Source organism: Prionailurus viverrinus, chromosome E1 (genome assembly GCF_022837055.1).
Source record: "Prionailurus viverrinus isolate Anna chromosome E1, UM_Priviv_1.0, whole genome shotgun sequence".
NCBI lineage: Eukaryota > Metazoa > Chordata > Mammalia > Carnivora > Felidae > Prionailurus > Prionailurus viverrinus.
The window spans coordinates 1,646,660-1,910,549 of record NC_062574.1 but is presented as its reverse complement, the minus strand read 5'-3'; the positions used below and the strand labels follow the sequence as shown (position 1 = coordinate 1,910,549).

At 58.6% G+C, this 263,890-nt stretch overlaps 24 protein-coding genes and 2 long non-coding RNA genes across 66 annotated transcripts; 16 read left to right on the top strand and 10 right to left on the bottom strand.

Annotated features, from left to right (window-relative positions):
• Positions 1–1,584: 1,584 nt before the first annotated feature.
• On the top strand, positions 1,585–9,606 carry ARRB2 (arrestin beta 2). 2 transcript variants are annotated; one of them, XM_047831940.1, is made up of 15 exons: positions 1,585–1,690; positions 4,271–4,301; positions 4,962–5,022; positions 5,128–5,172; positions 5,357–5,553; positions 5,843–5,902; positions 6,283–6,350; positions 6,481–6,616; positions 6,813–6,897; positions 7,069–7,141; positions 7,417–7,554; positions 8,393–8,476; positions 8,569–8,648; positions 8,759–8,813; positions 9,106–9,606. In XM_047831940.1, the coding sequence occupies exons 1-15, from the start codon at positions 1,668–1,670 to the stop codon at positions 9,197–9,199; spliced, it is 1,230 nt and encodes a 409-aa protein (XP_047687896.1). In that variant the 5' UTR covers positions 1,585–1,667; the 3' UTR covers positions 9,200–9,606. The 2 variants fall into 2 exon arrangements, with proteins under 2 accessions (XP_047687896.1, XP_047687897.1); XM_047831941.1 differs by lacking the exon at positions 1,585–1,690 and adding an exon at positions 1,697–2,255.
• An 8,822-nt stretch (positions 9,607–18,428) lies between these two features.
• Positions 18,429–20,248, top strand: MED11 (mediator complex subunit 11). The gene is made up of 3 exons (XM_047831960.1): positions 18,429–18,563; positions 18,714–18,844; positions 19,740–20,248. Exons 1-3 carry the CDS (start codon positions 18,479–18,481, stop codon positions 19,875–19,877), a joined length of 354 nt encoding a protein of 117 aa, XP_047687916.1. The 5' UTR covers positions 18,429–18,478; the 3' UTR covers positions 19,878–20,248.
• A 271-nt stretch (positions 20,249–20,519) lies between these two features.
• CXCL16 (C-X-C motif chemokine ligand 16) lies at positions 20,520–23,724 on the bottom strand. The gene is made up of 5 exons (XM_047831947.1): positions 23,589–23,724; positions 23,091–23,229; positions 22,742–22,824; positions 21,451–21,870; positions 20,520–20,824 (listed from the first exon to the last, which is right to left on the bottom strand). The coding sequence occupies exons 1-5, from the start codon at positions 23,653–23,655 to the stop codon at positions 20,778–20,780; spliced, it is 756 nt and encodes a 251-aa protein (XP_047687903.1). The 5' UTR covers positions 23,656–23,724; the 3' UTR covers positions 20,520–20,777.
• On the top strand, positions 23,654–24,709 carry LOC125151257 (cuticle collagen 14-like). The gene is made up of 2 exons (XM_047831953.1): positions 23,654–24,226; positions 24,632–24,709. Exons 1-2 carry the CDS (start codon positions 23,654–23,656, stop codon positions 24,656–24,658), a joined length of 600 nt encoding a protein of 199 aa, XP_047687909.1. The 3' UTR covers positions 24,659–24,709.
• ZMYND15 (zinc finger MYND-type containing 15) lies at positions 24,222–29,552 on the top strand. The gene is made up of 13 exons (XM_047831930.1): positions 24,222–25,248; positions 25,671–25,905; positions 26,004–26,159; positions 26,413–26,573; positions 27,022–27,174; positions 27,490–27,570; positions 27,716–27,832; positions 27,944–28,032; positions 28,114–28,212; positions 28,346–28,499; positions 28,581–28,639; positions 28,905–29,065; positions 29,256–29,552. Exons 1-13 carry the CDS (start codon positions 24,663–24,665, stop codon positions 29,425–29,427), a joined length of 2,223 nt encoding a protein of 740 aa, XP_047687886.1. The 5' UTR covers positions 24,222–24,662; the 3' UTR covers positions 29,428–29,552.
• A 5,916-nt stretch (positions 29,553–35,468) lies between these two features.
• On the bottom strand, positions 35,469–37,882 carry LOC125151269 (uncharacterized). Its single transcript, XR_007146711.1, has 5 exons — positions 37,831–37,882; positions 36,775–36,844; positions 36,593–36,687; positions 36,082–36,478; positions 35,469–35,685 (listed from the first exon to the last, which is right to left on the bottom strand). It is a non-coding gene; the product is annotated as an uncharacterized LOC125151269 (long non-coding RNA).
• A 10,390-nt stretch (positions 37,883–48,272) lies between these two features.
• On the top strand, positions 48,273–54,595 carry TM4SF5 (transmembrane 4 L six family member 5). Its single transcript, XM_047831957.1, has 5 exons — positions 48,273–48,446; positions 53,507–53,587; positions 53,926–54,062; positions 54,246–54,429; positions 54,507–54,595. The coding sequence occupies exons 1-5, from the start codon at positions 48,273–48,275 to the stop codon at positions 54,519–54,521; spliced, it is 591 nt and encodes a 196-aa protein (XP_047687913.1). The 3' UTR covers positions 54,522–54,595.
• Positions 54,596–55,446: 851 nt separating this feature from the next.
• On the bottom strand, positions 55,447–58,274 carry VMO1 (vitelline membrane outer layer 1 homolog). The gene is made up of 3 exons (XM_047831952.1): positions 56,318–58,274; positions 56,073–56,188; positions 55,447–55,803 (listed from the first exon to the last, which is right to left on the bottom strand). The coding sequence occupies exons 1-3, from the start codon at positions 56,507–56,509 to the stop codon at positions 55,506–55,508; spliced, it is 606 nt and encodes a 201-aa protein (XP_047687908.1). The 5' UTR covers positions 56,510–58,274; the 3' UTR covers positions 55,447–55,505.
• Positions 58,275–58,302: 28 nt separating this feature from the next.
• Positions 58,303–59,742, top strand: GLTPD2 (glycolipid transfer protein domain containing 2). The gene is made up of 3 exons (XM_047831963.1): positions 58,303–58,581; positions 58,840–59,006; positions 59,095–59,742. Exons 1-3 carry the CDS (start codon positions 58,303–58,305, stop codon positions 59,630–59,632), a joined length of 984 nt encoding a protein of 327 aa, XP_047687919.1. The 3' UTR covers positions 59,633–59,742.
• A 5,974-nt stretch (positions 59,743–65,716) lies between these two features.
• PSMB6 (proteasome 20S subunit beta 6) lies at positions 65,717–67,756 on the top strand. The gene is made up of 6 exons (XM_047831949.1): positions 65,717–65,872; positions 66,297–66,364; positions 66,697–66,828; positions 66,944–67,073; positions 67,269–67,413; positions 67,539–67,756. Exons 1-6 carry the CDS (start codon positions 65,771–65,773, stop codon positions 67,679–67,681), a joined length of 720 nt encoding a protein of 239 aa, XP_047687905.1. The 5' UTR covers positions 65,717–65,770; the 3' UTR covers positions 67,682–67,756.
• A 2,983-nt stretch (positions 67,757–70,739) lies between these two features.
• CE1H17orf114 (chromosome E1 C17orf114 homolog) lies at positions 70,740–79,174 on the bottom strand. Its single transcript, XM_047831961.1, has 4 exons — positions 77,883–79,174; positions 75,117–75,254; positions 71,468–71,916; positions 70,740–71,023 (listed from the first exon to the last, which is right to left on the bottom strand). The coding sequence occupies exons 3-4, from the start codon at positions 71,538–71,540 to the stop codon at positions 70,851–70,853; spliced, it is 246 nt and encodes an 81-aa protein (XP_047687917.1). The 5' UTR covers positions 71,541–71,916; positions 75,117–75,254; positions 77,883–79,174; the 3' UTR covers positions 70,740–70,850.
• PLD2 (phospholipase D2) lies at positions 76,816–89,034 on the top strand. Its single transcript, XM_047831914.1, has 25 exons — positions 76,816–76,908; positions 77,387–77,496; positions 77,588–77,718; positions 77,833–77,975; positions 78,365–78,470; positions 78,560–78,625; positions 78,756–78,814; positions 78,986–79,078; positions 79,170–79,322; positions 79,827–79,976; positions 82,870–82,953; positions 83,086–83,164; positions 83,860–83,970; positions 84,397–84,567; positions 84,919–85,045; positions 85,205–85,323; positions 85,408–85,521; positions 85,639–85,743; positions 85,949–86,037; positions 86,155–86,268; positions 86,447–86,496; positions 86,688–86,822; positions 87,015–87,168; positions 87,919–88,033; positions 88,273–89,034. The coding sequence occupies exons 2-25, from the start codon at positions 77,388–77,390 to the stop codon at positions 88,495–88,497; spliced, it is 2,802 nt and encodes a 933-aa protein (XP_047687870.1). The 5' UTR covers positions 76,816–76,908; position 77,387; the 3' UTR covers positions 88,498–89,034.
• Positions 89,035–95,047: 6,013 nt separating this feature from the next.
• MINK1 (misshapen like kinase 1) lies at positions 95,048–137,700 on the top strand. Of its 16 annotated transcripts, XM_047831901.1 has the most exons (34): positions 111,470–111,493; positions 121,930–121,995; positions 123,449–123,505; positions 123,587–123,712; positions 125,381–125,491; positions 125,860–125,950; positions 126,355–126,485; positions 126,712–126,766; positions 126,871–126,949; positions 127,415–127,590; positions 127,942–128,011; positions 128,276–128,501; positions 129,952–130,065; positions 130,519–130,605; positions 130,818–131,039; positions 131,181–131,354; positions 131,643–131,903; positions 132,332–132,417; positions 132,573–132,683; positions 132,832–132,941; positions 133,142–133,230; positions 133,431–133,454; positions 133,540–133,700; positions 133,878–134,022; positions 134,105–134,242; positions 134,402–134,510; positions 134,869–135,036; positions 135,141–135,284; positions 135,461–135,595; positions 135,752–135,852; positions 135,925–136,074; positions 136,157–136,316; positions 136,401–136,540; positions 136,850–137,700. In XM_047831901.1, the coding sequence occupies exons 3-34, from the start codon at positions 123,491–123,493 to the stop codon at positions 136,931–136,933; spliced, it is 3,993 nt and encodes a 1,330-aa protein (XP_047687857.1). In that variant the 5' UTR covers positions 111,470–111,493; positions 121,930–121,995; positions 123,449–123,490; the 3' UTR covers positions 136,934–137,700. The 16 variants fall into 16 exon arrangements, 15 of the variants coding, with proteins under 15 accessions (XP_047687849.1, XP_047687856.1, XP_047687846.1 ...); XM_047831893.1 differs by lacking the exon at positions 111,470–111,493 and adding an exon at positions 95,048–95,346 and having other exon boundaries at positions 129,952–130,605; XM_047831890.1 differs by having other exon boundaries at positions 111,469–111,493; positions 129,952–130,605; positions 131,703–131,903.
• Positions 137,701–137,703: 3 nt separating this feature from the next.
• On the bottom strand, positions 137,704–146,927 carry CHRNE (cholinergic receptor nicotinic epsilon subunit). Of its 4 annotated transcripts, none has more exons than XM_047831931.1 (12): positions 146,622–146,927; positions 143,389–143,523; positions 142,320–142,391; positions 141,962–142,104; positions 141,835–141,879; positions 141,623–141,732; positions 141,382–141,537; positions 141,157–141,257; positions 140,609–140,806; positions 140,418–140,532; positions 139,087–139,201; positions 137,704–138,988 (listed from the first exon to the last, which is right to left on the bottom strand). In XM_047831931.1, exons 3-12 carry the CDS (start codon positions 142,363–142,365, stop codon positions 138,293–138,295), a joined length of 1,725 nt encoding a protein of 574 aa, XP_047687887.1. In that variant the 5' UTR covers positions 142,366–142,391; positions 143,389–143,523; positions 146,622–146,927; the 3' UTR covers positions 137,704–138,292. The 4 variants fall into 4 exon arrangements, with proteins under 4 accessions (XP_047687887.1, XP_047687888.1, XP_047687890.1 ...); XM_047831932.1 differs by lacking the exon at positions 146,622–146,927 and having other exon boundaries at positions 137,704–138,509; positions 138,595–138,988; positions 143,389–143,516; XM_047831934.1 differs by lacking the exon at positions 146,622–146,927 and having other exon boundaries at positions 137,704–138,701; positions 138,802–138,988; positions 143,389–143,516.
• CE1H17orf107 (chromosome E1 C17orf107 homolog) lies at positions 139,197–140,696 on the top strand. The gene is made up of 4 exons (XM_047831951.1): positions 139,197–139,395; positions 139,495–139,686; positions 139,804–140,082; positions 140,172–140,696. The coding sequence occupies exons 1-4, from the start codon at positions 139,330–139,332 to the stop codon at positions 140,292–140,294; spliced, it is 660 nt and encodes a 219-aa protein (XP_047687907.1). The 5' UTR covers positions 139,197–139,329; the 3' UTR covers positions 140,295–140,696.
• A 13,573-nt stretch (positions 146,928–160,500) lies between the features above and the next one.
• Positions 160,501–164,113, top strand: GP1BA (glycoprotein Ib platelet subunit alpha). Its single transcript, XM_047833294.1, has 4 exons — positions 160,501–160,658; positions 160,894–162,137; positions 162,562–162,664; positions 164,081–164,113. The coding sequence occupies exons 2-4, from the start codon at positions 160,900–160,902 to the stop codon at positions 164,111–164,113; spliced, it is 1,374 nt and encodes a 457-aa protein (XP_047689250.1). The 5' UTR covers positions 160,501–160,658; positions 160,894–160,899.
• Positions 164,114–165,018: 905 nt separating this feature from the next.
• Positions 165,019–167,765, bottom strand: SLC25A11 (solute carrier family 25 member 11). Its single transcript, XM_047831946.1, has 8 exons — positions 167,527–167,765; positions 166,807–166,959; positions 166,515–166,721; positions 166,237–166,327; positions 166,056–166,146; positions 165,872–165,971; positions 165,740–165,791; positions 165,019–165,633 (listed from the first exon to the last, which is right to left on the bottom strand). Exons 1-8 carry the CDS (start codon positions 167,619–167,621, stop codon positions 165,478–165,480), a joined length of 945 nt encoding a protein of 314 aa, XP_047687902.1. The 5' UTR covers positions 167,622–167,765; the 3' UTR covers positions 165,019–165,477.
• A 146-nt stretch (positions 167,766–167,911) lies between these two features.
• Positions 167,912–172,449, top strand: RNF167 (ring finger protein 167). Of its 4 annotated transcripts, none has more exons than XM_047831942.1 (10): positions 167,916–168,106; positions 168,239–168,736; positions 168,819–168,899; positions 170,122–170,247; positions 170,365–170,452; positions 170,631–170,721; positions 170,911–171,016; positions 171,159–171,366; positions 171,769–171,849; positions 171,948–172,449. In XM_047831942.1, the coding sequence occupies exons 2-10, from the start codon at positions 168,653–168,655 to the stop codon at positions 172,247–172,249; spliced, it is 1,167 nt and encodes a 388-aa protein (XP_047687898.1). In that variant the 5' UTR covers positions 167,916–168,106; positions 168,239–168,652; the 3' UTR covers positions 172,250–172,449. The 4 variants fall into 4 exon arrangements, with proteins under 4 accessions (XP_047687900.1, XP_047687898.1, XP_047687901.1 ...); XM_047831943.1 differs by having other exon boundaries at positions 167,928–168,106; positions 171,159–171,252; XM_047831944.1 differs by lacking the exon at positions 170,122–170,247 and having other exon boundaries at positions 167,912–168,106.
• Positions 172,450–173,110: 661 nt separating this feature from the next.
• On the bottom strand, positions 173,111–175,868 carry PFN1 (profilin 1). The gene is made up of 3 exons (XM_047831959.1): positions 175,563–175,868; positions 173,913–174,105; positions 173,111–173,300 (listed from the first exon to the last, which is right to left on the bottom strand). The coding sequence occupies exons 1-3, from the start codon at positions 175,692–175,694 to the stop codon at positions 173,203–173,205; spliced, it is 423 nt and encodes a 140-aa protein (XP_047687915.1). The 5' UTR covers positions 175,695–175,868; the 3' UTR covers positions 173,111–173,202.
• A 496-nt stretch (positions 175,869–176,364) lies between these two features.
• Positions 176,365–182,915, top strand: ENO3 (enolase 3). Of its 5 annotated transcripts, none has more exons than XM_047831936.1 (12): positions 176,365–176,938; positions 178,844–178,930; positions 179,164–179,259; positions 179,425–179,483; positions 179,662–179,731; positions 180,095–180,228; positions 181,122–181,344; positions 181,449–181,646; positions 181,766–181,967; positions 182,337–182,445; positions 182,602–182,660; positions 182,754–182,915. In XM_047831936.1, exons 2-12 carry the CDS (start codon positions 178,846–178,848, stop codon positions 182,821–182,823), a joined length of 1,305 nt encoding a protein of 434 aa, XP_047687892.1. In that variant the 5' UTR covers positions 176,365–176,938; positions 178,844–178,845; the 3' UTR covers positions 182,824–182,915. The 5 variants fall into 5 exon arrangements, with proteins under 5 accessions (XP_047687892.1, XP_047687894.1, XP_047687891.1 ...); XM_047831938.1 differs by having other exon boundaries at positions 176,532–176,608; XM_047831935.1 differs by lacking the exon at positions 176,365–176,938 and adding an exon at positions 176,982–177,578.
• Positions 182,916–183,512: 597 nt separating this feature from the next.
• SPAG7 (sperm associated antigen 7) lies at positions 183,513–187,402 on the bottom strand. Its single transcript, XM_047831950.1, has 7 exons — positions 187,258–187,402; positions 184,890–184,957; positions 184,573–184,661; positions 184,359–184,443; positions 184,150–184,239; positions 183,906–184,062; positions 183,513–183,798 (listed from the first exon to the last, which is right to left on the bottom strand). Exons 1-7 carry the CDS (start codon positions 187,340–187,342, stop codon positions 183,689–183,691), a joined length of 684 nt encoding a protein of 227 aa, XP_047687906.1. The 5' UTR covers positions 187,343–187,402; the 3' UTR covers positions 183,513–183,688.
• A 22-nt stretch (positions 187,403–187,424) lies between these two features.
• Positions 187,425–191,306, top strand: LOC125151268 (uncharacterized). Of its 4 annotated transcripts, none has more exons than XR_007146710.1 (3): positions 187,425–187,537; positions 188,902–190,385; positions 191,184–191,306. It is a non-coding gene; the product is annotated as an uncharacterized LOC125151268 (long non-coding RNA). The 4 variants fall into 4 exon arrangements; XR_007146708.1 differs by lacking the exon at positions 187,425–187,537 and adding an exon at positions 187,540–187,662; XR_007146707.1 differs by lacking the exon at positions 187,425–187,537 and adding an exon at positions 187,828–187,897.
• On the bottom strand, positions 187,514–202,312 carry CAMTA2 (calmodulin binding transcription activator 2). Of its 8 annotated transcripts, none has more exons than XM_047831908.1 (22): positions 202,244–202,312; positions 200,857–200,951; positions 200,591–200,694; positions 199,392–199,459; positions 199,177–199,312; positions 198,621–198,707; positions 198,289–198,442; positions 197,832–197,966; positions 196,351–197,294; positions 195,673–195,799; positions 194,316–194,450; positions 192,479–192,594; positions 191,803–191,987; positions 191,485–191,563; positions 191,114–191,336; positions 190,670–190,974; positions 189,446–189,642; positions 189,049–189,232; positions 188,880–188,951; positions 188,454–188,623; positions 188,265–188,342; positions 187,514–188,167 (listed from the first exon to the last, which is right to left on the bottom strand). In XM_047831908.1, exons 2-22 carry the CDS (start codon positions 200,885–200,887, stop codon positions 188,104–188,106), a joined length of 3,594 nt encoding a protein of 1,197 aa, XP_047687864.1. In that variant the 5' UTR covers positions 200,888–200,951; positions 202,244–202,312; the 3' UTR covers positions 187,514–188,103. The 8 variants fall into 8 exon arrangements, with proteins under 8 accessions (XP_047687864.1, XP_047687858.1, XP_047687859.1 ...); XM_047831902.1 differs by having other exon boundaries at positions 200,857–200,946; positions 202,244–202,299; XM_047831903.1 differs by having other exon boundaries at positions 188,265–188,339; positions 200,857–200,946; positions 202,244–202,299.
• A 565-nt stretch (positions 202,313–202,877) lies between these two features.
• On the bottom strand, positions 202,878–210,007 carry INCA1 (inhibitor of CDK, cyclin A1 interacting protein 1). The gene is made up of 7 exons (XM_047831948.1): positions 209,937–210,007; positions 208,837–208,924; positions 204,643–204,756; positions 204,384–204,423; positions 203,908–204,101; positions 203,305–203,467; positions 202,878–203,113 (listed from the first exon to the last, which is right to left on the bottom strand). The coding sequence occupies exons 2-7, from the start codon at positions 208,917–208,919 to the stop codon at positions 202,967–202,969; spliced, it is 741 nt and encodes a 246-aa protein (XP_047687904.1). The 5' UTR covers positions 208,920–208,924; positions 209,937–210,007; the 3' UTR covers positions 202,878–202,966.
• Positions 210,008–210,483: 476 nt separating this feature from the next.
• KIF1C (kinesin family member 1C) lies at positions 210,484–231,236 on the top strand. 3 transcript variants are annotated; one of them, XM_047833595.1, is made up of 23 exons: positions 210,484–210,638; positions 212,173–212,293; positions 212,543–212,675; positions 213,049–213,105; positions 213,490–213,669; positions 214,347–214,412; positions 214,795–214,973; positions 215,062–215,173; positions 215,300–215,377; positions 215,514–215,579; positions 215,663–215,738; positions 216,197–216,275; positions 216,427–216,572; positions 217,496–217,665; positions 217,846–217,925; positions 218,038–218,113; positions 222,301–222,380; positions 223,238–223,332; positions 226,498–226,581; positions 226,936–227,122; positions 227,228–227,300; positions 227,995–228,603; positions 229,995–231,236. In XM_047833595.1, the coding sequence occupies exons 3-23, from the start codon at positions 212,637–212,639 to the stop codon at positions 230,670–230,672; spliced, it is 3,210 nt and encodes a 1,069-aa protein (XP_047689551.1). In that variant the 5' UTR covers positions 210,484–210,638; positions 212,173–212,293; positions 212,543–212,636; the 3' UTR covers positions 230,673–231,236. The 3 variants fall into 3 exon arrangements, with proteins under 3 accessions (XP_047689551.1, XP_047689550.1, XP_047689549.1); XM_047833594.1 differs by having other exon boundaries at positions 213,029–213,105; positions 215,666–215,738; XM_047833593.1 differs by having other exon boundaries at positions 213,029–213,105.
• Positions 231,237–235,296: 4,060 nt separating this feature from the next.
• On the top strand, positions 235,297–258,625 carry ZFP3 (ZFP3 zinc finger protein). 3 transcript variants are annotated; one of them, XM_047832035.1, is made up of 2 exons: positions 235,297–235,494; positions 257,061–258,625. In XM_047832035.1, the coding sequence occupies exon 2, from the start codon at positions 257,069–257,071 to the stop codon at positions 258,485–258,487; it is 1,419 nt and encodes a 472-aa protein (XP_047687991.1). In that variant the 5' UTR covers positions 235,297–235,494; positions 257,061–257,068; the 3' UTR covers positions 258,488–258,625. The 3 variants fall into 3 exon arrangements, with proteins under 3 accessions (XP_047687991.1, XP_047687990.1, XP_047687992.1); XM_047832034.1 differs by lacking the exon at positions 235,297–235,494 and adding an exon at positions 250,850–250,964; XM_047832036.1 differs by lacking the exon at positions 235,297–235,494 and adding an exon at positions 251,306–251,543.
• The last annotated feature ends 5,265 nt before the right edge of the window (positions 258,626–263,890 follow it).

Sequence of the window (263,890 nt, the reverse complement as noted above, 5' to 3'; positions counted from 1 at the left end):
AAAAGAAGTGTCTGATCTACAGCTTGAAAGGTGTGAAAGGCGAGCTTAGAAGGTGGTGATGGAACTGAGAGCCTGTGTTCAAGCCTTAAAGGTGATCTCAGAAACTGTCGTGTTGTGCATATTACTTTTTGTCACATCGAAAATGGAGGGGGGAGTGTGAAGTTAGTTCACCTGGCTGGGAAGGACAGGGGGAGAATGGGAAAAGAGATGGAAGGAAGAAGGAGAAATACATGAGCCCCTTAAGTCCAGAAATGTCAGGAATCCACCATCCTCCCCCGTCTCTAGAAATGACTCTCAGCCCAGCCCCTCCTCCCTTTCACTCCATCATTCACCATCTCTTGACTAGTTTTAGTCTAGACAACCTTGCCCCGCTCTCTCCATCCTCCACCTTGCCCGGAAGTATCCTCCTAAAGGAGAAGTCTCATCATGCCGGTCTTTTGCTTGAAAAAAACCACTACTGGATCCATGTGCCCTCCCCCACCCCGCCTCCTCCAGGGAGGACCTCAGTCTCGTTCCTTCACCGGCTCTGCAGAATCCTTCACACTCTGTTCCAGTCGCTCTCCTCCCATCGACCTCCACGAACACTTCAGAACGGGAGGTGCCTTGCTTGCCTTTCTCTGGGGGAACACCCTTTCTGCCCACCCGTCAGAAAGATTGTCCTCAAATGTCTCCTCCTTCGGACAGCGTACAGTCCCCTCCGTCCCTGCCCCAGTCAAGCGCTGGCAGTCGCTGTGTCTTCTGAGTCATACCTCTTTTCTTGTATTCTTGGGATCATGATGCCTGTTTATGGGTCTCCCGAACTGTACTAGGGAAGCGGGGGCCATGTTAACTCGTGTCTGTGTCCCCATCGCCCAGCACGGTGACTAGCACATTACAGGCATGGATGGACGCACGGATGCTCGCTGCAAAGACGGCAGATGGAAAGGCCTGGGTGGTCAGAGAAATTAGGCAAAGGAACCCCGCGAAGACCAAAGACGGACACCAGAGGGCGCTGACACACCACGACCGAGAGGCGGGAGGGCGGGCCAAGGCTGGGAGCACGCGCGAGCGGCGCGCGCTGAAGCGAGCATCACGCAACTGGAACCGCTCACCCACGTGTGCGTCCCCGAGCCCTCCTTCCCAGACTGTGCCGGCGCCCGCTCCTCCGCCCCCGCCGCCTCCCTCGCCTCCGCCGCCGCCGAGAAAGCAAACAAAGGGGAGGGGACCCCCGCCGCGTCCTGGACGCGGGGAGCCAATCAGCGGGCTCTAAGCTCCCGGCAGGCGGGCGCCGTCGTTCCAGGGGGCCCAATCGTTCCTAAGCGGGTGCGGAGGGGCGGAGAGATGGGCGGGCAGAGCGGGGAGCAAGGACCGCGCGCGCGGGAGGGACCCCCGCCCCTTCCTACCTCTCGGGACGGCGGGAGGGGCTGCGGAGGGGCGGGCGCGGGGGCGGAGCCAATCAGCGCGCGGGTCTGAGCGGAGGGGGCGGGCGGCGGCGCGGCGCGCGCGAGCCGGGCTGACGCATCTGGCCGCGGTTCCCCCGGCCCGGAGGGGGGCCGGAGGGGCGGGAGGGGGGGGGGAGGAGAAAGAGCCGCGCGTGCGCAGTGGCGCGGGGAGGAGCGGGGACCTGGCAGCAGGGCTGCGAGGCTGCGAGCGAGCCGCGGACCGGGCGGGCGGCGGGCGCGCGCACCATGGGGGAGAAACCGGGCACCAGGTAAGGGAGGTGGGGCCACGCGGCGGGACGTGGGCGGCGGCTCGGAGCTGGTGCCGGGACGGTCCCCGGACAAGGACACCCGGGAGAGAATCCGGGGGCCGGACGCCTGGGTCCCTAGGGGGCAGCCATCCGGGGCCGCACGCCCAGGTCCTCGAGGATAACGAGGGGGACGCATGCCGGGCCCCTGTGCAGAGAGCGAGGGCTGAAGGGGACCAGGAAACCGGCGCCTGGGTTCTCGCAGGGATGTGGGGGCCGAACGACTGGGCTCTCCGGTGCGGGCTGCGATGCAGGGGCGGAGGAAGGAGGAGCAGGTGGCCAGCCCCGAGGGGTCGGGTATGGGAAGGCTGGATGCCGGGAGGGGATCCCCCCTCCCCAGACTCGTCCCGAGCTGCTGGAAAGCCTCCTGTCCAATGCCCCACGGGCAGTCGGGCTGTCCCAAGGGCCAGGTGGCTCTGCTTCCAAACTTCTGCCTTACCCCAGGTTGCCAGGAGCAACAGCTTCATCTTGGGGGAGCGGAGTGCATGACGACCCTCCCCGTTTATGGGCCTCACTCCTCTTCCCGGAGGTGAGGGAAGCCAGTATCTGCCCTGGGCACGCCATCCACTCCCCGGATGTTTTCTGTGCAATCGAGGCTCCTTCCTTCCACTGATACCCCGAGTTCTCTTTTTTGGTCTCTAGCAAAATCCACTTCCTGTTGTGGCCCAGCACCCCCAAGGGGGCAGTGGGTGAATGCCTGAGTCCCTGGGGAGCAGGAGGAAAAGAGGAGAAGATTGGGGCTGTGTGCCTCTGTCCAGAAGGGATCGGGAACAGGGCCCTGGTACCGGGCTGTCACTTGTTCCGCCAAAGATGATCATAGGAGCCCCGCCGCTCCCCAGCCACAGAGTAGGAGAACCCAGGCTTCTGAGCAGCAAGTCGAGCAGTAGTGGAGAGAGATGACCAGAGGCAGGCCTGATGTCCCGGATCAGGGCTCAAACACCCCCCGGAGAAAGGGGAAGTCGCTGACTTGAGGGAGGCCCCCAATTTCCGTTATGTGGTTCAGGGAGGGGAATGGATGGACCAGAGGGGGGACTGCTGACTTGGCACAATTCCCGCCACCCCCATCCAGTTCTGGGCCACAGGAAACGGAGAGAACATCTGCTTCTGCGGGCCCCCTCCGGTCACCCCCATGATCTGCCTCCTTGGCCAGCCTCGGTTGGGTCAAGAGGTGGTGCTTTATTCTAGCTGCCGCCGTATCAGCGTTTACTCTCCCTTATTGCATGGGGATACCCAGGGACTTCCATACCCTTTGCCTTATGGCCTTTGGATATCTTGACCTTCTGGGAAGAAGGGGGAAGTGAAGTTGTAAGAGCAAAACTAGGTGGGGAGAAGGCAGGGTTGGAGGAAGGATGGGCCGGTTGGCAGGAGATCCAAGGACCCTTCCAGGGATCGCGGCTGAGCGGATTGGGATAAGTGACGTCAGGCCCGCAAGTGGCCAGAGCACAGGGGTCTCTGGACACCTACCTACCCTCTCAGCAACGGGTAGAGTCCGGGCTTCGAGCGTTTCAGCTCTGGGAAGCGAGAATCCCCCTCAACTCAAGGAACTTAAGCCCAGCTGCAGAGACAGGAGAGTGTAACGGCTTCCTGACAAAGAGCAGGGGCTCAGAGCCAGTCTAGACTGCCTCTGATTCATCTGAATCCCACCATTTACTTGCTCTGGGGCCTTAGGCAAAATCCTTCCCCTCTCCTGTGCCCTCGTTTTTCCTCACCTGTGAATAGAACTATTAGGCCCTCCATCGTTGGGTTGCTAAGACTATTAAATGAGATAACACACGCCCCCGCTAAATGTCAGCCCGCACCATCATCTTCGTGGTCCGGCGGGCATTGTGCTGGGGATGCCCGACTGGATGAGGTCTGTGACGTCCACGGTCTACCTAGTGACACATGGTCCACAGCTAACTGCCCGGACACGCTATCACAAGTTTTACCACCAGTGAAACATCAGCAAGTGTGACGGGAACCCCCCCGAAAAAAGGGGGGTAACGGGAGTCCGGGCTGGCTCTGCCTTCTGGAGGAGGTGATATCTGGGCTCGGCCTTCAAAGACAAGTGAGCTTTGAGGCTGCTGAGATCAGGGATGGGGAACCCTTGGAGGTTAACGGAGTAGGGCCGCGCTTAAGTAGTGCCTCCAGGTAGAAACCATTTCAGGAGCGAAAGCCAGGGCCACTGCCCTCCAGGTACTCTGGCTGTCTTTGGAGCCCAGAGAAGACAGGTGGAGGGTTCGGTCTTAGACCGACACAACTACCACCTGCCTATTTGGGTCCCTCCGGGGGATGTCCTCTGGGAAGAGCCTGGGTGGTTTCTCGGCAACCAGTGACTACTGACTGCCACAGGAGGGGACCTAGAGTGAGAGTGCACGGGGAGCGGGGGGGCCCGGGAACATTAAGGACCTATGGCCGCCCTTCTGGTGAGAAGTGGGAGGGGTAGGGCTGGCAAAGCCTCCGGGCTGAATCCTGGGGGCGGGCGAACCCTGCTTCTCAGGCCGGCTCGGGAGGTCCCTGCCGAGTCTGACGGAGGCAGTGGGGCTTCCCTTTCTGTTTTGTTAGGGTCTTCAAGAAGTCGAGCCCTAACTGCAAGGTGAGTCGGTCTGCCATGCTGCTTCTCCTCCCAGCCCTCTGTGGGCCCGAGCAAGGCCCGGCCCGCGCCTAGATGATCCCCAGCCTCTAGCCCCCACTTCCTGTGACAGCTGAGAGCCCACTTCCTTCCCTCCCGAAGCCCCTTGCCGCCCGCAAAGGCTGCTCGCCCCTGCACTCAGCCACGGGCTGGCCAGATGAAGGGGGAGGAGCCCCAAGCCCCAGCTGTGACCCTCTTAGGAGCTGAGGTCAGGATGCCTGGGGTGGGAACAGTTAGCACCCCCCAGGCTATGGCCTGTGAATCCCAGAGGAGTGACACCACAGCCTGCTTTCTAACTGGTTGCCTGGGGCAAGTCCTCCCCAAGCCCCACCACCCCACCCCACATACACACACAAACACGCATGCACGCATGCACACGCGCGCGCACACACACACACACACACACACACACACACACACACACTTGCTTGACTTGTGGGCAGAGGTGTGACAAAAGCCTCAAGGTCGGGTAGTCTGGGAAACCCCGCTATTGTCCCCCGCTCTGAAGGAAACCCGGGGGGGACACCCCAGCCTGGGGAGGCCACGGGCAGGACGGCCCCTCCAGGGTTCTGCTGCCCTGCACCCGTCTGCCCTGTCTTCCCTGTGTCCCTTCTGCATCCTCAGCTCACCGTGTACTTGGGCAAGCGGGACTTTGTAGACCACCTGGACAGAGTGGACCCCGTAGGTAAGTGTGCCCACGTCCCCCAAGAGGGGAAGAAGTCCCCGGGCCGAGGGATGGAGGAGAGGCCCTGACAGGAAATGAGCTCATGCAGCGGCGTCCCTTTCCCAGATGGCGTGGTGCTCGTGGACCCTGACTACTTGAAGGACCGCAAAGGTACCGGCCGAGGGGAGGTCGGGGCGGCAGAGGAGGATGGGGCCCCAGAAAGAGGGCGGAGAAGGCAGTGGGAGTGGGATTCGGGCAGGTTTCGCGCTGCCCAGGGAGGAGCCGCTGCGGCTAGGTGCTGGGGGGCTGGGGAAGGGGGGGGTCCTGACCGCCCCGCCCGGCCCTCCCTCGCCAGTGTTCGTGACCCTCACCTGCGCCTTCCGCTATGGCCGCGAGGACCTGGACGTGCTGGGCCTGTCCTTCCGCAAAGACCTGTTCATCGCCACCTACCAGGCCTTCCCCCCCATGCCCAACCCGCCCCGGCCCCCCACCCGCCTTCAGGACCGGCTGCTGAGGAAGCTGGGCCAGCACGCCCACCCCTTTTTTTTCACAGTGAGGATGCCCCTCACCCTCTGCAGGGCAAGGGGTCTGGGACTGAGGTGGGGGGAGGGGGTGGCCAGGCGCCTGTCAGGTGCAGATCGGGAAGAAGGGTGGGAGGGGGAGCAGACCCACCTCCCTCACTCTGCCTGCCTTCAGGAAGCCCTTGTCTCTGTCTCCTCCCAGGGGCCCCTTCCTTCTTACTTTCTCACCCCCTGGCCTCCTCCAGCCTCTGAGCTGAGATTGGGAGAGAGATTTGGGGGCTCTCTGGGAGAACTGAAGCCTCCCCTTTCCTCTGCTGCAGATCCCCCAGAACCTGCCCTGCTCCGTCACGCTGCAGCCGGGCCCAGAGGACACGGGGAAGGTACAGCAGGAAAGGCTCTTGAGGGCTCCCGGGACAGAACAGGGCCCAGTAGGAGCCTGGGGCACACCCGAGAGGGGTCTGGCAGGGAGAAGCGGGGTGGGAACCGTCCCCAGTGGAAATACGGTGTGTGTGGGAGGGTCACCGCTCACGTGTGACTCAGGAGCTGCACGCCCGTGGGGAGTATGGGGGCTCACCCAGAACAGCCCCGGGGCTCACTCGGCCAGGTACTGGGCCTTTAGCAGAGGCGGGGGGACGGAGCCCCAGGCCCCACACTCCTCAGACTGTGATGGGGCAAGAGTCCCTGATGAAGAGGAGGGAAGGAAGGGCGTGGTGGCAGAGGGGACCTTGTGTAAGACGTGACCTTTTCTCCTCCTCCTGAGGCCTGTGGAGTAGACTTTGAGATTCGAGCCTTCTGTGCCAAATCGCTAGAAGAGAAAAGCCACAAAAGGTGAGGGAACCGAGCCCCTGTATGGTTTGATCGTGTCCTCCCCTCTCCCAGGAGCCCCAGGCCCGTGGGGGGGGGGGGTGGTCTGGGTGTCTGAGGCCCGGCCCCTCCCACCCCTCCTCCCCACCCCCAGGAACTCTGTGCGGCTGGTGATCCGAAAGGTGCAATTTGCCCCAGAGAAACCCGGCCCCCAGCCCTCAGCAGAAACCACACGCCACTTCCTCATGTCTGACCGGTCCCTGCACCTCGAGGCTTCCCTGGACAAGGAGGTGGGGTGCAGGAGGGTGACGCAGGTGCTACAGTGCAGAGGGATCCCCAGGGGAGGGCTGGAGACGCATGTCAGGGCAGCACGTCCACCGGGCTTGGGCCTGGGTTTAGAGGAAGAGGGAGCCACGTGTCTGCGTGGCGGGAGGGGGGCACGCTAACAACAGGGACCCGCAAAAATCGACCGCATCCCCTCAAAAGCTGTACTACCACGGGGAGCCCCTGAACGTCAACGTCCACGTCACCAACAACTCCACCAAGACCGTCAAGAAGATCAAAGTCTCTGGTAGGAGGTGGGGGATTGAAGGGGGTCTCGGGGGAGCGATTTTCAGCCCCAGGACATACCCTGACGTGAGAGGCCCAGCCGGGGGGCGGCGGGGGGCCGGCCGGTGGTCCGAGTGCGGCGGGCGGCAGTGTGCGCCCCCTGCTCAGCCGCTGAACCCCCCCCACCCCACAGTGAGACAGTATGCCGACATCTGCCTCTTCAGCACCGCCCAGTACAAGTGTCCTGTGGCTCAGATCGAACAAGAGTGAGTATCAGAATGGCCTCGGGCCCCCGCCTCAGAGCAGAACAGCAGGCCCCGGAGGGTGTGAGGTGGGGATGGCATTGTCCCCAACTATCTCCACCTACGGGGGCCTTCCCTCCGCAGGCTGGTGGCTCTGAGCCGTTCGTTTCCTTGGGCGGGTCGAGCTATGCCCAAAGGGAGAAGGGCTGGCGTGGGGTCGAAGCCCCCGGGGGTGGGAGCGACCTCGTCACCTGGCCCGGCCCCTCCTGGAGCCTCGTCCTCTCGCCCCCGCTCCCCAGTGACCAGGTGTCGCCCAGCTCCACGTTCTGCAAGGTATACACCATCACCCCGCTGCTCAGCGACAACCGGGAGAAGCGGGGTCTTGCCCTGGACGGGAAGCTCAAACATGAGGACACCAACCTGGCTTCCAGCACCATGTGAGGGGGGCGGGGTGGGGGCAAGGGGTTGTCCTGCAGACCAGGAGCCGCTGGCGCGGTCAGTGCCGGCTGCGCCTCGGGCTCTGTCCTAGGAGCCAGGGCTGTGTCCGGGCACAGGACACACCGGAGATGCTAGGCAGGGCGGGCGGGCAGATCGGAGACCGGCGTTGAGAAAAAGCAAGGCAGAGAAGACAGATGTAAGGCAGGGGTGTGGGTAGGGGAGGGTCTTAACTTTAAGCAGGGTGGCTGGGGAAGGCATAACCCAGATGTGAATTCAGAGTAAGGACCCAGAGGCATAGGAGACGTGCCTACGCAAGGAAGGGGTGTTCCGGGCAGAGGGAGTGGCAGGCCCACTCCAAGGTGGCCCGGGCCCAGTCTGTGGGAGGAAGTGAGAGGGAGGGGCTGTGGCGCCTCTGGGCGGGGGCAGCCCCCAACGGCCACAGCTTCGCAGAGTCAGGGCTGGGTCCTATTCTCCCCGCCCCCCCCCCCCAGCACTGGCACCCGTGTGCGAGGGCACACTGCATGAGCACACACAGCGGGCCGGAGGCCAGCGTGGTGACAGCGAACCACAGGACAGGGGTCGGGGTGGGGTCAGGGTAACAGAAGTAGACAGTGCAGACTGTCAGGTCACAAGGACTTCAGCTTTTAGTGCGAGCGATGAGAAGCCACCAGAGGGTTCTGTGCAGCGGGGTGCTCGGCCATGAGGACAGCACAGCCCTGGCGGCCAGCGCAGCCCTGGCGGCCAGCGCCCGGACACTGATGGGAGTCCGCGGGGGAGACCTCGGGGTGCAGGGGTGCGGGGGGGGGGCCGTGGTCTAGCTCCTCCCCCTGATTGCAGCGTGAAGGAGGGCGCCAACAAGGAGGTGCTGGGAATCCTGGTGTCCTACAGGGTCAAGGTGAAGCTGGTGGTGGCTCGTGGCGGGTGAGTGCGGCGGGGCAGCGTGGGGTCGCACTGTTTCCCGGGCGTGGCCGTGCTGGCCCCTCATGCTGCATCTCCCCCTCCCCCCAACCCAGGGATGTCTCTGTGGAGCTGCCTTTTGTCCTCATGCACCCCAAGCCCCACGATCACATCACCCTCCCCAGGCCCCAGACAGGTGAGTGTGCCACCCACCCCGAGCCCCCAAAGGGACGGCCTGAAGCCAGGCCGGTGGAGAAAAGCTGGCCCTTCCAGCACCCACCCACCCGCCCCCTCTCCTCGCCTCAGCTGCTCCTGAGACAGACGCCCCCGTGGACACCAACCTCATTGAATTTGACACCAAGTAAGAGACCCTCCCCTGCCTTCCTAGTCTGAGCCCTTTGGACAGGGATTCCGGGACTCCCAGACCTGCCCTCTCCCCGCGGTCCCCTGTGGGGGCGGGCGAGGGCTGGAACATCACCTCCCCAGGACCTAGCCTTCCGTGGGAGGCTGCCTGCCACCGTCCTTTCTTTGTCCCTTCTCGCCCACACGACCAGTCCTGTTGCTGCTGGGGCCCCCCTGTCTCTGGGAGGGCGGCGGGGGCACCGAGAGGAGGGTCTCGAGCCCTCACCTCACCCCTGCTTCCCACCATCAAGCTACGCCACAGACGACGACATCGTGTTCGAGGACTTCGCCCGCCTGCGGCTGAAGGGGATGAAGGACGAGGATTACGAGGACCAGTTCTGCTAGAGGGGGTGGAGGGGGCGGGGCCAGAGGGGGAGGGTCCCAGCCCGGCCGCCCTCCCCGCGCTCAGCACCGAGTCCTTGGCGGACCCCTCCGTCCTCCCTCGCCTGTGACTCCTGGACACGCACTGGACCCTTCTCTTGTTGACCGTGGGCATTACTTGTTTGACCCCAGCTGTGCCTCCACAGCCCCCCCAGCGGGTGGCTCAAACCTGCATCTTCTGGAGGGGGTCCTGGAAAGGGGAATGACAGTAGGGAGAAGGGGAGAGAGCTCCCACATCTGACATCCCCCCCCCGCCCCACACACACACACACACTCTGCCTCCTTCTCCTTCAAGAGGAGACCCTGGGGTGGGGGGCGAGGCCACTTCTTTGTTTCTGAGCATAAAGAAGAAAATAAACGTTTTAATAGGCGCGAGTGTATGTGCTTTCTGTGCAGCTGCTGAGGGCACACAGGTGCTCGTCTGTGACTTGTGCTCGTGGCCGAGCACCCAGCCAGCCTCTCCTGTGTCCCCGCACAGTGCCGGGCACAAGGCTTGTCAATAAACGTCCCATCGAATGGGCTGTGACTGTGTTCCAAGGGCAACACAGAAACTGACTCGGTCAGTCCAGACTCACAGGTACCGTTTGGTAAAGCCACGAAATACACTTAGTCATTTGTAGGGGAAATAGAAACTCACTTCCTGGGACGCCTGGGTGGCTCAGTCGGTCGAGCGTGACTCTTGATTTCAGCTCAGGTCATGATCACAGGGTCGTGGGATCGAGCCCCATGTTGGGCTTGGAGCCTGCTTAAGATTCTCTCGCTCTGCCCCTCTTCCCTGCTCACTTGCTTTCTCTAAAATGAAATAAAATTTGGGGCGCCTGGGTGGCTCAGTCAGTTTAGCGTCCGACTTCAGCTCAGGTCGGGATCTCACAGCTCATGGGTTCAAGCCCCGCGTCGGGATCTGTGCTGACAGCTCAGAGCCTGGAGCCTGCTTTGGATTCTGTGTTTCCCTCTCTCTGCCCTTCCCCCACTCATGCTCGCACACACTCTCTCTCTCTCTCTCTCTCAAATAAACATTAAAAAAAATTTTTTTTTAATTTTTTTTTTCAACGTTTATTTATTTTTGGGACAGAGAGAGACAGCATGAACGGGGGAGGGGCAGAGAGAGGGAGACACAGAATCGGAAACAGGCTCCAGGCTCTGAGCCATCAGCCCAGAGCCTGACGCGGGGCTCGAACTCCCGGACCGCGAGATCGTGACCTGGCTGAGGTCGGACGCTCAACCGACTGCGCCACCCAGGCGCCCCAACATTAAAAAAATTTTAATGAAATAAAATTTAAAAAAAAAAAAACTCACTTCCCTGTAGACCAGCCACCCTTGGGAGTTGGGCAGACAGACGCTTCCCTATCGCCGCTGACACGTGACCGTGCGGTGACCTGCTGTGACAGTGTGTCCATCTCCACTGCTGTGTGACTGCTGACCCACTCCGTTCCTGGGGCTTGGTGGGAGCCCCCCCCCCCCCGCCCCGGCCTCACCGGACATCCCACGGGGCCTGCCTGGCCACCCTCATTCTAACCCAGAAGCCAAGGCTTGGGCGGCCGGCGGGGGTCACCGCTGTGGGCAGGTCCCAGAGGCAGCCCCCTGGAGCTCATCAGGCACTCCCTGAGGCTTGGCCACTGTCCCAGGCTGGGCGGCGGGGACTGAGCGCCACCCCACTGGCGTCTGTCACCCACCCGTCCTCCCCTTTTTCTCTTAAGGCCTAGTCATCCGTTCCATGAACGAGATCTTGGCGTTAAGTCCCTATTAGGTGCCGGGCCTAGGAGAGGGGCGTGGCAGGGACCAAAGCAAACACGAAACCACTCCCTAGTTATTTGATGACAGCATGTGTGCTCCGAAGGAGCAGCACAGGAGCCACGAGAACGCGCGACAGGGAGTTCTGACCCAGGCTGGGGTCTGGGGAAGACTCCCCAGAGGAAGTGACCTTTGAGCAGGGAACCCGCGGGCGAAGGGGGGCCGGAGCATCCCGGGCACCGAGTGCGAGCACAGGGACAAGGCACGTTCCAGGCACTAAAAGAGGCCAGAGGGACTGAGGGGCAGAGATGGCCAAGGGCAGAGTAGTTCCAGATGGGGCTGGGGGGCCGGCGGGGCAGCTCACACAGGCCTCTAGCCTACGGCTCACCGCCTCACGTCAGACCACCGTTTACCCACAGGTCTGAGTCCTCTCAAAACGCCAGTGACCTCGTGCGCCCCTCTGCAGAGGCCGCCGCCCCGCCCACCCTGGCCTTTGGTCACAGAGGAGGAACCGCTGGCATCCCTCTGGTTCCCGGGAGCTCGCTCGTTGGCCCACGGACCTCTCGACCTTCTCAGGGGGATCGGGGCCCTCTGGGAGGCACAATGAAAACGCGGAGCCCCAGGCTCTCCCTTCCCAGACTCTGGTTCGGCAGGTCCCAGGAGGAACCCACCAGTGTGGGTTTGGGGAACTGACACACAATTTGAGAAACGGTGTCTTTTTTTTTTTTTTAAGCTTTTTATGGTTTTTAATGTTTTTAAAAAGGAAAAAGGGGCACATGATTTAAACAAACAAACATCGGAACCGTATGCGACGCTAAACAGTGAAGAGAAGGCTCCCTCCCGTCCTGATCCCCAGCCAAGCCCTTCCTCGTTCCCAGAGGAATCACTATCGCCCATTCCTTGGTTATTCTTCCGAAGATGCCGTTCAGACTCAGTCACACCTGTCTGAGTGGAATACATTTTTTGCACTGTTTTGAACGGACAGCAGCATACCGTGAGCCCTTTTCTACACTTGCCTTTTTCCCTGGCGGTGAGGTGGGGAGAACATTCCTTTCTGTAGCGATACATATAGATCTCCCTCATTCTTTTTTTTTTTTTTTTTGTAATGTTTATTTATTTTCGAGACACAGAGGGAGACAGAGCATGAGTGGGGGAGGGGCAGAGAGAGAGGGAGACACAGAATCCACAGCAGGCTCCAGGCTCCGAGCTGTCAGCACAGAGCCCGATGCGGGACTCGAACCCGTGAACCGCGACACCACGACCTGAGCCGAAGCTGGACACCCAACTGACTGAGCCACCCAGGCGCCCCAGGACAACTTCTTAAAAGCAGACTTGCTGGGTCAAAGAAGGTGAGCGTCTTTTGGATTCTACCAATCAAGCAGGTGAGAGACACGGTATCATCTGAGTTTTAATTTGCATTTGTTTGATGATGAGTGAGGATAAAACCCAATTTATTGGGGCACTTTATTTTTAATGTATCCTCAGGGCTCTTCTATACTAAAGAAATAGAGCCTTGGTCATATATCTTGTAAATATTTTTCCCGATTTGTCATTATCTTTTGAATTTGTTTCTAGGGTTTTTGTTTTGTTTTTTTGTTTGTTTGTTTGTTTGTTTTTGGCAGAGGGTATTTTTTTTTTTTTACTAAGGTAAAATTCATATAACATAAAATTAACCATTGTAAAGTATACAGTTCGGTGGCATTTAGTGCACTCACAATGTTGTGCGGTCATCGCTTCTAGTTTCAAAGTATTTTGTTTCTGATATTTTATTTTTATTTGAGTGACAGAGAGAGAGAGAGCAAGCAGGGGAGAGGGGCAGAGGCAGAGAGAACCCACACTCAGCGCGGAGCCCGACACGGGGCTCAATCCCAGGACCCTGGGATCGTGACCTGAGCCCAAATCAAGAGCCGGATGCTCAACCAACTGAGCCACCCAGGTACCCCTGCTTCTGACATTTTTAATCATTCACTTCTTAATGGCTTCTTGGTTTTGTTTTTGTTTTTGTTTTTGTTTTTTGTCGCAAAGCTCTTGGCCCTTCTGCTCCCTTGCAATTGGAGCTTTTCTTTCCAGACTGAACTTGGAGCCCACGATACCAACCAGATCTCATCAGCACCCTCAACCTCTTTGAAACACCTGCTCTCAACACCCGCCCCCACTCAGCCCCCGGCTCTGTCCACCCACCACCCTGAGCGCCCCGCTCCAACACAGGGCCAGGGAGCGCTGCCAGAGAAAAATCACACAACCACATGCATTCATTCATTCATTCACTCATTCATTCAACAAATGCTTTCTAACACCTGCTACGTGCCAACACTGCGGGGCACTGGGTACACATTTGGGGCCACTGCCAGTTTATGGTCTCTAACCTCGGCTGGGCCCTCAATTCCTGATGACCTTTCGTCCCTCTCTGTGTTCCTGGTCACCTCCCTCTCGGGCTCGAGTCCCACTGACTACGTTCCAAACCCTCCTCACGCTCATAGCGAACAACCTTCTGTTGTTCACGGAGATGAGGCTAACGGGAACGAATGATTTCAATTTCCGGCCTCCTCCCCACGAGCACGGACATCGATCCCGATTCTCTGTACAGCCAAGGTCAAGCTGCCTTCTCCCGTCCAAAGCTCACCCCTCCCCCTGTGCTCAGATCTCTCCCCTCCCAAGTCCTCTGAGACCCTGATTCATCAAACCACCCCCCCGCCAACTTCAACCGTGGCCCCTCTCTACTGGTTCTTCCTCCAAGGTCCGTAAACCCTCGCAAGTCGCTTCTATTCAAGGAAGGAAGGACACCGGAGAAAGGACGCTCTTCCACACGAAGCAAATCCCTATTCATTTCCTCCTTACCTTTTCACTTTTACTGCGCTGTTATGTTCCAAGTTATATGGGCACACAGCTTAGGAAGTCGGGTGCAACAAGGCCTATACCCCTTCCCTCTCCGGCTCCTTTCTCCTCATGGGCAACCGCTTGCACCCCCTTCGGATGTTTCTTTCGGTATTCACCTCCAGATCTCCAAACAATGTGCTTCTGTTGCTACTTCTTGATTTGTAAGCATCACCTACCGGCGTCCCAGCACACGAGGTGAAGACTGAGCTCCCGTCTGCCCCTGCACCCCCGCCGGGGAACCCTCGCCATCCTGCCCGGGCATCCCATACTCACTCGGGGGGGTGGTTGGGTCAATACTCAGTATTTCCACTGTTATGCTCACACACCCGTCACCTACAGTTGTCACGCGCGGGATATCGATGATCTCTTCTCTTCTAGTTTCCCCTGAATAACTGTCATTTCAAGAATGTGCTTTTTCTCTGAATTCATCACTAAGGCTGCCCTGTACTCTCCCCCCAAAAGTCTATATATCCTCTCAGGACGTGCAAAACAAAACAGACGCTTATCTCTTCCCCCTCCATGAAGACAGCCTTCCAGAAGCCTCCTTCACCTGCTCCGGGCTGAGCGGGCCATTCTCCATGCCCGTCACTCTGGACTTCCCCCCAGCTGGTGTTCCTGTTTGCGCCTCTCCCGTGTTGAAGGCCTTCCCCACGACCTGGATCCCGTATCTTCCTCTTCCACGTCTTCGTCTAAATACCTCGTGAGAAAGGGAACTGGGTAGAAAACCTTGAGACCTTAAGGTCTTTTCCATCTTCAATCTGGCTGTTGTGAGGCCCCCGACTCCCCTAACAGGTTCGAGAACGGTAGCTGGCCACCTGGGGAAGGACTAGATTTTCTAGAAACCAGGAGCCGGGTGAGGCCGTCTGACTGTCTTCTTCAGTGGAATGTGAGTAGAAACTATCTGGGCTGCTTCCTAGTCAGACCTCTGAGCCAGGTGCACCCCCCTCCCCACTTCTTGCCCCTCGCTGCCGGCTACGACCCAGGGACATCAGCAGCCCAGTTGTGACAGGGCAGATGGCGATGCCCCAGAGCAGTAGGGCTCCTCGGATGTCACTGTGCACACACATCCCCTGAGCACCTTCAAACACAGATACTGATTCTGAAGATCTGTGGTTGGGGAGGGGCGGGGGGAGGGTGCCCGGGCGGCTCAGTCAGTTGAGTGTCCGACTCTTGGTTTTGACTCAAGTCATGATTTCATGGTTTGTGGGTTCGAGCCCCACCTCGGGCTCTGTGCTGGTGATGCAGAGCCTGCTTGGGATTCTCTCTCTCTCCCTGTCTCCCTCTCAAAATAAGTAAATAAACTTACCAAAAAAAAAAAAAAATGGGGGGGGCGCCTGGGTGGCTCAGTCGGTTGAGCATCTGACTTTCGCTCAGGTCATGATCTCACGGTCCATGAGTTCAAGCCCCACGTCAGGCTCTGTGCTGACAGCTCGGAGCCTGGAGCCTGCTTCAGATACTGTGCTCCCTCTCTCTCTGCCCCTCCCCTGCTCGCACTGTCTCTCAAAACAAAACAAAACAAAACTCTGTGGTTGGGCCTGAGATCTGCATTCCTAACAACGCCATCAGCACTGCTGGCCTGCAGACCACACTGTGGGATACACAGTGGCAGAGTTGCAGGGCTGTCCTTGATCTTCGGATGACCCGTGGAGTGTGCTGAACTACCCACACTGGACCGTTCTCTGGGGAAAAATGAAGTTCTGTTTTGTTGTGTCATTGCATTGTTAGCCTCTATCTTAGTGCAGCTGGAGGACAGAATCCCAGATCGGAACAGCTCAGTACGTAAACCTTCACTTATTCTCACTTTCCTTGTTTTGTTTTTTTTTTTTTTTAAGTTTGTTTTTTTTTTTTTTTTTTACACTTCTCCATTTAAGTAATCTCTACACCCAACATGGGGCTCAAACTCTCTACCCAGAGATCAAGAGTCGTGCACTCTTCCAAGTGAGCCAGGCAGGCGCCCCTGATCTTGTTTTTCAATACAACTGTGCCCTGGGCGCCTTCCAGAACCAAAGACCCTCTGTTTCCATCTTCAACAAAGAAACCTCCAGTAACGGGATGGGGTTGAGGACCTGCAAAGATGTATGCAGTAAGGAAAAGACTGGGCAGGAGGTGGGGGTGGGGGTCCTAACTACCTCAAATAACCCGCTTCACTTTAGTATCACCTCTACCCCAGTTGTGCATTAATTTAAGAGTGAATTGGGGCGCCTGGGTGGCTCAGTCGGTTAAGCGTCCGACTTCAGCCCGGGTCACGATCTCGCGGTCCGTGAGTTCGAGCCCCGCGTCGGGCTCTGGGCTGATGGCTCAGAGCCTGGAGCCTGTTTCCGATTCTGTGTCTCCCTCTCTCTCTGCCCCTCCCCCCGTTCATGCTCTGTCTCTCTCTGTCTCAAAAATAAATAAACGTTAAAAAAAAAAAATAAAAAAAAAAAGAGTGAATCAAGTTGCAGGGCGCCTGGGTGGCTCAGTCGGTAAAGCGTCTGACTTCTGCTCAGGTCATGATCTCGCGGTTCATGAGTTCCAGCCCCGTGTCAGGCCCTGTGCTGACAGCTCAGAGCCCACTTTGGATCCTCTGTCCCCCTCTCTCTCTGCCCCTCCCCTGCTCATGTTCGCTCTCTCTCTCTCCCTCTCAAAAAAAATAAACATTGGGGTGCCTGGGTGGCTCGGTCAGTTAAGCGTCTGACTTCTGCTCAAGTCACGATCTCAAGGTTCCTGTGCGTGGGGCTCTGCGCTGACATCTCAGAGCCTGGAGCCTGCTTCAGATTCTGTGTCTCCCTCTCTCTCTCTCTCTCTCTCTCTCTCTCTCTCTGCCCCTCCCCAACTCGCACTCTGTCTCTCTCTCAAAAATAAACAAACATTAAAAAATTTACTAAAGGGGGCGCCTGGGTGGCGCAGTCGGTTAAGCGTCTGACTTCAGCCAGGTCACGATCTCGCGGTCCATGAGTTCGAGCCCCGCGTCGGGCTCTGGGCTGACGGCGCGGAGCCTGGAGCCTGCTTCCGATTCTGTGTCTCCCTCTCTCTCTGCACCTCCCCCGTTCATGCTCTGTCTCTCTCTGTCCCAGAAATAAATAAACGTTAAAAAAAAATTTTTTTTAAATAAAAAAAAAAATTTACTAAAAAGAGTGAATCAAGTTGCTTTTGGGTTTTCTTTACTGCCGGCTTAATTATTCCCACTTCACTACTAAATCGGTTACCACTTGTCCTCTGTTTTCCAGCTTCTATCTAAAGTTTTGCTATTAGTTCCCCTCTCTCTTTGACCCCTTAATGCAATCCTCCTTGTTATTTCATTAGGATTTTTTTTTTTTAATTTTTTTTCAACGTTTATTTATTTTTGGGACAGAGAGAGACAGAGCATGAACGGGGGAGGGGCAGAGAGAGAGGGAGACACAGAATCGGAAACAGGCTCCAGGCTCTGAGCCGTCAGCCCAGAGCCTGACGCGGGGCTCGAACTCACGGACCGCGAGATCGTGACCTGGCTGAAGTCGGACGCTTAACCGACTGTGCCACCCAGGCGCCCCATTTCATTAGGATTTTAAAAAGGAGTGGAGTTGAATGCCGGATCCCCGAGTTGATCTGAAAGTCTCCATTTGCTAACCCCGTGTGAACTAGCTTCATTCTCAACCTTCCATAGGCCGTCGAGGTGGATCTTTCCAAAAAAAGGTAAACCTGGTCATAACCCACTTCTCGGAGATCCTTTAAGGGCTCTCAAGTGCTTTCAGAACAAAGTCCAAATTACTCAGCCTGCAAGCCGCCTTCTCCTGATCCGGCTCCCACTTCAGTCTGGCCGCTGCCACACTCCACTCACTGGGGCCGAGCCGAACGCCTTGCTGTACTTGGGCTGGGCCGGGCAGGCCCCTTCTCAGCACCATGCACCTGCCGCGCCGACCCCCTTTTCCATCCAACCTCCCACTCACCGGGTTAATTAACCCCTAAGGCCCGATTCTGGCAAGGCTGCATCCCCAAATCCTCGCTCTGTGGTCCCGAAGGTGCACCCTGAGCGTGCCTCTCGGCAAACATCGACCTCACTGTCACGTGGGGCTCCATCCCCTTCACCTCCGGACCCCCAGACCCCACCGCGTAATAGGGAAGCGGAAAGGGGGAAAGGCTGAGATTGCCAAGCCTGTGCTTCAGTGGGGCTGCAGCCCAGGAGGAAGCGCTAGGACGAACAACGCAACACTCACCAAGTCAGGCTCTGCCCCGGCCTCGCCGGACGCCGACAGAGCCCACGGCCGTCCAGTCCGGAGGGACACCCCAGAGCTGCCGCCATCGCCACCCGGCACCAGCAGACGCGCGATAAATTCTCATAGAAGAAATCAAATAGATACCCCAGGGCAGTGTCGCGAAAGCGGACAGGTCTGAATGACCTCAGCCCAAGGAATGAAATGTTTCACCACCGCCTCTTACCACAGGTGGTCGCGAGGTGGCGGCGGCGGCGCAGACCGGGGCGTGCGCACGGCACCCTGGGAGTTGTAGTTCACCGGGTGACTACCCCGCCCCAGCAAGGCGAGGCTGCGCTGAGCATCCTGGGAATTGTAGTCTCAGCTAGAGAGCGACCTGCGCAGGCGCAAGCTGACAGCCACTTCCGGGCTCGAGCGTCGAGTTTCGCCGAAGAAGAAAACCCCGCGGAGGAGTCCCGGAGTGACCATGGCGACCTACAGCCTGGCGAACGAGAGGCTGCGCGCCCTGGAAGACATCGAGCGGGAAATCGGCGCCATTCTCCAGAATGCAGGTTCGGGACGCGACGGCGGTACTTGCGCCGCCCGCCGCCAGGCAGTGGGGACGGGAGGGAGCCCGAGTGCTAGCGCTGCGGGGCGGGTCCCGGGGCGGGTCCCGGGGCGGGGCAGCACCCGGCCAGCCCCGCCCTCTCTCCGCCCCGCAGGTACCGTGATCCTGGAATTGTCCAAGGAGAAAAGCAACGAGCGGCTCTTGGACCGGCAGGCGGCGGCCTTCACGGCGTCGGTGCAACACGTGGAAGCGGAGCTGTCGGCTCAGATCCGCTACCTCACCCAGGTGTGTGTGCTGGGAGGTCCTGCGCGCCCGCCTGGCCCTCCGCCTAAGCGTTAGCCTTCGGGGATCGTTGACCTTTGGAGCCAGACGGGACTTGGCCGTCCACACTGGCTGGCACCACCCACAACCCAGCCGGATGACCCTTGGCAGAACCTCCCCTCTCCAGGGCTGGCTTCTCCTTCTAAAAAGAAAGTCCTGAAGGCAGGCCCGCCTGCCTCACTGCTCTGCATCACATGAGCTACTGGGGACAGGGAATTCCCAAGGACTTGTAAACAATGCCAAACCCACAGGACTTTGCACTTAGGAACTTGACCTGACCTCGTGGGTTTGAAGTGGTTACGTGGAGAAAAGGGACAGGGTCGACAGGGTTCTGAAGTCATTACAACAGCAACAACCATTTGCTAAGATTTTGCAGCATGCCAGACGCTGCATTATCTATTCCTACAACAGCTCTAGGAAGTAGTTGTTGTTACCCACATTTTACAGATGAGGTTAAGAGAAGTTAAGTGATTGGGGCCCCTGGGTGGCACAGTCGGTTAAGTGTCCGACTTCAGCCAGGTCACGATCTCGCGGTCTGTGGGTTCGAGCCCCGCGTCGGGCTCTGGGCTGACGGCTCAGAGCCTGGAGCCTGCTTCCGATTCTGTGTCTCCCTCTCTCTCTGCCCCTCCCCCGTTCATGCTCTGTCTCTCTCTGTCCCAAAAATAAATAAACGTTGAAAAAAAAAAATTTAAAAAAAAAAAAGAGAAGTTAAGTGATTTACCCAGGGTCACCCAGCCACCGCCCATGTGCCATAATGGATTCACACTCAAGGAAGAAAATGATACAGGAGACTGGATGCTTGGGTGGGGAGATGGGGAAGGGAAGGGGTGCTTCACCGATCAATGTGAATGTCCCCTAGGTGGCCACGGGGCAGCCCCATGAGGGTTCCAGCTACTCTTCGAGGAAGGACTGTCAGATGGCCCTGAAGCGAGTGGACTACGCTCGCCTCAAGCTCAGTGATGTGGCCCGAACCTGTGAGCAGATGCTGGAAAACTAGGCCAAGCAGGTGGAGTGAGAGGTCGGAGGAGGACCCGGGACAGAACCCAGACACCTGTGCAATGGGTACTGTGGGCCGCCACATACACGCCCTGCTGGCCAGAGGATATGGGGACAAAGGGACTGAAAGTGGGGGGTGGAGAAACTTGGCAGACCAAGCCTGCCACAACTCTGCCCTGGTTCCTGCTCCTGCTCCTGCCCTCCACGAGCGAGCTCAGACAGACGGAGATTCAGACACCAAACCCACTTCCTCCAACACCGTGTGACCCTGTCGCAGGCCTCTGCAGACGGGACCAATGAAGACACGTTCTTCATTGAAAGAAGCAAAAACAAGAACTAAGGGTTTTAATAATAAAAACAGTAGCAAGAAAAGCAAGGAGCCCAGACTCTCACTGGAACATACGTGGGTGATACAGGGATTGGGGGAAATGAAACCAAACTGTGTGGCGCCCCGCCGGGGAGCGGGGGTGGGAAAAGCCCAGGCCCGCACTGTGGGAGAGGAAGCAGGAGGGAGGAACAGCTGGTGTGTGAAGGAGGGGGGGGGGGGCAAGTGGGGAGACCCTCAGCGGAGACGTTGAAGCCAAGAACTGCGGTAAGGGAGCAAGGAATTGAAGGCCACATTTGCAGAAGGAAGAGTCAATAATTATAAAAATAATCTTTAGTAATTAAAAACATACATGAAGACTTTATCCAAGAGATCACATTAGAAGATGGATTTTACAGGATTGTGTAGAAAAAAATAGGAAGGGTCCACAAGAGGGCAGCGCTTGGTTACGTGCACATTAACCAGAAAACAGCTAGAGTGCCCACCAGGCGCCAGAGAGCATTCTAATGTATCAATTCAACGCATAGGGGGCTGAATAAATCACAATGGCTGCCCTCAGAGATTTCCATCCTTAGCTCAAGCGTTGGAGTCTGATGCCACAGGTGTGTAATGGAACTGTAGATCTGGAAAAGATAAGGAAATTTCGAGATGAGCTCTGAGATCAAGAGAAGTTTAGGGGAAGAGCTTGACCCGGGGAGTCAGATCCCAAAACATTAGCCATACGACCTAGTAACACAACAGGTGCTCAGTAAAGATCTGTGAATTAAATGAATGGCTCCCACGTTCTCTGCTATCTTCCTGATCTTGCTCCAAACCCGGCCTGTTTTTTGTCTTGTTTTAATTTTTGTTTTTGATGTGTTTATTTATTTTTGAAGGAGAAAGAGACAGCACGAGTGAGAGAGGAGCAGAGAGACAGGGAGACACAGAATCCAAAGCAAGCTCCAGGCTCTAAGCTGTCTGCACAGAGCCCGACGCGGGCTCGAACTCACAGACTGCGAGATCATGACCTGAGCCGAAGTCGGATGCCTGACCGGCTGAGCCACCCAGGCGCCCCAACCCTGCCTCATCTCCCTCTCTAGTCTATAGTCTCTGGCTGACTCTTCTCTCATTGCCTATGATCCACAGTGTAGACAGCCTTCATAACTGACTGCCTGGGGCAGGTTTCCAGCCAACTAGGAGCTACCAGGGGCAGGATCCCTGCCCAGGAGGCTCTGGGCCCCCAGGAGAGGGGCCTAGAGACCCAGCTTACCTGGAGACTGCTGCCGGCACTGCTCCCTCCTCCTCTGGCACAGGATGTACAAGAGGACAACGGTGAGAGCGAGGGTGATGGCCAGGAGGGATACCATAGGGACCGTAGCTGGTGTCCCAGATGTCGGTCCCACATTGTCTTCCAACTGCTTCTGCTTCTCCCCAGCCTCAGGCCCAGCCCCAAGCCCGTGGCCCACAGTGGGTGTAGCAGTTTCGTTGATGTGGGCGAGCTTTTCATCCGAGGACGGCGCTCCTGCTGGAAGTGTGGGTGCCTGGGTGGACCGCACGGCAGGTGGCAGGTGCGTCTGGGCAGGGGAGCCCAGGTCTAAAGGTGCCGTTCCTGTGGGCTCAGGAACCTGGCTGCTGGGGGGAGGTGAGTGCTGCCGGGAGGCCGCGCTCCCAGCGTCCACATGTCCACATTCTGGAGAGGCAAGAAGTAAGGGGTCAGGGCTCTGAGATGAGGGACAAGGTGAAGACGCAGAGGGAAGCGTGGTACATCAAGGAGAACATCAAGGTAACAGCAGATGGCCAGAAGAGGAAGGCAGAGGCAGAGGGAAAAGTGGGGGGCAAGGAAGTGAGCCGACCTCAACGGGGAACCACTGCAACAGGCATGCGCTCTGCGCTGGGAGGTAGAGCGACCCCAGGGGTGGGGGTGGGGGGACCCTGGCTCTGCTACAAAGCAGTTGTGTGACCTGTCCCTTGCCTCTCAGCCTCTCTGGGACTCCTTTCTTTCAGTCGTAAAGCAGGGATAATGTTAGTACCAACGGCCACAGTAGCTAGGAGGCTTAAACGCAATAATGTAGGTCTCTGGAGCCTAACGTACATGCTGAAATGATGTGAGGTCGTGCCTGCAGCAGACTTGGAAATGCATCGGAAAGTAAGGCGGGCCGATGGTGGATGGAAGGACGGACAGACAGATGGACACACACTAAGGCAAATATGGCTTCCATGTTGGAAACCTGATATTGTAAAATATAAGCTATATTTACGCGTACAAACTACACAAAATGCATAAAATATGAATATGTAAAAGCCACATACTGTAGAACCCAGGCCATGGGTATCTGGATGCTCACTATACAGTTCTTTCAACTTTTGTGTATATCTTTAAATTTCCTTAATAAAGTCACAGTGAATGATGTTGGGGGAACTGGGACGGAAGGGGCTTTGGCCGGCACCAGAAACCATAGAAAAGTGAGGTGTCACAGGAGAGGAGCCAGGTAAAGAAGACTGTAAGGGGGAGGACGCAGCCCTGGAAACAGATCTCAGGGAGGAGGGGGGAAAGCTCATACCTCTGAGATCAAAGCAGTTCATCAGTTCTTGAACCCATTGGTCTCTGCTGCCCCCACACACACTCCGGACAGGTAGCTGGAACCTGCCGAGGAAAGGCGGGGTCTCACAAGCTGCACCCCTTCTCCCAACCCTTTCCTCATTCCAAAGATGTGAGGTCATCACCAACAGCAAGTGAGGCCTTTTTCCCAGAACAGGAAATTCCCACGTACATAAGACAGGGAAACAAAGCTGTGCACACTGTGGAGCAAACACAACCCGGAGAGGGGGCTCCCAGGGGTTCCAGTTTGACCAGAGGGGGTCCTCGCGCCACCCGGAGGCGCTGCCCTCCCCAGCGGTCAGTGAGATTACCGGATGTAGGAGTTACAGCGATGATACACTTTCAGGTGCTTTCGGAGATGTGCCAGTAACTGACGCTTTGGAGGGGAGCCGGAAGAAATTGTTGTCCCGCAGTAACAGCTGCCAGTGACGCTGCCCTCGTTGCCATCGCCTGAGCGGGACAGGACAGAGGTAGTCGGCACAGGTTCCCGGCCGGAGGGGCTCCCCCGGCCGCCACCGAAGCTCCAACCCACTGCTCCGTTGCAGCCTCTTCGCTAGATCCCGGGATCTCACCACCGGGCACAACCCACCCATCACACCGCCAAACGCGTCCCTGATCGTCCCCCAGCCCAGGTGTCCCCCAGCCTGTCCCCAACCTCAGGCAGCTGGCCCCCTCGCTGCCCCGGCGGCCTGGGGACCCGGGCTCGGCACTTACTTACCCACCACAACCCTGCGGCCCTCGGCGCCCCCCTCCCATCCCGTCCCGTTCCCGGACTCGGGAGTCTGGGCGCCACCCCGCTCCGGACGAACCTGGCGGAGGCAGCAGCTCCAGCAGGAGGAGGAGAGCGAGGGACCGGAGTCCCCAGGGCCGCCTCATGTCGGGGACCCGGCGGCACCGGAGCGCGGCGTCCAAAGAGTTCCTCCCGGTCCCGTGGGCGCGAGCCCGGGTCGGGGGGCTGCGCGAGCTGGCGGCGCCCTCCTGCCGCGCACGCACCGTCCGAACCGACAGCGCGGTCGGTACTGCGAGGACCTCGCGGACCGCGCCTCCCGCCGCGGGGAAAACCCCGGAGGCGGGGCCCCGCGCCCCCGCGCCCCCGCGCCCGCCGGGAACGCGCGCCGAAAGCAAAGGAAAAGCCGGCTGCGCGGGGGGCGGGAGGCCCGACGGGCTGACTCCGGCTGCCGTCCGCCCGCCTAGGTCAGGCCTCGAGCTCAGGACTCCGACGCGCTTTCGCCTCCCGGCGCGCCCGGGTCACATGCCGGTGATGCCGGCCGGGGAAGTCCGGGCGGGGGCCGCACACCGGCCGGGCCCCCTCGGCGCGCGCTCCCGACGCGCGGGGTGTGGCCACCAAGGGCGGGCTCGGGCGGCCCTGACGTCACACCCGCGCCCCCCACCCCACCCCCCAGCCAGCCCCGAGGTATTTACCTTCGAAAAGTGGTGGCGGCTGCAGGTACCGGAGGAGCGGAGCGGCCGGGAGGGGCTGGGTCCCCTGGGGCTCCCCGCCGAACCGATCCAAGCCGGAGGGATGCCCCGGCTCAGACGGATCCCGGAGTCTTGCCTCCTGCCCAAACCCTTCCCCTCGGGTTGGCCCTCCAAACCTGCTCAGCGCTCGAACCCCGGTCCTGAGGGTTTGAACCCCCAATACCGCCTCTCTCGTGACTACTCCTCCTAAAGCCTCCTCGCCCCCTTCCAAGTCTATTCCCCATTCCCACCCTGAGCCCCGAAAACTAGCCTCTGCTCCTAACATTCCTCCAATCCAGAGGTTCCCCTCGTACGTGACCCTCAGACCCACGCCCTCCCCATCTTGTGACCCGGCCCCCAACTCCCCTCACCATACATCCGTTCCTCTGCTCAGTCTGGGCCCAGGCCCCTGTGGCCCTGAAGACATGGAGTTTGTATCTGGATACCGGGATGAATTCCTTGATTTCGCTGCCCTCCTGTTTGGCTGGTTCCGAAAGTTCGCGACAGAGCGCGGGGCTGTGGGGGCCAGCCTTGAGGGCCGCTGGCGCCAGCTGGAGACGCAGATCAGAAGGCTGCCCCAGGACCCCGCCCTTTGGGTGCTGCATGTTCTGCCCAACCGTAATGTGGGCATCAGCCTGGGGCAAGGAGCAGAGCCAGGCCCTGGATCGGGCCTGGGGGCTGCCCAGTTCCTGGGAGATGAGCCCCCACTCCACCTGCGAGACCTAAGCCCCTATGTCAGTTTTGTCAGCCTGGAGGAAGGGGAGGAAGCAGAGGAGGAGGAGGAGGAAGAGAGTGGAGAGGAGGAGGGTGCAGGCTTGGAGAAGGTAGATCCAGACAAAAATGGGGCCCCTGCCCCTACCAGCAGGGACTCCCCCCAGGAAGCAAACCCTCCAGGGAGGCCAGAGGAGCCGGAGCGACAGGCAGGAGGTGGAGGAGGTGGCCAGGATTGCTGCCGAGAAGACAAGGCAGAGGACGAAGCAGTCCCTGAGAGGAGGAAGGGGCGGAGAAGTGGTAAGACCCCGGGGTGGGGGCCTGGCCCTGCCCTGACCCCTCTCTGCACGCCCCCCCCCCCCCCTGCTTTGGAAGACCTCCTGTACCTCTCAGAGCCTGGCCAGGAGTCACTGACGGTGGCCTGCAGGCTGATGTCGCCCGAAAAGGTGTTTTCATTGACCCACAATGTTTTTTTGGTTTTTGATTTGTTTGTTGTTTTTTTTTTAAATTTGAGTCAACATTTATACATTGAAATTAAAAGCCAAACAAACTCAAGAAACATTTAAAGTTGCAACAGCAGGCCTGCATTTCTGCCTGTGCAGCAGTTGGCCCCAGCAGATGAGTCACGTCCTCTCTCCCTGGTCCCTCCTGTTCATTTTGTTGACTTGCCCAGCCCCCCTAGGCCTGATGTTCACACCCCTGACTTTCCCCTTCTTCCCCAGAGGCTGCCCCCCTGCACCTTTCCTGCCTCTTGCTGGTAACAGACGAACATGGCACCATCTTGGGCATTGACCTACTAATGGATGGAGCCCAGGGCAGTGCAGGCAAGGGCTCAGGGCCAGAGAACCTGGCCCCTCGGGCCTATGCTCTCCTCTGCCACAGCATGGCCTGCCCCATGGGCTCCGGAGACCCTCGAAAGCCCCGACAGCTGACTGTGGGAGATGCCCAGCTGCATCGGTACAGAAATCCAGTATCTGAGATCGAGGGGTGGGGGGAGCTAGGAGTCTGGACTCCTGAGCAACCCCGAGGCTGACTCCGTCTCCACCCCCACTCAGAGAGCTGGAGAGTCTGGTCCCGAGGCTGGGAGTGAAGCTAGCCAAGACGCCGATGCGCACATGGGGTCCCCGGCCAGGCTTCACGTTTGCCTCCCTTCGGGCTCGAACCTGCCACGTCTGTCACAGACATAGCTTTGAAGTGAAGCTGACACCTTGGTGAGCAGCCAGAAAGAGGGGGGTGACAGGGAGGAAGACCCCAACAGTCAGGAAACAAGACAAAGCTGGCCGCTGGGGGGCCCGGAAGACAGAATGGGGACGGGGAAATAAAAGGAAGAAAAGGGCAGCTGTTGACAGCAGAATATACAGGAAAACAGACCAGGTGATATACGGGCAGCGGCAGGACGGACAGACAGCAGACCGAGGGCCTCCAGAGATTAACGCCGGGTGTCCCCACCCCCCGTGCCCCCAGCCCCCAGTGTAGCGCGGTCTTGTACTGCGGAGAGTCTTGTCTCCGGGCCGACTGGCGGCGATGTCCGGATGACGTGAGCCACCGGTTTTGGTGCCCGAGGCTCGCGGCCTTCATGGAACGTGCCGGAGAACTGGCAACGCTGCCTTTTACCTACGCCACAGGTACCACCAGGAGATCGAGATGGGGTGGGAGGAACCGGGGCTGGGTGCCCGGCTACGGGGTCCTGGGGCTGACGGGTTAGTAGTGCTGGGGGCTGGATCCCAGAAACAAGGGCTGGGGACTAGACCCCTGGAGCTGAACACAGGGTCTGGGGCTGAGGAGTGTGTGCCTGGGTCCTTGAGACAGCTCAGGGGATCGGGGCAGCCCAGCTCCACCCCTAACTGGTGACTTAACTTTTTAGACCCTCTGTTTCCTCATCTGCAATATAAGTATATTAACAAATGCTCAAGCCCGGAAAATCGTTCTAAGGATTCTGTGGTGTTCACACCTGCTATGCTGTAGACACTCAGAACGAGATTCAGACCCAGGGTCCTTGGGAGAAACTGAGCAGAGCTGTAGTCTGGGGTCCTGGCCACCAGGCCCTCAACCCCTCCCCTCCTCCTTCTGCAGAGGTGACCAGTGAAACCTTCAACAAGGAGGCCTTCCTGGCCTCACGGGGCCTCACTCGTGGCTACTGGACCCAGCTCAGCATGCTGATTCCAGGCCCTGGCACGCCCAGGCACCCCCGGGGCAGCACGCCATCCCTCAGCCTTCTTCTCAGTGGTTTGTGGGGTTCTCTTCAGGCACGGGCCCCTCAGCCTAGAGGGAAGGACGGGAGAGAAACAAGTTGTCCGGATCCCAGATAATGCCTCTGCATAAGCACCAAACTCCACCATCACCCCCAGGACTATCGTAGACGTATCCCCAGTCCTCAGGGAAGTCACCCCTGCCCACCCCTTCCAGAAGCCTCACCCACAGGCCACTGTCCACTGCTCTTGCTTGCAGCTCCGGGGAATACAACTCCTTTGGAAGGAAGAGGGGGAAGGGCTCGATGGGGGTCTCTCTGACACCAGGATCATCTTCCTTCCTTCCTCTCAGGAGATCCCTACCAGCTTCTCCAGGGGGATGGGCCTGCCCTGATGCCTCCTGTGCCCCCAGATCCACCCAGGAGCTTCTTTGGTGAGCTGGGGGGCCTTAAGGGAGCCACAGATAGAGACAGAGACCGGAGGACGCAGTCTGGGTGGCGGAGAAAAAGGGGGCTGTTAGACTGGAGGGGCTGGGGTCCAGGCCTGGACCAGGTCCCTCAGTAACCCACTCTCCCCAGGCTCATGGCAGGATTACTACAGGTGGAGGGGCCTCGGCTTGGACTCCCCCATGGCTGTGCTTCTCACCTACCCGCTGACTGTGTACTACGTCATCACCCACCTGGTGCCCCAGTCCTGTAAGGAGAGCCGAGCAGGGGGACAGAAGTGCAGGGGGCAGGGGGGCAGGGGGCTGGAGGGGGACGAGGGGAAGGGAGACCATCTTCTTAAGTGGCCAGCTTCTCCCCCAGTTCCTGAGCTCAACATCCAGAACAAGCAGTCACTGAAAATCCACGTGGTGGAGGCCGGGAAGGAGTTTGACCTGGTCATGGTGTTTTGGGTAAGTCCCTCCGGGACAGAAGGTTGGGTACGTGGAGGTGCGCGCAAGGTGAGCCCCTGATCTGTCTTCTCTGTCCTTCAGGAGCTCTTGGTCCTGCTCCCCCACGTGGCCCTAGAGCTGCAGTTTGTGGGCGACGGCCTGCCCCCCGAGAGTGACCAGCAGCATTTTACCCTGCAGAGGGTGAGGGCTGGTGGGCGGGTGGGGGTGGGGCCTGCTCTCCCGCCTCCCTCCCCGCTCTCCCCCGTCTTGCCCAAGGCAGCTTCCCAGCGCCCTAACGTCTAGCCGTTTCTCCACTCCGCTCCTGGCTCCCCAGGATGGCCCAGAAGTGTCTGTCCGTCCTGGTTCTGGGGTATCGGGGCGGCTCAGCTCCGGGACCAAGGAGAAGGGGGGCCGCAGGGACCTGCAGATCAAGGTGTCTGCACGGCCCTACCACCTGCTCCAGGGGCCCAAACCTGACCTGGTTATCGGTAAGAGCCTGGGGTAGGCGTGTGGGGAGGCGGGAGAAGGCCACGGGCGACAGCATCTGCCCGCTCTCCCTCTATCTGCAGGGTTTAACTCCGGCTTCGGTCTCAAGGACACCTGGCTGAGCTCGCTGCCCCGGCTCCAGGTGGGGGATGGGGCAAAAGGGACCTGCTCTCTCCTCCTGCCCCGACCCCTCCTCCTTTTCCGAAAGCCTCTTCTTCCCACCATCCGCTCCGGACACGGGGCGCGCCCAGGGTCCTCCTGGCCCTGTCTGTCCGTCTGTCTGTCTGTCTGTGTGTCTGCCTGACTCGTGCCTCTCCCCCTCCCTGTCTGCCGCTGGCGCCCGGGGAGGGATTGGGGTGCGGCGCCGCTGGGAGAGTCTGAGGCCCGCGCCCCGCCCCCACCCCTAGTCCCTCCGAGTGCCGGCCTTCTTCACCGAGAGCAGCGAGTACGGCTGTGTGATGGACGACCAGACCATGGCGGTGGCCACGGGAGGGGGCACCAGCCCCCCGAGGCCCAATCCCTTCCGCTCCCCTTTTCGCCTGCGAGCGGCCGACAACTGCATGCCCTGGTAACTGCCCGCGACCCCCGCGGGGTCCTCCGCCCTCCTCCTGGGACCCCCTGCTCGGCCCCCGGCCCCCGGCCCCCGGCCCCCGGCCCCGCCCCCGCGGGCTCCCGCCGCCAGCACCTGCCGCCCCGCCCCGGGGGCGTGTCCCGCTCGGGCCGCCCCGCCCCTCCCTGACGGCGCCACGCCCCCTCAGGTACTGCAACGCCTTCATCTTCCATCTGGTCTACAAGCCCCCGCAGGGGGGCGGGGCCCGCCCGGCGCCGGGTCCCGCGCCCCAGGCCCCGCCCCCCGCCGCGCCCCCCGCCCCCGCCCGCAGACGCCGAGGGGAGAAGAAACCTGGGCGGGGGGCCCGCCGGCGCAGGTGAGGGCCCAGGTGTGGCCGCCCGGCGCCCCCCGCCCAACACGCCCTCGAAAGCAGATCGGAGCCGCGCACGGCCGGGGGGAGGTGTTTGGCGGATCGCGCGGAGGTAAATAAAAGTGCTCGTTTGAAGCCACTGAGTCACGCGCCTTCCGGTTATACGCCCCGGACGGGGTCCTTAAACGCGGAGGAGAGGAAAGGATTTCGGGATGACTCATTTTCCTCCAGCTTCTTTCCGCCCCGCCATGGCTGTCGCCTCCCTTCCCCGCGGCTCCGACCCTCCTTGGCAATCCCAAACTCCTGGGGTGTGTGTGGGCGGGGGGGGGGGGGGGGCGTAAGTCATTTCCAGGCCCCTGTAACCCTCGGGGACCTGCCCCAACGCAAGACCCGAGAAGGGGAAAGTGGCTTCTCACTAGCAGGCAGGGCAAAAGCATACAGGCTCCCAGGGGCGCACAGACCCCGTGGTTTAGAGGCAGCGAAAGGCCCCAGGCCACCCAACCCTGGGCCCTCCTCCGTCCGGTCTCCACCTTCTCTCGTTCCGCATATCCAGTGAAGGGCCAATTTCTGAGTCAGCCTGCCAAAGGCATTCAAGTTCACCTGTTCGTTCACCAGGCAGAGAATTCCCTCTAGGGCATTAGTCCCCTGCTTCAATCCCCTTTCCTCCATTCTTAAAATCCCCGTGAGTGTGGGCTGGGCTTAGTGCCTCCGTGGCTAAGTACAGAAAGGGAAAAGTAACAGAGAAGCTTGGCACACACCACTTTCCCCCAGTGAGTAAGTCATGTTGATGTCATGTGCTCCCCGACCTGTTGCAATGAGGCCCCATCACCTTAGTGTTCTTCCTAAGAATCCCTAAGCTCTGTCTCATCCTGAGAAAACATCGGACGAATCCAACCTGTGGGACAGTCTACAGAACGCATGACCACTCCTGCCAAAGTGTCAAAGTCACGAGAGGCGAGGAAAGACCAAGAAACTGTGACAGACTGGAAGAGACAGAGGGGACATGATGTCTAAAGATGACGTGGTATCCTGGGTCGGATCCTGGGGCAAAGAAAGGACTTTGGTGGAAAAAACTGGGGAATCCAAATAAAATCTATATTTAGCTAACGGTATGGTGTCTGTGCTAATGTCTCAGTTTCCATAAACACACTGTGGTGGTTTAAGACATAACGTTAAAGGAAAATGGGTGAAGGGGTACAGGAACGTTCTGTCTTTGTAGCTCACCTATAAATCTAAAAATTATTTCATTTTTTACAATGTTTTATTTATGTATTTTGAGAGAGAGAGAGGCACAAGGGAGGGGCAGCAGGGAGAGAGAGAGGGAGACAGCACTCCAAGTAGGCTCCAGGGAGCTGGTTCACTGGCTGCATAAGGAAATGCAAATTAATAAGAAAAAGAAAGTGAAATACACAATCCCCTGGTTTGCATCTATAATAGCTAAAATGAAATTTTAAAAAAAGTTCTGAAAAAAATTTTTAACACTTATTTATTTATTTTCAAGAGACAGAGAGTGAGCAGGGGAGGGTCAGAGAGAGAGGGGGAGACACAGAATCCGAGGCAGGCTCCAGGCTCTGAGCTGTCAGCACAGAGCTCAACACGGGGCTTGAACTCACTAACCCTGAGATCATGGCCTGAACCGAAGTCCGACCCTTAACCGACTGAGCCACCCAGGCGCCCCCTATTTTTGGTTTTAAATCCTGCAGGGTAGGAGAACATGTTTGGGGCAATGTGGGACCCACAGCTCCCTATGGAACAACCACAGGTGTCCTTACACAGTCCAGACAGGCAGGAAGTCATTCCCCGGGGAATAATCCGGAAGCCAGCTGTCCAGCCGCCAAGAGTCACTGCATTAGCATACACTCAGGTACTGTTCAAAAGGCCGTATTATGAGTAACATAAGACCCTCCTCTCTCCCCTATTACTTGGGAAATTCCAAGATTTTAAGAAGCACTGTGCCAGGAACTGGGACACAGACAAAATATATATTATCATATCACAATATCACACCCCCAGCTTTTTCCCAGAGTGTTTGAAGGCACAGCCCAGACATCAGTCATCTTACTGTTATGCATCTATAACTAACTCATTAAGGGCTTTGAAAAAATTGTAACCACGGGGCCATTATCACACCGAAAAAGTTAGCATTTATTCTTTAATATCTTGTAATACCCAATTCACGTTCAAATTTCTTCGATTATCTCAAAGATGGCTTTTACAGCTGGTTTGTTGCAACGAAGAAATAAACAAGGTCCAGGGCGCCTGGGGGGCTCAGTGGGTTAAGCGACCGGCTTCCGCTCAGGTCATGATCTCATGGTCTGTGAGTTCAAGCCCCGGCATCGGGCTCTGTGCTGACAGCTCCGAGCCTGGAGCCTGCTTCGGATTCTGTGTCTCCCTCTCTCTGCTCCCCCACCCTTAAAAATAAATACACATTAAAAAAAGAAAGAGAGAAAGAAACAAGGTCCACACGTGGCTTTGGCTGCTGTGTCCCATTGGTCTCTTTTACTCTGTAAGGGGATTCCCTGTCTTTTTTCTTTCTTTTTTGTTTTCATGCCACTGTGAGAAACTGAATCATTTGTCCTGTAGAAAGTTTCTCATCCTGGATCTGGCTGACCGCTGACTCGGGATTTTTTTTTTTTTTTTTTTTTTTTTTTTTAATTTGTCTGTCTTCCTTAGTGCCTGTAAGGGGGTAGATAGATCCAGCTGGGAAAGGCCCTTCTCGAGTGGCCTCTGCCAACCTCCAGGCAGGGTTCATGCCACCTTCCGCCCCCTCTCCCCGCTCCAGCCAGCAGCCTCCAAATAAAGACATTGTGGAACTTCCCCCCTGTTCTTGCCTAAATATCACTTCCTTAGGAAAGTACAACTTCCTTGGCTCCCAGATAAGGGTAGACCCGCCCACCCCACCCCCCCTGCTGAGCCCTCAGCACCCTAAAACTCTAAAAGGGAAGCCTAGATCCCTGCTGAATTGAGGGGGAATGGAGCTTTTTACCACTCTCTTGGCCAGAAAATAACCTTTCCCTAAATTCCTGCTGTCTACCGCATAAAAGTCTGAAAGGATATGGTTATCTCCGACTGGTAGGATTACTAAGGATTTGCTGGCTCATCTGACTCAGCCGTGTGGCTCATTTTTTTCCATAAGCATACGGTACCTGTAACACAAAAATGTTTAATTTACGAGTTGCTGTCTTTAATAATTCACTTCCTCAGTACTGATTGAATGCACACGAGGCTTCGTGCTGTACTTTAGAGAGGCGACGGGGAGAACAGACATGCTTTCTGGCTCCGTGAAGCTTTCAGTCCAAGGCAGGGGCCAGCAGGCTGTGGCCTCCGGCCAAATCTGGCCCTTTCGTACGACCTGCAGGCTACGAAGCCAAAAGAAGAACGTTTTGTGATGTGAAAATTGTTATGAACTTCAAATTGCAGTGTCCCTAAATCTATGATGAAATAGACCCAGAACTATTTATGTGTTGTCTGTGGCTACTTGAATGATGCAAACAGACTTGTGCTTGTGACAAACCATACGGCCCCACAAAGCCTAAAATATTTGCTAACAGGCTCTTCATAGGAAAAGCACACCGACCCCTGGTTAGGGCAGGATTTTCAAAAAGCAGGGGCCCTGGCTGGCTCAGTCGGAAGAGCATCCAACTTTGATCTCGGGGTTGTGAGTTCGAGCTCCCCATACTTGATGTAGAGATTACTTAAACCTAAAAAGGAAGATTTTCAAAATGCAGATTTATGAGAGTTTATTAAGTCAATTTAGTGGGTCTCAAACAGTGTTCTATTTTTAAAAATTTTTTAATGTTTATTTTTGAGAGAGAGAGAAAGAGGACAAGTAGAGGACGCCGGGCAGAGAGAGAAGGAGACACTGTTGCATCCACACGACTCCTGAAACAGAATGCTACGGGCACCAGTGACAGTCACAACAAAGTTTATTACGATGAGAGGCAAGGCCGATCGATCGGGACCAACACTCTTGATAAGAGTGTGGCCCCGAACAGCTGGGGTACAGAGTGTTTAAAGCTGATCACATCGATTTATCATCACCTGGGAACAGAACAAAGAAACAGTTTCCAGATGAGTTAGAAACAGTTGCCTAATGAGGTGTTTACTTTAGACTTTCTGCCTCTAAGTTGCAACCAGTGGATCTCCTTGACCCTGCCTCTGATGCTCTTTCTTTGAACTTTTGTTTCCTTAATCGGGAAGCCTAATTTACAAGGGTATGAGGCATAGTTTACCAGAGCAAAGCAAGGCTGTTATCTCTTAACCTTCAGTGTCAACACAAAGCTGTTATTTTTCAAGCTAAGCATTAGCCCTACACTACAATTTAACCCTTACAACACAGAATCCAAAGCAGGCTCCAGGCTCTGAGCTGTCAGCACAGTACCGGTGTAGGGCTCGAACCCACGAACCACGAGACCATGACCTGAGCCGAAGTCAGATACTTAACCAACTGAGCCCCCCAGGCGCCCCGCACCATATATGTTTATATGTGTGTTGCATCATGATATGAAATGCATTCCTCATTGTAGACCATGGTCAAAACATCTGAAAGTCACTGGCTTAGAAGGAGGCCTGGAAGACACAGAGAAGTAACCAGCAAGTTACGGTACAGTGTGATTGCTGTGAGGGTGAAAAAGCTACAGACTTAGAGACAGAAGAGGCACTTAAGACAGCCTTGGGGTATCAGCGAGGGCTTCTTGGAAGAAATGACATGTAAGCAGTGACCTGAAGGACAACTAGGAGTTAGCCAGGTAAAGAAGAGAAAAGATGGTCACGGCATGTGCAAAGGTCCTGGGGCAAAAGTAAGTAAGGCCTTTGGGAGAAACTACAAGGGGTTCGGAGTTTAGAATGAGGTGAGGCTTCTTTAAATTACTTCTTTCCTTACTCTCCATCACATTACTCTTCCATTTTCATTGAGCAATTATCAGTTACTTGGTTATCTCATTGATTTATTTACGTTCATTACACCTCCTCCAACACATTCGAAAAAGTAAATTCCATGTCAGGGGACACCTGCCTTGTTTATAACTACGGCTTTTGCTTATAACAGCCACTCAGCACTTACTACAGGAGTTTCAGGAACATACCCCTGCTAGATTGGAGGGACGAACGGACCCTGGGAGGGTTAAGACTTGAGGAGACCCACCCACTCGGAGGCTTTGGTAAAATTGCGGGCGAAAGCTTATGGTGCCTTCGATGTTGGGGACAAGCAGATGGACGTTAGGGCTAATGAGGAGCCGGGTAGGATCAGCGAACGGATACTGGGGCCAAGAAATGAAGGGTGCTGGTGGCTCCCAGCTGGGGCAGCGAGACAGACACAAGAGCCACCTGCTCGTGACAGCACGGCCATGGACGTGAGGAGTGGAGTTAAGTAGCTAGAAGGGGGTCGGAGAGAAGGGCGAGGAGTTCAGGAGGCTCTGTGAAACGCGAGCCCTCTGTGGGCCTCCTCGTGACTCCGGAGGCAGCTGACAGAGTGATGGGGGCAGGGGTCACACAGCCAGGGGTGAGGGACAGCGTCCGGAGAGAGCGAGGTGCCTTCTCAGCAGAATCCTGGTGCAGGACAGGACAAGGAGGAAGAGGGGCCGGCAGGGGCATGACAAGTCCTGAGGGCGGCAGAAAAACCGGGAGAGACCGCAAACAGAGAGAGGGTGGTCAGCTGTGTCAGATGCTGACACAGGGTGCGTCAGGGAAGATAAGGTGATGAAGTGTCCCCTGGACGCCGGACCGGGACATGGGAGCATTCGATAGAGTGGCGGGTGCAGACTGGAAAGGGCAGGGAAGGGGGGGTGCGAATTAGAGGCAACCCTAAGAAGAAAATCCAAAGGACCCTTAATCCCAGCACCCGGGGACAGCCACTGTCACCGTGTCGGTGTGTTCACAGCCTCTGCACATCCTTTTTTTTTTTTTTAAGTTTATTTATTTATTTTGAGAGAGAGAGAGAATCCCAAGCAGGCTCTACACTGTCAGCGCAGAGCCCGATGCGGGTCTTGAGCTCACGAACCGGGAGACCGTGACCTGAGCCACCGTCGAGGCAGATGTTTAACCGACCGCGCCACCCGGGCGACCCCCTCCGCGCATCTTTTTACAAAACTTTAATGACCCCGATGGACACGGTGCCAACCAGCCTGCTTTTTTTCATATAACATGTGACCCAACGGATGTCCGCGTCCTCATGCACTCTCTCTTCATCGATGGCTCAAGCTGATCTAGTTTATGAACGCGACATACCCAGGCCCACACTGGGGACAGTTGGGACATTCCTGATTTTTCTCTGCGATAAATGAAAGAGGAAGTAGAGAGTGTCCCGGGACACAAAATAGCCTGAGCCTGCCTGGTGGGTGGGGGAATGCTTTGCACGGAGTCTCTGGCCGAGGACCGAGGAAGTGAAGTCCGTATCAGGGGGAAGGAAGGCAACAGGGGTCTGTGTGGGGCCCTAGTCCCAACCAGGACAGCGCCTGATCTCAGGACACAAAGTCACCCACAGAGGGAGCTCCTCCCCCTTCTCAGGGGACACGGTGTGGCTCTGAGGGGGGAGGACACTGAAAACCCCAAAGAACCCAGAAGAATGGCGCTGGCGGCCGGACGACCAGAGGGTTTGGGAGCTGTCACTTTGCACTGGGAGCATCGCCCAGGAGGGACAGGAGGCACCATGGATACGGGTACCCACCTGCTCGGGAGGTCATGGCTTTAGTCTCCCAAGTGTTTGGAGAGTCTCCTGCTGTCTTTCTCTCATTGATTTCCAGTTTGCGTACCTCGTGGTCAGAGAGCACGCCCTGTGTGATTCCAGAGCCTGGTCTTGGGGCCCGGGAGAGGGTCCGTCTTGTATATGTCCCATGGGCACTTGACAAAAACGTGAAGCTTGATGTCGTTGGGTGAAAGGTGTTATCTGTCAGCCGACGGTGTGGTTGGCTTCTCTAGCCTTGCTGACTTTCTTCTGCGTGGTTGCTCAGTCAGTGGCTGGAGGTAGGTCATGGGTCCTGGGCTTAGACAAACCCGGTCTGAACCCAGGCAGATTCAGACCCGGAACCCTGGAGAATCTCGTGTGAGAGCCACGCTCTGTTGGCCTGGCACGGAAAACACAAAGAGGCAATATGCACGCAGGGCTTAGTCGAGTCGGACTGTGTTCTAAGCGCTTTATTTACATATGTGAGTAAGTAAGTTTCATCCTCGTAACAAACCTGGAGGTCAGGTGTTCTTAGTATCCCCGATTTTACAGATGAGAAGACTGAGGCACCGGGAGGTTAAGTCAGGTCACCAAGGTCAGTAGGGGAGCCTGGAAACAATATGTGCTTGTAACCTCTTGGGAAACTGCTTCTTGGAAAACAACACAACTTCCCGGAACAGATAACAGAGGGCTTACTTTTGAAAGCCTTTTATTTCCCCTTCATGATTGGCCATGAACAGAATCACAAACACGTCTGCCGAGTTTTCTGTGAAATTCATGGAGAGATTTAAGGGTGGGGGGGGCTCCTGGAAATGGATCAGCGAGCTTCTAGAAAGATCACTAAACTCCCCCTGACACCGCCCGCCTCATCGCTGTTTGTTTGTTTGTTTGTTTTTAATGTTTATTTATTTTTGAAAGACAGAGTGTGAGCAGGGTAGGGGCAGAGAGAGAGGGAGACACAGAATTCGAAGCAGGCTCCAGGCTCTGAGCTGTCAGCACAGAGCCTGACACGGGGCTTGAACTCATGAACCGTGAGATCATGACCTGGGCGGAAGTCGGACCCTTAACCGACTGAGCCACCCAGGCGCCCCGGGCAAGTCCTGACTTCATGTGCCTCAGGTGTAAAATGCAAACTCAGCTTTGAAGACTTATTATTATGGAGAAAAGAAATAAATATCTCGTTAATAATATTTTATATTGATTACATGGTTAAATAACAACAGTTTAGGTATATTAGGTTAGTTAAAATATCGCCTTACTGGCGCCTAGGTGGCTCAGTCGGTTAAGCATCTGACTTCAGCTCAGGTCATGATCTCATAGCCCATAAGTTCAAGCCCCGCGTCGGGCTCTATGCTGACAGCTTGGAGCCTGGAGCCTGCTTCGGATTCTGTGTGTGTCTCTCTCTCTGTCCCTCCCCCAATCATGCTCTGTCTCTCTGTCTCTCTCTCTCTCAAAAATAAATAAACATTAAAATATAATAAAAACATAAAATAAAATTTAAAAACCTTCTGGGGTGCCAGGTTGGCTCAGTCAGTTGAACGTCTGACTCGGTTTTGGCTCAGGCCGTTATCTCACGGTTTGTGAGTTCGACCCCCGAGTCAGGCTCTGTGCTGACAGCACAGAGCCTGCTTGAGATTCTCTCTCTCTCTCTCTCTCTCTCTCTCTTTCTCTTTCTCTGCCCCTCCCTGCTTGCGTTTGCTCCCTCTCTCTCAAAATAAATAAATAAACATGAATGAAAATAAAATAAAATACCTTCTTAATGGGGCGCCTGGGTGGCGCAGTCGGTTAAGCGTCCGACTTCAGCCAGGTCACGATCTCGCGGTCCGGGAGTTCGAGCCCCGCGTCGGGCTCTGGGCTGATGGCTCGGAGCCTGGAGCCTGTTTCCGATTCTGTGTCTCCCTCTCCCTCTGCCCCTCCCCTGTTCATGCTCTGTCTCTCTCTGTCCCAAAAATAAATAAACGTTGAAAAAAAATTAAAAAAAAAAAAAAAAAAAGACAAGCCTCAGGGGTCAGATGCCTGAGTTAGAATCCAGGCTCCCCGCTTACTAGCTTCACGATCTTGGACAAGTTGCCCTCTCTGCATCTGTTTCCCCACCTGCAGAAAGGGGACAGCAATAGGACTGTCATGAGCACGAGGCAGATCACTAAACCTAGATGCTTACGAGGTCTTTGGCACAGAGGCTTCCATAGATGCTGCACATTGTCATTACTAGCCCAGCAAAGTGCCGGAGAGGACAAGCCCGGGACGGAATCCACAACTGAGACGAACCCTCCACTTTCCCAGAGACGCCTTCTGACCCTGTTGGCCACCCGCCACCCCCCGAAGTCCACGTTTGCCAGGGCTTATCCCCGAGTGACGACCTCCTACCTCCCCCCATCGTGCCTCAAACCATCAGACTGTTTCTCAGCTGCCCTCTTGCTCTCGTGGGAACTTGGCTCTGCTCCGAACTGAGTCCTCGAAGGGACGGTGGTCTCTCCCACATGGCTCGCATCCTGAGGTGAGGCATGTGTCTTTCGGCCTCCCTGCTGCTGCTTCCACTCTGAGGTCTCTCGCCACCGCCCCCCCCCCCGCCCCCTGCCGCCACCTTACTTGCAAAACCCCAAGTGCGACTGGACCAAACCCCACCGACGACGGGGACACTGTGCCCGAGCTCCCCAGCACGGCTGGGGGCGGCGGGTCTCGCCGCCGTGAGTCCCCAGCGGTGAAGCACCCGGAGGCTCTCAGCCCTGCCCTCCTGGGTTCTCTGGACGGACGACTGCGCACCGCCTCGCTCCCCAGAGGGCAGCACGGCGACTCGTCGCCACCCTCGGCCAGCCATCCCGGTTCTTCCCTCTCCAGAGAGGCCACTGCTCATCTTTCCCCTGGGACTTCTCACCATGACCGCTCCCTGCAAATTCCTTTCTGTTTGTTTCATGGTCTTTTGTGTTGAATTTGCCCCTTGGGTGCCTTGGTCACCTCTGTCCCCCCGTTCCCGTCCCTGCCACTCCGATGGAGGCGCCCTTGTTGAGACGGTCTTGCCAGACCCCATAGGCAGGTCCCACCCTCCGGGGGGGGGGGGGGCGCATTTCACGAAGCTGCCCTCCCTCCTCGGAACTCGGCCTTGGCCTCCAGGACTCACACTGCCCTGGTCTTCCCCAGGCCTCGCCAGGCGACCCTCTCCTGGCCCCTCCACCTCTAGCCCACCTCCTATTCTCTCGCCTCTTTTCTCGCCCACCCTCCCTCTCCAAGCCCTGCCCCACTCCTGCCTCCCCCCTGCCTCCTCACGTTGATAATGGCAGCCCCATCCCATCACCAACTCCAGATCTCAGGGTCAGCTCCCTCTTCACCTTGTCTGCTCTCCCCTGGCTCGCCAATCTCGGGCTGCTCCGCCCCTCTGCCACGCCTGCCACGGCCCACACTCATCCCCAGGGCCTTTGCACATGCTGTTGCCTGCACCCCACACTCTCCCTGCCAAACCTCTCTTCTTTCCTGGTCGCCCCTGCCTCAAAAAGCCCTTCCCGGGCCCCCAGAATGACAGCAGTCCTCAACAGCTGTGACTTCAGTGCCTAAACTCCTATTTTTCTGCACGATTCATTGCTACCGAAGACTGTGCATTCATTGGCTTACGTGCTTACTGTTTGCCCCTCCCAACTGAACCCCCAGCATGTTCAGCAGTGCCTGGTATCAGGGTGCCTGCGTGGCTCAGTTGGTTAAGCGACCAACTTCCCTCAAGTCATGATCTCACAGTTTGTGAGTTCGAGCCCCGAGTCGGGCTCTGTGCCGACAGCTCAGAGCCTGGAACCTGCTTCGGATTCTGCGTCTCCCTCTCTCTCTGCCCCTCCCCTGCTTGCATCCTGTTTCTCTCTGTCTCAAAAATAAACAAACATTAAAAAAAAATTTTGGGGGGGCGCCTGGGTGGCTCAGTCGGTTAAGCGGCCGACCTCGGCTCAGGTCACGATCTCACGGTCCGTGAGTTCGAGCCCCGCGTCGGGCTCTGTGCTGACAGCTCAGAGCCTGGAGCCTGTTTCCGATTCTGTGTCTCCCTCTCTCTGCCCCTCCCCCGTTCATGCTCTGTCTCTGTCTCAAAAATAAATAAACGTTAAAAAAAAAATTTTAAACCTCCCCCTTTTTTTTTTTTACATCTCAGCACTTCCCCTCTGCCTACGTCATCAGGCCAGTGGATGACGCACCAGACCAATCACGAGCACAGGACTTAGAGTCTGACAGGCCCGAGTTCAAGTCCCGGCTTGAGCGGTCCCAGCTGTGTGGTCTTAGGCAAGTTACTCAGCTTCTCTGAGCCACGTAGACTCATTCTGCAAACATGTGCCGAGTGCCTACTTTACAACGGGGTCACCTTGCTACGCCCGTCCTAAGGATTATAGAAGATAACATAGGCCGTGTCTCTAGAACCAAGCCCAGCTAATTATGATTAAGTACTCAATCATCTGGTGCCGTTTATTCTTCACGTTTCGTCATGATACGGTCTCAGAGTCTATTTATAATCATCCATGTTTACAATCTGGATTTTCTCATTGGTCAAAAACTATTTAGGGCCAGGGCACCCGGCTGACTCAGTCTCTGGAGCATTGAGACTCTTGATCTCGGGGTTGTGGGTTCTAGCACCACATTGGGTGTAGAGATTGCTAAAAAAAATTAATAAATAAATACACTTTAAAAAATTTATTTAGGACTGCCTCAGGGTCCTAAAGGGGTTGGGTTTTGTTACAAACACTTGGAAGTTTCCAGTTTATTGCACTGGGGGGGTCAGAGAATGTGGTCAGGTCAGTTTCAGGTTTGAGGAACTTGGAATTTCTTTCAGGGTCTAATGTTGATTTGTGAATGTTTCATTGGCAGTGAAAAGGTGTGTTCTCCATTTATAAGATACAAAGGTCAAGTATTTGAACACAAGCCCCAGGATGGATAATTTATGACTGACCACTGCTGTATTCCTGGCATCCAGCAACTGGCCTGATGTACATCATCCAGGTTCAATAAATATTTGTTGAATGAGTGGCTAATTAATCAAGCAACCTTATTATCACTTAGATTCTCAATACCTTTGTACCTTTGCATATTTTTTTCCTACTCCATCTGTCAAAGCCTGGTGAGTTATGTCACATCTTCCCATCCCGACCCATTACATATTTTTTAAAAGATTTTATTTTATTTATTTTCTAATATATATATATATATATTTTTTAGAGACAGAGCAAGTGCATGTGAGCGGGGGAAAGGCACAGAGAGAGAGAGAGAGAGAGAGAATCCCAAGTAGGCTCTGCATCATCAGTCCAGAGCCAGAAGCGGAGCTCAAACTCAGGAACAGTGAGAACATGACCTGAGCTGAAATCAACAGACGCTTAACCGACTGAGCCACCCAGGCGCCCCTAAAAAAGCATTTTTAACTTGCATTTCTTGGTGCAAAGTTGAGAGCAAAATAACACGGCAATTAATCAAGAAATTAAACTGGGGCGCCTGGGTGGCTCGGTCGGTTAAGTGTCCGACTTCGGCTCAGGTCATGATCTCACGGTTCGTGAGTTCAAGCCCCACATTGGGCTCTGTGCTGACGGCTCAGAGCCTGGAGCCTGTTTCTGATTCTATGTCTCCCTCTCTCTCTGACCCTCCCCCGCTCATGCTCTGTCTCTCTCTGTCTCAAAAATAAATAAACGTTAAAAAACAAAAAAAAAGAAAAATTAAACACATCGCCTTCCTGCCCTCCCCAGATAATAGTGACAGAATTACAGACACATTCTGGCCCCGCGGTTCCAATCTGTTCCAATCTGGCCCCAAGGTTGGAAGGGAGGTTTCCGCACCTGTTAGTGCCCCACTGTGGCTCCTGTAAAGTCCTATGTTGAAGTCCTAGGCTCCAGGACTTCCACATGTGGCTGTATCCAGAAGTAGGGTCTTTAAATAAGTTAAAGTGAAGTCACCACAGTGGGGCTTTACCCAAAATGACCGATGTCCTTATAAAAAGAGGAAATTGGGGCACAGACACGTACGGAGGGAAGATCACGCGAAGTCACAGGGAGAAGGAAGCCAGAGAAAGCGCACTCAGAAGCAGCCAGGCCAGGGGCACCTGGGTGGCTCGGTTGGGCGTCCGACTTTGGCTCAGGTCGTGATCTCACGGTCCGTGGGTTTGAGCCCCGCGTCGGGCTCTGTGCTGACAGCTCAGAGCCTGCAGCCTGCTTTGGATTCTGTGTCACCCTCTCTCTCTGCCCCTCCCCTGCTTACGCTCTTTCTGTCTTTCAAAAATTAATAAATTTTTAAAAAATAAAGAAGAAGAAGAAGCAGCAGCCACCAGCCCTGCCAACCTCCTGATGCTGGCCTTCGGGCTTCCAGAACCGTGAGAGTAAATTTCTGCTGTTTAAGCCCCCAAGTCCGTGGTCCTTTGCTCCTCAGCCCCAGCAGATGAATACATCACCCAGAAGGGCCAGCCAGAGGGGAACCTATGGAGGGGACAGAGCATCCTGTGGTCCCAGCCAGGCTGCCCCCTGCTGGGGGCTCTTCCTTGCTGCTCAGCGGTCCCTAAGTAGGATATGACCCACACCTCTCAGTAGCACTGAGCAGAGAGTGACCCTGAAATAAATGTACAATTGACTCTTGAACAACATGGGTTCGAACTGCGTGGGTCTGTATATACACGGGTTTTTGCAATAAATACAGTACGGTGCTGTAAATGTATTTTCTCTTCCTTATGACTTTCTTACTAACACTCTTCTGTTTTTACTTTAGAGAGAGAAAGAGAGCACGCGTGCGCTTGCGCGAGTGGGGGAGGGGCAGAGAGACAGAGACCCTCCCACCCAAGCCGGCTCTGCACCATCAGCACAGCCCCACGCGGGGCTCCAACCCACGACCAGGAGATCACGACCTGAGCCGAAATCGGGAGTCGGGCGCTCGAGCCACTGAGCCACCCGGGCGCCCCTTCCGTTGTTTTATTGCAAGAATACAGTTTATAATATACAAAAGATGTACTCGTCGACGGCTCGTGTTCTCGGAAAGGCTTCTGGTCTATGGTAGTACATCACTCTCAAGCTGGCGGGGTGGGGGGTGGGGGAGATCAGAAGTTACACGTGGGTTTCGACTCCGCACCCCCACACCGTTGAAGGGCCAACGGCTCGCGACTTTATAAGGGGTTAAGCAGCCTTCACTGCAACGCTTAGGCGCGTCCTCTCCTGGGGGGTAACGGGGAAGAGGTTAAGGAGTCTTCCTTCCCACCCTCCGCCTCCACGGCCTTGACTCCCCCACCGCAGGAAACAAAACGCCTGTCCATTCGGTTACTGGGACCCAAAACCGAGGAACCACCTGCGATCTTTTTTTTTTTTTTAATTTTTATTTATTTTTCAGAGAGAGAGAGAGAGAGAGATTGCGAGCACCAGCAGGGAAGGGGCAGAGAGGGAGGGAGACACAGAATCCGAAGCAGGCTCCAGGCTCCGAGCTGTCAGCACAGAGCCCGACACGGGGCTCGATCCCACGGACCGCGAGGTCATGACCTGAGCCGAAGTGCAACACTCAACCGCCTGAGCCGCCAGGCGCCCCTGTGGTATATCTTTTCATAGGCTGTTTGCCACTTGTACATCCTCTTTGCTGAGGTGTCTATTTGGGTCTTTTGTCCAATTTTTTAAACTGCTTGTTCTTTTTATTTATTTTTATTATTATTATTGTTGAGTTTTAAGGGATCTATGTATATTTGGGGGAACAGTCCTTTATCAGATGTGTCTTTTCCAAGTATTTTCTCCGAGTCTGTGGCTTACCTTCCTTCTCCCTCCCTTGACAGTGTCTCTTGCAGAGCAGAAGTTGTTAATATTGATGAAGTCCAGCTTATCAATGATCCCTTTATGAATCATGCTTGAAACTTAGTTCTACCTTTGAACGTTTGGATCACCTGAACCAACAAATTCCCCTTTTGTTTCAGCAGAGGTGGGTTTTCTGTTATTTCATGGACATTTCTTTAAAACGGACTCTGGGCACAGCAGGCGATAAGCAGTTGACATCCTGACTACTGTTTAATGTAACTTTTGGAATTTATATATATTTTTTCGCTTTAAAAGGATTTCCTTTCGGAAACTTACATTCAGTTTCATAACTACATTGACGAAAATTATTTACAGTCACGTCAAGACTTCCCCATTTTGGAGTTTTTCTTTGACTACATCTCTTGGTGACTTAAAATGCTTTCTTAAAAAAAAAAAAAAGGAGAAGAAAGAGACGCAGTGGAATTTCAAACCCAAGCCTTCTCAGAAATGCAATTCTACTGCCCTTCATACACAGAAAGTACCTTGGATATTTATACAATTAAGTCATAGTTTTGTGTTTTTTTTGTTTTTTTTTTTTTCGCTCTCAGAACTGTAGATGTTGTTCCTCTGTCCTCCAGTATTTAGTAACGCAGAGAAATCTCTAGCCAGACCACTTTTGTTTCTTTCTAGGTGACCTTTAATTCTGCCTACGCGTACCCTTCAATGACATGGCTCTTCGAGATGAATCTAGATTAGTTTTTTTTTTTTTTTAGTGTAATGTTTATTTTATTTTTAAGAGAGAGAGAGATGGGGGCGCCTGAGTGGCTCAGTTGGTTAAGTGTCCGACGTCAGCTCAGGTCACGATCTCATGATCTCATGGTTCACGGGTTCGAGTCCCACGTCAGGTTCTGTGCTGACAGCTCGGAGCCTGGGACCTGCTTCAGATTCTGTGTCTCCTTCTCTCTCTGCCCCTCCCCTGCTCATTCTCTGTCTCTCTCTCAAAAATAAAATAAAAACATTAAAAAAATTTTAAAAGAGGGGCACCTGGGTGGCTCAGTCGGTTAAGCGGCTGACTTCGGCTCAGGTCATGATCTTGCAGTCGGTGAGTTCGAGCCCCTCGTCGGGCTCTGGGCTGACAGCTCAGAGCCTGGAGCCTGTTTCGGATTCTGTGTCTCCCCCTCTCTCTGACCCTCCCCCGTTCATGCTCTGTCTCTCTCTGTCTCAAAAAGAAATAAACGTTAAAAAAAATTAAAAAAAAATTTTTAAAAGAGAGAGAGCGCGTGCCATTGGGGGAGAGGCAGAGAGACAGAATCCCAAGCAGGCTCTGCGCTGTCAGCACTGAACCTGACGTGGGGCTCAAACCCACGAACCGTGAGATCATGACCTGAGTCGGGCGCTTAAGGGACTGAGCCACCCGGGGCGTCCCTTCAGTTTGCTTTTCACATTTTCCCCAGGACACCATGTGCCTTTCCAGAAGCTGACTCAAGTGGATCTGCGCCCAAGGCAGCCTCCTCCCGGCACAGGCTGTGAACGGTGGGTCACGGCCATCAGCTCCACAGGGTCTCCGGGAACAGTTTGCTCACCCAGCGTCTCCGTCCCATCAGCGTCCCTTCTGGTGCTTTAACTGCTGCTCTCTCTCCGAGTAGAGTGTTTTCTGGAGCGTGTCCCCCGCACGCCTCATCCACATGGGCCCAGTTACCGTCCAGCTCTCCAGCGGGTCTGGGCTTGGATTCTCTGGGCGCATTTGGCGGTTCTGTGCCATTCTCCCTTTTCTCCCCCAAATACGTGGGGGCGCCCTCTCATCGCGGCCCTTTCTTTCTCGGTACTCTGCTCCCGCTTCCCAGAGAGAGTCCTGGCGAAAACCTTCCTGAAAATCCCATCCAAACCCTAAAGTAAATATTTCTCCAGCGTTCTCCTTTTAGTCTCCAGGATGATGAGCCCTTCGCTTGTTTTGCAGAACTTTTTTCACAATCCCTTTGGTTTTTTAAAAAATTTGCTTGTTTTCGGTATTCTCCACACCCAACGCGGGGCTTGAACTCACAGCCCCGAGATCAAGTCACGTCCGTGCTCTTCCAGCTGAGCCAGCCAGGCGCCCCATCCCTATGATATTTTTGCCACTATTTTAGACACAGAGAATTGTATAAACGTAACATCAGGAATACCTGTAGACCACCCCTCACGTGCTTCTTTGTCTCTTTACTCACCCAAAAAGCAGACCCACCTGTCAGACTCAGCGCTGATGAACCTGTAGACAGATACGTAGATTGCTCTGGATCCCACTCTGCCTGTGGGGGCAGGGCTGAGTCCCTCTCAGGGCGGGCAGTGGGAAGGCCCTCGACTGGGGGACACGATATTGCTCTGACAGTGGACGTCACTTCTGGCCATAAGCTATAAAGCCCAGCACAGAAACCAGCTGTACCGAACCCGTCAAAGGAGGCTGCAGGGATGGGTGGTTCGGTTGGTTGAGCGTCCAGCTTCTGCTCAGGTCACGATCTCCTGGTTCGTCAGTTCAAGCCCCACATCCGGCTCTCTGCTATCAGCTCAGAGCCTGCTTTGGATCCTCTGTCCTCCTCTCTCTGCCCCTACACTGCTCATGCCCTTTCTCTCTCTCTCTCTCAAAAATAATAAACTTTTTTTTTTTTTTAAGAATACTTTTGGAGCACCTGGGTGGCTCAGTCGGTTAAGCGTCCAACTTCACCTCAGGTCATGATCTCACAGTTCGTGGGTTCGAGCCCTGCGTGGGGCTCAGTGCTGACAGCTCAAAGCCTGGAGCCTGCTTCAGATTCTGTCTCTCTCTCTCTCTCTCTCTGCCCCTCCCCCGCTCATGCTGTGTCTCTCTCTCTCTCAAAAATAAACATTAAAAAAAAATTTAAATACAAAAATAATAAAAGAATACTTCTGCAATGCTTACAAGCAACTATTACCAGGATTTCAAATATGCCTTCTGGAACACAGGAGAATGCAAAAAAAAAAAAAATTAATGAAAAGAGACAGAAAAATTAATGAAGAGACACATCAGAAATAACGTGGAAATGTTTTTAAAGCATTCAGCAAAACCAAATACGAGTTGTCACGTGTCCGTGAGTCCGAGGCGGGGCGTTGGGGGAAGTTCAAAGTATTTTCTTGTTCTAGGTACCCTCTGATTCAAGAGGCAAATTCTTCATAGGTTTTTCTCCATCCGGTTGTCTTATAAATAGGAGGAGTCCCTCCCAGAGTCTGGCATTCATCTGAGCAGTGAGCTTTCTGCACTGTCCATGCCTCTCTAGTGGCTTCAGTGGGCTGCTTGGAACAGCCACACGAGAGGCCACTGGCTGGACACGGCCGTGTGTGTGATGTTCTCAGGTGTCCCTCTGATGTCCTGTCACCCCGCCTCCACACTCCACATCCTACCTGGGCCTACGCTTTCCTTTCTGCTTCCCACGATGCCCACAGCCGGGTCTCACGCCCCGGGCCCTGCCCACAGCAGGGGCCTCATGAATGCATCTCCGTATGGAAAAAGATTCTCCACTGTGCAGTTGACAGAAACGCCTCTCAAACTGGCTCACCAACACCTTGAAGGACCGATCAGGCTTCAGGCATGGCTTGATCTGCAAGTTCAGACAATGCCATCAGGACTGTTTGTCTCCAGCTTTTGCACCTTCCCCCCGACTGACTCCGCTCCCCAGCAGGCAGGCCTTCCCTTGTGTCGGCCACCACCAGCAACTTCAGCATCCCTGACAGAAACAGGACTTCGAGGACCCCAGGCCGATGACCCAAAGCAGAAACGAACTCTCACGGGACCAGCTTGGATCCTGTGGCCATCTCTGAATCAAACACTGAGGCTGGAGGCATACAATGTTCTAATCAATCGGTCCCACCCTGAGAGACAGGCGGTGGCCTCACCAGGAGGAGGAGGGCTTGATAACCACACAGTGGCAGGAGATGTGGAGGGGACACCGAGGGTCCCCCGCCATCCTCTTAGTTTCTTTCCAGGAGGGCCCCTCCCCGGGGGACCACGGGAAAGGACAGGGCCACCGCACATCTGCTTAGCGCATCCCTGCTTACAAAACACTTCTCACGCTGTCCTGTTGAATCCCCACGACCCACCACGAGTGATGGGGGGCATCACTACACCCCTTATGCCTGGGAGGCATCCCAGAATCAGGGCATCGGGGCCTGGGCTGTCACACGCGACGGGGAGGGGGGGATGCAGAGAGGTGTGCACCCAAAGGAGGAAGCACACGCTGACCTCAGGCCACTTCCTGTGTCAGGCTCCCCAACCTCCCACCGCCTCCCCCCTACCCTAAGGCAGCAGCCCCTCGGCCTCTGCCTGCTCTCTGCCGGCTCCCCTGCCGCTCTCCCTTATCTCTTTCCCTGCCAGTGCCTGCCACACCCCTGCCCCAACCTTTGTACCTTGCTCCTGAATTGTTTTCCTCAGCCGGCTGGCCGGCCTGGAGTCCCTTCGGCTCACTTTCACTCACCGGCTCTCCTCGAAAGCGCCCCACCATGTGCACTGGGAAGTGTGCCCGCTGCGTGGGCCTCACCCTCATCCCCCTGTCCCTGCTCTGCATCCTGGCCAACGCCCTCCTGCTGGTGCCGGGCGGCAAGACCACCTGGACCGACGGCCACCTCAGCCTGCAAGTGTGGCTCATGGCCGGCTTCATCGGCGGGGGCCTGATGGTGAGAGGCCGGCCCGGGGGCCACTCTGCGGGGCTCGGATCGTTGGGGGGGGGGGACAGCTGCCCGGGGAGGGGTGGCCGCGGCGTGGTGGGGCCCTGGAGCCTCCCCTCTGACCCCTGAAACGGAGCACCTGCGAGTCCTGGAGGAGCCCCGGGGTCCTGAGCTGAAGGTCCAAGGGAAAAGAGGAGGAAGGAGGGAGGGAGGGAGGATGTGCTCCTTGCGCCCCCCTGGCCCCCCTCCCCCGTCCCTGCTGGTGCAGCAGATGCTGAGGACGCCTCCCTACAAGGGCCCGGTGCCGGGTCAAAGTGGGTTGTCTGGGCAGGATGACGAGGGACACGGAGGGTGGGTGCGGGGACACTGGGGCCGGGAGCACGGTGGCAGGGGGGTCATCCCACCTGTGGCCCAGTCTGTGCTCCTGGATGCCCACCCTGCACCCCACACACTCAGAACCCAGGCCAGTGTGGCGGAGAAGGCACCCCGTGTCTGTCAGAAGTGGGGGGGGGGGGCTCCAGACCCCATCCTCTGAGCCCTCCTGTTCTGGAAGGTCAGGGTAGTTTAACATCCTCAAGGGCCCAAAGACCAGAGGTCTCCCCAGCACAGCCCCTCACGTCTCTGATGGACGAAACTCCCGGGGACAGGGCTCACCTTTGCCTGTTTCTCTGGCCACAGTGACACTCCTCCCTCGCCCGGTGTCACATCCACCCCTCCTCCAGACCCAACCACCCTCCCCTCCCCACAATCCAACCAGCCTGCTTTGGGGGAGCCCCCTCCCCCCACCGAGGATGCCCCCCCTACCCACGCTCACTCCCAGCTGCGTTCTTCCCACCTCCAGGCCCTGGGCCACTCCTAAGCGACACTACACTACGGGGACACAGGCCAAGTCCCTGCTCTCCCTGAAGCTGGGCCCGTGGTGGGGGACACACACTATCGAGGAAGGGAGAAGGAAGCCCGGTGAGAGCAAGGACGGCCTGTTTTGCTGGCTACTGTGTGGCACCTGTTGTGTGCCGAGTGCCTAGTCCGGGGCCTTGGACTCGACAGGGGCTTGATTAATAGTCTGCGAACAAAGCAAACAAATGAGCAGGAGGATTTCAGATCAGAGGGCTCACCGAGGAAAGAAAGCAGGACGCTGTCCTGAAGGGCTCCTTCCGAGGGCAGGCGGAATGCCACTGTTCACAGCGTCTTCTGTTTTCATTTTAATCATCACCTACTATCTCCTTTAAATTTCATCTGTAGGCAAGAGTACACTTTTATCTTCTTTTACTGTTTATGTATTTTCGAGAGAAAAAGAGAGAGCAGGAGACGGTCAGAGAGAGGGGGAGAGAGAGAATCCCAAGCAGGTTCCACCCCGTCAGCACAGAACCCGATGTGGGGCTCGAACTCACAAACCGTGAGTACATGACCTGAGCCAAAACTAAGAGCCGGGCGTTCAACCGACTGAGCCCAGGCGCTCCTACTTTTATATAAAAAAAAAAAAAAAAAATTCGTTTTTTACTTTAAGTAAACTCTATGCCACACGTGGGGCTCCAACTCACAACCCCGAGATCAAGAGTCGAAAACTCTACCGAATGAGTCAGCCGGGCGCCGGTTTATAGCATTTTCAAGGAAGGCCTCGATGAGACGCCATCCGAGCTGCGACCCACAAGACAAAAGTGAGGAGTCTGCCCCGCAGACAGGGGACTGGGAAGTACGCAGCCTCAAGCTTGCACCTCTGACTGCGTGAGAGGCCAGTGCACCCGAGGTTTAATGAGATGAGATCCGGCGTGGGCACCGGCCAGAGCACGTCCACCCTTGTGAGGAACGTGAATTTTTATTATGAAGTCAACAGGAAACCAGTGAAGGACGTTTTACCTTGTTTTGAGCCTTCGAAAAATTTTTGAATTTTTTTTTTAAGTCCTACAGCTAAATGGCCAGATCCTTAGTAGGCAGCTCAATGCGTTTTTACAAAGCGACCCCGCCCATGTACCCAGCACTCCGACCAAGACACAGGTCGTTACCAGAATCCCAGACGTGCCTCCCTCACCAGGCGCTACCCCCCCCCCCCCACCGACAAGAGTCCCCACTACGCTGACTTCTGCCCCGCAGGCTGGTTTGGCCCATTCAGCACTTTACACAAACGGAATCATACGGTGTAGTAATTTTGTGTCTGGCTTCTCCAGCTCAATATATGTCTGTGAGGCTCCTCCTATCATTATAGAGAGTTCTAGTCTGTTATTTGTCGTGCATTCCAGCGTGTGAATATACCACAATTCATTTAAACATCCTACCGTTGATGGATGTTTGGACAGGCTCCCAATTTGGGTTTATTACGAGTAACGCTGCTATAAATGTTCCTGTAAATGTCGTTAGGTGAACTTACGTTTGCACTGATGCTGGATGGATATTTAAGGGTGGGATTGCTGATCTTTTTTTTTAAACGTTTATTTACTTTTAAGAGAGAGAGAGTGCACAAGTGGGGGAAGGGGCAGGGGTGGGGACAGAGGATCTGAAGCGGGCTCTATGTTGACAGCAGAGGCCGATGTGGGGCTTGACTCACAAACCGTGAGATCATGACCTGAGCTGAAGTCAGACACTTCACTGACGGAGCACCCCGAAACTGCTGATTCTTAAGTTATGCAAGTATTCAGTGCTAACAGATCTTGCCAAAGCGTTTTCGGAAATTCGTATACCAATTTCATTCCCATCAGCAAACTATGAGCGTATTAGTAGCTCCATACCCCGCTGGATTTGAGAGGATCCCACTGGCAGGGCGCCTGGGTGGCTCAGTCGGTTAACTGTCCGGCATCGGCTCAGGTCATGACCTCGCAGTTCATGAGTTCGAGCCCTGTGTCGGGCTTTGTGCTGACAGCTCAGAGCCTGGAGCCTGCTTCCGATTCTGTGTCTCCCTCTTTCTCTGCCCTTCTGCCACTCGCGCTCGGTCTCTCTCTCCAAAAAAAAAAAAAAAAAAAAAAAAAAGATACCACTGGCTCCCGTGGGGAATAAGGAGTCAGTAGGTGAAGCAGAACCAGACTGAGGTCACTGAAGTTGTCCAGGAGAGTGGATAGTGGCTGAGAATGGGCCGGGGGCCAAGTAAGCAGATTTGAGCTATAATCCCAGCGTTTCCTTCTATGCTTCTCTTGGCAAAGATACTTCTCTTGGCAGAGTAGACGTAGGCACAGAGTTAAGACAGAGGAGCTTGGACGAGAAAAAGAAACAAACACTTTGACTAAAAAAGTAAAAATCTCCAGCAGGTAGGTCATTCGAAACTGGTAAACCCCAAAGGCAATTCTAGAGGTCTTCGGATCTACGAGCTTCCCAGCAAGTGTCCTACCCAGAGAGGCTACGCCAGGAGCCTAGGAAGGGGAGAGAGGAAGCACCTGGCAGGAAGCCCATCCAATTCTGCGAGTGTTTCTATGAGGTCCCTACGGATGAGACAACAGAACTTGAACTCTCAGCCCCTCCCCGAGAGAGGAACGCAACGCTGGTTCACGCAAGGCACAGATCCAGACCGCTGTGAAATTCCAGAGATGGGCGCTGGGCAAAGAACTTGGCCTGGTGCAGCAAGATAAGGCTAGAGCCAAAGTGAGAAGCCTCGAATGCCTTCTAGAGCTCAGCCTTGATGGGCTACTCTCTGAGGAGACCCTGAGGGATCTGAGCCAAGACCCGTGGAGAGGCGTTTACTCCGGGGGTAGCAACATTACGGCGGAGTGCGCGGCAATGTGGAGGCACAAGAGGTATGGAAACCTGGCAGAGGGGCTGAGAACATCATCCTCGAGGGAGGGGGCTGGGGACTGACCCCGCAGACCAAGGAACAGACAGATTCAAGAACCATTAAAGGACAAGGCGAGAAGACTCGAGGTCTGGCTGGGTGTGGAGGATTCAAGCTGATCAGCCTGGGTGACCTACAGAATATTTCCACTGATGGAAATGAACAAAAAGTCACAGGGAGGCGAACTGGGGGAGCCTGGGGGGGAAATCATGAGGTCAGTAGCAGGCTGGCTGGGGTGAGCTAAAACCTAGACACTGACATGAACGTATCCTTGAGCAGTTACATTTGAAGCTGGAGGTGGGTACTGTTCCAGGCGACAGGTGACACCCTGAGAGGGGACGGGCTCTGTGACGAAGGCCACAGGGAGACAGGAAGACAGAAAAGGCCAGGGCGGTATGTTGGGGAGCCCTACACTTCCTACCAGAGCATTCGCTAACGCTCTCCTCCACCTTCCACATAATCCCAGCTCGCCAGACCCTCCAACACGATTCCTTCCTGCTGCTCAGGGGACTTCTGGTCATTGTGACCGTTTACTCTGAGCCAGTCTTGACATCAGGCGGACCTGTTATTTCATTAATAAATCCTGACGGGACGCCTGGGTGGCTCAGCCAGTTAAGCGGCAGACTTTGGCTCAGGTCATGATCTCGCGGTCCGTGAGTTCGAGCCCCACGTTGGGATCGAGCCCCACGTCGGGCTCTGCGCTGACAGCTCAGAGCTTGGGGCCTGCTTCTGATTGTGTCTCTCTGCCCCCTCCCTGCTTGCACTCTCTCTCTTTCAAAAACAAACATTAAAAACATTTTTTAATATTTTTTATTATGAAATTTATTGTCACATTGGTTTCCATACAACACCCAAAGCTCATCCCAACAGGTGCCCCCCTCAATACCCATCACCCACCCACCCCTCCCTCCCACCCACAAACTTTTTTTTTTTTTTTAAATAAAGCCTGAGAACAGCCCTGTGAGGTGGGTCTGGAAGACCGAGAGATGAATCAATTCATGGAGGGTGTTGGCATGAACCCCAAGCCCCCTGACTCCGGTTCAGGAGGGCCCCTGCTGTGTGTCAAGATTTGCAGAGGACATCATGATATGGGGCCTTACCTCGTGGAGGCCATGTGAACACGGATAAGCAGACACGTAAATAATGATAAATTGAGGTAGAGCCCCAATGCACTGCAGGGGCAGTAGAGAGAAGGTCTTCCTACAGTCCGAAGGGCTGAGGGCATCCTAAGCCCCCCCAGGAGGAGGTGAGCGCCGAGGCAGGAAGGTGCTGAGAACGGGCGGGGGCTGGCTGCCACACTGTCCTTCCTCCACAGGTGCTGTGTCCCGGCATCGCCGCCGTCCGCGCAGGGGGCAAGGGCTGCTGCGGCGCGGGCTGCTGTGGAAATCGTTGCAGGGTAAGATCCAAATCAGGGCGGGATTCGGGGTTCGGTCTCTGCACAGGTCTTGGTGACCTGAGGCCACGGTCCCCCGAGCCACAGGAGCTCCCCTGCGGAGTCCCGGGCGCCACCGCGCCCCTCCGTCGCCCCGCCAACTTCGGCCTCGGCGGGCCTGCGGTGGGGACCGCGAGCCCCGGGGACGTCGGCGGCCGCGGGCCCGCGGGGTCAGCTAAGGCCAAGCCCCGGGCCTCGCCGGGAGACGGATTCTCCGCGAGCCTCGAGCCGGGCGAGGGAAGGTGCGCGCACCGGCGGGGCGGGCGCGGCCCCGCTCACCGCGCCGCGCACCCCGCATCCAGATGCTGCGCTCCGTCTTCTCCTCGGCCTTCGGGACGCTGGGCGCCATCTACTGCCTCTCGGTGTCGGGAGTCGGGCTCCGAACCGGACCCAAATGCTTAATAAACGGCCAGTGGGACTACCACTTCAAGGACGTCCCGTAAGGCTTCGCGCGCCCCCGCCGCCCCTCGCCGCCTGCCTTTGCCACCCGCATCGGGAACCCCGGCGGGGACCCAGGAGCCTGCCGCCCCCCCACCCCCGCTCGGCGCCTGCGCGGGGCCGGGCCTGGGGGAGGGGCCTCCACGTGCCCTCGCTCTCTCACGTGACCCTGCCCCGCCCGCAGAGGCTCCTACTTGCGCAACCGCACGCTGTGGGACGCGTGCGAGGAACCGCCCCGCGTGGTGTACTGGAACGTGACGCTCTTCTCGCTGCTGGTGTTCGTGTCGTGCCTGGAGCTGGTGCTGTGCGGGGTGCAGCTGGTGAACGCCAGCCTCGGCGTCTTCTGCGGCGACTGCAGGAAGAAGGAGGTGGGGCGGCGCGGGGGGGAGCCGGGGCGAGGACCCCCTGGCTCCCTGGCCGCGTCCTCACCTCGTCTTTCCCGCAGGGCGCCCCTCGCTGAGGCCCCACCCGCCGCCCTGCTCGCTCCCGGACGCCGCCGGCCCTCCCCGCCCTGGAATAAACCTCTGAGCTCTCGTGCGCGTGCGCGTCTCAGGTTGCGCCCTCTGCGCTGGGGGATGGGGGGGGGGGGGGGACGTCCCAGGGCCTCCAGACACGCCTGGCCTCGGGGCGCTCCTCTGTGGCCCCCCGCAAGTTTTCTTAACACGTAGTTACTGAGCCGTTGGCGTGCCCCCCGAATACGGTGGTAAGCAAGACGGGCACGTTCTAGGCGCTCAAAGAATTTCACATTCCAGGGGCGTGAGATGGGCACGTTTTTTCAAAGGCAATAGATGACTTCCCTTTTTAAAAAACACGCCGGTAATGGGCTAGGTAGTGGCTGAGGGAGGGACTTTTTAAAATAAGATGAAGTCCGAGAAAGTGAAATGTGAAGCGGAAATTTGGTGAACGGCCTAACCGTCCGGATAGCCAGGGGGTTCCGGCAAGAGAGAAGCAAGCGTGACGGTCCTAACTTGGCAATCCCTACATCAAAAGCCACTCTTTGACTTTTGTAGGGAAAAGAAGGAGAATGTGGAAAAGACAAGCTAGAGTAAGCCCTAGAAAATGAAAACTCAAGGTGTCATAGCGTTTGGTAGAACCCAATTTGGCGGAAGTGTCTTAATCTGAGGTCACCGGTGCTTCAGAAAGGAAACAGTCTGGGCTCTTAACCAGGGCGATGTGTCTGCAGACGCCCTCAGAAAGGCAGGGACTTCCTTAATTGCACGTAAAATTGTGTTTAAGGGCATTTTCCTGGGTTGTGTGGGTCCGTGACTTTCAGCGGCCTGCCTGGACTCCCCAGACCGAACCCGAATTTGGGCCTGGCCCAGTGGTGGGCTGGGAGGAAGACTAGGACGCAGTTTCCTCCACCCCTGAAACAAAGGAGACCAAAGCCAAGACAGAGAAGCTTTAATAGCGAGAGGTGGGACTAGCTTCGGGGGGGGCGACCCGGTCAACTCCGACAGCAGAAAAAACGCACGTCGTTCAGGGCCGAGTCGTCTCGGAGGCCCCGCGGCCGCTCGACCTTGGTCTGCAAACCGCACATGCCTTTGGGGCAGGCCTTACTCCATTCTCCAAAGTCGCCCCAGGCCAGGCCGGGCCCCTCCAGCTCCGTGCCGTCGGAGCAGCGGAAGCGCACGTTGTTGGCCGCCGTGTTGTCCCCGGGGGCCATGGGTGCCTCCACGCGAAGCGAGAAAGCCACGAGGAAGCCACGGCCGGGACACCACTGTGGCTCACTCCACGCGCCCCACCTACGAGGGCGGGGGAGAAGCGATGCTTCCGCGGTTGCCCCGCCCCCTTCCCAGCCCAGCCCCGGGGACGGGGGACTTGTCGCCAGTTGCTACGCGCCCCGGGGTGCGCTGGGTGTGGTCACCTGACCAGGGAGGTCTTCCACCCAGTCCCCAGGTCGACACTGCCCCACAGCCCCGGGGGGACATTCTAGCCCGGAGGGTGTGTGTGTGTGTAACGCAGGGGAAGGGCGTATCCCCATTCTCGGGGGCCCTTGGCCCGCGTCCCGCACCTGCCGGACTGGGACTCCACCACCTGCGTGTTGCGCTCCGCGTTCCCGCGTGAGCAGTGCAGTCGGATCCCGTTCAAAGCAGTGTCGTCGCCAGGAATGCCCTGGGGGGGCTCCACCTGGGTGGGGAGGAGAAGAAGGACAAGGACCTGTTAAAAGACTGCCACCCTCTGTTCCCCAGCAGCGGGTGGGGAGGTGAGGGGATGTGCATCTTCCCCCTCCTCCGAGATCTCAGCCTGAATCCCCACCTTGAGCGAGAACCCGCTGGCGAAGAATCCATCGGGACACATCTCAGGCCAGGCCCAGTCGCCCCAGGGTCCCCCGTTGGTCACCTCAATGACCGACGTGTAGCCGCTCAGGTGGTCGGCTGTTGCATGTCCGTAGCAGGTGGCCCACAGCAGCGGCAGCAGCAGCAGCTTGGCTGAGGCACCCTTGTCCATCCTGCAGCCTCTGAGAGCCGGGCTGGGCCCCTTATGCAGATTTATACCACCTCTGCCCCTGTGAAGTCTCCGGTTACGGAAGGGCCTCCCGGATTAAGTGACACCCGAAACTAATCTGCTCCCAGAACCCGGCAGACTCCACTCTCTGCTCTGGGAGACGGAGGTTCCCCTCTCTGGAGGAGGAGGGGCAGAGAGAGCGGACCAGCTGAGTTAACCACCACCTACAGAGCATCTACTATAGGCCACGAATTGTGGTCAGCGTTTTGCAGGCGTGTGTTAATCCTTACAACCCTTTTAAGGAGGTGCGAATGACCCTTCCTATTCACAGATGAGCAAAATGGGGTTTGGAAATGACAAGCAACTTGCCTAAGGTCACAGTCAGCAAGCTGGGGAACATTCCAACACTGGGAAGCGGGGAGCCCATGTCTAGGGTTGGAAGCAATGACTCTGAAATGCTGGGTGGGGGTTCTCCTGACCTCCAGGATTTGGGGGAGCATTCGAGGGAGAGATAGGGCAAGAATCCATGAATTGTGGTAGCCAGAAAGGATCTTGTTAGTGATTGGGGCCCAGACTCCCAGAGAATCTGGGGTCCCCCTTCCCCTGAGAAGAAAATACACAGACAGGAACAATTCCAAGAACTTTTACAGACAGGGGATTGAGAGCCCCTAAGAACGGGGGGGGGGGGGGGGGGGGGGCTGTTTCTTCCCTTGCTTCCTGTGTCCTTTCCCTGAATGTTGTCCCCGCCATGACCACTAGGCAGACTCCTAACTTGGGGGGAAAAATGGCTCTGATTTGTCATGAGGTCACCACCCAATGTGCCTGTCCTTCACGCTTTCCTGTGTTTATTCAATATATATTTATATACCAATAATGTGGTTTTGGCCCAGGCAATATTCTCAGTGCTGTAAATAGAACAGCAGCCAAGAAAATCAAGGAAACAGATGATAAATTTTCCAATGGATCTTGAGCTCTGTGAAGGCACTTTTGTCTTTTTGAGGCCTACTACAGGGCCTGGATGTGGAAATAGTTCACAAGGTTTGTTTTGAAGAATAAGGGGCAGGGGGTGGGTGTGGTGTGATGTGGTGCGTCCTTGGCTGGCTCAGTCTGTAGAGTGCGACTCTTGATCTTGGGGTCATGAGTTCAAGTCCCATGTTGGGCATAGAGATTACTTTTTAAAAACACACACACACACACACGAATAACCAGCGAAACCAGAACCAACCTGGAGTTAAAAGAAAATAATAAGCCACAAAAATGCAACCGGATAAAGCCTAAAGTATAAAGCACCCAGAAGACAGGTCCCCTGGAGACAGGATAGAGAATTTAGAAGTGGGTGCTTCCGGGATCCCAGGTGCCCTACGTTTGAACTTCATAGGTTATCATTTATGAAGCAATTGTGGTAAGTTTTTCCACCTACAGTGTTGGCACGTACATTATCATTTTAATCCTCGGATTCGAACGTGCAGTGGTGGGGATTCGGGCCAGTGCTGATGTAGGGCCCACATCACTGCTCAGTGGGGGGGTCGTTCCCAGCCCAGCCTCTCTTACTACAACCTGGCCTACGTGGAAGGCAAACGCAGAGACTTGCTAGGGAATCCCCCAAATCCTAGTCATCCGGTTTTGCACGCAGAGATGCTGTCCTCTGGAGCAAAGGGCACAGGGGAAGGGGACTTAGTAGGTTAATTATTAACCCTTAGCACCTCAGGGCACCTCGGACTTCTCTCGCCTCCAGGAGGCCGAGGGACAGGTACTGGTTTGGGGCTAGCGAGGGGGCGGTGGTGCCCGCCCCAGCCATGGGGGTCGCGAGGCTAACACAGGTGTCTCGGCGCTACTTCCGCCACGCGATTCCTCTTGCTGTCCTCTCGCTGCTGCTGCTTTATCTCTGTGCTCGGAGCTTTCGTGAGTGGTCCCTTCCCTCATCTGCCCTGGGAGGCACCAGGAACCCAAGCGCTGGGGACCTAAGGCCCCCTCCTCGAGCCTTCACCGCTCGGCCTCGCCCCTCCCCAGGCGTCGTCTCAGGGTGCAGGTCCTGGGCACAGTCCTGCAATCCCGAAGGACCGCCGCCTGTCCAGGTATGCTCGGGACAGGGCTGAGACCGAGAACTCCGGGCGGGACCCTGATGGCGGGAAGCGGGACCAGGCTGGGGGTCTGGGGAAGGACGGGTCCTGCTCCTCGTCTCCCCTCTCGCGTCAGCAGCCGAGTGCGGCTGGAGAGATCCCAGCCAGACCTTAGGAGTAACTTCTGCAGGGCCCGACTGGGCTGCTTGGCCAAGGAGGCCCAGCTGGCTAGGGGTTCTGCTCCCGCCCCCTTCCGCCCGTGTCTATCCCCAGGTCCGGCGGCAGTCGGGCCCCCTGGAGGCCCCCAAGTGGAAAGAGCCTCCGTGTGAGGGCCCCCAGGGGGTGCTGGGCCGCGTGATGGAGCCGTTTCGCGCCAGTCTGAACCCCGAAGGCGACTTGGCATTGTCGCAGTACCTGGCCGGATGGAGGGCGCTGGTCAGGTAAGCGGCCTCCCGCCCCGCCCCCCGGGGCCCGCCCCCCAGCGGCTCCACCGCCCCTTCTCCAGCCCGCGCTCTCCCCCCGCCACAGGTTCCTAACTCCCCTCGGTTCCATCTTCGCCTTCGCCACGGACGAGGCCTCCGCCAAGGTGACAGCCCTAGAGGCTCGGGTGCACGGTCCGGAGGCGGCGCACTACTCGTCGCTGGCGGCCATGGCGGCGTGGGAGCGGCGGGCGGGACTGCTGGAGCGGCCCGGGGTCGCCCCCCGAGACCCGGCCAGGTCCTCGGGCTCACGGACCCTGCTCTTGCTGCACCGAGCGCTGCGCTGGTCCCAGCTCTGCCTCCACCGGGTGGCGGCCGCGACGCCCGGAGGCCCGGACGCCGGCGTGCAGTGCGGCGACGCGTACCGCACGGCGCTGGCCCCGCACCACCCCTGGCTCGTGCGCCAGGCCGCCCGCCTCGCCTTCCTCGCCTTCCCGGGTCGCGGCCGCTGGCTCGGGCTGGCGTGCCCGGGGGCCGGGGAGACGGAGGCGCGGGCCGCGCTGGCGCGGGCGGCGGCCACCCTGGAGGCCGTCTACAACCGCACCCAGGGCCTGCTGGCCGAGCGCGGGCTGCTCGGGCTGGCCTGACGCCCGCCGCGGTCGGGACCCGCCACGTGGAGAGGGCGCCCCGCGTTCGGCCCGCCGCCCACCCGGGCCCGGCCAGGGGCGGGGCCGCCTCGGCCACGCCCACGTATGACGCCACGTCTGGAAGGCCCGCCCCCCGGCGGGGTGGGTGGGTGCCGAGCCCCTCCTTCTCTCCGCGGTCGCGGGACGCGGCGGGGAGGAGCTGTAGGGAATAAAAGCATTCTTTGGTAGCCGTGGATGTAGGGCGTCTTGTGCGGTGACGGCAGGCGCTTAAGGGAAATCGAAAACAATGGATGTGGGAAGATGTGTCATCCCTGTTCCCGGCAGCCGGGAGACTCCCGCTCCCCCGGGGCCCCGTCTCAACCGCTCCCAAGGCCGCAGTCGCCAACGGCGTGCCAAGCCTCCGGCCCAGACCTGTGCGCCGAGCTCCGGCCCCCGCGCCGCCAGCTCCTTCCTGGACGCGCCCGCAGACCCAGCAGATGCAACACGTCCAACACGGATCCAGGCGCCTCCTCCCGGACGGCGCCTCTCCCCGCGTTCCCCTTCGCTGGGAATAAACGGCACCCTCCCCTGTCACCACCGAGAGCCTAAAACCTGTGCGTCAGGCCTCACAACCGAGCCGGCGCTCAGCTGAATAACGTAGGTTTTAAAAGACTCCTCGGTCACTCCCGCAACAATAGTGAGCGTGGCGGATTTCATACACTGGGAAGTCTCCGGTCGTGAGCCTGGCCCACTTTCCCCGCTGCACCCCAGAATCGTCTATACACACCGACTTGTTAGCCATCTTTGGCTGCATCCCTACGAGAAATAACAAACCTAACGTGTCCAAAATGGAGCTTCTACTACCCTTCCCTCCCCCAAATAGTCCCTTCACCGTCTTTCCTTGCTCAGTGAATGACCATTCCATTCTTCCAGGTCCTGAAACCAAAAACTTGTAGTCGCCCTGACTCTCCTGTTTCCCTTTCATCATACCCACATCTAATCTGTCAGATTCTGACCATCCCACACTCACCCTTGTCAAGTCCAACTTTCTGTCTAGGACCTGGGTTATCCTAAGAGCCTCCAAGTTGTCTCTCTGTCCCACATTCGGTGTCCCTATTGCGTGTTTTCTCTTTTTTTCTTTTTTTAAATTTTTAGTGTTTATTTTTGAGAGAGAGAGAGCAAGCAGGGAGGGGCAGAGAGAGAGGGGGACAGAGGATCCAAAGCAGGCTCTGGGCTGATAGCAGGTTGCCCCATGTGGGGGCTCGAACTCACAAACCATGAGATCTGACCTGAGCCAAAGTTGGACGCTTAACGGACTGAGCCTTCCAGCACCCCCTTCATTGTGTGTTTTCAACGTTTATTTTATTTTTGGGACAGAGAGAGACAGAGCATGAACGGGGGAGGGGCAGAGAGAGAGGGAGACACAGAATCGGAAATAGGCTCCAGGCTCTGAGCCATCAGCCCAGAGCCCGACGCGGGGCTGGAACTCACGGACCGGGAGATCGTGACCTGGCTGAAGTCGGACGCTTAGCCGACTGCGCCACCCAGGCGCCCCCATTGTGTGTTTTCAATAGAGCAACCAAAGTGATCCCTTAAATATAGATCCCATTCTCATGTCACTTCCCCACTCAAAACCTTCCAATGGCTTCCTATTCCACTCAGATGAAAAAATAAATTTTAATTTGAGCAGGATATTTTCTGAATCCTATTTTCAGGTGAGAATGATGAAGAGCTTTGTAAAGGCCCTATGTGATCTGACTGTGTGCTAGCCAAATTGACCTCTTCCATTTTCACTGTTTCGGGCATGATCCTGCCCCGAGGTCTTTGTACTTATTCTCTCTGTCCAGAATGCTTTTCCCCCAAATAGAGAAATGACTTCCCTCCTTACTTTCTTCTGGACTTTACTCAAATGTCTCTTCAACACACACACACACACACACACACACACACACACACACACACACACACACTTCCTGTTTCCCTTCCCTGCTTTTTTTTTTTTCTTAATATGATTCACTATCTAATATGCTGTATATTGTACTCATTTGTTTTGTTTTGTCTCTATCGAGAAAAGTAAGTTGCATGGGGCAAGGAATTTCTGTCCGTTTCATTCCCTGGTGTACCTCCAGTGCCTTTAACAGTGCCTATCACCTAGTAGACACTGAATAGCTTTTTGTTAAATGAACATATCAGCACTAGAAATGGTTCAGATGGCTAGAGCCCAGAGTCAAAAATAAAAGCGAGGTTGCCCGCTAGTGTAAATGTATTTAATACTACTGAGTCAGACAAGAATGGTTCAAATGTTAACTTTTATGTCATGTTACTTATATTTTACTACAATAAAAATTAAGGGGCACCCAGCTGGCTCAATCGGTTGAGCATGCACCTTCGGCTCAGGCCATGATCTCGCGGTCCGTGAGTTCAAGCCCCGCATTGGGCTCTGTGCTGACAGCTTGGAGCCTGCTTTGGATCCTGTGTCTCCCCCTCTCTCTGCCCCTCCTCTGCTCATGCTATGTCTCTGTCTCTCTGTCAAAAATAAATAAACATTAAAAAAAATTAAAAATTAAAGAGGAGATGGGATTTTGGAAAGGTGTTCAGGAGCAAGTTCAAGAAGGTCCTTACAAGCTATCTTCTAGAGATAGGACTTTATCTCCAGAGTTCGTTTTAGGCAGGGGATTATTTAGATCAGTCTTTCAATTCAGAAACCAGCCCCGGCTGTGGTATGTAGAAGAGTATGGCAAATTCACGGGAAGACCCCTCCACACGATAACGGCAGAATACACATTCTTCTCAAGTGCACGTACCATATCCTCCAAGAGAGACCACACGTGAGGTCACAAAAAAGTCTCGGTAAATTTAAAAAGATTGAAGTCACGGAATATCCTCTAACTAAAACGAAATGAAGCTAGAAATCGATACCAACAAGGAATTTGAGAAATTCACAAATAATGTGGAAATGAAACAACACACTTCTAAAAGGGCAGACATTTTGAGATGAGTGAAAATGAAAAGAAAACATACCAGAACTTAAGGACGCAGCATAAGCAGTTCTCAATGGGAAATGTGCTGTAAATGTCTGTGTTAAAAATGAGGAAAGATCACAAATCGTTAGTTGAATCTTCCTCCTTAAGACACTATAAAAAGAGCAAGCTAAAACTTAAAAAAAAAAAAAAAAAGGCCGAAGGAAAGAAATAATAAAGATCAGAGTGGAACTAGAAGACAAACTATACAGAGAAACAATTAAACCAGAAGTCGGTTCTTTCAAAAGATCAACAGGATTGGCGACCGATAGCTGGACCAAGACAGAAAGAAGACTCCCATTACGAAAATCAAGAATGATAGAGGGGTCATTTCTACCAACCTTATGGAAATAAAAAAGAGTATAAGGGAATACTATCAACAATTGTAGGCCAACGTAGATGACATAGATGAAATGGAAGATTCCTAGGAAGACACAAACTACCAAAACTGACTCAAGAATAAACAGAAAATATGAGTACACCTATAATAAATAAAGAGATCAGATTAGTAATTTAAAAAGTTCCCACAAAGCCCAGGCCCAGATGTTTTCACTGATGCATTCTACCAAACATTTAAAGAAAAATTATGGGGTGCCTGGGTGGCTCAGTTAAGTGGCCAACTTTAGCTCAGGTCATGATCTCACAGTTTGTGAGTTCGAACCCCTCATCGGGCTCTGTGCTGACAGCTGGGAGCTGGAGCCTGCTTGGGATTCTGGGTCTCCCTCTCTCTCTGCCCCTCCCCCACTCACACTCTGTCTCTGTCTCTCAAAAAATGAATAAACATTAAAAAAACAAAGAAAGGGGCACCTGGGTGGCTCAGTCAGTTAAGTGTCCGACTTCAGCCCGGGTCACGATCTCTCGGTCTGTGAGTTCGAGCCCCGCGTCAGGCTCTGGGCTGATGGCTCAGAGCCTGGAGCCTGCTTCTGATTCTGTGTCTCCCTCTCTCTCTGCCCCTCCCCCGTTCATGCTCTGTCTTTCTCTGTCTCAAAAATAAATAAACGTTAAAAAAAATTTAAAAAAATAAAGAAAAATTAATGTCCATCCTTCAGAAACTCTAAAAAATAGAAAAGGAGGGAACATTTCCCTAGATGAGGCTAGGATTACCCTGATACCAAAAATACTACAAGAAAAAACAAGAAACTACAGAACAATACATTATATGAATGCAGGTAAAAAAGATCTTTAACAAAATACTAGCAAAACACATACAAAACAGATTGTATACCATGGTCATTTGATTTTTTTTTAAATGTTTATATTTAGTTTTGAGACAGAGAGAGACAGAGCGTGAGTGCGGGAGGGGCAGAGAGAGAAGGAGACACAGAATCAGAAGCAGGCTCCAGGTTCTGAATTGTCAGCACAGAGCCTCATGTGGAGCTTGAACTTGTCAGCCGCGATATCATGACCTGAGCCTGAGTCGGAATCTCAACCGATTGAGCCACCCAGGCACCCCATGGTCATTTGATTTTTGATAAAGCTGCCAAGACCACTCAAAGAGAGAGAGAAAAGAATAGTTTTTTCAACAAACAGTGCTTGAACAACTGGATATCCACTTGCAAAAGAATGAATTTGGGGGGCGCCTGGGTGGCTCAGTCGGTTAAGCTTCTGACTTCGGCTCAGGTCATGGTCTCACGGTTCATGAGTTTGAGCCCCACGTCAGGCTCTGTGCTGATGGCTCAGAGCCTGGAGCCTGCTTCAGATTCTGTGTCTCCCTCTCTCTCTGCCCCTCCCCCTGCTCACACTCTGTCCAAACATTAAAAAAAATTTTTTTTAAAGAATGAATTTGGGCCCCTACTTCCCTCACATTATATACAAAGATGAACTCGAAATGGATCATAGACCTACAGATGTAAGAACTGAAACTACAAAACTCTTAGTAGAAAACATAGATGGAAATCCCTGTTGCCTCAGATTAGGCAAAGGTCTCAGGGATATAACGACAAAAGCACAGGTAACCAAAGGAAAAATAGAGAAACTACACTTGATCAAAATTTAAAATGTTTGTGTTTCAAAGAACACCAACGAAGGAAGTGAAAAGACAACCTATAGTATAGGAGAAAATACTTGCAAATCATATATAAAGGCATATCATATACTATGATAAAGGCATAGTATCTAGAATATAAAAAAGAACCCCTACAATTTAACAATAAAAAGATAACCCAGGGATGCCTGGGTAGCTCAGTCTGTTGAGCGTCCAACTCTGATATCGTCTCAGGTCATGATCCCCGGGTCGTGGGATTGAGCCATGCGTTGGGCTCAGCGCTGTGCCTGGAGTCTGCTTAAGATTCTCAATCTCTCTCTCTCATAATCATAATCATAATCATAATCATAATCATAATCATAATCATAATCATACAAGGTAACACAATTTGGGGATACCTGGCTGGCTCAGGCGCTGGAGCATGCAGCGCTTGATCTCTGGGTTCTGCGAGCCCCAATTGGGTGTACAGATTACTTAAAAAAATAAAAATAAAACGGGCTAAGGATTTGAATAGACATTTCTCCAAAGAATATATACAAATGGTCAGTTAGCACATGAAAATATGCTCAACATCGCTAATCATTAAGGAAATGGGGGGGGGGGGGAGCACAGAAGGTGCCACTTCACGCCCACTCGGAAGACTAAAATTAAAAGTGCACGGAGGCAGTGAGGATGTGGGGAAGTTGGAATGTCACGATGCACACAGGGCTGGCGGGCATGTCAAACGGGGCAGCTGCTGTGCAAACTGTCAGTTCTTCGAAATGCTAAGTATCGTTTCTGCATCAGCCAGCAATGCTACTCCTGCTATATACTCCGACGTCCATACCTAACAGAAATGAAAACAGCGCTGTCACTCTAACTGAGACACGCTCGCGTCTGTCTCCAAGACTCTGAACTGCGACGCCCATCGCAGTAAGTCGGTCCCGCGCAGAAGCGGAGGCCTCGCACGCCGGCCGGGGCGCTTTTCGCCCGGTCTGCTTGCCACGCTGCCATCAAGCGCTCACTGTCGCAAAAGATGCGTCCCTGCGCGACTCTTTCCCCTTCCGCCGTCAACCGTGACTTCGCTGCGCCCGCAGACGGCTTTACAGCACGACTGGAGAGAGAGTGACAGAGCGCTTTACGACAGTCGCTTTGTGGCAGTGGCTGAGGAGGAAGATGGCGGCCACCTTAGTATCCGCTGGAGGAGCGGGGTCTGTCCCAGCCTGGGGTCCCGAGGCTATTGCCCCCGACTGGGAAAGCCGGGAAGTCTCCACAGGGGTGAGGAGGCACCCGGGGTTCGGGAGATGCGCACGAGGCTTGATGCGATGGAACGATGAGGGCTGAGGGGGCTCGGCGAACTGGCGGCGGGGGCGGGAGGTGGTGTGCTCTGTTCCAGCAGGAAAGAGGTATCCTGAAGATGCTGGAGAGCGGTGGGAGGTGGAGGGGAGGCTGAAGAGTGGAACGCTGGCATTTTGCGGGACGGGGGGGGGGGGGTGGTTAAGGCCGGGATGGGCCTCTGAGGATTTCAGGATTGGGATTCTGCTACTCCGCGGCGTGTTGGGGCCCCCACGAGATTTTTGATAACGGGTCGTTGGCGCACGACTTTCGGACTCCAGGGACCGCACTGAGGGATCATTGAAAGTTTGTGTGTGCTGGATAATGGGAAGCGGCCCAGATTCACCCCTTTTCTCGTTTCTCGCAGACCACTATCATGGCCGTGCAATTTGAAGGGGGCGTGGTTCTCGGAGCCGACTCCAGAACTACCACTGGGTGAGCTCAGGACACCTGCGTGGCAGGTCATCCCCGCTCTCCCTTCTTTCCTTGCCTGACAGTCCGTCCTTACCCTCCACAGTCCACCGTGGGAAGGGAGGTTTCTTCCCTTCTTGGAGATAAGGATCTGTTCCAGCTCCCACTCCTTCCCAGTTTCCCTCCTCCCCCTTGGCTGAAATGTTTGCAAAAGTCTGGTCTCCAGCTAGCTTCCGTTTGGGTGAGAACTGATAGGAAATGCCGGAATGCCTGTTCTGAGCCCTTGGAGTGGGTAGTAATGGGATGGAGGTGGGGGGCCAGCGGGATCGCCCCCTCACTGTTCTGCCATCCTGCAGGTCCTACATTGCCAATCGAGTGACTGACAAGCTGACCCCTATTCATGACCGTATCTTCTGCTGCCGCTCAGGCTCAGCAGCAGATACCCAGGCAGTAGCTGATGCTGTCACGTATCAGCTCGGTTTCCACAGGTACCTGTGCGCAGGGGAGGAGCAAGTACCTGAAGGGAGTTGGGACCTGGGATGCTAAATGGTCTAACTCCCAGATCCCGACACTGCCTCTCCTGTCACTCGCCTCCCCCTCTAGCATTGAGCTAAATGAGCCTCCGCTGGTGCACACAGCCGCCAGCCTCTTTAAGGAGATGTGTTACCGATACCGGGAAGACTTGATGGCAGGAATCATCATTGCGGGCTGGGACCCCCAAGAAGGAGGGCAGGTGAGACACCCCCAACCCCCATCAGAGCCCTGGAGCCATGCCTTTGGTCCTGTCCCTTCCGCAGCCATTTTCTGTTTGTCTTCCCAGTCTCTACCTCCCTTACTGTCAACTCATCTCAGACCACCCGCATGGGCGGGTGTACGTACGTGTGTGGCAGAGGGTACAACTGGTGACTTTTCTCCTTCCGTCTGGCAGGTGTACTCGGTGCCCATGGGGGGCATGATGGTAAGACAGTCCTTTGCCATTGGGGGCTCTGGGAGCTCCTATATCTATGGCTATGTCGACGCTACCTACCGGGAAGGCATGACCAAGGAAGAGTGTCTACAATTCACGGCCAATGGTGAGAACTTGGGTTTCTGGGCCTGTGGACGTCAACCCTCTTATCCAAGCCAGGCCAGCACTCCTCATTCCTTGTAGTGATCCCAGCACCTGACCCTGACCCCAGCTTTCTTCGTTTGTTCACAGCCCTCGCTTTGGCCATGGAACGGGACGGCTCCAGCGGAGGTGTGATCCGCCTGGCGGCCATCGAGGAGTCAGGGGTGGAGCGGCGGGTACTTTTGGGGGACCAGATTCCCAAATTCACCATCGCCACGTTACCGCCTCCCTGATTCCTAGAATTCTAGGATACAATAAGAGACACCCCATAGCGACGTAAAATTCAATAAACACTTTGTCAAAAAGAATCTGCTTTGGAGGTTCTTTTCCTGACCTCAGGCCTGAACTTGTTCGGCCTACGCCCGCCTGTACGGACCACTGCTCTGAGCTGGGGGGGAGTTGGAGACAAACTTTGATGAGAGTGGTTTTCAAACCTCTTTCTCCAGACCATCCCCCCACACTTCCTTTCCCCCACCACACCCAGGTCCTTGGGGCACCGAGGTGTGGTTGAAACGGAGGCTCCCACCTGATGACCAGCCCCTTCCGTGTTCAGGCGCAGGGTGGGATTCAGAATCCTGACCGTCCCCTGGGGTTACCTCCCTCAGCCTGCCTCCGGCTCAGGCTCACGGTCCCCTCTTTCCACACCCGTCTCGGTCACCTCATCTTGCCAGGAGCAGCACTGTGGCTACGGTGGCTTTGGGGAGAAAGGTGGGCCTTGTTTGCAGATGGAGTTTAAGACGGATGTCGGGTGGGTGGGAGAGGACGGCCCCTGGGAGTCCTGTGGGCCCGCTGTGAACCCCCACGGAGGTGTGATGGTAAATCAGTCTTTAGCTGCCGGGATGGGAGGCTGAGAGTAGACTCTGGCCCCCCGAGTCTGTGCCCACTCGGGCCAGGGGCCGAAAGGAGTTCAAGGGTGCTTGTTAGCAGTGCCTGGCTTTCTCAGCCTTGCCTCAACTTTCCTCCACTCTGTGGATAAGGAACTGAATACCACATTCGAAAACTTTGTTCTAGAATATGATCCTGCCCTGGAGACTCTGGGAGGTTACACGGGAGGCTTCCTGAGGAGGTGGGTAGGTCCGGGATCAAGTGGAAAAGAGCAGAGAAGGCCCTCTGATCCCAAATATATGTACCTCAAGCTTAAAATAACCCATAGACGACTTTTTGATTTTTTTTGCAAAACCTGTTTACCCGGTCCTCTTTCCTCAAGGCGTCTTGGATTCCTCTCATCCCCTTACACTCTGCATTGAGCCTGAACACTCCCCACCCACTTCCTGTCACTGGCACGTTGCTCTTCCGTAAGCCATGTTACCTGAGTTTCAGGGGCACAACATGGCGATTCGACGACTCTGTGTGTTTGCTACGCTCACGCCACACCCCTGTCTTGATCCAAGCACCATTGTGCCTTGTCTGCCAGATGGCAACAGCCCCCTCTGTGGCCTGCTGTTTCCACACTCCCCCTTCTATAATCTCCCATAGAGCAACCGGAGTGATTTTTTTTTTAATGTTTTATTTTATTATTATTTTTTAAGTTTATTTGTTTTCAGAGAGAGAGGCAGTGTGCGAGGAAGGAAGGGGCAGAGCGAGAGGGAGAGAGAATCCCAAGCAGACTCCACAGTCGGCACAGAGCCTGATGCAGGGTTCAAACCCACGAACTGTGAGATCGTGACCTGAGCCAAAATCAAGAGTCGGACGTTCAACCAACTGAGCCACGAGGGGCCCCAACTGGAGTGATCTTTAAATGTAAGTGAGGACACGTTCCCCTGCTTGACCTGGGATGGTAAGGAGGTCTAGGATAACGTTTTACCTCCTTACCATGGTCTCGATGACCCACCAGTTCCCCCAATGTTGACGCTCTAGTCCACTTGTTTTTTTCTCTTCCCTTGGACCTCAGGGCATTTTGCACTTATACTGGCTGTGTATCTGCCAGAGATCTCCTCTTCCTTGATTTAAAAAAAAGAAATCTTTTTTTTTTTTTTTTTAAGTAATCTATGCCCAGGCGTGGGGCTCAAATTCATGACCCTGAGATCAAGAGTTGTGTGCCCCTCCAAATGAGCCAGTCAGGCGCCCCCTAAAAACAAACTTTCTAATTATTAACTTTTTTAAATTTATTTTTCAACGTTTATTTATTTTGGGGACAGAGAGAGACAGAGCATGAACGGGGGAGGGGCAGAGAGAGAGGGAGACACAGAATCGGAAACAGGCTCCAGGCTCCGAGCCGGCAGCCCAGAGCCTGACACGGGGCTCGAACTCACGCGAGATCACTCGAGATCTCGCGAGATCGTGAACTCCCGACCGCGAGATCGTGACCTGGCTGAAGTCGGACGCTTAACCGACTGCGCCACCCAGGCGCCCCTAAATTTATTTTTGAGAGAGAGTGAGCGAGCAGAGGAGGGGCAGATGAGAGAGAGAAAGAAAGAATCCCAAGCAGGCTCTGCACTGTCAGCCCAGAGCCTGACGCGGGGCTCCATCTCATGAACTGTGAGATCATGACCTGGGCCGAAATCAAGAGTCAGGCTTCACCCACTGAGCTACCTAGGTGCCCCCTAAAATACGCTTTTTGTAGAGCAGTTGCAGGTTCATGACAAAACTGAGCGGAGATTTCCCGTCCGCCCTTGCCTGCCCTCACAGGTGCACGGCATCCCTCCTACCAACATCCTGCGTCAGAAACATTTGTTACAACGACTCTACACTGACCCGTGCTTTCCCGGTTTCCACTTGGCTACGTACATTCAGGTCTCAGATGCCACCTTATCAGAAAGCCCCTAACTGACTGCTTGGAATTCCAAGCCCCCCCCCCCCCCCCACCCCTCCTGCCCAACGTTCAAGGTACCGCGTGACTCCCTCCACAGCGTTCGCCGCCCCTCTCTCTTAGCTCCTGTGTCTACGTGCCCTAGGAGGAGTTGAGCCCTGGGAGGGGTGGGGGTGGGGTGGAGGATGGGAAGAAGAGACGGGTCTCTGCTTGGTTCACTGATGCATCCTCAATGCCTGGAAGGGAGGGGACGCACATGCTTCCTCGCCTCATCTGCGGTCCCGTCTGGCCTCCAGCCTCTCCTCACCCTCAACTCTGAAGCTAATTTCGGGGCACCCTCCCTTCTGCCACCCCCACCTGGGCCCCGAGTTAGATCAGCTGTGTCACTCACCACTCCCGCGTCCCCTACCATAGGTGCTATGCTTCCCCCCCTGAGCGCCGCACCCCAGCCCCGGAGCTGGGGGGGGGGGGGGGGCTCGGCCCTCAACCGCTCCCCACCCCGCCCCCCCAACAGACACGCGCGCGCACACAGCACCTGGCAGCTCTGAGTATATTTAATGACAAGGTCGTGGGGGCTGTGGGGCCAAACAGGGATGACCCAGAAGTCTGGGGAGGGAAGGTTGCAAAGTTCAGCCCCCGGTCGGTCGTCCCCATCAGATGGTGGAGTCATTGGCCGTCGCCGGGTCGTGCAGCTGGTGGCGGAAGGAGAGTCGGGCCTTCCTGCTGAAGTAGGCGCCAGACCCTAGGGCGGGTATCCCTCCCTCAGCCACGGTGGGGGCTTCAGCCGGGCCGGGGTTTGGGTCTGGAGGGGCAGCCGGATCCAGGCCTGGAAGGGAGATGGGAGGAGGGAGAGGGGTGTTGCGGCCCGTGTTCTTCCTTCCTTCCCCACGGTGAGGACCCAAGAGGCCCGGGAGGCCACCTGGGGTCCTGGGGCCCCGAGAGGGGGTGTGGAGAGAGCAGGGCTGCTTTCACCGGCCTGCGACCTGGGCGGTCCCTCGGGACCTGCCACGCAGAAGGTCCTGCTTGCTGTGATGCTGCTGTCACCGTCACGAAGGTGCTATTTTTTTTTTTTTTTTACGGGGGCTTCACTTGCTCATTCGGCAGCGGCCCTGCGAGGTATTTAGGCGGCCCTGTGGGGAAGCCCACCTCCCACCCGCGAAACAGACCATTCTTTTCCCTCCACTGGCTTGACCGTGTACCTTTGTCCCCGGTGCGGTCTCTCTGCCTCCCTGCCAGCCCCCCTTTTTCCTCAGCCCCCCCCTCCCCATACCTGCTCCTCTTCCAGTCCTCCGCTGCCTCCGGCACCCACACCATGGGAAACACCATGCCCCCTTGAGACCCATCTCACCAGTGGAGGAGACCAGGGTGCTGGGACTGGTCAGGAGGGCCCCAGGAGGAGGGGTGTGGCTGGCAAGCCCCCCCACTGTGGGCCAAACTACCACTTAGCCTCAGACCGCCTGGTGATTATAGGCGCCAGGGGATGGAAGGAGGAGGAGAGGGAGGAGGGAAGAGGTGGACGGATACCCCATTCAGACACCTATCCTGTCGCGCCCCCTTAATTTGGGAGCCCTCTCTGATCTCCAGGGAGAAGCAGGAGGCCACTGGGAGGGGGCAGGTGGCAGAGACAGACACGGAGGGGCTGGGACCACCGACAGGAGCCGTGAAAATCCGCTGACAGCTTGCTTCCAGCCTGGATGCTGCTGGGGACTCACTGGTATTCTGGAATGAGAATTCAGAATGCCCATGACGTAAAATCATAAAGACAAAAAAAAAAAATAGTCTGTTCTCACGGAAGGTGAAATTGTGCTAGCCGAGGAAACGTTAGGTTCTCACTAAACGGTCCGGGAGCTCTTGTCGCCTTTAAAAAAAATTTTTTTTAACGTTTTTATTTATTTTTGAGACAGAGAGAGACAGAGCATGAACGGGGGAGGGGCAGAGAGAGAGGGAGACACAGAATCTGAAGTAGGCTCCAGGCTCTGAGCCGTCAGCACAGAGCCCGACGCGGGGCTCGAACTCACGGACTGTGAGATCGTGACCTGAGCCGAAGTCGGATGCTTAACCGACTGAGCCACCCAGGCGCCCCTCTTGTCACCTTTAATAGGACACTGACAATGGATTAGTTATGCTGTGCCAGGTAGATTCAAGGGACTTTTTACTTGTTATCTTGCTTAATCATGTCAGTGATGCCTGGAGGTACATGTTATCACTGTCCTGATTTTACAAGCAAGGTCACAGAGGCAGTTGGAGCGGAGACTCCCTCCACCCCCACCCCCTGATCCCAGCCCACTCTCTGCTCCGCAGTGAGCTTCCCCGCATCAGGTGCTGATGCCCTCAGCCGGGCAGGGGACAGGGGTGGGGGGAGCAGAGCACCCTCGTCAAGGACTCTAAACGCCCCCCAGCACAGCCGTGCAAATGTGCTCTTAACTTGGGAAGCTGCCGGCTCTATTGGACTAGCAGACTCAGAAATCTGTTTCTTGTTTCTTTCTTTCTTTCTTTCTTTCTTTCTTTCTTTCTTTCTTTCTTTCTTTCTTTCTTTTTTATTTATATAAATAAAAAGTTTATTTGTTTTGATTTTGAGAGAACAGCAGGGTAGGGGCAGAGAGAGGGGGACAGGGGATCAAGGACTCTAAACGCCCCCCAGCACAGCCATGCAAATGTGCTCTTAACTTGGGAAGCTGCCGGCTCTATTGGACTAGCAGACTCAGAAATCTGTTTCTTGTTTCTTTCTTTCTTTCTTTTTTATTTATATAAATAAAAAGTTTATTTGTTTTGATTTTGAGAGAACAGCAGGGTAGGGGCAGAGAGAGGGGGACAGGGGATCGGAAGCAGACCCTGCGCTGACAGCAGAGAGCCCAATGTGGGGCTCAAACTCACAAACTGTGAGATCGTGACTTGAGCCGAAGTCGGACGCTTCACCGACGGAGCCGCCCAGGCGCCCCTGTTTCGCACTTCTAAATTACCGGTCTCAAGGGGCGCCTGGGCGGCTCCGTCGGTGAAGTGTCCGACTTTGGCTCAAGTCGTGATCCAGCCCCGAGTTGGGGCTGTGTGCCAACATCTGGGAGTCTGGAGCCTGCTTCCGATTCTGTGTCTCCCTTTCTCTCTGCTCCTCCCCTGCTTGTGCTCTCTCTCTCTCTCTCTCTCAAAAGTAAACAAATAAATAAACATAAATAAGTCACCTTTATTGAAGTGAAAATTTACATGCAATTGAATACACACATCTGTGTCCAGGTCTGTAAATATTAACAAGGGTACACACTCGTGAAATAATCACCCCAGTCGAGATACAAGACGTTCCCATCACCAACTTCCCTTTCTTGTCTACGCCTCCCACCCCAGGCAGCTACTGATCTCATTCCTGTCCAAACAGATTGGATTTGCCTGTTTCCGGGCTTTATTTAAGTGGAGTCCTAGAGTATTACTTCCGTCTGTCTGACTTCTTTCAGCATAACGGTTTTTAACTTCGCCCAAGTTGTATGTGTTTGCAGCTTACTTGAGGGGTGTTTTTTTTTTTTTTTTTTTTTTGGTAACAATAGTTTTATTGAGATAGAATTGACATACCATAAAATTCACCCTTTTATTTTTATATATATTTTTAAATGTATTTAAAAAAAATTTTTTTTTAACATTTATTTATTTTTGAGACAGATAGAGACAGAGCATGAGCAGGGGAGGGTCACAGAGAGAGGGAGACACAGAATCCGAAACAGGCTCCAGGCTCTGAGCTGTCAGCCCAGAGCCTGATGCAGGGCTCGAACTCATGGACCACGAGATCATGACCTGAGCCGAAGTTGGACGCCCAACCGACTGAGCCACCCAGGCGCCCCTAAATATTTATTTTTGAGAGAGAGCACAAGCAGGGGAGGGACAGAGAGAGAGCGAGACACAGAATCGGAAGCAGGTTCCAGGCTCTGAGCTGTCAGCACAGAACCTGACGCAGGACTTGAACTCACAAACCGGGAGATCATGACCAGAACCGAAGTCGGACGCTCAACCAGCTGAGCCACCCAGGTGCCCCTAAAATTCACCCTTTTATACGATCCAATTCAGTGGCTTTTACTATACTCATCAGTTGAGAAACATCAACTAATTTTATAACATTTTCGTCACCCTTGAAAGGGAGCCTGTACCCCCTGTCAGTCGCTCCCCTGTCCTTCTTCTCCCCAGCTAGTGGCTAACCTATCTTCGGTCTCTACAGGTTTTGGACATTTCGTCTAAATGGACTCACATAATATATGGTCCTTTGTGTCTGACTTTTTTTCATTTAGCATATTCTTTTCTTCTTCTTCTTCTTCTTCTTCTTCTTGTTTTTTAAAAAAAAATTTTAACATTTTGTTTATTTTTGAGACAGAGACAGAGCATGAATGGGGGAGGGGCAGAGAGAGAGGGAGACACAGAATTGGAAGCAGGCTCCAGGCTCTGAGCTATCAGCCCAGAGCCCGATGCGGGGCTCGAACTCACGGACCGCGAGATAGTGACCTGAGCTGAAGTTGGATGCCTAACCGACGGAGCCACCCAGGCGCCCCGTTCTTCTTCTTTTTTTAGAGAGAGTGGGGTGCCTGGGTGGCTCAGTCAGTTAAGCGGCCGACTTCGGCTCAGGTCATGATCTCGTGGTCCATGGGTTCGAGCCCCGCGTCGGGCTTTTTGCTGACAGCTCCGAGCCTGGAGCCTGCTTCCGATTCTGTGTCTCCCCCTCTCTCCGTTCCCTCTGCCACTCGTGCTCTGTCTCTGTCTCTCAAAAATAAATAAACGTAAAAAAAAAGTTTTAAATAAAGAAATATTAAAAAAATAATAACAAAAGAGTTGCATGCTTAACCGACTGAGCCACCCAGGTGCTCCTTCCTTAGCGTAATATTTTCAAGACCTGCCCCTGTGGTAACGCGTGCTAGCGCTCCACTCCTTTTTGTGGCCCAGTGGTGTACCTTGGAGGAACCACCATGTTCTGTCTGCCCATTCAGCAGCTGAGGGACGTTGGGTTGTTCCCACGATTTGGCTAGTTGAGTACTACCGCGTGCAGGTCTCTGTGCGCCCGTGTGCTTTCAATTCTTCTGGGTCTTCACCTAGGAGCGGAATTGTTGGGTTGCCATAGGGTAGCTCTACCATTGACTTTTTCTCTTTCAGTTAAAGGGCGTTTGACACACAATGTGACCTCAGTGTTGGGCGAGTACGACACAACATAGCGATTGGACAACTGTATACATTATGCTACACGCCCCGCAAGCGTAGCTCCAACCCGTCACCACACGCGGCGCTGTTACAGTATCACTGACTATAATCCCTGTGCTGAACCTTTCCTCCCCACGACTCATTCGTTCCCTAACTGGAAGCCTGGACCGCCCTCTCCTCTCCCCCTCCCCTCTGGTAACCACCGGTTTGTTCTCTGTATTTCTGGATCTGTTTGTGCTTTGTTTGGTCATTTTTTTTACATCTCACATGTAATGAGATCATATGATATTTGTCTTTCGCGAACTTATCTCACTTAGCACCATACTCTCTAAATCCATTGATGTTGTTGCAAATGGCAAGATAGCATTCTTTTTTTACGGTTGAGCAATATTTCTGTGTGTGTGTGTGTGTGTGTGTGTGTGTGTACCACTCTTCTTTCTCCGTTCAATCAATCAGTGGACGTTTAGGTTGTTTCTATATCTTGGCTATTGTAAATTAAGCATCATTACTCCTCAGAGAAAGGCAAATAAAGCTACGATGATTTACTTACTTTAACCCTCAGAACAGCTAATGCTAAAAAGTGGGACCACGTCAGATGCCGGCCATGCCGTGGAATCCCCAGAAGTAACACAGACTGGTTTGGGAAATGCAAAACGGAGCGACCACTTTGGGAGCCAGTCTGGCAGTTTCTCATAAGGGTAAAATGCACTTTTTACAGGCCCTGGCAACGCCTCTGCGAGCTGTTTACCCAAGAGAAAGGGAAACGCTTATCCGCACAAAGACTCCTACAGGAATGTTTATAGGAGCTTTATCGCAATAGATTAGAAACAACCCAGATGTCCATCGGGAGAGATAAAGAAATCCGCATTTGAAAAAAAAAAGAGGGCATAGGGGCGCCCCAGTGGCTCAGTCGGTTGAGTCTGCGGCTTTGGCTCAGGTCGTGATCTCTCGGTCTGTGGGTTCGAGCCCCGCGTCGGGCTCTGTGCTGACGGCTCGGAGCCTGGCGTCTGCTTCGGATTCTGTGTCTCCCTCTCTCTCTGCCCCTCCCCTGCTCGTGCTCTGTCTCTTTTTCTCCGAAAATTAAATAGTTTTAAAAATTAAAAAAAAAAATAAATAAAGGGGGCATATTTTGTCTTTTAGAACCTGAGAGTTTCCCGCCTGCTCCCGGACTGTGGGTCCCCGGAGAGCCGGCTCGGCGGCGGCCGGCTCGCTCACTGTTGTGCGTCCGGAGCCCGGCCCGGGGCAAGTGGCGAGACATGGTGCAGGAGCGGTGTAGGAGCGCACGTTCCCCAGCCCCCAGCCGCTGGCCCCCGGGCCCTTGCACCGGCCCTGCCTCTACCGCCGCCCGCCGCAGCCCCCGGGGCCAGCGCTCGCTCGACGGCCTTGCGGCGGGGCTGGCGCGGAGGTGAGGCCGGGAGACCCGCCCCCGGGGGCCGGCCTTTCCCGCCCTTCCCGCCCCTTCCCGCCCCGTCGCCCGGGTGTGGGCCCGGCTCCCTGTGCCGCTCCCTCGGCTGGAGGACCGGCGCGGGCGCCGCCTGGGGCTGCGGGGTAAGGGGCCCGGGGGGCGCGCGGCGGCGGGGCCCTGGCCCCGGGGGAGGGGGGCGGGGGGCGGGAAGGGGCGCGGGCTCAGCCGCGCGCCGAGATTTCAGGGTGTCCCTCCCGGGCGGGGCGCGCGGGACTTCCTCATTCCCGCTGGACGCCCCCCCCCCCCCGCTCCCGGCCTGGCCTGGCCGGAGCCCCGGGGTCCCCGGCGACCCCCCCCCGCCCCGCCCTGCCCAGGCTTCCGCTCCGCCCCGGCTCCGGGCCGCGCGGGCCCGGCGGGAGCTCCAGGGCGCGCCGGGGACGGGACGGGAGGCGGGGCTGAGGGATCCTGGATGCGGGACCCGGGGACCGGGTGGAGGTCAAGGCGGGTCGGCGGGGCGCTGCAGACCGAAGGGGAAGGAGGGCGCGCGAGGGAGGTGGGGAGGGTGGGGGGCCCGGGTTCTGCAGGGCACGGCACCTCCCTGAGGCCTCCCCCTGCGCCCAGGATGGCGGCGACCCCCCAGAGCCTCTTCCCCGCGGGGGGCGAGCTGGATTCCAGCCAGTTGCAGATGGAGCCCGACGAGCTGGACACTCTGAGGGAGGGGGAGGACCCAGGTAGGCAGGGGGGACGGCCCTGGGGGCGGGCGGGGTGGGGGGCGGCCGAGACCTCCTGGGGTTCACATTCTCGCACCTTCTCTCCTCCCAGCTGACCGGATGCACCCTTTCCTGGCCATCTACGACCTGCAGCCTCTGAAAATGCACCCCTTGGTGTTCGCCCCTGGGGTGCCCGTCACAGCCCAGGTGGTGGGAACCGAAAGATACACCAGCGGATCCAAGGTGGCTGGCCGGGCACTGGGGACGTGGGGAAAGGCAGGGCCGGCCCGGAGGTCGGGGAGGAGGGGGCGCTGCCACCCGGCCAGGGGACAACCGCTGAGCGCCTCCCGCCCCCAGGTGGGAACCTGCACTCTGTATTCCGTCCGCTTGACTCACGGCGCCTTTACCTGGACAACCAAGAAGAAGTTCCGTCATTTCCAGGAGCTGCACCGGGACCTCCTGAGGCACAAAGTCTTGATGAGTCTGCTCCCTCTGGCCCGGTAAGGGGACCGGTCTGCTTCCTGTCGGGAAGGCGGTGCCCCATCCTGTCCCTGCCCCAGCCGCCACCACTGCTTTCTGCCTGTGGCACCCTCTCCCTGCCCCAGCTCTGGCCCCTGGTGGTGGTGGTGGGGGGGGGCCCCCCTTCCCTGACCCCGGTTACCAGGAAACCTTCCCAGCTCGGCTCTCCCTGTCCGTGGTCCTGTGCCAATATCTCAGCCGGGCGGGGCGCCCAAAATGCCCTTGGCAGCCTCCCTCGTCTCCGTTCTCAGGATAGGGGGCCTTTGCCAGCCTCCGGGCCTCCCCCAAGCCTCCCGGTCTCGTGCTTCAGGGATCCAGGCACTCAGCTTCCTGGCTCCCACTTGACCCTCTTCCCGCCTCGCCTCCGCAGCTTTGCCACCACCCATCCCCCCGCCGGAGAAGCCGCCAACCGCGAGATGCCCTCTCTGCCTCGCGCAGGACCCGAGGGCTCCTCCAGACACGCGTCCAGCAAACAGGTGCGACCCGACGCCGGACCGCCCCGGAAGGCATTTCGTGCGCCCATGGCTCCGGTCCCATCTGTGTCTGTCTCTTGTCCCTGCTTCAGAAATACCTGGAGAATTACCTCAACCGCCTCCTGACCATGTCTTTCTACCGCAACTACCACGCCATGGTAAGGCCCAGGGGCTGGTTTTAGGGGGGGCAGTTTCATCAGACCCCCGGGGGGCAGAGGACCCCGGCCCGTGGGGTCTGAGGGGCTGGAAGCCAGAGTCTCTCCCCTGAGCCTTCGTCTTCCTCGGCAGACGGAGTTCCTGGAAGTCAGCCAGCTCTCCTTCATCCCAGACCTTGGCTCCAAAGGACTGTGAGTGTGCGACGTCCCGCGCGGGCCACGGGCAAACCCGCGGATCCCTCCCTGCCTGAGGATGGGGAAAGCAGCGCCCGGTGCGCGGGCAGGGGCGGGGGCGCGGCGGGCATCCGGATTCCTCTTCGGGCATCTCCCCACCCCACGCCCGCTCCCCGACTCTGTCCACAGGGAAGGAGTGATCCGGAAGCGTTCGGGCGGCCACCGAGTTCCTGGCCTCACCTGCTGTGGCCGGGACCAAGTGTGTTACCGCTGGTCCAAGAGGTGAGCCCCGGAGCAGTCAGCGGGGCAGCGGTGGGGGCGAGGAAGGAGACGCCGTGGGCAGGGAGGAACGGACGGAGCCCTCCCGCTCCAGGTGGCTGGTGGTGAAGGACTCTTTCCTGCTGTACCTGTGCCTCGAGACGGGCGCCATCTCCTTTGTTCAGCTCTTTGACCCTGGCTTCGAGGTGCAGGTGGGGAAACGGAGCACTGAGACGCGGTACGGGGTCAGGATCGACACCTCCCACAGGTAAGGCCTCCAGCCGGTGTAGACGGACACCTGGTGAGCCGAGAGCGCTGGGGCGGGGGGGTGGGGGGGGTGGGTGGGCAGTGAGTGGAAGGAAAGGAAGCATTTCCACCCCATCCCCCACCCCCATCCAACCCCCCCCTGGAGCCGGCCTTGGTTTGGAACCAGAGAACTGGTCTGGCCACATGCCTGGGACTGCTCTTAGAACCTAGGCCCAGAGAGAGGGGGTCAAGTACAAGCTTGGGGGAGGGACTCCCGATATAAAAGAAAGGGCGCTCCGTTCATTCATTCGTTCCTGGGAGCAAACCCGAGTGCCGGGTGCAAAACTCCGTGCTGTGCCGGTGACCTAACTGTGTGCGAGGCACACGCCTGCCCTGTCCCGGTGGGGTGGTGAATTAGGGACTAAGGGAGGAAGCGGGAAAGAAGGGACAGCCAAAGAGGGAGGTATCGGGCGAGGCCGGGGCACGAAGGGTGAAGCCTGTGGTCCATCTCGTTGTTCCTGCTCAGGTCCCTGATCCTCAAGTGTGGCAGCTACCGGCAGGCACGGTGGTGGGGCCAGGAGATCACGGAGCTGGCCCAGGGCCCGGGAAGAGACTTCATACAGCTGCACCGTCACGACAGCTATGCCCCGCCCCGGCCCAGGACCTTGGCCCGGTGGTGAGACACTGCCGTCCCTTCGGAGCTTGTCTGTGGGCCTCGTGACCCTCTCCGTGTTTTCTGAGTCCTTTCCTTGGTCCTCTTTGATCTCCTCTGACCCGTTCTGGCTTCGACACCCTCCCCCTTTGACTTCTCCAGTCTTCCTGACCATCTGACCTCTAACCACACTGATTATCTGCCTTCCCTCTGATCTCTCTGACCCCCATACCCAGTCATCTCCAGTCATCTCCTCTGACCCTGGCCTCTCTGACCTCCTGTGACCTTTTTAACTGCCTTTTATCACACTGGCTCTCTCTGTGCCTTATGAGCTCTTAAAATCTCTCTGATTCACTCGTTCGTCCAATACACATTTTACTAAGCACCTACTACGTGCCAGGCCCAGTGGCAGGAATAAGACACCCAGTAGGTGATTCAGTCACAGAACAATGGTAACTTCCGGCCGTTCCGGTGGTAGATACAGGGTACCGGGCCCAGCGGGGGAACATCTGCCCCCCCCCCCCCCCCCCCCGTGGGGATGTCAGGACTGCCTTGCAGAAGGCAGTGACCCTGAGGTTGGCCTTAGGAAGAAAGCGGAGACTAGCCTGTGCACCGAGGCTAGAAGAAGCAGGCTGGCATGTTCGGTGACCCTGGCGGGGGGGGGGGCGGGGAGGGGGGGAGGAGTGGCCAGAGAACAGTCTGGGGGTTGACAGCGCCTGGGTGTGCCCCGTGTGCTAAGCTGAAGCGGTTGGACTTCATCATAGGCAGGAGGGAGTGGTGGAAGGATTTTTTTCTTGGAGGCGGTGTTGACATTCATTTGTTTCATAAGAACTAATAGCTGATATTTACGTAGTTCTCACTGCGTGCTGGGAGCTGCGCTAAGTATGATTAAACCCTCTCACGAACCCGACGAGGCAGGCACGGGTGCTGTGTCCATTTTACAGATGAGAATGTTGAGGCAAGGAGAAGCTGAGGAACTTGCCCAAGGTCCGACACCTTGTAGACAGTGGAAGCAGGATTCAAACCCAGGCAGTCTGGGTCAAGACCCCACTCTTCACCATCATACTATTTGTTATTCAAAAGCCAAAACGATACGACGCAGAAGCACAATAAGTGAAAAACTTAAGTTCCCCTTCGTTGCCCAGCCCTTTACTCCCTGGCCTCACGTCTGCCCTAGACCCAACAGCCCAGCTCTCTCCCCAGAAATAACCCTCACAACAGAGTCCTGTGTATCTTCTCCTTTCTCGGCCTGTACACTTTCATAGGCTTATGCGCATACATTACTTTTTGGTTTAATGTAAATGAGATCATGAACTTACTTTTGTGGCTTATTTTTTTTTCCCACTTAATGTGTGTGTTAGAGATTAGGCATTCAGATTCTTTCTTATTTTATCTTATCTTATTTTATTTTATCTTATTTTATTTTATTTTATTTTATTTTATTTTATTTTATTTTATTTTATTTTATTTATAAGTAGGTTTCCCTTCCCTCCCCTCCCCTCCCCTCCCCTCCCCTCCCCTCCCCTCCCCTCCCCTCCCCTCCCCTCCCCTCCCCTTCCCATAGGCTTCTCACCCAGCACAGAGTGCAACATGGGGCTTGAACTCACAACCCTGAGATCAAGACCTGAGCTGAGATTAAGAGTTGGACGCTGAACCGACTGAGCCACCCAGGTGCCCCAAATTCTCATTTTACAAATCTATTTTTTTTTTTTTTTAGGTTTATTTATTTTGAGAGAGGGAGAGAGGACATCAGCAGGGGAGCCAAATTCTCATTTCAAGCGATGTTGCACTGAACACAGTCTTTGCCTAAGCAAAGCATTTAATAGGATGCATCCCTAGAAATAGAATTACTATGTGCACTTAATGGTATTAAACAGTACGTGTGTCTGATATTCGGATACTGCCAAACTGTCTTCTAAGTAAGCTATAACCAGGGCGCCTAGGTGGCTTAGTCAGTTAGGCGTCCGACTTCGGCTCAGGTCATGATCTCACGGTCCGTGGGTTCGAGCCCCGCGTCGGGCTCTGTGCTGACAGCTGGAGCCTGGAGCCTGCTTCGAATTCTGTGTCTCCCTCACTCTCTGCCCCTCCCCGACTCACACTCTGTCTCTCAAACATAAATGAATGTTAAAAAAATAAAAATAAAAAGGCTATAACCGAAGTATATTCCCATAGTCTATGAGGATTCTCATTCTCCTGCACGCTAATGTTGAACATTGCCAGTGGTCTTTATTTTTGCCAATTTAGTGGATTAAAGACATGTTATTCCATTTTGATATCAATTTCCTTCTTTACTTTTTTTTTTTTAACTTTTTTTTCAATGTTTATTTATTTTTGGGACAGAGAGAGACAGAGCATGAACAGGGGAGGGGCAGAGAGAGAGGGAGACACAGAATCGGAAACAGGCTCCAGGCTCTGAGCCATCAGCCCAGAGCCCGACGCGGGGCTCGAACTCACGGAGTGCGAGATCGTGACCTGGCTGAAGTCGGACGCTTAACCGACTGCGCCACCCAGGCGCCCCTCCTTCTTTACTTTTGAGATTAAACATCTTTTCCTATGGTTGACCATTTTAATCTCCTCTGTGAACTGTCAGTTCTTGATCTTTGTTCATTTCGCCGTTGGCCTGTGTGTCTTTTTCTTACTGATTCGCTGGAACTCTTTATGTATGATGCGTTAACGTTCCCCACCTTTAGTCATCTTCTTTAGCTTATTGTGCCTTCTGTAATTTTTAATTTTACTTAGCTTAAACTGGCAAATTTGTCCCCCTTTCATACGTCTGACACCGTCTGATTTCTCTGATCATTCCTGATCTTTGACCCTGCCGTCACCTCTGATCCATGACTGTCCTCCGGTCTTCACTCTCCAGAGCTTTCTGGCTTCTGATTCTGACCTCCTTGGCTTGACCTTCCCCTCCCTCCAGGTTTGTGAACGGGGCGGGTTACTTTGCCGCTGTGGCAGACGCCATCGTAGGAGCTCAAGAGGAGATTTTCATCACAGACTGGTGGTGAGTAGGGGAAAGCTCAGGCAGGAAGGGGCAGGATAGGACCTGCCCCGGATCAGCTTACAGGCCAGAGGAGGGAGGGGCAGGGAAGAAGTGGCTGGCTGCTCGCCCTTCACCCCCTGCCCTGAATCCCAGGTTGAGTCCTGAGATTTACCTGAAGCGTCCGGCCCACTCAGATGACTGGAGACTGGACATTATGCTCAAGAAGAAGGCGGTGAGGAGAGTGGCAGGCGGGAGGGGAGGTGCGTGGAGGTGGGTCAGAAGGGAGAAGGAAAGGAAGCTGAAGCTTCAGGGGAGGAAACACGTCTATCGTGGGCTGCTGTCTGGCAAGCATCACCTCCTTGTCTTCCTCAAGAGGAACTTACACCTCCCCCTTCATGCTCCTCCTCTACCTGGTGCAGACTTCTCTCCAAGTACCCATTACGCCTTGTGGCATTACCTGGGGGTGTACGTGTCTGCCTTTCTCACGGGAATGACATCGCTGGCCTCAGTGTAAGGCCCGGTGTCCGCCATGTTGGGGACATCCATAGACATTAATGGATAGACAGATGATCGAGAGGAGGGGCCGGTGGGTGGATGGATGATGGCAAGGGGGGATAGATGGAAGGATAGGAGGGTGGAAAGGTGGATCAGTAGCGGGGGGAGGGGGGTAAGGGATAGATGGATGACAGATGGCACATATGGGGGTGAGTAAATGGCTGGGAAGATGGATGGATGGATGGATGGATGGATGGGCAGGTGAACAGTGTGCTCACCCACTGCTAAGTTTGCTGAGAGCATCAGAGCAGGGTGTGAGCACTGAGGATCCCCAGGCTGAGTGCACGGACGTACAGAACCCCAAGAATGGGGAAGGATTCGGGAGGTTGGAGGGGGGGCCGTTCTGACCCCCCCTCCCCCGCTCACCACCAGGAGGAGGGTGTCCGTGTGTCTGTACTGCTGTTTAAGGAGGTGGAGCTGGCCTTGGGCATTAACAGCGGCTACAGCAAGAGGGCTCTGATGCTGCTGCACCCCAACATAAAGGTGACTGTCAGGCGTCAGAGACGCCCCCAAAAACCACGACCCTCCTCGCCACACTTCCCCACCCCCTCGACCCTCCCTTTCTAATTTTTTTTAAACGCTTATTTATTCTTGAGAGACAGAGAGAGACAGAGGGTGAGCAGGGGAAGGGCAGAGAGAGAGAGGGAGACACAGAAGCCGAAGCAGGCTCCAGGCTCTGAGCCATCAGCACAGAGCCCAATGCGGGGCTCGAACTCCCGGACTGTGAGATCATGACCTGAGCCGAAGTCGGACGCCCAACCGACTGAGCCACCTAGGCGCCCCGCGACCCTCCCTCTCCTTGAACATCGCATCCCCCCATCTTCCTGTCCCCCCCCATCCTCCCTCCCAATGTCTCCATCTTCTCTCCCCTAAGCCCGCCCGCATGACCTCCCCCCACACCCGCTGCAGGTGATGCGTCACCCGGACCAGGTGACGCTGTGGGCCCATCATGAGAAGCTCCTGGTCGTGGACCAAGTAGTGGCCTTCTTGGGGGGGCTGGACCTCGCCTACGGCCGCTGGGACGACCTGCAGTACCGGCTGACTGACCTCGGGGACCCCTCTGAACCACCCGCCCCACAGGTGGTCCCCCCAGGCCTCCCTGAGCGTCGCTAGGCGCACCCCTCCCCAGCGCCAGCCCGCCCCCGCTGGTCACTCGCGTGCTGCCCGCCCCGGGGATTCCTCTTTCTGGGACCCCAGGAAGGTGCCTTGAAGGAGGCCCAGTCCTCGCCCCACCCCCACGGCCCCGTCCCACTCCCCTGGGGTAGCGAGTGCGGCCGAAGGGGAGGGCCAGGGTGGGACTCTCTCTGTCTCATTCTTACTCTCTGTGTCTCTGTGTCTCACACTTTCAGTGCTCCTCTCTTCTCTGTGGCCCTGGCTCTGTGCGGCCTCCATGACCTCTCCTTGCCCCTGGCTTGGGTGTGTTCCCTACAGCCTCCCACCCCCGGCTCAGACGCTCCGGCCACCCCAGACCTGTCCCAAAACCAACTCTTCTGGCTGGGCAAGGACTACAGCAATCTTATCACTAAGGACTGGGTGCAGCTGGACCGGCCTTTTGAGGGTGAGGGTCCCCTCCTCCCAAGCCCCCAGAAGCTGAGAGTAGGGGCAGACATCGAGGCGGGAACCAAGAACAGGATGAGCTGGGTCGAGGGTAATGTAGCTCTCCCTCTGGTCCCCTCGTCCTCCTCCCTGCCCCTGATCCTCCCGGGGGGCCCCCCAGATTTCATCGACAGGGAGACCACGCCCCGGATGCCATGGCGGGACGTAGGGGTGGCCGTCCACGGTCTGCCCGCCCGGGACCTGGCCCGCCACTTCATCCAGCGCTGGAATTTCACCAAGGTGCCCACTCCCTCCTGCGGGGGCTGGGGGGGGGGGGGGTCGGGAAGGGGCCGCCTCCCGCTGACTGCCATCACTCCACCTCAGACGACCAAGGCCAAGTACAAGACCCCCGTGTACCCCTTCCTGCTGCCCAAATCCACCAGCACCGCGGACCAGCTCTCCTTCACGATCCCGGGGGGGCAGTGCGCCACTGTGCAGGTGAGGCCCCCTCTTCAGCCCGTCCTCACGCCTCCCTCCCTCCAGCCCAGGGCCCCCGGCCCGAGAGCCCCTCCTCTCCTGGGGTCGGGAACCACAGCATATTCGCTGTTCCGCCAGGTCTTGCGGTCGGTGGACCGTTGGTCAGCAGGGACGATGGAAAACTCCATCCTCAATGCCTACCTGCACACCATCAGGGAGAGTCAGCGCTTCCTGTACATCGAGGTGTGACGGGGGTGAGGGCGGGGCAGAGAATGGAGCGGACCCCGGGGGATGAGAGGGACCTGACAGCAGCGGGATCGGTCCTTGAGGGCCAGGTAGCCAGGCCTGGAGAAATGCGCAGCCCGGGGCCAGGGCCTGGAGCCTAGGCCTGGGGTTGGCAGGGGGCAGGGGCCTGGCTGCTGATGTCTCTCTTTGGTCCCTGCCTCAGAATCAGTTCTTTATTAGCTGCTCGGACGGGCGGACCGTTCTGAACAAGGTGGGCGATGAGATTGTGGACAGAATCCTGAAGGCCCACAAGTAAGGGCGGGGAGGGGGGACTGGCCGCGGGATGGGGTTGCGGGCGTGGTTTAGCCCCTGCGGAGGGGCGGGGCTTGGGGGGGACAGGTGGGGCCTCTGACTCCGCCCCCTTCCCAGACAGGGCCAGCGTTTCCGAGTCTACGTGCTTCTGCCCCTGCTGCCGGGGTTTGAAGGTGACATCACGACAGGTGGTGGTAACTCCATCCAGGCCATTCTGCACTTCACTTACAGGTGACCCCCCCCACCCCCACCCCCAGCCAGACTCTGCCTCTCCGTGGCCATCCACCTGTGCCCCTGCCCTGACTCTGTCCCCATCCCTTCCTGCTGGACTTCTGGGGTCCGCCTCTCTCCTGACATCCCCCACCAGCTCCCCCAGCCTCCACCTCCCTCACCGGCTCTTTTCCCTCAGGACCCTGTGCCGTGGGGAATATTCGATCCTACATCGCCTCAAAGCCGCCAGTGAGTGCTGGGGGCTGGGGGGTTGCAGCCCGGGTCCTTCTTGCGTGTCTCTGGGGCTACTGCTCTGAGACGGCAGGCAGTTTTTACTGCAGGGAGACGCGCATAGACCTTGAAGTGGGGAGGCAGCTGGGACAGGGCTCCATCTGCCCATGAGGGCACCCCTCCCTACACCCCCACCCCCTTTCTCACAGTGGGGACAGCGTGGCGGGACTACATATCCATCTGCGGGCTTCGCACACACGGAGAGCTGGCCGGGCACCCGGTCTCCGAACTCATCTACATCCACAGCAAGATGCTTATTGCAGATGACCGGACGGTCATCATCGGTCAGTCCTGGATGCTGGGTCCCCGGCAGCGCCGGGGGTGGGGGGGGGTGGAGCAGGGCCCAGCGGGAGGTGATGGAAGCTGGCTGGTCCTCGGGCAGAGTTGATGGGGCAGGGCCCCCCCAGCCCCCCCCCCTCTCCCCACCCCCTGTCCCCGGGCTCAGGCAGACACGTTGCGTCCTGCGCCCATCCCAGGCTCCGCCAACATCAACGACCGGAGCTTGCTGGGGAAGCGAGACAGTGAGCTGGCCGTGCTGATCGAGGACACAGAGATGGAACCATCCCTCATGGACGGTGGGGAGTATCAGGCGGGCCGGTTTGCTTTGAGTCTGCGGAAGCACTGCTTCAGGTAAGGCCGGGTGGGGAGCTACCGGGGTGGCGGGGAGGCACAAGTTGGGAGGGGGTTACTCTGCCTCTGGAGCGGGTGCGAGGGTTTCCCAATCTAGCATAGGGTACCGGGAAAGTAGAGATATCAAGACCATGAGAAACAGATATATTAAAAAGATCCGAAGCAGGTTCCAGGCTCTGAGCTGTCAGCGCGGAGCCTGACGCGGGGCTCCGACTCACGAACCGTGAGATCATGACCTGAGCCCAGGTCAGACGCTTAGCAGACTGAGCCACCCAGGCGCCCTGAGAAACAAATACTTTAAAAATAACTTGGTAGTTTTTTTTTTTTTTAAAGCATCAAAATAGTAGCCAAAGAAGATACAAAGTAAATTCTGTTGGATTCATTTGTGCTTATTGTACTGTTTAACATCGGGTTTATTTTGAATTACCTGCGTAGGAATAATCTGACTTTTCTGATATTCACCTTCTCCAAGGATCTTTTTTTTTTAATTTTTCATTTTTTTTAATGTTTATTTATTATTGAGAGACAGAGACAGAGAGTGAGCAGGGAAAGGGCAGACAGAGAGGGAGACTTAGAATCCGAAGCAGGCTCCAGACTATGAGCCATCAGCACAGAGCCCAACGCAGGGCTTGAACTCATGAACCGTGAGATCATGACCTGAGCCAAAGCCAGTTGCTTAACTGACTGAGCCACCCAGGCGCCCCTCCAAGGATCTTAATCTGACCTTGGGGAGACCCTTTTGTCCCGTAGTGTGATTCTCGGGGCACATGCCCGGCCAGACCTGGATCTCCGAGACCCTGTCTGTGATGACTTCTTTCAGCTGTGGCAGGACACAGCCGAGAGCAATGCCAATATCTATGAGCAGGTGGGCACCGAGCGGGGCTGACTGTGTGGAAATCCACGGGTTATCCCGTCCGGGGTAGGATGGAGGCCCCACCGCCAAGCCGTTCCCAAAAGGGGGATGAGGGTGTGGGGGGCAGGCACATCGTGGGATTCAGTGGCTCAGGGTCAGCGTGGGGGGATATGGTGTGGGGAGCGGGGGCATCTTGGACTCTTGGCCGAGGGTCTCCAAGCCCCACTGGCTTCTGTGCCCCCCACCCACAGATCTTCCGCTGCCTGCCATCCAATGCCACACGCTCTCTCAGGGCGCTCCGGGAGTACGTGGCCGTGGAGCCCCTGGCCACAGTCAGCCCACCTTTGGCCCGGTCTGAGCTCACCCAGGTCCAGGGCTACCTGGTCCACTTTCCCCTCAAGTTCCTGGAGGATGAGTCTTTGCTGCCCCCCCTGGGGAGCAAGGAAGGCGTGATGCCCCTCGAAGTGTGGACATAGCTACGGCTTCAGCCCGGGACAGCTTACCTGCCGCCGGGCTCCACCGAGGCTGGCTCCCTGCCCCCAACCCTCACGCTGGAGGGCAGTGCCCTCTGAGACCAGGGGGAGGGCAGGCATGCCGGAAGAGGACTAGAGAAGAGAAGCCACGGGGACCCTTCCTTGAGAAGCAGCTGAAGAGGTCACTCCGTCTCTGGGCTGGCGGGACGGGGGTTGAGGGGGCAGGAGGGCATTCCGAGTTCCCCCCTGCCGCCCAGTTCAAACCACTGTTCCAGGGCAGAGGCAAACCCTTGCCCCCACGCCCGGGATGCCTCCCTGGGGGAGGCCCTGTCCTGGGCCTTCCTCCTTCTGCCCCCGAACCCCCTCTCTGCCATTACTGCCAAGGTGGAGGGAAGAGTGAAGCCCCCCCGCCCCTGGCTTCGCCCCCGCGGTGGGCAGGGCGGGGGCTGGGGTGCACACTTACCCCCTCCCCTGCCTGTGGACAGACACTAGCTTTGTATCCGTTCGGTGAGCATTTCATAAATAAACGCCTAGTCTAGACAAGGTCCCGGGCTCTTCCTGGGCCGAACCTTGGCCCGAGCGCACGCCTCCCCCTTCCCGCCCGCATGTGGCACTGGGGCCCCGCGCCTTTGCCCCACCCGCCTCCCGGCTCCTTCCTGCGGCCTCATCCCCACTGTACCTGCCTGTAGTTTCCGGAGCTCCGTCCCCTAGCTGCTGGGAAGGGGAGGTGTTGGAGAAGGAAGGGCAGGGCCACACCGGGACGCCTGGAGGGCCTGGGAGCCGCTGCTTCAGCTGCACGGGAGAGAAGGGCTGGGCTCAGAAGGGCCGTCCCTCGTTCCGCGGGTGACAGCACAGGAAGAGGTGTAGGGGAGCCCCCGTGGGAACGGTTAAGGGTACAGGCTTCAGGGCAGGAAGAACTGGGCCCGCATCCTGGGCTTGTCATCACCTAGGTGACCTTCTCAAGTCTTATCACTTCTCCGGGCCTCAGTGGTCCCAGCTGGGAAATGGGAAGGATTCTTCCATAAATGGCCGGCTGCAGAGATGTAGTCGGTGATTTATAGATTTGGGGCGCGTCCGCCATTTGCCACACGCCGCCCTAGCAAGTGCTCGGTGGCCACTCGTGCCAGGGGTCAGCACATCAAGCAGTTACAGGCCGTTTGTATCACCGCACAAAGTTCCACAGGCCAGCGCCACTGCAGAGGGAAGAGAGACAACCCAGGCATACTCAGCGGTAGAAAGGTCCCGTTCCAGACCGTGGCCATAAAGCCAACATTGCAGTAAAGTGACTCACATGAATGTTTGGGCTTCCCGGGGCACGTAGCAGTTAGGTCCACATTCTTGGTCTCTTTTACTTTGACGCACCAAGAAGCTGTTTCCGGTTAAACATTGTTGCGGCCGCTGGGTTTCATTGCTCTGTATTAACACAGGCATACGTGCCATTAAATCCTAACATCATAAAAAAAGGTTATGTTTACACTACACTGTAATCTATTCAGTGTGCAATAGTATTGTGTCTACCGACAAAAAAAAAAAAATCAATGTACATACCTTAATTAAAAAAATATTGCCAGGGCGTTTGGCTGGTTCAGTCGGAGAAACATGTGACTCCTGATCTCAGAGTTGTGAGTTCGAGCCCCACGCTGGGTATAGAGATTACTTAAATGAACTTAAAAAAATTGGTTTTTTAATTTTTTTAAATAAAAAATATTGCTAAAAATTGCTACACGTTATTCGAGCCTTTGGCGAGTCAGAATCGATCACTGATCACCACTGCAAACATAAGGATGAAGAATTTGAAATATCGCAAGAATTACCAAAATGTGACCCAAAGTGAACAACAAATGTTGTTGGGAAAATGGCACCAACAGACTTGCTTGACACAGGGTTGCCGCAAACCTCCCATTTTTAAAAAAAAATATGCTTGGGGCGCCTGGGTGGCTCAGTTGGTCGGGCGTCCGACTTCGGCTCAGGTCATGATCTCGTGGTTCGTGAGTTCAAGCCCCACGTTGGGCTCTGTGCTGACAGCTTCGGAGCCTGGAGCCTGCTTCGGATTCTGGGTCTCCCTCTCTCTCTGCCCCTCCCCCACCCACGCTCTGTCTCTACCAAAAAATGAATAAATGTTAAAAAAATTAAAAAAAAATATATGCTAAAACTAGGCCTGCCTGTAAATGCTATGAGTGTGGCACACATTGGGTTGAAGAAGGTCACGTCCCAGGGCAGGTGGGGAGGAGGCGATAATGGGTATACAGAGAGAGTTCTCCACGTGAATTGGTAGCATTTCTCTCTCTCTTTTTTTTAATGTTTATTTTGAGAGAGAGGGAGAGAGAATCCCAAGCAGGCCCCGTGCTGCCAGTGCGGAGCTCGACTCGGGAGATGGTGACCTGAGCTGAAATGGAGAGTCTGACGCTTAACCGACTGAACCACTCAGGCGCCCCGTGTAATTTCTCTCTTAAGCTGAGTGGTCGGTCGATGAAGTTGTAATATACATATACCTATCTCTTTCTGTATCCGAACTACTTTGCAATTAGAGAAAAAGTTGAGCATAGATTCTGGCTTTCCGCCCGTGATGTCCCTCAGCCTCGGTCTTGGAACTGACCACAGGAGCGGGGAGAAACGAGCTGGGGGTGGGGCAGGGCAAGCAGTTTAGGAAGGCTTTCTGGAAGAGGGGGCATGCTGGTGGATGACAGCCTGGAGGGAGGGGAGGCTCGCCGCCTGGCTCCCGGCCTTTGGATCCAGCCCTCCTTTCCTCTGAAGAAGCCCCCACCACAGAGAAATCCCCCCCTCCCACATCCAACGGTCCCCTGGTACTAATTGGCATTCTGCTAATTAGCCTCATTGTCAGCCTAAGTGCCTCCTTCCCTGGGGGACTTTTACCTCATTAACTGTGGAGGAGGGCGGTGGGGGCGGCAGCTGTCCCAAGGTGGGCTGGGGCTGGTGGGTTTCTGCACCACACTGCTGGTCCCTCAGCACCACCCCCGAACCCCACATTAGTCCTGGAGTTTCTCGAATGGAGGCCACCATAAAGCAGCGGGCTTGGAACCAGAAGAGGTGGCCCTAGACCCGGCAAGAGAAGGAATCCAGCCTCCCAAGGTGGGCGGGAGGTCCTGACGGCCCCTGGACCCGTGTGAGATGTTCATCCATCTCCGAGGGGTCCTATAAGTTGTTTTATTTTTTATTTTTAATATTTTAACTTTCCTTGAAGCCCGATCCAGGGTTTTCTCTACCACATCATCGCTAAGTTTTTATTACGGACAGTCTCTTATACAAAAGACAATACGGACCCTCATGTATCCATATGTCCCTTTTTTTTTTTTTTTTTTTTTTTTAAATGTTTGGGGCCGGGGCGCCTGGGTGGCGCAGTCGGTTAAGCGGCCGACTTCAGCTCACGTCACGATCTCGCGGTCCGTGAGTTCGAGCCCCGCGTCAGGCTCTGGGCTGATGATGGCTCGGAGCCTGGAGCCTGTTTCCGATTCTGTGTCTCCCTCTCTCTCTGCCCCTCCCCCGTTCATGCTCTGTCTCTCTCTGTCCCAAAAATAAAATAAAAACGTTGAAAAAAAAGTTTAAAAAAAATAAATAAATGTTTGGGGCCAAGCAGTTCTTTATTGATTTCATTTGTCCTCGGAGGAGGGGGTGTCTTTTTTTTAATATCTCAAGAAACCACTAAACTCTAGGTTAATTGACAGAATGCTTCCATAGGAGCCATGCAAACAGTGAGCATGACTCTGAGGACTGGGACAATTCTGCAGTGTATTCAGGTTCTAGCAGTTACTGTTAAAGGAACCCGAGGAAAACAAGTTCAGCAGGTCAGCCTCTCTGGAAGCCATCAGATGTGAAGATCCGCACAGAATGTGTCTGATTCACAACCGGAATAAACCAACCTGGGGATCCTTTATAATTCGTGTGTGTGTGTGTGTGTGTGTGTGTGTATGGGGCTAGGGGTCACTATTACTATTCTGTGGAGGCGGAGATTAGGGTCACTGTACATTGAATTTCTCCAGCTTCAGTAATTATGAGCACAGGGGGTCAGTCCTGTTTCTCTGCACTTCTCACCTTCCAGATTGCACTGCCTTTTGAGGTTTGAGGGCTATCCTATCCTTGTGGTCTTCATTTGCTCATTCATTGATTCAGTAGCTCCCCCCGCCCCTTTTTAAAAAATATTTATTGAGGGGCGCCTGGGTGGCGCAGTCGGTTAAGCATCCGACTTCAGCCAGGTCACGGTCTCGCGGTCTGTGAGTTCGAGCCCCGCGTCAGGCTCTGGGCTGATGGCTCAGAGCCTGGAGCCTGTTTCCGATTCTGTGTCTCCCTCTCTCTCTGCCCCTCCCCTGTTCATGCTCTGTCTCGCTCTGTCCCAAAATAAATAAACGTTGAAAATTAAAAAAAAAAAAATTTATTGAAAGAGAGAGAGAGAGAGAGAGAGAGCGCACAACCTGGGTAGGGCCAGAGGGAGACAGAGAGAGAGAGAATCCCAAGCAGCCTCCGCACTCCCATGAGGGGTTCCAACTCATGAACTGTGAGAACATGACCTGAGCCGGAATCAAGAGTCAGCCGCTTAACCGACTGAGCCACCCAGGTGCCCGAATTCAGTATCCCTTATTAAACACTGCCTATGAGTCGGGCATAAGTAAACTTATCAAAGACCTAGTATATGCCAAGTGCTTTACATATCTAATTTTACTTTATTAATCTCCCTATTATCTCTAAGTCTCTGAGAGATTAATGACCTGTCCAAAGCACTAACTTCGAATCGTTTTTTCCCTCCTCTCCCATGGTTTTGATCTTGCATGAGCGCCTGCCCAGATAACAGAGGGCTTCATTCACTTACGTGATACGGAACCTCTAATGGGTGCCAAGACCTGTACTGAACAAGGCTGACATGACTGCTGCCTTTAAGGAGATTCAACAGACACTTAAAAGTGTCAAACGTGAGCATGCATTGAAGCCAGGCAGCTAAAACAGAAGAGCTAAACTCAGCCCTAGTGGGTCAGGGAAGGCTTCCTGGAGGAGGTGATTTAGACACACGTAGGACAAAGCAAAAAACGCAGTGAGAGTGGGCATGGCCCGAATATTCCAGGGAGAAGAAACAGCGGGTGCACAAGCTGCAGGAGGGTCTGTTGCGTTCTGGCCACTGTGAGTAGATTTCAACATGGCTAGAATATATGAGACTGAATGGTGGAGTGGTGAAAAACAAGGCAGGAGAAGCAGGCAGAAATCTTGAAGGTCTTTGGTGCCGTACTGTATTCAAAAGGCAGAGGGGAGGGGTGCAGCGAAGGGTCTCAAACATGAGTGACATCAGATGTGAGTTTCAGAAAAATCACTGTGGGTATGGAAAATTGACTTAAGAGGGTCCAGGCAGGGAGACCAAGCAGGTGGCTTTAAAGAGTAATGGGGGTAAGTGGGGATTGTGGCTTGGACAAGGACAACGACAAGGTAAATAGGAGGGGAGGGGAGCAAAACTGGATGTGCATACGAACGGGCCAAAGAGAAGTGTCCGGAAAGGAGGATGTTAACCCCTATCCAAGGACTTTTCATTCTAACTCTCCTAAATGATGTTTGCATGAAGACCGCTGGCGCTGGCGGAGTCTTTCAGAGACAATACTGTTGCTGGAAGTGATCTCGGGGATCAAACGGCCTTCCTCCTCAACTTCACAGTTAAAGAAAAGCCCAGAGAAGCAAAGCAACTTACTCAAGGTCACACAGCACGACAGTGGCGGAACACGACTCCTCCTTCTTTTCACAGCATCACCCCGCCTCCCGTGAGGCTAATGGCTGGGGGTGCTGTGCCAACACCAGACCCAAGGTGACCCGCGCACGATTTGAAGAGGTTGGACGTGGGGTCCTCCTCCTCTCCCTACTACCCCTTCCCCCACCCGCGGCTCCAGCGATCAATGAATAATTGTTGAAACAGCTCCTTTGCGCAGAACGAGGGGTGCGGAGACAAAGGGGTGCGGTAGGATTCCCCGTCCCCTCTGAGGTCCCCCAGCCGGGGAAGGGGGTAAAGGGCACTCCGGAGGCAGCCGGCACCCCCGCCCAACTCCCACGTGGTTGCTCCAGCCAGATTCCCACCCTGAGGCCCCTCCCTCGGCGGCTCCACTGTTGCCATGGCAATCAGGTGGGTGGACAGCCCATCCTATCTAGAGGCCATCCAGCCCTCGCGTGGGGAGTTACCATAACAACCCCCCTAGTAATAGGGGGGCTAGGTCCCGCCCCCCTTCCCCCGCAAATTGAGGTGGGTGGCTTGATTGGCAGCTGGCACGCGAAAGAGGAGGAAAAGGGAAGGAAGAGCGTCAAAGGAGAGCGAAGGAGGAAATGCGGGAGAGAGAGGGCAAAACACAGGGGAAGGGGAGGAAACGCGTGTGCGCACGCGCACCGGCCGGTGGGCGCGCTCCGCGGCCGCCCGGCCACCGCCCACTTCTTCTCGCCCGGCTCGCGCGGTCGGTCGGTCCTCGCGCGCGCCTTGCGCTCCCTCTCTCTGCTGCGCCTGCGCGCAGGTGTCGGCGCCTAGGGGGAGGGGAACCCGGCGCGCTCGCGTCACGTTCCCTCGTCCACCCTCCCGGAGCGCGGCCGCTCCGCGCCTGCGCAGGAGAGTCGGGAGGCTCGGGTTGCGGACCGGGCGCCAGCTCCTGTCAGTCGGTGGGTCGGTCCTCCCGCCGGCCCTCCCCCTCCGCGTCCTCCGGGGGAGGCGCGGCGGAGTCCGCCCCCGGGATCCCCCCCGATGGGGGAGAAGCGGCGACGGCGGCAGCGGAATAACCGAGCCGGCGCGTGAGCGGCCCCGGGGCCCGGCTGCCCGCGGAGGCCATGGGCGACCCAGCCCCCGCCCGCAGCCTGGACGACATCGACCTGTCCGCCCTGCGGGTGAGCGCGCCGCCCCCAGTCTCGCCCCGGTTCCTGCCCCCCGCCGCCGGGGAGCGGCGCGGCCGCGCGCCTCACGTGCCCCCCGGGGCGCCCCCCGCCGCGGGGCCCCCGCCCTTGGCTTCCCCCCTGTCCGTGCACGCGCTGCGGATTCCGGGAGCCAGGTCGGTCCCCGCCCTGTGCTGCCCCGCCCCCACGCTCCCCCGCCGCCTCGGCCCGCACTCGGGCCCCGGACCCCTTCCCCCACCCCGCCTTCCCCAGACCTCGCCCCGCCACCTGCACGGTCGTGCCGGCGGTGCCCCTCCCTGGCCCCGTCCCCGCTCTCGGCCTCTTTCCAGCCTTGCCCCTGCTCGCGTCTCCTTCCTCCTCCTCCTCCCCTTTCTCGGCGCCTCGGATTTTGACTTTGCAACTGCTTCGACAGCCTCCCCCTCCTCGCCCGTCCTCCTCCTCGCCCGCCCCTGAATGGCACGTCCTCCCTGGCCGGAATTTCAGCCTTTCCGTCCGCACCCCGCGCCCCCCGCGGCCGCCGTGGTCCCCGTGCGCGGCTCTCCCTACGCCTGGTCTCGCGTTTCGAGTGCAGCAGCCCAGAACCAGGCATTTCCGGCCTCAGGGTCCCCGCATATTACATTACCAACTCTGCAGCGGTGTGGGGCTGGAGCCGAGACAAGTGCAGGGGGGAGGGGGGACGCGCTGGTTCCCTAAAGAAACCCAGGCTCGGGCTGGGGAGAGGATGTTTCTGTGCATGTACACACACATGCGTGTGGTCGGTGGGGGGGTCGGGATGGCAGCGGGCATGTCTGCGTGTGCTGGAGGGAAGGGGGAGGTGATGGGGTCTCCAGGGAGGGGCTAACCAGAAAAGGGCACGTGCACGCCCTCATTTGGGAGCTCGTCGGCCGCGTTTGTACTGCTCGCAGCGCTGGCTTAAGGAGCAACTTAGTGATCTCAAGGTGAACACTCCAGACCGCCACCCAGGTGCGCTTTCTGTCCGGTGTCCTTCCGGCTTCCTCAACAGGCCCAGGTGTGCGGAGCGCAGGATTTCCCCTCTCGGGGTTGGGCTTCTCAGGAGGCCCGGGTTTGGTGTCTGGCTTTGGAGTTCGCCGGGGAACGTGGCCAGTAGTGGGAAAAGGCGGTCAACCGCACGGGTGCCCCGGATATGCCCGGAGGGGAGAGGGGAATTGAGGAGAGCAGAGTCATGTCGTTAATTGGGTCTCTCTAGGTGACACAGTTTCTCTCGACATTCAGGTCATAATTTGTTTGGTGCAATGTTGGGCCAGTTCAGTGTTCTCTCCTGCCTTGCTGGAGAGAAGGTGATGAACAGTTGCTCAGGAGGGAGACTAAGTATTGGATTTCATTTTGTGTGTGTGTGTGTGTGTGTGTGTGTGTGTGTGTGTGTGTGTGTGTGTGTGTGTTGGCCGGCAGAGGGTCTGAAGCCTTCAGGAGGGAACTTCTGAGGGTCAGTTTGAACTGGGATACTCAGCTGATACCCAGGTGGAGTAGGACAAGGTGCAGTTGCAAGCCCCCCCGTAACAGGCTGTGCCCTAGGATGAACCCCCATCTTCCCTCCCCACCTTGGTTGTTGATTAACTCTGGCCACAGGCTCCCGTGGCTGCGGGGACTGACATGCAAGAAACACCGGGAGGGTCCAAACCGTGACCTTTGGTTTCTTCCCTGTGGGACTCTGCTTGGGCTTCTCTTTTCCTTTGGCCTCTTGGTAGTTTGGCCTGGAGCCCTAGCCTGGGATTTCCAGCCACTGTGCAGATCTGACCTTGGACGTGGCTTTTCCCTTCTGGATTTCTCTGCTAGAAGCCACGCTAGCCTCCTGCCTGATTCTCCTCTCCTTCCTCTCCGGAGAGGCCTCACACCTGCTCGAGGTGCTTTCTTGCCTCCTGCTTAAGGAAGTGCTCCCCTCCCCCTCCCCCCCCACTACTCCAGGGCAGGAGGGGGAGGGGGCTTTCTTTGAAATGGAGCTAGGGAGGGCCTGCCTTCTCCTCGCTGCTGACCTTTTCTCAGTGCCTGCTCCCTCCACCCCACCTCCTGCAGAGCGAGCACCCCACCTCCTGGAGAGCGAGCGGCTGTGGGTGGCTCATCTCTTGTTTTGTCCCTGTTTTCCAGTGACAAACGGCGACCCGGAGAATTAGCGGCGACACCTGGTCTCCCTGGCCTGCACCATCTTGTGTTGGGGGCCCGGGGAGGGGCTGGGAGAGGACCACGTCCAGTCCAGCCGTTTTGAGCGGGCCTGGAGGGCCCGGGTTGTCTCTCTCTGGTTTCAAGCTAAGGCGTGGTTCGCAGCTGGTGCTGAGACTAACAGTCTGGGTCGTCGGGGAAGGTGGGCCTGCCCGCACTCCCAGCACCGCGGGGAGAGGCCAGTGGACCCGCCCCGGGGTGACCTCGGGCTCCACGGGCTCGCTGGACCTCTCTGACACCCCGTTTCCCTACCAGCCTACGGGCTTCCTCACTCACTGAGTCACCTTGGCCCCCGACTGGCAGCAAAGAGCCTTTCCTCCCAGCTCTACGTGGGGACAGTAATGGTGCCAAAGTTGAGAGTTGCTGCCAGAGTTCTGCGCATTAAGTCCCGGGTCCAGCTCCCGGCACAGGGGGCCCGTGTGGCGGCCCTTACCGTCGTTGCTGTCATCAGACGGCAGTCACAGCAGCCTCCCAGCACAGCTGTATCTGGACTAACGCTCCTTGGCCTGCTTTATTTTTACGCAGGTTTTATATAGCGTTCCCTTAGTCGGCTTTTACCGTCCTTCATCACGTTCATCGTCATCAGCTGACATGCACATTTGTTTTTATCGACAGGTTCAGCGAGAGCTAGGATTTTTGACTGTTTTGCTCATCTTTGCCTTTCCGGGGCCTGTTTTGCACATAAGGGGGGTTCAGTGTTTGTTGAAGAAACGCGTATTCCAACAAGTGACGGTCCCCTAGCACAATGCTCGCTCAGAGAAAGCATTCAATAAATGTCACGCTTGTTAGGGTTCCTCTTGCCCCTCTCTTGGAGACACACAATTAAGAACATCTTTGCTGAGTTGTTTTTGGAATCAGGCTTTGTCTGGTGGTGCACAGAGTTCTGGAAGCTTCCATCCGAGCGATGCCCTTGGAGTAAAATTAGGATCTGCCAAGAGAAAATATGGGCCTCTTGCCTCAGACCCTCTCCGTGTCCAAGCTTGGTTATGTTCCAGGAGAATCTTCTGACTTGTGGCTCTTGGCTTCTCGCAAAGGGTAGAAATCAGTAAAGTGGACGGGATGAGGGGGGAGCAGCCCCCAGGCCGACCTCTTTCCTTTCTGCGTTGCTCCTTGTGGGTGACCCACCTCCCAAATCAAACAGCTTCTCTTTCCCGTGCGGCCAGCTGGAAGTTTCAGACGGCAGGGTCCTCGGAACTCTGGAGCCACCCCCCGTGTCGCTGGGTTGAAACAACGTCACGGAGCCCAGTGAAGAGGGACTGGTTGATGGGTAGTAATGCTGCCCGAGGTGTTCTTTTTTGGATGATTTTGTGTGTTGTGTCTCTCCTTCCTCTTCCTTCTCTCCGCGCGAGGCTGTGGGGCCGGCGCCCTGGGAGAGTGGCGGCTCCGGGCACGTGTTCCCGGGGGGACCCACCCGTGTTCCGATGTGCTAGCTGCCCAGACGCTGGCGGTGGGTGCCCCAGGCACACCGACCCCCTGCAGCCCCAAGTAACTTAAGTAGTGACTCTTTCCCTGGAAAACTGCAGGGGTAGGCGGGGCCGTTGGGGAGCCCACGGTGCCGCTTGAGCCCACGCAGGGGAGGCCACAGAGAGCTCGGCTGGAGCCAGGTGTTCGGCCACTGCCCCCTTCCTGCCGTGGACAGGATGGGACAGGTTGTGGGCAGCGGGAGGGGCGGCAGCACCCCCCTCACACTCGCCCCAGGAGCTCAGTCAACGCTGTGCCGTGCAGAATCCGGATTTCGCACTCGGCCTCCGTTCCTTTCACTGGACAGCTTGATACATACAGTGTCCTCCCGTCATTTGGGGGACGAGACGGCAGGAAGTATGTGGGACGCCCTTTATAGGCTTGTCCCCGGGCATCGGTCTATGAATGAGGAATGTGGTAATCTCTCAACCCAGAAACATCAAACAGCTCTGGGGCCAGAGAGCATCTCCAGAAGCCGTCCAAGAGTCGGCCTGACTAACGGTGCCGTCTCCAAAGTCGTACAGGACCTTCCTGCCGCAGTCACCGAGCGTTGGCGGGCACCAGGTTCCAGGTGCTCCGGGAAGGGTGTGACATCGGCCTCGGGGCTGCACTCAGCTGTTGACTCAGAGCTCTGAGGGCATTCAGCCTAGACATGCTTCCACAGGCTCAGGCTCCCCCTTTCGTTTTGTTTCCTTTAAGGTGTATTTATTTATTTTGAGAGAGAGGGAGGCTGAGGATCCCAAGCAGATTCCACACTGGCAGCAGAGAGCCTGACGCGGGGCGTGAGCTCACGAGCCATGAGATCGTGACCAGAGTCGAAGTCGGACGTGCAACCCACTGAGCCACCCAGGCGCCCCAAAGCTCCCCCTTTCTTAACTGTTACTGCTTTCCTCAGTATCTTGGAATCCTCAAGGTCTGAAAGTTTTTGTCAATTCTGATTCCCGGGGATTCTACTCATTTTTCTCTTGTCCCGTGTTCGGTCATCTTGAATCTCAAGTCCTTTCTCTTCCCCAAGCATCCCCTTTACATCCCCGACTCCCTCAGTCTCTTCCTACGTTTAAGGAATAGAATGAAAAGTAACCAGGTTAATAAGTCGACTTTCAGACCGTTTCCTGAATGCGCACGGAATATAGGAACATTAGAAACTTTACTTGGTGAAAGCAGTGAGCCCTGGCCACACCCATGTTCCCTTCTCTTCCATCCTGTCCTTCCTGCTGGTCTCCTCACCAGCCGGTCCTTGACTTGAGTCTGGGGTTCTGCCATCTACAGGAAGCACTTCCAGAGGCTAATTGAGGGGGTTCTTGAGGGTTTTTGTTCTTTAGAAGGGTAGGGAATGTGAGGGAGGAGAAAAGGAAGGTCTGCAATTATACTGGCCCTGGGAGCCCCTGGAGATTTAGTCTGGTGGCCAGGCAGCCTGAGGGTGTACTTGCTAACTGTGGGGGAGGTTTCTTGTTTTGTTTGAGGAAAGATCTAGAACTAGGCACAGAGGTCATATTGAGGCACAAGGTAGACGTGGCTTTGCTACAGTCTAGGAGTGGGGAGAGGCATTACTAAAATGGCCATGTACGTAGTTATGCACGTGCGTCATCACAAACCACGATAAAGGCTGTGGCAGAGAACTTTAGCGGGCCGCAAGAGCATATGACAAGAATCTTTCTTACTTTTCGTAAGACGAAAGTGTTTGGTGGTTGATTGAGGGACCGACAGGTCCCATGTCAGAAAAGCGAGCTGGCAGCACCGAGAAGGAATAGGGGGCACCAGCGGGAGGAGTTTGGCGATGGCTGGAGTTGGGAGACCCTGGAATGGGGCAGTTCTTCGGGCGGAGCGTTCGGTTGACAGCTGAGGACCCGGGGCCTCCAGGCTTCGTTTCCACAAGGATTTCTTCTGAGCCTTCCCTGGGGGGGGGGGGGGGGGGGGAGAAGTTTGTTTTGAAGGGTTAGGGCACGTATATGGGACGGGCCCATGACTCCTAGGACCCTCGTGTTTGTTTATTGAGGTAGGATCTCTGCGTGCTGTGTGTGTGTGTGTGTGTGTGTGTGTGTGTGTGTGTGTGTGTGAACTACGAGTGAGCGTGCCTGTTGTCTACAGCAGGTGTGTGAGGGTTGTCCCTAGATGTGTGATTTTAGGTTGGTGACAGTGGTACAGACTCGAGGCGAACAACGTGAAGTCGCGACGTACGCACTCTAGGTGAAATGATCACCACCGTCCGGTAATTAGCGTTTCCGTCTTCTCGCTCAGTCACCTGTAGGGGAGGGGAGGGTGTCCCCAGTTGCGGTGAGCTGAGTGGTGTCTGGGGCTGGAAGGTGGGGGCGTCCCCCAGAAATGGGCATGGACAGGCCCAGCCCCAGGCCTCGCTCCGGCCGGCCGTGGGAAGTGGGGTTCTCCCTGTTAGTAGACCCTGTGTATAAAGAGACGAGGTTCTCAGCTGACCCTGTGTGCCGGTGAAGGGTGAGTGGGGCGCGCAGGGGGAGTGTTCCCGACTCCGCGTGTCGCCAACGGAAAGGGCGGGGGCAGCCACAGTGCGGGGAGGGCGGCGGGCCGGGCTGCGGAAGGGGCCGCGGCCTCCGGAGAGAGACGGCGAGGACGGAACCGAGGAGACCGTGCCCAGGAAAGATGGAGATGGTGGGCAGGGGAGGGGGCCGGAAGGCCTCGGACTCCCCGGGAAGCGTCCCCACGGCAGGAGGACCTGCCTTCCAGGGGTGTTTGGGCGTCACTGTCACTGTATCCGGGAACCTCTAACGGCATCAGCGTGTGGGGCCAGTGTCCGCAGCACGGGGGACACTGGTCCCTCCGCCCAGGTTGCCTGTAGTGCCTCTTGTGAACCTGGCGTGGGCTCGGGAAGGCACAGCTTTCTGCCGTGAAGTCCCTCCTTCGCTGCCTTCTGGGTGGAGAGAGGGACGTAGGCAGTAAATGACTTCTGCATGGCACACGCCTCCCCTGACAGCTTTTATTTGTCTGCCAGCACACCTCCGAAGGTAAAACGGGCAGGCTCCAAGCCAGACCGGGAGGAAGAAGATTCTCGTGTTCTCTCTTTACCACCCACCCGCTCTTTCTCTCAAGGCGCATTTGTGAGAAGGTGGCTGAAGCGTGTGTTGTACTCGGTCCTTAATTCTGAGCGGCTCAGGAAAGAGTCTTCGAGAAAAGAGGCAGGGGCGCTCCAGAGCCCAGGCGTCAGCGGCAGGAGCGGGCGCCCACGGTGTCTGGGAGAGGAGGCTAGCGCACTTCTCTTTCCTCTCCCGTCTTTCTCTTTTCCAGTGTTTTAAATTGTTTTACTTACAGAGGGCATGTGTGTGTGTCAGAGCACGGGAGGGGCAGAGGGAGAGAGAGAGAATCTCAAGCAGGCTCCGTGCTCAGCGTGGAGCCCCACACGGGGCCCGATCCCACACCCTGAGATCACGACCGGAGCCAAAATCGAGAGTCGGTCCCTCAACCGACCGGGACACCCAGGCGCCCTCCTCTCTGGTCTTTCTGTTCTCTGGTCGTTGCCTCGAAGACAGAGGTGCGTGCGAACGTCCTCTCAGATTGCAGAGGGAGGAAGGCAGCCTTCCTAGGGTGTGCTCTGGGGGAGAACGGCCCCCTGCGGGTGGGTGAGTGACGGGGGACAGAGCAGTGACAGGGACAGGTGGGGGAAGCCGAGGGACAGGGCTGCCGTCCGCTTCCCGCTGCCCCTGGACCTTAGGACAGCACAGCTTGATGGGCTGGGCTGGTCTCACCACAGCTTGGAGACCCTCTGGCCTCGACGGGTTCTTCACACCGGAACCCCCCTGGGCCCACGTGTCCCACAGCCCTGGGTTGGGGGAAGGGACAGCATGTGGCTCCGAGGCTTGTCGGTTCCCTTGTCCCTAGACCTCCACGTGCTCCTTTCTCTTACTTCGGTTCGGAGCTCAGGCTGTTCCAGTACGAGTCCTTTATGCCTGGACGTGGGGTCGCTGCAGAAGGGGTGTGGGTGAGACCGGTAAGCAGTCCTCGCAGCGCAGTTGGTTCTCTCCTCGTGTAATCTCGCCGTCCCTCCCAGAGCCCTTGGGAGTGGGCGACTCTCCCCTCGTCGCCCGCCCCGGTCAAACACGCCAGGGCTCATGGAAGGGAGTCCACGGACCTCTCTGGGGCTGGACGGCCAGTAAACGGCGGATCCCGGGGTGGCACTCGGGTCTGACTCACTGCGGAGCCCGAGCGTGTTGGCTCCTGTGCCGTTGGCTGCCTGCTCCGGGAGGCAGGGCCTGGCGGTGCGTGGGGGAGAGAGGGCCCTGTGTGGCCCACGTCCTAGGCCGTGTGCTTTGAGAGTGGTGTTTCCTCCTGACTTTCATCGTGAACGCGTGGGTGCAGCGAGCAGGCCTCGCGACCTCTCGTGGGAACACACCGCTGTCCCTGTGTCTGTGCTCACGCTGTTCGGAGGCTCGGGGAGTGTGGCCCGCGTCGTGGACGGAGGCAGCCTGCGCGAGGACTGCCTGCAGCCGGGTTGAGGGGCACGCGGTCCGGATCTGTGTCTCGACAGAGGACAGGCTCTGTTCCTAGACGTGGGGCGTGTTTCGAGAAGCGGGAGTGGGGCTCCAACCCGAGTCTCTGGGGGCTGCGGGGGGCTGGCGTTGGCGGGCACGTGCCAGCAGTGCTGGCTTCCCGGGGCCCGTGCCCGGAACTGGCGGAGATTCGTGGGTGCCGGGCTGCCGGGCGGAGCACTGACGACAGGAGGGAAGGACACTCACGGGAATCCAGGAGATTGGGTTCAGAGGAGGGTAGACGGACTCAGAGAGGCCTGTCCTTCAGCAGGAAGAGAGGAAGACTCTCACTCCTGCCTTAAAAATGTTTTTTATCACAGCTAAACAGGCACAAAATGGAGCATTTTAGCCGTGTTAAGCGCACCGTGCAGCCGTCCCCAGTGCCCATGTCCACACCCGTCTGTCCCCATGAAACGTGAACCCCGGCCCGGGACCCACCATTCCCGCCTCCACCCTTTGTGCGTGTGCGGAGTGGAGCTGGCCTGACGCAGCAGGTGCCTCACTGGTTGAGTCGGGAGAGCTGACCCCTCGCCTGCCCGCCTCCCAGGAGGCGCCAGGCCTGACACGGATACGCACCAAGTGGTGCAGGAATCAGTGGCGGACGAGGCAGCGGGAAGAGAAGCCAAGGGTCTCTCTTCCGTCGTCAGTGCTTCTGGCCGCCACCCGCTTTCCGGCTCGGCCTGGACCCACCGTGGTGCCCGTACCGGCTCTGACTCCTCATCCTGGGGGCCCAGGGCAGGGGCTGGAGGAAGGTGGGAAGGCCATTCGGGGGACGACGGTAACAAAACGCGGCAGCATCTCTGTGCGTGTTAAAGGGGAGGAAGAGACGTGCCCTGTGACGGTCCCGTGGGCCCTGCACCTCGCCGTTCGCGGGGGGTGGCCCGCGGGGGGTGCCTCTCTGCCCGGGGGCTCGGTTCCACACACCTGTGTTCGCACAGCGCCAGCAACCTTTCTGGGTGCCCAAGGCTCGGACGTGGACGGAGGGACGATTCGAGTGTCGGGTGGTGTCTTCCGAGGTCTCTTCGGAGGGGGGATGGGCCGTAGGAAACCCTGAACGGCCCTTGAGGCCCCTTTGATGACAGCCTCCTGGGCCTCCTGGAGCCCGGGCAGGCCGTGTCCCCGGTGTGGTGTCCACACACCAGACTCGGAGGGTGACGCAGAGTCGAGTTGGGTTTCTCAGAGTAGAGGTGGCCGGCACGGAGGGCTGCCCCGCTCCCTGGCCTTCCCTTTTCCACGCCACGTGCGGCGGCGTCATCGGCCTTCAAGGGGAGACGGAGGTGGGCTTGGCAGTCGGGTCACCCGGGAGGACGGGAGGGCGGAGAGCCCCTCGGCACACGGAGGCCTGCCTCGCGGGTCAGCGTCCAGGTGGCAGAGGCCTCTGGCGGCCGGTGGGCATGGTGACTTAGGTCCACCTCTCAGGGCTTTGTCCCCAGATCACCAGTCTTTGTGCCGGATCCCAAAGACAGACGGACGTTTTCTCTGTCTTCTGTGCACGACCTAGACGAGGCCACACGTGCTCTGTCCCCTTTCAGGGTCTGCCCGGAGTGCCCTCGCGCTCCCGTCTAAAGCCCCCTCTTTTCTTACGTCGAGCCGGTTGTGAGTGGGGTTGGTGCTCTTCCTTGAACCCAGCCTGTCGTGCCCAGCCCTGGTGCTCAGAGTTTGAGTGAAGGAGTGCTCCCGTCGCTCACTCCTGGGGCCGCCGCTCGCCTTGGGTCTTACCCTGCTGTCCGGCATGGCGCTCTCCCTGGATGTGCTCGTCCGCACCGTTCGCTGAGGAGAGTGAGAAGTCACCTAAGTGCTCGCGTGTAAAGCAGAGCCCCCGCGGGTCGTCTCACATCGTTCCAGGTGCCCGTGGGAGGCCAGGGGGCTCAGAGCTCGCTAGCTTGGACCTCCGGCGCTGCTCGCTGACCACGGCGCTGCGTTGCCCGGCCCCGTCTAAGTCGGGGGCTCGCGCGCGCTTGGCGGGCTCAGGGTCGCAGCCTCCTCACGTTGGGTAGACTTGACGTCTCCCTGGCTGCTGACCCCAGGGGGCCGGTGGAGCTCCGGCAACACGATGCACGGGGCGGTGAGCGTGGCGTTCAGAGCCCGGAGACCCGGTTCCAGTTTCAGTTCCGTCTCTCGTTTCCAGGATGCGTGTCGTGTGGCTGGGACTTGGTTTCCTCGCTTGCAGGATGAAGGGGCTCAGTCAGAGTCACCTGGGTCACTTCTCCAGCCTTCAGGTGCTGAGCGCTGCTCCCGGAGGCGATCCAGTGGGTCCAGGGTGGAACGGTGACACGTTATTCCCCAGGTGATCTGATGCAGATCGGCCCCCAGAACTACGGGACCAGATGACCCCTAGGGTCCCTCCGGATCCAGGAGTCCCCTGCTCCCTTCTTCCCTCCCTCCCTCCCTCCCTCCCTTCCTGGAAAACCGCGAGTACCTACTGTGTGGGGTGCTGTTTGTTCTCAGTGTTGCCTTAACCGTGCGAGCAGGGAAGGGGTGCGATCTGCGATGTCCCGCGCGCAAGGAAAAAAGGCGCGCTTCGGGGGCGGTGACTGTGTGTGAAGCTGGGCGTGACTGAGTTGAGAGAAACAGGCCAGGGCGAGACGGCCAGGGATGAGGTCTGAGCTCGTCTAGGGAACACCGGCCCCTACTGTAGCGACTTCAGGGGGCCAAGTCGGGGTGTGGGTGGGGGGCTGGGCATCTGGGAAGGACGCAGGATAGGGGAAGGTTCAGAAGGCCTCCAGGCCTGTGAAGCAGGGACATCACCGTCCTAGCGCAGCGGGGACTGAGCCCTGAGCCCACCGGTGCCGCGGAGGGGAGCGGCCAAACCGGGGGAGGGCTGACCTGGGGAGATCGGGCCTTTTACTGGGCTTTTGAAGACAGGGAGGGGCCTGGAGTAGTGGGGCCTTCCCATCACCACTCATCCCTAAGGGCACAGGCCCTGGAGACAGAGTTCAACTGACGCCCCAGTTCTGTCACTTCCTGGGTGACCTTTGGCGAGGGCCCATTTTTGTCATCTGTCACATGAGGGTGGCAAGGCCAAGGCCTGCCTCCCAGAGCCATTGTGGGGATGGGACACGAGCATAGGTAAGGTGTCTGGTTGGATAGGTGGGGGCTGCCTGATTTCTCATGAAAGAAAGTCCCAGAAAGGGCATCTCCTGGGGTCTGGACATTCATGTTCTCCCTAGTGTTTTGTTTGGGAAAGAGAAGACCGTCTGGGCCGTGGGTGGGTGAGTCACTGAGCCCCCAGGTGTGAGCCCTCGGGGTCCCCTCTCCCTGCCCTAGAGCCCCTACAATCCCCAGAAAGTCCTCTAGCCTCGCCAGGGCCGGGACAGAGACCAAGTTCAGAATCTAGTGTCTCAACTTGAGAGTCCTGTTTGTCCTGCTGCCTGGGTGCAGGCTCTCTGGGCCCACCCAGCAGAAGCACCCGTGTCGGGGGGTGGGGGGAGCGGGGCCTCACCTGGGACGGTCTGATGGGGACGCGTGCCTTTGTTGGGACATGAGACCCGGGACCTGGAGACAGAAGTGTGCAAAGTGCTTCACTGACTCCGGCCTGGGGCGGGGGCTGCCGGGCCCCTGGCCCAGGGATTTAGCCTTTCCTGCCTCAGACTTCCGCTTGCTGGGTGATTCTTCCATTCCCTCTGGTGTCAGCTTACATGTCACTTCCCCAGCAGGCCCTTGGCCCCCTGGCCTGCTGTGACCTCACCTTAGTCCTTCCAGAAGCGCTGCTTCCTGTGGGCTCCGTGAGGGAGGCGGCATTCGTGGCGTGGTTTGGTCTCCGGCAAGCACTCGGTGTTTGTTGAATGAACGTGTGAACTGGCCCCCCAGGCGCAGCGCAGGTTTCTGAGGACAAACGGGAGAGGTGGGCCTGCTGAGAAGTTGGGGGAGCCTGTTGGCTTCATCCTGCCCCCCCCCCATCCCTGGGGCTGTCATTTATTCTGAGCTGGCCTTTGGTGGGGCCAAGGAGTATCTGGTCTCCACCCTTTGGAGAATAGCCCTGCTCTTCCTTTCTCAGTCTGTGATTCAGACACGCGTCCTTCCCCTCCCTGCCGGCCTCACCCTCCACCTGCTGTGCTGCCTGACTCAGCTCTGCGCCCTCTGCCCCCCTGCCCTTCCTGCTGGCTCTTTCCACACCCGCTCGTCCCTTGTCTTCCATGTGGCTCCCCCTGCCACCCCACGACACCTGGTTGGCCTCCCATCTAGAATTACTTTTATATTTTTTTAAAGTAATCTCTACACCCAACGTGGGGCTTGAACTCACAACCCCAAGATTTAAGAGGCGCAAGCTCTTCCGTTTGAGCCAGCCAGTTGCCCCCCCCACCCCAATTTAGAAGGAATGAGGGAAGAGATCGTTCACAGGCTTCCTTGGTCATGAGGCTTCCCTGGTCCCTTCCCTTGGATCTGTGGACACCTGACTCCCACAGGAGGAGGTTGGCAATGAGGTGTAATGATCTGTTTGTGCTGCAGCAGAAAACCAGCAGTGAGAAGGCTTATTATTATCCGGCCCCTGATTACTGTTGTCCTCCGTGAGCTCGGGCTCAGTGTGTGCCAGTCTGCACGGGCTCAGCCCATCCCCTGCCACTGCCTCCTCCCTCTCCCTCCTCCCCTTCTCCCACCCTCCTCCCCTTCTCCCACCCTCCTCCCCCTCCTCCTTTTCCACCTCTTCCCTTCTCCTCCCCCTCCTTCCTCCTCATCTCCTCCCTCCACCCTCTCCCTCCTCCTCCTCCTCCTCCTCCTCCTCCGCCTCCCTTTTCCTTCCTCTTCCCATACTCTGCCCTTTCTTGTTCTCACCAGTGTCGCCTCCCAGAGACAGCCCTCCCCAGCCCAGTCTCCGGGGCCTCGGATCTGTGCCCCCCCCCCACCCCCTCCGGCCCTCACCCGTCCTCCACTCGGTTCTACTTTCTGTCTGCTTTCTGTGTTCATGTGCCACCACGCTTCACCCTACGTCCCCGTGACCCCAATGGTCTTAACAAGTGACCTCTTGACAGCATTTTCCCTTCCTCTCCGGGAGGTAGTCTGTTCGTAATGATTCTGCAAATATGCAGCACTTCGTGGATTTCAGAGTGTTCTGACATCCAGGAATTCTTGTGTGCCGGGACTGGGGAGACGGGAAGGAGGCTCTCGGACGTTCTCGGACGTGCTGGTTTGCCTCCATCACATGGTGCCCAGGCCTTTGGTTCTCGGTGGCTGTTCCCTGCCGCAGTGCACTTACCATCCCGCACCTCCGAACCTTCCTGGGCTCGGTCTTCTGAGGTGGGACCTCTGCCCTTCCCTCCCTCCCTCCCAGCCTCTGCCCACTTCCGTTTCGTTCCCAGAGTGCGCTCCTGGCTCCTCCGGGACGCCTTCCCTTCATCTCTTCTTGCCCGGTTGCGTCCCAGTCTTTGGATCCTTATTAATGTTCTTGTTTGGGTTTTGCCAACTATGTACGAGTTCACTGCTTTAAAACAAGTGCCCTTTCCATTGACACGTAGTATTTACAAAGCGTATGAATCACGGAGCGCCGGTTCACGTGACAAAAAGGGACTCACTTTTACCGGCTGCCCGGTGCGTTGCTTTTAAGTGAATATTCGTGGATGATTAGAAGAGTGGAGAGAAACCCAAAACTAGCATTAGAAACCATTGATTGCGTCAGGGAGGAAGGAAGGTTTTTCTAGAGAGCATCAACTTTCTTTTCTCTTTTCTTTCTTTTTCTTTTCTTTTTTTTTTTTTTTTAAGTTTTATTGAGTAGTTTCTACACCCATCACGTGGCTCAAACTCATGACGCTAAGATTGAGTCGGATGCTCTTCCACCTGAGCTAGCCAGGTGCCCCAACTTTCTTTTATTTTTGTATTTATCATTCAGCAGACAGATTTTGAACGTGGCCCTGACCCCCAAGAACTTAGCCTGGCAGAGGAGACAGACGACTACAAAATTTTTCACGCGGATGTAACTGGTGCCGCGAAAGGGGCAGTAGAGGGTCCCGTGGGAGCAGGTAGGCAATCCGGGAAGCCTCCTGGAGGAGGCCGCGTCTGCACTGAGCTCTGGAGCGACGGGCCGGCCCGGGGCGGTGCGATTGGAGGAGCGAACGGCAGGCACAGAGCCCCAGGTTCCAGCTGCACCTTGGCAAACATGTCACTCCTTGGAGCCTTGGTTTTCTCATTTGTGAAATGGGCGATAACTCCCGCTTGGCTCCCTTCCCTTGCAGGTATGAGGTGCAAATGAGATGGTGGCCGTGAGCCATGCGGCTGCGACGTGCACGTGCGGCGTTTGGCTGTTGGCCGCGGTGGCCCCCAGCCGCAAGGTGACGGAACTGACTGCTGTGGCCAGAGACAGAAGCGGGTTCCGTGGCAGAGCCATGATCAGACTGCCGTGACTCCGTATGACACGGTGACAGCCAAGTCCCTTAGTCGCCGGGGAGGTGGAGGAAAGGCCGATGCGGGGTGCGGCCTTCACCCCGAGGCCAGAGGGTGCCCCCCTTCTCTCCCTCCCCCAGAACACCCTGTGGGCAGGCCGAGCCTCAGAAGCAAGCTGTTTATCTTTTAGGTGTTGGGGCTTATTTTTAAATTTCTGACTGTGGTGGTATTTATTTTTCCTTTCCCTTTCCCCGCTTTCTCCAGCTCAGCCTCAGAAAGAGACCATCTGTCCCCTGCCTTGCCTGTGGCCATTTTAGAACCAGCACCGGGGCTGCCGGCCCCCCTTCTCCTTCCCTCCCTCCCCACTGCTGACTCCCCTGCCCCTTGCCCCACGCCGCTCCCCGGGCACCCTCCAGCTCGCCAGGGGGGTCCCGGTCTGCGCAGCCGGGTCTGGGGGCAGCCCGGGCATCGAGGCACGCGGGGGACCGCTCCCCCTCTCCTCGCGTGGGCAGGGCCCTCTGCTCTGACTGGTTTCCCATTAGAGCAGTCTTTGTGCTTGTGCGTGCGTCGTGTCTGAACCTGTTCCTGCCTCTGCGCGTGTGTGTGTCCTTCTGCCACAGGGACCGGGAGGAGAGACTCGAACTGTCCCTCCCCCAGCACATAAACGTCTCCTGGTTTCTGTCCTTCCCCTCTGCTCCCTCCGTCCCGCGCGGCACCCCCACTGAGCACGTGAGGACACGTGTGGTGGTCACCGACCCGAGGGCCGTACTTCCCCTCGTGGAGCCAGAACCCGAGGGTCCGATTCGGCCCCAGTGTGAGGGGCAGGTTGGCCAGAGAGGGGTGGACGGTCGGGTTTGGGAGCAGGGGACATGGGGAAAGGCGTCTTTGCAGGTTTTCTTTACTACTGGACGTGCTGGCCTCCAGGGAGCCGGTGGAGGCTTAGCCCTCCTGGTGCTCACGCCCTCCTGGCCCTGGGCAGTGGGTGGGCTTCCTTCCTCGTTCCTGGGGCACGGGGTTCGCCAGAGGGCCAGGCTTGGCTTCGAGCCTGCTTTCCCTGCAAGCCCTCAGGGTAGAAATGGGCTGATGGCACCCTGCCCCCCACGCGTGTCGCAGGCACGGGGGTCCCGGGCACGACACTGGCTCCCCCAGGAGGGCCGTCTCCCGCGGGGGTGGGGGAGGCGGGGAGGTGTTCTGATGAGACCCCGGCCCCTCCGGTGCCCCGGCCACCGCCCCTACGAACCCCCCTCACCCGCACACTCTTCCTCAGAGACACGCCCCCACCTGTGGCACTGTGGGCGTCCATGCACACGCGTCCTCTGGCTGCTCACGGCCAAGTGAAGGGGGTCAGTGTGTACGTCCCTGTGCGGAGTACTGCCCCCTCCATGTGTCCCGGGGGCCGGCCTGCTAGGGCACCTGTCTACCCTGCCCCTCAGCCCCCTGCCCTGCCCGGCTTGGCTGCGGTGCTCCAGCTGGCCGTGGTCCTCTGGCCCCGGGGGTGGGGTTTGAAGCTGCTCTGCAGGGCAGGGCAGCCCCGTTCAAGCTCGCGCAGGCTGGGGCCCTTCCCCCAGGCCGGGCCTTGGTACCACGTCGCCCCTGCCCCTCGTCCCCTTTGTGGGGGCCTCCTCGGTCACAGGAAGAGCTCAGGAAAACAGGCCTATTGTGTGGGGCTGCCGTGTGCAGCCCGGTCTCTGCACCAGGTAAGTGGAGGCTCCGGGGCCCCGGCAGCCGCCGATCCAGGCTCTTCCACGCGGGAGAGGCGTCTGGCGCAGGATTCCGCTGCAGCGCCCTCGGGTCCTGCTGTGGACACGGCTCCCCACTCTCTTCCCTGGAGCCCCTTCCCCGTCCGCCTGGTAGGAGTGAGCCCGCCTCCACTGGGGGGGCGAGGGGGGGGGGCGCCTGCGGCCCCTCCCCCAGCCCTGGTCCTCCTGTCCAGGGCAGCGTGGCACCTCTGGGCCCCGGTTACAGTGGCAGGACCTGCCAGGGCACATCCCAGTGAGTGACACTGCTGGGCCTGCAGCACAGGGCAGACCGGCCCTTCCCCATCCTTGTGGTTCTAGTTCTTTCTACCACTCCAGAGCCTCCTAGAATCTTCTGGGAGTTCTGAGTGGATAGACCCTTCTAGCTCTGAAATTCTGTATTTATAAGACCCTGGTGGGGGGAGGGGAGGGCCTGGCTGGCTCAGTCAGTAGAGCACGTGACTCTTGATCTCAGGGTTGTGAGTTCGGAGTCCCATGTGGGGTGTAGGCCCCCAGGTCAGCAGAAAAGTAGGGGGTTGGTTTCCGCATCCTGCCTCCTTGCCCTGCAGTCGGCTAACCTCTCACGTGGTGGCATATGTGACTCCTGTCGGCGTGTTCCTTCCCTCTGTGTTGGTGTCTGACTTAGAAGCTCCTAGAAGGCACAGCCAGGGTATTTAAGGAGGCGCTGTTTGACAGGCTCTTAAAAAAGATGTGGTGATAACAATTTGCATTTGCTAAAGTACTCCACAAAACCTTCACCCCTCAGGGGGTTTCGTGGACCCGAGCAGACAGTGCAGGAGGTGTGGGGGGAGGCCTACCTTAGTGCAACCGGGCTGGAGACCCGGGCTCAGCCCTGCCAGGTCTGGGCCACTTGTGAGAAATGTGCCCCCAGCCCTAAGGTGCTTGCCTCCTTTGGCCCATCTGTCACCTGCCCCTTTCCTCCTGGACCCCGCAGGGCCCAGGCCCTCCTGTCCCTGTCTGGGAATTCCCCCCAGTTGTGAGGGAGGAGCTGGGGTCTCTCCTTCCCTTGCCCGACGGCCTTGACCTCAGCCCTGAACTTCAGTTAGTAGCCCCACTGCCTCCACATCGCAGCCCCCCGAACCCGACTGCTCTTGGGAGGAGGACGCGGCCTTCCTCTGCACCCTGACCTCAGTCCCAAGGGCTCCCTGCTTCGGGAAGGGGAAGGAGGCGTCAGCTGGGGCCCCAGCCCTGCTTGTCAGAGTTGTGAGTTGTGAGCACTGTTTCCCCTTTTCTTCCTCCAGATGGGAGTCTTAGGGGGGGAAGCAGGTGAGAGAGAGCCAGGCGCTGGCCCTGGGGGTCACCATTTAGGACTGAGGAGGAGGGTCCGGAGGGACAGTCCCTTCCTCCTGCCCTTGGTGTGTCCTCGCACGCGGTGTCTGTGCACCCAGCCGACCGACTCCCCTCAGCTGCCCTTGCTTTGTGGGGCCCACAAGCGCCAAGTCGCCCAGCATCGGAGGAGCACCTGGAACCGGAGGAGCCCGGCCTGGGGGCCGGGCGGTCCTGTGCACGGACCACACCACCCAGCTGGGGGGACACCACCCTTGCAGCGCACGTGTGGCCACCACTGCGGCCGCCTCTTTGCATCTGAACGTGCGTCATCGGACATGGCGAGTGGCGTCACGCAGGAAAGCCAGCGCCCCTAACCTGGCCCTGCCACTCTGCCCTGCTACTTGTGCCCGAGCCCCGCCCGCGTTGCTTCCGGCATTGTTATGACGCCCTCTGTGTCTCCCCCGTGGCCTGGAGGCTCACCTGGAGGCCTTACAAAGTTGTTTTTTTTTTAATTTTTTAATGTTTGTTTATTTTTGAGGGACAGAATAGAGACAGAGCGTGAGCAGGGGAGGGGCAGAGAGGGAGACCACAGAATCCGAAGCAGGCTCCGGGCTGTCAGTGCAGAGCCCGACACGGGGCTCAAGCCCACGAACTGCCAGATGGTGACCTGAGCTGAAGTCGGAGGCTTAACTGACCTAGACCCCAGGCGCCGCACGTTACAAGGTTGTAACGTTTGTAAAACATGGAAGGTGAGAAAGGCTTCAGTACAGAAGCTCTTGCGAGGGAAAGAGCACAGACGGTAAGTGTGCGCCCTCTCCGTGCAGCAACGTGCGGCCGACCCTGGCCCGCCGGGGTGCCCGGGGCACGGACGCCCGCAGCCCCAGATCTGTGTGGTCTCGGCCTCCCCGCAAACGTAACTACCGATGGCCTGCTTCCGCTGCAAGCCTTAGCGACCCACGGTCAGGGGATTGTGCGCTGCGAGAAAGAAAGCATACGGGAGAGAAAACGCATCTCCAGTGCTGGCCTGTGTTCGCGGAAGAAATCCGCACGTGCTCGGAGTCCGCTGTGGTCCCGCGTGTGATGCCTTTTCACTCAGGCCCGTCCGGCGTGCCGCCCGCGTACCCCCCGAGCGGTGTTCCATCCGTAAAGAGCTGCTGTCCCGGGCGGGAGATGAGACACGTAACCGTGTGACGAGTAGCGATGGGGTCCCGCTGGCTCGGGGCCGGGTCAGATCGAGGGAAGGTTGCGTCACCGGCTCCGGAGCCCGTCAGCTGCTTGCCTTTGGACAAGTCACTTCCCTTCCCCGAGCCTCCGTTTCCTCATCTGTCGGGCGGAAACGACAGCGGCTTCCGTGTCCTGCGGTCCTGTGGGGTTCAGTTACTCGGCACGTGTAAAGCTCGTGGAGCAGGGCTGGCCACCAGGAGTAATTTTCACTGACTTTCAGCCCAGAATCTCACTGCGGTCTGATGCGGCACAGCCGCTGTTTTGGCTCCGGGGGCGGTTCCGGGTTCCTGGTGACACCAGGGGACAGCTGGAATCCGTCGGGCGTCCTGTCCTCACTTCCACCCCCTCCGCTCTGCCCTGTTCTCGGGGGCCCTCCTCCCACTAACAGCCTCCGCGTTCCTGCGTCTGACCTGCTCACGGCCTCTCCAGCCCTGACTCCGTGTGCCGTCTGGCGTCTTCCCTCTGGGTCTTAGTCGGGGAACGGCTGGCGTGGGAGGTCCGCCCCAGCGTGTCTTTTCTCTGTGGCCTTGGACTGCCTACCTTGGGTCGGGAACCCGGCTGAGGGCCAGGAGCTGTGACTCGGGGAAGGAAGGAACCAAATCGGGGGGTACCTGGCCGGCCCAGCTGGTGGGGAACGTGTGGCTCTTGATCTCTGGGTCGTCAGTTGGAACCCCATGTTGGGTGTAGGTATTACTTAAAGCTTTAAAGAGCAAAGAAATGAGACCAAATGGTTGGAAACATGGTCCCTTAGGCAAAGGAGCTTTGAGCAGGGCAACGCAGGCCTCGGAGTCAAAAGTTTTTAGGGCAGAGCTCGGCTCTGCCACTTTCTGGCTGTACTCGACTCCGGGCGGGAAACGCACTTGTTCCAAACCCCCTTCACCTGTGACTCGAGCGAGCCACCAGCACCTTCCTCCACGTCTGTCCTGACCCTGTACTTCCGGAGCCCTCAGCAGCGCCAGGAAGAACGAAGATGCCAGGTTGCCGGCTACTTAATTGTTAAAGGGCTGTGGGAAGAGTGGGCCGCGAGACAGGTGTCTGAGACAGACATGTAGGCGGGACGGGTAAGGGCCACACGGAAGGGACAGGTGATAGCGTCCCCTGCCCGTAGGAGAGCACCGGAGGGCTCTTAGACCCTGCCGTCCTCACTAGAGCCCCTCCCTGAATTCCTGGACTTGGGAAGGGTGTTGTCCTAGTGCCCTGATGTGTCTGTGGCACAGACAAGCCCCTCGCTTATAATTAAAGTGTTTGCCTCCCCCCTCAGACTGTCAGCAACCTTGTGGCAAAGACCACCTCCTTTCATTCACCGCTGCATTCGTGAGCCCAGCATGGACCCTGGCGCACGGGGAGGAAGTGATGACATAGCCATTAGGTTGACAGCTTTGTGGGGAGTGGATTTGAGCATTTAGAACCGTAGAGAGTGAGCCGGAATGTTCTCTTGTTGACCGTGACCTCAGAGAGCTTAAGTGACTTACCCCCAGACACACAGCCTCTTAGCAGCAGAGCCAAAAACGGGAACCGAGTTCCCTAACTCTGAATCACGTAGATTTTATCATTTTCTGTGCTTGGCTCAGGACTTCGTATGTGTTACCAGACCAAGAGCACTTTGAGGGCCCCCTCCCACGTTTGTAGGGTTGCTTTCTTCGTGTGGAAACCGTCCCCGATCTAAAACAGTCTATTGAGTGCCGTGGGACATGCTCATCAGATTTTTTTTTTTTAATTGTGTTTTGTTTTTATGAAGTAATCTCTGTGCCCAACGTGGGGCTCAGACTCCCGACCCTGAGATCTAGAGTCCCATGTTCTTCTGCCTGAGCCAGCCGGGCACCCCAGCTTTGTCGATACTAGACCTCACATAGCACAGGGTTCTGTAAAGTAGACGATGGTGGCTTCACAGACTTGCTGTCGCCACAGTCCAATGTCAGAGCGTTGTCATCAGCCCCAAGTCAGATCCCGTGCCCGCTGGGAGTCACCGCCATTCCCCTGCTCCCGGAAGCCGCCACTACTTTCTGCCCCTACGGATTTGCCTGCCATTGACATTGCACAGAAATGGAGCCATTCAACACGGGGCCTTGCGACCGGCTTCTTCCACTCAGCGTGTTTTCAGGGGTCGTCCACGTTGTGGTGTGGGTCATTGTTTCATACCTTTCCGTTGCCAAATAATATTCTGTTGCACGGGTATTTATCCGTTCACCAGCTGATGGACATTGGGTTATTGCCGCTTCCCGGCTGCTGAGAATAACGCTCATGTGAACGCTGCGTGTACAGATTCCTGCGTGTACGTATGTTTTCCGTTCTCTGGGACGTCTGCTTGCTGAGTCATGTGGGAACTTTCTGTCTTACGTTTTGCGGAACTGCCAAACTGTTTCCCAAAGTAGCGGCACCATTTTACGTTCCCACCAGGGCTCCAAGTTCTCCAGTGCTCGCCAGTGCGTGACGTTGTCCGTCCTTTTGAGTTAGCCCGTTCGTGGCGTGTGTGGCTAATGATGCTGAACATCTGTTGAGGTGCTTATTGGCCACACTGTAGATCCTTGGAGAAATGTCTATTCAGATCCTTTGCCCGCTTTTTTTTTTTTTAACTTTTAATCTTTTATTTATTTTTGAGAGAGAGAGTGTGTGTGTGAACGCGTGTGTGTGTGAGCAGGGGAGGGACAGAGAGAGAGGGAGAATCTGAAGCAGGCTGCAGGCTCTGAGCTGTCAGCACAGAGCCCGACATGGGGCTCGAACCCACGAACCGTGAGATCGTGACCTGAGCCAAAGTTGGACGTTTGAGCCACCCAGGTGCCTCCTTTGCCTACTTTTTAATTGGGTTGTCTTTTTATTATTTTATTCTTAAGGAGTCCTTTTTGTATTCTGGATACAAGTCCCTTATCTGATATTTATTTTTTCATTTATTCTTTCATTTATTTGAAGCTGATTCATGTATTATTTCTGAGAGAGGGAGAGAGAGTGGGCGTGTGTGTGCGTGCACAAGTCAGGGAGGGGCACAGAGGGGGAGACAGAATCCGAAGGAGGCTCCAGGCTCTGAACTGGGGCTCAAACTCATGAACCATGAGATCATGACCTGAGCCGAAGTCAGATGCTTAGCCAACTGAGCCACCCAGGTGGCCATCTGATACATAATTTAAAATGTTTTCTCTCATTATGTGGGTTGTCTTTTCGCTTTCTTGTTGGTGTCCGTTGAAGCTCAAAAGTTTTAAATTTTGAGGAAATCCAATTTATGGTTTTTGTTGTTGTTTATGCTTTTGGTGTCATTTGTAAGAAACCATTGCCTGATCCAAGGTCATAACAATTTACTCCTGTGTTCTCTTTTAAGGTTTCTGTGGTGTTAGGGGGCAGGGGAAAAAAAGATTTCTATGATTTTAGCTCTTATATTTTTAGATTTGTGATCCATTTTGCGTTAACATTTGTCTATGGTATGAGGTAGGGATCCAGTGTCATTCTTTTGCATGTGGACACTCAGTTGCCCCAGCATCATTTGTTGAAAAGACTGTGGAATGACTTGGTACTCTTGTTGAAAATCAATTGACCACAAACTCAAGAGTTAATTTTTGGATTCTTTAGTTCCAGTCCATTGATCTTATGTCCATCGTTATGCCGGTACCACGCTGTCTTTATCGCTGTGCCTATGTAGTCAGTTTTGAAATCGGGAAGTGTGAGTCTTCCAACTTTGTTCTTTTTCAAGATTGTTTGTGTCTTCTGGATCCCTTGCATTTCCATGGGATTTTTAGGATAAGCTGGTCAGTTTCTGCAAAAGTGCCCACTGGGATTTTGATAGAAGTGCATCGAATCTATAGATACTAACAATATTAAGCATCCTGATCCATGAACATGGGAAATCTTTCTGTTTATGTAAGTCTTTAACTTATTTCAACAATGTTTATAGTTTTCAGTGCACGTGTCTGACACTTTGGCTGAATGTATTCTTCTGGATGCTAGTATGAATGGAGTTGATTTCTTAATTTCATTTTTGGGTTGTTCGTTGTAGTACATAGAAATACAGTTGGTTTTTGTTTATTAGTCTTAACATCCTGCAACCTTGCTGAATTCATTGATTCGTTCTAATAGGTTTTTAGTAGATTCCTTAGAATTTTCTGCACCCTTGATTATGTCATCTGCACAGAGAGACAGTTTCCTTTCTTCTCTTCCAACCTGGATGCCTTTTATTTCTTCTTTCCTCATCACCCTGGCTAGAACCACCAGTGTAACATTGAATGCAAATGGCAAGAGTTGACAACCTCGTCTTACTCTCAGATTATTTTTTAAAAATGCACGTCCCCTTAAATCTCACCGTCTCCACCGTGACATCGAAGTCGGAATTCATGGGTGGGATAGCTTGGGAAGACTTTCAGGGAGGACTTCCTGAAAACAGCGGGATTTGGCTTGGCTGACAGGAAAAGGTCATTTGTAGGCAGGGCTGGTGTGAGGACGGAGGGGCTGAGGGGCCATCACGGAAGGGCAGTCGTTCATCAGTTCGTGGCACAGAGATGCTGCCCGCGCTGCCGCCCGAGGTCACGCAGACCTACTGCTACCGGGGACCCCACACCCCATCCCCTGCCAGTACCTCCCTGAGGTGCGGCTTCTCGGAGTGTGTTAGAACCGCCGGGAGGGGTGGGGGGAGGGGGCGCAGGCGTCTCTTAAATGTACAGATTCTGCTCCTCCCCCCAGGCCTGTGTGCTAAACCAGAGCCCCTGGAGCCAGGTCCTAGGAGTCCGCTCCCGAGTGATTCTCCTGTACCGTGAGGTTTGAGAGCCCGCACCCCGGACATCCTGTGTAGGCCTCTCTTCCCCAGCTTCTCCTCCCTATCCGGCCCCCCCCCCCCCCCCCCCCCCGAGTGTGAGCACCGAGAGGAAGGGCTGGAGGAGGCCTCCAGCAGTGTCGTCATGGGGCTGGGCCTGCGTGCAGGGGCCGGGACTGGCTGGTACTCCCCAGGAGCAGAGCACCTCCCCTGGAGGGTCCTCCGGATCCCCAGCGAAGAGAGTGACTGAGCACACGGACAAGGCAGGTTCCACGGGCCCGCGTGTGAGGCCAGATCAGTGCAGGAATCCCATTTGAACCGGGCCTTCTGAATCCTCGGGTGTGTGCGTCGGGGAGAAGCCAGACTTGTGCCGCGTCACCACTGTAAGCCCGTGGGGCGTGCCGTCTGCACAAGGTGGGATGTATACGGACACACACGCCCTCACGGGCCCCGAGAGACCCATCCAGCGCGCCTCATCGGTCCCCTGTCTCTCTGTCTTCTTCCTCCGCGGTCATGAGACGCCTTCCCGTCTCCACAACCATTTGTCTGCCCTGCTGCCTGTCACCTGATCCCTTCCTCTTGGCCAGGCTTCCCCAGGGGCTGCTGTGCCCCTGGGCTCCGCTGCCCCTCACCCGCAGCCCCTCTGGCCACACGGATGTTCCCGGTGCTCCCCCCAGGCGTGCTTCCCCCAGGCTGTCCTGCTATCCCCGTGGGGATGCACAACTGTTCCTCAGGGGCCAGCCTCAGCTCCTCTGTTCCTCCTTCCTGTCCACTCCACCCAGTGTGGTCTCCTCCAGGAGCCTGTGGGACGTGCCAGGCCTGACTGACGGCTGTCCCTGAGGCTGTGAGAGGGACCTTTTCCCAGTTCGACGCCCCGAACCGGTCAGTGCCCGCGTCCTCCTGGAAGGTTGCTCTGCAGGAGCCTCCACTCCACTGGAAGCTTCTCGAAGCCTGGACAGCCCACAGTGTTCTTCTGGCATAAAATCCGCACCGCTGCCTCGGGGCACTCAGCCTGTCGACTGCGGGTCCATCGGGGACCCTCCGTGCTTCTTGTGTGTTGGGCTCCCGTTGTGTCCGCTGGGGGGTCGCCACCCTGGATTATCTGTGCTCGGTAAACGTTTAACAGGCGAGAGAAGCAAGGGACAGCTGCCTTTCAGACCTCCCTGCTCAGGGCCCAGCCCGGCCCAGGGCGGGCACAGACCCAGCCTCGGAAATGGTCCACCGGCTGGCTACCGATGGGGGGGCAACGCAACCGGCATGGAGGTGTCGGGACTCTGTTCCGGGAGCTGGAGGGGACCGGGAGGCAGGAGCCCGGGGCCGGGGCGGGACTGAGAGGAGGGGAGGAAGGACAGGGTGACCGGTGTGGAAAACGGTGCCACTGTTGACAGGCGGAGGAGGGACAGCCTCCCGAGCATGTTCCGTGCAAGCTGTCGGGCACCGTGACTGCGTGTCACATGCCTGGTCTCGACCTGATTCTCGGAACGACCCTTCCCAGCAGGTGCGGCCGTCCTGGTTTGTGGGTCAGGAAACGGGCCTGGAACCGCAAACCCGGACACTGTGTCTGACCTCAAGGATGGCCTTCATACTCCTGTGTCTCCCACACACGTGAGGAGGAGGCGGGTCGGGGTCCGAGAGGAGATCTGTCTGTGCCGATTTGAGGTGCTCGTGGTGCAGTGGTCGGACTCGTGGGGGCATCGTGCTTCCCTTGGCTGAGGAGCACCCCTCTTGGTGTCTCCGTCTGTGTCGGAAGCGGGGACCTGCCCACAGGCAGAGGTCGGAGGTGCCAGCGCGGGTGAGCCCGTCCTGGGGGCTGCGGGGCCCCCTCCCCGAGCGTGGAGCTGGGGGCGCTCGAGAGAACAGGGCCCGGTCTCCTCACACGTCTCGGTTCAGACAGACCTGGCGCTGGTCCCCCCACGGTGACAGCTTGTCCCTCTCCTGTGGGCCCGCTGTTTGTCTGAGACCTGGTCAAGGTTGCCTTGTTGGTGTGGTTTTGGTTTCGGCCACACAGAGCCACGACAAAACCCCGGGCCGGTCAGCGCGGCCCCGAGAGGAGGGGCAGCCCCGCCCCGCGGATGACCCCAGCGAGCGGTCGGGATGGGCCGTCGGCCCCGGGCTGCGCTCGCTGCTTCCCTTTCTTCCGGCTCCGGGACACGGTGGCGCACGCTGTGACCAGGGAGGTCGGTGTGGATGCTCTGCGGAGGCCTCGGGCTGGTGTCTCCCTGCTGATGGCAGTGGACCCAGGGTGAGGGGCTCTTGCGTTTGGTTTTCCAGAAATCCTAGCTTGGTTTTCAGAGTCGGGGCGAAAGGAGTTTCGGGTCGTATCCTTTTCAGGTTGTCGGCACAGAGGCCCCGGCCCGGCTCTTCTCGTGACGTCCTCCCCGCGTGTGGGGCCCCTCGGGCTGGCGCGCCCAGCCTCCCGCTCCGAATCGAGTCCCGCCGGCGGGGGTGCGGGTGGCCGCCCAGCAGCTGCGGTCCCGCGGGCCGTGAGCCTCTGTGGAGGCTTTGTCTGAGCCCCGTGCCTCTCCTGGCACCGCTGGCTCCGGAAAGCGGGGACTGAGAGTGCCGCGTCCCCACCGCCCCTCCCGGAGGCCCTCTCGCTGTCACCTGCTCTCCCCGAGAGTGCCCCCAGCCCCGGCCCAGAAGCCCTGGGTCTCAGGACCGGGAAGAAGAGGGACAGGGACCCGGGAGGGAGGCTCTCGAATCCGTCCCTGCTTCTACAAAATGAAGTAACAGTGCCGATTAACTCCCATTGCACACGCGCTCCGTGCCAGGCAGGGGCTCAGGCTTTTTATGGGCGTCGCCTCACTTCAAATTGACCCCAGCTCCAGGGGCGCGTCCTCGGGCGCCCCCGCTTCGCACGTGAGGCCACAGACTCAGCGTGTCACTGAGCGTGACGTCAGGAGCACGTCTGGAAAGCCACCTGGTCCCCAACGTCCATTTTCTCTCACCTTCTTCTGACTTTTCCTCTAGAACGTGAACTCTGAACCAGCCCAGGAAAAGCGCAGCTGGCCATCGGGGTTCCCCTGAGGCCCTTCGTAGTATGCCAGGGCGCCCTCTTCCCACTGGATTCCTCTTCCCCGCTCTGGCTCATAGTCCTGTTCTGAGGCCCTGACGCTTCCTCCTTCTCCCCCTCTCGTCCCCCTCCCTGCAGGACCCCGCTGGAATCTTTGAACTGGTGGAGGTCGTGGGCAATGGAACTTACGGGCAGGTGTACAAGGTGAGACTCACGTGTGGGAGGGTGCCCGTCGTCCGCGGGGCCCTTTTGGGAGGGTGACAGAAGTGGACCATAGGTCTGGGGATCTGGGGGTGGTGGGGAGGGGGCGCGGGGAGAGAGGGTAACGATGATGGGGGAGGGAAGCCCAGGAGGGGGGCTGTTTTCGCTGGCCTGTGTGGCGAGCGCAGACGTGCTGGGTGCTGCGGGAGCAGGCCTGGTACCGGGTGGGTGTGGGCAGGGGCGCGGGCCGGGGCGCTCCCCTGGGGACTCAGAGAGCGAGGCTGTAGGTTGGCTGCTCCCAAGGCCGCAGGGAGACCCAGCCTTGCAGTTGGTGGAGCTCCGGGGCCTCCTGGGCGGAAGTGGTGTGCCTGAGCTCCCGAAGCCGCCACCCCTCTCCCCCACACAAAGTAGCATCTCCCCACCGGCTGCTTGTAGCGTTAGCCTGGCGGCACCCTTGGAGGGGGGCGCTGCCCGCCCAGCAGATGAATCCAGGCAGGGTGCTGCCCCAGAGCTGGAGGCCCCGAGGGCACAGGCCCCGGCACGGAGCTGAGCCCGTTCACACGTCCCCGTGTCGCAGGGGTCACGGGGACCACCCTGTAAGCTTTGGGGAAAAGGCATCCCCGGTTCACCCATCTCTTGCCTGGTCGTTGCCATGGCAAGAGTAGCTCTGTTCTCTACTGCCTCTCTGGGCTTGGGGTCTCAAATGACTGCTGAGGATAAAGATAATCCGCGGGCTGGCCATACCCATGTCCGTCCCCACAAGGGGCTGCCTCCCCCCATCCTGCCCTTCCCTTGGGAGGGCTTGGACCTTCCTGTCCAAGGCTTCTGCTAGGAACGTCAGAAGGCTGGGGGGAGGGGGAATGGCAGGGACGCGTTCTAGAAGTTACTTTCCCACTCACACTGGTGATGGGGCATCGACGCACGTCAGCCAGTCTTCTCTGTTTCCCCGAGATTCCCTCCAATCTCAGCTCTGTCTTTATTCTTCCCTGTGAGTGCTACTAAAAACAGAGTAGGGGAGATTCTGGGGAAGGCTTCCTGGGCAGAGGGGGCGGGGTGGGAAACCAGGTGCTTTTGTCCTGCATAGAAGCTGCCAGAGAGGCAGAGCCCTCGTTCAGCCCCCTCCAGCCCCCTCCCAGGGAGCAGAGGATCTCTGACTCACTGCTCTATCCTCTAGACTGTGGCAAATCCACGCCGGGGAGGCCACAGCAAAGCGTAGGCGAACCCCACTCTCCTCCCTCAGCTGTTGTAGGCGGGAGGCCCTGGATCTCTACCCAGTGTAGCGCTTTTGGTCCTCGGAGCCCTGTCTGCCCCTGTGGCCGACCCATAAGTGAAGGGGTCCGGTACCACAGGGACACTGCCTAAGACAGAAAACAGCCAAAAGGGGTGGCCTCTCCCAGAATCCAGCCCTCCCCGGATGTAGACCCACACCCTCCACTCCTGGCTCTCTGTCCCGCAGGGTCGGCACGTCAAGACTGGGCAGCTGGCTGCCATCAAGGTCATGGACGTCACAGAGGTAGGGGCGGTGGGGGCCCAGGGAGAGTGGGGGCGCAGGGAAGGGCTGGGGGCTCGTGGGCTGACCCCCTCCCACTTACAGGACGAGGAGGAGGAGATCAAGCAGGAGATCAACATGCTAAAGAAGTACTCTCACCACCGCAACATCGCCACCTACTACGGGGCCTTCATAAAGAAGAGCCCCCCCGGAAACGACGACCAGCTCTGGGTGAGCGGCGCCCTCCCCACGCGACCCTGCGCCCAGAGCGGCCCCCTGATGCGCGTGGTGCCTCGCGTGTTGCCGCCTCTCGTCCACTGCGTGTCTGGGGGGCAGCGTCCTGGGGTTTGCCCACACTTCTGTCCTGACCGGCACCTCGCCCTGTGTGCGGCACGTGCTTACTAGGTGGCAACAAGCAGGGGCTGCGAGAGCAGGTGCGCCCGTCCGTCCTGCCCTGGTACCCCGCCCCCCGCGAGAGCAGCAGCCCCAGACGCCTGTGCTTCCAGCAGTTCAGGCCCTCCTGGCAGTGCACAGGCCCTCCTGGGTGATTAATCCACCCGGAGGTTGCTGAGGCCCCTTTGGGCCTCCCCCGTGTTCCCTCCTGGTCCAGAACATCCCTGAGAGTCGTTGCCCTCCCCAGCCCGGGCCTCTTCCCGGCCTCACCCTTTCTGCTGCCCAGCCCGGCCCCTAGGGGAGAGCGCCAGGGAGCCTGGTGGCGGCCGTGGGGCGCTTAAAGCTGGTGCTAGGTCCCCCCTCCCACCAGTTGCCAGACCAGTACTTATTGAGCACCTTCTGTGTACCCTGCACGGAGAGACGCGAGTCATGGTCCCTGCTGCCAAGGCACTTAGTCTTTTTAGAGACACTCACACAGACTGTGCACACAGAGCAAGGTGAGCAACACTTCCTGTGACGTCACGGAGGACTGGGGGCGCTGGGCTGGGCGCTCCCTTCCGGGCGCGATGGACGCCGTCCTTCCCCTCCCAGCCCGCTCCCCTGAGCTTGGTAGAGGGCGAGGCCAGGCCCGGGCGCTAGGCACGCGAGTGACCTTTCTCGCACTTGCACGTGTATATGTCCGACCAGCCTCCTTCTGCGCTGCACGTGGCTTTTGGAAAACGTGCAGGGAAGCACTTGAACAGGCGTCCGAGTCCCCAGGGGACCGATTTGGCCCCTGCCTCTGTGCTGGAGTCTCACGAGGTTTCCCCCTGCAGCTCTCTGGCGGACCCCCCGCACTGCTTCGTCTCTGGCGGACCTGGAGAATGGCTGGTCCTTATTAGCCCCTTGCTTGTCTCTGGGTCAGGCTGTGGCCGACTTTCTGTGAAGGGCCGGAGAGTAGATGTTTGGGGCTCTGCGCATCATACAGTCTCTGTCCCAGCCACTCAGCCTGGCCGCTGAACCGGGAAGGCAGCCACAGGCAGTGCATAAACGAATGGGAACAGGAATGTCGCTGTATTCCCAGAAGCCTTTATTTAGGATGCTAAACTTTGAAGTTTGTATGCTTCCTTTTTCGATTTTTTTTTAACCATTTAAAAATGTAAATCATCAGCTCCATGGCCAAGGTTGCCAACCTCCACGCCAGGGAGTTCTAGTTTGGGGCTTATGGGTCCCAGCGGGGGCCTGGTGCAAACATCGGGCGCTCCTCAAGGAAAACACGCACGTGCGCGTCATTTTGTGTGACGCGTCCCCGGTTCCTTGGGCTCCTACTTGGGACCCAGCCTGTCTTTCCCCCGGTGTTGCCTTTTCCTCTCCTAACCTCGGGGAGCCTGTGGCCTCTGTGAGCAGTCTCATACCCCTGCTCTGCGGCTCACGTCGGCTGGGGCCCTGGGGTCCTCCCCGCGGGAGGCCGGCAGGGGGACGCCTTGCCTGACCGATGCTTTTCCCTCCGGCGCTCCTGGGCCGTAGCTGGTGATGGAGTTCTGCGGCGCTGGCTCCGTGACAGACCTGGTGAAGAACACAAAAGGGAACGCCCTGAAGGAGGACTGTATCGCCTACATCTGCAGGGAGATCCTCCGGGTGAGGCCCCAGCTGGCACTTCTGCCCACACCCGGGCCTTCCCTGCACGGGAGGCCCCGCAGTGGCATCCTTTCCAAGCAGCGGTGGCCGAGGGGGGCAGGGATGGACAGGGCCCCAGCTTTGGCGTGATCTCAGGCGGCCGGGGGGACAAGCCTGCCCCTTTGCCGGTGGCCCTGCGGCTGCCGGGGACCCTCGGGGGCCACCACTCTGAGGACGCTCCCCGTGAAAACCCAGCCTGCCCTTGGGCTCCGGGGTGGCGGGGGCCGCGCCTTCCACCCGGCCCTGTGCATGCTGGTGCCTGCCCCGCTCCTTGGCTCCCGTACACGTCCTCCAGCACCGAGGCTCACCTCCCCACTGTCCCGCCCCAGGGCCTAGCCCATCTCCACGCCCACAAGGTGATCCATCGGGACATCAAGGGGCAGAACGTGCTGCTGACAGAGAACGCCGAGGTCAAGCTGGGTAGGTCGCTCTCTCCTGAGGCGAATGGGGCCCCGGGACAGACCTCCAGGACAGAAGGGGAGGCCCCTCTATTTCCTCTGATGGCTCAGGTCTAACCACCTGCAGGCTGGGAGTCTCTCTCCTGCCCTTCCTCATCTCCCCCGAGAGGCCCCGCCACCCATATGTCACAGGTGCTGTGTAGGTCCCCCGGGGAGACGGGGGATCCCAGCCCCTCCTGCCTGTCCCTTGGCTTTTTCACGTGGGTGTCTTGCCACAACACGGAGATTAGGTCAGGCTCTTCGAGACGAGACGTTGATGGGGCGGAAGGGCCAGAGAACGTCTGGGTGCCCTGGGGCGCACACGGCCCAGGGCAAGGAGAGCAGGCATGGCCCTCTGTCGTGACCCCTCCCTCCATGTCTTCCCAGTGGATTTTGGGGTGAGTGCCCAGCTGGACCGTACTGTGGGCAGGCGGAACACTTTCATCGGGACCCCCTACTGGATGGCCCCGGAGGTCATCGCCTGTGACGAGAACCCTGATGCCACCTACGATTACAGGGTACAGAGCAGAGTGGGGTGCACGGAGACTGCCAAGGGCAGGAAGCGAGGGGGGGTGGTAGGGAGACCAAAAGTCGGTCAGGGTGACAACACGAGCTGTAATGGTATGTGGGTGGTGAGGGGTGGTCAGGCTGGAGACTGGCCTGGGGAAGGGGTGGGGACCCAGACGTGGCCCTGAAGAGGCTTGTCTGGAACATGCTCCTGTCCCTTCTTCTGTCCCTCTGTAGAGTGACATCTGGTCTCTAGGAATCACAGCCATCGAGATGGCAGAGGGAGCCCCCCGTAAGTGTGGCGTCTGGGAGCGCAGGGAGGGGTGGTAGGAAGGGCTCCTTCCAGCTCTTGGCATGGCTGCGTGAGGGACTGATGGTGTTCCTCCCGTGTGCCAGCTCTGTGTGACATGCACCCCATGCGAGCCCTCTTCCTCATCCCACGGAACCCACCCCCCAGACTCAAGTCCAAGAAATGGTAGGTCTCTGGGGGTTTGCGTGTCAGGGAAGGAGGGCCTCTGGACAAAGCCCCACCACCACCTCCACCCAGCACCTCCTTACCCCCAGCATCCCCAACTAGCCTTACCCCTGCGTCCCCTGCTGCCTTACCCTGTGTCCTCTGCTAGCCTTGCCCTTTGCATCCTCCACTAGCCTTACCCCCCTGCGCCCCCACCACCTTATCCCCTCTGTCCTCCACTACTTTTACTCCCTGCATCCCTCACTAGCCTTACCCACCGTGTCCCCTGCTGTGTCCCCTGCCGCCTTATCCCCTGTGTCCAGGTGTGGGTCTGCACCACTAGAGGGCCAGGGCCAGGGCCCAGGGTCGGGACACGGATGAGACAGGAGAAATCGAGGGGGCTTTTGGATGAGGGATTTCCCTCTTCTGCTTGCGATCTCCCCCTGCCAAGAGGGCCCTCCCAGTGTGAGCACCGTTCATTTCCAGGTCTAAGAAGTTCATCGACTTCATCGACACGTGTCTCATCAAAACCTACCTGAGCCGTCCACCCACGGAACAGCTGCTCAAGTTCCCCTTCATCCGTGACCAGCCCACAGAGCGCCAGGTCCGCATCCAGCTCAAGGACCACATCGACCGCTCCCGCAAGAAGCGAGGCGAGAAGGGTCAGTGGGCGAGCGAGAGAGGCACCAAGTGTTGGGTCTCGGGTCTCAGGACGCACCCCCACCTGGCTCCTCCTTCCCGCGGAGACCGCCTTCCCGAACTTCCAGTCCCAGTGGGGTTTTCCTTCTTTGACCGCTGGTCCCAGGCGACCTTCCCAGGGAGGGCCACCCTTTTACATCCTCGCAGAAGCGCGTGCCTAAGTGCGCGGGTGCGGTCTGCCGCGTCCCGCCCCCGGCGGGGTCTGGGCCCAAGCTCCACACGGCAGGTGTCGGTCGTCCCCATCGAAGGTTTCCCTAGACCTGGGTGGGATCTGGGACGCTGGCTGAAGAAACAGCGGTGACCTCCCCCTGCAGAGGAGACGGAGTATGAGTACAGTGGCAGCGAGGAGGAAGACGACGGCCACGGAGAGGAGGGGGAGCCGAGGTGGGCCACCACCCCCCCGGCGTGGGGACCCTGGCTGTGGGGTGGTGGGCCAGAGAGGCAGAGGCCGTGGGACACCCCTGAGTGTGGAATGGGCGGAGGGGGTCAACCGGGGGCCGCGGGCTGGGGATCCGGGCGGCAGGGCCCCCGTGGGCAGGCAGGTGGGCACGCGTCCCGCCCCCTGGCCGTGGGCCGGAGACTCCCCCGGGGACAAGAGCGGTGGCCGGGCTCTGACCCCCGTGCCGGCCGGGCTGCCCTGCCCCCCAGCTCCATCATGAACGTGCCCGGGGAGTCCACCCTGCGCCGGGAGTTTCTCCGGCTCCAGCAGGAGAATAAGAGCAACTCGGAGGCTCTGAAGCAGCAGCAGCAGCAGCAGCAGCAGCAGCAGCAGCAGCAGCAGCAGCGGGACCCCGAGGCGCACATCAAGCATCTCCTGCACCAGCGCCAGCGGCGCATCGAGGAGCAGAAGGAGGAGCGGCGGCGCGTGGAGGAGGTGGGGCCGCGCGCCGGGCTCGCCCTTCTACCCCCGCCCCGGAACCGGTTCCCCTCGCGGCCCAGCCGCTGGCCTGCAGGTCCCTGCGGGGAGGCGCCGTGCGGGGTCAGAGGCCCGGCCGGCCCTGTGTGGGTGGCCCCCCAGGAGCCAGCCTCTCGGGCCGTCTGTCCCGGTGCCGCCGCCCGTTCCCCCCCCCCCCCCGCCCCCCGCCCCGAGGTCCCCCCCCAGTGTCTGCGCACTGCAGCGCCCCGGGCATCTGGGCCACAAGCATCTGTGCGCCCTGCGCGGGAAGCTCCTTGTAGAGACCCTTCTTTTACTTTTGGTTTTGGGGCTGAGATTTGCTGGCAAATAGCCCATCCGCTCATTGGAGGTGGATGGGGGGCGGGGGGGGATACCTTTTCATCAATAATCTTCCTTTTAGCTTTTTTTAAGTTTTATTTATTTATTTTAGAGACAGAGAGTGGGGGAGGGGAGGGAGAGAGGGGGAGAGAGAGAATCCCAAGCAGGCTCTGAGCTGTCAGCACGGAGCCCCGATGCAGGGCTCGAACTCACACACCGTGAAATCATGACCGGAGCTGAAACCAAGAGTCAGACTCTTAACCGACTGAGCCGCCCAGGCGCCCCGATAAGCTTCCTTTTAGATAGATGCAGGGTTTTCTTCTCACCAATTTAAAAAGCATGTATTTGTATACACCTGTGCTCAAATATATTTCCTCTGCAGGAGGGTCATGGTGAGGAAGGAGGTCTAGGTTGGTTTAAAAATTGCCTGAATGATGGGATTTGGGCTGAAACGTTCCATGGTGTTAAAGTGTACGGAGAGCCAGACTTCACACAAAAATCATCCAAGTGATGGTATAGACAGAAGCATCCCCACGCTCCGGGTCCGACTTCCCGAAGCGGCCCCTGCTTCCCCCGAACCAAGGACACCCTGTGGGAAAGCCTGGCGCCGCGCACAGATTGCCGGAGTGGTAAAGGCTGCTGGCGGCAGCGGAGGGCCAGAGTGTCCCCGGAGCCGCTCCTCCGAGCCGCGCTCCGCTCAGGTTGGGGCGGCCGGGCCTGGATGCCGCCGCGCCTGTGCGCGCCTGCCGCCCCCTTGTGGCCAGCGGCCGTCACTGCGCCGTCGCCCTCTTGCTTGCGGGAGGAGCTGACAGGTGTCCTCCTAGGTGGCCCACCGTGGGCAGCAGGCACGCACAGCCTGCACGTCCCCGGCGCGGCCGCCTCGCCCAGCGGTTTTTCCTGAGCCAAACCCGCCCCCCCCCCCCGGGGCTCTGGGGCCGGCGGGCTTGCGGAAGCAGGTGGGGGCCGCCGCCTTTCACCACCAGTGTCCCGAGGGGCAGGTTCTGCCCGCGCCGTCCAGTGGGCGTCTCCGCTCCGGCAGGGGACCCGATCCCCCTTCGGGCCCTGCCGAGTTCGGGGGCAGACCCGCAGACCACCCCTTCCCCCCTCACAGCAACAGCGGCGGGAGCGGGAGCAGCGGAAGCTGCAGGAGAAGGAGGAGCGGCGGCTGGAGGACATGCAGGCGCTGCGGCGGGAGGAGGAGCGGCGGCAGGCGGAGCGCGAGCAGGTACAGCGCCCGCCGCAAACACCCGGCCCTCCCTCGCCTCCCCCTGCGCCCGCCGCCTGCCTCCCTGCACCCGACACCTCTCCGCTTCTTTCCCGACCCCCCAGATTCCCCCTATCTTTTCCAGCTTCACTCTCTCTCTCTGTTTTCTCCCACCCTTCGACCCGCACCCCGGCTCCCTGCCCTCTTCCTGTCTCTGTGCCTTCATTCCCCATCTCTTCGCCCCATCCTCGCGGCCTCACCCCTGCACCGCCGCTCGCGGGGCCCTGCACGCCCGCCTCCTCCTCATTGCCTCCCCCCAACCCCGTCTGTCTTCTCTCTGATTCTCCCCGCTTTCCTCTTCATCCTCACCCCACCGATCCCGCCTTCCCACGCCGCCGCCGCCGCCGCCCCCCACCCCCTCGCCTTTTCCTCCTCTCCCCCTGCCCTTTGCCCTCCCACCCCGCCCCCCCCCAGGAATATATTCGTCACAGGCTAGAGGAGGAGCAGCGACAGCTCGAGATCCTTCAGCAACAGCTGCTCCAGGAACAGGCCCTGCTGCTGGTAACGGGGTCCCCGGCTTCCTCGGGGAAGATGCGGACTCAGAGCTCCCGAGCCGGAGCGGGGGCGGCGGCGCTTCCGGGGAGGGGACCCCGCCAGGCGCCGGGGGGAAGACGCCCGTTCCCCACCCGGAGCGGCCGGAGGAGGGCAAGGGCTCGCCCGCGCCCTCGTGGGGCCGCCCCGCGCTGAGCCGCCGTCCCTACCCTTGGGCCCAGGAGTACAAGCGGAAGCAGCTGGAGGAGCAGCGGCAGTCCGAGCGCCTGCAGAGGCAGCTGCAGCAGGAGCACGCCTACCTCAAGTCCCTGCAGCAGCAGCAGCAGCAGCAGCAGCAGCTGCAGAAGCAGCAGCAGCAGCAGGCCCCGCCCACAGACCGGAAGCCGCTGTATCACTACGGCCGGGGCGTCGGTCCCGCGGACAAGCCCGCCTGGGCGCGCGAGGTACCCGCGGCCCCCGACGGCTGAGACCGAGACCTTGCACGCGGCGGGCACGGGGCGCCTGGCGCGGGGGGGCGGGGGGGGGGGCGGGGGGGGGTACCTGTGGTTTGAGAAGGGGGGGACGCAAGCCCTTTCCCACCGCAGGTGGAAGAGAGAACGAGGATGAATAAGCAGCAGAACTCTCCCCTGGCCAAAACCAAGCCCGGCGGCGCAGGGCCTGAGACCCCCGTCCCCCAGGCCTCCCCCGGGCCCGCGGGCCCCCTTTCCCAAACTCCTCCTATGCAGAGGCCGGTGGAGCCCCAGGAGGGACCGCACAAGGTGAGTCTGTCCCCGTTCCCGCGATGACACACGCAGGAGCCTCGCTCCGCACAGCTGTGTCACGTGTATGTGTCTGCACGCGAGCGCGCGCACCCTTAGCCAGGGACCATGGGGGCGCTGCGGGCCCCGTCCTGGCTGTTCTCGGCCTTCAGGAGCACGTCTCCTTCGGCGGACACTCGGAAGCCCGAGGCTTTCCTTGCTCCTTCCTCCCGGGCCAGGCACCCCCCCCTCCCAGGTGGGGACGTGCCTCAGAGCGGGCAGCCCACCCTCCCTGGTCTTTCCCTGCAGAGCCTGGTGGCACACCGGGTCCCACTGAAGCCATATGCAGCGCCCGTACCCCGATCCCAGTCCCTGCAGGACCAGCCCACCCGAAACCTGGCTGCCTTCCCGGCCTCCCACGAGCCCGACCCTGCCGTCCCCACACCCACTGCCGCGCCCGGCACCCGAGGAGCGGTCATCCGCCAGAATTCAGATCCCACCTCGGAAGGGCCTGGGCCCAGCCCGAACCCCCCATCCTGGGTCCGGCCGGACACTGAGACCCCACCCAAGGTACGGGTGGGGCCGCCGGGTCGGGGAAACGGGAGACAAACAGCCTGGGAGGGAAAGGGTGGCGAGTGGTGGGGAGCGGGCGAGATGGAGAGGCACTCAGGGCTGGAAGGGAGGAGGAGGGCCGGCTGCCGCTGCTGGCGGGAGGGCGGGAGGCCTGCCCGGGGCTGTGTCCCTGTCCCAAGGGATGATTGAGAGGAGGGGAGAATGCCCAGGGTGCCAGGGGAGCTCTAGGGGCTGGTTTCCTGGGGTGGAGTCCCCGCTCCGTGACTGTGGACAAAGTCCTCAGCTTCCCTAGCCTCAGTTTGCCTGTCCGTGCGAAGCGGGGAGTGTACCCATCTGGGGCCTAGATGAGGCCGCACGCTTGAGGAGCGTCTGGCCCGGCGCTGGCACCGAGCACACTGACCCCCTCCCCGCCCCGCCCTCCTCAGGTGCCTCAGAGGACCTCGTCCATCGCCACTGCCCTTAACACCAGTGGGGCCGGAGGGGCCCGGCCGGCTCAGGCCGTCCGTGCCAGGTAGCACCCGGGGGCAGTCGCGTGGTGGCCCGGGGTGTGGGGCGGGCTGTGCAGAGGGGAGTCTACCAGGTTACCTGCCTCGGGGCGGGTAGGCCCCCACCCCGTCACCTCAGCGCCCCCGCCCCGCCCCCGGCACCCCTGTGCTCCCTCCACAGACCTCGCAGCAACTCCGCCTGGCAAATCTATCTGCAAAGGCGGGCCGAGCGGGGCTCCCCCAAGCCTCCGGGGCCCCCCGCTCAGCCCCCTGGTCCGCCCAACGCCTGTAGGTAATGGAGTTGTCTGTCCCCTCCCCAACTCACTCCTGCCCTCGCTCCTGCCACCTGCTTCCCCCCCCTGGTGGTGGCTCCCTCTGCTGTGCAGCTCAGCGCTCAGGGGGACACCTATCTTCCTGACCTGTCTCTGCCTTCCCCACAGTAACCCCGACCTCAGGAGGAGCGACCCTGGCTGGGAACGCTCGGAAGGTGCCCTCCCCTCGCACGGGCACCTGCCCCAGGCTGGCTCGCTGGAGCGGAACCGCGTGGGAGGTATGGCGCCAGCCTGGACAGCCTCCTCCGGGGCCGGGACCCAGTCTCTGTCACAGGGATCCTGCCTTTGGCAACTTTAGGCAGGACACCCTTGGGCCCCAGGCTGGGCCCGGCTGGATGTGGAGCCTGGCTGAGCTCTGGGGTCCGCCCCGAATGACCAGGTGTCCGTGACCTTCCTTCTCCCGCTCTGCCCCACGCAGCCTCCTCCAAGCTGGATAGCTCCCCAGTGCTCTCCCCCGGGAACAAAGCCAAGCCTGATGACCACCGCTCCCGGCCGGGCCGGCCCGCAGTAAGTCCGCAGCTGCGGCCCTGACGTCTCCTGGGTGGGGGCTGGGAGCCTCGGGAGCCCCCAGGAGCCAGGTGCTGGGCTGGGGCCTTCCTTAAGCCTCATGCCAAGGGGCTGCGGGCTGCACTTCTCGGCTACTGACCTTTCTTCACCTCTCTCCTGCTTCCTCCTGGCTGTCCTTCTCCCCCCGCCGCCCCTCCCAGAGCTATAAGCGTGCCATCGGCGAGGTTAGTGAGAAGGCCTGCTCGGGAGCCCCTCCCCTCTGGCACCCCCTGTACCCCCCCTCCCCTCCTCACGCGACGCCCTCTGCAGGACTTCGTGCTCCTGAAGGAGCGGGCCCTGGACGAGGCCCCGCGGCCTCCCAAGAAGGCCATGGACTACTCGTCTTCCAGCGAGGAGGTGGAAAGCAGCGAGGACGAGGAAGAAAGCAATGGCGAGCCATCAGAGGGGAGCAGAGATACCCCTGGGGCCCGGTACGGGGGCGCTCTGGGGGAGGGCAGGGTTCTCCTTTTCCTAGGGGACCCTGGCCGTCACTGCTGATCTAGACAACGGGGTCTGCTCCGGGGTCCCCATCGGCCCCCCACTGCCATGTCCACCAGGAGCCAGTGCGAAGCACCCGCCGGTCCCCCTCTGTCTCCACCCTGTGGCAGGCAGGACCTGGGGGCTGATGGCCGTCCTCTCTCCTGTGGCAGCGACGGAGACACAGACAGCGTCAGCACCATGGTGGTCCATGACGTGGAGGAGATCGCGGGGACCCAGACCCCCTATGGGGGCGGCACCATGGTGGTCCAGCGCGTGAGTGGGCCCCCCTTCTTCCCGGCACCTGCTCTCCCCCGTCCTCAGCCGGGCACTGGCTCCCTTCCCTCTGTCCCTGCAGACTCCTGAGGAGGAGCGCAGCCTGCTGCACGCGGACAGCAACGGCTACACAAACCTGCCCGATGTGGTGCAGCCCAGCCACTCGCCCACCGAGAGCGGCAAAGGTCAAAGCCCCCCGTCCAAGGAGGGAGGCAGCGACGTAAGTGGGCGGATGCAGACCCAGGGGGCAGTGGGCAGGGGCGCTGGGGGCCACTGCAGGGGGTGGGGCGGAGCTCGGCAACCTGGGGGTGGGGGCGGGGCTGGGGGGCCCAGGGGCCGGGTGTCCGGTGTTTGCCTGACTGCTGCCCCACCCCCACAGTACCAGTCTCGTGGGCTGGTAAAGGCCCCTGGCAAGAGCTCGTTCACGATGTTTGTGGACCTAGGGATCTACCAGCCCGGAGGCAGTGGGGATACCATCCCCATCACAGGTGAGGACAGGAGGACAGACTTGCCATGAGGCCTGGTGAAGGGCACAGGTGGGCCTCTGATGGCGCAGCTTTAGGAGGCAGTGGTGGCCTCCGCTTTGGCCCGACGCCCCTACCCTGGCACAGGGGCAGCAAGGGCGCCTAAGGCCCCTTAGAGCCGCGAGGAGAAATGCTCAGAGTGGCCCCGGCACCTGACTGGATACGGATTGTTTGAGGCCATTTGCTCCTTCTCCTCCCTCCCCTTTCCTGCTGAGCGTTCGTTCGTTCGCAGGGGCCTCCACCAGATGTAGGGCTGGGTTCAGGAGGGACAGGGGAGGGGGCTACAGCCCTCCTCCCCTCCCCCTTCTCCTCTTCCCCGCAGCCCTGGTCGGGGGAGAGGGCGGTCGGCTTGATCAGCTCCAGTACGACGTGCGGAAAGGCTCCGTGGTCAACGTGAACCCCACCAACACCCGGGCCCACAGCGAGACCCCCGAGATCCGGAAATACAAGAAGCGATTCAATTCCGAGATCCTCTGTGCGGCCCTTTGGGGTAAGCCAGGGCCGGGAAGGAAAAGAGGGGTCCGGCGCACCCCGGGGCTCCCGGTCGGGTGAGGGCCTGGCTGCCTCTCATCTGCCCAAGGGCTCCCGTTGCAGGCGTCAACCTGCTGGTGGGCACCGAGAACGGTCTGATGCTGCTGGACCGCAGCGGGCAGGGCAAGGTGTACGGGCTCATCGGGCGGCGGCGCTTCCAGCAAATGGACGTGCTAGAGGGGCTCAACCTGCTCATCACCATCTCAGGTGTGGGGAGGGGGGCGGGGGGAGGGCTCCGCTCTGGGCTGCCGGTGGCCTGGGAGGAGGGCCCGGAGGCGGGGCCGCGGTTGCTCAGCCCCTGTTGGGGAGGGGGGGGGCAGGGGAAGGATGGCGCAGAGGTGGATGCTGGACCTCGGGTGGCGGGGTGTGTGTCCTCCCTTCAGGGAAAAGGAACAAACTGCGGGTGTATTACCTGTCCTGGCTCCGGAACAAGATTCTGCACAACGATCCGGAAGTGGAGAAGAAGCAGGGCTGGACCACTGTGGGCGACATGGAGGGCTGCGGGCACTACCGCGTGGGTGAGGAGGGCTCAACGCGGTGGCCAGGGCGCGCTGCTTCACGAGAAGCCGGAAAGGGGGCCCTGAGCTCAGTGGCTGAGCCTCGAAGCCAGAGGCTGGGCGACTGGGTTTGGGGTCTGGTGACCGACCCGTGGGACTCCTCTTCCCTGCCCCCAGTGAAATACGAGCGCATTAAGTTCCTGGTCATCGCCCTGAAGAGCTCCGTGGAGGTGTATGCCTGGGCCCCCAAGCCCTACCACAAGTTCATGGCCTTCAAGGTAGTCCCCACCGCAGCCCCTCCGCCGGCCCAGCACCCTGGCCGCGTCCCTGAGCCCTTCTCTCCTCCACAGTCCTTCGCCGACCTCCCTCACCGCCCTCTGCTGGTCGACCTGACCGTGGAGGAGGGTCAGCGGCTCAAGGTCATCTACGGCTCCAGTGCCGGTTTCCACGCCGTGGATGTCGACTCGGGGAACAGCTACGACATCTACATCCCCGTGCATGTAAGTTTGGCGGGGCTCCGGGAGGAGCGCGACCGCCACCCCGGGCTCTGGACACGCGTGCGACGCGTGCTCTCGTCCCCAGATCCAGAGCCAGATCACGCCCCACGCCATCATCTTCCTCCCCAACACGGACGGCATGGAGATGCTCCTGTGCTACGAGGACGAGGGCGTGTACGTGAACACGTACGGGCGCATCATCAAGGACGTGGTGCTGCAGTGGGGAGAGATGCCCACCTCTGTGGGTGAGTGGGCCCCGCCCCCAGGCTGCCCGGGGTGGGCGGCGGGCCGTGGCCCACTCACTGCCGCCCGACCCCCTTCTCCCCCAGCCTACATCTGCTCCAACCAGATCATGGGCTGGGGCGAGAAAGCCATTGAGATCCGCTCCGTGGAGACGGGCCACCTGGACGGCGTCTTCATGCACAAACGAGCCCAGAGGCTTAAGTTCCTGTGTGAGCGGAACGACAAGGTGGGAGGCCCTTTGCCCTCCAGCCCTGGAGCCGGAGGGCGGGGGGGGGGGGCTGGGGGATCTTCGTGAGACGGGGTCCAGGGGGCATAGCCTGTGTCACAGCCCGCCCTTCCTCGCCCCCCGTCCCTGAGAGCGCCCTGGACACCCAGGAGGCCTGCGGCTGCCCCCCCCCCTCCCCGCCCCCATCACCAAGCACCTCTGCCTTTCGAGGGGAGGGCGCGGGGCTCTCTGAGAGGCTACTCGCAGCAGCTTCTCTCTGGCTCTGTCTCCTGGCTGAGACACCGCCCCCCCCCTTCCTACCCCACCCAGGTGTTCTTTGCCTCTGTCCGCTCCGGGGGCAGCAGCCAGGTTTACTTCATGACCCTGAATCGGAACTGCATCATGAACTGGTGACGGGGCCCGGGCTGGGGCTGCCCCAGTGGACCCGGCTCTCGCCACCACAGCCAGACTCCCCAGGCCTCCCTTCTTTCCCCTCCCTGGGCTTTTGCTTTTTACTGGTTTGATTCACTGGAGCCTGCTGGGAACGTGACCTCTGACCCCTGATGCTTTTGTGATCACGTGACCACCCTCTTTCCCGATAGGTTCTCCCCCAAAACCTGTGCCTGTCCCAGCTTCTGGGGAGAGGCACAGCTTCCCCTCACCAGGAATTGAGTGGGCCTAGCCCCACCCCCCCTTTTCTCCATTTCAGAGGAGAGCGCTGGGGGTGGGGGGGGGTTGCTCAGGCCCGGTCCCCCACTGCTGCTGACTGGGCAGGGCCCTGGGCCCCTTCATTTGCACGTCAGGGGAGCCGGCTCCCCCCTTGAATGTACCAGACCCTGGGGGGGGTCGCTGGGCCCTAGGTTTGGGGGGGGGGGGTCACCAGCCACTCCAGGGGCAGGGACCATTTCCTCATTTTCTGAAAGCACTTTAATGATTCCCCTCCCCCCAAACCCCAGGGAATGGAGGGGGGACCCCGCCAGCCAAAACATTTCCCCCTTTCCGACCCCATTTCTTTCTAGCCTCTGTCCTTCCCTGGTGGCGGGAGGGAGCAGGGAGCTCTCACCCCCTCTGCACCCCCTTGCTTGCCTCTGTATATAGTGTGAGCAGCAAGTAGCCCCGCCCCCCCCCTCAATGTAGTGGCCTTGGATATTCCGTTTGTTAATAAAGACAATTCAACCAGCTCCCACCATCTCGGGCCCCCTTTTATTTCCGTTTTCTCTCCCGGTCCTGGACACCAGCCAGGATAAGCCAGCAGAGGTGGGAGAGAGGGGGCAGACGGGGCGGGGCAGAAGCTGCAGGAGTGGGTTTTGGTGGAAGCGGTCAGGGGGGCCATGCTGGGTAAATCAGAAGTGACTGAGGGTGCCCCGGGGCACCCTCAGCCTTACCCTGTGGGCGGGGGTGGGGGGGGGGTGGATGGAAACCTTTGCTGAGAGCCTGTGGCCCCTGCCCACTCCAACAGGGAAGGGTCAGGCTTCCGTCAAGTCCTGCCAAGGGGCGTCTTCGCTTTGGTTAATCAAGGGATAAAGAGCGCTCAGAAGCTCACAGGGCTGGAGGGTAACGCGGGACGAGGGCCTCAGAAGAGCTGGGAGGTCAGCAAGGCTGAGCGGAGGGGCGGGCATCCGTTTCCAGACTGGCACCCAAGAGCCTGCCTGAACCGTCTGCCCTCTGCTTCTGCCCCCTGCCCGGTGGCCAGACCCACCACGCGTGTGCGCACACGACTCCTCTTGAGACGGAAAGGCCCGGGTTTATTATCGGCATTGGGAAAGAATCCCACTACGGTAGCGACCGCAACTTGGATTTTTCACGCCCGGTTTCCTCCCGGAGGCGGTGGAAGAGCCGTCTACATACACGGCGGGTAGGGCAGCTCGGGCACTTGATTGAAGTAGCCCCCCAGAAAGATGAGGCTGGACCCCACGCCGAAGAGCACCAGGGCGGCCCAGAAGCAGATGTTGTCGAGGGCCTTCCCCATGCGTACCCAGTCGGACACCTCCTGGGGAGGGAGCAGGCACCGGCTGGGGCCGGGAAGGGGCCTCCCCCGAGCCAGCACCCGCCCCGACCTCCCGTGCCTGCCGCACCTCGCCGGAGGCCTCCTGGTCTCGCGTGCTCTCGGCCACGAAGTTCACGGCGTCCACGCAGCAGCGGACCTCGGGGGCGGCGGCGCCCAGGCTCTGGCAGAGGGCGGCTGGTGGGGACGCCCGGGCGGGGAGGGGGGTGGTGGTCACTGGGAAGCCCGCCCCGCCGCGGGCGCCCGCGCCGACCCGCCCGGAGTCCTCCCCGCTCACCGGTCCAGGGCCCATGCCGGTGCCTCTGCCCCTCAAACACGAGCTCGCTCCGCGGCTTTTTCAGTATCAGCTCCTCGGCGCGGAGCAGCAGGCCCACCGACGACGCGCGCCGGGGCGGGGAGGCGGCCCGGGGGGGCTCGGGCGGCGCGCCGGAGCCCAGGAGGCGAGGCAGCAGCTCAAGCAGGACCTGGCGGCGGGGGGGGCGGGGCGAGCTCGAGGCCCCGCCCCCCCCCCCGGATCCACGCGCCCCGCCCACCCGGGCCGCCCACCCCGCCCCGCGCTTACGTGGCGCAGCCGCGGAGACGCGGCGTGCGTGGTGGGCGTCCGCAGTGACAAGTTGAGCACGATGACGCAATTCATGACGATGATCGTGGCGACCACCATGACGAAGATGAGGTACCTGCGGAGCCCGCCGCGCGTGACCCCACTGCGGCCCGCGGCCCGGCCTGTGACCTCACAAACGACCCTCTCCGGCGGCGGGACCGGACGCGTGCCCCGGTGGCCCTCCTTCCGCCGCCGCCGCCGGCCATGCAGGGGACCCCCAGCTCCCTGGAGACCCTGCTGTGGGTCTACCACTTCCACAGCTCCACGGAGGTGAGACTGCGCCCAAGGCTGGCAGCCCGAGGCCTTGGGAGGTCTCCGGTGCCCCCACCCCGTGACCCGACGGCCCCGCTGCCCCTGCTCCTCCTCCAGGTGGCCCTGCAGCCCCCGCTCCCGTCCTCCCTGGAACTCGCTGTGGCCGCGGCCCATGAATTTCTGGAGCAGAGGTTCAGGGAGCTCGAGTCCCTGGAGTCGCAGCGGGCGCATGCCCCGAAGCCCACCCTGGGGCTGGTGCTGAGAGAAGCCGCGGCCAGCGTCGTGAGCTTCGGCGCCACCTTGTTCGAGGTGGGGCGCGGGGGGGTTGCGGAAGGGCGGGAAAGGGGGACAGGGACCCCTGCGTCCCCACCAACTCCTACACCCTCCTTTCTCCCCCCCTCCCCCTCCCCCCCCACTCAACGGCAGATCTCCGCCCTGTGGCTGCAGCAGGAGGTGCGGCGGCTGGACGGCGGCGCCGGCAGCTCGGGCCCAGCCCGGGGCGCCGGGGATCCAGGCGGAGCGCTGGCCCGGGTGGCCCGGGCCGCGGTCCGGGGGGCGAGGCTCGCGGGGGCAGCGGCGGGCACTAGCGCCCGGCTCGCACTGCAGGGGGCGTGGCTGTGCCTGTGCGGGCGGGGCCTGCAGGGGTCCGCCTCCCTCCTGCAGCAGTGGCGAAGTCAGCTGGGCCTGGGGACCCCCGGGGAACAGGTGAGTTCTGGATGGGGGGGGGGGGGGAGTTGGGGGCTGGAGGCGGTGGGGCTGGGGTGGGAGGCACTGAGCCGACCCGCCCCCGACAGAGATACTCTGGAGACCTCCAGGTGGCATCCAGTGGCAGCGCGGAGAACGGGGGATCAGAGAGCGCGGAGAACGGGGGATCAGAGAACCCACCGCCGCCGCAGCCCCGCCCCGCCTTCCAATAAAGCCCAGACGGGACCGACCCAGAGCAGCTCCCGGTTTCGCGTGCCCTTGGCCGCGCCCCCGGCCCCGCCCCCACACGCTGGGCCCGCGCACGCGTGGGCTCCTCCGCGGCCCTCTGCCTTCACCTGCCCAGCATCGGCACGCTCAGCGACGTCTCGGGGGTTTTCTGGGCGATCAGGAACAAGAAGACGGTCTGCGCCAGCAGGACGTTGATGGATACGGTGCACTTCTGGCCGCCGGCTGGAGGGAGCGGCCGGTGAGAGCGGGTCCCGCTCCCAGCGTCGAGCCCGGGGTTGGCGTCCCGGCGGCCCCTTACCCTGCGCCGGCAGGAAGTAGGCGAGCAGCACCAGACCCGAGATGAGCACGCAGGGCACGATGATGTTGATTGTGTAGAAGAGTGGCTTCCGGCGGATGATGAGCGTGTAGATGACGTCAATGCCCCCCGGGTCGTCCGCGGTGCCCCCGTGGTGATGGATCAGTCCGGGGCAGAAATCGATGGCCCATTCGCCGTTCTCTGCGGGGTGGGAGGCGCGGTCAGCCCTCGTGGGCCCCACGCCTGGCCGCGGGCCCCCGGTTTCTGGGCAGAGGGAGCCGTTGCGGCCGGTCCGCCCCTAGTGGTCTGGGTGGCGCGGGCGAAGGCGGCTCGGGCTAGACGGGCCCGCCCGGTGCAGGTGCACAACAGACGCAGGCCAAGGAAGTCATGCCGGACTCACTGTCGAGGGTGGTTTCAGGAGGGGGTCAAGGTCGAGCCTGGCTGCCAAAGCCAAGGCCCAGTGTCGGTGGCCCGGGGCAGCCCCCCTCGGTGAGTGTCCCCTGTCTGGGCCCCGTCTAGAGGCGGGTTTTCGGAGCAGACGGGGGCCTCACCAGTGTAGGCCTCGGTGTCGATGTCGATGTTGCTGATGGTCTCGCCCTCGTCATCCACGGCGAAGACGAACTCCACCTCTCGGGCGTTGTACGTCTGCGAGCTGCGGGGCCAGGGCCGGCACAGACCGGGGCTGCTGGGACCCGAGCTGCGCCCAGCCCCAGCCCCACCCCCACCCCCGTCTCGCCGCCCCGCAACCACCCCCGCCTCTGAGCATGTGGCCCCACCGGAAGACGAGCGAGCAGTTCTGCCAGTCGAAGGGGAAGTAGGTGACCTCCACGGCGCAGCTGCTGCGGTAGATGGCCGGGGGCAGCCAGCTCAGGTAGCCGCCCTCGTAGACCAGCACGTTGGCGTCGTAGGCCACGCCGAACTGGCCGTCGATGCTGTGGACTCCGGGAAACGCGGCGTTTGCGCGCGGCCGCGACCCCCTCACCCTCCCGGCCTCCGCTGCCCTGGCCCAGCGCTCACTTGTTTTCCAGCACGATCTCAGGCAGCCACACGAGCTCCGAAGGGACCCGCAAGGTTTCTATGCCCCCGAAGTCGTCCTTACTGAAGTTGAGTCTGTAATCCTGCCAGTCCTGAGGGGTGGGATGGAAACACGTGCGCCCGGGGCCCCACGGGGGCTTGGGGGAGAGGGGTCCCCGCACCAGACCTCACCCGGCTCCCCACGTCAGACTCACGATTCCAATCCAGACGCTGGTGGTGAGGGTCTCCTCTTTCTCGTTCTGCAGGTGGGGGATCGGGGTGGTCGGGGTGGGGCCCCAGGGTCACACACACAATTTGGGGTTTCAGGCGGAAGTATCTTACTAGTGAGATCAGGTTGGTCAGGGTGACCTTGAGGGTGATGGTGACAGTGTCTTCAGGCTCCTTCACCGGCCGGCGTTCTGGGTCATAGTTGTCGAAAAGATGGTGGTAGAGACGTAGCTCTTCGTTCTTGCCGTCACCTCCACCTGGGGATGGGGTCACCTGGGCTCACCGCGGGGACGGGGCTGGGGGCCTCCTTTGCCTCTGCGTCTGTCTCTGAGGCTCTGTGATCTCCCCGCCTCCCGAACCACATACTGAGCCTGGGGACCAAGTTTCGGGCCTCAGCCTCCTTCTCGGCCCCTTGTCTTTGTCCTGTGCCCTGTGTCATTGTCCCATGCATGTGTCCCACCCCTGTCCTTACCGAGGAGCTCCAGGAGGAGCAGGGCACCCAGCAGAGCCCCCGCCATCCCGCCGTCCGGTCCTCGGGGTTATTCTGAGCGTTGAGGTTGGGAGAGGGAGTAAGGGGAGGTGTTAGTTCCGGGCTGGGTAGGGGACTGTCACCTAATCCTCCCCACCCCACCCCCCGCTGCCGCTGCTGCTCCTGCAGCCAGAGAGGACTTGGCCGTTTCCAGAGGCAGCTGCCCCATCCCAGCATCCTCTGCCTGGTGAGCGTCCAGCTCGAGGGCCGCGGACCCGATCCTCGTGACTCAAGAAGCCCGGTGCAGGTGGGGGTCCTTTAGAAGCACCTGGGACCACAAGCCCGGCAGTGGGGGTGGGGTAATACCCGGCACGTGTCCCTGGAGTAAGTTGCCTGTGCAGGTGACATCCGTGGCCTCCTGTCACTAGCGTGGAACACACACCTTGTCACCACCTACACGGCCCAGCCAGGGTCACGCCAATGCAGTTTCTGCCTGCGGTTTGGCAGAGTCTGCACAAAGATAGGGTAACGAGGCAGGCGGCCACGGGGGATTACTCAGCAGTAAACCTCGGTCCCAGGTGGGCCGGCCCCACCCGCAGCTCCTCTCTGGGCGCTGGTTCTCCCTGCTGCCACCTCGTGGCCGCAGGTGGTGATACATGTGGTCTTGGGGCGGGGGAGGGGCAGACTTTTTTTTAATGTTTAGTTTTTGAGAGACAGAAAGAGAAGGAGACACAGAATCCGATGCAGGCTCCGGGCTCCGAGCTGTCAACACAGCCCGACGCGGGGCCGGAACTGACGAACGGGGAGATCATGACCTGAGCCTGGGCTGAAGTCGGATACTTAACCCACTGAGCCACCCAGGTGTCCCCCCCCCCCCCGCCCCCCAGACACTTTACGGATTCTTAGAGTGTTTGTCCTAAAGTCTCCTTGGACCGGCCTGTCACCTGAGGTGCTCGCTCACAATTCGTGTTCTCAGATCCCACCCCCAAAGAACCCTGCTTCAGGAGGGTGCCGGAGACCTTTTTGAGGAGCTCTTGGTGTTTCCTCAGGGAGTGGGGGTGCCGTGTCTTACCTACTGCTTCCTCACAGCGGTGCGGGAAAGCAGTCCCCATAGGTGCGAAACAGGACTCCGTCGGGTCCGAGGTCACACAGGTGTAATGGCAGTAACACACGGGACCAGTCGATCGGCTTTCCTGACCACGAGCACCTGTGTTCGCAGAACACGTGCACGACCGTCATTTGGGGGGTCCCCTCCCTCTAACTGTGAGGGTCCGCGCAGCTGGGCCGTTTCCCACACATCCTGCAAGCCGCCGCTGACGCGTTCCTTGCCGTCCGGCGTGTCCAGCCCCCCGGGGGACCCGTCGGGCCGCCGCTCGCCCCCCTGCGGGTGGCCGAGCGGCGTGTGGGCTCAGATCTGCGCTGCCGCTCGGGCCTGGGCCGAGGGTTCTGATAAAGCAGAGACGTCTTCGGGCATTAACGGGCACCACGAGGTCCCCTGCTCTGGGCCGGCCGCCCCGATTCTAGGCGTGAATAAACCGTGGCAAAGCGGGAGAGCCGCAGCCGGTGACCCCGAACGGGCCCAAGGGTAAAAGGCAAGAGTCACGGGCGCTGTGGGCCGGGCACCGTGTGCTCGGCTGCCCTGCACTCCGAGCATCGGCCCCACCTGCAGCTCGGATGACCCAAGTCACCTGCTGCTGCTCTGCTCTGTGCTCCTCTGGCTCCTGAGCCGCCGCCGGTTCTCCCCGTGAGCCCCTCGGTGGTGCGGTCGTGGCTGTCTCGCGGGTCCTTCCACCGGGTTTTGGCCCCAGACCCACCTCTTGGCCGCACTCTACGGATGCAGCCCGTTCAGTCCTCGTTCCCGCTGCCCTCTGCCTAGCGCCGTGAGGCCGAGGGAGCGGCCCGGTGTCCCCAGAGGGTCTGCCAGGTGCTTAGAGACGCCCGCCCTCCGGCCAGGGTTGATGGGTCCGGGAGAGGACACCCAGCCCAAGCCAGGCCAAAGGAAGCCCTTCCCGGAGAACGTCGGGAAGCCGGCGCCTTCTGCCCTGGGGGCCACAGGAGAGGGCACTTCGGTGCGGGGTGGGGAGGGGGGCGGCGTGGTCTCCACGTGGAGAGAGAGACTGCGCCTCGGATACAGAGTCAAGCAGAGACGAGATCCCCCCCCCCTTTCTTGACTTAAAAATGGCATTAAAAAAAGGAATCAACTAGTAGAAAGAAAACAGAAATGCCCCCTAACACAAGACCCAGAAAACCCTTCTGACAGCAAGACCGTAATCCGTGCTTTCCAAATCTATTACACCGATCCTACGCCTCCGCCGCCGCAGACACGGAAACCTGTCCCCAAATAGCCCGGCGGCAGCACCCGCCATCCACTGACCAGCATCGACAAGAAGGGAAGCCCCCGGCCGGACTGTAGAGACGCGGGGTCCCCGCTGTCCCCAGACCTCGCGGGCAGCTTGGCACACAGCGCGTCCTTCATAAAAACGAGCTTCAGTGATTCTAATTCCGTTCTCGCCTAGGTCCGAACCATTTCTTTGCTCATAGAAGAAGGCATTTTCCTGCTCTCCGGGTCCCGGGGGGGACATTATTGGGATAGGTTCACGGGTCGGTGGTGTTGAGAACCAAGTAGTAAGGATCCAGGAGATGGTGGAATACAGAAAGCTGGAAAAGCAGAAAGCAGGAACCTGCACAGTGGGAACGGAAGGTCTGGAGGACAGGAGCAAGTTAACGGCATCGAGGTCAAGTCAAGTCAACCTGAACTCTGAGGGTAGGTACTGCCCCCCGCCCCGCCCCGTGATAAGCACCTTTTGTTCAGATCATAAAGTATATCTTCCCTACACGTGTGGGTAGAAAACGTGTACAGGTAAGAAAGCAATAATAAACACTCATGTGCCCACCACCCAGGCCAAGAGATAGAACGTAACCGTCCTCGGAAGCCACTCTGTGCCCTCCCTGATTGAACCCCGCTTCTCGGCGGTAACCACTATCCTGCAGTTGGAATTATTCTGGTTTTCTTCCAGTCGCCACAACCTACGTGTCCCTGTGTTGGAACAGGGAAGGATGGAAGGGAAGGGAACAGGGAACCTAGAAGAGTAATGTGTGTTTACAAAAAAAGTAGGGCTCCTGCTGGCTCCGGGGGCTAACTAAGCGTCTGGCTTTTGACTTGGGTCCAGGTCATGATGTCACAGTTCGCGGGCTAGAGCCCCGCATCGGGCTCTGTGCTGACAGCACGGAGCCCGGAGCCTGCTTCAGATTCTGTGTCTCCCTCTCTCCCTGCTCCTTCCCTGCTCACACTCGGTCTCTGTCTCTGTCTCTGTCTCTGTCTCTCTCAAAAATAAAGGTTAAACAAATAAAGTTCGTGCATTTAAAAAACAAAAAACTGTTGGTGACTTTTGCCAAATTGTTCGCCAAAGCACGTGCCCACTGACACCCCTCAGGCCGACAGAGCACAAGAACGCTGTCTTACTCCTTCCCCAGGACAGCATAGCCTCAAACTAAAAAAAAAAAAAAAAAATTTGTTTGCCAAACCAATAGGTGAAAACTGCTATTCATTATTTTGATTTACGTGTGCTAATCAAGAAGGTCGATTTTTTGTTCCAGTGTACGAGAATCTGCCATACGATGAAGGGAAAGTGGTACGTTTGGTGTAGAAAACGAGGCTTAATCAAGTGAGTCCCGTTGGGACAACTGGAAACAGTCATCAAAATGCCAGCAGACCCTCAGCTGTCGACTGCTGGGGGCGGGGGGAGGTCGGACACCTGCATGTAAAACCACACCAAGAAAGGCCCACGGTAAAGCCAGCATTTGTCCTCTTGGAGCGAGGGAGGCCTTTCTCCCCTTCCCTGGAGCCCCAAATCGGAGACCATAAAGAAAAAGAAAAATTTCCGTAGGGTCAAAAATAGAAAACCACAGGCCAGCGAAGACAAACCGGGAGCAGATGCCCGCAGCCCAAGAGCGGCTCATCTCTGTCCCTACAGAGCTGGCCGAAAGCCCTAAGAGGCTGGCGAGGTGCTGAACCCCCGGGGCTGCTGGGTCCCTCCCCAGGTGTAAAAACACCGACAGGTGGCGGGGGAGGGACTCCTGGCGGGGAGACAAGGCCATGAGCAGAAAAAGACGTAGGTGGTAAAGATTAAAAAAAGGAAAAAAAATGAAATGAGAGAGAGAGAGACGGCAGGGGTGGGGGCGAGAGCAAGAAAGTGGGGGGTGGCTGCCCCAGGCCCAGGAGGCCGCGTGCCGCGCCCCCTCCCCGGGAGGCGACCTCTTTACTCAACTTGGCTACCGAAGAAAACAAAAGTCCTTGGGACTTACCGGCGCAGGAAAGAAGGAAGTCCGTGGCGGTTTCTGGGCGCCTCGTCATAGGAGAGCTCAAGTCGCCTTCTCCTCTCAGAACAGAGGCGACAAGAAGGTGAACCGGGACGGCAAGTCTCCGCATCAGCCAGGCACAGACAGGACGTTCCAGGGAAGTTTCTAGGGCGTCGTGGGCTTGGCTGCAGAGAGAGAAGGTGGCGCGGCTTGTAGATTCTGCCATGAAGATTCCTCTGGTGATTCTGGAAGCCCGGGGAGAAAATGATTCCGACTCAGAGGAAAAAACCACGGCCAAGAACTCCAGGCTCCTCAGCAGCCGGCTGAAGCCACACTCTGCAAACAAAAAGGCTGCAAGAAACAGTTATAAAATGTTGCGAGTTAGATCCAAGGATTCGTACTCCGAGGCTCTTACTGACTTTTGATTCTTCTGGTATTAACACACAGTATCTATATGAGTCATATTGAGCTCAAGGGTTTTTGAGCTCAAGGGTTTTTTTTTTTTTTAAAGTCCACCAGAGGGGCACCTGGGGGGCTCAGTCGGTTAGGCGTCCGACTTCAGCTCAGGTCACAGTCTGTGAGTTCGAGTCCTGTGTCGGGCTCTGTGCTGACAGCTCAGAGCCTGGAGCCTGCTTCGGAGTCTGTGTCTCCCTCTCTCTGACCTTCCCCCAGTCACGCTCTGTCTCCCTGTCTCAAAAATAAACATAAAAAAAAAAAAATTTCTTTTTAAATAAGACTGAGCCAGACGGATGTCCCTCGTTTGATCCTGTCTATTTAATAATATGTAAAACTGATTCACATATGATCAAAGTGAAATTAATTTTCTCCCTGTGGTCTAAACGTAGAGAAAACAGATTCCTGTATCTGATCGTGATTTCTTTAACCACATCACCTAAACATGGGGAGAGGCTCTGTTGGGCAAGAATCTGAAACAGGAAATTGTCTTCACTTTATCCCAAACCTGGGTTTTGTTTTTATTCATTCTTATTCATTCATTATCAAAGGTAAGTGCCACTTTGTATATAAAAGTAGGGATGTCAGTTCCCTGAGGTAGAGGGCAGCAGTGAGAAGGCAGTGAAAGCCTGGCCCCCACAGCGGCCCAACGCCCCGGTAGCTTTATAGGTGAGTTCTCTCAAACTTTCTTTCTTTCTTTCTTTCTTTCTTTCTTTCTTTCTTTCTTTCTCTTTCCTTTCTTTCTTGGAGACAGAGACGGAGCATGAGCGGGGGAGGGGCAGAGAGAGAGGGAGACACAGAATCTAAAACAGGCTCCAGGCTCCGAGCTGTCAGCACAGAGCCCGACGCGGGGCCCAAACTCACAGACCGCGAGACCATGACCTGAGCCGAAGTCCGACGCTTCACGGACTGAGCCACCCAGGAGCCCTTAGTTCTCCCAAACTTCCAAGGCACGATCATCAGATTTCACACAAGTTCTCCCGAAAATAGAAGAAGAAGGCGGCAAGCCAACTTGTTTTACGAAGTTCTCGCTTCAGCTAAGGTGAACACGAGAAAATAAAAACACAGGCCTCATTCACTTCTGAACATAAATGTGAAAAATCCTCCATAAAATATGGGCCAACCAAACCCAAAAGTTGACCGAACTAGAAACTGCCAATTAAGTCAAGTGACTTAAGTCAAGTGTGTCCCACACGTGCAAGGGCTCAAGGCATTTCTCTCTTCCCAACAGAGCCCCGTCTTGTTGAGACGCGGAGCGCGTGCCCGGCCCCGGGGATGAGTCACGATGACGCACAGTGTCCCCGGTCTCGTCTGCCAGACTCTCAGAATGCAGCCCTGTCTTGCGGCCAGAAGCATGCCGCGATCCATTTCTGACCAATGTCGCCAGAAGTCGACCAGGGGACGGGGCTGCCAGGAAAGTCTGTCCTCTGCTGGTACAAGGACAGTCACTTACGGTGAGGCACTGCTGTGCCCCTGCTCCTTCCCTGTCACCAGGAGATGTACGCCTTGAAGGGTGCCCGCCATGTTGCAAGCATGAGGTGACAAGGACAGGGACATGAAAGCCAGCGTGCTAAGGATGGAAAACGGGAAGGACAGGTCTACTGGATGATGACATCCTGCTGCTAGACCCACCTGAGAGGGCCCGTCTCCAGACCGCTGGTTAAGAAGTTAACACCCTCAGGGGCGCCCGGGTGGCTCAGTCGGCTGAGCATCTGACTTCGGCTCAGGTCATGATCTCACGGTTCGTGAGTTCGAGCCCCGCGTCGGGCTCTGCGCTGACAGTGTGGAGCCTGCTTGGGACTCTCCGTCTTCCTCTCTCTCTGCCTCTCCCCCACGCACGCTCTCTCTCCCCAAATAAATACATAAACTTAAAAAAATTTTTTTTCGGGAAACAACTTCCTTAACTTGAAAAGGACTTTTAAAAACCTCCAGTTCACATGGGTCATGACGCCCTCACTGTAAAAACAGGAATAAGGCAGGACTGTCTTCACGGCAACACTGGGGGTCCTGGCCAACACGCTAAGAGAAGAAAATAAAAGAAGCAGAGGAAAGGAAAAGATTAACTATGTGAGGGTATAATTACCAACGTGGAAAGCCTTGCAGAGCAACAATAAGCCACCAACAGGAGAGTCAGGGACTTCCCTGGATGTAAGAAACATCGACACCAACAGCTCTCCTCACCCCCATGGTAAGAAGTCACAGACAACAAAAGGTCGCTCACAACAGTAGCAAAGTCTCTCAAGTATTCAGAACTCAAAGTAATTAAGGATGTTCTTTAAGTGTATGTAAAATCTTAACGGCAACAATGCGAAACTGCTGTGTGTGTGGGTGTGTGTCTTTAAGTAGTCTTCACGGCCACCACGACCCTGAGATCAAGACCTGAGCTGAGATCGAGAGTCGGACGCTCAACCAACTGAGCCCCCCAGACGCCCCATAAAAATGTGAAACTGTTAACGGGCATGAAAGTTGACTGTAAATGGAGAGATACACATTTTGTTTGGATGAGCTGATTCCCGATTATAAAGATGTCAGTCCTCCCCCAAGTAACCTATAAGTTAAATTTTTACAAACTTGAGGAACTTCTTCTAAACTGTTTATGACAATCTAGAGACGCATGGAGGGCTCAGTCGGTAGATCAAGCGACTCCTGGGCTCGGAGTTGGGAGTTCGAGCCCCACGTTGGGTGTAGAGATTACTTCAGTAAATAAATGTTAAAAAAAAAAAAAAGACAAAATGTTTATGACGGTGCAAAGGTCCGCGAATAGCCGCATCGGTTTTGAAAAAGAGGAGGGAGTCACCCCGACAGATTTTAAAACATCCAACAGAAGTTACAGCAACAACAATTACACAAAAGCCCAACTGGTTCTGCTTAGTTGCTAAAAACCAAAGAAAGGAACCGGGTAGGAGCCATGGAGCCACCCGTGTGCACACAGAAGTGTGATACGGGCTGCGTGACCTCAGGGGGGTGACCTCAGGGAGGACCGGTTAGATTAGCAGACACGGGGGGCCGCTGGGTGGCTCAGTCGGTTAAGCATCTGACTTCAGCTCAGGTCACGATCCCAGAGTTTGTGGATTCGAGCCCCCCCGTCAGCTCTGTGCCGACAGCTCGGAGCCCGGAGCCTGTTTCGGATTCTGTGTCTCCCTCTCTCTCTGCCCTTCCCCCACTCACACTCTGTCTCTGTCTCTCAAAAATGAATAAATGTTAAAAAAAAAAAAAAGATTAGAAGACACAAGTGGCTGCCTCCCTCTATAGAGAGAAAAAGAAATAAAGCTGTATCTCTATTTCATACCATACGCGAAAGTAAACTCCGGGTGGATTAAAGACTCTAAAACGAAAGGTGAAAAACTAGAAAGTTAACAGATGAAAACGTGGGAGAGTATTTTTGTGACCTTTGGGGTGGGACTTTCTTTTTTTAAGTTTATTTATTATGAGAGCGACAGAGAGGGTGCAAGCAGGGGAGGGGCAGAGAGAGCGGAGGGGGGAGAATCTCAAGCAGGCTCCACGCTGCCAGTGTGGAGCCCGATGCGGGGCTAAAACCCACGAAGCTGCGAGATCATGACCTGAACTGAAACCAAGAGTCGGATGCTCAACCGACTGAGCCACCCGGGCGCCCCTAGAGGTGTCTTATTTATGTGGCCACACCTCCTTCAGCCCATGGAACAGGGTCTACCCCTTAAGAGCACGGGCGGTGTTTCTGAGGGCCTGCTGTCCCAAAGTTTGCCAGCTAGAGGGGTGGACAGATGTTAAAACAAAGTGTCACAACGGTTTCGTCAGGCCTACAGGAATTTACAATACGGTAACTAATCCAGTCTAGACAGCTCACAGTCCACATTCCGCCCCACCGACCGAGGCCCACGCTTAGAGTCTGAGAGACCTCAGGAGAAGGCTCAGTTAGTGGCTTTGCCGTGAAAACACTGGGTAGAAACATTCCCTTCCAGCCGATAGCACTCAGGATCAGTTCCACGAAACCCTGCTTCTGAGTCTAATGTTCTGTTTTCACTGGGTTCTTTTGGTTACGAGGAAACGGAATGAACTGAAATCACCTAAAAATACGGTTTTACAATAATCGGCCCAGACGAGAGTCACCAACGGGTGCTGTACTTTGCAGGCCAGAGTTGAATTAGGAACAGGATCTCCCCACAAAAGTGCTTCTTCGTGAGAAAAGAGGAAGCAGTATCTTGACGGTGGAAAATCACGGATTCCACCTTGACCAAGTATCAAAGTTAACAGCACCCCCGCAATAGGTCAAATTGATATGAAGTATTTCCTGATATGATGCCCCCAGAAAGCCACATCCCTTATGTAACAGTCATGCCGGAGAAACATACGGCAAATCCAATTGTGAGAAGCATCAGACGAGTTGAGGGAAATTCTACACAGTCGAGGGACATTCTACGTAATTGCTGGACTGTAGTTTTCAAAAATGTCAAGGACATAAAGAATCAAGACAGTTTGGGGAACTACGGGAAACAAAAGAGCTATGGTCCCGGATGGGTTCCTAGACGTGGGCGGGGAGGGTGGCGGCGGGAGCTACGAAGGACATTTTTTGGACAATTGGCGAAATGGGAATATGAACTGCAGATTGGATCATACTATCCCATCGGTATTGAATTTCCACATTAATAACCATACTGCAGTTCTGTGAGAAAATGTCTTTGTTTTTAGGCAACACACGTTGAAATTTAGTGGCGATATCTCCGAGTTAGTTCAGGGAAAACCCTCGGAGACACAGGAGACACAGGAATAAAGCCAACGAGACCAAATGTTAACAAGTGGGGAATCCGGGCCAAGCGGATCCGTAAGATTAACCCTCACCCGGTATGTTTAATGCCAAGTGTGAGAAATTGAGAAGCCTGCAGAAGGTGGCAATACCCACCAGGGAGATCTCCGCTTCCGGCAAGATGGGTGTGTCCTTCGCTGTTCCGCCCATTAAGTCCCACCAAATCCGGGACATTCTATATACACCCAAGAAGTGAAGGAATTCGCAACCTAGAAACAAAAACGTTTACTGCCGGTGGGATGAGCCCTTTGTGTTTTTTCGGTTTTGTGTATAATTTTTTTAAAAGTTTATTTACTTATTCCGAGAGAGAGAGACACAGAGAGAGAGGTAGGGGCAGATAGAGGGGGAGAGAGAGAATCCCTAGCTGTACCCCTAGTGCAGAGCCTGATGCAGGGATCAAACTCATGAATGGTGAGATCATGACCTGAGCCGAGACCAGAGTCAGATGCTTCACTGACTGAGCCACCCACGTGCCTTAATAGTAATAATAATAATAAGCCTGCTCTCTCCAGCCAGAGGACCAGGAAAGGGGTAGCCTAAGAAGGCAGAACTTGGGAAATGGCCACTCTATTCCAGACATTCTACCACGGACAAACTGTGGCCACCCCCACACCAGCAGCCAAAGGTTGAGCCTAGATTTGCACCCTCCCCAGGCTTGTCACCAGGTGCCCCAACATCCCTGCCGGGCTGGCAGACTCTCTGGGAAGGCCAAGTAGGGGAGCAGGGACTTTCACCCCAGCCAGCTGGTAACCACAGGGGAGCCTGGATGTCCATCCCAGATTGACCACCATGCGGCACCCTTCCCATCCCCACTGGGATGGCGTCAGGGGGCCCCAGGAGGGTCAGGACCGTCAGTCATTTCTGTAGCCAGGAGGTCATCCTCACCCAGGTGGCTCCCAAAGGACAGAGGTGTTAGGGTTCTCTGGGGAATATTTTATTTTTTTGATGTTTATTTGTTTTTGAGAGAGAGAGAGAGAGTGTGAGCAGGGGAGGGGCAGAGAGAGAGAGGGAGACCCAGAATCTGAAGCGGGCTCCAGGCTCCAAGCTGTCCGCACAGAGCCTGACGTGGGGCCTGAACCCACAACCCATGAGATCATGACCTGAGCCAAAGTCGGACGCCTAACCGACTGAGCCACCCGGGCGCCCCTGGAAAATATTTTAAAGCAGCCACGATAAAAAGGCTTTAACGAGAAATTATGGATGCACTTGAAACAGATCAAACAGAACTTCACCAAAGCCACAGAGGGTCTAAGGAACTAAATGGAGACTGCAGAGCTGAAAGACATAACAGCTGAGATTACAGCTCAGGGAGTGGGCCCCACAACACAATGCGGGAACAGAGAAAAGAACCCGTGACCCGGAAGATCCGACAATAGAAACCACCCATTCCGCACGACAGAGGGAAAACAGACTTAAAAGCACAAACGTCTCGGGGACCTCTGGGGCTCTAACAAAATATCTGACGTTGTGTCATCGGAGACCCAGAAACAGGAGGAAGAGGACGAGGCTGAAAAAAGTTCTCAAATGATGGCTGAAGAGCACCCAAATCTGGCAAGAAACAGACACTCACACGTGCAAGAAAGCAAGCGAACCCCCGACAGGTCACACCCAAGGATAAACTCCCCTCCGACCCAGAAACCGCACTCCGGGGGCATTTTCCCAGGAAAATGAAGACTTTATGTTCCCACAAAAATCTGTATGTGAATATTCGTGGCAGATTTATTTGTAACAGCCAACAACTGGGATCTGCCCAGTCGGCTTTCAGTTGGGCAGAGGTTACACTGTGGTACGTCCCCACAATGGAATAGTACCTGGCAATAAATACCAGTGCACGCTACAAACCGCGAACCTCCAGGGGAGTGTGCCGAGCGGACAGAGTCGACTCCCAGAGGGCATATACTGTACGATCCCATTTAAATAATGTTCTTTTTTAAAAAAAAATTGTTTTAACGTTTATTATTTTTGAGACACAGAGAGACAGAGCTCAAGCAGGGGGAGAGGGGAGCACAGAGAGAGAGGGAGACCCAGAACCCGAAGCAGGTTCCAGGCTCTGAGCTGTCAGCCCAGAGCCCGACGCGGGGCTCGAACTCACAGACCGCGAGATCATGACCTGAGAAACAGTCGGATGCTCAACCGACTGAGCCCCCCCAGGCGCCCCAACATTCTTAATGTGACAAGAGGGCAGAAATGAATAGCAGAGCGGTGGGAGTCAGGGGGCAGGAAGGAAGCGTGTGTGGGTATACAGGGGCATCGTGAGGGATCCTTATGGTGAGGACAATGTCAGTGTCTGGGTTGTGATATTGGAGCTGGGGAAAGGGCACGCGGGATCTCTTATTTCTTACGACTGTCTGGGAACCTATAACGATCTCAAAAAAAAGTTTCATTTTTAAAAATCTACCTGAAATTTAAAAAATACCTTTGTGGGGGTGCCTGGGTGGCTCAGTCGGTTAAATGTCCGACTTCAGCTCCAGTTATGATCTCATGGCTTGTGAGTTCGAGCCCTGAGTCGGGCTCTCTGCTGTCAGCTCAGAGCCTGCTTGGGATCCTCTGTTTCCCTCTCTCTGTCCCCCCCCCCCCTCCCCGCTTGCTCTCCCCCTCTCTCTCTCTCTCAAAAAAAAAAAAAATAATAATAATAATAAAAAATATTTTAAAAAAGGAAAAAAAAATTTAAATACCTTTCTAAACAATACCACTTAAAAAAAATGGGGTGCCTGTGTGGCTCAGTCGGTTAAGCATCCAACCCTCGATTTCAGCGCAGACCATGATCTCACAGTTTGTGAGTTTGAGCCCCACGTAGGATCCCTGCACTTGGGATCCTCTTCTCTCTCGGTCCCTCTCCTGCTAGCATGTTTGTGCTCTGTCTCTCAACAAACAAAAAAACACTTAAAAAAAGGAAAAATGGAAAACGCAATCTTTACCTCCTAAAGCTTATTATGTTGCAAGTAACAATTCCAACACCAATTAAAAAAAAAAAATTAGGTTTCCCCCACTCAGTGATGTCAATGGTTTCTTTCCATTTAAAAAAAAAAATTATTTCACTATTTATTTGTTTTTGAAAGACAGAGCGCGAGCAGGGAAGGGGCAGAGAGAGAGGGAGACACAGAATCCGAAGCAGGCTCCAGGCTCTGAGCTGTCAGCACAGAGCCCGACGCGGGGCTCGAACTCACGGACCGCGAGATAATGATCTGAGCCGAAGCTGGATGCTCAACGGACTGAGCCCCACCCCCTGCGTCCTGCCATTTTCTTTTTCTTTTTTTTTAGTTGTAGCTTTCCTGACATTAGCGTCATCCTAGGGCCTTATCCCCTGTGATCATAAAATGATTCAATCGCTCATCCAGGGTCACATATTTCCTGCCCACATCCAGAGAAAGCATGCCTACTTCAGTCACCCCACAGAAGCCTTGGGCTTCGTTACGAAGGGACCCACTTACCTTTTCTTTCTGACCCTGAACCAGTCTCACTCTCACGGTGGGAGACTCTGACCAGCTTCTATGTGTGGGTCCTTGTGACTGGCTGAGGCCCACTCACGTAGCTCGAATAGAATCATTCCCACCAAGAATCCTAAGGGTGCAGTAGAAGTGATTTTTCAAAAGAAAAAAAGGAAAGTTGAGTGGATCTTGAGCAGACCTCCAACTAATGTTTCCTGCACAAAGCTCTTTAAAAATGCACCTCAGGGGCGCCTGGGCGGCTCAGCTGATTGAGCATCTGACTTCGGCTCAGGTCACGATCTCGCAGTTCGTGGGTTCCAGCCCCACGTCAGGCTCTGTGCTGACTGCTCAGAGCCTGGAGCCTGATTCCGATTCTGTGTCTCCCTCTCTCTCTATCTCTGTCTCTCTCTATCTCAAAAATAAACAAACATTTTTAAAAATTAAAAAAAAAATATATTAGATGGCACGATGCCATACTCAGATGAAAGGTATGAATTAAGTGGATTTACCTAAAAAGCAGGGAAGATTGAAAGTAAGTGAACTAAGATTTCAAGAACTCAAGAAGGTAGAAAGGGGACATGAAAGTAAGCTCAAGGCCTGAGGAATTATTAAAGGTGGGAGTAGACATTCATCGTCAAAGGGAGAGGGGGAAAAAAAGAAGTCGACTAGTAAAACTAATAAATCTGGTTATTTGACTAGTCCAATAAAATAGACTAATCTTTGGCAAGTCCGATGAAGAAAAAAAAAATGGGGGGTGGGAAGAAAGAGAGAAAAGAAAAAGAAAGAAAATACAAAAAACATTAGGGGTCACGACTACAGATATGGAGATTTTAACAAACGGTGAAAGCATAAGCATTCAAACTTGCGATACTACATTTGAACAGCTACATGAAATGGATGTTTTAATTAGAAAATATCAATTAATTGGGACACCTGGCCGACTCAGTCAGTGGAGTATGTGACTCTTGGTCTTGGGGTGGTGTGTTTGAGCCCCACACTGGATGCAGAGATTAAAGATAAAATCTTTACAGAAAAATATTAAGAAAGAAAATATCAGTTCCCAAAACTGACTCAACATCAGAACTGACTTAAGGGGGGAGGATCACAAAATTTGACTCAAGAAACCTCAACACACCAAAAATGATAGTAGGAATTGGAAAGGTATTCAGGAAGCTATCTCCCAAATGGCATCAGGTCCAGATGGTTTTATGGGTCCACCTAACCTGCATTGAACAGAAAATTCCTATAATCTCTAACTTATCCAGAGAATATAACATTTTCTAACTTAATTTATAAGGGCAGCATAACTCTGATAACAAAACAAAACAAACAGAACTCAAGGGGGCTCAGTCGATTAAGCGTCCAACTTCAGCTCAGGTCATGATCTCACGGTTTGTGAGTTCGAGCCCCGCGTCCGGCTCTGTGCTGTCAGCTTGGAGCCTGGAGCCTGCTTTGGATTCTATGTCTCCCTCTCTCTCTACCCTCCCCAGTTCATGCTCTCTCTCTCTCTCTCTCAAAAATGAATAAATGTTAAACCAAATTAAAAAAAAAAAAGAAATCTATGGGCCACTTTTATTTTCTAACTTAGATGTAAAAGTTTGTATTTTATAAGTAGGCTCCATGCCCAATGCAGGGCTTGAACCCATAAACCTGAGCTCAAGACCTGAGCTACTATCATCTATAAAGAACTCACCAAACTCCACACTGAAAAACAAATAATCCAGTGAAGAAATGGGCAGAAGACATGAATAGACACTTCTCCAAAGAAGACATCCAGATGGCCAACCGACACATGAAAAGATGCTCAACGTCACTCATCAGGGAAATACAAATCAAAGCCACAGTGAGATATCACCTTATGCCAGTCAGAGTGGCCAAAATGAACAAATCAGGAGACTATAGATGCTGGAGAGGATGTGGAGAAACGGGAACCCTCTTGCACTGTTGGTGGGAATGCAAACTGGTGCAGCCACTCTGGAAAGCAGTGTGGAGGGTCCTCAAAAAATTAAAAATAGAACTACCCTACGGCCCAGCAATAGCACTGCTAGGAATTTACCCAAAGGATACAGGAGTACTGATGCATAGGGGCACTTGTACCCCAATGTTTATACCAGCACTTTCAACAATAGCCAAATTATGGAAAGAGCCCAAGTGTCCATCAACCGATGAATGGATAAAGATGTGGTTTATATACACGATGGAATACTACTTGGCAATGAGAAAGAATGAAATCATGCCATTTCCCACAACGTGGATAGAACTGGAGAGTGTTATGCTAAGTGAAGTAAGTCAGGCAAAGAAGAACAGACACCATATGTTTTCATTTGTATGTGGATCCTGAGAAACTGAACAGAAGACCATGGGGGAAGGGAAGGGGGAAAAATAGTTTCAGACAGAGAGGGAGGGAGGCAAACATAAGAGACTCTTAAATACAGAGAACAAACTGAGGGTCGATGGGGGGGTGGGGGAGAGGGGAAAGTGGGTGGTGGGCATTGAGGAGGGCACCTGTTGGGATGAGCACTGTGTTGTATGGAAACCAATTTGACAACATGTTATTTTTAATAAAAAAATATAAATAAAAGATTTTCAAAAATGGAAAAAAAAAAAAAAAAAAAGACCTGAGCTGCTATCGAGAGACAGACGCTTGACCCACTCAGCCCTACCCAGGCATCCCTAGATGTAAAAATTCTAAATAAAATGTGAGCAAGCCAACCTAGAATTGTATTAAAAGAGGGGCACCTGTGTGGCTCAGTCCGTCAAGCTTCCAACTTCGGCTGAGGTCATGATCTCACGGCTCGTGGGTTCGAGCCCCGCGTCGGGCTCTGTGCTGACAACTCAGAGCCTGAAGCCTGCTTCGGATTCTGTGTCTCCCTCTCTCTCTGCCCCTTGCCAGCTCACACTCTGTCTCTCGATAATAAATACACGTAAAAAAAAAAAAAGAATAATTCACAATGGCCAACTAGTGTTACTCCCAGGCATTCAAAGATGCAAGATTAGAAGAAAAAAAAAAATCAGAACATTAACATGTGAAGAAACTAAAACACTGGATCATTTCAGCAGGTGCCAAAGCGTATGAATCCCTCGCTTCTACGTCTGCAAAAACCTTCAACGTAGGCATCTTCGAAGAAGCCGACGCGGCCTCCTCTTACAGAAGCTGGGAAAACGCCGTTGGCTTTCCTGGGCTCCCTGGCAGCTGGGTCACCCACCGGCTTACGACCCGTCCCCCTCACACCCAGCCCTGGCTTCCCAAGGCGGTAGGTACCGCGTCAGGGCAGGGAGGCTGCGCTGTTTCCGTATCAGCAGCTGGAGCAGCTCGAGCAGCTCGGGCTCCAGTGACCCCGGTACTCTGCAGGAGCAGAGTTTTGCTCACCAGACTTGTTCCGCAGCCTGGCCCTATTCCAAGTCTGGTTCTCTAGCCCCTTACCGGGTACAGCCGGGGGAGGAGCCAATGTATTTGTAACAAATTCCCTTTCGTTCTAAGTCAGCCTGAATGTTCTCTGAGGCTTACACGAAACCCCTGACCTGTACAAATGCAGCCAAGCTCAGCAGCCCCAGGGGCCCTACTCCACACGTGGTCTCTCTCTCTCTGCAACTTGTCACCTCACTTCCTGCTGCTTGACTCCTTGCTTTCTCCATGGTTTCAGGTACTCTTTGCAGCCGGCTAATGAGATAAATGGCAGATCTGGACATTCACTGCATCTGGCTCAAGTGTCACCGGTGCTGAGCAGACAGGAGCAGGCCCGTGATGTCCCTCGTGGGGACAGTAGGTGGGACATGTTCATCATCGGGAAGAGAACCAACAGACACGGCAGCTGACTTTCTTATAGGCACCTAACTTGGTCTTGGGAAGCTTTTGTTGTTGCTGTTCTGTTTGTCTGAAGTAATTTCTACACCCAACGTGGGCCTCGAACTCATGACCCCGAGACCGAGAGTCACATGCTCCACCAACTGAGCCAGCCGGGTACCCCAAGTCTTGGAGGTCTTAAAAGGCTGTCCAAAGGAAGAAATTCTGGGCTGGAACTTCCCAGATAAGCGAGGGTCGGGCAGAAGGGAGGCCAGAGTCGGGAGACCAGCTGGGAGGCTGTTGCAGTGGGGTGTGGAAAGAAAATGGTACCTCGGACTGGCGATGGTGGCGGTGGGAACAGGAAAAGTGGATTTCAGAGAGATTAGGAGCTGAAACGAGTGTGACCAGGTGACAGGTTGGACAGGGAATGAGAGGGGAAGGGTTCAGGGTGGCCATCAGGGATCTGTCGGTACTGAGCGGCCAAACGCGTGGACGGTGGTACCATTCGCCGGGTTGGACAACAGGGGGAGTATCTCAGTTTTGAGCACGCAGCTTCAATGCCTGTGGGACATCCAAGGATGCCAAAGGGCAGGGGGACCTAGGGGTTTGGGTCTCAGGAGAGGGGTCTGGGCTAGACATAGGTTTGAGTCACCGGGGTGTAGGTGTGGTTGAAAAGCAAGGAAAAGAGCGAGGGTGATCCCAGGTGTTTGTTTAGCACAAGAGGAGGGGCGTGCGCCTGGGTGGCTCGGCCGGTTGAGTGTCTGACTTCAGCTCAGATCATGATCCCACAGTTAGTGGGTTCGAGCCCCGCATCGGGCTCTGTGCTGACAGCTCGGAGCCCGGAGCCTGCTTCGGATTCTGTCTCCCCCTCTCTCTCTCTCTCTGCCCCTCCCCACTTGTGCTCTGTCCCTCTCAAAAATAAATGTCAAAAAAAAAAAAGAAAGAAAGAAAGAAAGAAAGAAAAGGAGAGGGCCAAAGGCCAAACTCTGGGGATGAACTTCTCACGAAGGGCCAAAGAGGAATCTACAAAGAAAGTCCAGCCAGAGAAGAGGAGTGTGCGTCATGAGTCCCAAGTGGAAGAAACGGTGGCGATGTGGGTCGCAGAAAACACGTTAAGATCATAATGGAGAAGCGCCCAGTGGGCGTAGAGCGCTGGCACTGGCGACCTCGGCCAGAACTGAGCCAGTGGGGTGGGGGTGGGGTGGGGGGGACCATGCTAGAGACAGGGGGAAAAGGCAGAGGGAGGTGAGGGTCAACATTGGCGACCGTAAGAAGACAACAGTGAGGGGCAGTGAGCGGCGGCCAGAGGCTTAAAAGCCGGGCGAAGGTGGTGGTTGGAGTCCCGTCCCAGTCCGCCCGGTGGGAGAACGGAGCCACAAGGAGCGCGGGGGACAGCCGTGGAAGGAGATGATAAGGGCCTGTGTCCGGGAGGGAGACAGCTCCCGGGTCACAGGAGTCCCTATCGGGCTGGCGTTTCCTCCCCCTCCCCGAGCCCTTCCTGCCACCCGCCCGAGCAGGCCCTCCCTGGAGTTGGAAGAGCGAAGGACGGAGTCACCGTGGCAGCAGCTCTGTGCCTTCGGAGGTCTTTGCGCTGGCCCGTAAGCGGGACTTGGGGGCTGGGGGACGGGGGCCCCGAGGGAGGGGTGAGGACGAGGACGTGGTGCTGTCCAGGCTTTGGGGGGCGAGGGTGGGAGAGGGCAGCGGCGGGGGGGGCGGGGACAGGATGTGTGGGAGCTCGGTGGGCAGGGGTCCCAGAGGCTGGGGGTGGGGGTGGGGGGGCTAGAGTCTGGGCGGGGCCTGGAGCCCACTTAAGCGCCCCCCCTCCCCGGCCAGGCCCCCATGCCTCTCCTCCTGTTGCTGCTGTTGCTGCCGAGCCCTTCCCGCCCCCAGTCCGTCTGCGAGGTCTCCCAGGTGACCAGCCAGGTGGAAGTGAACTGTGACAACCGGGGGCTCAAGGCGCCGCCTCCCGACCTGCCGGCCGACACGGCCATCCTCCGCCTGGGCGAGAACCCCCTGGGCACCTTCTCCACGGCCTCCCTGCTGCCTCTGACGCGGCTCGCCCAGCTGCACCTGAGCCACAGCCAGCTGACCCACCTGCAGATGGACGGGACGCTGCCCGCGCTGGAGACCCTGGACGTCTCCCACAACAAGCTGCGAAGCCTGCCCCCGCTGGGACGGGCCCTGCCGGCGCTCAACACCCTCGACGCATCCTTCAACGAGCTGACCTCGCTGTCCCACAGTGCCCTGGACGGCCTGAGCCAACTCCACGAGCTCTACCTGCGCGGCAACAAGCTGAAGACGCTGCCGCCCGGGCTCCTGGCGCCCACCCCTCAGCTGAGGAAGCTCAGCCTGGCCGACAACAAGTTGAACGAGCTGCCCCCCGGGCTCCTGGAAGGACTGGAGGAGCTCGACACCCTGTACCTCCAGGGGAACTGGCTGCGGACCATCCCGAAGAACTTCTTTGGGGACCTCCTCCTGCCCTTCGCCTTCCTGCACGGCAACCCCTGGTCCTGCGACTGCGAGATCCTCTACTTCACTCGCTGGCTGCAGGACAACCCCAATAACGTCTACTTGTGGAAGGAGGGAGTAGACGTCAAGGCCATGACCCCCAACGTGGAAAGCGTGCGATGCGTCAACTTGGCCAACACACCCGTCTACACCTACCCGGGGAAGGGCTACCCCACCCTCGGGGATGCGGACATAGGCTACGACGAGTATGAGGACGAGGACCCCTTCGCCACGGCTGCAGCCGCGCTCTCCACCAACGCCAGAGCCCGCACAACCCACCGGCCCACATTCTACCCAACGTCTGCTGATTATCCACACAGCCAGATGCCCTATCTGTCTTCTACCCAAGAGTCCACTGAGAGTCAGAATACCTCCGTGACCACCCCGGAACCCACGACGCCCCCCCCCACCGCGGAGCCCCCCACGCCCCCCACCATGACGCCCCCCACCACCACGACCTCCCCCACCCCGGAGCCCCCCACGCCCCCCACCATGACGCCCCCCACCACCACGCCCCCCCCCACCCCGGAGCCCCCCACGCCCCCCACCATGACGCCCCCCACCACCACGCCCCCCCCCCACCCCGGAGCCCACCACACCCCCCACCACCCCAACCACCTCTGAAATAACCACATTCTTAACCACCCCCAAAGCCACCTCATTCCTTACGACCTGGCCACGTGCCACAACTACCCTCCCAGAGGCTCAGGGGGTGGCTCGAGAGAATGCCCGCGGCCCCAGAAACGACCCTTCCCTCGGCCGGGACACGTGCTGCCTCCTCCCCCTGGGCCTCTACGTTTTGGGTCTCCTCTGGCTTCTGTTTGCTTCCGCGGTCCTTATCCTGCTACTGGCCCGGGACCGCCGTGTGACGCCACAGGCCCCGGCCACAGCCACATACACCACGCATCTGGAGCTGCAGAGGGGGAAGCAAGTGCCCGTGCCCCGCGCCTGGCTCCTTTTCCTTGCAGGCTCACTGCCCACTTTCCGCTCCAGCCTCTTCCTGTGGGTGCGGGCTAACGGCCGCGTGGGGCCTCTGGTGGCAGGACGGCGGCCCTCAGCCCTGAGTCTGGGTCGTGGTCAGGACCTGCTGGGCACGGTGGGCATTAGGTACTCTGGCCACAGCCTCTGAGGCTGGGGGGTGTGGGGACCTTGAGAGGCTGTGATGTGACGGCTTTCCTGTCGGGATCTAGCTTGGGGGGTGGGGGGGTAATTACTTTTCCTTTATCCGAAGCCTCTTCTCCATAGCACGGGCACAACCTCGGCAAAGCCGCGGGGGTGGTGAGATGCGGGAGCCAGGAGCTCATAGAACAAGGCTGCCCACGCTGCGGCGGGGGAGGGTCCCAGACCGCTAGGCTATTGCCATCACCTTGGGGACGCTTCAGGAAAAAGGAGATGCACCAATCGGCACTCTCACACGTGTGTACTGAAAAGACCTGGAAAGAGACATATCGAGATGGGAGCCCGGGGCGCCTGGGTGGCTCAATCAGTTAACACTCAGCTCACGATATCGCGGTTCGTGAGTTTGAGTCCCGCGTCGAGCTCTGTGCCGACAGCTAGGAGCCTGGAGCCTGCCTCGGGTTCTGTGTCTCCCTCTCTCTCTGCCCCTCCCCTGTTCACGCTCTGTCTCTGTCTGTCAAAATATAAACATTAAAAAAAACAAACGTGAGCCCTGATGACCCCTGGGTAGCATAAACACGGTGGTTTTATTTTCTTTTCCTCTGCTTAGCATTTCCTAAGTTTTCTACCACTGTAAGGTATTTGTGTTTAAAAAAAAAAAAAAAAAAGCTTCACGAAGAAAAGTTCCTTTCCTTTGGAGAGGAAAACGGTAGCCCATCTGAGGCCCCGCTGCCCCCACCCTAGTTGGATCACTCCTCACCCAACAGCCTGGCCACCCACGCCCCCTGCCTCCTCCAGGGGGGCAGCCCCTCACCACCGCGAGCACTGGTGTCAGCTCAAAACCTAAGTTTCCTGGAGCTGCCCCCGTGCCTGGGGCCTCCGAGGAGCCAAGGCGGGGCCTCCTGCTCTGCTCAGGTCCGAGGCACGGATGGGAGTGGGGCTGGTGATGTGCCCACCTTAGTGGGTTGTACCGAGTGGTCTCAGCGAAGCCTCCCACTCCTAAGCTAGAACACAGGCAAACGGAACCCGCTTCCCCCCTGCTTCTCTCGACTCTGCCCTTTCCCCAGCGCACCGAGCCGGGCTTTCTCTCCTCTGGGGTCGCCAGCCCAAGCCAGGGCTTGCAGCCCGGACAATGGGAGTGCGAGCTGAGCCTTTCTGGCTCCAGACCCCCTTCTCCAGATGGCGCCGGCTTGAAAACCTGACCGCGCTCCTCTCCTGCCTGGAATGCTTCCCTGGATACATCAATCTTGAGCTTGGCCGCCAAGGGCTTCTATGCGCTGACCCAGCGAACCTCTTGCAACAGGCGCCTCACCACCCGTGTTCCAGCTGTTGCAGACTTCCAGATCACCGGCTCTGCAGCACTCTCCCTCTGAGCCTCTGCTCTCCTGCCGGCCAGGAGCGCTGCCCCGTCCAGCCCAAGTACCGCTAGCACAGGCCTCTCTCCCAGGCTGGGCCAGATGCCCCGCTGTTCACCGGCTCTACCTGCGTTACCCTGCGACGGTCTGCTGCTCTCCTCCCTTTACCGCCTGCTCGCGGGCCATCCTCCCCGCTGGACTTGGAACCTCCTAAGGACAAGCTCCAGGCTCCCAGTGTCTCAGAGTGGCCGCCACGGCCAGGCCAGCAGGTGCCCAGAGAGGGTAAGGCGAGAGGCAGAACTGGGAGGGCCCGGCGGGGGCGCCAGACCGCCGAGCCCCACCTCTTCTCCGGACAAGGCTCTGCCAAGGAGACGGTTCCCACCTGCTGCCTGCCTGTCCCCCGGCCTGGCTCAGGAGCCTTCGGGGCCTCAGGTTGCCCAGCCTTCCTTCCAGTTGACCTTCCAGTGCCCTTTCATGCCCCAGGATGTTTTTAGGCTCCTTGAGGCACCGCCTGGGAATCTTTCTTCTCAAGAAAACAGGGAAAGTAGTCACTCTCCGCAGGGTAGGGCTCAGATCAGGATTCTAGCTAACACACCCCATCTCCTCAAGCCTCCAGGCTTTGGGGGCCCCAGCTCCACGCTGATTTCTTTCAATCACCCTCTTCCCACAGGTCAGCCTTCCCCACTGACTCCTCGTTCCCTCCTCTTTGGGCTGCAGTAAGAGCCACGGGAGCCCGGAGGCTCTTCCTAGGAATCACGTGAGGTGATTCTGACATCCTCGGACTGACTCTAGTGGCGACAGGACCCGTGTTTTCATTTGCCTTACCTGCTGTGACGACAACGCTGTTTTACACGGCGGCGTTCGCCTCTTCTTTTAACAACTTTGCTTAGCAACTCCGGTTTTTGTTTCCCAGGGACCTCCCCTCGTCCGTCCGGCTTCCTCCCCTCCACCCCCCCTCACAACTATCCAGATCTGGGGGTGGTGTCATCAATCCGATTTATTGATCATGTCCTCAGTGAGGTGGAGGAAAGGTCACGTCCTCCCACTGCAGACCTTATGACCGTCCCAACGGCTTCTGCCGTCTCCTGTCCCCTCAGCTCTGCCTTGGTTTGCCCACTGAGAAGGCGGGTCCTCTGCTGTCCTACATGCCCTGAAACTAACACCCAAGAGGAGACCGGAAATCCTCAGGGAGTTTCCCAGCTCCCTCTGAGGCACAGCCAGGGGCAGAGATGTCACGAGGATCGGGACAGGGAGGGCGAGGTGACGCAGGGGTAGGACAGACCAAAGTCCTTTACCGCAAAGGAGAGAACCAGACCGTGGAGGAAAAATAAATACAGGGGCCCAGGGCAGCGGAGTCCAGGCCCCCGGGGGCACATTGACTGTGGGGGCAGCGGGTGAGGGGAGCCCTGGCACACCGGCTCTGGGCCCCTTGCCTGCCTCAGCCACTGAGAAAGAGACGCTTGTAGGCCTTGTTCATCTGCTCCAAGAAGATGAAGGTGAGGACAGTGTGGGGGCCCAGGCGGGCGTAGTAGGGCGTGAAACCCTTCCACAGGCTGAAGAAGCCCTCGTAGCGGACAACCTTCACCAGCACGTCCTAAACGGACAGGCAGGCAGGGTTAAGGCCTGGCTTCTAGGGCCGTGTCCCTCTTCCCCACCACCGTCACCACCCTCTAGCCTGAGCCCCAGCCCAGCTTCCTCACCAGCCCGTTCTTGTATTCTGGCTTCCCGTCAATCATTCTCATGTTCTGGATCCTGGAGAGGAGGAAGCAGGCGCTTGAGAGACATAAAGCGGGCCCTCCTATCCCCCTCCGGGACCGGGCCTGCACGCTCACCGGGTCTTGGCGATGTCCACGGGCATGGAGGCGGCAGTGGTGACCAAGCCACTGATCATGCTGGCGCAGAAATGGCACAGGATGTTGTCGGAGAAGTAGCCTGGGGGAGGCAGAGTGGGGTGACAGTCAGCTCAGAGCTGGCCCAGGCCAGGCCAGGGGCCAAGAGCCCAGCTCTGGGTCTCACCTGAGTCCAGTAAGAACTGCTTGGACTGGGAGTAGGAGGCGAGCTGGGCCGCGTTGACCACGACAGCACGAGCCATGGTAGGGATGCAGCCCTGTGGAGGGGGTGGTGTGTGTCAGAAACGGTGGGGACGTGACCGCCCCCCCCCCCCCCCCCCGCCCCAGCCTCCGGCCCCTTCACTCACCCTCCACAGTGTGGGCACTCCCTCCTCCCGGGCGATTCGAATCAGGGCATTAAACACGTTTTTGTAGCCCCGGCGCTGGTCAGGCGGAAGCCTGGTGGGAAGACAGGAAGGGGTCGAGCTCAGGAGACACCCCCCCCCCCCCCACCCAGCCCCACAGGAGCAAAGAAAGGGAGGCCAGAACACATCAATGCTCAGCTCCAGACCAACGATAAGAAACCAGTCCTCTGACTTTAGATTCCAAGGAATGGAGCTAGGGTGCCACCTGACCTGGAACTCACCGGCCATCGGCGGTCATGCGGATGAGAGCCACTTCAGCTGGTGTTCCCACAAAGGCACCAGTTGCACCGGCCGTCATGCCAATCAGGGCCTTCAGCAGAAAGCCAGGGGGTGTACCGTCAGCCCCAGTGAGGCGCTCAAACAGCACCGTGTAGATGCCAAGGCGGGTGGTGGTGTAGGTGGCCTGGCGCAGCAGGCCAGCTGACAGCCTGGGGAGTGAAGGAGTCAGTGCATCAGGCCAAGGTCCAGGAGCTGCCAGCCCATACCCTGCCCCCTCTCCTGTGGCCTCAGTACCCAGTGTAAATGCCCCGCAGCCCTTCTGCCCTCAGGATGCTGGTGAGGGCATGGAAGCTGGTTTTGTACTCTCGTGTCTTGGCTCCTTCCCCGCTCAGCTGCATCCGGTTCTTCACCAGATCCAGCGGTTGCACAAAAACTGTGGCTCCCATCCTGGAGGAAGGCAGAAGCAGAGTCAAGGGCCGCATGTTTTGGACCTACCAATGCCCACTGGAACCTAGCAACAAGGGATCACAAAGTGCAAAGCCTCTCACGTGATTAACTAAGCGTTCAGGAGACTAGTGGGTATGTGCATAAGCTTCTACTCGGACCAAGAACAATAGATCTGAAAAGTCCAGTGATCCAACGAGGACCGTGCAATGAAAGTGCTCCGGTCAAGGGGGTCAAGCGGTGACCTGGAACTGGAAGCAGTCCGACCCCGGGGGAAAGGAGGTGGGCATTCATGACCTGGGACTTCACGTAGCGCGACAGGAGCCATGCAATGACCTGGAACCCCACACAACCCGGGAAAGCCGAGCAATGACCCAGTACGCAGACCAGCAGGGGTCCTGCAGTGGGTGAAGAGGTCCTGACGGCCCATCAAGGACCTCACAATACGCCGGGGGCCGCGCTGACCCCGAGCCGGCTCCGTTCGCCGCAACAGACCCAAAGATGAACCGGGCTCGGTTCCTTGCACCCGTCCCTTCCTCCTCCCGTCCCATCCCTGGGGCCAGAGCTTACCCGGCCAGGCCCCCAAACAGGAACTTGACGGACTTGGGGGAGGTGCGGGGCTTTCCGTCCATCCCGCCGGCCCCGGGACTCGCCGTCGCCGCCATCGCCACTCAATGGCCCCCAGCTCCGGGTCCTGCGCGCGCGCGCGCGGCCCCACTCGCGCCCAAGGTGACACCGCGCGCGCAACAGGGCCGAGGGCGCGCGCGCACGCCCCTCCGGCTCTCGGGTCCAGCTCCAGCTGGAAGCCGGCGCAGGCGCAGGCGCAGGCGCAGGCGCGCGGCGCAAAGGAGACCGGGAGGAGGGCGGGGCCGAAGGCGGGGCTTCGAGGCTGGGTGCGGGAAGGGGTGTGGCTGGTTTAGGAAGCCATCGCTTAGACGCAGTTTTCACCGAATTGGACTCGCGGGGAAATAGTCAGGAGATCTCGCGAGACAAAGTGACCTCGAGAAGCCAGATTTGGGGGAGGAGGGGAGGGAGGAAGTGTCTCTCGCGATAGACACGGCAAGCACACAGCTCGTGGAAGGGAAGGTGTGGTGAGGACTCTCGCGAGACCTGAAGGCACCGCAGCCGCCGCGGCGGCCGGAGTGGAGAGGTTTGTAAAGCGGGCGCCTCCAAAATCCCGGGCATTGAAGGGGAAGCGATTAGGTTTTCTGGGGTTTCGACGCTCCCTGCATCTGCAGAGGCACTCCCTCTACCTCTAACCTTTCTTTCGACGGCCTTTTAGGACCGGAAGTCCTTCCTCCCGAGCACCCAGTGCTGGAGGCGGCCTGACTTTCTTTCCCGGAAGCCCTGCTCTAGCAGCTGGGAAGACAGCCCACCTGTCCGGAAGTCCCGCCTCTTCGAGCGCCCCCACCCAGAAGTTTTTCTGTCACCTGTTTGCCTTGGTCTCCCTTCCCGAGCTTGTCCCTGTACCCGAGTAGGATACGTTTAGTGCCTCCTTCCCCGCCCTCACCGAACGGGTTGGCTGCCCCACTCCCGGACCCGGGGTTCCTTCCCCGCGCCCCCATGTAGCTGGGAAGCGGGGCCTGGGGGCGGTTGGACCCCTGGGAGCCTGAAGGAGAGGCGGAGAGGGCGCGCACCTCCGCTGCTGCTCCTGCTACCGGGACGCGGCCTCTCCTGCCGCTCCCCTCCCGCTGCCATGCACCCCGCGGCCTTCCCGCTTCCTGTGGTTGTGGCTGCCGTGCTCTGGGGAGCGACCCCCACCCGCGGGCTCATTCGAGCGGTGAGTCCGGGGGCTGGCGGGGGAAGGGTACGGGGGGGCGGGGCTGCAGGCTCAGGGGCAACATGGACTCTCTCGTGCGCAGACCTCAGACCACAATGCCAGCATGGACTTTGCAGACCTGCCAGCGCTCTTTGGGGCTGCCCTGAGCCAAGAGGGACTTCAGGTGACTTCCTTCCCTTTTGTCTGTTTCCCTGCATCCTGTCTTCTGGGTGGGGGTGGAGGAGCCTTGCCCTTGCGTGAAGCTGGAGGTGGGAGAGGAGGCAGGCAGGTTAGGAGCTCAGTGCAGGAGCACATCTAGCGTGGAATTCAGAATCTGGAGGGAGAAGACCAAGTCGGCTCCTGGAACTCTGAGCCCTGTGATGGACACGGAGATAGATAAGAGGCGGGGCGAAGTGGTGCTTATCAGTAGCGTCTTAGGAGCCACTCGTAGGTTTTATGAGGTTGGGCAAAGTCGTTGTATGTCTCTGCACCTTTGGTTTGTTTCGCTGTAAAATGGGGTAAGAGATATTTTCCCAGGGTTATTGTGAGAATGAAGTTAGATAAGGAGTTTTGGGGTATTTCACGAAGGCTGCCGTTCGGCCAGAATTTCTTTGGGCCAGTCGTTTGTAAGATGGATAGTTGAATAAATGAAGGCAGAAAAACAAAGTCTAAGTGTGGGACTTTTAAAGGGTCTGACCGCTTTAGATAACATTTTGGCTAAATTGGACGGCATCCTAGCTAGCAGACGGGACTTAGAAGAGGTATACAAAACAAAAAGGCTTTTTTATAAGCAAGGAAAGGCAGAACAAGTAAGTTAGGCTAGCAGTAAAGGTGATTGTGGGAGGATACTTTTCTTAAAGGGAGGGCAGGGGTCCATCCCACAGAGGACCTGTCATTCTGACCAAGTGATTTCCAGATCGACCGGTTAAGATTCCATTCTCTCGGGGAGGCTTGAAATTGTAATTCAGTCAGGTGTCAAGTTTGGCGATGTGGGGCCTAGCACAAGGGATTCGATTTGGGGATTTTTTTTTTTTTTTTTTAACAGAGGGGTGTATGTTCTGTAGGAGTTTGTGCTGCAGAAGGAGATGTGAAGTGGAGCTTGAGAGAAAGGGACGTGGATGAGTGGAGAATTGGTTTATAATGTGGGAGCCTGGAAGGTGGCAGGGTTTGAATCAGCACAGAGTGTGGGGCGTAAGCCCATCCGGTGCAGGGAGAGAGGTGGTGGGAGGTCTGGTCACGAGATGCTGTTTGATGTACCTGACTCAGGCGGGGCGCCCCCACCCCACAAACGAAAAGTGAGGGGCAGGGTATGTGCAGCACGAGGGAGCCAGTGTGCTTGGTGGGCCCTTGTGGGGAGCGGACCCCAAGCAGGTGAAACCCAACTGCTGTTTGCTTCCCTTCCCCAGGGCTTCCTTGTGGAGGCTCACCCGGCCAATGCCTGCAGCCCCATTGCCCCACCGCCCCCAGCCCCGGTCAACGGGTCAGTCTTTATTGCACTGCTTCGAAGATTCGACTGCAACTTTGACCTCAAGGTTGCTGAATGTGGAGTGGGGGGCTGGGAAGCGGAGGGTGACAAAAGGCGCCGGGAGTGGAGGGAGGCGAGGGCCGCGACGGTCCCTTACACCCCATCCCGTGCCTTGTCTCCCTAGGTCCTCAATGCTCAGAAGGCAGGGTACGGTGCAGCTGTGGTGCACAACGTGAACTCCAACGAGCTTCTGAACATGGTGTGGAACAGCGGTGAGGTCGGGGGTGTGGACGGCCGGGCTGAGGCTGAGATGGTGGGGGCGCTGAGAGCTTGGAGAAAACGAGTCAGTCCTTTGGGCGGGATGGAGCGAAAGAGCCACCGCGTTAGCAGTGTTAGCAGGGGATGCGAGGGGAGGACCGGGTCCCCGGGGTGACGCACTGATCCCTGCAGAGGAAATCCAGCAGCAGATCTGGATCCCGTCTGTGTTTATCGGGGAGAGGAGCTCCGAGTACCTGCGCACCCTCTTCGTCTACGAGAAGGGGTAGGACGTGCCCTCCTTCCCGCTGCCCCCGTCTTTCCACGCCACCCTGGAGGCCAGGCCCCGGGGCCCTTCATATGCTGCCTCTGGACTTTTTTCTCACGCCTTCCCCGTCTGTGGGCCTCACCCAGCACCACCCTGTGCCTCTTCCTTGTCTTTCCTGCTCCTCTGATACCGGTCTTCCTTTCTCAGGGCTCGGGTGCTGCTGGTCCCAGACAACAGCTTCCCTTTGGGCTACTACCTCATCCCTTTTACAGGGATCGTGGGGCTGCTGGTTTTGGCCATGGGAGCAGTGATGGTGAGTAGCCTGGGCAGTGCGGTGGGAGGGCTGGAGGCCTCTAAAGCCAGACGGGATCTAGGTCGGGAGGTGGCGGTGGTTTGTGCTGGGTTGGCCCGGTCTTGCTCCCTAAAGTGGATCCGTCCGCTCCCCCCCTCCCCAGATAGTCCGTTGTGTCCAGCACCGGAAACGGCTCCAGCGGAATCGACTGACCAAAGAGCAGCTGAAACAGATTCCCACACATGACTATCAGAAGGGTGAGGGGCACAAGGGGGAGACGGGGCCTTTCTCCCAGATGGTTCCAAAGGAGTTTGAGCTCAAGAGACCAGGGGCAGAGATGCCACCCTTCCTTCGCTCTGTCCACATGGCCGGTGAGGACAGGACGGGAATAGGGCAGGCGGTGGAAAGCACGGGTGATCAAATGGAAGAGTTGGGGGACGAATGGAGGACTGACCTTGCCTGTAGGGGAGGTGGAGAGAGCAGAGACGTGGCAGGAGTGGGGAGGAGCTGGGCCGAGGAAGACACAGGTGAGGGGGGCTGGGTCTCTGGGTCCTGGAGCCGCCAGTGCCCATATAAGGTTGTATTCAGAGCCCTGCCCCCCCCCCTCCGCTCCTCCCCCTAAGAAACCCACTTCCCTTCTTACCTCTGCTTCTCTTTGCTCCTCCCTTCGAACCCCTGATTCCTCGTGCCCTCCTGTGGCCTCACCCTGCCCTTTCTCAGCTCTTCTGCTGGCTCAGGGTGGCTCAGCGGGAGGACTCCCTTCCTCCCCGCAGGAGACCAGTATGACGTCTGTGCCATCTGCCTGGACGAGTATGAGGACGGGGACAGGCTGAGGGTGCTCCCCTGTGCTCATGGTGAGGCCTCCACTCCCTGTGCCCGGGCCCCCAGGCCTCCCCACAGGCGCCAGTGCCTCACCCCTTCCCCCCACCACCCCACCCCGTGCCTCTTGCAGCCTACCACAGCCGCTGTGTGGACCCCTGGCTCACCCAGACCCGGAAGACCTGCCCCATCTGCAAGCAGCCTGTCCATCGGGGTCCTGGGGACGAGGAACAGGAGGACGAAACTCAGGGGCCAGAGGGTGATGAAGAAGGGGAGCCAGGGGACCAACCTGTCTCAGAACGGACCCCGCTTCTGGGCTCCAGCCCCACACCTCCCACCTCCTTCGGCTCCCTGGCTCCAACCCCTCTGGCCTTCCCTGGATCTCCAGCAGATCCCCCGCCTGCTCCCTCCTCTTCAGCTGCCGTGCTGGTCTAATAATCCCCTTGCCCCCCCCGCCCCCCCAGACCTATTTGCACAGCCCCTTTTCCTCCCTCCGGTTTCCTGGCTTGAGGGACAGGGGACATGTCCACCCCAGGTTTCTCCCTTGCCCAACCCCATCCTTTTGAAGGGGTTGAGGGTGTAGAGGGACTGGGTCTTCGTTTTCGGGGTTAATAAAACAGTTTTTGTGAACTGAGGAAGAGTGAGCTCGTTCTCACATAGGTGAACGCCTTATCCTTGGGGGTAACTGCCCCCCTCCTTTTTTTGCCATAAAGGGGCAGGGGTTGTGCCTGGAGAATAACCTGTAGCCATGGGGACAGCCCCAGCAGGCATTTACTGTGACTCAGAGAGGGGGAGCCCCACCCACACTAGGATGACTCAACTGGCCCTGCCTTGCCCGCAGGCCTGGACCCATTCTCTGGGACGGACTGGCTCTTTTCCATTATCTCCCAATTCAGCTAGGAAGTGCCACTGTGGAAGGGCTGGGCCACCTGACCAGGTAGGCTAGAGGCAGGTGCTTAGGCCTGGCCCAGGCGCAAGGAAGCTCAAATTTCTAGACTCAACCCCCTTCTGACCCAAAGCCAAGATAAAGGGGGTTGTAATGCCCTCAACCCCCTTCTAACCCAAAGCCAAGATAAAGGAGGCAGGTCATGGGGACAGTCCATCCTGACACCCAGGCCAAACCACACAGCACCTTGTTAGTAGAATCTTTTTTATTCAGAAAAAAAAAAAAAAAACAAAAAACAAAAAAGTTTTCCAACCACACACAGGAGGGGTACAGGGAGGGGGAGGTGTCTGTCCATCCAGCCCCAGCCCCCAGCCCATGTGGTTTTGGCAGCAACAAGGGGTGTGGGGTAATGGCCCAAAAAATAAAAATGGTGTACGTGTGTGTATGGGAAGGAGAGGGGTGCAAAAGCAGTGGGGGTGGTGGGGGGGAGGGGTGGACGAGGTCAGTACTGGGAACGCCGCAGGTGGGAGGCCATTTCATAACATTTCTTGTTGATCATCCCGCCGTGGACACCTTCTTTGCCCATCAGCAGGACTAGCGCTGGAGGAAAGAGAAAGGAGGCTAGAACCCAGGTGTCCCGATTCCACCCCCCCCCGCCAGCTGTTCAGCAGCTGTCCAGCCCTGGGGGCTGTAACCCAACCTCCTCTTTCCCACCCGCCCCCCCACCCCCCCACACAGGCAGGCTGTCAGTCACCCTGAAACAATAGGGCTTTTCAGGAGGGGGAAATCAAGCTTAAAGCTGGAGAGGAACAAGCTAAAATTTAGGGGCCAAAAGCCTGCATACCGCGGACTCTGGTTCAGGCTACAAATAACCAGGGTTGGGCCCGCCACCTCCAGGTTTTAACAAAAGAATTCAAAAGACCCAGTTTAAGTGCCAACTTCTGACCACCAGTCTACCTCTTCCAAGAAAACGGAGTTTTTCCTCTGAAAGTCTCAGGGCAGGAAGGAACTGAAGAGGTAACACAGTTCAACTCTTTATATTACAAGATGAGGAACTGAGACACAACCGGAGGGACTATCCGGCGTCCCAGCATCCAGCAGGCTGTTAGGATCCCTTTGTACTGGGGGGGGAACCACACAGAAAAAGAACCCAAAAGACGACCAGGAGGTACACTGGGGATCTTGGAGCAGGAGAGATTAAGAGAAACTCACTCTTGGCAGTCATGGTGACAGTGATGTTGAAGGTGGGAGCTCCGCCGGTGCTCTTGGTACGGAGATCCATGGTAAATTCCCCGTCCTGCAGCAGCGAGTCCCGGATAACAGAGCATTTCTGGCCCCCAAGTGTCAGCCCGTTCACGAAAAAACTTGACCGGTCTTTGCCAACCAGGACACCAACCTCAGCTGGCTGGAAGGGGAACGAAGCGCCCATCAAAGTTAGTACACGGAGGTTCCCACCCTCTTCTCCAAGGACCCACCTGCCCCCGACTTCTAGGGGGAAGCTAGAACCCCTCCCCCACCCCCGAGCGAGGAGGACAGGTTACCTGCTTTGTGCACATCTAAGAAATTTGAAAAACCCTTAAAAGGGCTGTTGAAAGTTCGTGCACAAAAAGATCATGGTCCTCAAACCCAGAAAATGGTCCTAGGAAGGGACTACATATTCCTCTGGAAATTTCGATCTCATTTAATAGGGAAAGCAAATCCAGGAAATAAAGGGGGCCAAAATCCAGGGAAAGGAGTGGAGTGGAATGGAATGGGGAGCCTTTGGATGCACAGAACTCTCCTTCAGGAAAAGCAGAAGCTCAGAGGGGAAGGGAGGGGGCGGGCGAAGCAGGAGAAGCAACTTTGCCCTTATTTGGTCAAAGGTTCTGCAGGAGTTGTTAGGGGCCCGGACGCCTGGGTCTCCAAGTGACTTAGGGTAGGTCCAGGTATCTGTGCCCCAAGATGAGGAAGCAGAGCCCTGGGGGCCTTCCGGGAAAGTTGGAAAACTTCTGAAGGGGGCCCAGGGCTACACCCGCAAACCCAGCCCTCGGGTCCACTACCCCAGGGAACCTTTCTCCCCCCTCCCCCTAACCCCCCAAACCCCCACATCCGGTCCCCTCCCGCCCGGAAATCCCCTTCCCCCCTCCCGAACTTCCGCTCCCCCTCCCCACTTCCGGGCAGTGTGGACAGGGGAGGTGGTGATGGGGACAGCAGGAGTCATCCCTCATTCCTCAGCTCACGCTGCCCTACAACTTCCCACAAAGTTCCCCCGCTCCGGGCCCCGCCGGATGGCGGGAAGGGAGGGCGAGGGGACTTCCGGGACGGGCCTCCCAGGAATGCGGGGCACGGCGTGCCGACCCGTGGGGGGGGGGGGGGGGCGTGTGGCGGCCTCGCCCTCTCTAACGGAGCCGGGAGGGCGGGGAGCCCCGGGGACCGGCGTGCGACCCAGGCCACGCGCCCGGGGCTCCCTCCCGCGGCGGGAGGAACAAAGGTGGCGGGGCGAGAGCCGGCCGCCGGAAGGGGGCCGGGGGTCCCCAGGCGCCTGGCCGGTCCCCGGCCCCGGCGGAGCCCGCCCCGCCCTAGACGAGGCGGAAGTGGGCCTCGGCACCGGGCGGCGCGCCCCTCCCCGCCCTGTGCCCCGGATGTAACGCCCCGTCGCGGGGAGCGGGGCGGCGGGAGGCACGGGCGCCGCCGCCCCGGGGCGTAGGGCTCGGGGGGCAGCGGAGGGCCCGCTCACGTGCAACCGCCATCCGCGCCGTGTCCGGGGCCAGGACCCGGTGGCGGCCCTGCGCCGTCCTCCCCGGACCGCGCCCGCCCCCACCCCAGTCCCTCCCTCCGGGTCCGGGCCGGCCGGTGCCCCGGGGCGCGCGGGCGTCGCACTACCGTGATGTTGACGAAGGTTTTCCCGGGGACGGCGGCCCAGACGGAGGGCGAGTCCTTGTAGCCCACGATGGCCGCGTCCTGACAGGTCCCGTCCGCCATGAGGTTGTCGATGTAGGCGTTCCACCCGGCCATGGCGCTGCTGCTGGGGCTGCTCTGGGCGCTGCTGCTGGGGCCGCGGGCTGGGCTCGGGGGCCTCGGGCTGGCGGGCGGGGGGAGGTGGAGAGCTCGGGGCACGCGCTGCCGTCCGGACCGCGGCTCTGCTAGCTGTGCAGCAGCCCTCGCACCGCCACTTCCTGCTCCTCCCCCCCCCCCCTAGATTTTTATTTGCAAAGGGCGGCAGGGGCGGGGCCTGCTCCCCGTTCCCTCCCTCCCCCCCTCGCCTGCCCAGAGACCGAACTTTGCAAATGCAATTTTAAAAATCCCTCCCCCTATTGCAAAATTTGCAGAGTTGGGTGGAAAGCTATGTAAAAGGATGGGGGGGGGGGCGGTGGCAGGGGAAGGTTAGGGTCCGGGCTCGCTCCACTTCGCCTGGAATATAAATCGGACTTTGGTGTCGGGGAAGGGAGTGAGCCCGAGGGAGGAAGGAAAGTGAAAGGAGGAATTGGCGAGCTGCGAATTGGGCGCAACGAAGAGGGTGCGGGGTGCTCAGGGTTAAACGGAACGGCTCCCCCTTCCCCCACCTCCGCCGGAGGGCAGGAGCGGCGGCGGCGGCGCGTGCGCCCGCGCCTGCGCGGGCCGGGCCGGGCCGGGCGGGAGGGCGCGGGGCCGTTGGAGCCAGCGGCCGGCTGCGCGGGCGCGCGGGGAAGCGGGCGGCGGGACCCCCCGCGGAGGCGGGCGGGCCGGGGACGTGTCTCCCGCCGACCGGAGGGGGCGGCGGCGCCGCTGCTCCGTTCGGCTATAGGCAGCTAAGGCGCGCGGGAGCCAAGAGGGATGTGACAAGTACCCAGGCCGTCTTCGGAGCTCAAGGCATCCCCGCGGGGACACCCGTGTCTCTAGCATCAGCCCGAGTGGCACAAGCCGAGCTCCCGGGGATGACCCTCCGCAGGGTCAGCTCCGGTCCCAGGCCTCACCCGCACTCCCCGGGCTCTCCGCCCCCCTCCCCCGGCCGAGCACTTCGCGCCCCCGGCCGCGCCCCTCGACCCGGGGCCACCGAGGTCATCGCGCGCGGGACTGAGGGGCGGGACTACTTTTCAGAGCGGAAGAATACCAAGAGGCCTCACGCTTTGCAACTTTTTCAGTCAGGGGAAAGTCCCTTCCCGTTTGGGCCCCTTGGGTTTTTTCCTTCTTTTCGGTAAAACTTCGGCTGAGAACTTGAGCGCGGCGAGCGCACCCGGCGCCCGGCGCGGAGCGGTGGGCAGGGCCCCGCGGCGGCTCAGGTGGGGCAGCCCCGCGCGCGCCGGGCGCCGAGGGGCTGGGCCGCTTCCGGTGCTGGGGGAGGGGCGTCCCGCTGGTCCTCCCAGGCCTGGGGCGCGCGACCCCGCGCGGCCGCCCCGAGCTCCCGGCACCGACGCCCCCCGAGCCCGTTCCTCGACAGCCGCGCGGCTGAGTCACCGGGAGCTCGGGCGGGGCCGGCGCTCGGGCACGTGGCGGCGCTCCCCGCCCGCCGGCTCCCGACCTCTGCCCCGCCGCACCCCCGACCCCGGGCCGGAAAAATCCCGGGAGGGCGCGGCCGGGGGTGGGGGGAGGGGCGGGTGTGCGCCCCGGCAGACACCCACCTCCTCGCAGGGGCCACCCGTCCTCCCGCCATTCATTTTGTGCACTCCCGGTTAACATCATTCACTGGCGGGCGGGGGCCGCGCCCCTAAGCGCCCGAGGTCGGCCGGGAGAGAGGCTCCCCGTCTGCCAGTCTCCACGCCGGGCGACAAGTGCTGTCCCAGCGCTATCAGTAGGGAGCCGCGCCAACTCTTGGGGGCCCATCTAAATTCGTCTCCCCGCCCCCTCCCCCACCCCCCTCGCCCGCCCGGAGCGGGGAGGGTGGGGTGAGGCCGAAAGAGGCCACAATGAGGACCCTGAGAGGTGAGACTCTCTCGCCTTCCGAGTGGGGGGGGGGTTACACCTCAAAGCTTGCCCACGCCCCCGGCCCCTTCTCCGACCGACGGCAGAGGCGACCAGGCGCCTGCCAAGTGAGCTGAGCATGTGTGGATGTCAATCCTGCAGCCCCTCTTCCAGGCCCCCTCCCCAGCCCTGCAGGGCTCAGGTTACCCTTGGCCTTTGCTAAAGGGCACTGGTTCCTCTTTAACCTTTGCAAAATGGTACGGTAATCCCGGGGAGGGGGAGACCCCCGATCTGAAGGCCCTCCCAAGCCCCTCCCCGGGGCTGGAATTAAAAGTAGGGGTTTGTGTTGAGGGATACAGAGGAAGGAGGGGTCGTCATTGACCTTTGGGAAGGGGGCAGGTGCCCAGGGCCAAAGGCTTCTGATTTAGGCTGTAGTGGGCACTTGGCTGGCAGCCCAGTGCGGAGGAGGGGGGGGGAGGGGGACGAAGAGGGAGAGAGGGGCGGGGCTGGCCGGGGCACAGGGTGGCTCGGGGATAAATGCCCGGCCTGAGAGGGGGTGAGCTGACACTGTCCCAGCTGCCATCCAGACTCGGAGCTCACCCCAGACCCCCAGCGGAGACATCTCAGGTCTGGCGAATCTTGCAGTCCCAGACGATGGGGGGTAGTGAAGGGGGACGGGGGTGCTGGTTTGAGAAAGGGGGGGCTGTGTCAGGTGTGTCTTCCTCCTGGGACCCCCCCCCTCCCGCTGGAGAAAGCTTTGATTGGAAGGGTTGGAGCACGCAGGTTGGGGGTGCCCAGGACCAGGGACTGACGACACCCTGAAGGCTGTGAAGAGAGGCAGGTGGAGGTGGATTGCAAAGGGGAGGGGGAGTTGGGGCCAGGTGGGGAATTTGGGGTCCCCGCGGATTTTGGAGGTGCGGGAAGATGCGAACCAGAACAGCAGAAGAGGGTCTGAGGGCCAGCGGGGCCAGGGAGAGCGCAGTGCTCGAGCGGAAGGCTGAGGGAGCAGGCCTCAGTGCAGCTTTGCGGGGACGGGGGTCCAGGCTGCCCACAATCCAAGCAGTTCTAGGAGGGGCCCCTGGATTCCCAGGTTGGGGGTGGAATAGGAGCTGCCCTGAGTGGGGGAGGGGGCTGCGCCAGCCTTTTCCTCTGTGACCTTTTTGTGGGGTATTTTTAGCTCCAGCACCTGCCTTCTTGGGGTGGGGAAGACTCTTAAAGGGCAAGGGATTTCGGGCTCCTTAAGGGAGATCAACTGTCCACACTAAGTTACACCTCCTGTCCTGCAGCCATGGCCATGCAGAAAATCTTTGCCCGGGAAATCCTGGACTCCAGGGGCAACCCCACCGTAGAGGTGGACCTGCACACAGCCAAGGGTAACACAGGCCCCAACGGGCTCTGCCCACCCCACCCCACCCCTCCCCCGTCCCGCTCCACATCCTCTCCTTTCTGTGGGATCCCCTCCCCCAGGACTTCTCCCCAGGCCTTGTCTCCCAGAGAAGCGGGAACCTCCCCCTGCACTGCCCCCTGCCTCTGGGCTCAGAGAGGACGCCTTGGCCCCTTGGGTGCGGCTGGGACCCCACGTGACCTTCCCATTCAACCCGCCCAGGTCGATTCCGAGCAGCTGTGCCCAGCGGAGCTTCTACGGGCATCTATGAAGCCCTGGAACTGAGAGACGGAGACAAATCCCGCTACCTGGGGAAAGGTGAGGGCGGCCCATCGCTGGAGGCGCCTGTTGTGGGTGGTGGTTTCAGGACTGGGCCCGAAGCCCTTGGGGTGGGGGTGGGGGTGAGGGGGTTAGGGCACTGGAGCCCTCAGGAAGAGGCCTGCTGGCATCAGAGATCTGAACCCCCTTCTCCGGCCTGTCTAGGGGTCCTGAAAGCCGTGGAACACATCAACAAGACCCTAGGCCCCGCTCTGCTGGAAAAGGCAAGAGGGCGCCTGCTTCCCACCGCGCCCCACCCCCAGCTGCCTCTCCCTAAGCCCCCCCTCCTTGGGAGGCATGAGGGGCCCTGCTTGGCCAGCCGTCCTGTCCTGTCCACCCTAAATGCCCGCACTGCCTCCCGCATGTGACCTGTGTTCTCCCCTCTCTGACCTCTCCTTCCAGAAACTAAGCGTTGTGGATCAAGAAAAAGTTGACAAATTTATGATCGAGCTGGATGGGACTGAAAATAAGTGTGAGTCAAGCTCCAGGGGGAGGCAAGGGATGTGGGGGGATGGGAGAGACCCCAGAACTGAGGTCCGGTTAGGTGATCTCTGTGTCCCACATTTCGGGGCACATCGTGGCTGGATGGATCTTTATTCACCGCACAGGCATTTCCTGAGGCCTGCCCTCTGCCGGGCCTGGCGGGCCGTGGACACGGCTGTGAGGCTGACACATTGCCCTGGGGTGGGGGCTCCCAGAGCACCTTGGGCGGCTGGGGAGAGATCTGTTAACGAGCTCTTGACGCCCAGTGGTGTGGGGTTCCAGATTCTTCCTGGGGTGACGCCAGACGCTGGGGGAGAAGCTCTCACTGTCTCTTTGTGCGTGCCTCCTCTAGCCAAGTTTGGGGCCAATGCCATCCTGGGCATATCGCTGGCTGTGTGCAAGGCCGGCGCGGCCGAGAAGGGGGTCCCGCTCTACCGGCACATCGCAGACCTCGCCGGGAACCCGGACTTGGTCCTCCCCGTGCCTGTGAGTGCAGCTGCCCTCGCCGGATGCCACAGTGGCTGAGCCGCCCCGCCCAGGGAGGGGGGCACCAGCTGCCCCTGGAAAGGCCACCTTCCAGACCCAGCGCCAAAGAAACGGTTTCCTGCGGTGGAACGTCTCCAGCCGCGGCCCAGCCCCTCCCTCTTTCCCACAATCCCAGCCTTCCCTTAAGCCTCTGCTGCCTTCCCTTGGCACAACCCTGTGCCTTCGCATTCCAGTGCCAGACTCAGTGAGAGCTCCAGCGTCTAGTCCCAGCCCAGGCCCCCGGAGCAGATCAAGTGCTTCTTCGTGGCGAGGATCTCGGCATTTCTTTCTGTCTCCCCTGATCCTTATTAAACCCAATTTCCTGTTGCTGGAAACCCTTTGAATTTTATCTCGCTAATAACGTTGCCACTTATCGTTAATTAACGGGGCAGCTCTGGAGACAAGCCGCTAGGTTCCTGCCTGTTCACCAGCTGTGTGGTCTCAGGCAAGAGTGTGTCACCGCTCTCTGCCTCGGTCTCCCCATCTGTGAAATGGGGATGATCACAGTGCCTAGTTGATAGGGCTGCTGTGAGCATGAACTGAGCTCACAGAACACGGGGAGCACCGGCTGTGGTAACCACCACGTCAGCGTCACTACCCGGCCCGAAGCGGCCGCACGCTGAGAACGCTGCGTTCCGCTTCTGTAATTTTCAGTGCGAGGTCCTGCAGGTAAGCCGGTGGTATCCCTGTCTTACCGCAACAAGGAAAGAGACCTTGAGGAGCGAAAGTACTCCCCCCCCCTAGAGCACTCAGCGGGTGATCAGGAGAGCCAGGATTCCACCTGGACCCTCCCCATTCCTTCTAGATCCCTCCCAGCCCCTGGCCCGGGGCTGAGCTCCCCCTCCCCCTCACAGGCCTTCAATGTGATCAACGGGGGCTCCCATGCCGGGAACAAGCTGGCCATGCAGGAGTTCATGATCCTGCCCGTGGGAGCCAGCTCCTTCAAGGAGGCCATGCGCATTGGCGCCGAGGTCTACCACCACCTCAAGGGGGTCATCAAGGCCAAGTACGGGAAGGATGCCACCAACGTGGGCGACGAGGGCGGCTTCGCACCCAACATCCTGGAGAATAACGAAGGTCAGTGTGAGCTCTGAGGGGCAGGACCCTGCGTCCCCACAGTGGAGGGGGCCGCAGAGACGGGGCACCCTGGAGCCTCAGGCGCCCTCTTGCCCCTCCCCCAGCCCTGGAGCTGCTGAAGACGGCCATCCAGGCGGCTGGCTACCCAGACAAGGTGGTGATAGGCATGGACGTGGCGGCGTCGGAGTTCTACCGCAACGGGAAGTACGATCTCGACTTCAAGTCTCCCGATGACCCCGCGCGGCACATCACTGGGGAGAAGCTGGGGGAGCTGTACAAGAATTTCATCAAGAACTATCCTGGTGAGACCCCCACGCGTCCTGTGGCTCCTGCCCAAGCCCCTGGCTGTCCTGAGCCCCGTCGAAATCCCCATCCCAACTCTTCTGACCTTCACCCCGGTTCTTCTCCCATCCCCTTCCAGTGGTCTCCATTGAGGACCCCTTTGACCAGGATGACTGGGCCACCTGGACCTCATTCCTCTCGGGGGTTAACATCCAGATCGTGGGGGATGACCTCACGGTCACCAACCCCAAGAGGATCGCCCAGGCTGTTGAGAAGAAGGCCTGCAACTGCCTGCTGCTGAAGGTCAACCAGATTGGCTCCGTGACCGAGTCCATCCAGGCGTGAGTGCCTCCTGGCCCCGGGGGGCCGCGGCCTTCCTCCGCCCCAGCTCTGCTTGGCCAGCCACGTCCGCCTTCCCTGGTTCCCGCCCCGTCCCCACCCTCCTGACCCCGGAGCGTTGCCCAGGTGACCCCGCCGTGTCCTGCCCCCACTCCTCCCTCCTAGATCCTGCCTTCCTTCCCACCAGCACGTCCAGGGCCCAGACTCAGAGTCTAGAGTCGCCCCTTCTCTGCTCCTTCCCCAAGAACTTAGTCATTCCCCTCCCTGCAAAGGGCCTCCTCCCCCAAATGGAAGGGAGAAGCCCCACCGGCCCTTGGTTTTCCCTCTGGGGCCCCGGTCAGTTGGCCTTATCGAGCATGCTCTCTGCCCAGTTGCAAACTGGCCCAGTCCAACGGCTGGGGGGTGATGGTGAGCCACCGCTCCGGGGAGACCGAGGACACGTTCATCGCTGACCTCGTGGTGGGGCTCTGCACGGGACAGGTACTCACGACTCCCAAACGTCTGACCCAAGTTTCCTGGGGGCCCTGGGTTCCCATCCCTGGGTTGGACCGCCACCATGGGAAGCTCCCTCCGGGCCAGGCCGGATCTGGCTTCTCTAGCCTCACACAGTCCTCCAAATTCCCTTTTCTTCCTCAGATCAAGACTGGTGCCCCCTGCCGCTCAGAGCGCCTGGCCAAGTACAACCAGCTCATGAGGTATGGGGGTGCAGTGGGCGCAGGGGGCCTGGACGAGGGGAGCCGAGGGCCGTTGGGTAGGAAGGCACAGCCCTGACTTCACCTGTCTTCTAGGATCGAGGAGGCCCTTGGGAACAAGGCCGTCTTTGCCGGACGCAAGTTCCGTAACCCGAAGGCCAAGTGAGAAACTGGAGGCTCTGAGACCCCACAAGACACCATGGGACAGACCTAGGCCCACAAGCCCCTCCTTGGGAAATAAACGCTGGTGCCAACATAGACACGGTGTGGTCCTTGTGGCGAGTGAGCAGGTGCGGGTCTCTGAGCGGACAGGCGGGGCGGGAAGGGAAGGAAAGACGCATCACCCGCAGGGACCAGAGGGCGGTGGGGGGGGGGGGGGGTCACACTTTGGAAGGAGGCTGGGGAAGGGGGCGCCGTGTACGCAGCCAGAGGGGCACTGAAGGCACGTGGAACCAGCTCCGGGAAGGGAGGGGGGCGGGGCCGAGGGTGTGACCCACCCGAGGGGCAGCTCCGTGGGAGTGAGAGTGTGAAAACTCTCCAGGGAGTGTGCCCCACAGATCGTACCTCTTCGGAACCCCCTCCCCCATCCCCCCCCCCCCCCCCCCCCCCCCCGGCCCTGAGAGCGCCAGTATCTGGCCATCCTTGGTCTACACAAACAGCAGTCACACTAATCAACCTAAAATTCCCTTCCTCCCCAGGACCCCCCTTTCCCTGTTCAGACAAATCAAGACATTGGGTCAAACAGTGTTTACTGAGTGTAAAGTAATCCCAGCCCCGTGGGGAAGAAAATTCCGAGGAGAAAGGAGAATAATACACGTTAAATACCCACCTGTGCATTCACACTCGCACACTCACGCGCAAGCGCACACACACCACTCGAGGGTCCGAGCTCGGACAGTGACAAGTCACATACCCGCCTCCCCGGCCCGGTGCCCGCAGACGGGAGGCGGTGCGGAGGTGGGGCTCCAGGATGGGTCCTAATAGCAGCAGCCTGTCCCCCTGTCCCCGGCCCGCCCCGGTTGCTGGGGCGCCTAGGACGTCGGTGGCAGCTCTTCCCCGCTCTGCCGCAGCCGCTTCTTGGCCCGGATCTCGTTCATGGCCTCTTCGATGGAGCGCGTGTCCCTCTTGTTGGCCACGGGCACTGGGGGGCGAGGAGGGTGGGAGCCCCGTTATCACAGCCTCTCCCCTGCCTGCCGTCCAGCGCTCCCCCACTCCCTTCTGCCCTCCCCAGCCCCGCCGGGGCCTCACCACAGCCATAGGTCTTGTTGGCCTGTAGCATGTGGGCCGCGTCCTTGGCCGCCCCCTTGCCGATGAGGTGGCTGTACTTGTCTTTGTAGTCGCTGGCGGGGCTCACCACCACGGGGCCCTGCTGGGCTGCCTCCTCCTCCTGCCGCTGGGCCAGCTCCTGGGGGTGCAGAGGGAGGCCCGCGCTCAGGGGGCCTGACTCGGGGTGCTGGGCCGCAGGCTCCAGGGCCTGCCCCTCGCGGCTCACCTTCAGCTTGCGCTTCTCCTCGGCTTTCTGGGGGTCCCACTCCTCGCCGCGACGGTAGGACTCCAGCTCTTCATCTGAGGGCGCGAACTCCTAGGGACAGGGGAATGCCGGGGTCAAGGGTCCACAGGCACCCCAGGCTTCTCCCCCGGAGGGGGGAGCGGACACAGGCCGAAGACGAGACAGGGGAGCGCGGAGCTCGGGCCTTTCACCTTCTTGAAGATCATGACGTAGCGACACTCATCATCTTCCCCGAAGGAGAAGGACGTCAGGCCAGCCACCTCCACCACATCGTGTCTGGGAAGGGAGGGCGGAGGGGAGAGTGTGCGGCACCGTGGTGGGGGGGGGGGGGGAGGGGCGGCACCCCCTTCTCACGGGTCCCCGCTGGCCCTTCCCCGCCCAGCCGCCCAGGCCGGGGACACTCACAGGATGCTCCTCTCGATCTTGTTCATCGGCTGAAACTTTTTCTTGATCTGCCGGCTGTCTTGGATGAAATCAGACACCTCTTTCTCCATCTTGGGAGAAGGAGAAGGACGGCATGGGAGGGCCGCTCCGCCCCAGCATCCCTCGCCCTAGCCGGGCCATCGGGCCATCGCCTCCCCACGCCTTTCCCAGCTTCCACGCCGCTGGCTTCCAGGCTCCTCCCCGGAGACATCTGGGGAAACCTGAGTCCTCCACCTTCCAAGTCTAACTTATCCGAGGTCCTCCCTGAAGCTGCCTGTGACACCTCCAACTGTCCTCACCCTTTTACGAAACTCCACCTTCTGTTGTTTTTCTTGTTCCTGTAGCTTCTTCAGGCGGGCGGCCTGCTCTGGGGGCAGAAAGGGCAGCGTGAGGCCAGGGGCGGAGGCACAGGCGGGGAGAGTCCGTCAGGCTGCCAAGGGGACCCGGGCCCGCTGGGAGAGCGGGAGGACTGCTGCCAAGCGTCGGTTCGTACGTTCTCCGTACGTGGCGCTGTGTTAGGTCCCGTGGCACAGACACGGACCGAGCTTTGCCCTGCAAGAGCCCGCCGTGCAGCGGGAACAGCAAGGTCCCGTTTCCCAACCCCGCTGGGGAATCCGATTAACATTTATTTCATGCCCACGACACGCGAGGAACCGGGAGACAGCTGGGGAGGTCAGGAGAGCGGATTCGGGCCTGGCCTTCAAGAGCTTCCTGTCACAGCGTCTACGCAAGAAAGGGGAAATTATTTAACTTCCTATATTTTGTGACACCCCCACTTCTCACTTCTACGGACAGGATGACGCTGGAGGGACAGGCCCCCTCCTCCTCTGGGAGCGCAGGCATCCAAGTCCAAGGTGAGCTGCGAAGGAGCTCCCCCAGCTCAGGTCTCAGCGCCCCCGCCCCTTTCTGGCCACCTCAAATCCCTCACACCCTTGATTCCACTTCCTTGGACCAAATCCCGGCAGCTGTCCCGAGCCGCCTCCCGCTTGCCTGGCCACCCCAGGCCTTTGCACCTGTGCCTCCTTCTGCTTCGAGTGCTTCTCCTCCTCTTGCACACCGAGACCCACCATGAGTCACAGTTGCCGCTTCCTCTGGGCCCAAAGCACATTTGGTTCAGACAGCCACTAGAGCAGGTGCTGAGAACCCACATAATGTCACTTTGTATTTGTCTCTCCGGCCAGACTCTGGGCTGCTGGAGGGCAGGCGCCCTGCTCACCTCCCATCCCATTAGTCTCCGTGGCCCCAGGGCCTGATAGCTCAGGCTAGGCGTTCTTTCTCTCATCCCAGGGGCTTTGCCATCAGTGCATCTTATCTTGACCACTGACAGCTCTCTAACGGGTCCCTCTGCATCTGAGGAAGTGGCATTAAGATTAAGGTTAAGAATGTTGGCCAAGGGGCGCCTGAGGGGTCAGTCGGTTAGGTGCCCGACTTCGGCTCAGGTCATGATCTCAAGGTTCGTGGGTTCGAGCCTTGAGTTGGGTTCTGTGCTGACAGCTCAGAGCCTGGAGCCTACTTCAGATTCTGTCTCCCTCTCTCTCTGCCCCTCTGCCGCTCATGCTCTCTCTCTCAAAAATAAACGTTAAAAAACAAAAAAATGTTGGCAAAAAAAAATCGAGTAGGCTTAACTCCAGTTTAAAGCCAGGTGTAAAGCCCTACCACTTAGTAACCCTGTGACCTCAAGCGAGTACCTAACACTATGCACTTCAGCTTCCTGGTCCACCAACTGCCGCTGGTGAGCCCCGCCTAGGCAGTCAGGGAGAGCACGAATTCCAGTGTCCAGTTCGCACACGTCCCCGATCTCCTCCGAGCTCTGTCCGCTCACCGGGTCAGGGCCCCTGGGTCATTGCCCTCGTGACAATTATTTTGCAAGGTGGCTACCAAACTGCGGGGTGATCATTTCCTGCGCGCTCGGGGCTGCGGGATCCGCGACGGTACCCCAGGATCCCGGCCCCCGCGCGGAGGAGCCCGCCCGCAGGGAGCGGCTCAGGGGCAGGAGCGTCCCTGTCCCTCCAGTCAGTAGCGCGATCCGCCGGCAGCCGGGGGCTGGGAGGCTGACCTCGAGGGAGGGGCGGCGGGGACGCGGCAGGGCAGGTGTTCGGGGAGGGGGCGTAGGGCACCCGAAGGACCCGGCCGCCAATAGGAGGCGCTGGGGGCGGGGTGGGCCCGAGGAAGGTGGGACAAGACTTCGTGGGCAGAGCTCTAAGTGGAGCTGGCCAATAGAGGCGAAGGGGTGGCGGACGGGCGTGCCCTGGACCCAATCGGAATACGGCTGGGGGTTGCCAGGACTCGCAGGCCGGGCACGCCCCCCACCCCACGAACCGCGGGCGGGGCGAGGCGGGCGGGCGGGCGAGGAACGCCCAGGGGCTGGAGGCAGCCAGCCAATCAGAGCACGACAGCGGCGGACGGGCGGGCTCGCCGGCGAATTGGAAACAAGGACTGCGGAAGGCCAGTAGGGAAGAGGCGGGGGCGGCGCTGGGCTTGAGGTAGCCAATCACCGCCCGCTAACAAGAGCGGGCGGGCCGGCAGCCCTTTTAGGGACTCTGGGGGTCTCCGTAGGGGCCTGTGAGGGGGTCTTTCAAGGTTGAGGCGGCGGCAGCGTCCGAAGGGGGGAGAGTGTGGTCCTGAAAACCGGGCGAAGAAAGGCGGTTGCGGATTTGGGGTCCTCACCTCGGGCCTTGCGCCGAGACTCCTGGTCCCCGAGGCTGGGTGGCTTCTCCATGGAGCTCAGGATGGAGCCCAGTAGGTCCGCCATCTTGGGAGTGACTGAGAAGGGGCGGCGCGTCTTAAAGGGAAGGGCGAAATGCCTTTAAGGCCGGAAACACGTCGGAGGCGGAGAGCCCCGCGCCGGCCGCGCCCCGCCCGCTGTCCCCCGCCGCCGAGGCTCCGCCCGCCCGCCCGCGCGGCGCAGACAGAGGCGGGAAGCTGGCTGGTGCAGCGATGTTTAATGGTAACTCGTAGAAACCAAGCCCATGCACAAGTAGAAAGTGCTCGTGGAGCCGGCCGGGGGCCCCCGCCGCGCCGCCCTCCCCCCGGCGCCGTAAATAGACTCTTCACTCTGCTCTGTATGTTACAGTATGTACAGGCCCCTCCCCTCGGGGGCGGGGCGGCCCGGGACGGGGACGCGCGCCGGCATGCGGAGTCGGGCGGGGGCGCGCGGCGGGGGCGGGACCGAGGCGGATACATTCAGAGACGCGTCCAACAAATAAATAAGGCAAGTCGGGAGGGGGCCGGGGCGGGTGCAGGCAGCGGGGAAACGTGGAGCAGGGGCAGGCGGGGCTCCGGAGGTCGCGGCTGAAGATGCGGGGAGGTGGGGCGCGGGCCCGGGGGGGGGTGGGGGTGGGGATGCCGAGAGACGGGGCGCGCCCCAGCGGGGCAGGGCGGGGGCCCCGGGAGGGTTCCGGCCGCCGCTTAGCGGGACAGCGGCCGACGGGGGCTCCCCTCCCGCCGAGGGCCCGGCCTCGGTTAAGACTGCCAGAAGCGGCCCCCGGGGCGGTGAGGAAGGCGGCGCGGCGGTCAGGTGGCCAGTCCGGGCTGGGGGAGCCCTTCCAGCTCCTGGTTCTGCTTCAGTTCCCTCATCCTGCGGGGAGATGGGGAGTGGGTCAGGACGCCGGCCGATGGGAACGGGGCGGGGGGCGGTGGAGGTGGCCGCGGGGAGCGGCCCGGGACGCGGGTACCTGTGCCGGCAGCGCCGCAGGAATCTCATGATCTTCCGGGCTGCCTGGTCCTGCTTCTTGGTGAGAAAGGAGCCCCTGCTGGAAGAAAGGAGCGATGAGCAGACGTGGCCCGCCGGCGCCCCCGCCCCCAGCCCCTGGGCCCTGGCAGGGGAGGCAGGGGAAGGCGGGGAGGGGGTCCGCGGGCCGTACCTGGTGCGGGCGGGCAGGCTGCCTGCGGGCCGGCGGCGGTAGGAGCGGTAGTGCTGCTGGATGAGCACGGCCGCCCGGCGGCTCTGCTGAAACCGCTTCTGCTCATAGTAGCTCCGGAACTTGCTCTGGATCAGGATGGCCGCCTGGGTCATCTTCTTGTACAGCGCAAACTGCAGGGACGGGGAGCGGGGACAGGGGGTGAAATGGAGCACCCTGAGGTTCGCCCCCAAGTTCGGCGGGTGCCGGTCTCTAATCCACACGCTGGTGGAGAGGCCGGCTCGTCAGGGACAAGCGCACACCCAGACCTCATGCCTAATACCTTGAGCGCGATCCAGGTCAGCTTGTGGAGAGAGAAGGGGGTTAGGGCTCCCGCCGCGCTCTGGGCGCTCAGGGGTGGGGCGTGCTTTCAGGGGAGAAAGGGCTCACCTGCTTGTACTTCCGGTAGCAGCGCTGGATCACTGCAGCCGCCACCTCCTGCTGCTCCTTCAGCCTCCGGCCCTGCGAGAACCAAGCCTCAGACTTCCAGCCTGGAGCCCACCGCGTCCCCTGACCTCGGGCTGCTGGGATTCATCTCGCGGGACCCCCGGCCTCTGACCTTGTACTTCCGGAAGGCCGTCTGGATGACTCGAGCCGCCTCGTACAGCTCCCGCTGCTCGTGATCCGACAGCGTTAGCAGGGCGAAGTCGCTCTCCATCTTGCCGCTGGCAGAAGCGGACAGAAACTCTGCCCAGGAAGGGGCGGGAGGGACGGCCAGGCGACCACGCTCGAAGGGCAGTTCGCTGCAGGGACAGGGAGAGGGGGTGTCCTGGGGCCCACCATGAAGCGTGTCCAGCCACAGAGCCCGGAGGGGGACTTGAGAGCCCCTCAGCCGGTACCAGTCTCTTCCTCGGGGGCTGGGGCCCCGGGCCAGAACGGAGCACTGGCTCCAGGGAAGGACCTCCCGCTCCCTGCTTGCCCTGACGAATCTGGACATGCTGTCCTGAGCTGGTCACCTGGGCGGGGCTGAGCTGGGGAAATGGTCCACGTTCTCCAGGTAGCTGGCCAGCCAGGACATGGTCTCGCTGAGCCCCAGGGCCCCTGTCCGCTCCCTCATTGGTGCTCCAGCCTCGGGCAGCCCCGTGAAGTCCTCTCGTTTAATCCGCTCTGGTGTGGCGTCAATGATCTGCTTGGCCAGTGAGATCATGTCCACCTGCACAGAGGAGACGCTCGGTGAGTCGGGAGCAGTCCCAGCCGCCAGACATTCCTGCCCCGCCAAGGCCGTCACCATCGTCCACTTGCTGTCTTGTCATTCCCCTCACCACCAGACAGGCCTCGGGGATGGCTGTCCCTGCTCCCCAGTCCTTCTCGGCCACTATTTACATATGCCTGCCAGGCTCCCACTTGAGTTTATGGCCCTGTGTTGAGACGGCGTGGAAAACGGGACGGGATAGACCTCCTCCGAACAGCGTGGCAGGAGTGGAACAAATGAAGGACCTGCCCTTCCAGGCCAACTGCCCGCTGGCCCCCCTGCCTCATGCCAGCTGACCAACTTGTGCTCCCCACAGGCTCGGCCGTGCCTGCAGCCCCCAGCCCCCTGAGCTCGGTGCCTGCCACCTACCGGACACCCTGCCAGATGGCTCTAGCTGTGAAGCCGGCGCACTGCCAACTTCAAGCATTTTGTGCTTCTAGTACTAGGTACCCAGTTAGTCCGTTGGCCTCTCCGAGATGGGTACCTCCCCAGGTCTTAGCAGAGAAGTGCGCTGCTAGGTTAGAAGATTCATTCCTCTGTTCACTCCCGTCTCAAGACTCGCTTCACTTTTGTCCCGTGCAAGCCTCGTCCCCACCCCAGATCTCTGCCAGACCCGCCAGCTTGTCAGCCTCTGCTCCACACAGCACCCGCTTCCCTCCGTCAGGCTGCTTCCCCCAAAACCTCATCTCTGCACGGACCAGCAGGTAACCTCTCAGCCCAGCTCCAGCTGAGGCTGTTCTCTAGAATTTTTGATCTCTGACACCTCATGACTTCTGAGTCACAAGGTCTGACGGGAGTTAAGCAAAGGGTTGCCTTGCCCGTCCCAAAATAAAGGTAAACGGCCCTTTCCTCCCAAACTGAAGCCAGACTCAGGTTCTGCTTCATGGGATGATCAGCGTCTGCTCAGTCTTGCCACCCCCCCCCCCAACCCCCACCCCGTGCCATTTCTAGCCTTTACCGTCCGTGAGCACGAGCACGAGCAGTATACCGGGATCACGTCCACGGCCAGTGGGCCGTCTGCTTCCTCAGGAGCAGTCCCCCCTTCGGTGGTTGGTCGGAGAGGAGGCGGTGAGGGTGCTGGCCTTTGGGAGTTGGTGGTTTCACAGTCCATGAGGAACAGGGGGGCCTCAGGGGCCCCAGTGGAGAGTTGGCCTGGAACAGTCTCTTCCATCGGAATCTCTGAGGCCGGCAGAGGAGCGGGGGGAGGACTACCGTCCGGGGCGCTCGAATAAGCTGATGTGACAGAGAATGTGCCATCCGACAGCTCTGAGGGCGACGAGACCCCGCTCAGCCCTGCAAGGACAGGGGAGAGGCAAGGGCAGCAGGAGCTCCGTGACCCCTCCCAGATTGTTCTTCCCACCCCCCTCTCCTCTTCCCTGCTCCTCCTCTCGCTCTCCCACCCACAGCCTCTTAGATCGGGGGCGACCCTCACCAGTGTCTGGGCTGGAGGAGGGGGGCGACAGGGCAAGTGGGGGCTCCAGCGAAGCTTCCTGTCTCTGCAGCTCTTCCAGGCAGCGGGCGAGGCGCACGTGGCCCCGGGACTGTGCCACGGACAGGGGCAGCCGGCCCAGTGAGTCGGGAATGCTCAGCGCCTGTCTGTTCCAGCGGAAGAGGAGCACGGCGGCTTCCAGGTGTCCCAGAGCACAGGCCCACATCTGAGGGTGGAGAGCGTGGACGTGAGGCCCGGGGCCCTTCCTCCCCAGGCCGGGCCTTCAGTTCCCAGCTCCACCGGCTCCTTCCCTGCGTCCCTCGACACTTTCCCATGGCCACGCGCCTGGCCCGCGCCGCCCCACGCACGCTCACCAGAGGGGTGCAAGAGAAGTGGTCCACGTTGAGCGGGTCAGCCTCTTGCTCTAAGTCCAGGCTCCCTGTCCCCACGCTCCTGGAGGGTTTGGGACAGGGACACGAGCCCAGTCGGTAAAAGCGGGCAAAGGAACGGGGGAGGAGGGCAGGCTGTCCAGAAGCACCGAGGTCGGTGCGGCAAGACGGTCAGAGACGCATAACGTGAGGGGCTGAGAGTCTGTCACGAGTGCAGATCCTTCCCTCTTGGTGGGGCTCCGGGTCCTCTGGTCCCTCCTCCGTCCCCTGGTACTTCTGCCCCAGTCCCCCTGCCCTGCTCACCGCCACTGGCTCAGGGTCTCGATGAGGCGGGCGTAGCCCTGGGCGGCAGCCAGGTGCAGGAGGCTCATGCCCCGGAAGGGGCTTCCGTGGGCCAGACGTTCAGGACCCCTCCAGGTGGAGCGAGGGATCATGCTCTCTACCAAGACCACCACACGGGCCTCGAACCCGGGTCCCTGGCCTTCGTCCTGCAGTACAGATACCCTTGTGCAGGGACCCGAGCGTCTGGTCCCCTGGCTCAGGATGGCCCTGGCCACCCCACCCCTGTCCTCTCCGCTTCCTGTCCTGCCCTCCCCACACCTCCCGCACCAGCTTTCCTGCCACCCGGAGCTCTCTGGGCCATCCGTGTCCCTGGTTTGGGGTCCTGGGTGTCCCCCACCCCCGGTTAGCTTCCTCCCCCGCAGACGGCTTCTCCCTCTCGGAGCCCAGAGTCCTCTCGCCGTCTGCTTCCTCGGAGACTTGGGCCCCTGCTCTCCTGGCCCCCTCCCCCCACCCTGTTCAGATCAGAAATAGTCTGAAGCCCGTCGTGCCAAGAGGGTGCCCAGAATAGCCACTCCCGCCCCGCGGTGGAGCCGGAGTGGGGTGACGTCAGGGAGGAGGAAGCCGGGGACGGGAGAGCCACACACGAGAGCCATCTCCTCCGGGAAGACCCTCCCGAGCTCCCTCCTCACACAGGTACCTGAATCGGAGGCACGGCAGGACTGCGGCAGGGAGCCTGCCCGGCTGCTGCCAGGTCGGCCATCCGTTTCTCCATCTGCTCCAGCCGCTCCAGGATGGACATCCGGAACTGGTTGTCTGAGGGGCAAGAGGTACGGGAGGAGGCTGAGTGGTGGGTAGGGTCCGGGTGATGCCCCGAGCACAGCTGGGCCTGTCCCAGGCTCTGGGGGTGAAGAGGCAGACTCACGTTCTTTCCTCTCCCCCAGAACGACGGCCCCTCTGCCCCACCCTCCCCGCCCCAAATACGGTCCATCAGGACGCAGGCCTTAAACTGGGGCTTTTAACGCTACCCACTGACCGGGGACCAGAACTGTGTCCTTTGAGACGCAGACATGGCGGGAACGCCCCAACAGCCTGCGGCCCCAAGCCGGCCCAGATCGCACTCACACACACCCCCAGCCTTCTAGACGCACTATTCCGTCAGCTCTCCTTGCCCCAGATGCTACCTCCGTCCCCCATGCTGGGGCTGAAGGACACCGGGCCCCTCTTCTCTCTTATCCGCTGCCCAGAGAGCTCAAGGGCTGTGATTTAAAAAGCACCCCCCCCCTCCTCCCAGTCCCCCGGCAGCTGTCCACAAAGAGGGTGGCAGGGCCGGAAGGTGACAGAGACGGACGGCCACGTCCATTCCTCCTCTTCCTCCCCCACCCTGTGCACAAAGCACACACGCGCGCGCGCACACACCCCAAGCTATATCTGTCCCCTCCCGAGATCACACAAGGACAAGGAGGGGAGGCGGGAGGGGATCGGGGCCGTGGGAAAACATGCACAGAGACACGGTGGAGGTTGAGGAGGTCCCACTTGAGATGCCAGGACGGAAGGGGGACTAAGGAAGAGGTGATGGGGGTGGGGAGTGGAGAATGGACAGAAAGACAAGGGAGGGGGCAGGAGGGTAAACCGGGTGAAGGAGAGGAGAGGAAGGGCGGGAGAGCGGAGGGGCGCACCGAACAAGCAAGAGGAAGGGAAGAAGAGGGGCAAGTCAGGACACTAGTCCAAGGAGCAGGGGGGGGTGGGGGGGGGGTGGAGCCCCACAGGAGAGCCAGGAACACGTAGGCCTGGAGCAGCCACGGCGGAACTCATGAGCAGGCCAGGCTGTGGGGGGAGCGCCCCCAAGAGTGAGGCAGATGGGGGCTGGGGGGCAAGGGCGCTGAGGGAAGGAAGTCCGGGTGGGGGGAGAGGGGCACCTGCAGGACCAGGAGAAGCAGGTGCCACAGGGAAACAGCTGGAAGCCACGGGAGGGATAACCCATAAGGAACACACGTGGGTCTAGACTTGATACACATATGCGTGAGCATGTGCACCTCTGTCCGTGCAAGAAAGTACATTAAAGGCGAATGTCACCAAGTGGTAACATTACAAGCAATTTTCATTTTCTACCGCATGCTTTTCTGTTATTCCTAACTTTCTTACAGCAACCACCTATTTTCATAACTAGAGAGAAAATTAAGGGAGGAAATTAAATCCACATATAGGTACATACATACGCTTGTGGACACCCCACATGCACTGCCCCACACCCTGTCCCTGCTCCCGCCTCTTGGCCTCGCCTGCCTAGAGCCCATCTTTGGGACAGAGGACAGGCCAAGAGCTGGGACAGAGACGGCTCCGAGGTTTCTGGAGAAGAGGAGATTGGGGGGGGGGGGGGGAATGGCTGCTGCATTTAGAGATGACCAATGAAGCAGGGGTTGGGAAAAGGGGGGTAAACTGGGGGCTGGGCGGTGGCCACCGGAGTCCTGAGGGGTTTGGAGCATGTCCTCAAAGGCTGTGGGGCCTGCCAAGGGGTCGGAGGGCTAAGTACTCACCGTCCAGAGACAACCAGTCAAGCTGAGTACTAGGCAGTGACAGGAATCGGCGGGCTCGATACTCAAAGAGCACAGAGGTGGAAAGGGGCCCCTCCCGCCCCGCCACCTGCAAAGACACCAGCCCCACCTCATGGGCTGGGGAGGGCAGGGTCAGCAAGATGGGCTCTCTCCCTGGTTCCTTCTCTGGCCCCCACGTGAAGGCCACACATGATCATTTCATAGCCGGCTCCCCTCCACCCTTAAGTGGCCTTGGTCCTGATGGGGAAGGGACTCCATTCCGTTCATTCAGGAACTTAAAACCTCCTATGGGCCAGAGACACCTGGGACTGCAGACTCTGCAGGGAAGATGCTTCTTATTCAGCACCAAGGCCTGGAAGCTGAGGGTCAGGAGACACCTACGCTTACAAAGAAGTTTGATCCCCCAAGGTCAGAGTCCAGAGGTCGTGAGCCCATGATGAGGCTGGCGGAAAAGATGTAACTGCTCACCAGCAGTGTCTAGTGAGAGCTGTGTCCCAGGCTCTCCGCATCTGTGGCCTCGAGAACGACACCACCAGGCCGGGGTCCCAAGACTAGAGGCCAAAACCACCCCCGATCCCAGCTTCTCTGATCTCTCTTTTCCTTCCATGCAACGCTGAACCAGGCTGTTGCGGGGTGGGGGTGGGGGAACACACTCACAGACGGCAAACCTGTCATCCTGTCACTCTGGTGGCCCTTGAGGTCCCAGTAACGCTGACTGTTGGGTGCACGGTAAGGAGGCAAGGTGGTGGCAGACGGACCACCTCGGTGGAGAGGTTCTGTGTCTGCACTGCCCAGTGGGGGAGCGCTAAGCCACGTGTGGCTACTGAACACTCAAAATGTGGTTCGCGAGAGGCAGGAGCCGAATTTTATATTTTATTTCATTTTAATTAATCTCAGGCACATGTGGCTGGTGGCTACCATACCGGACAGCCCAGATCTAGAAGGCAATGTCCTTCGGTCCAGGACAGGTTGGAGGAGACCAACGCGTCTCCCTTCTCATGCTCCCTGGATTGGGACCAGAGACTGACTCTAACCAAGCCAGAGGGCCTGGATGGACACCGGAGACCCGTCAGGGCAAATGCCTGCCCCCAAAGGAGGGGCGGCCACGGACCCAAGAAAGGAGCGGACCTGCCCGAGGCCACCAGTGAGCCGAGGACTAGATTCCTCAGACCAGAGCCTAGACCTTTTGACACATAAGCCTGGGGAACATCTGCCCGTTGCGGGGACACAGAACTCAGGCTCAAGATCCGACAGGGTCGTTCCCAGCACTTCCTGGAAGCTAACCGCCCAGGTGCTATCCTGCCGTCCCCAGTCCCCGTGCCATCCCTGGTCCCCATACCAGGACAGTAGCAGCGCAAGACGCCAGGCTGGACGAGTGAGCCTGGCACCGCGATGTGATCAAAGACACAGGAGTAATGCTCGGCGGCCTCAGTCCAGGGACCTGTGATGAGCACCTTGACCCCACCCTGCAGAGAGAAGGCCGGGCGCCGTGTGACCGGAACCCTGTGGGGTGCTCACTCGTGCACCCATTCATCGAGGGCACTAGTGCTGCAGGGCGGGGCCCTGTGCTAGATTCCGGGTACACGGACTGGGCGGGCTGCAGCGGGGCGAGGTCAGCTAGCCTGTCCCTCCTCCCGATGCTCCTGCCCAGATCGGGGAACCCACTGCTTCCCTTGCCTGAGGCTCCCACGGTCCTTCCCCTCTGTGGGGCAGCTGAGAGCGAGCGGGACTTCTCCACTGCTGAAGGCAGACTCTGCCATCACACCCCGTCATGTTCTCTCCAGGCCGGGCCGCCCTAGTGCCCTGCCTGTGACACAGTCACCGAGAGGACAAAGTTCCCCAGGCACCTGGGGGACCCACACCACGCCACCTGGCCCGCAGAGGGGGGAAGGCAGGAGGGAGGGCTAACTAGGGAGACAGCGAAAATAGGGTGGGACAAGTGAGCGGTCACACAAACCAAGGGAAACCAAGTGGCGGCGTGGGTAGGAAAAATAGGGGAGCGAGGCCTGAGGCTCACCTCCGGGTAGGACCACTCTGGGGAGAAGTCCGTGATGCTGCTAAGAGCAGGAGAGAGCGGGGCGGCTGGGGCAGGGGCGCCTGGAGCCTCGTCGCTGATGAGCTCTCCCATGAGGTCAGGGAATGACGAGAGACCGAAGGGCTCCAGTTCGCTGGCCCCAGCAGCTCCTCCAAACAAGGCCTCCCCTCTGCCTCCCCTGCCTGCTGGCTCCAAGGGGGCAGGTGAAGGTGGGGGCGAAGGAGGGGGTGAAGGTGCGGGTGGGGCAGCCCCCTGGGCCTTGAGCTCCTCCCCGCTACCGTCATCTTGAATAAAGAAACGGTTTCCTCTTCTCCCACCTGCTCCTGGCGGTGGAGGGGGACCCCGAGCAGCCGCCTGGGGCTCCAGGGCAGCAGCGGGTTCTAGGGCAGGGCAGGGGGTGTGGGCGGCCTCTGCCTCGGGGAAGTCCGGGCTCACCCCCTGGCCCCCTCCGTATGTCTGGCCCCTCTGGGGGCTGTTGAGAAAACGATCGGGGTCGAAAGCAGGGCTGGGAGGAGCTGGTGGGGCAGGGGGCTCGGAACCTACAACTACGGCCAAGCTCACGGAAGGCCTGGGGTCAGCCTGGGGGGCCAAGTGCCTGGTGGGCGTCAAGCCCCCAGTGCGCTGCTCCAGTCCCGTCAGGAGGAGGATTGCAGTGCCTCCTCTGGATGACGCCCCTCGAGAGGTGGGTGGGCTAGGTCTGATCTCTAGGGGTTCCGCAAAGCCTGAGGAAGAGGAGGAAGAGGAGGAGGAAGAAGAAGGGGAAGTATGTGCCTTGGGGAGCTCTGGGGGAAGAGGGGCGATCAGCGGAGGAGGCTCAGGGGGGTGGGGGTGGGAGACAGAGGTCAGGGTTAAAGCTCGGGGCTCCACTTTGGGAGAGATGATGCGGTGTTTCGTGCTGCTGCATTTGTGGGTGAGGCTCCCGGAACCTGCAGCGGAAAAGGGTGGGAGGAGAAAAGGGAAAGGGCACTTCATTCTCCACCTTCCCTTACCGGCAGCCTCCAGGCGTTTCCTGGCCCTTTGCGGGTGTACGAGATGTAATACCGACTGTGGCCACTGGGAGGCAGAAGCGGTGCCCCCTTCTCCCCAAATTAACAGGACTGCAGGAGCCGGCAGAAGAGTAGCTGAGAGAGACTCGTAAAGGCACAGAAACAGGACGAGAGAACAGAACCGAGGCGGTACCGTCTAGGTGTCAACCACCGGGCTGGGGTGGCCCAGAGTTGCTAAGAGTAGGAGACAGAGAAGGAGCCAGGGCTGCTGGAACTCCGGGGAAAGGAGCCCGTGTGCAGCCAGCCGGGAAGGCCTCTGCTCCTCTGGCCCAGCTTTCTGGGACATGCAAAAGACATGCAAATCCTCATGCAAATCCTGGCAGGCCGGGGGAGCCCTCGGCCAGAGGAGGCGCGGCGTGGCCGGGTTGGTGGGGGGGGGGGGGGGGGGGGGGAGCTCCGGGGCCAGGGGTCACTAACCGAGGCCTCCACTGCAGAGGCAGGCGTGGGTTCGGGGTGCGGGCTTGGTCGGGTGGCTGTCCAGGATCTGCTGCACCAGCTGCTCTACGGAGAACTCCTCTGTGCCGTTCCCACAGCTCCACTTGATGCCGTGAACTGTGGGGGTAGGGGTGGGGTGCGGGGAGGGGGTGCCATGGGGCTCGCACACCGTCCCCACAGCGCCCCGCCGGCTTCTCCAAGCGCCTGACACGCTCCGAGGCTTCTGGCCAGCTGCCTCAAAGCAGGTCGGACACGCAGCTCCCGAATGTCCCTCAGCCCCCTCTCTCGGCGTTCCAGGACCTCAGGACATGGCGGGAGTCCGGGTGGCCCCTCGGAAAAGCACCCTCCCGGGCTCCCGGGGCTTCTGGGTGTAGAGGCCCTCGTCCGCACGCCCCCAGCAGCCCCCAGCAGTGCCGCCCTAGCCCCCCGCGGGCCTTACACATGGGCTTCAGCTGCCCCAGCAGCTCCTCCCGGGGCCACTTCAGCCACTCGCGACGGTCGCCGCTGATGGAGCAAAACATGGGGCTGCAGCCCTTTCCGCAGTCCTCCAGAGCTGGGACGTTCAGGTAGTGCACAAGCACGATGTCAGGGTTCTGGGAGCCCAAGGCAGACACACAGCGCCATGGGGTCCATGGGGGGCTCAGCTTCCTCGTCCTGGCCTTCTTCCCGCGTGCCCCCGGCCTCACCGCCCCCCTCCCCCGACGTGTGACTTTCTCCACCCCCTACCCCCCTTCTTCCCAGCCCCCAGCTCCCTGAGCCCCGCGGCCTCACCTGGAGCAGCCAGTAACAGCGCCGATGGAATGTGGGGACGATGGAAGAGTGAACGTAGCAGCCATAGAGACACTGCCAGGAGACAGGCTGGGGTGGGGGGAGGGCTAGTCTGCTCCCCGACTCTTCCTCTGTTCAGTCCCTTTGCAGGAATCCCAACCTTTCCAGCAGCTCCTCTTTCCCCAGCCCACCCCCGCCCCCTGCCCCGGGGGACTCCCCATGCGCCTTCCCAGTCCTAGCACCCAGACGAGGCCCAGACTGGAGGCGGGGGAGGGGCTGTCTGGAGATGGGGAGGCAGGGCGAGAGCACAGCCCAGCAGAGGAGCCGCCGTGACTTGAGCTCAGGGCTTCAGGACACAGGCCCCCGAGGGCATCCAGGAGAAGCGAGGGGCGTGGGCGCTGATGCCCTCCCGGGAGCCTAATCCCAGAGAGCTGGTCGGGGAGGGGGCCGTGGCACGTGAGTGAGAAGGGAAGGGTGGCAGGAGGGAGGGGGACGCGGGTCACCGGGCCCCAGCACGGCTGGGACCGGGCCGAGGACGGATGGCTGGCACCCGGCTCACCTCCATGCCCTGGACTTTCAGCTTCATGTGGTCCTCGCGGGTGGTCTTCCCGTCCTTGCGCTTCTTCCAGAGGTAACCATCCTTCCGGTACTTCACCTTCTTGCGGTTGTAGAGGATAATGGAGCCGTTCTGAGGCCTGGGAAGGGAAGGGTTGGCCCTGCGTTCTGGAAACAGGATCTGGGACCCCCTGCCACTCCCCACCTCACGAACCTCACCTTGTCTTTGGGGCACAGGACAGCCACTCGTCATGCTTCTCAAAGGTGATCAAATAGGACGCAATCTCCTGTAGGACAGGGGGCGCTCAGGTGGGTGTCCCCTCCGCAGAGTCTCAGCCTGGCCTCCCACTCCTGGCCCTCGGCCCCACTCTCTCCTGAGTTCCGGCGGCCAGGGCGGGCTGGCGCCCACGTCTGCTCCCAGCCAGGACCACCACCTCCCGAGAACCCCGGGCTTCATCTCAGACGAGAGTCTAACCTCTCCTTCCCTCCTCTCGATGGGGGCCTTGACCTTGGGGTCAAGTCTGATCTCTTCATCATCAACTCTTCATGCCGCCCTGTTACTTCGCTCTTTCTAAAACCCATCTTCGTGTCTTCTCCTGACTCAAGAAACCTAAATGGCTCGACACGGCCAGGAATTCTGGATTCCTCAGCCCGGCTCCAAGGTTCTCTCAGACCAGGAATCAAGTCACTGCTCTCCCTGTTTACCTATATCCCATCTACCACTCCTACCAGGCCGGTCCATCGACTCTCCTCTGACCGTGCCCTGAGCAGTCAGCTCCCGCGTGTCAGTATCCTATAGGCCAGACGTGCCTAGATCTCCTAGCCACCCCATAGGCCAAATCCCTTCCCACCTCTCCGAAAAGCCCTGCTCGCTGCCCTTAGCTTCCCCACACTTTTAACATCACCACCCACGTACGTTTTTGCCGATGATCCTCGTTTAATGAATTAAGTCAGTGATGATCAAACAGCACAACGTATTGTGTGTGCGGAGTGCAGAAGGGGTGTAACACGAGGGCCGTGCCTCCAGAAAGAGCCAACACCGGTGGCAGTTTTATTAACAGCAGAGGCTCTATGGTCAAATAGACCCCACAAGGTAGACCAGTTGCCTCGTCTACAGCACAGGGATGACAGGGTCTGCCCCACAGAGTCATTCAAGGACTGGATGAGATAACACAGGTCAGCACGGTACTAGGTTTGTAAGGAAGATTTTGTAGGTGGTAACTGTTATTTTTACCCAGGTGGACGTGCCCAGAAGCGAGCTCCTACGAGATACAGGTCTTTACACCTCCTCCGTGACCCGCGAAGAGCTTAGAGCAACACTATGCAATAGGAGCATGGACACAGGAAGACCCCCACTGGCCTTCCTCCAACCCGCCAGGCCTTGCGAGGTCCTCCTCCCCCCAGGCTCCCTGGAGAACCTCATTTGTATTCCAGCGAAGCCGCTCTGGAGGCAGCAGCGGACAGCGAGGAAGACACTCCAGCAGCTTCTTGGGGAGAAAGATCTTCAGGTGGTGGCTGTTCTCTAGAGGGAAGCAGAAGAGAGGGCTTCCGTCAGGGCGGCCTCTGACACCTCTGTGACGGCCCAGGGCAAAAGGGCCGGATCCAAAGCCCTGGGAGCATCTGGAACCAGGACAAGGAGAGCAGGGATCCAAGAACCAAGGGTCACCACGGACTGTGTACTCACCAGCAACCTCGGTGGTGTCCTTGGTATTCATGTTGAGGGCTCCAGGGGGCAAGATCACCCCCGGCCTGAGAGGCCGGGGGGAGGGGGAGTCTGTGCTGGGAAGGCAGAGAACAAGGTCACCGCAGAAGGCCCATATTGACCCAGGATGAGGAGAATAAGGCGGGAGAGGGCTGCGGAGCTGGGTTGCGGTACCCGGGAAAGATGAAGAGGCGAGGGGAAAGGGCTAGACTGAGATGGGAGAGTAGAGCGGAACCGAGCAGAGGGAGACTCCAGACCTCGTGCGAGGAACCAGCAGGAGTGGGGAGACACCCCCTCTCCGACAGAATCATCAGGAAGAGACAAATGGGGTGGGGGAGGGGAGAAGGCTGGAGGGGTGGCGCTTCAGAGGCCCCAGAGTGAGTGAGTGAGTGAGTGTGCGTGTGTGTGTGTGTGTGTGAGGGGGGGCGGGTCTTGTGGAGGCTGGGGCTACAGTGGGGTCAGGGCCTGGGGGTGGGACTCCGGGCACCTGGTCCTTGGAGGATGGTTTGGCAGACGACAGCCTGGACGCTGGGGGCAGGGCGGGAGATCTAAGTCCGCTGGAGAGCTAGGCCTTACAAGACACACCCTGAGTTCCTTCTCGATTTGATATTTGCAAGGGGAAGGGCATATCTGACGACTGATCCTAACCTACGCCCTCTTCTCCAGGTTGGTCAGGGCCCGGGAGGATCCATCCGGGCCAGGTACTCAGACCCCAGCTTCCCTCCCTCGGGACGACCCATCCTCCACTCTGAGGCCGACGGCCCTCCCCACCCCTCCCCCACCAGCTCTCTCCCCAAACGCCTCTGCCTGCCCCCGGCCTCCAGGCCCACCGTACCCCATCTACCACTCGGGCTCCAGCCTGAGCCCCCACCCTCCCGAGGGCACAGATGGAAGCGGGAGGATGCTCTCAGCGCGGGCTCGGGGCTGAGGGCTCCGCCAGATGTCCGGGGCGGAGAGGGGAGGAGGTCGGTCCGCGCCGGCAGAGCTCGGGGCAGCCGGGTCTGGGTAAGGACTCCGCCCCAGGGCGCAGGTGCGCAGTCCGGGCCAGGCAGCCTGCCAGGGTGCGGAGCGGCCCCGGGCGGGGGTCCCCGGAGAAGCCCCGACGTGGGAGGGTCCGCCTCCCGCCCTCACGCAGGGGTGCCCCGGGGACGCCGCGGGACAGAGCCCGGCGGGCGCGGGGCGGCGGGGGCCGGGGCGGGGGCCGGGGCGCGGGGTCCGCCGCGGGGCCCTGCGCGGAGCGGCGCCCCCTGGCGCGGGGAGGAGGACGGGGGCCGGCGCGGGGGCGAGCCGGGCGGAGCGGCGTGCGGGCCCGGGAGCGGCGCCCCCTGGCGCGGGGGCGAAGAGGCGGGCGCGAGGCCCCGGCTCTTACCTCCCGGGGTCCCGCGGGTGACGGCGGCAGCGGCCATTCTCCCCCACACCGACCCCCCCCCGGCGCCCGCTGACAGCGGCGTCCGACGTCACTGCGCACGGGGCGGGGCCTCGCAGTTAAGGGGACGTGTGGGGGGTGGGGGGAGGCGGGGAAGCCCTGGCGGCGCGGGGAGCCGGGCGGGGGTCCAGCGGCCGGACTTGGGGGGCAGACTTCGGGGGTCCCGGGGGGCGGAAGTGCGGTCCGAGGCCGGGCCGAGAGAGCGGGGCGCGGGCCGCCCCGGGGCTGGAAGAGCGGGGCTCGGCGGGACTCTTCGAGTTCGGGGGGTCCAGCCCGACTTCATCTTAGCCGGGTCCTCGAGGTGACGCAGCCCTCCGTGCGCGCCAGCCTCGCCATCACTGCTCCACGAGCAGAAAGACACTTCGGGCTCAACGCGCTTGCTTTTTAATACCCGAGCAGAGCAAAGAACACAGTGCCAGCCAGCGCGGGCGGGCGGTTGGGGGGGGGGGGGCGATAGGCCGTGCGGAGCCCTGGGGGATGGCTTGACACGGGCGGCCAAGGGGGCTGTTAGCGCCCAGTGCCGAGCGCGGGGAGGTCGCTGGGAGAGGCTGCGGAAGGGAAAGGCCTCGGCGTCACAAGGGGGAGGCTCCAGGTCTGCCGGCGAGCCTGCCCGCCCCCTCCCCCCACCAGGCAGCGCGCGGACACCTAGGGCCTGGGGGTTCCTCCTTACTCCGCAGACTGCACCTCCATGCCCCAGGGGGAGCGGAGGCGGTTCCTGCCCGCTGGGACAGCGCTGTAGGAGGCCAGAGAGCCCAGTCGTCTGGGGACACCAGACCCCCCCAGGCCCAGGGGGCTCCAGGGGGACCAGAGCAGCTGTAAGGATGAGAGAAGTTAGGAAAGGAACGGAAGAACGGGAAAGGAGGTCTCTCCAGGTGTTCTAGCGCCCCCGCCCCCTTCACCTCTCCCTGCCCGCGTTTGTGCGTCTCCAGTCCAGCCACCCAAACGGGCCCTGGGCGTCCATCCCCGTCACCCTCCAGCACTCCGCCTAGCTCCTCCGGCCAGACCTGGGTCCTGCCAGTGGTGAGAGGGTGGCCCTCCTGTGGATAGGTAGCCCTCGCCTCTTCCAGACCCGGGTACTCGGTGGCGCTGGGGACTCCGTAGCCGGCAGTGGCAGGTGCCAGGGGCTCAGGTGCGGCCCCCGAGACGTCCCACTGAGCCTTCTTCAGTCTGTGGGGACCGGAGGCTTAGGAACGCGGCGCCTGAAGGCCAAGCTTTCTGCCTCTCCAGGCTTCACCTTTCTGCCCCGAAATACTTCCTGCTGGGACCCAGTGGTGTTACTGCTTCGCTCCCAACCCTCTGTCCCCCCCTCCCCTCCAGTCCCTGCTGCCCTGGGCGGAAGCACCCTCAGTCCAGGGACTTAGAGGTGGCCTCTGGCTGCCTACTGTCCTCCAGCTCTGTGGACTGCTTTCCTGCCTCGGTGACCCAGTTTCCACCTTGTCCAGCTCCTGAGGCTCAGCCTGCGTGCTCAGCTCCCTCCTCCCCTCCACACGGGGGACCTTCCGCACCAAGTCCGGGCCTTCTTCCCATACAGCCGCCACTTCCTTCAAAGCCCCTTCCTTAGTTCAGACCCTCCTGTCCCCAGACTCTGCCCAGATGTCCCTCCTTACTCATTGATGATTCTCTGTCGCCTCCTTAGATCCTCCAGGTGATAAGTGACAGCCCTCACCTGGGCTGGGATGCCCGCAGGTCCCTGCTGCATTCCCGCCAAATGTGGCCTCCTTCTCTTTCTTCTGCAAAGCACCTCAGGGGGTGGGAGCCTCTCAAGGGGGTACAGGCCAGGCTGGGAGCAACCAGTGGCTCTCTGTGCCAGAGAATGGGGTGGGGGCAGGGGCTAGAGGGCAGAACTGGGTCTCTCAGGAGAACTTGGACTGAAGTAGGGAGTCAGAGGTCTTGGGGAGCCCAGATCGTGACAACACAGGTGTGATCTGGAAAACACGGTGACAGATGCATACAAAGGAGGGTGCGTGGTCAGTGCACCGGTTGGGGGGCAGCAGGGAAGAGGTGACCAGGAGGGCTGAGGATAAGACGGTGGTGGGTGCGGTTTTAACCCAAAAGTGCCTTAAAAGGGCAGAGTTTGTCCTACCGGCGTGGGAGGGATGTGCCATTCTTCCGTCCAGGTGGGGCTGTAAAGCACAAGCGGGGAGCTACGTGCAGAGAGGACACCCCCATCCATATTGCTTCTCTGACGGCCCGTCCCAACCACCTGTCTATCTGGCAGTAGTTGCCCCAGCGTCCATCAGCCAGTGGGCCAGCTGTCCCCAGACTAGGGCTCACTGCCACAGGGCTTAGTTTAAAATTGTCCGGCCTTCCCTTCCCTGCTCCTTTGCTCTGTTTCTACCCACCTGGGCCTTTGGCTAAGGCTCTCCCAGAAGAGGTCTCCATACCGCTGGGGCATCAGCGTGAGGCTCTGGGAAGGCAGGCGGGGTGGTGCAGGTCGGCTGACCACCCTGGAGCACCTGAGGACAAGGTAGGCTCAGGTCTGGCTCATCCCTCACAGCACCTGCTCGCTCCTGGGACTCAGTGGTCCCGTCTTTCCATGAGACCACACGGCTGTCCGGCCCCCCTCGGGCCATGTGCTCTCTTAACCCATTTTGGCTGCGGAGATGGTGAGGGCTTTGAGACTGGAGCTGGGGCGAGGGTAGAGACTGCCAATTGCTTGAGCCCCAGATCTCAAACGACCAGAGAACCCATCACTGGGCTGTTAAAGAGGAGGGCCCCAGCTACTCAGGGGATGTGACAGCCAGGTTCCCTTTGGTCACCACAAGGACCCAGCAGAGCTGAACCTCCGTTCATTCCTGCTTTGTGTCCCTGTATCTCAGAGAGACTAATCTTCTAGGAAGCAGGGGTGTGCAGAGCCGGTGGTGACCAGTGCTCAGCACTTCCAGAGTCCCCAGACTGGATGCTGACTCCTCTCAGTGTCCTGGGGCTTGGCCTGGGCCCTTATCTCCTCATCTCCACGCCTCCTTACCTGACCTCAGCCCAGCCCATGCCTGTAAATACCACCAATGTGCTAACGACTCCCAAATCCGTATCTGCAGCCCCGGCTTTTCCCCTGGACTCCAGACTTGCAAGTTCAACCACCCCCTCAACCTCTCCTCCAGAGCCCCCCCCCCACCTCACGGAAAGGCACCCCCAATGCCCAGTTGCTAAGGCCCAAAAGCTGGTATGCCTCCGTTTCCCTCAATTTTCATGTCCAGTCCATCGGGAATTCGTGTCAGTTCTACATCACAGATACACCCAGATTTGGGGCGCCCGGCAGGCTCAGTCGGAAGAGCACGTGACTCTTGATCTTGGGGTTGAGAGTTTGAGCCCCACGTTGGGTGCAGCGATCACTTAAAAATAAAATCTTAATGCATCAACGTGGATGGAACTGGACTGTATTACGCTATGTGAAATAAGTCCATCAGAGAAAGACAGATATCATGATTTCCCTCGTGTGGAATTTAAGAAACACAACAGGTGAACATAGGGGAAGGGAAGGAAAAATAAAATAAAAACAGACAGGGAGGCAAACCATAAGAGACTCTTAAACACAGAGAACAAACCGACGGTTGATGGGTGTGGGGAAAATGAATGATGGGCATTGAGGAGGGCACTTGTTGGGATGAGCACTGGGTGTCCTATGTGAGAGATAATCCCTGGGCTCTACTCCTGAAGCCAAAACCACAGAGTATATAACAAATTTGTAATTAAAAGAAACAATAAAAAGTAATTTTAAAAAATATGTGTATATATATACATGTACATACCCTTCCTATATATACATGTATATACATATGCCTGAGACCACATGGCTGTCCAGGCCTCATGCATGCGCATATGTGTGTGTGTGTGTGTATATATATATACACACACACACACACACACATATATATATATATATATATATATATATATATATATATGTATGTATGTATATAGTTGTTTACTTTGAAAAAAGATTTCACTTAAATTTGGGGCATCTGAATGGCTCAATCGGTTAAGCATCTGACTCAATGTCAGCTCAGATCATGATCTCATGGTTTGTGAGTTCGAGCCCTGCTTGGGATTCTTTCTCTCTGCTCCTCCACTGTGCTCACTCACTCTCTCTCTCTCAAAATAAATAAGTAAATAAATAAATAAGTAAATAAACAAATAAATAAAAACTGTCTCAGTCAGTAGAGCTCTTGATCTCAGGGTCTTGAGTTCAAGTCCCACGTGGGTAGTGGAACTTACTTAAAACTAAACAATTTAAAGGGTGCCTGGGTGCTTCAGTTGGTTAAGTGTCGACTCCTGATTTCAGCTCAGCTCACCATCTTGCAGTTTGTGAGTTCAAGCCCCATGTCCGGTTCTGTGCTGACAGCATGGAGCCTGCTTGGGATTCTCTCTCTTTCTCTCTCTCTCTGCCCTTACCCCACTCATAAGCTCTCTCTCTCTCAAAATAAATATTAAAAAAAATTTAGGGGCACCAGGGTGGCTCAGTGGATTGGGTGCCCGACTTCGGCTCAGGTCATATCTCACGATCTGTGAGTTCGAGCCCCTGAGTCGGGCTGTGTGCTGACAGCTCGGAGCCTGGAGCCAGCTTCAGATTCTGTGTCTCCCTCTGTCTCTTGCAAAAAATGAATGATATAACATTAAAATTGCTTTTTAATTTTTAAAGTTTCACTTAAATTATAAAAAATTAAAAATCTAATATACCCTATTTGACCACTCCTCACCATTTCCACCTCCACCACCATATTCCAGCACGTCTTTCCCTGCCTGGCCTATTCAATGGACTCCTCCTCCTCTCCCCGCTTCCCCATTCTAATCCCCTAGTAATCTATTCTGCCCAGAGCAGTGTGAGTAATCTTTTAAAAGTGGTCCTCTGAAATAATATACACTTTGAGATCTACTTCAAAATAATCAGAGGAGGAGGAGGCTGGATGGTTATATAGATAAAATTATATTCAATGTAATTATAATTACTGACCAGACTGAAAAGGGTACACTGGCCTCATGATGATTGTTTTTTCTAACCTCTGTATTTATTTGAAAATTTCCATGATAAAAAAGTCGAAGAGGGGCACCTGGCTGGCTCAGGTGGGGGAGCGTGCGATTCTTGGTCTCAGGGCCATGAGTTCAAGCCCCATGTTAGGTGTAGAGCTTATGTAAATGGATTTTAAAAAAGTTGGACAGGGTGCCTGGGTGGCTCAGTTGGTTAAGCATCCAAGTCTTGATCTCTGCTGAGGTCATGATCTCATGGTCATGGGATCGAGTCCCGCATTGGGCTCTGTGCTGACAGCTGGTGCCTGCTTGGGATGCTGTCTCTCCCTCTCTCTCTCTCTACCCCTTCCCCACATTCTCTTCTCTCTCAGAAATAAATAAATAGGGGCGCCTGGGTGGCTCAGTCAGTTGGGCGTCCGACTTCAGCTCAGGTCATGATTTCATGGTTTGTAGGTTCAAGCCCCGCGTCGGGCTCCGTGCTGACAGCTCAGAGCCTGGAGCCTGCGTGGGATTCTGCATCTCCCTTTCTCTCTGCCCCTCCCCTGCTCACACTCTGTCTCAAAAATAAACATTAAACATTTTAAATAAAAAATAAACTTAGAAAAAGTCTACTTGTCATTTCCCTGCTTAAAACCTTCCAGTGATTTCTACTGTCCTCAGGCCTCTTTTTCAATGGCCTATGAGGTCCTATATGAGCTGGCCTCTGCCTGACCGTCTGACTTGGCTGTCTACTCTTCCCTTGATCACTAAGCTTCCGTGACACTGGCCTGCTTCCTGGTTGCAGATGATACCAAACTTCTTTCTTTCTTGCAGCTTCCCCCCCCAACCCCTCACCCCTACTATTCCTTCTCCCCCCCCCCCCCCCCGAACCCCGGGGCTATTATCAGACTGGTTGCTTCTCATTTTTCAGATTTCAATTCAAACTCACCTTCCCACAATCACCCTATCTAAACTCGTGTCTCCAAGACACTCTATTTCCTGTTATGTCCTCTTCCTATTTTATTTTTTTAATGATACTTATCGCTAATTGAAATTATGCTCATGTTCAGACGTTCTGTCTCCTTGCTCGGGAACCTCAGATCAAAACCCCTGATCTTTCTAGCTGCTGAATCCCTGGTGCTTAATACAGTGCTGAGTTTAAAGAGAAAAAAAAAAAAAAAGAAAGAAAGAAAGCTTAAAAAATTAAAAAAAAAAAAAAAAAAAAGGGTGCGCCTGGGTGGCTCAGTCGGTTGTGTCCGACTTCGGCTCAGGTCATGATCTCAAGGGTTCCTGAGTCCAAGCCCCGCGTCGGGCTCTGTGCTGATAGCTCAGAGCCTGGAGCCTGCTTCGGATTCTGGGTCTCCCGCTCTCTGCCCCTCCCCCACTCACGATGTCTGTCTGTCTCTCTCTCCCTTGCTCTGAAAAATAAACATTCAAAAATAAAAAAACAAAAACAAAAAACCGTTTGTCGAACAAGTTCACAAATCCTTGATCCCCCGAGACCGGCCATTGAGCCTCCCATGCCTCCTTTGCGATCGACTCTCCCATGCCAGGCGTCTCCACCCCATCCCCGCCGGGTGGGGAGGACTCACTTGGCGAAGGGGATGAGGTCGTCTGCACCGTCCTCTCCCTGCACCACTGGCCTGGGCTGGGCGGCTGGACCGAGTCCCCTCATTGGCGCTGGGAGGAAAAAGGAGGATGAATCACTCACTCATGCAACAGGGACGGGACCAGCCGAAGATGCAGAGATCGCAAAGGGGCCGCGTGCGTCCGGGAAGAGGAAAGAGAGAGCGCGCTTCGGGGGTTTTTCCTAAGAGCCGGACGTTTCTAGGAGCTGAACGCACGCGCGTACGGGCTACAGGCGGTGAGCGCGGGGAAGGCGGGAGCGGCCGAAGACCGGGGAGATTCCTTCTGTGCAGACTAAGTGGGACGGACACACGGCAACATGGAACGAGGGCGGGCAGGGGGAGACCACGGATGGGGCACAGGCGTCTGGGGGTCTGGGCCGGGGCAGGCAGGGAAATCGGGTACGAGGGGGTTCATGGACGCCACGTGGGGACGGAGCGGTCGCTTGGCGCAGCTGGGGGTGCCCACGGGGAAGGAGGGCGAGCCGAGGATCAGGGGCAGCCGCCGATGACCTGCCGGCCGCTCGGGCCGCGCAGACAGAGCGAGCAAGGCTGCGTGATGAGGCAGGAGAGCCGGCAGGGGTCCGAACGGGGCGTCCGGGGCCAACGCGGGGAGGGGCGCGCTCAGGGGGGGGTCTAAGCGGGGCCGTCGCTCTCCCGGGCGGCGTGCAGCTCAAGGAAGCCACACGGTACTCAACAGCGGGCCGAGTGGGAGCCCGGGGGTGGGGGGTGGGGGTAAGGGGGCGGGTCTGGCCCCGGGGCGGGGTCCCCTGGCAGGTGGGCCGGGTCGCAGGGGGCGACCCAGGCCTCAGAGGGCGGAAGGGGGCGGGCCCGTTGGGGAGGGGGGGGGGGGGACCCTGGCAGGTGGGCCGAGGGGTAGCGCCGGGCTCGGGGAGCGGGGGAGGCGCCGCCGGCCTGAGGGCATCACCGCGTGAGGCGGAGGCCCGGCCTGGGGGGCAGTCCGAGGCCTGGGGGCGGGGGGCCGGGCCCGAGACGGCACCCAGACTGAGGCGGCGGCCGGCCGGGCAGGGACAGGACAGCGCCGCCCCCGCGCTCGGTCGCGGCACCTGAGGTGGCGGCGGCGCGGCGGCTTTCTAGAACGCCGGGGAGGGCGCGCGGCAGAGAGAGAGGGTGTCGCTGACTGGAGTCAGGGGCGGAGCCTGCGCGCCGCGCGCGGCCGGGGGCGGAGCCTGGGCGGGGACCACCCCTGGGCGGGGCGCGACGGGCGGCCCCGCCCCTGGGCGCGCCTCCGACGGCGGCGACGTGCGCGGGTCCGGGGCCTGGGTCCCCTCCAGGACCCGCCCCCACCCCCCCTCCTGTCCCCGGCCCGGCTCCTCCGGCGCCGTAACCCTCCCGAGGGCCGGTGTCCTGCGTGCCTCTCTGCGTCCGCAGCTCGGTTCCCTGTCCGCGCCCGGTGGGCCCCACAGTCCGGAGGGCATCGCCCCTTTAACCGCAGTCCAGGGCGCTCCCGGGCCGGTGTCGGGACGGCGCGCGCGCCCGCTCGCGTGCGCGCGCCCGCCGGTCCCCCGCCCCTCGCTCCCGCCCCAGCTCGCGCTGCCCGGGCGGGCGCCGGCCGCTGGCGCCGCCGCTGCCGCTCCTGCTGCCGCCGCCCCCGGGGCGCGAGTCCGTCGCCCGCCGCCCGGGCCCCCGGCGAGGGGCGGGGGCCGCCCGGAGCCCGCTCCGGACCTGCCCGCCGCCGCCTCCCGCGTCCCGGGAAGGTCGCCCCCGTGCTCCCCGCCGAGCCGCTCCGGGAGCCCCGCGGCGACGAGGTGAGAGCCGGGGGGAGGGAGGGAGGGGACGCCCGCCGTGGAATGTGCCGGCCTGGGGGCGGGGAGCCGGGGTCCCCGGCCGGCCGCGAGAGCCGCGGTCATGTGCTGTTTGTCCCGCGGAGGCGCAGAGAGGTGCCAGGCCCGGGGCGGCCGTCGGGCGGCGGGCCGGGAGCGCCGGGTCCGCGTGGCCGCGCCGACAGGCCGGGACGGGGCCCTGCGAGGGGATGGCCAGGCGGGGCGAGGCGCAGGTGCCCCGGCGGGGCCCCGAGCCCGCGCCCACCCGCAGCCTTGCCCCATCCGCCGCGACGGCGCGGCCGTGGCGGTTCCCTGTCGTCGCCCCTTCCCTGCCCGGCTCAGGGTCTAGGGGGTCAGGGTTGCGCTTCCTGAGACAGCCTCTGTGATTTGAGCTACTCCCTTCCTGTCCTGGGGCAGACCGGCCCTCTCCCCCTTTCCCATGCCCTGCCCAGGAAGGGCTGCGGGAGGTGAGGCCCAGCAGGACTTGGGTTCGGGGCCCCAGCATCCCGGCCCGGCTTCACAACCCTCCACCCTCCTGTCCGTGGGCGTGGGCTGCTCAGCCTCTCCTCCCAGGGTGTGAGCACTAGGTCACCCACATTCCTGGGCTCCAGCCTGGCACCTTCCCCAGGGCGGTGGACGCCATAGCGCTAGCCCCAGGCTGGGGCCCCGACATACCTGTTTCCTCTTGGGGGAGACCCCAGCCCTTCTTCCTCCCCCCAATAAACACGCAGGTATTTCACCGGGGTCCCCCAACAGAAGAGCCCCGGGGGGTTGGTGTGATGGATACAGGATGACCCCACCCTCCCCTGCCCATTGTCCTGGATCCTGAGGAGGAAGCGCTGGGGGGCTGGGCGAGGGGTTTGGGGCCCCCTGGCCGGTCCTGTGGATCCCAGTCCCGGGCTCTACCTCCAGCCCTTGGACTTTGCCCAGTGGCAATTCCTGCCTATGTGGGGCTTGTGGGCTCTAGGTGGGAGCTGGTTTCTACTTCTTGGCTGACCCTGTGGGGGAATTTTAGGGCAGCTTTTATATTTGGGGTTTTCCTTCTTGTCTCTTCTGGGCTCCCACTTTGTGCTTTTGCCCCAGACCTCCCCTCCCTGTCTCACATTTCTGTGTTTCTTCTGTGGCCCCTTCCATTATTTCTTTCGTAGCATGACCTGGATCTGGTTTCCTCTCTCCTATCTCTCCTTTTCTTGGTGTCTGAGACTTTGTGCCATTTCTCTGCCCCTCTTCCTGCCGCCTTCGGTGTCTCTGCCTGTGTGTCCCTCTCTCTGAACCACCCTCTGTCCAGCCCCCCTCTCTCTCTCTCCTCTGTCTGGACGTTCAGTACACTTGTGACTGACGAGGAATAAAAATATCACGGTCCCTGCCCTTGGATTCACATTGCATTCAGCCACTGCGGCGGGACATCGTCCTTACCTTTCCTAACGTGACCCCCTGCCCCTGACCTCCGGCCGTGGAGCCCCTGACACACCTCTGGAGCCACAGACATAGCTCCTAACCACTCTTCCCCCACAACCAGGGTTTCCCCCACAGCCCCAGCTGGTGTGGCCAGGCCCCAAGTATAGGATGGGGCTTCCCCTACGAGGGCCGGTGGGAGCCAGAGCTGATACAGCCCCCCTGGTCTGGGGCCGGGACACCAGGTAACTCTTGGATGACGGTCCAGGTCCCTGCGAGCTGGGATATGGCAGGGGAGAGAGGCAGGAACACCTTCGGGAGTCCCTGAGGAGAGTGACATTGGGGAGGGGGGCCAGAGACTAGGAACTAGGTCCTCGGGGGGGCTGGGGAGCTGGGGAAGTGGGTGGAGAGACTGGTTCCTAGGAGAAGACAGGTCACAGATGTCTGGGTCCCCCCCAGCGGCTCTGACCACCTTTTCCTTCTCTGTCCTCCAGCTGAGGAGGGTGAGAGTATCTGGAGCCATGGCTGGCGCCTCGGTGAAAGTGGCAGTGAGGGTTCGGCCCTTCAACGCCCGTGAGACCAGCCAGGATGCCAAGTGTGTGGTCAGCATGCAGGGCAACACCACCTGTGAGTGCGTCCCCCGGGGCCTGGCTGGGCACAGGCAGGGCAGGCGGGCCCACCACGCTGGCCTGTCCTGCTGGGCCGAACCAGGGGAGCAGGTGCTAGGCGAAAGGGTGGGGGCAGGCTGGCCTTTCCATGCTCCCAGTCTCTGGGAGGGGGAATGTTGGCCTGGAGCCCTCCATTGCCCAATCGGGAGCCTGCCGGTGGGGGGCGGGTCCTGGGAAGCCAAAATTAGCCTTGGTGGCTGGAGGGGGTGGGGAGTATTAAAGGGGAGAGATGAAGCAGGACAGAGGTGGGGAGTGGGCAGAAGTTGGGCGTCCCTGACCTTGGCCTTCCGCTCTTTCCTTCTGCCGCCTCAGCAATCATCAATCCCAAACAGGGCAAGGATGCTCCCAAAAGCTTCACTTTTGACTACTCCTACTGGTCACACACTTCGGTGAGGCTGTCAGGGTGGGGGAAGAGCTAAGCAAAGAGGGAAGGGGATTTAGGTCCTGGGGAGGGGGCGCTGCTGGGAAACAGGGCCTCCATGACATGGGTCGGGACTGGGTTGGGAGAACCAGGATCCCGGGTGGGGACGGGTAGGACCCGTAGGCTGTGACCGGGACCCGGATGGGGGAGGGAGAGTCTCTCGGGATAACTGGGTCAGGTAGGAGCCTACATGGGATCCTGTCACAGGTGATTAGGCCCACGGATGGGGTTTGCCGGGGGCACATAGGGCCTGTGGGCCGTCATCAGATAGGAGCAAGACTCTTGGGACCCGGACGCTACAGACAAAATTATTTAGAGCTCCTGCTGTCTTTCCCGCCCCCGCTCCACCTAGGCTGAGGACCCCCAGTTTGCGTCTCAGCAACAGGTGTATCGGGACATCGGCGAGGAGATGCTGCTTCACGCCTTCGAGGGCTACAATGTGTGCATCTTTGCCTATGGGCAGACCGGGGCCGGCAAGTCCTACACCATGATGGGGCGGCAGGAGCCGGGCCAGCAGGGCATCGTGCCCCAGGTGTGCACGGGACCCGGTGGGGCAGAGGGGACGTAGGGCATCGTGCCCCAGGTGCGCACGGGGCGGGAGGGCAGCCAGGCCGGGAGCGTCTCCAGCTGCCCCAGGCGGGGAGGAAGGACAGGGGCCTGAGGATTAGGGAGCAGAGACCTGGCTCTCTGAGGCTGTTAGGGAACGTGATGGGGATAGCAGTTGGCTGCTACATGGACTTTGGGGAGGGGTCTTTGCCCCCCCTAGAAGCAAGAAAGCTTAGTGACAAGAGCCGAGCTTTGGTGTCAGAGAAGCCTGGGTTTGAACCCCGGTTCCACCACGTGCTGCAAATTCATCTTGTCTCACCATCATTTACAAGCATAGTTGCCCTGCAGACGTGTGGACTGTAGGCAAAGGGTTGACCGTAGAGACAGCCGGTTGTCGGTAACTGGAAACGGACCGTAATCCTTCCTGACTGTGCAGCACGGGGGCCTTGTTCGGGGGTGTGGTGTTAGGACATCTGCGTTGGCTTCCTGGCTCCCTGAATACTACTTTGTGACCCTGGGCAAGCATGAACCTCTCTGAGGTTGTTTTCCTGTCTGTGAAATGGGAACACCCCCTCCCTCAGGGCTATGGTGAGGGTTAGAGCTGCTTGGGACAGGGCCTTGGGGGCGCGCCGTGAACAGCAGCTTCTCTGTGTCCGCTTCCAGCTCTGCGAGGACCTCTTCTCTCGTGTTAATAAGAACCAGAGTGCTCAGCTGTCCTATTCTGTGGAGGTAAGCCTGGGTCTCGGCAGGGCACGGGGAGGGCACGGCGGCCCTGGGCTGGGATAAGATCAAGGGCCGTCTCTGGAGTCAGGCCGCCTAGGGTCCACTCTCAGCTCTCCCCGCCATTAGCAGTGGCTTCGGGCAAGTGATTTCGTGTCCCGGCCCCTGAGTGTGTTCGCTCCTGTGGTGATAAAGACCGGCCGGCCCCTCCGAGGGCTGCTGGATCGGTGAGCCCGCATGTGCGGAGCGCTTAGCGCCGAGTCTGGGCATCACGAACCCTCGGGGTCCTCCAGCCGCAGTCGCCCGTGTCACGTCCGGGGGAACGAAGGGTGAGTCTTGTTATCGGTATTTTCGCTACCTTTCTCACCTCCTGTGTGTTTCTGTCGCTCAGGTGAGCTACATGGAGATCTACTGTGAGCGGGTACGAGACCTCCTGAACCCCAAGAGTCGGGGCTCTCTGCGGGTCCGGGAGCACCCCATCCTGGGCCCCTACGTGCAGGACCTGTCTAAGTTGGCCGTGACCTCCTACGCGGACATCGCCGACCTCATGGACTGTGGAAATAAGGCTCGGTGAGGCAGGCTGACGAGCGCGGGGAGGGGGAGCCAGCATCGGGCAGGCGAGAGGCCGCATGCAGTGACCGCTCCCTTCCCCACCCAGGACCGTGGCCGCCACCAACATGAATGAGACCAGCAGCCGCTCGCACGCCGTCTTCACCATCGTCTTCACGCAGCGCTGCCACGACCAGCTCACCGGGCTAGACTCCGAGAAGGTGGGCTTCCTGCCTCCCTCGCTCCCCCCCGCCCCGTTCCCTCGCCGGACGGCACCCAGATCTGCCCACCCCTAGCCCCCTCGGCCCCCTGACCCCCTTACCTCCGGCCCTTTCCTCTGACCCCAGGTCAGTAAGATCAGTTTGGTGGACCTTGCCGGCAGTGAGCGGGCCGACTCCTCGGGGGCCCGGGGCATGCGCCTGAAGGTGAGGGGGCTTAGGAGGGAAGGTTGGGGTCAGTGCTGGGGGCTGCGGGTGGTGGTCTCTGGCAGGGGAGGGGTGGGGGGATGTGGATGGTGTCGGGGACGAGGGCCTCATTCCCACGCTCCTCGTCCCTTTCCAGGAAGGGGCCAACATCAATAAGTCCCTGACCACGCTGGGGAAGGTGATCTCGGCCCTGGCGGATCTGGTAAGAGCTGGGGCTGGGAGAGAAGCGGGTCTGGGACGCGGGACAGGGGTGCCCATCCTGACCCCTCCCCCTCCGTCCTCCAGCAGTCCAAGAAGCGGAAGTCGGATTTTATCCCTTACAGGGACTCTGTGCTCACCTGGCTGCTCAAGGAGAACTTGGGTGAGGCCGCCTCTCTCTCTCCACTGACTCTGCCCCTCCCATTAACCCCTTTGACATGTCTGACGAGTCCCCTTGCCACCCCTAGAATCTCACATCCCTCCCCCACCCCGTTGTCCCCTGACCGTCCCCCCTGCCCGGGGAACATTCTCGGTAGGTTTCCTGATGCTGAGGACCCACACCGGGGGGGCCTCACCGCGGGGCTCCCCGAGACCCCTCCCTGACTGCGTGCTGGCCGCTGGCTCGATCCTCCTCCCACCCTCTCTGACCGTCGCTGAGATGTCTGGTGTCTCTCTGCCTCTGACTGCCACCACAGCTAGTCTACAACTTGTAGCTTCACCTTGCCTGGGACAGTGACCCCGCCAGACCCCTGAGGGCACTGAGGCCTCCCTGACCCCGAGACCCGGTCTGACTTCTCTTAGGGCCTAGGCCAACGACAGCTCTGCCCTTTCCTTTTGCAGGTGGGAACTCCCGCACGGCCATGATTGCAGCCCTGAGCCCTGCAGACATCAATTACGAGGAGACCCTCAGCACCCTCAGGTGGGGCTCCGAGGGAGCTCAGGCCGGTGGTTAGGACCCTACCCGCCAGACGGGCTGGCCAGGATTTAACGGTCAGGGAGAGGGAGGGAAGCAGGCTGGGGGGCGCCCCCGTCTGGGCTGCACCCAGCCCTCCCCGCTCCCCTCCCCGCAGGTACGCTGACCGCACCAAGCAGATCCGCTGCAACGCCGTCATCAACGAGGACCCCAACGCCCGGCTGATCCGTGAGCTGCAGGAGGAGGTGGCCCGGCTGCGGGAGCTGCTCCTGGCTCAGGGGCTGTCCGCCTCCGCCCTGGGAGGTAGGGCTCCAGAGGAGGGCGGCTTACGGTCGCCCCTTGGCCCGCTACATCTCTTGGTGGCCTTCGCCCAGGCCCGAGGCCAGAGGGGGGCCACTGGCCACGAAGCTCTCTGCGTGCACAGTGGCACGGATATAGGTGTGAAGGGGGACGTCGCGTGCCTTCAGGCGTTTCAGGGAGGGACTGATTCCCCAGGGGCGTCAGAATGTGCAGGGGCCTGGAGAGGCCACTGGGACCGCTAAAGTGAGGGAGCAGGAGCAAAGGGCCAGGCCTGCGTCTGTGGTTCAAGCGGTAAAGCGGTTAGGATGGGCCGTGGGGGCACCGGCCCTGATCAACCTTACAGAACGTGGGGCTCGGCTGGCCGTGAGCCGCGGCCCAGGTTCTACGGCGTAACGCTCAGCCATACTATTGCCCGACGTGTCCTTGTTGGAGGCTGTATGATCTGTGTTCCACGTCCAGTCCTGGGGGCTCTCCTGCTGCAGACGGCCGGGGGCTGGGGGCAGAGTGAGGAGAGCGGGGTGTCCGTTCTTGGGAAGACAAGAGTCCGGTAGACATGGTGTTTCTTTCCCACATCTGAATGGTCATGTTGCAGAAGCGAGAGCTACACAGGCTCTCTTCTCCCGGAAGGCAGACCTGGACACGAGGGCGCACGTGACGTGAGGCGGGTCGCAGCCACAGCTGACCTTCTGATGGTGCAACTCACCCAGCGGTGGGAGGAATTGGCTGCCTTGTTCAGTAGTGCCCCTGGAGGGCCACAAGTAGGGACTGAGTACCCGTTTGTCACAGCTGCTGTAGGAGAGCTCCCTGCTTGGCGAAGGTTGACCAGATGACCTTTGCGATCCTTATGGGCTGGTCCTCTGCGAGGCCTTCTCTGAGTCTCTGATCTGTCTTTTCTTAGCCTCCTTTGATCTCTGTCTCCTTCCCAGGTCTAAAGGTGGACGAGGGGAGTTCCGGGGGTGCTCTGCCGGCTGTATCGTCCCCCCCTGCCCCAGTGTCAGCCTCACACCCCCCGGCACACAATGGGGAACTGGAACCGTCATTCTCCCCCAGTGCTGAGCCCCAGATTGGGCCCGAGGAGGCCATGGAGAGGCTGCAGGTGGGAAACTGGAGCTGGCCAGGTTGGCGGCGGGGGGGGGGGGGGGGTAGGGGCAGCAGCTGCTGGGGGTCTAGTTCTCCAAAGCCGGAGTTGAGGAAGAGGGAGTCCCAGGAGTGGTGTGGCCCCATGGTGGGTCCTCGTCCCAGACCTCCCCAACCCGTGCCTGTCCCGTGCCCCCAGGAGACAGAGAAGATCATAGCTGAGCTGAACGAGACCTGGGAGGAGAAGCTACGTAAGACGGAAGCTCTGAGGATGGAGAGGTGCGAGTGGCGGGCTGGCAGCCGGGGCCCCGGGGGGCGGGGGGTGGGAGGGAAGGTCAGGCCCTGCAGGGAAGGGGTGCACGGTCACGGTCACGTGTCTCTTTGCCTCCAGAGAAGCATTGCTGGCCGAGATGGGGGTGGCCGTCCGGGAGGACGGCGGAACTGTGGGCGTCTTCTCTCCCAAGAAGGTGAGCGAGGGGTCTGCGGAGGAGGCTCTGCTGGTCGTGGAAGCTCATGGGGTTTGGGGGGTACAAGGCGAGCCCCAACTCGGACCCCTGAGCGTGTCCCTGCGTCGTCTCTGTCCCCACGCCTGCCACCTCCTGTGTGTTGTCAGGCCTCTGTGTGACAGCCTGGGGTGAGGTGCCTTGTTAGGTGCCCGTGGCCGGGGCTCCAGGGTCCCTAGAGGATACTAGGGTCCCTGCCCCTCCGGGGAGTTTTCAAGGGCTGTTTGGAACCTGCGTGTTAACAAACGTAAACCTGCACTGGTACGTGAGTTTGCTTCTGGATTCGCAAATTGGTCTCAGTAGTTATCCCGGGAACAGGGGAGGAGGTGGGAGGTTGGAGGCTGGTTGGGGTCACGATGTACTGGCTACGTATTCTTCTGCACGGCCGAATTTTGTGCCCCGTGCGTGTGTTACTGCTTAGAGAGGTACTGAGAGACGCACCGCGAGAGGGTCGCTGGAAGACGAGCCTGTGGGGAAGAGCCAGGAACAGGCAGCGAACCCTAGGACTGGGGTTGCGAACGTGACAGGAGGCTTAAGGACGCATCGGTGCAGTGGGAGATGCGTGGAGGCGGTGTCCCGGGGAAGGCAGTCTGGCAGGCGGACGCGCAGGTTGGGGGTGGCCGGGGGGCCAGGCTAACATCAGGCCGAACGGCACAGCTGGTGTCTGTTGCACGCCTGCCGTGTGGCGGGTGCTCGAGAGGAGGGAGGGAGGAGAGGCCTTCAGTCGTCTCCGGCCAGCACGGTCCAGGGCCCGCCAGTCAGGGCGGGTGCAGGCCGGAGGCCGCCAGGACGCCTGTGCCGGAGTGCACGGTGAAGGGTGTCGTGGAGGCCCGTTCGAGCGAACGGGAACTTTCGTCCTTCCGGGGAGTCAGCCTCGTCTGTCTGGGCCGCGGTCTGAAGTTTGGAGGCTCAGGCCCTGGTCAGGTGTGCCGTGCTCAGAGCTGCTTGGAAGCGGTTCTGGGTTATGGGAAGGAGGCTCCTGCCGATCGATGAGGTCACGGCCGTCCGGGAGACGGAGTCTGGAAGGAGGCAGAGGCGCAACAAGAGGGGAGGGGTTTGCCCGCCCTGGGGCACAGCCGGGGAGCGAGAGAGCCTTGGCGGGGGTGCTGGGGCGTGTCCGGGGCTGGGCACTCAGGGGCCCCTCTGTAGCCTATCTCTGGGACACAGGACCACAGGTGGCTCTCTGTGTGGTCTACAGCCACACGGGGGTGCTGGGGGCCTGGGACGCTTCCAATGCAGGTGCAGCGTTAGAAAGATAGGGGGGTGCACGTTTCTTTCTTAGAAGGCTTCCGGCTGCGTGGAGATGCCTTCTACTAAGGTCCGGGGACCAGCGGATGGGGTCTTGTTTTCAGTTCTCGTAAGGGGACCATGCACGCAAGGCCCGCCCCGTCCTCCGTTCCTCCCGTGTCATCCAGAGGTGGTCCGTGCACGTACAGGCGTGTGGCACAGTTTTGCACTGTGCGCACACACAGCCTGTCTCTGGAACAGCCGCGGTTCCACGCCTGATGCTTCTCGTGTTATAGCGTGTGCGCGCTCTGTCTGTTCTGTCTCATGGTGCCAAAATGTTCGCGTGGACGCGGAGTCATTTATTTAACCAGTTTCCTGCTGACGGGCGTTGAAGCTGTTTCCTGTTCTTTGACGCCACAAGCGGTGTTTCGGTGTGTGGCCTTACGGGAAAGGTTTATCATTTCCAGAACAAGTTCTTGGAGTGCAGATTTGGAGTCAGACGGTAGCTGTGTAGGATTTCCACGTATTTCTCTGGAGTGCCTTCCAGAGATTATAGCCGGGTCACTTTGTACTCCCCAGGGCAGTGCAAGAGAGCCGAGTCCCCTCACCCTTTTCAGCTTTTGGTCTTTGCTGGTCTCACTGGAGACAAAGGTGTCTTAGGGTACATTTCTGTTGCACTTGCTTTGCGTGGAGAGTCCTCACGTGAACGGGCGTGCGTATTTCAGAAGGAAGGGTGGCTGGATCTGGGGAAAACGGGTTTGGTGGGGGCGGCTCCATCCTGGGAGTGCCCCCGTGCGGGTCGGGTCCTGCGGGAGAAGCTGGTTTGTCTCCGAGAGGGCTTAGAGCCTGCGGGAAGGCCCCCCTTTTCTGGGCTCCCATCGTCAGGCCCGGGGACCTCTGCCATCAGTGATTTTTCAAACCTGGCTGGGAGCTTCTGTCACGGGGGCCGAGGGGGTGGGCAGGACCAGACTCTGGGCCCTCCGCCCCAGCCTCGGCCCCAGCGTCTCCCTGCTTATCTGCTGGACGTGTTAGGCTTTCAGGTACGGTTTCGTTTGAACAAAGGGTTCCAGGGCTGAACAAAGATTGAAAAGCACTGCCCTAAATCGTGTCCGCTCTCCCGAGGGATGGATCGCTTTCTGCTTCCAGAGCCCATTGGCGTTTGCCATTCCTGGAGCAGGGCTGAGACTGCATCGAGGGAGGGTGAGAGCGTCCCTGGGGACCAGAAGAGGGTTGCAGCTGTGATGGTTGGGTGCCCAGGTTGGGGCACACACGTGGACACACGTACCCACCGTGGACATCGCAGGGGCGCTCCGTTCAGGGGGCTCCCGGAGAACCATGGCCGGTTACCCCCACCCTGCACTTTCTTGACTCAGGGCTTTTGTCCTCACCCCTCCTTTCACCTGGAACTCTCTTCCTTCCGCTGTCCACGTCCTCCTCGTGCTCAGGGACGAGCTGCCGTGCTATCCTTGTAGTTCTTCCTTGGTCCTTCTTGCGAGCCCCTCCCTGAGGTGGTGGCACTCAGCTCCCTGGGGACAGAGGGGCCAATGGATGAGTGAGCTGAGGGAGGGCGTGGAAAGGTCAGAGACCACTGTAGGACATCTGTTTCCCACTTGTGGTGTTTTCTTGCCAGTGACTCTGATGGCCCTACTAATGATAGCAGCGGCTGGCGGGGACTTGTCCCTGAGTCCCCAGCACTCTGCCAGGGTCTTGCACATAGAAAGCTCGCAGTAGATCCTTGTAGAACTCGGGCAGAGCATCTTGTGTTGGGGCAGAAGGCTTAAGGAAGCTTCGTGGAGGAAGTGGCATTTGAGACCGATCTTGAGGGGCAGGAAGTGAATGACTTTGACAGGTAGGGGTGGGGTCGGGAGCAAGGCTGTTCCAGGCAAGGAGACCTGGGAGTGGCCCAGGAGGGTGGCCAGAGGTGCAGGGGACCTGCTTCTGGAAGGGTGTTTGGATAAATAGGCTGGGGCACTGATGAGGAGAGCCAGGGGACCAGCATAAAGTCAGGTGGCCGTGGGCTGCCCACCAGAGTGGCCTGAGTTGTGTGGTGAAGGCAGGAAGCTGGAGACCTTGTGCAGAAGGCAGGCCTGGGGCAGGGAGGGCCAAAGGAGGGCAGCAGATGAGAGCCGTCCCTGGGGGGTGTGGGGCAGGGCCGTGAGGGGGTGTGGGGGGACCCAGGCCTGGTGGACAGGGCCATGAAGGGGTGTGGGGGGACCCAGGCCGGCTCTCCTGGCTGCCCAGTTACAGCCTGGGGAGGGCGGGGGTGTCGGCAAAGAAACGCCACCCAGAAAAAGTGTTTCTGGGGAAGGGACCGGGCTGGGTTTTCCGTGTAGAACAGCGTAAGAAGCAGCCAGCCGGGTCGGAGGGATGGACTTCGGGGAGGGAGGCCCCGGCTGGCACCTGCCGCGGGGACCCCGGCCCCAACGAAGTGGGAGTCTGTCTGAGAACCGGCTGTGTTTCACCTGCTTTTGAATCGAGCTGGCGCTTTCCGTTCTTTGGTTGTAAGAGTCGCCTGTGTTCCTAAGACACGCAAGCTGGAAGGCACATGGGGAGCCCGACCCCTCACCCCGTGCCCGCTTGTGCTCTCCAGAAGGGGCAGGATACGTTTTGAAGGAAGAAATGAGGCGGGGACGGGGCGTGCAGGGAAGGCAGAGGCGGGGCAGGTGATTCCCCAGGTTTCTGCCGGAGGCCGGGGGCGGGGGACGGTTGGGTGGGCTGTGGGAGGTGGGAGGGGTACACGGGTGGGCACCTGGGCCCCTTGTGTATGTGGAGAGGTGGCTCGCTGTGTCCTGCGGTGACCTGTACCTGGGGGTCGGGCGGCTGGGGGAGCTCCCCGAGTAGGGGAGCGGCCTGCGGTGCTGGAACCTGGGGGGACGTTGCCGAAGCTCCCTCCCGCTCCCCTGACCGCTCCCCTTCTCCCTCAGACCCCCCACCTGGTGAACCTGAACGAAGACCCTCTAATGTCCGAATGTCTGCTGTACCACATCAAGGACGGCATCACCAGGTAGCGTTCGCCCCGCAGTCTCCGGGGCCGCCTCTCCTCTTGGGGTGTGGCTGCAGACAGATGGCCACGCTGATGACTCCCTTCCCTGGTGACCTTCCTGGAGACACCCCAGGTCTCAGGACAGCTACCTGCACGGCCCAGGTCGCCCTCCAGGCTTCCCGAGAAGGTGTGAGCCTGGTTGCTCAGCGGCCGTGCCCTGTACCCACCACTTCGGGACGGGGACGGGCCTCGTTTGTGGGGATAGATCCCAATTTACTGGGACACAAGGGGGCGCGGAAAGCTCCGATTGCCGCCTTCTCAGCCTCTGGTGGTGTTGCCTTGGCCTCCCCTGGTGCACCCTGCCTCGCAAGGGGAGACAGGAAGCATGGCTTCATGTTGACGAGAGTGCCCACGCGGCAGTGGGTTCGCGGGTGGCTCTGACCAAGCCCTGGGGCTCGGGGCCTCGGAGGTCACCTCCTGCAGTCAGTCAGAGGGGTGAGGATGTCCCCTCCCCCAACATAAGCATTACGGCTGATGATCGTGGGTAAGAAGTGAGCCCTCGGGCGACCAGCCCCGGGGACAGGTGGGAGGCCCGTGCTGAGGGTGCCCGCCACACTTCCGGCTCCCTTCCCCCTTGCCACGTGACCCGTGGGTAGGACCCGGGCTTTGGAATCAGGCAGGTCCCGTCTTGATCCCTGCGTCCCCCCGGGCAGGCTGTGTGACCTTGGGCAGGTGGCTTTATCTTTCTGAGCCTCGGCCTCCTTCTTCGTGAACCGGGAATGACCGCTTGGCTCACTGAGATGGGCGAGCTTGTGTTCGGAGGGGATGCGGCGGACGTCTGGCACGCGCTCACAAGATGTTGGCCGTTGCCTCCCCAGGGTGGGCCAGGTGGACGTGGACATCAAGCTGACTGGGCAGTTCATCCGGGAGCAGCACTGTGTGTTCCGGAGCATCCCGCAGCCAGACGGAGAAGGTAACGGCTGAGGGGCGAGAGCTCAGTGGCCGAGCACAGAGGCCTGGGTCGGGTCCCCACGCTGGGACTGTGGCCGTGTAAGAGGGGACGTGTCCGTCCTCAGAGCGGCTTCAAGCTCAGGTTAAGCACTGGGAGAGCGTCCGGGGCCCGGCCGTGTGCACCCGCCCCGGGAACGAGGTCTGCTGCAGCAGGCGGGAGCGACGGTGTCCTCACGGCAGACACACGACACTGAAGTGTGCCGGGGGTGGGGGCAGTGAGGTTCTGCTGAAGATGACATCTTGTCCTCGTCCTTGGTCTTGTAGCCTCAGAAAGCAAGCACTCTGGTTGTTTCTTATGGAAAGCCGTGTCCGTCTCGGTGGGGTCTCTGAGTTTATGTCCTGCTTCTGTCCAGCTGTGACGGTAGAGGTTTCTGGGAGTTCGCTGGCCCACGTGCCCCTCTGGTTCCAAAACTTGAAGACTTTTAGCCCTAATTCAGCCGTAGTAGTAAAAGCTTTGAGGACTCACAAAAGCTGAGGGTGGAGGTAGCAGTCCGTCTGATATTGCAGCAGAACGGTACTTGTGCGTTTCCGGGTGTGTTTCGAGGTCGCCGTTTTGTTCTGGTCCAGTCTTTATTTTTTTTTTAATGTTTTATATTATTTTTTGAGAGAGACAGGGCACGAGCAGGGGAGGAGCAGAGACACACACACACACACACACACACACACACACACACACACACACACACAGAATCCGAAGCAGGCTCCAGGCTCCAGCTGTCAGCACAGAGCCTGACGCGGGGCTCGAACCCACGAACCGCAAAATCATGACCTGAGCCGAAGTCGGACGCTCAACCGACTGAGCCACCTAGGCAGGACCACCCCGTCTCTGATCCACTCATTTTTTTAAAAGGAATAGTTTGGGTGTATGTGGGCCCGAGTGAAGTCGAGCCCTGGGACTCGGCTAGGGTAGGAGGCAGGGTGCCGTCCACCCAAGCACTCGCGGAGCCTGGAGCCTGGAGCGGTGTGCTGTGCCTCAGGGCTCTGAAGGAGGGGCAGGGAGTTGGGGCGCACACACTTTTTAAATAAGAAAAGACGCTGCCCTGTGGCTTACAGCTCAGGTTGGACACGTGCCTGGCGGGCTGCACGCTGGTTCAGGGTCTGCAGGTTAATGCAGCGGTTCTGGTCTCATTCAAGTCCTCAGTGGCAGCAGGTGCTTCCGGCGTTGGCGGGCCGCAAGCTGTCGAATCAGTTCAGCCCAGTGACTTGCGGCCGAGTTCCTGTTCTGTGGTCGCCTCAAGCCACGTGCTAGGTTACGACCAAACCGTACAAGGCCCACGGAGCGAGCCCAGCCTTGGGAGCTCAGAGCACGTTTGGGAAGGTGACGGGCAGGCAGGGGACGGTTGGTTACATAGCAGTGAAAGGAACCGATGATCCTGTGCCCCAAAGGGTGGGGTCTGTGAAGGTTCAGTCCGATCCGGTCTCTGTTCTTAGGGCGGATTTGAAACTTGAGCAGACAGGCGGAGGGGCGGTGGGCAGCCCAGCCAGAGCCGTGGACGTGGAAGAGCGTTTATTACTGACCATCCAGCTTGTGCTGTTGTGTTGTCTCACGCAGCTCACAAGTGAGGGACCTGAGGCTCTCGGGGGTCAGGGGACTTGCCCAAGACCACGCAGCTAGAAGCCGGCGGAGCTGGATTGGAACACTGCTTGGCGGGCTCCAGGGCTGTGCTCTGAGCTCCGCCTGGGTACCGGTGGCTGTGGGTCCGGGAGAAGGCTGGAGCAAAGTCGTCTGCTCGCCCGGCCCCACTTCCCTCCACAATGCTCGTCCCTCCAACTTTAGATTATCTGCTCATCGACTTGTCTGACTTACCAGCTGGAAGTGAGCTCTGGGAGAGTGGGGACGTGGTGTTTTTTTCTAACGTTCATTTACTTATTTTGAGAGAGACCGCGCATGCTCATGAGGGTCAGAGAGAGGGAGAGAGAGAATAATCCCAAGCAGGCTGAGCGGAGTTTGGTCTCACAGACCGCGAGATCATGACCTGAGCCGAGATCAGAGGTTGGACGCTCAGCTGATTGAACCACCAGGCGCCTAGGGATTTGGGTTTTTATCTCCAGTGTATTTCTAAGACCTAAAATAGCGCCGGGCATATAGTGGGGGTGCAAAGCACTCACGGAACGAACAAACGAACGAATGAATGAATTTGGGGCATGGTGGGAAAGGGTAGGGAGAGACTGGTCCCCATTACAGCCACCCCACCCTCTCTGCCACATCCTTCTCTTTCCCGCTGTCACTACCTCCGCTGCCCCGGAGCTGAGTTCCCTGCCTGCTTTCTTCTCCCGCGGCGTCGGGAGCCCCCTCTGCCTTACGTCACTGTTCGCTCTGCTTCCCTTGTCACTGTTAGTGTAAGAACTCAGCTCCGTGTAGCACTTTGTTTTTCTGTCCCTCAACCATTCCGTAAGGGAGGACTTGATCATCCCAGTTTACAGAAGCCGCAGAAGTCAGGCGATCTGCTCAGTATCCCTCAGCGAAGGCGTTGCAGAGCCTTTGGGACACCAGGGTCCCTCGGTGCCAGCAAGGCGCCAGTCCTCGAGGGTGGGAAGCTGCCTCGTGCTCGGTGTCCCAGCGAGCAGCGGGCTCCGTGGCTTGTACAGAGGACCGAGGAGCACCCTGGCACACGTTGGAGTCCAGTCGGCTCTGTCTTGTCACGTGGACACCGTGCTCTGCGGGCCGTGGCCCGAGAAGAGTAGTCAGGCGGCAGTTTGCGAAGCGCATCAGACAGCAGCGGGCTGGGGGCCTGCGGGAGGGGTCCAGGCTTGGCGCAGGATAGCGTTCGTTGGAAAGGAAGGAGTGGGCATCGGGAAGGCAGAAGTGACAGCCTGCCTGGACGCGAGGGACAAAGCACTCTGAGAATTACTGTCTTGCTGAGCCGCTGCTGGGGAGGTTGGAGGGGGGGCACTAGGGAGCTTCTACAGAGGCTTCTGGAATTGTAGCTGGGGCTCTAACCCTCCTTCTGCTCTTCCTTTCCTGTGCTGCCTGCCACCAGAGGGGCCGTGGCACCCCTGACAGGTACTGGAGGGCGGGCCTGGGGGCGCGTGCATGTCTTTTGGGGGGACTGCAAGATGGGAGTCTGTGAGCATCACCCCCGCCCCCAAGGGCCTAATGCCCCCCCCCCTCTCTCCCTCTGCTCAGTGGTGGTCACCCTGGAGCCTTGCGAAGGAGCCGAGACCTACGTCAACGGGAGGCTGGTGACCGAGCCCCTGGTGCTGAAGTCAGGTAGAGGAGACCGTGTGCTGCGAGCGCTCCGGGCAGGCTGGGCCAAGAGGGTCCTGGGCAGAGGTTGCCGGGGCAGCACCCGGAAAGAGGAAGGGACTGGGAAGTGAAGAAGACGGACCCTGCCCTTGGTTTCTCCCATGGCCCTGGGGAAACGGGAAGAGTGCGCATGCTCCTGGGCTCCCTCTGGCTGGCAGGGACCAGTCGGCAGGGGCTCAGACTGCCCTCGGGCTTGGGTGGCCGGAGACCTGGTGGCAGGGCTCCTGGGCTTGTGGGCAAGGCCCGGCTTCCCGTGGGCGCGGGGGTGGGTTTGCCGCCGTGGGGAGCGAGCCCACCCTTCTCTGCTCCCGTCTCCAGGGAATAGGATTGTGATGGGCAAGAACCACGTGTTCCGTTTCAATCACCCGGAGCAGGCGCGGCTGGAGCGGGAGCGAGGGGTGCCCCCGCCCCCCGGGCCGCCCTCCGAGCCCGTCGACTGGAACTTCGCCCAGAAGGAGCTGTTGGAGCAGCAGGGCATCGACATCAAGCTGGAGATGGAGAAGAGGTGCGGGGAGGAGTGCTCTCTGGACCGCCCCCCTCCCGTTGTCGGGGACCCCACTGCGGTGGCTTCAGAGCCTCATGCTCTTCCCCCCCTGCCCCCCAACCCCAGGCTGCAGGACCTGGAGAATCAGTACCGGAAAGAGAAGGAGGAGGCTGACCTTCTGCTCGAGCAGCAGCGACTGGTGAGGGCCGGCCAGGGCATGGGGGACAGAGAGGTGGTGAGGGCCGGCCAGGCATGGGGGGTGCACGCACAGAGGGGCATGGGAGGGGGGAAGGGAGGTGGTGAGGTGTGTGGAGGGGCATGCAGGGTGCATGCAGAGGGGCACGCGGGGGTGGGGGGAGGGAGCATGTGTGCGTATGGAGTGTGCAGTGGGGGCCAGTGGGGTGCATTGGGGTGCAGAGGCAGGAGACGGACTGGCGACGCGATAACCCAACTCTGCCTTTGGTTCATGCTGTGTGAGCCAGAGTGGGGAGTGGGCATGGGGTCGGTGCGTGGCCGTGGCATTTAGGAGGAGATGGGACCGAAATGTGACTCGGGGAGCAAGCTGGGTGCAGGGAATTAGCGTCCCTCCCACGTGAGCAGGGCTTCCTGGACTTGACCTTTGTGATTTTCACGCATCCAAGTACTGTTTGTGCTCTGAGACTGTTCTTTAAGCGGGCCTGCCCTTAGCGCGGCCCCGTGTGCGGACCACCCGCACTCGGCACCGCCGCAGCTCCGCTCGCGGGGCTCTCTGCCAGTCAGTGTTCCACGGGCGCGCGGATTTGCGGGGGAGACGCTAGGGCCAGCGGTCCAGACAGGGCGTCTCTGGGGTCGCGGGGACCGGCGGGCCCTGGGGTGTCCTGAGCCCCCTCCCCGTTCTGTGTGTGTGGCCCCAGTATGCGGACTCGGACAGCGGGGACGACTCGGACAAGCGCTCGTGCGAGGAGAGCTGGCGGCTCATCTCGTCCCTGCGAGAGCAGCTGCCCCCGACCACCGTGCAGACCATCGTGAGGCGCTGCGGCCTGCCCAGCAGCGGCAAGCGCCGGGCCCCGCGGAGGGTGTACCAGATCCCCCAGCGGCGGCGGCTGCAGGGCAAGGACCCGCGCTGGGCCACCATGGCCGATCTGAAGATGCAGGCGGTGAAGGAGATCTGCTACGAGGTGGCCCTGGCCGACTTCCGCCACGGCCGCGCCGAGATCGAGGCCCTGGCCGCCCTGAAGATGCGGGAGCTGTGCCGCACGTACGGCAAGCCCGAGGGCCCCGGGGACGCCTGGAGGGCCGTGGCCCGCGACGTCTGGGACACGGTGGGCGAGGAGGAAGGCGGCGGCGGTGGCGGCGGCGAGGAGGGGGCCCGCGGGGCGGAGGTGGAGGACCTCCGCGCCCACATCGACAAGCTGACGGGGATCCTGCAGGAGGTGAAATTGCAGAACAGCAGCAAAGACCGGGAGCTGCAGGCCCTGAGGGACCGCATGCTGCGCATGGAGAGGGTCATTCCCCTGGCGCAGGTGCGGAGGGGAAGCCGCTCGGGTCCTCCCAACACCCCTCCCCCCTCCCCCCAGCAGCCCCAGCCGCCCACTAGAGGGCCCCCCTTCCTGCCCCTCCTGGCGCATTCCAGGCTAACAGAAAATGCAGATTGCTGCCCCCCCCCCCCCCCCAGAGCCTGTCTTTGCGGGTGACTCCGCATTTGTAATGAGTCCCCGGATGTTTCAGCAGGGCCCCGCACCCCCCTCCCCCATTCGGTCCTGACCGCAGCCCCGCCAGTGGCGGTGGGATCACCGAGGCCGTTTCTGCTGGCTTTTGCCCAACGAGTTAATCTGTGTCTTCCGTGGGCCAGCCTTCGCGCTGGGCACCCGGGTTACTGGCTGCAGATACGCTGTGCTCTTCCTGCTTGCCCTCTGGGGGCACAGGATGGGCAGGCAGCCCTCAGCCCCCCGGGGGTTATTGGCGGGGTTATTGGCGGCTTACTGCCCCCACCCACCCAGCACTTCCAGCCCCAGCAGCTGCTCCTTGACCTTGCTGTGCACCTACCGCCTGGAGGCCGTTGCGCCTGGAGCGCCTTCTGCTCACCTCCTTCAGGCGTTTATTTCAGAGATAGCCTCCTGGTAGATGGGTCCCTGCCGTGGCCACCTTCACCCTGGCCCCATCCCCTGCCTGGCTCTGCTCTTTATCCCGGTATACGTGTTTTGATAAAGCACATCATTGAATACATCACATATGCTGTTATGTAATGTACCCGATGTATATCAATATAAATATTCTACTTTTAAAAAGTTAACTTGAGGAAGAGAGCACGAGCAAGCGGGGGAGGGGCATAGGGCGAGAAGAAGAATCCTAAGCAAGTTCCGTGCTCAGCAGCGGAACCTGGGCTCGAGCCCACAACCCTGGGATCATGACCTGAGTGGAAATCAAGAGTCAGATGTTCACCTGAGCCATCCAGGCGCCCCTAAACATGCTCTTATATTTGACTTCTTATTGAAGCATAATCTATGTACCATTCCACGGTTTTTCTCGTGGATGGATCAGCTGTCTCTCTCCCTTAGATGATGGCAGGTATCACCGACCTTGTATTCCCAGGGCACAGAAGGTATCGGCAGGACTTACCGAGTGCCCACCGGGCGCGGGGCATGGCTCTATTCACCCCGCGGTGGACTCACTGAACTCTTACAGCCGCCCCCGCGGTGGGTGCCCTTACTGAAGGGCTCTTGCACAGGAGGGGCCTGGGTGCGGAGGCAGGGACAGAAGTGGCAGGCCAGGAAGGGTCTTAGGTCGCTCGTCCCCCACCCCCCCACAGGCCTGTGCCCTTAAACCACTGTCCCAGCCCCCTTGTCTCCATGCTCCTCTGGGGCCCTCCTGAATCTGTGCTCACCGCCCTTCTCTGCCCCTCTCTTCCTCCCAGGACCACGAGGATGAGAACGAAGAGGCCGGGGAGGCCGCCTGGGCCGCGCCGCCCGGGTCAGAGGCGGTGGAGGAGGAGGCCCCCAGCGAGCGCGCGGCCCCAGCGCGGCCCCCCTCGCCGCCCCTGTCCAGCTGGGAGCGGGTGTCGCGGCTCATGGAGGAGGACCCCGCCTTCCGCCGCGGCCGCCTTCGCTGGCTCAAGCAGGAGCAGTTGCGGCTCCAGGGACTGCAGGGCGCGGGTGGCCGGGGCGGGGGGCTGCGCAGGCCCCCCGCCCGCTTCGTGCCCCCTCACGACTGCAAGCTGCGCTTCCCTTTCAAGAGCAACCCGCAGCACCGGGAGTCCTGGCCGGGGGCCGGGGAGGCCCCCCCCGCACCCCAAGCTCCCGAGGAGGTGGCGCCCCCTCCGGCCGCCCCCGCGCGCCGGCCCCCCAGTCCCCGGAGGTCCCACCGGCCCCGCAGGAACTCCCTGGACGGAGGCGGCCGCTCCCGGGGAGGGGGCTCCGCGCAGCCCGAACCCCAGCACTTCCAGCCTAAGAAGCACAACTATTACCCCCAGCAGCCCCAGCCGTACCCCGCGCAGCGGCCCCCGGGGCCCCGCTACCCCCCGTACACCACTCCCCCGCGGATGAGGCGGCAGCGCTCGGCCCCCGACCTCAAGGAGAGCGGGGCGGCCGTGTGAGCGCCCCGACGGCCGGGGCGGGAGCAGAGCAGATGCCGGAGCCGTCGCTTTCCCGGGAGCCCTGGGCAGGGAGGCGACAGGTGGGCGAGAAGGTCCGAGTAGGTGATGGACGGCGTGGCAGAGGCTGGGCCGGAGGCCGCAGGAAGGAAGCGCGCACGGAGTTGCCAGGAGCAAACCAAAGTGAAGGAAGAGAGGGTGGGGGCTGCCTCTGGGCGCCCCTTGCAGAGGGGGGGGTCCCACAAATGCTGCTAGGGGTGGGGTGGGGGGTAGGGGTGCCGCGTAGCCAGTGTTTGACTTTCTTTTCAAGTGGGGACACCGAGGGGGGGTGGGGGGGGGAGGGGAGGATCCAGGGTGAGGCGAGTTCTCTTCCCTGCCCCGACTGTCTGTCTGTCTGTCTGTCTGTGGTGGGCTTCTGTTTCCAGGGAGGTGAGGTGTGGCCGACCGGAAGTCATTCCCCTCCCCTTCCGGGCCTCCTGCTATATTTGGGGGCCCTGTCTGGATTCTGGTTTGGCTGGGGTCCCACGAGGACGGGGGGCCCTTCAATAAAGGATAGCAAACAGAGCCGGTGCTGGTTTGGTCTGGCTTTCAACAGAGGGGTAGATGATCCAGGGAAAATGCACAGATCCTAAGCGTGCGGCTTGGCGGAGTTTTACCTAGGTGCGCACCCTGGGAATCATCACCCAGCTCAAGATACAAGAGCGGTCGTCTTGGTTTCTTGGACGTTCCGCCCCATGACGCTCCCTTCAGGGTGCCGAACCCAGTCCTGATTTCCCTCCGTCCGTTTTGGTTCACCTGGCGCCTCCCTTTCTGCCCCCCACGGGGCGCGTGGTCACCGACAGAGGAGAGCGGGAGTGATGAGGGCCGGGAGAGGGAGACCCACCTGTCCGTTCCTAACAGGACTTGCAGGATTTGGGGGCAAGGCGGGGTTCAGCTCCACCCAGCCCCTCGCCGTTTGAAAGGTCTTCCGCAGAGGGAGAATCCCCCCCCCCCCCCCCCCCGGGTTCTGTTGTCTTGGACTTTGGAATGTTGATCAAGCCCACTGCACCCACCTGATTATTTTCTTCCCATCTGTGATCCCTGCCTTGGGGCAGGGCGCGTCCCGCATCCCAAGAAGCCTTGTGTCTTGAGACTGTAGCAGGAGGATGCTGCTTGCTCGCTTGCTTTCGTGTCCTGGCCTGGCCTGGAGGAACGAGGTTAAATCGTATCCCTGCCCTGCGTGCACCTTGCCAAACTCCGGAATCTTCCTGTTCTCAGGAAAACACCTCCCCCGTTTGAAACTGTGAGCTGTTTGCCCACAGCTTCCTGATGTCAGTCTCCAGGCACTAGCGGCCAAAACCATAGACACGATCCCCAACTGCAGCCAAAACCACGGCCCTGGGCAAGGGTACGATTGTGTTTACTCTGGGTTTCCGCGCCCTGGTGCTGGCTACCTTCATTTTGGCAGCTTTGACTGCCAGTTCTTCAGGGACCTGTTGACAGTGACCCAAGATCCAGAACGTAATGGATAGCTTGGCGGCAGTGTTTACTTGAGCAGTTTATAATCTGGGCAAGGAGATTAAATGTGAGCAAGAAGATGATAGAATACAAAGTTCCCCGCAGGTCAGAGCAAGCTGAGCAGTTGGGACAAGTCATGTGGGGGCTGAGATGGGAGAGACAGCTCACTGTTGGAACACGCAGTTGGGTCGGTTTGCCTGGGTGGCTCAGTCGGGTAAGCGTCCAACTCTTGATTTCGGCTCAGGTCATGATCCCACAGCTCCTGAGATCGAGCCCCAACATCAGGCTCTGTCTGCTGGGATTCTCTCTCTCTCTCTCTCTCTCTCTCTCTCTCTCTCTCGCTGCCCCTACCCCACCCATATTCTCGCTTTCTCTTTCTCAAAGTAAATAGACATTAATTTAAAAAAATAATAATAAAATACAGTTGGGTTATTTTTCCCTAAAGCTGCCTTATATAAATGTGTATTATCTACTGTAATCAGTCTTTTAGAAGTGCCCACCAATCTTATTTGCTACACGTGCTAACATTCCATAACCATGCCAGACGGCCCTGTAACGTCGATCTGTTTTGTCTCCATTTTTCAGACGGGAAGACAGGTTTGAATATGATTAGTGAGCTGCCCAAGGTCGTACACTTCCTAAGAGAAAACGTTAGGATTCCCACCCAGGCGATTTGACTGAAGCCCAGACCCCATACTGTGTCTCACACCCCCAGCTTTCCTTCTAGAAGCCAGCATCCCTTCTCGCCTTAGGTATTCTCGAGTATTTCCTGTGTCTGCCTCCAGTTTCTCGCCCCTGAAGACCTGAGAGCCACTATCCCCCCCCCCCCCCCCCCCCCCCCCCCAGGAATCATGGGCAGAATCTGCCAGTTTTCTTGTCTGCTCAGCTTGGACATTTCTTCAATTTCACCCTTGGTTTCCTTGGAAATTTCATTCGCTTTTTTTCATTTCTTTCTGGGGGGGGAGGCTTTTTCCTTTTGTTAGGTACCCATTTGGACTTTTTGCTTTTTCACTTGGAGTTTCGGGATCTTGAATAAATACATTTGGAGATCCCAAAACTTTCTTGAAAAAATAGCCTTCTTCATACCTTTCTATATATTCCCAGCTTCTAATTTGGCTCGAAGATGTAAGGTCAGCGGGGACTTGATGACATTTCTGTGCAGGTAGACGTTGGGTACCTTCCACTAGCCATCCAGAGAGACCCTCCTTTCCTGCCCGATCACCGACTCTGCCCACACCGCCAATGTATCCCTTCATGTGAACTCTCTGAAACCCTGGGTGCCACTGGGCTCCTGTGTCCTGTACCAGTAGAATTTTGGGGGACGCTGCCTACCCAAGGCAGGCTGGCTTTCAGTATCCCCCCTAACCTCACCCGGGTCTCAGGCTCTCCCCATAGCCCCACCGCTCTGTGCTGCTTCCTTAACACATCCAGCTGCCTGCTAAGGCTGGCTTTAGTGCCTGCCCCCCCCCCCGCCCCCCTGCCGAGGTCAAAGACCAGCAGACTGTGGCATCGTCTGGAGACAATGTCTCCTCTAAAGGTCTGGCCACCAGATGGGTGCTGTAGAAACTGCTCCTCTCAGCTTTAAACAATTGCGCAGTGGTGGGAGCGGCCCATTAACCTACGGTATCCCTGACAGCTTTATCCGTGAGCGTTTCCACCTCGGCTACCCCGCCCCGCCCCCCCCCCCCCCCAATCCCTGGAGAAGGAACATGTTTCCAGATACCTGGGAAGGTGTGGCCCTGAGCTCCGATAGCTCCAAGTCGATGCCCCAGGCACATGGACTAACCTGGAGAGCTCTCCTGCTTAGCAAGCGAAGCTTCTTTAGAAATGACCGTGGAAAGTGTTCTCATGTTTGTGAGCTTTCTCAGCTGGAAGAAGCAGCTCTGCCTTCTGCAAGTGCAAGTCTGGATCCCCATGGCGGGGGCGGGGGGGGGGGCTGGGGGGGCTGCCCTCCGCCCGGGGAGCGCCCAGACCCGCATTACGGCCACCTCACTAATTAGCTGCATGGGCCTCAGTTTCTTCTCTGGACCCGGGACTAACAACCCAATGGCGCTGTTGGGAACATTTAATGAGATACTGCATGCATGCAAACGGCCTGGCACCTATGAGGAGCCCAAGGTTGGTGCCTTCCCTTTTCCCTTGTTCTGAACTGGAGATGAAGCCTTGGGAAGCACAGCGAGGTCAGGTCTGGCGTGAGGTCAAAGCTCTTCTCCAGCTCAGCCCTCCGCAGGGCGGGCACCCCCGCCCCTCAAAACGTCTCCCTCCAGCCTTGTTGTTCCGCTGCCTCCCGCCAGGGGGAGATAAGGCGCAGGTTCCCTTTGGGGCCGCGCTCGCTTGCGCGTTCACAGAGCCTCGGGAGCGCGGTCGTGCGCGGCCCCGCGGTCGTGCGCGCCCACGAGGTCCCCAGGGGCGGGGCGCGCAGGCGCAGAAGGCGGCGCTTTTCGCGTGGACCGGGCTGGTGGTTTGAGGCTCCGGCTCCGCAGGTCCGGTGCGAGAGGCCGCGGGACCTCTTCTTCCTGCCAGACCCGTTTGCCTCCTCGATTTGCAGAAGGGACGACCTGACCCCCTTCGGAGCTGGTACTTCTTCCCCATCAATGACGCTCTTGAGTCCCAAAGGGGACAGAAGGGACATTGCTGGGGCATCTTCAGCTGCAGGGGTCTGTGCAAGGGGAGCGGACAGACCTCAGGGGGACCGGTGCCCCCACACTAGGGATTGCTTTGTGTGAAGCTGAGCAAGTACAGAAATTTAATCCCAACATCCCCACGGAGACGTGCAGCGGAAGGAAGGGAGGCGCCTCGAGCTCCAGTGAGTGGCCCGCGCTCCTCAGTGGAGGGACCAGGACGCTGGGGCCGTGGTGATGGTCTGTGCGCTGGATTAGGGTCCCCCTTCGCCCCCAGGCCAGGGGCAGCTGCCCTTGCTGCCACCTGTGAATCGGCTGCCACAACTTATGGGCGAAGTTACCCTATGTGTTAAGGGAAGGAAGGGAACGTAATAAAATTTTTTTAAGAGTTTTTTTTCTTTTAATGTTTGAGAGAGAGAGGGAGACGCAGAATCCGAAGCAGGCTCCAGGCTCTGAGGGGTCAGCACAGAGCCCCACGTGGGGCTCGAACTCAGGAACTATGCAACTGTGAGATCATGACCTGAGCCGAAGTCGGACGCTCAACGACTGAGCCACCCAGGCGCCCTTGGTAGAGATGACTTAAAAAACAAACAAAAAAAAGTCTTAGAATTGTGAAAACAACTCTTTCAATGTTAATGAAAAGGTCCCGGACACTTTCAGAAAACAGAAACCAACAGAAACCCAGTTTTCACAGCGCAAGATACAGAGTAAGTAGAGATTTCAGTTTTATCCTATCGCCTCCAGTATGTAAGTTTCTTCGCCTCATTTCTCATCCCTCCGAAAAGCACAGGCTCAAGGGGAGCCCTCGGCTTCGCACTTCCCAGGCACCTCCACCTGCGTCAGACGTGTTGCCTTCCTCTGGCTGAGAAGGATTCCCATGAAAGGGGGCCAGAAGGTCAGCGGTGGAGGATGGGGGTGCGGCTCCCCTGATGCGGGTTCCTGCGGTTAACCCTGGGGGAGCAGAATGCCACTGGCCTCGCTCTGCAGATGATTTCTCTTTTAGAAGCTTTCCTAATGCGAGGCCCCAGCTGCGAGGTGTAGTAAACACAGGAGCTACACGCGGGGCCGGAGGGCGGCATGCAGGGGACGGGGTCTCCCCAGCCCTGCTTTCTTTGGAGGAGGGGACAGACCACAGACACCCTGGCTTGGGAGTCTTCCCAGTTTGTGCTGGGTTCTGTGCAGACCGGGGAGGAGGAGGCTGCCTGGGACGCCTCGTCCTCCTGGGCCTCCCCCTGCCGCGGCTTGTCTCCTTTTAAGGGCATTGCTTTTGTTTCTGTTTTGACAAACAATAAGGTTTTCCTCGGAGGCCTGGACAGTCGGAGGAACCGGGAGGCAGGGGGAACCGGGAGGCAGGGGACACCCGCAGCGGAGGAGACAGCAGGGACCACTCTTGGGATGCTCAGTCCGGGTGTGAACACGGCCAGCGGGAGGAGGTGCCGAGGTTAGACTGTGCTGGAGCTTTTGACCTTGGAGTAAATCCTGGCGAGGAGGTGCCGAGGTTAGACTGTGCTGGAGCTTTTGACCTTGGAGTAAATCCTGGCGTCACTGAGCTTTTTGAAAGACTTCAAGAAGCAAAGGCAACATATAGTTCGGTTGTAGGAAATGTTCAGAGCAGGACAGGAGGTGGTTGAGTGTCTTGCCTGGGGCTGCAGCGCCTGGGGGGGTGACTTCTCTTGGCGCATGGCTACAATGTTTCTGGGGATGAGGAAAATGTTCTAAACTTGGATGGTGGTAAAGCCACTGAATTGTACCTTGTGTGTGTGTGTTTTAGAGAAAGTGCATGCGGGTACAGGAGCTGTGGGGAGGGGTGGAGGCAGAAAGAGAGAGAGACTCCCAAGCAGGCTCTGTGCTCAGCACAGAGCCGGACTCAGGGCTCGATCCCACGATTCTGGGAACCCAACGTGAGCCAAAAGGAGGAGCGGGAGGCTCAACCGACTGAGACACCCAGGCGCCCCTCAGTGTATATATTTTTTAAAGTTTTTATTGGGGCGCCTGGGTGGCTCAGTTGGCTGGGCATCCCAACTTCGGCTTAGGTCATGATCTCCTGGTTCCTGAGTTCAAGCCTCACATTGGGCTCCCTGCTGTCTGCACAGAGCCCACTTTGGATCCTCTGTCCGCACCCCACCCCCCCGACTCAAAAACTAAATAAACATTAAAAAAAAAAAAACAGGGGCGCCTGGGTGGCGCAGTCGGTTAAGCGTCTGACTTCAGCTCAGGTCACGATCTTGCGGTCCGTGAGTTCGAGCCCCGCGTCAGGCTCTGGGCTGATGGCTCAGAGCCTGGAGCCTGCTTCCGATTCTGTGTCTCCTTCTCTCTCTGCCCCTCCCCCCTTCATGCTCTGTCTCAAAAATAAATAAACGTTAAAAAAAAATTAAAAAAAAAAACAACCTGGGGATTTCATTTAGAAAATCCCATAAGTAAGTAAATCAAGTTTTTATTTACATTTTTATTTATTTACGTTTAGTAATATCCACCCCCAACATGGGGCTCAAACTCACGACCTTGAGATTAAGAGTCACAGGCTCTTCCAGCTGAGCCAGCCAGGCTCCCCTGGTGAAATTTATGATATGTGAATTATATCTCAGTGAAGTGGTTTTAAACTCTCCTCCCATCCCCCGAGAGAAGCAGATTCCAACTCGCGCCATTGCGGTGGAGGAAGCCGTCCCCCCTGCGGTTGGGGCGTCAGTGAAGCAAGACTAGCTGCCGGTCGATGGGATGGTCTTTGGATGGAGGTCGTGAGTACTTGGTGGTTCCTGGTGTTACTGTGTCCACCTCGGTGTGTGTTGGAAAATTTCCATAATAACAAGTTGAATGAATTTTTAAAAGCGAAAACACACCCAGACCACCTAAAAATGTGAGAAATGAAAGCACAGGAAACAGGTGATGGAGGAACTTGAAACTCACAGACACCGCTGGAGAAGGGTTATGTCCTGTGTCAGGGGAGCGCGAGGAGGAGTCACTGACATAGAGCAATCTGGACTGGCTGTAGCAGGTCCCTTTTTTAATGTTTATTTATTTTAGAGACAGAGACAGACAGAGTGTGAGCTGGCGAGGGGCAGAGAGAGGGGGAGACACAGAATCCGAAGCGGGCTCCAGGCTCCGAGCTGTCAGCACAGAGCTCGATACAGGGCTTGAACCCACGGACCGTGAGATCATGACCTCAGCCAAAGTCCGGATGCTTAACCCACTGAGCCCCCCGGGCGCCCCACTTGAGGGGCCTTTTTCACACCTGGCTGCTTTTCTCTGGTCCTGGCTGCAGCCAGCAAGCCGGGAGAGCGTGTTCATCCAGCAGAAACTAAGTTGCCATGTACTCAGCCCACACTGGTCTTTGATGCACCCAGCTCGGCCCTTGGCTGCGCCCTTTGCTTGATGGGCGTGCCTCCGAGTGTGGTCGCCTTGGCCGCGCCCGTACCTCCGGCTCGTCACTCACACCTGTGTGGTGTCTTCCCCGCCGCCCACCTTGCAGCCCTGTGGCCACGTCTGTCTGTGCCTAGATGGGACGCTTCTGGGGACACAGCAGTGAGAAAAGCAGGTGATAATTCCTACCTTTATGAAGCTCTTACATCCCAGCGGAGGGACAAAACGATAATTAGGACCAGTAAACAGGATACACCGCGTGTGGAATAATTACACCTGCTGAGAAAAAGAGCGGGGGGGAGGGGGGGGGGGCGGGCATAACGTGTGTAAGCGGAGGGAGGCGCGATGTGCAAGTCCTAGATGAGGCGTCCAGACCTTTGAGTGAAACACAAGGGGGTGAGAGAGTTAGTCATCAGACCCCTGGAGGGGGAGCACGCCAGGAAGAGGCCGGAGGATGTGCAAATGTCCTGAGTCTGGCGTGTGTCTGGCACCATCCGGGAGCCCCAAGGAGACCACGGGGCTGAAACTTCGCTGCATGTGAAAGAATGAATGAGTGAGGTTAAGGCCTCCAGAACACCACCCCGCGGGATGGGCTTACGCTGGGCGGCCATTATCCCACCCCGCGCAGCCTGACTCTCTCCTCTGGGGGTTAAGAGGCCTCGCAAGGCTCTTCCAGCTCCTCTTCCAGGCAGAAACCTACAAGGGACCCATCTCTGTCCTGGGTGTCCCAGCGTGCCTGCACCCTGCCTCCAAGGGGCGACTGAAGAGGGGGAGCCTCTTTGTGCACCGGGGGCAGGGGGAACAGAGCTCCCGTCCCACGGCGTGAGGCTCTGCGGGGCAGCGATGCCTTGTAGCTCCTCCTCGGCGATTTTCTCCCCACCCCCCACTTTGAAAGGCACCATTTGACTTGACACTGTTATTCCCGTGGTGGTTTGTATTTGTTTAGGCTTTCACTTGGCCTCTCTATAGGCTCACTGTCCTATCGCTGTTTAATCCAATTTTCTGAAGTTCTGGCCAATGCATTAAGACTGGAAACAGAGATCCAGAGTTTTCACCATCTGCCTCCTCATCGCTGTAAGTCTTTGTCACTCCAGAGTCACAGCATCTTGAAGAGACACCTGCACATCCGTGGTCACTGCGGCGTGATTCGCAATAGCCAAGATATGGAAACAACCCAAGGGTCCATCAGTGGACGAACGGATGAAGACATGTATTATACATACAGCAGAATTTTTTTTAAAATTTTTAATGTTTATTTATTTTTGAGAGAGAGAGACAGAGCGTGAGTGGGGGTGGGGCAGAGAGAGAGAGGGAGACACAGACTCCAAAGCAGGCTCCAGGCTCCGAGCGGTCAGCGCAGAGCCCGACGCGGGGCTTGAATTCACAAACTGCGAGATCATGACCTGAGCCGAAAGTCGGATGCGCAACCCACTGAGCCACCGAGGCGCCCCTGTACAATCTTATCCAGCCATGAGAAGGAAAGAAATCCTGTCCTTTGTGACCACGCGGATGCACCTGGAGGACACTTCGCTGAGTGAAGTGGGTCACACGGAGAAAGACAAAGGCTGTGTGCTCTCATTTATATGTGAAATCTAAAAATGTTGAACTCACAGGGCGCCTGGCTGGCTCAGTCGATGAAGCATCTGACTCTTGGTTTCGGCTCAGGTTGTGATCTCACGATTTCATGGGTTCGAGCCCCGAGTCAGGCTCCGGACAGTGTGGAGGTTGCTTGGGATTCTCTGGCTTCCTTGCTCTCCCCCACTTGCACTGTCTTTGTCTCTCTCAAAATAAATAAAACAAAAAAGACGTATATAGAAACAGAGTGGTGGTTACCAGGGCTGGGGGGAGGGGGGTGGCGGGGAATGGGGTTACAGGGTATAAACTTCCAGTTATGAGGTTAAGTTTCTGGGAGCTAACGTACAGCATAGTGATAATAGCTAATAATGGTGTGTTAGGTACTTGAAAACGGCCAAGCGGTAAATCTTGAATATTCTCACCACAAAAAGGAAATGGTAATCATGTGACGTGCTGGAGGTATGTGGTGATCATGTTATAATATACAAGTGTGTGAATTAACACGTGGTACACCTTAAGTGTTATATTTCAACTCTATCTCGATAAAGCGGGGGTGGGGAACAACAAAAAATATTGGAAACAAAAAGCTGCATAACTGTTGGGGTGCCCGGGTGGTTCGGTGAAGCGTCCGACTCTTGATTTCGGCTCAGGTCATGATCTCGTGGTTTGTGGGCTCGAGCCCCGTGTCTGGCTCGGCACTGACAGCAAGAAGCCTGCTTGGGATTCTCTCTCTCTCCCTCTCTCTGCCCCTCCCCTGCTCATGCATGCTCTCTCAAAATAAGTAAACATTAAAAAAAAAATAAACCCTAATTACACCTACCTTAAAAAAATGTCATAACTATCGACAGGGAGACAAAATTATCCTTTGTATATGCGCTAAGTTTTACCTCAAAACTGCATGGAAATAAAATGAACAACAACCAAAAAAGGTGGACATAATAATGAATATTTTCCAGTGACAAACCAGAACCAGATAATAAATAGGAAAAGCACTTCCATTCATAATAGCAACAAAAAAAGCACTCACGAGATACTAAAGAATTATCTTTCGTATGTGGGCATGTGAAATTGTATCAATAGCTAACATTGACCGGGCTTGCAAGCCCTGTGTGAGATCCTTTATTGGGGATAAGTTTGGTTTTCACCATCTGCCTCCCCATCACTGTCAGTCTTTGTGACTCCAGTGGGCTCAATAAACAAACAGAGATCTGGGGCGCCTGGGTGGCTCAGTTGGTTCAGCGCCCCACTTTGGCTCAGGTCATGATCTCACGGCTCATGAGTTCGAGCCCCGTGTCGGGCTGTGTGCTGACAGCTCAGAGCCTGGAGCCTGCTTCGGATTCTGTGTCTCCCTCTCTCTCTGCCCCTCCCCTGCTCACATACTCACTCTCTCTCTCTCTCTCTCTCTCTCTCTCTCTCTCTCTCAAAAATAAACAAAATAGGGGCACCTGGGTGGCTCAGTCAGTTGGGCAGCCGACTTCAGCTCAGGTCATGATCTCACGGTTCATGGGTTCAAGCCCTGCATCAGGCTCTGGGCTGATGGCTCGGAGCCTGGAGCCTGCTTTGGATTCTGTGTCTCCCTCTCTCTCTGCCCCTCCCCTGCTCACCCTCTGTCTCTCTATCAAAAATAAACATTGGGGCACCTGGGTGGTGCAGTCGGTTGAGCGTCCGACTTCAGCCAGGTCACGATCTCACGGTCCGTGAGTTCGAGCCCCGCGTCGGGCTCTGGGCTGATGGCTCAGAGCGTGGAGCCTGTTTCCGATTCTGTGTCTCCCTCTCTCTCTGCCCCTCGCCCGTTCATGCTCTGTCTCTCTCTGTCCCCCCCCCAAAAAATAATAATAAATAAACGTTGAAAAAAAATACAAATAAACATTAAAAAAAATGAACGGAGATTCTAAACTATGTTCGATGGATTTTATTAGGCTCTTCTAGGTGGATTTGACTTAGTTTAAGGTTACAACTTGTCTAGTGGAGGCCAGTAATCCCTTTGTTTTTTAGGGAACCCCAAGAGCTCTGGGAAGGAGGAAAGGTTGGAAGGGAAGAGGGATGAGTGGAGGGACGCCAAGAGACTCAAGGGGAGAAGAAATGGCCAAAGGGGAACAGCAAGTGCGTGTGCCCCGGAGAGCAGCGGCCCTCAGAAGCACCCAGTGCTGCCTGCACCGGCCTCTCCGTCCATGATGACTGTCCACGCTTGGTCCTGTGTCCCGTCCTCCTGTCCTCCCTCGGCCTTGCTCTCGTCAACCTGGCGCCTTTCCCCCGACACGAGTTTCTCAGCTTGTCGAGGGCACAGGCTGTGTTCCCTGTTGGCTCCCCTGGTACCATGGACTGAATTGTCCCCCGCACCCCCGTGCCTCCCCCAGTTCCCGTGTTAAAGCCCTAACCCTCAAGGGGATGGCGTTTGGAGGTGGGGCCTTTGGGAGGGAATTAGGTTTAGATGAAGTCGTGAGACTGGAGTCCTCACGATGGGGTTAGTGCCCCTGCGAGGAGACAAAGGGGGACCAGAGCTCTGTCCCTGCCCCGTGGGGACACAGAGAGAAGGTGACTGGCGAAAGAAGGTGATTTTATTAAAGCACGGGGACAGGACGTGTGGGCAGAAAGAGCTGCTCTGGGGAAGGTGATGGGAGAGACCCTCACCAGGAACGAATCTGCCGGCACCTTGTTCTTGGACTTCCCAGCCTCCAGACTGTGAGCAGCAGACACGAATTGTGAAGCCAGTCAGCGTGTGGGGTTTTGTGAGAGCAGCCTGAGCTGACTTAGACGTGCGGGGTTCTCGGGGACCACATGTTTAATAGGGGTCCCCATGAGGGGTGCTGTCGAGATCACAGCGATACGGACTTTGGGTTGGAGAGACGGTGGCCGGGGGAGGCGGGGTCTGGCTGCTGTAATTGGTAGAGTGTGCGACTCTTTTTTTGTTTTTTTATTAAGGAAAAAAATTAAAAAAAAATTTTTTTTTTCAACGTTTATTTATTTTTGGGACAGAGAGAGACAGAGCATGAACGGGGGAGGGGCAGAGAGAGAGGGAGACACAGAATCGGAAACAGGCTCCAGGCTCCGAGCCATCAGCCCAGAGCCCGACGCGGGGCTCGAACTCACGGACCGCGAGATCGTGACCTGGCTGAAGTCGGACGCTCAACCGACTGCGGCACCCAGGGGCCCCAAAGAAAAATTTTTTTAATGTGTATTTTTGAGAGAGAGACAGAGTGTGAGTGGGGGAGGGGCAGAGAGAGGGGGAGACACAGAATCCGAAGCAGTTTCCAGGCTCTGGGCTGTCAGGGCAGAGCCCGACACGAACTGTGAGATCATGACTTGAAACTGAACTGAAATCAAGAGCTGGAGGCTTCACTGACTGAGTGAGTGAGTTTTATCAAAAATTAAAGGGGCGCCTGGGTGGCGCTGGGGCGCCTGGGTGGCGCAGTCGGTTAAGCCTCCGACTTCAGCCAGGTCACGATCTCGCGGTCCGTGAGTTCGAGCCCCGCGTCGGGCTCTGGGCTGATGGCTCGGAGCCTGGAGCCTGTTTCCGATTCTGTGTCTCCCTCTCTCTCTGCCCCTCCCCCGTTCATGCTCTATCTCTCTCTGTCCCAAAAAGAAATAAACGTTGAAAAAAAAATTTTTTTTTTAATTAAAAAAAAAAATCTTTACCAGTGAAGTAGGTAAAAATGCCATGTGTGACCAAAAAAATTCACACCGTACTCCATTGTGGATAATTCATACTGGAGAACAGTCATGGAAACATAATGAATGGCAGAGGGCCAAAGGGAGGCTAGTGCTCGTTAGATACTGTTGAACTCATCGTGGGGGGAGAAAACTGAAGAATTCAAGAAATGTAGGAAAAGGCTTCCCGTTCCAAGAGAACCGATTGGGACGTAACAACTGCGGGAAAGCCTTGCCTCGGAGGCCACGACTTCTACATCACTGAGTCTACTCCTGAGAGACACCCTGTAATTTACTGAGGGTGGCGAAACCTTCCATCAGAGCTGAGTCTTACCCAACGTCAAAGCATTCATTCTGCAGAGGAGGCCTGTGAGTGTCGTGTCCGAAGGCCTTCGATCATCGCTCGCACCTTAACTGACCCCGGAGGATTCATACAAGAGACAGACTGCTTGGAAGCAATCGATGCGAAGGGGCTCTCTGGCCTAAGTCGAGTTCTACAGCGTCAAAGAATGTATTTCAGGGAAGACTGCCACGCGTGTGCCGGAAGTGAAAATCCCTTCCGCCGGACTCTTGCATCTTGTGGAAAAAGAGATGACAAAAAGTCAAGCGATTCGAATGTACCCGCGTATTTATCGTGCGATGCGCAGCTGCTCGCTGCCCCTTGTCCTCACCTCCTTGGTCCGTACGTTGCTTCTGTGAATCGCGGTCTCTGGACGAGAGACAAGGCAAAGAGCCTGGCTGTGGTTGGCTGTCCCGGAGGAAGCCGTCTCTCTTTCCCATTTGCTGGGCCTCTGGTCTTAACCCTCAAAGTATCCCTTGTCCTGGAAGGAAAGGCCAGTGCTAAGGACACCGTATTATTTAAAACTTCCTATCACGCCAGGAAGTCTGAGGACATACGAAAGAGAGCCATTGCTCGGAAAAGGTGCCCGTCGACGGTGAGTCCACAATGACGTATGGAGTGATGACTACCTTACAATTCCCCTCCCCTCGTTACACTGTCATCTCAGGAAATTATGACCCTGAGTAAGCCCCACTAGTCACTGCTGTCGTGACTAATTTCAGCCGGGCTGGCGGGAGAGACCAGGTTCCTTTAATGGCGGGAGGTGGCAGGCGCTCCGGTTATGACATTTTAAATTCTAAGCAATACTCTTACGGCTATAACATACAGTGTGCATGTGTCAACACGTCCCTGGATGCAGAAGTAATCAGGAAGCATCTAGAAGAGGGGGATTGGTCTGTACGTGGACTCTTATGGGCTCACGGACGTGTGGACAGCTGATTTAAGACACCCCATGACACAAAGTGGTGGCCGTGCCAGGTTGAGAAGCACTCTGACACGCAACGTCCTCCTTCCTTCTCCTCTGCTTTCTGGCCACAGCTGGACTCTGGTTCGTGGCTCGTGGCTCCACCAGACACCCATCGAGGACACTGTGTCTTCAGCCCCGCGCAGGGAGAGGACACGGGGACACATACAGGCATCTACTGCTCCTGTACCCCTCAAGATTGCTTACCTACAGGGGCGCCTGGGTGGCTCAGTCGGTTAAGCATCTGACTTCGGCTCAGGTCATGATCTCACGGGTTGTGGGTTCGAGTCCCGCGTCGGGCTCTGTGCTGACAGCTCAGAGCCTGGAGCTGCTTCGGATTCTGTGTCTCCCTCTCTCTCTCTGCCCCTCCCCCACTCGTGCTCTGTCTCTCTGTCTTTCAAAAATGAATGAACGTCAAGAGAACATTTTAAAAAGGAGGGGAAGAGACAGAGAGAACCCCCAGCAGGCTCTGCACTGCCAGCCCAGAGCCCTATGTGGGGTCTGAACCGATGAACCTCAAGACCGTGACCTGAGCCAAAATCAAAAGTCGGATGCTCAACCGACTGAGCCACCCCAGGTGCCCCTGTGTTGCATCATTTAACACTTAGGGCTTCACTTAAGAGAAGAGAGTCCCCCTGGTTTTGACAAGCCTGATAATCATTTATATCCCTCTCCATGATGCCCGGTCACCTCCAAGTTCAGTGCCCATGTCCCCTCCCCCTAACAACCCACATCTCATATTAAGCAGTATGTATTAGGATGATGGGAGCTGTGACCTACATGTGCAATTTGAAGACGTTTCTCCATTTCCTGTGATGCTGTTTTGCTTTTGGGGGGGGGGTGCCCTGGGGGCTGTCAACAATTACGCACGACTGCTGGAAATGGCCCCAGACTCTTCTAACGTCTTGGTTAGACGTCTGACCTACGACACCGATTAGATCAGCGTGTCATCCCCTGGGTCCAGCACAACAGATCAAACCCCACGCTCGGTCGTGAGTAGGGAAGGGTCTGGTTTTCACCGTCTAGAATGTATAACCTACAGAATTGATTACGGCGCGTCTGGGGGTGGCCCTGTCCGAAGGTGAAGAAATACTGGGTGGAGCGTAAAACGTGTGTCCAGGGAGACGAGAAAAAAGAAGGGAGGAGAGCGTCTGGCCGGCCCGGTCGGTGGAGCCTGTGACTCTTGATCTCGGGGTCGTGAGTTCAAGCCCCACTTTGGGGCTTTAAAAAAAACAAGAGAGGAACAAAAACCAAGATGTATTTGAACTGTCTGCAAACTCCAGCCGCTTACACTGGTTGCTCACATTCTTCATCCCAATTCCACGCGAGAATCCTTCCCTTTCTGAGCTTTCCCAGTTTCCTCAGTCACCAGGATCAGCCAGTCTCCTCAGCCGGCCCTTTGGTGGTTATATTTTGGTTCACTGACCCCCCCCAGATGTTACATAGAAATTGTGGATTCTGGTGCCAGCCAACATTCCTCATCCAGGCCTATGAAAAAGTTCTCAGCCGCGTGATGACTATTGATCTGATGGGATGGACAGGCTCTGAGGAGTTCTTTATTAAAAAAAATTTTTAAAAAATTTTTTTTTATTTGTGAGAGCAAGAGAGACAGAGTGCGAGTGGGGGAGAGGCAGAGAGAGGGAGACACAGAATCTGAAGCAGGCACAGAGCCTGACATGGGGCTCGAACTCACAGACCGCGAGGTCATCCCCCGAGCCGAAGTCAGTCACTCAAGCGACTAAGCCACCCAGGCGACACTCTTAAGCACTATTCCTTGAAGGCCGTTGTTGAAATTCAAGTTAACCAGGGAGGACTTTCCCACGAGCGTGTCTCAGCACGCACAGAGCGTCTGCGGTCAGGGCTGTGTTACAGGCACAGTCACAGAGGGCAGGTCAGGCTCCCGTCACTGGGTGGGGAGGTGGCAAACGGTCTTACGAGAGAACACAAGCCGCGACAGGTCAGGGGAGCCCAGGCGCCAAGGGTCAGGAAGGTCGGCGGGTGAGTGTCAGAGCGAGAAGAAGGGAAGGGAAGGGGCAGAGAGGGCTTTGCGCATGCGATTGTTCTGAATCAGGTGTTACGGGAGGGGAGCCCCCCTCCCGGGTCAAGAGCCCCGCCTGCACCTTGGGCGTTTTATCTTGGTGGATGGGAGACGCTTTGCACAGGTAAGGTAAATGTGGATTTTGTAAGTGACAGATCGGATGTGTCCTCTCTGGAGCTAATGGTCAAAGGACTGGTGCGCAGCCGGCCTGGGTCATGCTTCGGGGCCCCTTAACGGGGTGGAGGCTGATTGTGTCCTGAGTGGGACTTCAGGAGGGCAGTCGGGTTGGAGTGAGAGGGACCTGGAGAGGAGTCTGAAGGTGTGGGTGCTGACCCTGGTCTCCCTGCTTCTGATCTGATCACACCTGGACAAGTCACCGAGTCCTTTGGGCCTCCTCCTGGTTGTTTTTTTTTTTTTTAAATAAAGTTTATTCATTTATTTATCTAAAATTTTTTTTTTAATGTTTAGTTATTTTTGAAGGAGACAGAGACAGAGCATGAGCAGGGGAGGGGCAGAGAGAGAGAGGGAGACACAGAATCCAAAGCAGGCTTCTGGCTCTGGGCTGTCAGCACAAAGCCGGACACGGGGCTGGAACCCACGAACTGTGAGATCATGACCTGAGCTGAAATTGGATGCTTAACCAACTGAGCCACCCAGGTGCCCCAAAGTTTATTAATTTATTATGAGAGAGAGAAAGGGAGAGAGAGAGAGCACACAGAAGCCAGTCTGGGGAGGGGCAGAGAGAGAGGGAGACACAGAATATGAAGCAGGTTCCAGGCTCTGAGCTGTCAGCACAGAGCCTGACGCGGGGCTCAAACTCCGGAATCGGGAGATCATGACCTGAGTCTTAACAGACTGAGCCACCCAGGCGCACCGCCTCTTGGTTCTTTTAAACCAACCCTCCGGCGCCTGGGTGGCGCAGTCGGTTAAGCGTCCGACTTCAGCCAGGTCACAATCTCGCGGTCCGGGAGTTCGAGCCCCGCGTCAGGCTCTGGGCTGATGGCTCAGAGCCTGGAGCCTGTTTCCGATTCTGTGTCTCCCTCTCTCTCTGCCCCTCCCCCGTTCATGCTCTGTCTCTCTCTGTCCCAAAAATAAATAAACGTTGAAAAAAAAAAATTAAGCCAACCCTCAAAAGGGGCGCCTGGTCGCTCATTTGGTTAAGCATCTGACTTCAGCTTCAGCTCAGGTCATGATCTCATGGCTTGTGAGTTTGAGCCCCGCGTCAGGCTCTGTGCTGACAGCTCAGAGCCTGGAGCCTGCTTCCGATTCTGTGCCTCCCCCTCTCCTGCTTGCACTGTTTCTCTCTCTCAAAAATAAATAAACATTAAAAAAATGAAAATAAAATAAACCAAGCCTCAAAGCCAAGCATTTTGCCCACTTGGATATGATCGACACATTGGGATTTCTTTTTTTTTTTTTTTTAAGTTTTTATTTATTTTGAGGGGAGGGGGAAGGGCAGAGAGAGAAAGAGAATCCCAAGCAGGCTCCTTGCTGTCAGTGAAGAGCCCGACGCGAGGCTCAAACCCACAAACCGTGGAATCATGACCTGAACAGAAATCAAGAGTTAGACGCTTAACCCCCCGAGCCATCCAGGCGCCCCGACACATCGTGATTTCTTACGTGGCTTCAGTGTAGTAGTGCGGTCAGGGATCATGCGAGGGACTCACGCTGCAGAATTCAGTGGGTTTCAGCAAGAGGGGAAGGCAATGAGCCCGGGATGAGTCTAGAAAGAGAATCTGAGGGCTAGGCAGCAAAAGCAAGCCTCGGAAACAAAGGGACCCTTTTGTCTGAGAGCGACCCTGAGGGGTCATCACAGTTAGCAGATTTCAGTGGCGATGGGGACGAGGACAGTATTGTGGGTGGGCGCATGGTGTCAGGGAGGACACAGCATGAAGAGCGGGTGAACAGCGTGGACTTTGGCAAACGGGCTGCGTTAGCCTCGGGAGGAAGGTGGCATCACGGAGAAGGGATGTTTCCGGAGGAATGGATAGTTCGTCTTAAGATTTTTCTGGTGGGCCACGTCTTGAGCTGGGAGAACGACACCATGAAGGTAGAATTAGGTGTCACTGTGGCAGGTGTAAGCTTCTCTGGTCATGTCGGGAACTCACATGACCCTGTAACGCGGGTAGATCCTGGGACTGAATTTTCCCTCTCATGCTGTTTTCTCAAAAAGCCGCCTCAGAGGGGCTCAGTCGGTTGAGCGTCCAAGTCTTGATCTCAGCTCGGGTCATGATCTCATGGTTGGTGGGTTCGAGCCCCGCTTTGGGCTGTGTGCTGATTGTTGGGAGCCTGCTCGGGATTTTCTTTCCCTCTGCCCCTCCCCCACTTGTGTTCTTTCTCAAAATAAACTTAAAAAAAGAGAGAGTGAGCCTCAGAAATATCCATGTAGGACTGCCTGGGCCCTGGGGATGGCAAATAACTTCTACTCATATGGGAAAGCGCCTTGTGATGAGGGGGCTCAGAGGCAGTTCTTGAGGCAGATGCCCAGTTTTTTTAATTAAAAAAAGGTTTCATTTTTTGATAAATATTTTTGATTTAGTTTTGGATTTTTGAAATCAAAATATATTTGATTTTATTAAATTTTTTTGATAAATGAAAGTTTATTCATTTTTGAGAGACAGAGCAAGACAGCACAAGTAGGGATGGGGCAGGGAGAGAGAGAGAGAGAGAGAGAGAGAGAGAAGCCCAAGGAGGCTCCAGGCTCTGAGCTGTCATCACAGAGCCCTAAGAGGGCTTGAACTCACAACCCGTGAGATCATGACCTGAGCTGAAGGTGGACGCTGAACCGACTGAGCCACCCAGGCACCCCAAGGCAGATGCCCATGAATGCAGGTAACCTAGATCCAAATCAGTGGAACCAAATGCCTCCCACCTTCCATGCTGAGGCAGGATGCGTCTGCAGTCTGGGCATCTTTCCTTGAGAGGAATATTGCCTGAAAGGACTGTGATGGTGGATCATGGGTTGGATAAAAGCTTGGGCAAAATGAAGAAGGTCGAAGTAGAACTCTTGGAAAATGGTAGACAAGCCTACGGGAGAAATAGAACATTTCTGGGCAGCGGTTGAAAGGCCTCCGGGAGGGAGAAACGATACATTTATCTTGGGGCTCTTCTCAAAAAACACTTTTCCCGCTAGCTGTTGGCAGCCTAGCCAAGGACATTTCTGCCGATCCAGGGTTGACAACCTTCTCGGGCAGGTGCAAATGGGTAGGGCAGAGGAGTTCAGGATATTGGTGTGGACGGCTGCAGTGCTGGGCCGAATTCCATGACCACAAGAGAGTTTTCCTTTGTGATGGGGTGTGCGCTGGACACACACACAATATCCCTTTCTGAGGGCAGACGCTCCCTTCCTTACTCTGCAGGATGGCGGTGGGGCGGACAAAGAAGCGGGGCCCCGACGGCTGGGGCGGACCGGGGACCCTGACTCGGCTGCTCCTACCACTCCACGATGTGAGCGCCAGACCCAATCACAGCCCTGCCCTGCGAACTGGTGTTCGGGAGGAGAGCGGCAGTGTGAGGCTACCCTGGGTAGGACGGAGCCCCTCGGCGATGTCAGCTGTGAACCGAGACCTGAAACCCAAAGGGCGGGCACGGGAAGTAACCGGCAGTGAGCACAAGGGCTGGGGCGAGCCGGGCACCCTCGATCGGGACGGGAGAAGGCCGGCGGCGGATGCGGAGCCGCGGCCCGAGCCGCTCGCCCCGCACTCTCACCCGGGGTCCCTCCCGCGAGCAAGCCCCCCGGACCTCCGGGCGGACGGCCCGCCCGCTCCCGGGCCCCCGGCGCTCAGGGAAGAGGGCGGCTGGCCGAGAGGCGCGGGAGGCGCAGCCGCCCGCTCGGGGCGCAGGTGCACGCGGGGGGAACGACGGCGGCGCGCAGAGCGGCCGGCCCCGCGGCGGAAGTGCGTCCCGGGGGCCGCTCTAGGACGGCCGGAGGACCCGGCTCGTCAGTGACCCCGCGCCAGACTGGAGCGCCGTCGCGCGCCGGGCGTCTCCGGGCAACCGCGCCGGCGGCGGCGGGGAGGCGGGGCGGGGCGCGCGCGCGGGTGGAGGGCAGGGCAGGCGCAGCCGGGGCGGGGAGGGGGGCGGGCGGGCCGACCACCTGTTCCTCCGCCGAGGGCGGCGCGCGCCGATTGGCCGAGCACGCCGGAAGTGGAGGCGGCCGCCGCGGTCGCCCGTGAGACCGAGATCGCGGCGGCGGGGAGCTCGGAGCCCGGCGAGAGCGGGGCGAGCGGAGCGCGGCGGGGCGGGAGCGCCCGCGGTGAGACACCTAACACCCCACCCCCCAACGGCGGCGCGGGGCGGCGCGGGGTGGGACGGGGCGGGGGGCCGGTCCCTGGACTGCGGCCCGCGGGCCGAGCGGACGCGCCACACCAAGGCCCGGTCCCGACCCCAGCTGGACGCGTGACCTTGGGCTGTCTGCTTCCCTCCCCCCCCCCCCCCCCCCCCCACGAATTTCCCCGCCTGTTCAGGGAGGACCGTCCCCGCGCGGGTCGCGTTCCAGTCGGGCGCGGGTGGGGCCGCCGCCCCCACCCCTCCCCCTCCCCCTCCCCCCACCCCCCTCCGAGTGAGCGGCGGGTACGCGAGGGCCGGCAGGTCACCCCGAAGGGCCCCGCGGCCGCCTGCGCCCCGGCTCGGCTCACCGGGCCCTGGCGTCCGGGGCTTGGTGGGGACCGGGGAGAGTAGGAAGACCGTGCTTTAAATCCCAAATCCTCCGGACCGGGAGAAGGGGCGTGGATTTACAAATAGTGATGGGCGTCGGCTGTGTGTCGGCACCGTTCTAGGCTCTTGGGATACAAAAATGAATGAAGTCTCCGGATAGTCCTCAAGGGTGTCACAGGTTCGTTGTGTAGATGAAACGTCTGTACAAATTCATGTAACAGAGGTGTTTCCCAGCTCCCCGAAACGTGCTGGGCGCTGGGAGTCCCAGGATGCATAGAACAGCGGCCTTGCTCAGGGGCGAAAGAAACCATGATCTGAGGTCACTGCTCCAAGATGAAGGAGGCTCAGGGGCAGGGAAGGAAATGGGCTCTCTGTGCTGGAGCGGAGTCTCGTGGATATTTGTGAAGGTGCCCGAGGTGGGCAGTAGCATTCCAGGAAGTGGGAATAACTTTCCAAGTGCAGAGAAGCCTTAAAGAATGGGAAGTGTTTGAGCTGCAGGGCCCTGGGCAGGACTACAGCTTCCAGGGGTCGCTGGAGAGCGTGGGCCAGGAAATGGGAAGGGGCCGGGCCTGGGGGCCACGTTGGGAAGTTTTTATTATATAGGTCATGGGGGAACAGTGAGCAGGAAGCCACATGGTAATTAGAGTGCGGAGAAAGAGGTGAGTGAAATGCAATTCAGAGGTCCAAGGGAGAACCTTCCTTCCAGAAAGTGTTAGTGAAGACTGGGGGGAGGAGTTGGTCCTTGCAGTTAGTTGATAGATAACGAAAGCTTTCGAGGACCTGGCCTTTCAGAAGTTCTAGGGGGAAGGTGTGTCCGTTAAGATGTTTTTGTCTGTAGTAACGACCCAAAGTGGCTTAAAAATACGCGGGTGCACAAATTCTCATAATCGGAAGTCGAGAAGTAAGACGCTTGCAGGATTGAGGTAGTCTAGTGGCCCTCGCTCCACTGGCCCTCAGTTTCCTTAGCTCTCCCTGCCTTCATCCAGGAGCTGGTAGGGAAATGACAGCAGCAGCTCCAGGCGGCCACGTATAGAAGTCTCGCTGTGGCTGTGTCGCGACGGTCGGAACTGTTCCCAGGAGCCCCCAGCAAACTTCTCCACATATCGTTGACCCAGATGAAGGCATATGGACGTTCCTGAACCAGTCCCTGCCGTTGTGAGCAGTCACTGGCAGGGGAGATGCTATTGCTTTGACTGGGTTAACTCTGGGGGCTCAGTCCTGGAGCCCCTTGCTGAGGTCAGATCTGCAGAGCGTGTGTAGGGGGCCAATGTCAACCTCTTTGCTCAAATGCTCCTTTAAATAACTTGAAAAGCTTTGCGTTCCCCATGCTATTTGTAAGTCGGCTTCCAAAATATTTCATCGTACATTTGAACAGTTGAACAAGTGATTGTCCACGTGGGGTGGTACAGGTGTGGGTTCTGTGGATTCTGACACTGCGAGGAGCTGGGCGATGGTGGCTGTAGGACAGAGGGGGGTGACAAGGGGAGACCGGAGAGAGGCTGCGGGTAGACAGGGACTCAAGTACCTGCTTGTGGCACTTGCTCTCGGCCGAGTATCGGAGAGAGAGTTGTTTTTTTTGTTTTTGTCTTTTTTAACGTTTATTTATTTTTGAGACAGAGAGAGACAGAGCATGAACGGGGGAGGGGCAGAGAGAGAGGGAGACACAGAATCGGAAACAGGCTCCAGGCTCCGAGCCATCAGCCCAGAGCCCGACGAGGGGCTCGAACTCACGGACCGCGAGATAGTGACCTGAGCTGAAGTCGGACGCTTAACCGACTGAGCCACCCAGGGGCCCCTGGAGAGAGAGTTTTTTAAGACCGTCCTGCCCAGTTCACACGGTGCCGTGGATGAAGAAGTAGCTAAATTCTCTCAGTGGGTCATTACAGTTGTATAGATACATACTTGGCTATAATTCCCAAAGAGTTCAACAGAAAGGAGAAATCCAGCTTTTGGGTGGCTGCTCTTCCCCATGGGAAAGCCGGAGGAGGTGCTGGCAGTGGGTGAGGGGGGAAGATGGCAGGTCATTTTGAGGGGCAACACCAAGCGCTTCCCAGAACTGGGGCTTCCTATAGGAGATCAGCTTAGGATCCTATAGGAGATCTTCCTATAGGAGATCTTCCTATAGGAGATCAGGGTGTAGGGAGATGTTGGCGGAGAGGGGGAGGGGAGGGGATGGGAGAGGCCCAGGCGGGGCGGGGCTGGCGGCCACCATCCTGTGCGTGCCTGTGGCTTGGCCCAAGTCACCGGGTCCCCTTCCCTCACCGCTCGTCCCTGGTCTCTCCTCCTTGTCGGCGTCTTCATTTCTTCTGTGACGTCGTCTCGCCGCCTTCTTAACCTGACTCTCCACCGGCACCGTCCCTTCTAACATAAACACGTTCAGGGCTCTCCCGTCTCCCGTCGGCGAACACCCTTGCCTTTTCACACTAGTGCCCATCGTGTTCCTCTCCTTTCATCCGGACTTTTTTTTTTTTTTTTTTTCCTTTAACGTTTGTTTATTTTTGAGAGAGAGACAGAGTATGAGCTGGGAAGGGGTGGGGAGAGAGGGAGACAGAATCCGAAGCAGACTCCAGGCTCTGAGCTGTCAGCGCAGATCTCGACGTGGGGCTCGAGCCCACGAACCGTGAGATCATGACCTGAGCGAAGTCGGGTGCTTAACCGACTGAGCCACCCAGGCACCCCTAAGACTTTTTTTTTTTTTTTTTTTTTTTTAAAGAAGCAGCAGATTCATTGATCAGCTCACCACCTGGCGGCTTCTCCTGCCACAGTCTGTTGTCACAGGTCACCTAATTGTCCCAGGAGACACTTTGCAGGCGGCCCTTTCTAATTCTCTCTGCCAATGCTGTGCTGACTTCTAGAACATGGTTCCAGTTCTTTCCTCCTTCACTAACCGTTCTTTCTCTTGTCGGTGGGCCCCTCTTTCCTCTACTCACCCCTTTATCGTTAGGGTCCAGCAGGAAGCCACTCACTCGGATTGGGATAAGTGAGGAAGGTTACTTGCAAAGAGGTTAATGACACGGTGGAGGTGTGGGCAGGGTATCGAGGAGCCTGGGGATGGCAGCCCCGGAGGGGTCGCTGCCCAGGCCTCAGGAGACCGGAGGCGGGAGAGGGCATTGAACCTGGGCCGTGAGACCATTGGGTGGCAGAGAAGCGCTGCCTTCTGGTTGAGGGACGCCGGCCCCGGGTGGCCTCATGGGGAGGGACCAGGGGCACAGACACCCTGACCTTACTCCTCCCCACTCTGGTCTCCCGTGGGGGCTCCCCATCGGCGGAGCACAGCTGGAAGTGGGGGGCCCCCTGACGTTTGCCGCAGAGCTTAGCCTTGTAGGGCGGAGAAGGGGGGGAAGCTCTGGAGGGAAAGACGAGATAACCGGGGCGGTCTTCAGAGTCAGCCCGGGCTCGCCAGGTTTCTGTGCGTCTGTGGCTGCTCACACCCTCCTCACGCCTCCTGCGCCGGGCACCGTCAGCTCCGGGGCTCTGGGCTGACCAGGCTTTAGACCAGGACCTCTTAATGGATTCCTGGATGATACTCTGTATGGGAGTCTTGAAACTTCTCTTGTGCAAAACAGAGTTCCTCCGCCCCCCTCCCTCCTAAACTAGCTGCTCCTCCAGTCTCCCCAGCCTCGGGGGCACCGTTTCTGACATAAAGGGAGACCCGGGCGTCACCTTGGACTCCTCCCTCTTCCCTCCACCTGTATCCACTCCAGTCACCTCTTACGGGATCGGACCTCCAAACCACTTGTCCAGCTGGCCTCCGCTTCACTCCCTCTACTGTTGCTGCCCTGGTGAGGTCGCGTGCCCCTCGCCTTGGTGACGGACTCCACCTTCTCCCTGCTCTCCCCGTGCCCAGGCCCGCTGCCTTCTAGTCGGTCCACTAATTGGCCGATAGCGTGCCTCTGCCTGAGATGCTCATCTGACCACGGGCCGTGTCACTGCTCGGCTTAGAAACCGTTCCACGACCCCGCCTTGTCTTTAGGCGAAAGTCCCATAGCTGCGCGTTCCCCCTGGAGAATCACCCTCCGCAGTGAACACGTTTACTGACGGAGGCCTGCGCTCCTCAGGTTGGCTGTGGGGCATAGCTCGGTGCCCTGGACCAAGGACCAGTGCAGCATCAGCTCTGGTGAACACCTGGAAGGAGGCTAGCCCGTTCTCCTAGCGTTTGGAGCTCAGTCCTGTGACAGGGACAGCTAAATCCCCAGGGCCTTTGTACTAGGCAGAGATAGGTTTGGCTTCGTAAAACCAAAACAAAAAGCCATAATGGCTTCAGGGAGGGGAACGCTTGTTTGCCTCTTAGATAAACAAGTGCAGAGGCAGGCATTGCAGGCTGGCATGTCAGCTCCGAGGAGGCGTCAGGGACCCAGATCCTTCTGGCTCTGGTCTGGCCGTAGGGTAAGCTGGTGTGCTCGCGTCCCAGAGGGCGCTCTGCCCCACGCACAGCGTGGAAACGCGAAGAAATGCATCCCTCACCCCTGAGGAGACTTCCCAGAGCCCCGTGTACTTTTGTCTGCATTTTACCGTCACACCTGCCAGCATTTGGTCACGTGCCCACACCCAGCCGCAAAGAAAGCTGAAGAATGTATTTCTTTAGTTAGATTCCTTGCTATGCTAAACGTTGCTGATGAGGTGGGCGAGAATAGATATCGGGTAATAACTAAAACTTTCGCCACAGGCTTTTAGCAGTTTAAAAAGCATAGGCCTTGAGATCTAAAAAAAAGCATTAGGAAACTCCTATAAAGAGGCCATTTATAAACCAATCTGTAAGAACAAAGAACATCGCTATATATAAAGACAACAACCAGTTAGGAAATGTAAGAACACTCACGAAGAGCGAAGACGTACAACAGAGATGCGATGGATATAAAAACAAAAACATCAGGATACGTTTGGGAATCTTACAGAATTGTACTAAAACTGATCTGGAGAAGTAGGAGCATGGACAGGAAGCGTCTGGAAAAGAAGACTGAGACAGAACTTTGTCCAACATAGTGAAGAGTCCAGTAAAGCTACAGTAGGTTGAGGCTCTGGTGCCAGGGAAGGAGTAGACAGGTCCTGGAACTATATGGCGTCTAGACGTTGACCCCAACATCGACCTCTGGGCTGTGGCATGGCAGCATCTCGCATCAGTAGGGAAGAGAACGGTAGGCCTGGACGCAACGCGCTGACCGTCTGGAGAGGATTAAGCCGGAAACAACTCCACCCGATGTAGGCGAGCCAGGAGGACTTCCTTTGGCTCTGGGGCTGGCCCGGCCACTGTCCCCTTTTGGATGGTCAGCCCCGGTTTCCAGTGCCCCGTAGCGTAGACCTGGTGAGGGCCGCCGTGCCGCACTAAGGAGGGTTCCTCCCTCAACCCCACACTTAACTTGTGTCACTTGGTCCTTTCCGCCCCTTGCCCCAGCCTTTTCCATAGACCCATCTAGAAACGCGGCCGCCTTCCCTGTGTACCTTCCTTCCCAACCTCCGCAGCCTCTGCAGGCGGCTGTCCTGAAGCATCCCTTTACCGGCCACACCCGATTTCTGCCCTCCCCTCTCCTCCTCTGACGGTTCGGTCCGTGTCTGCCGTGGGTTTAGTGCGGCCACCCGCCTCCCAAGTCCCTGTCTTCGGGGTCGGGGCGCCCAGTCCTCCCACCAGACCCTCGGGCTGGAGCTCCCTGCCGCGCCAGCTTCGGCCACTTCACGTGCCTGCCCTCTGTCATTTCAGATCGTGACATGGGGACTGAGCACACGGAGATCATTCCCAAGGAGGAGGTTTGCGAAGAGCCCGAGCCCCCCGGGGCGGCCGACGAGGGCCGGCAGTTCGGAGCGGACGCGCGGGCGCGGCCCCCGGGAGAGTCCGTGGACGCGAGCGTGGCGCCCGGGTCTTCCCGGGGCGGTGGCGTCGCGTCGGGGCTGATGACCGTCAAGAGGTCCCCGTCCAGCGAGAGGCTGCAGGAGGACCCGGCGAGCGAGGGCGGCCGCGGCCGCGGCCCCGGCCCGGCGGCCCCGCCTCCGTCCCCGGGGGCCCCCGCGCCGCAGAGGAGCCCCGTGCGGGAGAAGCCCCACACGTGCAGGGAGTGCGGGAAGGCCTTCAACCAGAACTCGCACCTGACGCAGCACCTGCGCGTGCACAGCGGCGAGAAGCCCTTCCAGTGCGGCGAGTGCGGGAAGCCGTTCGGGACCAACTCCAGCCTCCGGCGGCACCTGCGCATCCACGCGGGCGAGAAGCCGTTCGCGTGCACCGAGTGCGGCAAGGCGTTCATCCAGAGCTCGCACCTGGTGCACCACCACCGCATCCACACCGGGGAGCGGCCCTACCGCTGCGGCGAGTGCGGCAAGGCGTTCAGCCAGAACTCGGCCCTGCTGCTGCACCAGCGCATCCACACCGGCGAGAAGCCGTACGCGTGCAACGAGTGCGGCAAGGCGTTCCGCGTGAGCTCGCAGCTCATCCAGCACCAGCGCATCCACACGGAGGAGCGCTACCACGAGTGCGGCGAGTGCGGCAAGGCCTTCAAGCACAGCTCGGGCCTCGTCCGCCACCAGAAGATCCACACCGGCGAGAAGCCCTACCTGTGCGGCGAGTGCGGCAAGGGCTTCGGCCAGAGCTCCGAGCTCATCCGGCACCAGCGCATCCACACGGGCGACAAGCCGTACGAGTGCAGCGAGTGCGGGAAGACCTTCGGCCAGAACTCGGAGATCATCCGGCACGTGAGGATCCACACGGGCGAGAAGCCGTACGTGTGCGGCGAGTGCGGCAAGGCCTTCCGCGGCAACTCGGAGCTGCTGCGCCACGAGCGCATCCACACGGGCGAGAAGCCGTTCGAGTGCCCCGAGTGCGGGAAGGCCTTCCGGCGGACCTCGCACCTCACGGTGCACCGGCGCATCCACCGCGGCGACAAGCCGCACCAGTGCGCCGAGTGCGCGCGCACCTTCTGGGACGGCTCGGAGCTGCTGCTCCACCGGAAGGTGCACAGCGGCGAGAAGCCGTTCGAGTGCGACCGCTGCGGGAAGCCGTTCGGCCAGCTGTCGCAGCTGGCGCTCCACCAGCGGACGCACACGGGCGAGAGGCCGTACGAGTGCCAGCAGTGCTCGCGGACCTTCAGCAGGAGCTCGCACCTGCTGCGGCACCAGAGCGTGCACTGCGCGCAGTGAGCCCGCGCCGGCCGGCGCGCCCCCGCGGCCCCTGCTGCGGAGCCGGCTGGAGGGGAGGACGCGCTTCTGCGGGCTGTTCGCGGGGGAGCTGCGGCGCGCCGGCCTGGGCCGCCAGGGCCGTTTCGGCCCTTCGTTGTCCTCTGGCCCTCCCCGCCGCGCCCCCCAGCGGGTCCCACGACGCTCGGGTGCGGACTGGCCATCGAGTCCGGATTGTTACCTTCCAGGGAAGACGGAGGCCCGCGGTGCCGCCCCCGCCCCCACGCGGCCCAGCGGACGTGCGGAAGGTTCCCCCCCCCGCAGCGTCAGAAAGACGCCGCGGGCACCCGTTCTGGCACCCACTGCTTAGCGCTGCCATAAGCCAGCCAGCGTCTCTTAGCTTCAGACCCTTCCGCGTGTGCCATGAAGTTTCCCGGGAAGATGGCAGCGTTGCTGGAGAGCGGGAACCCGTCGTTGGTCTGCGGAGGAGTCGGCCCGGCCCAGCCGTTTCCAGGACTGTGAGGGAAGGCCCTCGGCGTCCGGAGGAGCTGCGTGGCAGGCCAGGGGCGAGCCGAACCGCGAGGCCAGGCTGCTCCGCAGCTGTACCCCCCCCCCCCCCCCCCCCCCCCCCGCCCCCCAGGGGCTCCTCGGACAGACTGCTCCCGGGAGCCCTGCCGTGTTCCCTGTGGGCCCAGCTCGCGCCACCGGGCCGTCCCAGATCAGGCGGCAGCAGACGGGACTGTGTACTTGGGCCCCGGCCTCGGTGATGTGCCGCCGGGCCTGACTGGCCGGGAACTCGCCTTGCCCGGCGCCTAGGCCCTCACGGCCTGGATCCCTGTGCGGGGGGCCTCGCTGGGGGGGGGGGGGGGGGCTCCCCACAGTTTGCCCCCAGCCAGGGAGCTCCCTGGTAGTCTCCCCGTGACTTTTCCGTGCTCTCCTGCCTATCGTTTCTTCCCTGAGAGATGCACGCCGTCCATTTTCCACACGTCTCAGTGTGCCAGGCGCTGGCCGGTGGCGATGGGAAGCCCGCCCGTGGGCGTCCAGCAGGCCCCAGGGCTGGTCTCGAGAGGCAGACCTTGAATGAGCCACTCGGCCCGCCGGCCCCTAACTTGCCTTATCTTTGACAGGAGGGGACATGAGCCAAGTGACGCCGAGAGTTCACCCAGCCCCTTAATTCTTGACTGGTTTAAAAATCTGACTTTACACGTCTGCAGTGTTCTGTTCTTTAATCCCTTTATTACACGATTACTAATCGCTAGTGTTTACCAAGTGTTTGCTGCGTGCGGGCACAGTGCCAGAGGGCTGGCGTGCTGATTTCCACGGCTGCTTGAGTGGAGCACCATTTACACCCCGTAAAATCCACCTGTTTCCGTGTCTGGTGCAATGATGTCTGGTTTACAGAGTTGCCCCTCCCTCGGCTGGCGAGGTCGGTGTGGGTACTCCTGCCGCACTTGAAAACATCTTGAGGAAAGGGACGCCTGGGTGGCTCAGTTGGTTGAGTGTCCAGCTCTTGATTTTGCCTTAGGTCAAGATCTCACGGTTCTTGGGTTCAAGCCCCGAGTCAGACTCTGCGCTGACGGTGCGGAGCCTGCTTGGGATTCTCTCTCTCCCTCCCTCTGCCGTTCCCCCCCCCCCCCACACACCCCGCTTGTGTGCGCTTTCTCCCTCTCTCTCAAAATAAATAAACTTAAAAAAAAAATAAAAATAAAAAAGGCGAGTAGGGGCAGGGGGACGTCGAATAACTTGCCTGTGATCACAGCCGGTAAGTGCTGGTGTGGGCTCCTGACCGCCCCGCCGGCCCCATGCGAAACCCTTGGCCCGTTTTTTATTATTACTACGTGAATTTGGACATAATAGATTTAAATCCTATCCTTGGAAATATAACTGCTCCCACCCAGAACCCATGACTGGGTCTGTTCTGTAGCCCGGCGTGCCCCCCAGGGTCAGCCCCTTCACTTGAAGACGGGTTCCCACATCCTCCCATCCCTCCTCTGTCTGGCAATCTGCCCCTTCACAGGAGGGATTCTTCCCCTTTCCTTACGGAGGTCACGAGCACGGTGTGCTCTCCTTTATTTGTTGTTCAAGTTCAAAGTGAACTCTACCCACACTCCGCCTTTCTCACAGGAAACCTGGGTGCCACCCACACCCACTCCTTTAACTCTGATTTGTGTGTTCTCGTATGTGATTTCCACATCCGCCCCTTGCCGGTGCCGATGAACTCTGCACCTGGTCAACCGTCCTCCCCCCCGCCCCCCCCCCCCCAGGAGTCCACTCCCCCCAGACACGTCCATGAGTGACAGGGGTTGTGCTGAAAGCTGTGTCAGGTGGAGAAGGGGCTTCATGTTGTACATCCTTAGACCTTTTGTTCTCAGAAGGCCCTTGTTGGCCAACCACCGCTGCTTTCTCCTTCTCTCTGCCTACTCCCCCTGCCCTCCCTGGGCTCGGCCACCTTGACAACATTGTCCTTGCCAGACGACCGGTCCCTGCCTGCCAGCCCCACCCGAGCTGTGGCCCCAGCTCAGTAGTTTCTGAAACCCACTGCTCAGAAAAAAAGGCCCTTCCGTTGGGAGCCCAGCGCCCGGAACATTAGAAGGTAGCGCGGTGGCCGGCGTCACACTCAAGTGTTGTCCTGAATCGGGGAGATCCCTCATTCCAAGAGGAGCCCACCTTTCCCAAGAATTCTGGGGAATGAAATTTTCTCCACCTTGATGCACACGCCCCACGCCTCCCGTGATGTCCTCACCTGCCCACGGCCACCTCTCACCCAGGCGTCTCAGGGACATTTGGGCCTTTTCCTTCTGTTTGCCTGCCTCCCTCCCTCTCCGTACGTGGGAGCCACAGTCTGACCGTAATTGTGAGCAGTACTCCTACTTCTGTGCCAGCAGATCTCCACCGAGGAGAAGAAAGGGCACGGGTTTTCTTACTTCTAGACCTAATTAAAACCAGGCCTCACGGTCCGGAAGACCTACCTGAATACCCAGAAATACCCTCCAGAAGGTTTGCCGTTCTGGCCGTGGACTTTCGTCCTTCCCTAATTAAACAGCCGCACTGGCGTGCTCGCACGGTGCGGAAGTAAACAGTTTCTTTATAATTCTACTCCCTACCTTTCTAGTGTTTATGGTCCCAAAGTACGTGGCCTCATTGTGTCCTCATAGGGTTTTGTGTGCCTGTTTCAAGCCCGTCCTGTAACTGGCAGTCTTTACCCCAGTGCCACAGGCGCCCTGCTCCGTTAGCTTGTGGTTTTCGTGTAAACTTCACTCTGTCCTTGACCTTCTGCTTTGCTCAGTGAGATCTTTGATACTTTCATAACCAGGCAGGCGGTACCTGTTTTGTTCGTATGTCCTTTATGAAGTGTGTGTGTGTGTTTCATGGTTAACAACTTAATGTAATACTCTGGATCATCTGGATGGTCCATTTTTTTTTTTCTTTTAAATCACCTTGTTGCTGAGATTTCAAGGCTAGCGTTTGTGGTTGTTACTATCGTCTAAGCCTCATGTTGTGCGTGTTCTCCTGAGCAACCCCAGAGCAAAGGCAGGGCCCTAAGGTTGTTAGGCCAGGGAACTTTGAGACTCCGGAAAACGTGCGTGCGACATCGGGGAGTTCGTGGCCCACCGAAACCCGTCCTTGGACCCCGGTAGCACTTCACCTCCCCCCTGAAAGTAGACTCCCCTTGGGGAAAAGTGAACCCAGCAACCCACAATAACCTCTCCCTCATCACAGGCCTCCGCTTTTGGGGTGAAATCGCCTAAATGAGCAGCCTGAGGGCAGCCGAGTGCAGAGGGAGCTGGAACCCAGGAAGGAGCCGCAGCAAAGCTGGTGGTCGCACAGTCACCCACCTCTTGCTGAGTGCCCGCGACTCGTGCACTGCCCCAGAGTGGGGGGATCCCGGGCAGGGGTTAAGGGCTAGGCGACTGGTGGGGACTGGAGCAATCCGGGGGCGGTCAGTGCGCTGGCACCACAGCTCCGAGGGGCTGAGGGCGATGGCTGATGGGCAGGCGAAGCCCTCCTTGAACCCCGGAGTGGGCTCTCCCTCTTCCTGCCCTGGCTGCTCCAGCTGCGTCCTCGTCCCCAGCCTGGGGCTTAGCACAAGGACCTGGCCACAACTCCAGCCTCCCCTGTGCCACCGAAGAAGGGAACATGTTTCCTTGTTTGTAACACGCCTTGCAGGCAGTGTTTTAACTGGGTGGACCCAACTTGCCGGCACCCCCACGTCTCCAAAAAGCCACCTTCTTTGCTCAGCTGCCACCTCGACTCCAGGACCACGAGGTAGGAGCCCCACCGAGCAAGGCCCCGGACCCCTGGGGGAGGTCTGTTGCCGGGAAGCGGTGGGGTCGGGTGCCAGGCAAACTGGTCGGCTCCTGTCCAGAGACTCGGGTCTCTGTCGCATCCCAGGTATTTATGGAGGCCGTGCCATGGCCCGAATTCTTTCCCACCAACATCCAGGCCCATTGACATAATTGTTTAATAATTATTAAATTTTAATTTAGTTGCAGTGGGAATGGATAGACCCAGGTCAGGAAGGCAGGGTTGGCTTTAGAGAGAGGACACTGTCCTCTGAGGCTGCCACCGGGGTGGGAAGACCAGTGTGGAGGTGTGGAGGCCAGGCCTGGGGAGCTGACCAGGTGAGGCCTTATGCTAAGAAGGAGGTTGGCTATGCATCCGGGTGGATAGGGGCTGGGACAGCTCCTGGCAGATGGCCCCAAAAATCACCAAGAAGGGAGCAAAGTGCTTCTATGCCCCTGATCTGGTTTCTTTGGGCATTCTCTTTTTTTTAATGTTTATTTATTTGGAGAGGGAGAAAGTGCATACATGTGCATGCACGCATGTGGGAGGGGCAGAGAGAGAGAATCTTAAGCAGGCTCCACGCTCAGTGCAGAGTCCTACTTGGGGCTCCATCTCACAACCACGAGATCATGACCTGAGCCGAAACCAAGCATAACCGACTGAGCCACCCAGGTGTCCCGTGTTGGGCATTCTTTAAACTGGACTGTGGGTGGCACAGGAAGGGGCTTTAGGCAGTGGGACTGTAATCCAAGTTCCCCCCACCCCCGAGTCGGGGAGCCCCAGGGGTACAGTGGATGAGAGAGAGCTGGGAGGTCTCCACTGGAGCTCGAAGATTCTGTGCAATCAGAGAAGTCCACAGTGGGCCACAACCCTACTAATGGGACGGATCTCACCTTATGGGACTCCCCCGTCGTAGCTCATCAGAAGCTGCACCCTGGGGAGGCCCTTTGAATATGAGCATGGAGAAACCTCCACTTGGAGCCCCCACTGCCCGCCACATCGCAGCAGCCACAGTAGGCGGCCATCTGGGCCTCTTTGCTCTTCCTCGCCGGGGCCAGCAGACCGAAACAGCCTTTGTGCCAGCTACTTGTGTCTTGCTCCCTGCGGACAGGGCTGACGCTTGTAGTCAAGTGTATGGCATTC

What these genes read in the sequence shown, in the direction of transcription:
- ARRB2 (XM_047831941.1), top strand. Translation starts at nt 1,975, where the DNA reads ATGCAGGGGCGGAGGAAGGAGGAGCAGGTGGCCAGCCCCGAGGGGTCG. An exon ending in CTACTTGAAGGACCGCAAAG is followed by an intron (nt 5,173 to 5,356) that starts GTACCGGCCGAG and finishes CTCCCTCGCCAG; the next exon opens with TGTTCGTGACCCTCACCTGC. An exon ending in CCTCCCCAGGCCCCAGACAG is followed by an intron (nt 8,649 to 8,758) that starts GTGAGTGTGCCA and finishes TCCTCGCCTCAG; the next exon opens with CTGCTCCTGAGACAGACGCC.
- MED11 (XM_047831960.1), top strand. Translation starts at nt 18,479, where the DNA reads ATGGCGACCTACAGCCTGGCGAACGAGAGGCTGCGCGCCCTGGAAGAC. An exon ending in CGCCATTCTCCAGAATGCAG is followed by an intron (nt 18,564 to 18,713) that starts GTTCGGGACGCG and finishes TCCGCCCCGCAG; the next exon opens with GTACCGTGATCCTGGAATTG. An exon ending in AGATCCGCTACCTCACCCAG is followed by an intron (nt 18,845 to 19,739) that starts GTGTGTGTGCTG and finishes AATGTCCCCTAG; the next exon opens with GTGGCCACGGGGCAGCCCCA.
- LOC125151257 (XM_047831953.1), top strand. Translation starts at nt 23,654, where the DNA reads ATGTCGGGGACCCGGCGGCACCGGAGCGCGGCGTCCAAAGAGTTCCTC. An exon ending in AAAAGTGGTGGCGGCTGCAG is followed by an intron (nt 24,227 to 24,631) that starts GTACCGGAGGAG and finishes TCCTCTGCTCAG; the next exon opens with TCTGGGCCCAGGCCCCTGTG.
- CXCL16 (XM_047831947.1), bottom strand. Translation starts at nt 23,655, where the DNA reads ATGAGGCGGCCCTGGGGACTCCGGTCCCTCGCTCTCCTCCTCCTGCTG. An exon ending in GAACTGCTTTGATCTCAGAG is followed by an intron (nt 21,871 to 22,741) that starts GTATGAGCTTTC and finishes TTGCCTCTCCAG; the next exon opens with AATGTGGACATGTGGACGCT. An exon ending in GTGCCGGCAGCAGTCTCCAG is followed by an intron (nt 20,825 to 21,450) that starts GTAAGCTGGGTC and finishes TATCTTTTCCAG; the next exon opens with ATCTACAGTTCCATTACACA.
- ZMYND15 (XM_047831930.1), top strand. Translation starts at nt 24,663, where the DNA reads ATGGAGTTTGTATCTGGATACCGGGATGAATTCCTTGATTTCGCTGCC. An exon ending in GGAGATGCCCAGCTGCATCG is followed by an intron (nt 25,906 to 26,003) that starts GTACAGAAATCC and finishes ACCCCCACTCAG; the next exon opens with AGAGCTGGAGAGTCTGGTCC. An exon ending in GCTCGCTGCCCCGGCTCCAG is followed by an intron (nt 28,640 to 28,904) that starts GTGGGGGATGGG and finishes CCCCACCCCTAG; the next exon opens with TCCCTCCGAGTGCCGGCCTT.
- TM4SF5 (XM_047831957.1), top strand. Translation starts at nt 48,273, where the DNA reads ATGTGCACTGGGAAGTGTGCCCGCTGCGTGGGCCTCACCCTCATCCCC. An exon ending in TCATCGGCGGGGGCCTGATG is followed by an intron (nt 48,447 to 53,506) that starts GTGAGAGGCCGG and finishes CTTCCTCCACAG; the next exon opens with GTGCTGTGTCCCGGCATCGC. An exon ending in TACCACTTCAAGGACGTCCC is followed by an intron (nt 54,063 to 54,245) that starts GTAAGGCTTCGC and finishes CCCCGCCCGCAG; the next exon opens with AGGCTCCTACTTGCGCAACC.
- VMO1 (XM_047831952.1), bottom strand. Translation starts at nt 56,509, where the DNA reads ATGGACAAGGGTGCCTCAGCCAAGCTGCTGCTGCTGCCGCTGCTGTGG. An exon ending in CCAGCGGGTTCTCGCTCAAG is followed by an intron (nt 56,189 to 56,317) that starts GTGGGGATTCAG and finishes CTCCCCACCCAG; the next exon opens with GTGGAGCCCCCCCAGGGCAT. An exon ending in GTGGAGTCCCAGTCCGGCAG is followed by an intron (nt 55,804 to 56,072) that starts GTGCGGGACGCG and finishes CCGCCCTCGTAG; the next exon opens with GTGGGGCGCGTGGAGTGAGC.
- GLTPD2 (XM_047831963.1), top strand. Translation starts at nt 58,303, where the DNA reads ATGGGGGTCGCGAGGCTAACACAGGTGTCTCGGCGCTACTTCCGCCAC. An exon ending in AAGGACCGCCGCCTGTCCAG is followed by an intron (nt 58,582 to 58,839) that starts GTATGCTCGGGA and finishes GTCTATCCCCAG; the next exon opens with GTCCGGCGGCAGTCGGGCCC. An exon ending in GGATGGAGGGCGCTGGTCAG is followed by an intron (nt 59,007 to 59,094) that starts GTAAGCGGCCTC and finishes CCCCCGCCACAG; the next exon opens with GTTCCTAACTCCCCTCGGTT.
- PSMB6 (XM_047831949.1), top strand. Translation starts at nt 65,771, where the DNA reads ATGGCGGCCACCTTAGTATCCGCTGGAGGAGCGGGGTCTGTCCCAGCC. An exon ending in GACTCCAGAACTACCACTGG is followed by an intron (nt 66,365 to 66,696) that starts GTGAGCTCAGGA and finishes GCCATCCTGCAG; the next exon opens with GTCCTACATTGCCAATCGAG. An exon ending in TATCAGCTCGGTTTCCACAG is followed by an intron (nt 66,829 to 66,943) that starts GTACCTGTGCGC and finishes CTCCCCCTCTAG; the next exon opens with CATTGAGCTAAATGAGCCTC.
- CE1H17orf114 (XM_047831961.1), bottom strand. Translation starts at nt 71,540, where the DNA reads ATGGGTCTCAAGGGGGCATGGTGTTTCCCATGGTGTGGGTGCCGGAGG. An exon ending in GAGGACTGGAAGAGGAGCAG is followed by an intron (nt 71,024 to 71,467) that starts GTATGGGGAGGG and finishes TCTCCCTTCCAG; the next exon opens with GCCTGGATCCGGCTGCCCCT.
- PLD2 (XM_047831914.1), top strand. Translation starts at nt 77,388, where the DNA reads ATGGCGGCGACCCCCCAGAGCCTCTTCCCCGCGGGGGGCGAGCTGGAT. An exon ending in TGTTACCGCTGGTCCAAGAG is followed by an intron (nt 79,079 to 79,169) that starts GTGAGCCCCGGA and finishes CTCCCGCTCCAG; the next exon opens with GTGGCTGGTGGTGAAGGACT. An exon ending in GGCAGTGCGCCACTGTGCAG is followed by an intron (nt 85,522 to 85,638) that starts GTGAGGCCCCCT and finishes CTGTTCCGCCAG; the next exon opens with GTCTTGCGGTCGGTGGACCG.
- MINK1 (XM_047831893.1), top strand. Translation starts at nt 95,290, where the DNA reads ATGGGCGACCCAGCCCCCGCCCGCAGCCTGGACGACATCGACCTGTCC. An exon ending in GAAACGACGACCAGCTCTGG is followed by an intron (nt 123,713 to 125,380) that starts GTGAGCGGCGCC and finishes CCTGGGCCGTAG; the next exon opens with CTGGTGATGGAGTTCTGCGG. An exon ending in CCTGCTCATCACCATCTCAG is followed by an intron (nt 135,285 to 135,460) that starts GTGTGGGGAGGG and finishes TCCTCCCTTCAG; the next exon opens with GGAAAAGGAACAAACTGCGG.
- CE1H17orf107 (XM_047831951.1), top strand. Translation starts at nt 139,330, where the DNA reads ATGCAGGGGACCCCCAGCTCCCTGGAGACCCTGCTGTGGGTCTACCAC. An exon ending in ACTTCCACAGCTCCACGGAG is followed by an intron (nt 139,396 to 139,494) that starts GTGAGACTGCGC and finishes CTCCTCCTCCAG; the next exon opens with GTGGCCCTGCAGCCCCCGCT. An exon ending in TCGGCGCCACCTTGTTCGAG is followed by an intron (nt 139,687 to 139,803) that starts GTGGGGCGCGGG and finishes ACTCAACGGCAG; the next exon opens with ATCTCCGCCCTGTGGCTGCA.
- CHRNE (XM_047831931.1), bottom strand. Translation starts at nt 142,365, where the DNA reads ATGGCGGGGGCTCTGCTGGGTGCCCTGCTCCTCCTGGAGCTCCTCG. An exon ending in GAGATCGTGCTGGAAAACAA is followed by an intron (nt 141,538 to 141,622) that starts GTGAGCGCTGGG and finishes CGGAGTCCACAG; the next exon opens with CATCGACGGCCAGTTCGGCG. An exon ending in AACTGCTCGCTCGTCTTCCG is followed by an intron (nt 141,258 to 141,381) that starts GTGGGGCCACAT and finishes CTGGCCCCGCAG; the next exon opens with CTCGCAGACGTACAACGCCC.
- GP1BA (XM_047833294.1), top strand. Translation starts at nt 160,900, where the DNA reads ATGCCTCTCCTCCTGTTGCTGCTGTTGCTGCCGAGCCCTTCCCGCCCC. An exon ending in ATGACGCCCCCCACCACCAC is followed by an intron (nt 162,138 to 162,561) that starts GCCCCCCCCCCA and finishes TTTCCGCTCCAG; the next exon opens with CCTCTTCCTGTGGGTGCGGG. An exon ending in GTCAGGACCTGCTGGGCACG is followed by an intron (nt 162,665 to 164,080) that starts GTGGGCATTAGG and finishes CCTGCCGGCCAG; the next exon opens with GAGCGCTGCCCCGTCCAGCC.
- SLC25A11 (XM_047831946.1), bottom strand. Translation starts at nt 167,621, where the DNA reads ATGGCGGCGACGGCGAGTCCCGGGGCCGGCGGGATGGACGGAAAGCCC. An exon ending in GCAGTTCTTACTGGACTCAG is followed by an intron (nt 165,972 to 166,055) that starts GTGAGACCCAGA and finishes TGCCTCCCCCAG; the next exon opens with GCTACTTCTCCGACAACATC. An exon ending in CAGAATACAAGAACGGGCTG is followed by an intron (nt 165,634 to 165,739) that starts GTGAGGAAGCTG and finishes CTGTCCGTTTAG; the next exon opens with GACGTGCTGGTGAAGGTTGT.
- RNF167 (XM_047831942.1), top strand. Translation starts at nt 168,653, where the DNA reads ATGCACCCCGCGGCCTTCCCGCTTCCTGTGGTTGTGGCTGCCGTGCTC. An exon ending in CTCTTCGTCTACGAGAAGGG is followed by an intron (nt 170,722 to 170,910) that starts GTAGGACGTGCC and finishes TTCCTTTCTCAG; the next exon opens with GGCTCGGGTGCTGCTGGTCC. An exon ending in TCGCTCTGTCCACATGGCCG is followed by an intron (nt 171,367 to 171,768) that starts GTGAGGACAGGA and finishes TCCTCCCCGCAG; the next exon opens with GAGACCAGTATGACGTCTGT.
- PFN1 (XM_047831959.1), bottom strand. Translation starts at nt 175,694, where the DNA reads ATGGCCGGGTGGAACGCCTACATCGACAACCTCATGGCGGACGGGACC. An exon ending in AAACCTTCGTCAACATCACG is followed by an intron (nt 174,106 to 175,562) that starts GTAGTGCGACGC and finishes TTCCCCTTCCAG; the next exon opens with CCAGCTGAGGTTGGTGTCCT. An exon ending in TGTCACCATGACTGCCAAGA is followed by an intron (nt 173,301 to 173,912) that starts GTGAGTTTCTCT and finishes TCTTTCCTCCAG; the next exon opens with CGCTAGTCCTGCTGATGGGC.
- ENO3 (XM_047831935.1), top strand. An exon ending in GGATGGGACTGAAAATAAGT is followed by an intron (nt 179,732 to 180,094) that starts GTGAGTCAAGCT and finishes TGCCTCCTCTAG; the next exon opens with CCAAGTTTGGGGCCAATGCC. An exon ending in AAGTACAACCAGCTCATGAG is followed by an intron (nt 182,661 to 182,753) that starts GTATGGGGGTGC and finishes CCTGTCTTCTAG; the next exon opens with GATCGAGGAGGCCCTTGGGA.
- SPAG7 (XM_047831950.1), bottom strand. Translation starts at nt 187,342, where the DNA reads ATGGCGGACCTACTGGGCTCCATCCTGAGCTCCATGGAGAAGCCACCC. An exon ending in GTCTCGGCGCAAGGCCCGAG is followed by an intron (nt 184,958 to 187,257) that starts GTGAGGACCCCA and finishes TTCTGCCCCCAG; the next exon opens with AGCAGGCCGCCCGCCTGAAG. An exon ending in ACGTCATGATCTTCAAGAAG is followed by an intron (nt 184,240 to 184,358) that starts GTGAAAGGCCCG and finishes CCCTGTCCCTAG; the next exon opens with GAGTTCGCGCCCTCAGATGA.
- CAMTA2 (XM_047831902.1), bottom strand. Translation starts at nt 202,280, where the DNA reads ATGGCCGCTGCCGCCGTCACCCGCGGGACCCCGGGAG. An exon ending in CACCCGCGGGACCCCGGGAG is followed by an intron (nt 200,947 to 202,243) that starts GTAAGAGCCGGG and finishes TTCCCAGCACAG; the next exon opens with ACTCCCCCTCCCCCCGGCCT. An exon ending in CTCCTCCAGCCCAGACACTG is followed by an intron (nt 190,975 to 191,113) that starts GTGAGGGTCGCC and finishes CTGTCCTTGCAG; the next exon opens with GGCTGAGCGGGGTCTCGTCG.
- INCA1 (XM_047831948.1), bottom strand. Translation starts at nt 208,919, where the DNA reads ATGAGGGGACTCGGTCCAGCCGCCCAGCCCAGGCCAGTGGTGCAGGGA. An exon ending in GACCTCATCCCCTTCGCCAA is followed by an intron (nt 204,757 to 208,836) that starts GTGAGTCCTCCC and finishes CCTTGTCCTCAG; the next exon opens with GTGCTCCAGGGTGGTCAGCC. An exon ending in CGACAGAGAATCATCAATGA is followed by an intron (nt 203,468 to 203,907) that starts GTAAGGAGGGAC and finishes CGGTCCCCACAG; the next exon opens with ACTGAAGAAGGCTCAGTGGG.
- KIF1C (XM_047833593.1), top strand. Translation starts at nt 212,570, where the DNA reads ATGGCTGGCGCCTCGGTGAAAGTGGCAGTGAGGGTTCGGCCCTTCAAC. An exon ending in GAAGCTCTGAGGATGGAGAG is followed by an intron (nt 217,926 to 218,037) that starts GTGCGAGTGGCG and finishes CTTTGCCTCCAG; the next exon opens with AGAAGCATTGCTGGCCGAGA. An exon ending in AAGCTGGAGATGGAGAAGAG is followed by an intron (nt 227,123 to 227,227) that starts GTGCGGGGAGGA and finishes CCCCAACCCCAG; the next exon opens with GCTGCAGGACCTGGAGAATC.
- ZFP3 (XM_047832035.1), top strand. Translation starts at nt 257,069, where the DNA reads ATGGGGACTGAGCACACGGAGATCATTCCCAAGGAGGAGGTTTGCGAA.